At 51.8% G+C, this 259,710-nt stretch overlaps 14 protein-coding genes across 30 annotated transcripts; 3 read left to right on the forward strand and 11 right to left on the reverse strand.

The window, feature by feature from the left end:
• The first annotated feature begins 22,165 nt into the window (after window positions 1–22,165).
• Window positions 22,166–31,275, forward strand: CACNB3 (calcium voltage-gated channel auxiliary subunit beta 3). The gene is made up of 13 exons (XM_028125720.2): window positions 22,166–22,395; window positions 26,094–26,216; window positions 26,433–26,555; window positions 27,003–27,118; window positions 27,309–27,373; window positions 27,590–27,609; window positions 27,808–27,888; window positions 28,089–28,147; window positions 28,318–28,427; window positions 28,744–28,895; window positions 29,076–29,171; window positions 29,308–29,457; window positions 29,907–31,275. The coding sequence occupies exons 1-13, from the start codon at window positions 22,351–22,353 to the stop codon at window positions 30,219–30,221; spliced, it is 1,455 nt and encodes a 484-aa protein (XP_027981521.1). The 5' UTR covers window positions 22,166–22,350; the 3' UTR covers window positions 30,222–31,275.
• Window positions 31,276–32,080: 805 nt separating this feature from the next.
• On the reverse strand, window positions 32,081–45,674 carry DDX23 (DEAD-box helicase 23). Its single transcript, XM_028125548.2, has 17 exons — window positions 45,591–45,674; window positions 41,806–42,014; window positions 41,057–41,167; window positions 40,010–40,103; window positions 39,833–39,898; window positions 39,138–39,276; window positions 38,722–38,855; window positions 38,481–38,593; window positions 38,086–38,229; window positions 37,763–37,988; window positions 37,344–37,489; window positions 36,167–36,344; window positions 35,206–35,448; window positions 34,636–34,787; window positions 34,307–34,415; window positions 33,359–33,533; window positions 32,081–32,978 (listed from the first exon to the last, which is right to left on the reverse strand). Exons 2-17 carry the CDS (start codon window positions 42,012–42,014, stop codon window positions 32,755–32,757), a joined length of 2,463 nt encoding a protein of 820 aa, XP_027981349.1. The 5' UTR covers window positions 45,591–45,674; the 3' UTR covers window positions 32,081–32,754.
• A 3,417-nt stretch (window positions 45,675–49,091) lies between these two features.
• Window positions 49,092–56,153, reverse strand: RND1 (Rho family GTPase 1). Its single transcript, XM_028125649.2, has 5 exons — window positions 55,943–56,153; window positions 55,079–55,166; window positions 52,126–52,235; window positions 51,121–51,255; window positions 49,092–49,983 (listed from the first exon to the last, which is right to left on the reverse strand). Exons 1-5 carry the CDS (start codon window positions 56,060–56,062, stop codon window positions 49,738–49,740), a joined length of 699 nt encoding a protein of 232 aa, XP_027981450.1. The 5' UTR covers window positions 56,063–56,153; the 3' UTR covers window positions 49,092–49,737.
• Window positions 56,154–88,771: 32,618 nt separating this feature from the next.
• Window positions 88,772–97,842, forward strand: DRC2 (dynein regulatory complex subunit 2). The gene is made up of 8 exons (XM_028125426.2): window positions 88,772–88,903; window positions 89,464–89,631; window positions 93,276–93,445; window positions 93,981–94,119; window positions 95,848–96,045; window positions 96,246–96,464; window positions 97,259–97,411; window positions 97,525–97,842. Exons 1-8 carry the CDS (start codon window positions 88,772–88,774, stop codon window positions 97,840–97,842), a joined length of 1,497 nt encoding a protein of 498 aa, XP_027981227.1.
• Window positions 97,843–98,308: 466 nt separating this feature from the next.
• Window positions 98,309–102,103, reverse strand: FKBP11 (FKBP prolyl isomerase 11). Its single transcript, XM_028125424.2, has 6 exons — window positions 101,248–102,103; window positions 101,003–101,068; window positions 100,518–100,605; window positions 100,204–100,237; window positions 99,766–99,836; window positions 98,309–98,546 (listed from the first exon to the last, which is right to left on the reverse strand). Exons 1-6 carry the CDS (start codon window positions 101,368–101,370, stop codon window positions 98,329–98,331), a joined length of 600 nt encoding a protein of 199 aa, XP_027981225.1. The 5' UTR covers window positions 101,371–102,103; the 3' UTR covers window positions 98,309–98,328.
• A 6,624-nt stretch (window positions 102,104–108,727) lies between these two features.
• ARF3 (ARF GTPase 3) lies at window positions 108,728–126,604 on the reverse strand. The gene is made up of 5 exons (XM_028125425.2): window positions 126,419–126,604; window positions 113,517–113,757; window positions 112,570–112,680; window positions 112,209–112,333; window positions 108,728–111,675 (listed from the first exon to the last, which is right to left on the reverse strand). The coding sequence occupies exons 2-5, from the start codon at window positions 113,662–113,664 to the stop codon at window positions 111,514–111,516; spliced, it is 546 nt and encodes a 181-aa protein (XP_027981226.1). The 5' UTR covers window positions 113,665–113,757; window positions 126,419–126,604; the 3' UTR covers window positions 108,728–111,513.
• A 4,269-nt stretch (window positions 126,605–130,873) lies between these two features.
• On the reverse strand, window positions 130,874–136,318 carry WNT10B (Wnt family member 10B). The gene is made up of 5 exons (XM_028125672.1): window positions 136,156–136,318; window positions 135,135–135,254; window positions 134,740–135,002; window positions 132,632–133,005; window positions 130,874–131,990 (listed from the first exon to the last, which is right to left on the reverse strand). The coding sequence occupies exons 2-5, from the start codon at window positions 135,206–135,208 to the stop codon at window positions 131,532–131,534; spliced, it is 1,170 nt and encodes a 389-aa protein (XP_027981473.1). The 5' UTR covers window positions 135,209–135,254; window positions 136,156–136,318; the 3' UTR covers window positions 130,874–131,531.
• A 7,760-nt stretch (window positions 136,319–144,078) lies between these two features.
• Window positions 144,079–147,108, forward strand: WNT1 (Wnt family member 1). Its single transcript, XM_028125416.1, has 4 exons — window positions 144,079–144,182; window positions 144,905–145,158; window positions 145,855–146,120; window positions 146,620–147,108. The coding sequence occupies exons 1-4, from the start codon at window positions 144,079–144,081 to the stop codon at window positions 147,106–147,108; spliced, it is 1,113 nt and encodes a 370-aa protein (XP_027981217.1).
• A 12,332-nt stretch (window positions 147,109–159,440) lies between these two features.
• On the reverse strand, window positions 159,441–163,822 carry DDN (dendrin). 2 transcript variants are annotated; one of them, XM_088025586.1, is made up of 3 exons: window positions 163,681–163,822; window positions 161,772–161,863; window positions 159,441–161,352 (listed from the first exon to the last, which is right to left on the reverse strand). In XM_088025586.1, the coding sequence occupies exons 2-3, from the start codon at window positions 161,816–161,818 to the stop codon at window positions 159,441–159,443; spliced, it is 1,959 nt and encodes a 652-aa protein (XP_087881712.1). In that variant the 5' UTR covers window positions 161,819–161,863; window positions 163,681–163,822. The 2 variants fall into 2 exon arrangements, with proteins under 2 accessions (XP_087881712.1, XP_027981395.1); XM_028125594.1 differs by lacking the exon at window positions 163,681–163,822 and having other exon boundaries at window positions 161,772–161,980.
• Window positions 163,823–164,915: 1,093 nt separating this feature from the next.
• PRKAG1 (protein kinase AMP-activated non-catalytic subunit gamma 1) lies at window positions 164,916–178,338 on the reverse strand. Of its 5 annotated transcripts, XM_088026050.1 has the most exons (13): window positions 178,258–178,334; window positions 176,897–177,008; window positions 173,894–173,942; window positions 168,209–168,318; window positions 167,927–168,008; window positions 167,770–167,828; window positions 167,611–167,656; window positions 167,454–167,508; window positions 167,041–167,167; window positions 166,358–166,523; window positions 166,155–166,192; window positions 165,745–165,891; window positions 164,916–165,604 (listed from the first exon to the last, which is right to left on the reverse strand). In XM_088026050.1, exons 4-13 carry the CDS (start codon window positions 168,278–168,280, stop codon window positions 165,500–165,502), a joined length of 897 nt encoding a protein of 298 aa, XP_087882176.1. In that variant the 5' UTR covers window positions 168,281–168,318; window positions 173,894–173,942; window positions 176,897–177,008; window positions 178,258–178,334; the 3' UTR covers window positions 164,916–165,499. The 5 variants fall into 5 exon arrangements, with proteins under 5 accessions (XP_087882176.1, XP_027981396.1, XP_087882178.1 ...); XM_028125595.2 differs by lacking the exon at window positions 176,897–177,008 and having other exon boundaries at window positions 178,258–178,338; XM_088026052.1 differs by lacking the exon at window positions 168,209–168,318.
• Window positions 178,339–178,521: 183 nt separating this feature from the next.
• Window positions 178,522–217,924, reverse strand: KMT2D (lysine methyltransferase 2D). Of its 10 annotated transcripts, none has more exons than XM_088026042.1 (56): window positions 217,274–217,924; window positions 212,933–213,018; window positions 212,547–212,673; window positions 211,919–212,142; window positions 211,685–211,794; window positions 211,353–211,515; window positions 210,869–211,034; window positions 210,649–210,763; window positions 210,351–210,508; window positions 210,000–210,145; window positions 208,362–209,873; window positions 207,160–208,268; window positions 206,558–206,668; window positions 206,093–206,203; window positions 205,372–205,476; window positions 204,180–204,361; window positions 203,835–203,999; window positions 203,633–203,742; window positions 203,496–203,543; window positions 202,628–202,849; window positions 202,246–202,365; window positions 202,044–202,157; window positions 201,705–201,835; window positions 201,475–201,622; window positions 201,213–201,278; window positions 200,924–201,034; window positions 200,584–200,721; window positions 200,395–200,479; window positions 199,961–200,202; window positions 199,787–199,860; window positions 199,527–199,577; window positions 197,591–199,402; window positions 197,302–197,484; window positions 197,079–197,215; window positions 194,985–196,855; window positions 193,487–193,610; window positions 193,249–193,333; window positions 193,077–193,143; window positions 192,731–192,963; window positions 189,821–192,631; window positions 189,544–189,684; window positions 189,253–189,420; window positions 188,937–189,096; window positions 188,218–188,293; window positions 187,830–188,005; window positions 187,603–187,733; window positions 186,833–186,965; window positions 186,627–186,754; window positions 185,339–186,479; window positions 184,335–184,471; window positions 184,109–184,239; window positions 183,598–183,645; window positions 182,152–182,437; window positions 181,831–181,904; window positions 181,596–181,704; window positions 178,522–181,438 (listed from the first exon to the last, which is right to left on the reverse strand). In XM_088026042.1, the coding sequence occupies exons 2-56, from the start codon at window positions 212,979–212,981 to the stop codon at window positions 181,346–181,348; spliced, it is 16,668 nt and encodes a 5,555-aa protein (XP_087882168.1). In that variant the 5' UTR covers window positions 212,982–213,018; window positions 217,274–217,924; the 3' UTR covers window positions 178,522–181,345. The 10 variants fall into 10 exon arrangements, with proteins under 10 accessions (XP_087882168.1, XP_087882169.1, XP_087882170.1 ...); XM_088026043.1 differs by having other exon boundaries at window positions 202,053–202,157; window positions 206,555–206,668; XM_088026044.1 differs by having other exon boundaries at window positions 199,961–200,181; window positions 206,555–206,668.
• A 3,919-nt stretch (window positions 217,925–221,843) lies between these two features.
• On the reverse strand, window positions 221,844–224,805 carry RHEBL1 (RHEB like 1). Its single transcript, XM_028125726.2, has 8 exons — window positions 224,754–224,805; window positions 224,068–224,139; window positions 223,649–223,716; window positions 223,286–223,368; window positions 223,140–223,196; window positions 222,900–222,947; window positions 222,473–222,554; window positions 221,844–222,307 (listed from the first exon to the last, which is right to left on the reverse strand). Exons 1-8 carry the CDS (start codon window positions 224,803–224,805, stop codon window positions 222,218–222,220), a joined length of 552 nt encoding a protein of 183 aa, XP_027981527.1. The 3' UTR covers window positions 221,844–222,217.
• Window positions 224,806–237,575: 12,770 nt separating this feature from the next.
• Window positions 237,576–244,990, reverse strand: DHH (desert hedgehog signaling molecule). Of its 2 annotated transcripts, none has more exons than XM_028125502.2 (3): window positions 244,407–244,990; window positions 241,476–241,737; window positions 237,576–241,196 (listed from the first exon to the last, which is right to left on the reverse strand). In XM_028125502.2, the coding sequence occupies exons 1-3, from the start codon at window positions 244,707–244,709 to the stop codon at window positions 240,571–240,573; spliced, it is 1,191 nt and encodes a 396-aa protein (XP_027981303.1). In that variant the 5' UTR covers window positions 244,710–244,990; the 3' UTR covers window positions 237,576–240,570. The 2 variants fall into 2 exon arrangements, with proteins under 2 accessions (XP_027981303.1, XP_087882180.1); XM_088026054.1 differs by having other exon boundaries at window positions 241,476–241,786; window positions 244,399–244,990.
• Window positions 244,991–246,930: 1,940 nt separating this feature from the next.
• On the reverse strand, window positions 246,931–259,489 carry LMBR1L (limb development membrane protein 1 like). Of its 2 annotated transcripts, XM_028125500.2 has the most exons (17): window positions 259,094–259,489; window positions 255,856–255,940; window positions 254,725–254,758; window positions 253,589–253,728; window positions 253,288–253,391; window positions 252,328–252,451; window positions 251,488–251,556; window positions 251,283–251,347; window positions 250,879–250,951; window positions 250,704–250,787; window positions 250,531–250,607; window positions 249,896–249,973; window positions 249,676–249,749; window positions 249,366–249,456; window positions 249,199–249,265; window positions 247,728–247,889; window positions 246,931–247,525 (listed from the first exon to the last, which is right to left on the reverse strand). In XM_028125500.2, exons 1-17 carry the CDS (start codon window positions 259,163–259,165, stop codon window positions 247,458–247,460), a joined length of 1,467 nt encoding a protein of 488 aa, XP_027981301.1. In that variant the 5' UTR covers window positions 259,166–259,489; the 3' UTR covers window positions 246,931–247,457. The 2 variants fall into 2 exon arrangements, with proteins under 2 accessions (XP_027981301.1, XP_027981302.1); XM_028125501.1 differs by lacking the exons at window positions 253,589–253,728; window positions 259,094–259,489.
• Window positions 259,490–259,710: the final 221 nt, after the last annotated feature.

A 259,710-nucleotide genomic window follows, 5' to 3' on the forward strand; every position in this document is an offset into this window, starting at 1 on the left:
TGGGGGAGCCCGAGCAGCGCCCCTCCCTCCGCGCGCCCCCTCCTCTCTCCCGCCGCTCCCTCCCCCAGTCCTGGGAAAACAAGCGGCTTCTGTTCTGGGATCAAGACCCCGAGGGAGGGGGCCGTCCCGCCCGCTGCCCCTTCCCTCCACCCCCCTGCTGCCTCCTGCGGCGTTCTCCGCCCACCCTCACCCAGGGGTCCCCGGGCGCGCCGGCAAACGCACTCTGTCTCTCGGCGACTAGCCCCTGCCGGGAGCACGGAGGGTCGGCTTCCTTCCGGCCGGGGTCCCCCGGGGCTGAACCGGCGCCCTGCGCCCACTCCTCACTCCTCCACCCTTCCTCCCTCCCCCGGCCCCCACCCTCCATTCCCGCCCAGCCGCCACGGGCTCGCTCCCTCCCGCGGGAACTCAGTTTAATAATTAATTAAGATTTCATTCCACCGGGCGCCAGGTGTGCGCGGCCTGCTTTCCCACACGCCACTTGTTTCCTCCTCCCCCAACCCTCTGGGGCACCTGCCAGTCGCGAACCTGCTGCACCCAGAGCCCAAGAGGGGGACTGAAGGAAGGGGCGCCCCCCGCCCCCGCCCACTGGGTCCTCTCCCTCTCCCTCTCTCTCTCTCTCTCTCTCTCTCTCTCTCTCTCTCTCTCTCTCTCACTGCCCCCTTCCCTCTCTGGGCAGCCCCTCCCCCGCACCTGCCAATGTGCAGAGCCCCTCCCCCGGGCACCTTTTACCCAACGGGTTGTGCTTCCCTGTTGAGGGTGGGGGTGAAGGGGGGGTGCATGGCTAGGTGCACATACTGAAAAATTGTTTGGGACTTCTATTTATTTCCCATGTTTTCTTGCACAAAGCAGCAACCCAAGTTACCTGGGTGATGGGAAAATCACGTGGAAGCCGCTTTAACCCTTAAAGGGTTTGAAACATGGGATAGCCAGAAAGGGGAAGGGAGTTAATTCCCAAAATGTAGGCGAGTCTGACTTTGGAATGAGTGCCATTGCCCCAGAGCTGGGAAGAGGGCAGCCTGCCTGGCTTCCCCTGGAGGCCTGGTCAGAGGTTCCCTCGACCGCACCTGTAGCTCCTTCTTCCTTTGGCAGCCTCTTCCGCACCCTGAGGTCCCACTTCAGCTCACGCCTCAGCGCGCCTGCAACGTTCTAGTCCTTCAAAGCCCAACCCTTGTCCATATCAAATCCCCACTTGGATTCCTAAACCCAGGACAGAGCTTGAGGCAAGGAAGAGAGGGGAGGAATTAGGAAAATTGGTTTCCATCACTTATCAGCCATATATAATTACAAATTATGTACTTTGGTAAATTGTTACTCTCTTGGAGCCTCATCTATAAAATGGGAATTTTATTTTTTTAAGATTTTTTTTTTTTTAAGGGGCACCTGGGCGGCTCAGTCCCTTAACCGTCTGCCTTTGGCTCAGGTCATGATCTTGGAGTCCCTGGATCCAGCCGGCCTCTGCGCCCTGCTCAGCAGGGAATCTGCTTCTCCCTCTCCCTCTGCTCCTCCCCTACTACCCCCACCTCCACCCCCGCTTGTGGGCGCTCTCTCTCACGCTTTCAAATAAATAATTAAAATGTAAAACACAGAAACTTTTGGGGCATCTGGTTGGCTCAGTCGTTGAGTGCTGCCTTTGGCTCAGGTCATGATCCCAGGATCTTGGGAACAAGTCCTGCATCGGGTGCCCTGCTCCGCGGGAAGCCTGCTTCTCCCTCTCCCACTCCCCCTGCTTGTGTTCCCTCTCTCACTGTCTCTCTCAGTCAAATAAATAAATAAAATCTTTAAAAAAAAATAAAAATAAAAAACAAAACCATTTTTTAAAAAGATTTATTTATTTGAGAGAGAGAGATCACGGGCGCATGGGCAGACCAAATAGGGGGGTGCAGAGGGAGAGAGAACCCTCAAGCCAACTCCCCACTGAGTGGGGAGCCCATGCAGGGCTCTATCCCAGGACCCTGAGATCATGACCTGAGCTGAAATCAAGTCAGCAGCTCAACCACTGAGCTACCTAGGTACGCCTTTAAGATTTTATTTTTAAGGGGTGCCTGGGTGGCTCAGTTGTTAAGCGTCTGCCTTCGGCTCAGGTCATGGTCCCAGGGTCCTGGGATGGAGCCCTGCAACAGCCCCTTCCTGTTCGGTGGGAAGCCTGCTTCTCCCTCTCCCACTCCCCCTGCCTGTGTTCCCTCTCTTGCTGTGTCTCTCTCTGTCAACTAAATAAATGAAATCTTAAAAAAAAAAAAAGATTTTATTTTTAAGTAATCTCTGCACCCGGAGTGGGGCTTGAATCCACAACCCTGAAATCAAGAGTGGCACTCCCTACCCACTGAGCCAGCCAGTTGCCCCTAAAATGGTAATTTTAAAATACTCTACTAAAACAAAATTAAAATAAAATATAAAAAATAAAATAGTAATAAAATTATCTGCCTTGTCTTTCTTACAGGATTTTAAGGCTCAGATAGAGCAATGTTCAAAAATGGGAAATGAGAAAGGGACAGATTATTCTGCCAGGTATGATTCTCGGTTATGCCAGCCTGGCCTATTATTTGACCTTTGGGGCCTCTTCACCCGACTTCTCCCTTTAAGTAGCCAATGTTCTCACCACTATCAAAATTTCCTCTCCCGGGGCGCCTGGGTGCCTCAGTCGGTTCACTGGCTGCCTTTGGCTCTGGTCATGATCCCCAGACCCTGGGATCAGGCCGCGTGGGGCTCCCTGCTCTGCGGGGAGCCTGCTTCTTCTCCCCCACTTGTGCTCTCTAGTAAATAAAATGTCTCAAGTAAATAAAATCTTAAAAACAAAAATTTCCTCTCCAACCTGAAGCCAGTATCTGCAGTTTATCCCTTAGAATAGTATGTTCATTGGTCATATAGTGAAAATACAAAAAATAATTAAGAAAAAGAAATTAATGAAATTTTGAAATTTGTATTTAAAAAAGCAGGGCAGGGGGGCACCTGGGTGGCTCAGTCGTTAAGCAAGCATCTGCCTTCCACTCAGGTCATGATCCCAGGGTCCTGGGATCCAGTCCTGCTCCGTGGGGAGTCTGCTTCTCCCTCTGCCCCTCCTCCCACTCATTCTCTCAATCTCTCTCTCTCTCTCAAATAAATAAATAAAGTCTTTTTTAAAAAAATATTTGAAATTTATATGCATCTCTGTGCATTATAAATTTTTATATTTCGGGGGTGCCTGGGTGGCTTAGTTGGTTGGGCGACTGCCTTCAGCTCAGGTCATGATCCTGGAGTCCCGGGATCGAGTCCCACATCGGGCTCCCTGCTCAGCCGGGAGTCTGCTTCTCCCTCTGACCCTCTTCCCTCTCGTGCTCTCTATCTCTCATTCTCTCTCTCCCAAATAAATAAATAAAATCTTAAAAAAAAAATTTTATATTTTGGAATGGAAGGCTTTGTCCCTCGTTTTATTTTGGAACGGAAACAAACTTGGACACCAACCAAGTAAGCTGGAGAAATGTGCTAAGGGTCCATCTCTGGGTACATTCAGTCCCGCAGGCCTCCTCCACCCTTGTGTATGGCTGGTGTGTCACTACTCCAGCCTCCTGAATGCCACTGCCCATTGCCGGAGGGCAGAGGCACCATTAGCCGCGCCCTCTCCCCCCCCCCCCCCCGCAGCATTTTTTTTTTCTGCTCCTCAGCATTAGCACCTTACACATAGGATCTCTTCTAGCTAGGTAGACTGTCTGGTCCTTAAAAATGATTCCAGGCTCTTATTCCATAGGTAGGAAACATGAGCTAGTGCTAGGCACATGGGAAATACTCAATTCTTGAATTTTTAAACTTATAAGACATCAGAGCAGGAAGGGGTCATAAAGGTGATCTAATTCAGCTACTATCCTTTTAGTAATTTTAACAGCAAGCACTTATACAGCATTTACTATGTGCCACGTTTTCTTCAAAGCCCTTACCATAAAATAACTCATCAATCCTCATAAAACTTCTTGATGCTATTATTATCATGCTCACCTCAGACATGGGGAAAATCGAGGCACAGAGAGGTCCAATAATGGAGTCTCTAAGACAGTGGTTCTCAGACTTACTCTCAGCCCCAGGAAGAAATGATACCCTTAGCAGCACATGATAAAATAATAACATATTAAATAAGTACACAGTTTGTGCTCTGCCAGATCTGACAGAGCCTAGAATCACGGGCACCAAAGATTGAGGGGGGAAAATTTTGGAAAAACCTTAAAGGTGAGAAAATGCTACCAATTTTTTTTTTCTTTGAACTAGGACAAGATGGCTATTACTGAATTTTCATGACAGAACACCTTGATCCAACTTGCGGGACACCAGCCCAGCTGAGCCTAGTTTGAGAATGGAGACAGTAAGTAAAATATTCAGAAAGGACCTCCCTGGGATGAGAGGCAGGCAGCAGACATGGACTGTGTCTATTTCTCCAAGTCTAGCTTGGTCTCAGTGACCTTGGTTTTTCTAATACAGACCACAGTCACCGTGATATCGCTGCAACCTCTCATTTTCAGGAAGAAGAAATTCCTGCAAGGAGAGTGTATTACATGTAAATGCAAGTTTCATATAGCCATAAGTGTATCTGGACTACACTTTATAAATACCCCGTGTTGAAAATACCCTGTAACAAAACTAATGGATGGGCTGGAGTCCCCTGAGCCTTCCCCTGGCTATTTGGGAAAGAGCTAAGCGAGCCTCTGCCTACTTCCTTTTACAAAGCATGGATTCCCTTTACAGTGCAAATAACCATTCCCTGACTTCTCCACTTAAAGATCAGATTTCTGCACATTGCATTTTCCAAAAATAAGAAAGATGTGTAAAGAAAACCCACATTCAGGGGCGCCTGGGTGGCTCAGTCATTGGGCGTCTGCCTTCGGCTCAGGTCATGATCCCAGGGTCCTGGGATCGAGCCCCGCGTCGGGCTCCCTGCTCCGCGGGAAGCCTGCTTCTCCCTCTCCCACTCCCCCTGCTTCGGTTCCCTCTCTCGCTGTGTCTCTCTCTGTCAAATAAATAAATAAAATCTTTAAAAAAGAAAAGAAAACCCACATTCATTCAAGTCAGCAAATAGACCCTGCCGGCTTCACCACCCCCTAGCTTGACTGCAACTACCACCAGCACCCCAAAGACTCTGGCTTCCTCTGGGTCTCAGGGTTGGAGGAGGCCTTGGCCACCACCAGTCCCACAGCCACGACCACCCACAGAAACGAAATGATTGCCTGTAGACTCCAAGAGGGATACAGACTTCCCTTGCCCATTCCTTAGCTCCCCCACCGTTCATTCGTTCAGATATTCCTTGCACAAATATTTACTGAGTGCCTACTATGGCCAGGTCCCGTTCTATTAGTAGGCGCTGGGGATACAGGAAGCAGACTGGCTCTCAATCCTCATGGAGTTGCCTTCTAGTGGGAGAAGTCAAGAAACCAAGGGACAGATGAAAAGGTAGTTGACGGTGATCGGTGCCATGATGACAATTAAATGGGGATGGGTAGGAAGTGACCGAAGGGGAAACCTAGGCTGCATGGTCTGTGGCCTCTCTGAGGAAGTGATATTCACCCAGAGACTGGAATGACAAGGAATCAGCCATGCAAAGAATCTGGGTGAAGAGCATTCCAGGCAGCAAAAGTCCTAAGGCAATAGCAAACTCAGTGTGTCCAAGAAATAGAAAATCAGTGAGGCTGAAGGCCAGTGTCCTGGAGGAAGAGAGTGCAAGATGAGGTCAGAGAGGGAGGCATGCCCTAGCTAGTATAGAAGCTCATAGGCCGGGGTAAGGAGTTTAGATTTCATTCAAAGTGTAATGAGAAGCCTTTGGAAGATGTTAAGCTGAGACAGGGCATGATCTGATTTACGGTTTTAAAAGATCATTGGCTGGTGGGTACAGAATAAATCAAGGGATCAAGAGATGCAAGGGAAACCACTTAAGAAGCAATCATAGTGGTACAGGGAGAAAGAGCAGTGGCTTGGACAAGGATGGCAATAGTGGGCTGTTGAGAAGCGAAAGGACTCGGGAAAACTTTCAGAGTTAGAGTACCCTCAGAGCCTGCCTTGGTTCCCTCTGCACGTTTATTCATGCCAAATAATTATCAACAACCAACAAATATTTATTGAGCACCTACTCTATGCCAGGCATGGTGCTAGGAACGGGAAGTCACTGTCCAGAGGAGAAGACAAACTACCTCCTCCGGCCCTATTACCATAGAAAGCTCTAGGCGGAGAAAGTTACTGCCCATCCCAACCCTGCCCCATTTTCAGGGCCAGAGGCACACCTCTCACCCCACCCCTGCACTCTCCTCCAGTGTTGACCTGGGGTTGATGGGGTGCGGGGAGTGTTTACGGTTGGAGAATTGATGCCATAAAAATGGGTCCAAAGTTCTCCCAAGATCTCAGAGCAAAAACCAGGGGAGCCCAAAGCCCCAACAGTAGGGAGAGGGAGCGCAGCCAGGGCCACGAGGGCAAGAGAAACCTGTTGGCACCCACACCACTGCTCCTTCTTCTCTGGGACCCCAGAGCCCAGCCTGCAGAGAGCCCCAGCCAAGGCTCACTTCCTCAGCCTTCTCCACCATTCCGTACAATTCTGGGGCCCCAATAACCTCGTGCTCCCTTAGTAGATTTCTGAGTCTCATGTGCCCTCTGGTGGTAGGTTTCTGACACTGCAACCCATAGTTTTTTTTCACTACTCAAATCTACAGTCTTCTCTGGCTACCTGCTCCCTGGGGGGCAGTATGGGAAATTCAGAAATCCCGGGAGGGGCTGGGAATGTCAGAGCATTAAAGCAAAGGGTCATAGCAGTTTCTGAGAGAAATGTGCTAAGGGTCCATCTCTGGGTACGCTCAGTCCCGCGGGCCTCCTCCACCCTTGTGTATGGCTGGTGTGTTACTCCAGCCTCCTGAATGCCACTGCCCATTGCCGGAGGGCAGAGCCACCATTAGAGGAGAAACCACTTAAGAAGAGGCATGGACCAGTCTTCCACCTAGGGCCAGATTTGTCTTTTGTTTATAAACTGAATGAAGTATTTTTGAGCACTGACTGTGAGCTGATCCCAAGTACTAACATGTACAAAGCTGACCCAAGATCAGGCACTCCCACTAAGGACTTGAGTCTGGAGCTAGTGATGTGAAGAAGCTAGAGCAGTTTAGAATCTATTCTGCTCTCAGCAGCAGTGCATCCAGTGACAGTGGCAGGAGCCTCCAAAACCAGACCCTTCCATGGTTCCTGCTGCCTAATTTCCCTCTGTTCCTGCCTGTTTTTAAAGCCTGGCTAGTACTCTGGCCTTTCCATCAATTCTGTGAGCAAGTTATTCCCTACCCTTCTAATGAATGTCTTTTCTGCTCACATTACTTGGAGTCTGTTTCTGGTTTTGCAACCAAGGAGATGACTGGTACATTGGACAATCCTCTCTGAGCTTTCGTTTCCTCCTCAGTAAAAAAGGATGAGAACAATGACTTCCATATGCAGGGCTGTTTTATTAAATGTGTGTATTAGTTACATATTGCTACATAACAGATTATCACACATTTGGCATCTTAAAACAACACATTTATTATCTCATAGTTTCTGTAGATCAGGACTCGGGACATGTCTTAGCTGTATGCTCTAGACGTCAGGATCTCACAAAGATGCAAAGTGTCAGCTGGGGCCGCAGTCTCATCTGAGGCTCAAATGAGAAAGAATCCAACTCCAGTTCAGGAGGTGGCTGATAGGACTCCGTTCCTTCAGGTTGTTGGATGGGCTGCGTGGGCCACTCCGACATGACAGCTTGCTTCATCAAAGCCAGCAAAGGAAAGAGTCTGCTAGCGAGATGGAAGTCATAATCTCTGATAGCCTAATCACAAAAGTGCCATCCCAGCACTTTTGCTGTGTTCTACAACCTCGGAGCAAATGGCTAGGCCAGCCCATACATAAGAGGGGGGATTACCCAAAGGCATGACTACCAGAATATGGGGATCATGTGGGGGCCATCTTGGAGTTGTCCTGCCACAATGAGGGAGCTGTTCGTCATCCTTCAGGGCCTTGTTCAAAATCCCACTTCCTTCTCGAGGGCTTTTCAAACCCATCAAAAGTTAATTCAAAATTCCCCTCTTCCAAACAGAGAAACTTGAAGATGTTCCAGGTATTTGATGGAATTCTCTTTAATTGTGTTAGGAGGGATAATGTTATTTGGTATTGTAAGAAAATGTTCTTTTTGAGAAAGACTACTGAAGTATTTGGAGATGGAATATCATAATGCCCACACTTTTCCTTAAAAATTTTTAGAGTAGTAAGGAGAGAGTCAGAAGGTCATTCTCCCTCTGTTTCCCAATCTCCCTGACTAAGCAGTTACCATGGAAAAAGTTGCTTTGGCTTGCGCCAGAAATGGTCCAGGAAGCCAGGTTTATATATGTGTGTAAGAGGTGAGAATATATTTAATAATACAGTCTCTTAAAGGAATACTATTTAACAAGTATCAAACTTCCTCATCTCACAAGCCCCAGAGGGCTCCCACGTTAGGGTGCGAACATACACTCACAGCTATATACAGACTCACTAGAATTCTTCCTTTCAATCCTGAACAAAAGAACGTAGAGTGCAGATGGTTGTCACTGATATTGTTAATAGATATTGTCGTCAATAAAAAAGCGGTATTCAGCCTATGGAACGTCCCCTTCTGCATTGCGCCTGATCTTTCAGATCAGGAAGAGAAAGGATACTGGAGAAAACCCAGGGTGGAGAACCAACGTGCAGAAATCAGTTATCACCCTGCTCATTGTCAGTGCCGTCACACAGATGTGGAAGGCAGACCCTCGGGACAAGTATCCTCTTTTGATTTGGTTTTGACCCAGTGGATCTCAGCCCTTAGCTCAGGACATGTCCTCAGGGGAAGAGAAGGGAGGGGAGGAAGATGCTCAGCATGACTCGGGCTGGATCCATGGCTCACAACCTCTGCAGCAAGGGGCAGGAAGCACCCTAGTCACTTCATGTAGCCTCGGCCCTGGGAAAATGATGAACCACCGTGGGGTTTCCCTTTTAGGTCTCTTCTCTGGTCTCCTCTCTTCCTCCTTTCAGTTCCCCTCATTTCTCTCCTCCTCTCTAAGGTGACATCCTCCCTGAATAAGAAAAAAGCCGGGAACATCACTTTAACCAAGTGATCAAATTTAACACTATCAAAATTGGGACAAACTGACATCATATGCCCCCAGTGGGATGCACTGGGAAGGACACAATGTCACCTAATGTAGTATTCTTACCAAAAATGTTTACACTAAATCTGACCACAAGGAAACAAATTGAGGTATATTTCTAAAGCAGTTGGCCTGTTCTATTCAAAAATATCAGTATTATAGAAGAAAAAACCTAGCTGGGAAGCTGTCACAGTTTTAAGGAAACTAGAGAGACATAACTAACCTGGATCCCAGATTTTTTTTTTTTAAGTCATCAGGACGTTGTTGGGACAATTGCGAAAATTTGAAATGGACTATACATTAGATAATATTGTAACAATGTTCAATTTCCTGAGTGTGATAAGATTTTGTGGTTATGTAGAAATGTCTGTTCTTGGTAAGCACATGATGAAGTATTTAGGAATGGAGTTGATGGTTTCTGCAATCAACTCTCAAATGGTTCAGCAAAAACACCTAACAAATATGGGGAATTGTTAACAACTGGTGAATCTAGGTGAAATTGGATTACTCCTGCAACTCTAAACCTACAGAAAGGTTAAAAATTTTTCCAGATAACAATGTGGGGAAGGGCACCTGGCTGGCTCAGTCGGAAGAGCATGCTACTCTTGATCTCGGGGTCATGAGTTTGAGCCCCACATTGGTAAATAAATAAACTTTAAAAAAAAAAAAAGATAAAAATTTGGGGAAATGCCAGTTCAGAGTTTTAATGCCCGCAGGAAAGTACTCCAAATGAGGAAAGTGACACTGTTCCGTGGTTCCTCTAAATTTCATGTTTCCCACAGAGGTGGGGGTAGGGAGTGGGCAACAGTGAATATTTACTCAATAGGCCCATTGAGTGCTAGGTGCCCGCCCAGCAGATGCACTGAAAAATATTTATTTAGAAATAATTTGAGGGGCGCCTGGGTGGCTCAGTTGGTTAAGCCGCCAATTCTTGACTTCAGCTCAGGTCATGATCTCAGGGTCCTGATATGGAGCCCCCATGTCAGGCTCCCCACTCAGCGGAGTCTGCTTGTCCCTCTTCCTCTGCCCCTCCCCCTGCTTGTGCTCTCTCTCCCAAATAAATAAAATCTTAAAAGAAAGAAAGAAAGAAAGAATTTGATATTTGTCCTTTTCCTCTAAACATGAGATTTGTCATGGAAATTTTCAGAATTTTGTTGGACTTAAATTTTTTTACAGTTGAATTGTTTGTTGAATTGTTTTTCACTGCACAAGGATCGTCATAATCTTTTTCCTGCTTAGGGCATCTTAATGTGCCCACACACCCACCAAGGCAAACAGACTGGGAGCTGGGAGGCAGGGAAACCAGGAAGGCAGGCATTCAAGGGGACTGAAAAATTGTAGAAAGCCCTTTGGAATTGGGTAGCAAGATATGCAGAGAGCCCAGGTCTGGGAGTCCAGACATGAAGCTAGCTGCTGTGCAAATGGAAATTTTTCAACTGTTCTACAGTTCAAGTATTGTCATTGTTTATTCTCTTTTTGTTCTTCCTTAATATTGGGTAAAGTTTTCTGTTTGCTTCAGACAAATGTGAGCCTCTCTCAACTATGTTGAGAAGAACCAGGACAAGGGGATTATGCTCCCCCTGGGGAAAAAAAGAGCCTTCCTGAGCTGCCCCCTTGGCCAATGTGTTTTGTCGAAAATTGATCTGCCCCTACCCTCCTTCTGTCTTCCCTTCACTCCTCCTGCCTTTTCCCTTCTCTGCCTCACCCCACCACCACCTTTTTCCTTCCCAGTGTGGTGGAACGAACTCATCAGTTGGGGCTGTGAAGTGAAGGAGACGTGGATTCCAATCAATTAGAATGTGACATGGACCAATCTCAAGACATATTCTTCCTTTCAACAAATATTCGTTAATGCCTACTAGGTAGCAGACACAATTATAGGTGCCGGGGGTACAGTGGTTAAGTCAAGAAGACAGACAAGGTTCCTGCCCTCAAGCCACTTGCCTTCTCCTTCAGGGAAGCAGATAGTAAAACAAGTGAATAAGACAATTATATCATGAAAAGTGTATTGCAGAATCTAGCTATGTATTATATGAATCTAACTATGACATTCTGGAAAAAGTAGAACTCTGGAGACTATAAAACAGCTAGCTCAGTGGTTGCCAAAGGTTGTGGGGAGAGAAGTATGAGTAGGCAGAACACAGAAGAATTATAGGGTAGTGAAACTAGTCTGTATGGTATTATAAGGGTGGATAGATGTGATTACAGATTTGTCAAGACCCATAGAATGTGCAACACCAAGAGTGAACCCTAATGGGGACTGTACAGTTGGGGTGCTAATGATGCATCAAAATCAGACTCCATCAATTTTAATAAATGTACTACTCTGGTGGAGGATTTTTTTTTTTAAGATTTCATTTATCTAAACAGAGCACATGAGTGTGGGAGAGGCAGAGGGCGAGGAAGAAAGAGAATCTCAAGCAGACTGAGTGGTGAGTGAGAAGCCCACCGGGCTCGATTCCACCACCCTGAGATCAAAACCTGAGCCGACATCAAGAGTTGGACGCTCAACTGATTGAGCCACTGGGGCCCCAGAGGATTTTTTTTTCCCCAAGGGGCGCCTGGGTGGCTCAGTTGGTTAAGCATCCAACACTTGGTTTCTGCTCCAGTCATGATCTCGGGGTCCTGAGATTGAGCCCTGCATCTGGCTCCATGCTCAGTGTGGACTCTGCTTGTCCCTCTCCCTCTGCTTCTCCCCTTGCTCTGTCTGTCTGTCTGTCTCTCTCTCTCATAAATAAATAAATAATAAATAAATAACATTTTATTTTCAAGCAACTTCTACACCCAACATGGGGCCTGAACCCACAACCCAGAGAACAAGAGTCACATGCTCCACCGACTGTGTCAGCCAGGCACCTCTGCTGCTGCTGTTGTTGTTGTTGTTGTTTTTAAGTAAGCTCTACGCCCAGTGTGGAGCTTGAAGTCACGACCCCGAGATCAAGAGTCACTTGCAATATGGACTGAGCCAGCCGGGGGCCCCAGGTGGAAGGTAGCAATAGTGGGGGAGGCTATGCATGTGTAGGGACAGGGTATGTGAGAAATCTCTGTAGTGCTCACTTGATTTTGCTTTAAATATATATATACATATATATATATATATATATATATATATATATATATATATGCCAGTGCCTTTTAAATTACTATATATCTTCCCATGTGATAAGGTCTAGAACATCATCTATAATGATAATGTATTGGTAGGCAGCTCTGAAACGGCTCCCAATGATCCCTGCCTTCTGGGATTCAGCTCCCATGTAATCCCCACCCCTAAGTGTGGGCTGGATCTACTGACTTGTTTCTAAGGAATAAAATGCAGCAGGAGTGATGAAAAGTCACTTCCAAAATCAGGTTACAAAAAGACGACGATCTCTCTCGTCAGCAGTAAGCTGCCATGCTGTGTGTCGCCCTGTGGAGAGGTCCACGGGACAAGGAATTGATGTATTCAGCTAACAGCCAGCGAGGACCTAAGGTGAGGTCTTACAGGAGGCCACTAACTAGATACAATGTATGATCCTTGACTGGATACTGACTAGGAAATATCAGCGGCAAAAGACATTTTGGGGGCCAACTGGGGAGATATAAATAGTGACTGGAATTAGATAAAATGAAAATGAATGAAATGGAAAGGTGGAGACTGTTGACTGAAAAAAAACAGGTACAAAATACCATGTTCATTATGATCTCATTTTGCTAAACACACACACACCCCCACACACACTTGTGGGTGTGTGTGTGGGTGTGGGTGTGTGTGTGGTGCATAAAAAAAGATACAGCCTATCCTACAACCCAGCAATTCCATCTCTAGGTATATATGTCCAAAGCAATGAATTCATATATCAACCAGAAGACCCATGTTTAAGAATATCCATAGCCATTTTATTCACTGTAGACAAAATTGGAGTCATCCTAAATGTTCATCAACAGAAGAATGGATAAATAAATAACGATATAACCTAACAATGGAATACTACGCAGCAATAAAAAAGAGCAAACTGCTGATAAATGCAACAATCTCAAGAATATAATGTTGTGGGAAAGAAGCCAGATACAAAAGAGTACACACTGTATGATCCTTTTTATATGGAATTCAAGGACAGGCAAATAGTGATAAGAGACTGAATAGCCATTGCCACTGGAGGCTGATGGGATAACCCCTGGGCTGGGGATAAACCTTCACTTGAATATGGTCACACAGATAGAGATGCATATGCAAAAAAAAAAATAAGTTATACATTTAATACTTGTGCATTTTACACAACTGTTATATGTCAATTTAAAAAAAGAATTTAAGAAAAAAATCCAGAAGGATTACACAAAAAGTATTAATGGTGTTAATTTCTGGGTGGTGGAAATGCTGTTTGGATTTATTTTGTCGTGTTATTTATCTGTATTTTTTATTTTCTATAATACGTAAGTACTCCTTCTGTAATAATAAAAGGCTATTTTTTAAACTGCATTCCAAGTACACGATAATATTATTCACGCTGTCTGGCAGGGCAGAGGGGCGGTGGGGGGTGGCGAGTAAAGAGATGTACGTGCTGCATTATTCCTAAAGGAGAGAGGGGTGTGGCCACACAAATTACAAAGGAATGAAGTACTAATCACTGTGGCATCCGGGTGTGGGGGACTTTTCAGGGGAAGTCTCCAGTGCCGAGCACATGGAAGGTCAGCGTGGAGCTGCGTATCCAGCCCACACAGCGTAATGGAAAGAACCCAGGAGGTAGAATCTGAAAGATCTGGGTCTGAATCTCCATCATCCCTGGACTGATTGTGGCCTTTGGAAAATCACTTGACCTCAGACGTGGAAAGACTAAGAGTTGGTTACAGGGCACGGACTGAAACCCAGGCCACGACTGTGTATGGGTCTGTCCACTGCTTCTGCTTCCCTGCGCATGACAGTCTTACCCAAGAATAACAACTAACATTTACGTAGCAATTTCCATTTTATGAAATACAATTGTCCCTTTGAATTCTCACAGAACCTCTTGCTAAGCAAGCATTGTCCTTTCCCCTTTGTAAAGGTAAAAAAAAAAAAAAATCCAACTCCGTTTCTGAGATAATAAGTGGCTTGCCACACCTAGTAAGTGACAGAATTAGGACGTGCCCTCTGGTTTTCAGACTCCAAACCCTGTGTTCTTTGCCAGCCCACCCAGGACTCCACCTAGCTGCACCCTCCCAGCACTCGGCACATGCTCCCAGCAGCTCTGCACTCTCCATTCTCAGCAGGATGTCATTTCCCAGGGAGGGAAGGAGGGCTCTGCACAGAGCATCCCTGAATGACCTAATACCCTTCCTGGTGCTGACTCCAGGTCAAAGAAGGATCCAGACTCCTTCTGGCTCTGTGTTACCCAGATGCGCATAGGCAGTCACTGGGGTCAACTGCCTTCCAGTCTCACTTCCCAACCTGGCTCCAGGGTGGCTGTCGGCTCCCTCTGCCCTCCTGATTCATGAGGAAGGGACACAACTCTTTGCCAGCCATCTCTCCTCCTCCCCAGGAGGCTTCTCCCCGGGGCCTGAGTCTACACTTCCTCGTCTCTACCCAGTTCCTGCCTTTCCCTCACACCCCCATCCCCATGCCCCTTGGAGCTGGTGAAGGAACAGTGAGAAGCAGAGAGAGGCAATGGTGGGCCCAAGGGGCAGCAGCTGTGAGCAGCTAACATTATGCTCTCTTCAATAATTCATTCCCAGGGAGGCTGCAGGCACCGTGCCCTCATTCTGAGTTGGCGATGGTTGCCACACTCAGATCCGTAAATTGAGAGTGGTGGGAGTCCGGGATGGGGCAGAGCGCTAGTGAGAGTAAAGCAGAAGGGTCCCTCCTGAGCCTTCTCCAGGCCACCTTCAGCCTCTTGTCAGCAGCCCCTCCTCCTAAAGGATGTCCAAGTCCCCTTTTGTCCCAGACTTTTGAAAGCCCTGGGATGTTTCAGCTGCCCCTGCTTGGGGAACTCTCCCCCCAAAGAGCTCTGACCACTTATGCCAGTAATCTGAGTCAAACATCTCAGAATGCCTCCCAGGGATTCCCACCCCCACCCATCTCTTCTCAACCCCAGCTTCCCTGGCTAACCTCTGATGTTTACAAAGCTTGTAAACATGTGGGAGTGAAGGAAGGACTTGAACTGGCCCCTTGGGCAGTGCTGTGATTCACAGTCCGAAAGTATTTAGGGTTTGGCAAGAGAAGGAGAGAAGGCCAGTGAAGTCTACGCCAGCCCCCTTCCCCAGGCTACCCTAGGGATCCTGCTGCTAATGCCCCTCCCTCCACCTGCCACAGCCCTAGAGTTCTGCTCCTGTCCCAGCCTGCTTCCTCACTCCAGCTCATCCTGGGGAACTGGAATCACCAATCACATGCAGTGGATTCAGAGGGGTAACTGAGATTTAAGACTAAAATAAACATGTATCAAGCACCTACTATGTGCCAGGCTGAGCCAGACTCTGGGCAGCAAGAAAATGACAGCCAAGTTTCTCAGCCCTCTCACCTCCCCTCCTTCCCGGGTACCAGCAGGAACCCCCATATCCACAGAGCAGCCACACAGCCTGCACCAGAGCTGGCAAGAGTTGGGTCCTTCAAGCCATAGGTGAGAGCCCCGTCCCTCCAGAGAAGGCCTGGTGTGGCAAGGAAGGTGCACTCTTGCTGGGCACTGTCAGCAAGAAACCTTCAGACATATTTATAGCAAATGCTGCATCAGGGGATGGAGACTAGAAGTGACCAGACGTATCAAGTATCACCATGGGCCTAGAGGTGGAGCCCAGAAAAAGAAGAAAGAGGTTGTAGCAGAAGGGATTGAGGTTGGATGTTGGAGGAACTTCCCCAGAGTAACAGGCAGAATTGGCAAATGGGGATTCCCTGTGGCAGCTACCTCCATAGAGCTTTCTCAGGAGAGTGAGGAGACCCTTTTTGGTCTCAAAAGGATCGATATAAAGGGAGGGACATGGTGATATTTGTTCTCTGTCCCCACGATACACAGATTTTCAAATGCCAGGGCCACCAAGTAGAGTTGTGCAGGTTATGCCTTGCTGGGGAGGCAAGTGGTGGGTGATTGAAATCCAACCCTAGATTAGTAGGGCAGCCCCCTGGCACAGAATCTATCTACACAAAAACTAGCCAAAAGGATTAGCAGAAGCCCGGCCAAATATATTGGGGTCCTAAGGCCCTGGGAGTCTGGGAGGTCACAGAATACGGTGAACTAACCCCAGAGAGAAGGAATAAAGGCTGCGTGTGAAGCCCTGAGGGCCTGTATGTGGGAGCTGAGGACCTGAAGGGCCCAACTAAGTTGGATGCTCCCAGAAGTGCATCCAGTCTAGGGTCCCCCTTTAGCAAGGTGCCAGATACTGCGAGGACAGAGCCAGAGATGGTGGACCCAAGGCAGGCAGAGTGGGGAGCAAGAGGGTCTGCGGCCTGCACAGGGCCCCGAGAGGGATAATCCTGCTAGTCACCTCACACAGAGAGGGTGGGAGAGGACAGTTCTGGGGGGCCTGCAGGCTGGGCTCCCAGCTCTAGTTCTGAGGTTCCTACCTTCTCTCTGTGGCAGAAGGGAGAGAGGGGTGTGGTCCAGCAGCTGGAGTGAAAATAAGAAAAAGTGAAGAGTGCTGGGCTGTCCCAAAGCACCTCAGAGGCCCTCTGATAGGCTCAGAGAGAAGTCATTGATATTTCTATTTTAAAATAAGGGGTGGAGAGAGAGATGGTGTTCTAGGCAATAGGTTCTGGAAGAGTGGAGGGAGGGAGGGGAGGAACGGGGAAGCCAGGGACAATTGCTTGCCTTGGCCAGCACCCCCACCCCCCTTTCCCATATGGAAACTTAAGCTGCCCCAAGGCGCAGAGGAGCCAGTCCATTAGCTGTGGTCAGCAGGGGTGGGGGGGGCTCTCTCTCCCTCCAGGTCTTATTGCCAAACGAAAAGCAAAGCTCTACTCCATCTATTAAAGCCAAAAAACAAAACCTATAAAAAACCTCCATGCACATTTTATTAACACACACACACACACACACACGCACGCACGCACGCACGAAATCTCTTTATCTCCTCTGAATAGTTGAAGCTGAGGAACTTGGGGGTAGGTGGGTAGTAGGAGATCCTCGGACCCACTGGACTAGATCACAGAGGGAGGAGAGGAGGTGCCCTGGCAAAGCACTTTCCAGGTTAAGTCCAGCCTGAGGAGGAGCTAGGGGTGGAGAGAGAAGAACTGCTTCTCCCCAATTTCGCTCCCTCTGGAATGGGGGCAAGTGGAGGGTCAGCTCAACAGAGAGGGGGAGAAGTCTTCCAAGATCCCCAGGGGATGGGAAGATTGGGGGAGGGGTTCCAGGACCCAGCCCCCCGCCAGGGGAAGGGATATAAAAGAAGGGCTAAGGCTGACCGGCGGAGCGCCCTTGATCTTAAGGGGAAGAGTTCTAGGTGGTGTGAGAGGAAGTTAGGGACTCCTGTCACTCAGCAGCAGGGCGTGTCTGTCTCCGCGAGGTGTTCGGCCGCCCCCTCCCCTTTAGTCGCCGTCTTGGGTACACAGAAGAGTCCAGCCTGGGGGTGTTGGAGGTGTGGAAGGACCAATGAGAGGCTGATCCGCTTGGAAGGGTGCAGGGATAGAGCTGAGAGAGCTGGCTGGGGCTACACCCCCGCTCCCCCCCTTCCCCAAGCCAGAACTTGGGCTTGTCCTGTTTGACGTGCCCGCCGAAGGGGGCGGACGGGGTACTGACCGGAGCAGCGGTCCCGCGACTCTGTACTCCCTGCTGCCCAGGCCGGGCCGGGAAGCTGCTGGGCTCAGCGGGGGCGCCCCTGGAGACCAACATGGAGGTAGGAGCTGTCTAAGGCCCCAGAGAAGCCAAGGGTCTCAAAGGAATCCTACAGGAGTGGAGATAGAGTGCAGCCTGGAGTCCCATACGGGAGGTCCGACCAGTGGGACCGCAGTTCTTGGAAAAGAGAAGGAGAGGGGTTCGGCCTTGGCTTCGGTGGGGGTCTGGCTGCGAGCAGCGCCCCCTCCGCTCCGGCCAAGGCAGCGCCTCCTGCTGGCAGGGCTGGCCCCCAGCCGGCCGACACACTGGACCCCCGGGCGGGTGCCGCCACCTGGAGGGCGTGTGCGGCCACCGGGCGAGTGGAGCCTAGGGGGCGCTGCAGCCGGTCGGGGAGGAGCCGCCTCGCCTCGCCTCGCCCCGCGCCTTCGCGGGCTGAGTCCGCGGCGCCGGAACCCGGGAGAGAGGGGAGATGGAGAGACTCCCGGGCGCTCTGCAGACGCAGGGTCTGGGTCGGGAACGGGTGGCCGCACGTGGCTTCCCCCGGACCCCGGAGGGGGCGCCTTGCCGCGGGGGCCAGCGAGCCGCACACGGGCATTCCTCCCTTCGATCCTTTCCCCTGCTGAGGTCGGGGTCGAGCGCGGACGCACGGAGCGGGGGGTCGGGAGGGACCAGAACCTTCCGCCTAGAGCTCCGGGGTCCGGGCAGCCCCGGAGCTACTGCCGCCCTCCTGCCCGCGGCGGTGGGAGCTCCAGAGCCCCTACCTTTTGGGGGGGCCGGCCGGAGGAGGAAGGGGGAGGCGGAGAAGGGAGGCGAGATGTGGGGGTCGAAGGACAGTGGGAGGCTCGCAGATAAACAGAGAGCACGGGCCGTAGAGAGGAGGAAGAAGAGACGGAAATGGAGAGAGCAGGACTGAAAGGTCGGAGAGAGAGAGTGACAGAGGCGGCGAGAAAGGGAGGGAGAGGGAGGGAGAGGGAGGGAAGGAGGAGGAAAGGGGGAGGGAACCCGGAGAGAGGGACGCGAGCCCGCGGCGAGCCGGGCGGGCGTGGGGCGAGGCCAGGCGTGCAGGCGGGAGCCAGTGTGCAGAGCGGCGGCCGGGTCCTGCTCCCGCCTCGGAGCCCCTGGCCCGGGGGAGGGGGAAAGGCCGCTAGCCCGGTCTATGTCTTTTTCTGACTCCAGTGCAACCTTCCTGCTGAATGAGGTAAAGGCGGGGGCCCCCTCCCCAGTGGGTGGGAGGAGACCCCCACTCCAAGCTAGGAAGAGGGCCCGCATTTGGGGGAGACTGCAGGGATGGGGAGGGAGGAAGATCGAGGAGGTGAGGCTAAGGGTGGAAGAGGCGGGCAAGAAAGGAAGGAGCAACCAGAGAGGGGGCAGCTTCTAAGCACTGGGATTGGGACGGGAGGGGAAGACTGCCTGGGGAGCCAGAAAAGGGGCTAGATGAAGGAAGGAGATAAGAGGGATCCACCAAGCTCCCCGGGTGCCCCTCTCCAGGCTCCCTGAGGGCAGCCTAGCAGCTAGAATGCTGGGGGGTTTGGCGTGGTCCAGCTCTTAAAGACTGCTGGGGAGAAAGACTTCCCAGAGGTACTAGCTCAGTTTCCCCACTCAATGCAGAGGGATTAGGATCTGTCCAGCTTCCTGGTGCCCTTACAGGAGAAGCTAGAATGTCTTCTGGAGACTCCCAAGAACTCCAACTCCCAGACCTGGTTGGTTACCCAGGTCCCCCACCCCCACCCCGCCGCCGCCCCTACGTCCTGCGTCTTGGCTACCAGCCAGCTGCCCGTCTAACAGCTCTCTCCTAGAACAAGGAGAGCAGGAATCCTCGAATCCTTTTTGTGCCCTCGCTCTCTCCCCTTATGCTCAGCCACGGAAAAGAAAAGGGGTTAGGGGCCACACGGATACTGATAGGCGCATGTCTTGTTTCAAGACAGGAAGCTGGTATGAGAACTGGAGCAGGCAGGTGTGGGTGAGGTGAGAATTGGAAGGGGGCATTGAGTAGCAACTCAGAGATAAGGGAAGGAGAGCGGCTCTGAAGCTCCTGTGAGACCCAAGGGATGGGCCCAGGTGTGAAAAACTTGAACCCATCTCCCAGGGGTGGTTGGCATGGCACCTCCTGCCTCAGAAGCAGACTTGGACACCACTGTCCCAGATGGGGATGAAGACAACAAGATGTGTGAGGAAGGAGTGAAAGCTGATGACAGATCCGCTGGACCGCAGGACCCCTGGTGGTGGAAAGAGTCCCAAAAGGAGAGACCGGGAGAGTAGATTCAGGGATGGGAAGAGAAGCAGGTGCCTCAGCAGCTGTCTTCATTGGAATCATCTTCCAGGAGAGAGAGCACCTTGAAGGTCCTATTCTTTCACACCTCGTGCCTCCTTTCTGCCCTTCTGGAAAAACAGAAGGAACTGAAGAGGCAGAGAATAAAAGAGGATCCGAGGAATTCTGAGGAACTGGAAGAGGGCACGAAAGTGACAAGAACACTGTCTGGGAACCGGCACTACCAAAGAATCCAATGTATAACCAACCCCCAAATGGTGCTGGACTCAGCAGAGGGAACTGTGAAAGCCGGCTTGTCCCGCCCCCCCCCCCCCCGCAACAGTGCTTGCCAGGCCCTAGGGCTCCAACAAAGTTGTCTGCCAAATCCAGCAGGAGGAAGATGCTAAGCAGAGCTGGGCTGCACCACTCACAGGGGTAGACAGACTAAAGGCAGACTAAAGATAGTCTTCAGATGAGGCCCCCTCTCTCCTTCTTTCTTGGCAATGGAACATGAACAAGGGACATAAACGGGGAAGCCAGTTGGGTTGGGTGGTCTTCTTCTCTCCCCTGCGCAGTGCTTCCCCCCTAGACCTCATCAAACCGTGTCAGTTTCCGTCTTCTGACTCCCCTGTAGCTCAGGAAGATAAAGCGATGAGCAGATTCCTGATTCACCCTCCTGGGTGTGAGAAACTGGGACTGGAGAAGGACTGAGCTCAGAAGGGCTCCAAGTGTAACCCTCTTTATATCTCACATCCCCCGAGTGGTGGGGGAGGGCGGCAGGTAAGTAATCAAAATTCAAAGAAACAGTGTTGCTCAGGAGATGGAAGAAAGGAGGGAGCTCAAATGGGTGGATCTCTGGGGAAGTTTATTCAAAGAGGAGGGCTGCTGCTCGGTCTCTAACCTCACATCTCAGTGCCCCTGGGAAGGAGACTGACTGGTGCAGAGCGGCCCCGTGGCTCCAACCCGGATACCGGCCACCCCACCCCCATCCTTTCTCTAAGGAGGGAATCTGGCCTCACACTAGTGATTCGCTCGTCTTGCCCTCCCCCACCCACCCCGTCCCAACCCCAGGGTGGCCAGGATCCCACCTTCTGTCCCAGCCCCGACGGTCCCCCTACCTCCACCCTCCGGTTTCTTTCCTCCTCCCTTTAGGCTCACCTAAAACAGCCCCTCCCTCCCCCAGTTCCCACGGATGCCTTGGCACTGCCTGGCTCAGTCCTTGGCAAGGAAGTGAGGAAGGGAACCCCCATCCTGGCCAGACTAGGATGGAATCCGCTCGCGCAACAGGTGTGGGGCGGCCGGACCCAAAACATCCCCCTTTGCACGGGTTGGGCGCCAAGGCCCTTTGCTGCAGGGTCCCAGCCCTAAGGGGGCCGAGCACCTGTTGGGGTAGGGGCTACTTTCACGACATTGGCCTGGGGTCGCCAAACCCATTCCCCGCCCCCCATTGCGGGTTTGCTTTCCGAGCCTCTGGGCCGCCAGGGCCCAGACACACCGCCCTCTCACCTGGGGCCCCTCCCCCATCGGCCGCCCGTCCCCCGCCCCGCCTCTCCGAGCTCCCCCAGTCTCCCTAATTTCCTGTCTCCCCCCCTTTCTCCCTCTGCCTCGACCCCTCCTTTCTCTGTCTCCTGCCTCCCCACAACCTGCACCCTCCGCTTTCTCGGCTTGGGTACCATCTCCGCGCCCCCTCCCCTCCCCCGCTCCAGCCCTTTGTTTCCCGGCGGAGTATTTCCTGGGTTGCTGAGCGTCTCTGTCTCCGCATCTCTCCTCGCCCCGCCTCCTCCGAGCCTGGATCCGCCCCGCCCGCAGTCTCTCCTCCCCTTCCTCCCCGCCGCCCCTGTGCCCCATAGGTGCTTGGGGACCCACCTTTCCCCCGGCTGCGGCCGGCCACCCTCTCCCCGGCCGGTCTCGGGCTCTCCGGGTGGCCGGCGCCCCCCGCCGCCGCCCTCGCCTGCTCCCGGGGAGGGGGTCAGGTGGGCGGGCACTATTGTTGTAGGAGCCGGCGCCAGATTCCTCAGCCGCGCTCGGGGTGGGACCGGCAGGGTTTGGGGGGGGTGGGGTGGGGGGAGCGGTGATTTGAGCTCCGAGCAGCTGGTCTTCGCGGCTCGCTCTCTCCTTCGCGCTCCCTCGCTCTCCGCCGCCGCCCGCAGGGCTGCGGGGCTCGGTGGCATCTCTCGGGCGCGGCCCGCTGTCCTCGCCCCTGTCTCCGGGCTGCTCCCGCCCCCGGCGCCGCGCGCTCCCCCCCCACCCGGACTCCCCCATGTATGACGACTCCTACGTGCCCGGGTTTGAGGACTCGGAGGCGGTGAGTGCCCACGGTGAGGGTGGGGGTGGGGAAGTTGGGGTGACTCCTCTTCTCCCTTGGACCCTTCCCCCGTGCAGGACTTTGAAAAACACCTCAGTGGAGCGGCAGGGCGTGCAGGGGGGGGCGCTCCTGGAAAGTGGGGAGATGGATTTTCATGCCCAGGGCTTCCCAGGACCCCAGTCCTAGACCAAGGGGTATAGGGTGTGTGCAAGGCAGGGGGTAGTGTGGGGGAAAGGCTCAAGCAGGTGGCTCCAGAGCCCAGGACTGAAGGACAGAGGGAGGGAGGGCTGGAGGCTGAGGGCACAGAGGCTGTAAAGAGGGCACACGCAGCATCTGGAGTTCCCAAAGGAGGACTGCCGGGGTCTGAACACAGCAGCTACAGGAGAAGCTGGAGCTTTCTGGGAGGAGGAGAATTCAGACCTCCTGTGCTTCAAGTAAAGGACAAATTCAGAGCCTAGGAGAGCATCAGAGAGTCAGGTACCAGCCTCAGAAGGATCATAAACTTGAGGACCTCCATTATTCCCTTCTGCTGCCATCCCTGAGCATTGCCTTGTTTCCTCACCCTGCCTGCTGTAGCCCAGCTTCTCTCCCGGGCTGGAAACTAGGCGCCCAGCACATGGGTGGGCCAGCTGACTGAGCCCCATACGTTCCTTGCCTCCTGCTGAGGCCTCCTCAGAGCAGTGGGCTTCCTGAACTCCTGCTCAGCGTGGAGGGCCTGGAGGTGAGGCCAGAGGAGCTGAGGGCCTGGGGATGGAGAGGAAGCTCTTTGCTCAGAGAACTAGGCAACTGATAAATATTTAATTCTCCTCTTTGCTTTTATCTCCTGACCCACTGAGACAAATCAGCTCATTAGGCAGTGATTCCCGGAGCTCAGGGAGCAGGGAGAGTGCCTGGAAAGATGGGGCAAGGATGGGGAGCAGCTTCTCTGTCCCTTCCCTCAAACCTCCTGCATGAAGGCCTCCTTCGGATAGGACCGCTAGATGGCTCGGGAGGGGTCCCTGATAGGTGTGGAGGGTAGAGCCCTCCAGTCAAAAGGAGAGTATTTGCGTTTTCTTCCATCTCTTGGTGCCAAGCCCAGGATACAGGAGTCCTCGGGTTCAGAGTAGACAGCTATCCGCCCTTTTCTGGGACTGGGCTCCTGCTGGGCCCAATTCCCCATTGGGCCTCTGGGGCTAATTACACTGCAGCTAGAGCAGATGATTTTCAAGGCTCTGGTGGACACCTCTTTCTGACAGTTGAAGGAACAGCTGACATGGCCCAGGGTGCCAAGGTGAGCTTGAGAATGAACCTCCCTGAGGGGCTGGCGGGCCCTAGAAGGTTCTTTCCCAGCCCTGGTGAGACGGCAAGGGCTGTTGCAAGGTAAAGACTGACATGTGGCTGGTGTTGGGGCAGTCTCTTGCCCCCTCGCTGGCTCCGCACCCCTTGTTGGTTCCTAGATCACCCTCCCCCACTTTCCTTTCTCTTGCCTGGCTCCTTGCTCTCCCTGAGGCCCCCTCTGAAGCAGTAGGAGGGAGATCAGGCTCTAAATAAATCCACCGGCTCATCTCCCTCCCCTCCTTCCCCTGTGCCAGGCAAGAGTGGAGCTGCAGCCTGCCCACACACTCACCAGGCAAGGGGGGCACCACCAGGGCACTGTGCCAACTCCTGGCAGCTCCAAAAGCACTGAGCCTCTGGCTGTTTCGGCATAACGGGGGGTGAGGGAGGCAAGAGCCCAGAGCACACTTGGCAGGGTGGCCCCGGCCTCCCAGGTGGTACCCACGCATGAGAGATGGGTGAGCTCCGAGGACTTGGGAATAGTGGAGAGGGGGTTCCATTCTGAGCACAACTCATTAAACATTTAGGGGCAGATCCTGTCATTCGCATCCTGAGGCGAGAGGCCAGGTGACCCAGATGCCCCAGGCAGGGACATTAAGATGACGAAATTAGGCCAAGAGCCTGTGGAGCAGAGGGTGAAGGTCAGATTCCTCTGCCAGCATGGGCCGGGACATCTAGGAGGCATCTGATGTACACTTATCAAAGCGAGCGGTCAGCCCGCCTGTCTCTCGCCTCTCTTCCCACTGGCCCCTGTTCACTTTAGATGGCCGTCTCCTATGTCTAAGACCCCTACAAGGAGGTCCCCCCACTCCACTGACAGTGTGAAGCTTCTTCCCGGGCTCAGCTGCTCTTTATCCCGCTGTCAAGCCAGCCTTATTTTGTTCTCAAGAGAGATGGGGAATAGCAGGCCGACTCTACTCCTCTGTAAAATGAAAGACTTTTTCCCCTTTGTGCTATCTTCATGCCTTCCATCTACCACAGACGTTGTCTTTAGCTGCAGCTCAAGGCCCCGGGCTGATAGCCAGCCGACCAGCCCTCTTGCCGATGGCGGGGCTGGGGCAGAGGGCATGACGATATGTGAGTTTGTCTTCCCCACTGAGAGTCTGGCTTCCGCTGCCTTCTCTAAGTGGGCATGCACGGTGAGCTTGAAGGAGTGTTCCTCGGTCTGAGTACATTCTAAAAACCCCTTCCCTACACACACACACACACACACACACACACACACACACACACATTCCCACATGGACCCCTTACGGAGGCCCCTATCTTATCTCTGCCACCTGCACCTCAGAACTGATGGAAGTAGCACGTCAGGCTTCTGATCATAAAGAGGGGAAACTGAGGCAGAAAACAAAGGATTCCCTTTCCCCTAGACTGAGGGGGAATCCCAGACATCCTGACTTCTCCTGTCCTGAGGTCCAGCTTCCCTTGCTCATTTGTGCATCTCCCTCAGCGCCTCCCTCAGGGTGAGCTCTGCAACCCTCCAAATGTACCCCCTGCCCAAAGACCCTTCCTATGGGCAGGACTCGGAGACTCTCCTGGCTCAGGTTACCAAAGACCCTGTCCCTACCACCCCAGGGTCCTCGGCTGGGTTGCCTGGCGCTGACAGGTCCTTCCTCTAGGGCTGATATCCCCTTGGGGAAGGGCTGGGGAGATGTAGGCCAGATGGTAGGCGTGGCCGAGCCTCACTGGGGCCCAGGGAGACAGCTTTGTGTTGCCTTCTCAGTCGGTGTCTTGTTTGCTGCCCACACCTGGCCAGTTGCCCCAGCAGGTGTGAGAGGAAAGAAAGTGGGGGCGGGGAGGTGCAGAGGAAGTGACTTCCAGGAGTTGGCAGCTCTGTGTCCTCCTCTTCACCCTGGAAGGGTAGGCACTGGGGGAGATGAGATCTAAGGGGGTGGATGGCTCTATCCTGACACTCAGGACCAGTGCCATGCCAACCAGAGTCTCTTGACTGTTCCCGGCTGACTGTACTCCTGCCACGCATTTTAAAGGGATAAGGTCCAGGCTGCTTTGCAGGCTGATGTGAGCAAGAGGGCTGGGTCTTTTAGATTCCGAATCATCTCCAGTATATCATCTTCAGCACATCTCCCTTCACTCTGCCCCAGAGGCCAGGGTAGAGGGGAGGAAAGGGAGGAAGGAGGAAAGGGAAAGCTCTATTCAAGGCTGCAGTATTCATAGGCTTGGGGGGAGGGGCCCAGATCTTAGCACATATGGAATTGGGCTGGCTTTCCTGCAGCCCCGGAGGCACTGGGCCCTTCTCAGGGAGACGGAAGGGACCGCTAGGGCCCAGCTGCCCATGTGGACGCACTGCTGTAGGGCTTAGAGGGTGCCTATAGTGCCCTTCACGCCTGAGCCCAGGGGTCACAGCCTCTCCCCCATGCCAGGGTTCAGCCGACTCCTATACCAGCCGCCCATCTCTGGACTCGGACGTGTCCCTGGAGGAGGACCGGGAGAGTGCCCGGCGGGAAGTGGAGAGCCAGGCTCAGCAGCAGCTTGAAAGGGCCAAGGTATCAACTTGGGTGGGCAGGCCAGGCCAGGCTGTGTGGAAACTTGTGCTCAGTCCTAAGTCCCCAGGGCTCAGTGGGCAGGATGCTCATGAGTGTGAGTGTATGTGTGTGTCATGGGCGTTCTGTTGGGGTCTCTGCCCGCTACTGATGGGGCACTGAAGTTAGAAGGGGTGCTGCGAAGCTCCCCTCACTCGCACTGATGGCCAAATTCCCTAGCACAAACCTGTGGCATTTGCTGTGAGGACCAATGTCAGCTACTGTGGCGTACTGGACGAGGAGTGCCCAGTCCAGGGCTCTGGAGTCAACTTTGAGGCCAAAGATTTTCTGCACATTAAAGAGGTGACCAACCCCAACCCCAAAGAGAAGCCACCTAATTCCCCTGCTCTTGCCCTGGCTCCCATGCCTCTTACTTCAGTCTTAGTCTATAAACAAGTCCCCAGACTCCTCAGCTCTTACCCAGAACACACACCTGTATGCCCCTCGTATCTAAACCCCAATCCCCAGGGCCTCCATCCTTCTGAGACCTGGCTTGGGCCTCAGCCTCCATATGTGTAAAGCGAGCAGTTGGATGAGTTGCCTTTTAGGTCCCCTGTGACATCAGTGATGCCACACACTGAAATCTTGGGTGGCTCAAACCTGGTTGCCCTTGCCTCTGGCACCTTCTCCTGCCCCCCTCCTTTCGTGCTGCCTTCCTCAGGCCAACTCTCTGAATGCCTCCCTGGCTCCTTCACATTGAAGAGCCAGGACTGAGGCCTGGGTGCCTCCTCTCACCGCCCCTTCCCCCAGAAGTACAGCAATGACTGGTGGATCGGGAGGCTAGTGAAAGAGGGTGGGGACATCGCCTTCATCCCCAGCCCCCAGCGCCTGGAAAGCATCCGGCTCAAGCAGGAGCAGAAGGCCAGGTGAGAGCAGGGTTTGTGACTCCATAAACATACCCCCCTCGTACCCCGAAGCTGACACACGTGCAGATACACAGATGTTACACACACCCCTCCCTCACTAGCTAAGATGTAAGACATGTATGCAACTGGTAAATAACGTGTCGAACCTGCATGCACACGGAAGCTTACTGACCTCCCTTTCTGCTCTCAGGAGATCTGGGAACCCCTCCAGCCTGAGTGACATTGGCAACCGACGCTCCCCTCCTCCATCTCTAGGTAGCCTCCCCCCAACCTGCCCGTCTTGGGTAGGTGGGTGACTAAGACACAGGGGGAAAAGGGAGCTGGTTCCCAGGTGAGCCATGTGGGAAGGGGTTGGTGGAGAGGCCAAAGAGCTCAGAGGAACCCAGTGTCTCCCCTGGGGAAGGGAATACCATGCCCCCGGGGCCTTTCCCCCTTCACCAACTTTAATCTTTTATTTCCTTTTCCAAAAAGCCAAGCAGAAGCAAAAGCAGGTGAGTCAAGAAAGGGATCTGGGCTGGGGGGGCTCATGGCTTATGGCTGTGGGGACAGCTTTCTGGGCAGTCGTTGTTGGAAGGGCAGGAGAACAGAGAAGGGAGGGAGCCCAGAACTTCTGAATCTGCCCCGCAGCAGTCAGGCATAGGACAGGCGACAGGGCCACGGCCCTGCTTGACCTCAGGTCAATCCCGCAGGCAGAACACGTTCCCCCGTACGATGTGGTGCCCTCCATGCGGCCTGTGGTGTTGGTGGGACCCTCTCTGAAAGGTTATGAGGTGAGAGAAGGTCCCTGACCCCAAAGAGTTGCCCCTGCCCAGCCTGCCATGGGAAGGCCGCAGGGATGGTGGGAGGGGGTGTTCTCCCCTCATCAGCTCTGTGGAGGGGGCGGGCTCCAGGGCCAGGCCTAGGGATGCTGCCTCTCCCCAAGAGGCCCCCCAGTCAGTCGCATGCCTCTCCCCTCACCCCTCCCACCCAGGTCACCGACATGATGCAGAAGGCTCTCTTCGACTTCCTCAAACATAGGTTTGATGGCAGGTAAGCTGCTCTGGCCTCAGGTGGCATGAGAACCCGGGAGAAGATTATTATCTCCTTCCAGGTGCCTGTAGCCAGGTCTTCTCTAAAGAGACAGTTAGCGGGACCTGGGTAAGGAGAGGCCTAAGGCTTGAAATTTAGAGCTGGGCTGTGATTCTCCACCCCCACCCCAGGATCTCCATCACCCGAGTCACAGCGGACCTCTCGCTGGCAAAGCGATCTGTGCTCAACAACCCTGGCAAGAGGACCATCATTGAGCGCTCCTCCGCCCGCTCCAGCATTGGTGAGAAGCCCCGGTCTCCTGCTTCTCGGCCTGCTCGAGCGTTAGTGAGACCCTTCCTCCTACCTTCCTCTTCCCTGGCACCTTGCAGTCCTGCCCAGCTCCTCTACCTGCCCCAGGACTGGTGAGAACCATCCCAGTCCGTCCCCCACCCCCCACCCCCGCTCCCTGTTTCTCTGCTTGCCCCGGGGGCCTCGATGAGTACCCTCCCCCTCCGATTCCTTCCCATCTACCATCCGGGAGTGCCTGCAGCCCCGCTGGAGGAAGAAGCAGGTGGAGCCCCACGGTGAGCATCACGGCTCGCTTGCCCCCTCCACAGCGGAAGTACAGAGTGAGATCGAGCGCATATTCGAGCTGGCCAAATCCCTGCAGCTGGTAGTGCTAGATGCTGACACCATCAACCACCCGGCACAGCTGGCCAAGACCTCACTGGCGCCCATCATCGTCTTTGTCAAAGTATCCTCACCAAAGGTACATCAACAGTGGCGATGGAGGAGGTCCATGGGGCTGCCCTCCCACCATGCGGTACAACTCCTGAGTTCCCTTTCCCCGCTGCCCCCTCCTGATCGTCCACACCTGCTACTGATGCTGTATCACAAGTGGGGGACAGGCCCAGTTCTTTCTAGGCCCAGCCCTGCCCTTCCCCCTCAGGTCCTCCAGCGCCTCATCCGCTCCCGGGGGAAGTCACAGATGAAGCACCTGACGGTACAGATGATGGCTTATGATAAGCTGGTTCAGTGCCCACCGGTGAGTGCCTGGGTCAGCGACACAGGTAGACTGCTGTGCCCACTCTTGCTTTTCCAGGGCTGGGGGAGTGTTGGAGATGGGTGGGGGGCCGCTACTGAGAGGAAGCCCATCTCCCTGCTTTCCCCCTCCCCACCAGGAGTCATTTGATGTGATTCTGGATGAGAACCAGCTGGAGGATGCCTGTGAGCACCTGGCTGAGTACCTAGAGGTTTACTGGAGGGCCACCCACCACCCAGCCCCTGGCCCTGGACTTCTGGGCCCTCCCAGTGCCATCCCCGGACTTCAGGTACCCATTTCCAATGGGCACAGATGCTCAGGCTAAGCCAGCCAAAGCACTGCCCCCTCCTGGCCCAGAGGATTGTCCTTGGCCTCCAGCTCGAAGGCCAAAGGATTGGAGAACTCAGCTCTGCTGTACAGAGCTAGGGCAGATGGGCAGAGGAACTCCCTGATGAGAGAGGGAAGAAATCAATGAGGTGGGTAATCTGAGGTTACTTTTCTGAGCTCAGAAGAAACACGCTCTTTCACGTAGTCTGTCTTGAAGGCAGAGCCTGAATTCTGCGAGTCCAAAGCTCCGGTTTTCCATGTCTCAAGTGGAAGATGCTTCTCCCTCCTTGCACCATTTCCTGTATCCAGGAACTGAGAGCTGAGGGGGAAGAATCCCCCACCCGACTAGAGGTGGGAGGGAGGCCCTGCGAGGTCTGCCCCACCTACTTAGAGCTGTTGTGTTGCCCCCAGAACCAGCAGCTGCTGGGGGAGCGCGGCGAGGAGCACTCGCCCCTGGAGCGGGACAGCTTGATGCCCTCAGACGAGGCCAGCGAGAGCTCCCGCCAAGCCTGGACAGGGTCTTCGCAGCGTAGCTCCCGCCACCTGGAGGAGGACTATGCAGACGCCTACCAGGACCTGTACCAGCCTCACCGCCAGCACACCTCGGGGCTACCTAGTGCTAATGGGCATGACCCCCAAGACCGGCTCCTAGCCCAGGACTCGGAGCACAACCACAATGACCGGAACTGGCAGCGCAACCGGCCCTGGCCCAAGGATAGCTACTGACCGCCTCCTGCTGCCCTCCCCTGGCAGGCGCAGGCACAGCCGGCTAGGGAGCCCACTCCAGGCAGGATGGAGGTAGACTGGCATTAGGCTGGCACTAGGCTCAGCCCCCACAACCCCCTGCCCAGCCCCAGCTCCAGGGCTGCCTGTGGTCCCAAGGTTCTGGAGAAAGGGAGCCCCCTTACCTCCTGGGCACAGTGACCCCCCTAGGCTCCCATTCCAGGTACTAGCTGTGTGTGCTGCACCCCTGGCACCTTCCTCTCCTGCACAAGAAGCTGCCACGCCCCCCCCCGGGCAGTGCCCTCAGGCCAGGATCCCCTTTGCCAGGGCCTTCCCACCAGACTCAGGGAAGGGATGCCCCCTCCAAGTGACGAGGGTGGGGGTGTGTGGACAGCATGGCATGAGGAAGAAACAAGGTCCCTGAACAGGCACGAGTCCTAACAGTCAAGGGACTCAGGGGTTGTGCTTTGGGGTTCGAGGCCCTCCACTCGCCTCACTGCCACACATTAGAAATGAGACAATCAGAGCCCAACAGGGTGACACTCCCGTCCATCAGCTGGGGTGAGGCATCCACACACAAGGCTGGAGCAGTCGGCCGGCGAGGCTGGGGCCAGAGGCTCCCCAGCGGCTCTCTTCCCCTGCTGGGAAAGCTAACACCTGACAGCAGCAGAGACCGGAGCATGGTCAAGCCAGACGGGTGGCAGACAGGAGCCGACCTGGATTGGGGGTTTGGGAAGGGAGGGCGTGTACTGCGGAGACTGTACGGAACAGCTTCAGGGGCCTCCTTGCCTCCCTCATTCTTTTGCTCTTGCATCCTGTCATTTCTGTTCTTGGCCCTCACGCCTCCTGGGGAATATGGGCCCAACTTTGTTTGCTGATTCATAGCTGCTGCTTGTTAAGTTAGGGTTAGATGGGGAGAGAGAGGACACAGTGGACAGCCCCCAGACGCCCTGTCTACCCGACTACCCTTGCCTTATGGCTCTAGTGTGTGACCTACAGAGCATGTTCCACAAGACCCCCACCTCACAGTCATCACTAATAAACACCATGCACAGTCTTGCGGGCTCCTGTTCTGTGTCTGCCGACTCAGGTGGCCAAGCTCGTCACTGCGCAGTCCGAGTCCGGAGAGAGTGGCTCTCACAAAGGAGCCACTGAGTGGGAAGGGAACAAGGACAGAGCTGGAGGAGGCACGATGCTCCCAGGCCCCCCCCCCCCACACCGCGGGGCCGGGAGGAGGAAAACATTCGGCAGCACAGAAGGGACGAGGGACCTGTTCTGGGAGGTGGGGAAGAGGAGGCTTGGTCACAGCCTTATGCTGTCCCTACCTCAGGCCCAAAAGGCCCAAGAATCGTTGTAACTTGAACTCCATGTACTTGCCCAGCTCTGTAGCCCTCTCCCCACCACCAGCTCAGCGGGCCCCAGCTCCGGCCCCTGGTCCCCATCGCCACACCTCCTGTGAGCAGTGGACTCGGCCACGAGGGAGCCACAAGCAGAGGCACTGAAGACTGGGTGTCAGAGGCGCTACGACAGGCCACAACCGTGCCTCACGTGCCAGTTTCACGGCTGCTCTCCGTTCCCACCCTTGTGCCAAGCTCCCCAGAGGGTGCCCAGGCAGGCCAAGCTACAAGTCAGTGAGGCCAGAGCCGGCGGGGTAGATGCCTTCTGACCCTGCCACCCATGGCTTTTCCATCTCCCCTCGAGTGGCCTCCCGTCGATTCAGACTATGAGCTGAGGCCCCAGGCTCTTCTCTGGATGTAATTTTCTTTCATCTCCCAAGTCAACCCACCCAGGGCTGTCCGCCTATCTTCTGTGGCAGCAGGGAGAACCCAGGAGACAGAGTGTAGCGAGAATATGACACAGCCTTCATCCTCATGTATTTATTCTCAGAACATACAAACTCATCTTCTCAGAGAATAAAAAAACAGAAATTTCACTCAGTGACTTCAAGATGGGCACAGCCAGCTCACCCTGTCCCCACATCTACTAAAAAAATTCCCTGGGTGAGGGATGCCTAGAGTGCACAGCACCCCTTGGCACAGGGGCCGTGCACAGCTCTAAACCAGGCTCGCAACTTGTTTTATAATCCAAAAGGGCAAATGGCTGTCAAAATGACAGAGTCCAAGGTCCCTAACCCTCACCGTGCCAGACCCCCCGGGGTCACCTCGGGTGGCGACCCAGCTGCCGCTTCCGCGGCCAAGTCCGTGCCAAAGAGGCCAGGCAGCCAGGTTTTCGTTCAGTGCGTTGAGGCAATGCCAACCGGCCGCCCCCACGACTGGCAAGAGCTGGTGGCCCAGTGCAATCCCGGAGCCCTCCGGAGGGGCAGGGCTGAGCCAGAATCCGGGGTACTTTGTTCTCCCTGCTGCCTACAGCAGTGTCCTCTCCCTCTGCAGCCCCACACTCAGGCCTGCAGACCTGAGGGAGGGGCCAAGGAGTCTGTTTCCTAAGGCCCCGTTAAGAGTGAGGACCTGGAGAGATGTGAGGGTCCTGAAGAACGGGCTTCAGAACATGCCCTTAAACTGACGGGAAGTGTGCTGTGTCAGGCAAAAATAGTCTCTTCCCGGCGCTTCTTGGTGAGGATGGTGCCCGGCTTGTGCTGGGCATCTGGGTGGTTGGCTAGCTCCGGGGGGCAGGACGACACCGGGCTCTCCAGAATGGCTTGCTTCAACTCATAGAACACAGCGGAGTCCTCTTTGGTGAGGAAGGTGATGGCCACACCACTCTTGCCAGCTCGTCCCGTGCGGCCAATGCGGTGGATGTAATCTGGGGAGGGGGAGGAAACGCCACTGAAGATACCAGGCCTCACCCACCCCACCCCACCCCACCCCACCTCCCGAGGGCAGTCGATACCGCTCGTGCCGCCTGACCCGGCAGCACCCACAGTGCTCTCCCCCCCACTACTAACGGTGGTCATCCTACCACACCCAGACTGAGAGCAGCCCAGCGCCATTCTTCCCCACAGCCCGAGACAGCTGTCGCACATACGGGAATGACTAACCCATGGGAGATGAAGAGCAGAGCTCGTCTCAGGACAAGCAATCCCAAGCAATCCCAAGCAATCTCACAGTCGGAGCTGTGCGGAGTGAGTACCCGACAAGTAGCCTCCCTTTGCCTGGATGGAAGCTGCTTTCCCCTGCACGTACCTTCAATGTTTTTGGCCATATCATAGTTGACAACCATAGACACATCTTGGATGTCGATACCACGACCCGCCACATCTGTAGCCACCAAAATGTCCTTGGCCCCAGCCTTGAGGTTGGACAGGGCAAACTCTCGCTGCTCCTGGCCTTTCCCACCATGCAGTGTGCAAGCATTGTACTGTTGGAAGAACGGTGAGGTGAAGGAAGAGCAGCGGGGTCACGGAAAGACGCAGAAATTAAGGGGGTGAGGACACCGAGGGCGGACTGCAGAGCAGAAGGGCAGAAGGCGAAGGAAGGAGGAGAGAGGATGAGTGAGACTGAAAGCAAGAGGACAAGCAAGCTGGAGAAAGGGAAGGGAGAGAACAGGGTGTGGGGTGGCAGGGGCAGACAGTCAGGTCAAAGGTAAGGCAGCTGGGGGCAGGGGATGTGGAGCCAGAGAGATGGGAAGTCATCAAAGAGAGAATGAGGCTGAGATGAGGGTGGCAAGCAGGGACCAAGACACTTAGGAAGTTCACGGGCTGAGTGGAGAGGACACACCCTTCCCTTCGAACACCAGCAGCAGGACTAAAGGACACCGATCACCCCCAACTCCCTCCTGACCACACCACTCCCTTTCCCAAACATGTATTAACACCAAGAACTCTGATCCACTCTTCCACAGTCTCAGATCTGGCCAGGATGTGTGTCTCAGGACTTGTCCCTGGCTCAGCCCCCCTGGAGGAAGACCCAAGGCATCTCTGGCTGACACTGATGGTCTGTCTGGACAGGGAATCACAGCAACAGACCCGTCCCTTATCCCCATCAAGCCGCCCTCTTCCCCCTGGCCCTGACGTGACAGTTAAAGAGTTGAAAGAACAGGAGAGCACTGAAGGGAGGAGCCTTAGAGGGGCCCTCTATTTTGAGAAAGCCCCACCAGAGAGAGCAGACTTGGTTTGCCCCAGCCAGACACACCCCCATCTTCTCCAGGGATTTCGCCAAAACATCACAGCCCTTCTTCTGGTTGACAAAAATGATAATGGGTGGATCAAAGCCTTGTTCCAAGATTGCCAGCAGCTTTTTCCTGGGGAGAGGAGGAAGAGGAGAAAAACGAGAGGCATAGCTCCATGTGAGAGGCTCACCCCGATCTACCAACACCAATTCCACGACCTCCAAGCCCACGGCATCCCGAACAAGAAAAGAGCAGCTCTTTAACGCAGCAGAACATTTACCCTCCAACCCTCATACTGAAAAAAGGCCCCTTCTTCTCCATCATGTTCTTCCTGATTCAGCTGCCCCCGTACCTCTTTTCTGACTCTGACATGAGGAAGACCTTCTGTTCCACACGTTCGTGGGGCTTGCCCGCAGAGCCAATGTACACCACAGCTGGTCGCCGAAGATAGCTCCGGGCCAGACGCTCCACCGCCGGGGGCATGGTGGCCGTGAACATGACTGTCTACGGAAACAGGAAGCTCAGCCCTGGGCCCAGGCAGGCACCACCATGTAACCCCCGTCACCACAGGCAGCGGGGCCTGGGCTGAAGAACCTACAGTGAGCCACAGAGTAAGCTCTGACAACCGCCACCATAGGAAATCGTGCCCTTTGCCTTCCCCCTCCTTTCCTCAGTACCCGTTCACCAAGCCTTTACATCCTACGATGACAGGAAGGGCTGAGACCATTTGCCGGCACCCAGGGCAGGCAGCAGCATGAGGCCTTGGAATCGTTTTCTAGGGCACGGCCAATGGCTGCACTGCGAGGACTTTCAGAGGACTGACGTGCTGGTCCATGTACTCCAGGCCCACCCAGGGCAAGAAGGGCCTCAGAGCAGGTTTGGCAACTTGCCCCCATTTCCCAGCCTAGGGAAGCAGCCTTACTTGGCGGTACTTATGTTTTCCTGACTCGAAGTTGGCCAACATCTTCTCAGGGTCCTCAGCCTCATCTGTGTCCGGCTTCTGGTTGCTGACAGGCATGTGCTCCAGGATCTTCTGGACATCTGGCTCAAAGCCCATGTCAATCATCCGATCTGCCTCATCCAGAACCACATAGGTACAGCGGCTCAGCACAAGGTAACGGTTCTCCAACACATCAATCAGACGTCCTGGGGTAGCGATCACAATCTGGAGGGCACAGCGGAAACATATGCAGCCCCAGCATGTACCCCCTTCTTCTCCCTCCTGTGAACTATCCACCCGCTTGGGAAACAATGCTAAGGAACTCGGACCCCGACCTCCAGTTAGGATTGGCAGCAAAGGTTCCTAAGAACTTGTTGCCACCTTGGATTTTTTTTTTTTTTTTTTTTTAGGAATGGATAGGGTCTCTGAATAAGGTCCAGTAGTTAAGACAGAAGAGGCAAAATCGGAAGGAACTTTCTCAGACAGAAGAGGGACTAAGGGCAACTATGGAGAGGGTTACATAAAAGAATTATGGCAAGAAGTCTGCAAAAGACTCAACTCCTGGATCAGAATTCTTCTAAAAAGCTCTCTTCCCCCACCCTGAGAAGACACGGTCTATGACAGAGTAATTAAGAGCACAGGGTTTGGACATGAACCTCAGCTCTGCTTACCGCCAGCTGTGACTCTGGGCAAGTTCCTGACCTGAGCCCCAGCCTCACCTGTACAGTGGAGGTACTCTACCTATTCTCGCACGGTTGTCGGTAGGATTAAGGATGTGCCCAGTACAATACCTGGTGCAAAAGTTCTCAGTTAAGTCATAGCACATACATACAAGCCAGAACTTCTCTTCAGCTTACTGTACATCCATGGCAGAAACTAGAAACACAGCCCCCAAACGGAGAGCCCTCCTACAGCGGGCTGGCTGCCAGCTAGGCGAACGAACCTCACAGCCCATGCGCAGCCTGAAGCCCTGGTCTTCTCTGGAGATGCCGCCAATGACGGCCACAGTGCGGATGCCCAGTGGCTTCCCAAACTTGATGGTCTCTTCCTCAATCTGCTGAGCCAACTCACGAGTGGGGGCCAGAATGATGGCGTAAGGGCCCTGGTCTGACTCTTCGATCCTGTGGTAAATGGGGCATCCCACAGTTCCATGAGCTTTGGTTCTCTCAGCCAACCACAAACAGGAGCAAGACAAAGTCACTCTTAAGGGTAGCTATGGAGATGGGGAGGGTGGTGGGAAAAGGGTGCAAAGATCTCACTTAAAAATCAAGAGACTCCAGGGCAACCCTCTCGGGTGCCCTCCCTCTTTGGGAGCTTTGAACTATCACTTTACTATCGCTCAATAAACTTCGCTTTGCTGCCCACCAAAAAAAAAAAAAAAAAAAAAAAATCGGAGTCTCCTGGACAGCGAAGTTCTTCAGGGAGTGGTCTTGGCCATCCAAATCATCTCTTTCTCTGATACTGTGATCCAAGTATTCCCTAATATCTGACCCAGACTAAAGAAGGGGGCTTCTGATTACAGACTTAAAAAGAAAACCAAACAGGGCACCAGGCTGGCTCAGTTCAAAGAGCATGCAACTCTTGACCACGGGGTCCGGAGTTTGAGCCCCACAATGGGTGCAGAGATTACTTAAAAATAGGGGCGCCTGGGTGGCTCGGTCGGTTAGGCATGTGACTCTTGATCTCAGCTCAAGTCTTGATCTCAGGGTTGTGAGTTCAAGCCCCATGTTGGTCTCCACGCCAGGCATGGAGCCTACTTAAAATAAATAAACATTGTTTAAAAAATAAGTAAATACAGGGACACCCGGGTGCCTCTGTTGGTTAAGCGTCTAGCCTTCGGCTCCAGTCATGATCCCAGGGTCCTGGGATCGAGCCCCACATCGGGGTCTTTTCTTAGCGGGGAGACTGCTTCTCCCTCGGTCCGCTGCTCCCCCTGCTTGTGCACACACGCGCGTGCGCTCTCTCTCTCACAAATAAATAACATCTTCAAAGAAATACATACACAGACTTATGTAAAACTCATTTAAAAAAAGAAAGAGAAAACCGAATGTTCGTTTGCCACTGGGACCTTTCCCACTCAGCCAAACCCGCCCACCGCAACGGGTGCCAGCGGACCCCACCTGTCAATCTTGGGGAGAGTGGTGATCCAGACCAGCAGCGGGATGAGGAAGGCTGCCGTCTTGCCGCTGCCGGTCTCGGCTACACCAATGATGTCACGGTTCTGCAGCCCAATGGGGATTGCCTGACGCTGGATAGGCGTCGGTTCCTGTAGAGGCCCAGAGAGGGGAGTGGATACAGATGGAGTCCTGCTCCCCGGGCTACTGCTGACCGAGCGGGACACCAGTACAGAGTGAGGAGACACGGTCAGCAAAGGCCAATACTTCCACCGGAAAGGGCCAGACAGGGTCACCTGAGTGCTCCGTGGGAGAGGAGGCACCAGAGGAGCAAAGGAACAAAGCTCTCTGTTCCCAAGTTAAGCGTGCTTCCCCTGGAGTGTGGGAACGTGTCAGGTCTTCTGGGCCAACCTGCCCCTCCTTACCTTGTAGCCACACTTATCGATGACCTCCAAGATGTGTGGGGGCAGGGAGGAGTCCTTCCAGGACCGGATGGGATTGGGGATCTTGCCACCTTTGGTGGTGATACTGTAGTCCTCTCTGAAGATCCGCCAGTCCCTGTCCGTCATCTCGTCTAACTTCTTCTGGGACCAGTGCCGGTCGTCCCAGCGCTGCTTGGCTTCCTTCTTTCGGAGCTTGCGGAGTCTGGCCCTGGAGCAGGGCGTGGGGAGCGAGTGGGGTCAGCGCCCCGCGGCTCCTTTGTGCAGGCGCCGGGCCCCCGCCCACCGCCCCCAGCCCTGCCACTCACTCCTCCTGTTCCTTTTCTTCCAGGGTCCGCCTCTTCTCCATTAGGTCTCCATAGAAACGCGACTGCTCCCGCTTCTGCTGCTTCAGGTCAATGCCTGCAATGAAGCCCCGCCCCAACAGCTGCACCTGGTGTCGCTCCTTGTACCTGAGACGGCGACGGAGGAGGGGAAACAGAAGCTGTGACAGCGGCAGGGGGGAGGGGTGCACCACCCCAATGTCCCGACCCGTCTACCTGCCCGGCCAGGGTCTGTCCTCGCCCGAGGAGCTAGCTGATCCGCGCCGGCCAACTGCCCCGGCCCAGAACCTTACTTCTCTTTCCACGGTCGCCAGTTCTCCCCAGGGACGGCTGAAGAGCCCAGTTTAAAGGACTTAGCGCCTGGGCCCGGAGCCACTCACAGGGGGTTGTAGTCGATGGATGTGTCCTCGGAGGCATCCCACTCAAAGACAAACTTGCGGTCGTTAAGATGCCTCGTTCGGCGGCGCTTCTTGATGCCACCCAGATACCGCTCCTGCCCAGGGACGGAACGCACAGCTCAAGGCCCGGCCAGGTGTCACACGCAGAGCTCGGGATGGCCAAAGCGCCAAACCACGCTGCTGCGTGTGCGGCGGGGGGCGAACACGGGACCGAGGCCGGCACCTTGATGGCATGCAGCTCCTTGCTCTTATCCTTCTCCTCCCGGATCTTCTGCCGCCCTTCCTCATCCTCGTTTCCGTTGGTCTCCCGCTCCATCCTCTCCCTGCGCTCCCGACGCTCCCGCTCCTGAGGGTCTTCTGCAGACCGAGGAGAGCAAAGCTGCAGAAGAACTCAGTGCAGGGAAAAGAGAGCGTGCGGACAGGGCCCACACGACGGACACCAAATGAGAAGGGGCAGCTCTACGACACAAGGGAAATGGAGACCTAACACAAAGACAGCTCCCTCATCAACTCGCCCATCGCTCCCTCTTCCGAGCTCCGGAGCAAACCGGCTTTCTGGCCCTCGTGGGTGACGCGACAACCCCGGCCCACCCTCTCCTACCTCTCGTTCTAGGGGCTACCCCGGGGACAGAAACGAACCCAACATTTTCCTGCCCAAGTCCTGGAACTGCTTCCTCTTCTTCCGCTCCTCTTCCAGCATCCTCTGTCGCTCCTCCACCTCCTGCTGCCGCCGCTTCAGGGCCTCGGCCTCTCGTTCTGCTTTGGAGAGGAACTTGGGCTACAAAATAGATTGGAACTGTAAACAAAGGCCACAGGAGCAGGGTATAATCGCACCACTGACGAGAACGGCAGGGAGGCCGACAGTATTGGCCCAGGCATGACACCTGTTGAGGAAAAGGCCGACAGGTCCAGGACCCCGCTAGGGCCTCAAACTATGTCCCCCTCAAAATGTGTACGTCAAAGCCCTAACCCCCAGGACCTCCGAATATGACTGTCTTTGGAGACAGAACCTTCAGAGACATGTTCAAGGCAAAATGAGGCTCTTCGGGTGGACCCTAAACCAATCTGACGGGTGCCCTTACAAGAGAAAATCTGGACACACAGAGACACTGGGAGCACGCCCACACAGAGGGAAGACCACGTGAGGACAGAGAAGACATCCACCTACAGGCCAAGGAGAGAGGCCTCAGAAGAAACAACCCTGTGGATGCCTCAATCTCAGCTTCTAGCCTCTGGAACTGTGAGAAGATTGATTTTCTGTCGTTTCTGTCCCTCGGCCTGCAGTGTTCTGTTAGAGCAGCCCTGCCAACTAACAGAGATCCCCATGTTCTCACCTTCGCCTCGGCTTCCTCCTCAGCCTTTTTCTTGGCCAGAAGTTCCTCCAGGGATAATGGCTGTGCCTGAAGATAAAACACAGGACTTCAGGCAATAAAGGCTCTCTCCCTTTGAAGATCAGTAACAGAGAACTTGAACTGAAGAGGAAGATGAGAGAAATCTTGCCTCTCCTTTACCTTAGGCTTCTTATCACCGTGTTCATCCTCTTCATCCTTCTTAGAGTCTCTGTCTTTCCGAGATTTAAAATCTTTTCCTCGGCCAGGAGACAAGCTTTAAGGAAAAGGAACAAGAGAGGTCCTTATCGCTGTCTTACCCCGACCCCTGGAGGAGGGTCAGGCTGAGCCCCGGAGAGGATGGAAGTTTTTCCACGACTCCACAAGACTGGCCCATAGCCATCCAGCATAGCCTGGAGCTCCCTCTGCAGGTGTGGCCACTGTCTGCTCTCAAACCTAATGATGGCCCTGTCTTGGCCCCACTCTACCTGAATCTCCTTTTCCAAGACTAATCAATCTCTTCTCACCAGTGGGTCTTCAGTACCAAGGGCAAAAATCTCTCTTCCAAATAGCAGGTGCACATTGAAGATAAAACACAAAAAAACAAAAAGCAAAAAAACCAACCCTGCTTAACTTTATAATACACAGTGAATTTAGTCTCCAGAGTCCCTCCCCATCCACCCCTCCCAGACACCGCTCTGTATCTGCTCTCTACCCCCATGCTCCCTTCCTAGCAGTCCCAGTGACCCCCCCCCCCGCAACTGCTACAAGCCCAGTCCACAAGAGATCTTAAACAACCCCCTGTATTTGTCGTGGAATTATGCCCTTTGCCCCGAATTCTCATCTACACACTCAGAGCCTAATAAAAACTTTGCATACAAAGCTTCCAGGGGAAAGAGATCAAGATACTGGGGCATTAAGCTATCCCAACAAATGCATGTTGTCTATCTTGGGTAGAAACCTGAATGGTCCAATGGAGCTAAGGGAATGTTTTACCGGCTGGTAACCCTCTCAAACGAATTTCTAACCTTTAAGAACAAGTTAAGAACAAGCCCTAAATGGTTGTGACCTCAGTAACTGGTTACAGCATCTAAGGATACCTGCTCTGCAATCACGACCAGTAGGAGCCACTAAGGACAATTTACTTTCCTATGAGGCCAAGCCAGCTTAGAGGCAGAGAGGAAGAGATGGGAGCATTCTCCTAAAGCCCACGTCCGTTCTCTCAGGTACCTGGATCGCTTACGGTCCTTGTCCCGTCTGTGCCCGTCCTTGTCCCGGTCTCGGTCCTTCTTATTCCGATCACGCTCCTTATCCCGTTCTCGTTCCTTATGCCTTCGCTCTCTAAAGACAGCAAACGTAAGAAATCATGTAGTAGCCGGAGTATGTGGCTTCGCTGCAGCCCTACAGAGGTTCTCAGGCTCTTTTCTCCACAAAGTAATATTTTACAAATCGGGGATTATGTGTCCAGGGAATGCTAAGAGGGAATTCTAAGAAAGTCTTCTAGGGGCGCCTGGGTGGTTCAGTCATTAGGCATCTTGCCTTCGGCTCGGGTTATGAACCCAGAGTCCTGGGGTCAAACCCCGCCTCGGGCTCCCTGCTCGGCGGGAAGCCTGCTTCTCCCTCTCCCACTCCCCACCCCCCCGGCTCGTGTTCCCTCTCTCGCTGTCTCTCTCTGCCAAGTAAGTAAATAAAATCTTAAAAAAGAAGAAGAAGAAAGTCTTCTAGATCAGAGTTGTACTACTAAGCATTAATGGCGACGATGGGCCATGGCCTATGTGAAGAGAGGAACTACCCTCCTCGACCATCTGGACCTTCATCTTACAAGTTCCCTCTCGCCTTTTAAGAGCTACTGGGTTACTAGGTGTGGAGAAATATATGAAAGACTAATATCCAAATACTGGAGGCACCAGAGGAACCGAGAATGAAGCAGTTTGAAATGTACTCTCCCTTCCCATATGAGACATACAAAGTTACTTTACCTTTCTGTAGACTTGGAACGGGAACGAGAGCGAGAACGGCTGCCTCCCCGACGCCTGTCCCTTGAACGATGCCGCTTCCTGTCTTTAGATGGGGAAGACTTCCGGTCCCGGTCTCTATCTCGCTCTCTGTCGGGAGTCCGAGATCTCTTCCTTTCCTCCTTGGAAGGTGATGCATCCCGGTCCTTTTTGTCAGCTAGCTCCCCTGCCATCTGTCATGGATAAGAGGAATACTTATCATGTCCTAGGTACTGCTCTCAACTGTTTATATATAATCTACTTAATCTCAAAACAACCCTATGGGGTAGATATACTGGAATGCCTACTTCATAGATGAGGAAATGGAAGCTCAGGCAGGTAAGTTCTCTTGAGCTCATAAAGAAAAGTTCAAATGAGGAAAAAAAGAGTTTAACTTTGAGATCTGGGATTATAATCAGCACCTCAAGAAAACCGACATTTAATTTTTTTTTTAAAGATTTCATTTATTTCTTTATTTGAGAGAGAAATCATAAGCGGTGAGGAGGGGCTGAGGGAGAGGGAGAAGCAGGCTCCCCACTGAGCAGGGAGCCCAACGTGGGACTCAATCCCAGGACCCTGGGATCATGACCTGAGCTGAAGGCAGATGCCTAACTGCCTGAGCCACCCAGGTGCCCAGAAAACCTAAACATAAATGGAGAAACAAACTCACTTTCACCCAGATCAAAAGAAATGTACTTTTCATTACGTAATGGGAAAAACTTCATGGAGGGTACACAGAACCTCTATGCATTTTTTTTTCCAACTTACTGTGAATCTATAATTATTTCAGAATAGAAAGAAAAAAAAGAAAGGTACCAAAAACTACAGGTTCACAGGCATTCTGACCTACACTCCCTACTCGGATTCAGATTCTCACAGCCTTGACCACTACCCCATCCCATGAAAGGTTTGAGCAGGAATTTGTTCTGTGCCGGGCGCCTGGGTGGCTCAGTTGGTTGGGCGACTGCCTTCGGCTCAGGTCATGATCCTGGAGTGCCAGGATCGAGTCCCGGGTCGGGCTCCCTGCTCGGCGGGGAGCCTGCTTCTCCCTCTGACCCTCCCCCTCTCATGCTCTATCTCATTCTCTCTCTCAAATAAATAAATAAAATCTTTAAAAAAAAAAAAAAAGAAGGAATATGTTCTGTGCCCCTCCATGTTGCCCTGTCAACTGTCCTTCAGACTACAAAATCTGTTTCAGCCAGGAGCTAAAAGGACACTAAGTCTGAATCTACTTCTACCCCATCACCATCATCCCTAAGACTCAGAATACATTTCTCAGAACTTATTTTATCCCCAAATTGTTCGGTTGGAATATCAGCTCCCTAGGCTTTTGCTTACAATCTCTTTCCTCATGTAATTTCCTGCCATATATCTTTAAGAAAGGGTAATGTGTAAAGAAAAGAAAAATGAACATGCGGCACTTTCAAAAGGTGAAGACAACCCGTCTTGTCTCACAACTGTCTGAGAAATGCCTGAATGTTCTATATTAGTACATCATGCAAGTATACTTATATTTCTTCTACTTAGATCCCTAAGAAAACAATCCAGAAGAAAGGTATCTTCTCTATAAAACATCCACAACATCACTCACTCTTTCAACAAATATTCACTGAGCACCTGGTAGGTTCCAGAAACTGTTGTACCTACTGGAGATATGGCAGTAAACAAAGTCTCTGATCTCATAATGCTTAAATTCCAATGAAGCAGATAACAAGGAGAATAAGAGAATTTCAAATAGTAATGAGAACTAATAAACAAAATAAAATAGGGTGGGTATGACGGGGAGGGGTAGGAATGAGAGATGGCTCAGGAAATTATTTTTTAGATGACATGTAAACTGAGACTTGAACGATGGGAAAGAGAGACTGCAAAGATCAGGGGAAAGATCTTGTTGGGTAGAAGGGACAGCAAGTACTAAGGCACTAGGACAAAAGCTAGCCCAGCATGCTTGCCAATTAAAAACAGACTTGTGTGGCTGAGTGACAGTGACCCAGGGCAAAGACCAATTCAAAATGAGTTCAGGGAGATAGTCAATTGTGTTTTAGGCCAGGGGAAAAGAACGTGGATTTCAACCTAACAGCAACAGGAACCTTAAAGAGTGTTAAACAGGAAGTGGTGTGATCTCATTTTACACTTTTAAAGAATTTGGTGACTTGCGAGAAAATACAGAATAACGGAGGCAAGAGTAGAAACAGAACCACTGAGAATGCCATTTAGTAGTCTAGGCAAGAGATGACAGTAGCTTGTTCTGGAGAAGTGGCAATGGAGATGGAAAAAAGTAGAGAGCTTCAGAACATACTTGGAGGCAGAGCTGACTGGACTTAACGGATGAAGGGAGAAAGGGAAAGAGGAGACACAAAGATAGCTCCAAACATAGGGTTTGACCAAACTAATGGCTCGTGGTGCCATTAGTGACCAGAAATGACTGGGGAAGGAACAGATTTAGGAGGAAATCACAAGTTTCATTTAGAAAATGCAATTCTAGAACTCAGGAGAACCTGGAGACAAAAATTTGAGTCATCAATATAGAGATAGCTTTTAAAGCCATGGGACACTAAATAATTTTACCTAAGTAGGCAGTATAGTTAAAGAAGGAAATAGAAGAGAACCAGGCAGGATTAAGCTCTGGAACATTATAACATTTAGAGGGCAGGCAAAGGAGGAGCAAGAGAAAAAGACTGGAAAAGAAGCAACAGCCATTAAGAAAGGGCGGGCGGAGTAAGTATGACCTCACAGAAGCCAAAAGAGTGTTTCAAGGAGGGAGTGGTCAACTTTTCCAAGTGGAAAAAGACTAGGCGATAGAGGGGCAACCCCTGCATTTGGAAAAACGGAGATGGTTGGTGACCTTGACAAGAGCTGTTTTGATGGCCTGGAGAAAGCAGAAAACTGAGTGGAGTGGGTTTAGAAGAGAATGAGAAGTCAGAATAAGGAAACAGTAAATATGGGCAACTTTTATTATCAATTATACTTATCACATGGGCCTGATAACCAGGCCTACCCTGGTCTTCGCTTCCCAGCAGCCTTCCTTGCAAACCTCCAAGTCTTTTGAGTTCCTCAGTTCTTGTAGGGTAGTAGCAGATTCTTTTTCTCAACCAATTAAGTATTTATCAAGCATCTACTATATGCAAGGCAGCATGCTAGATGTTGTGTTGAGTTACAAAAGGAAATCAGGAAGATCCTGTCCAAAGGAAGGTTACAGAACAATAGAGGGTATGAGGCACTTACCAAGATGAAGACTCAGATGAAGTACTATAGGAATTCAAAGAAGTTTCCTTTCATTTGCAAAAGGGGATTTGGAAAGATCTGTGGAGGAAGTGGCTCTTGAGCATTTAAGTATAGGTAGAATTTGAAGATGTGTAATTGAGGGTGCGAAAAAGTCATTCCCAGCAAAAGAATAATACAGGAAGCACAGAGGCGGGAAAGCATGACTGATTCTGGGAGAAAAGCCAAAGTTCCAGTTTGGCTGGAGCAAGAGCTACTCGAAACATGAAGGAATAAGCTCGCATGGAGGTTATCACAGGTGCTGTGTGCTCATGGGCAAAGGTCTGGCCCGTAACATCGTCCAGGGACCTGGCCTGTGTCCCCAGGAGCCAACACTCCGCGCTGGGGCCCGCGCCCCTTCGCTCCAGCCCGCCAGAGCTCTCCGGGCTCGTGCCTCTACCCTGAAGCGTTCTTCCCCGCCTTGTCCCGGAGGCAGGGGCCACCGCCGTGCCCCAACTCTCGCCCTCTCTGCAAGCTCGTGAGGACAGCCTCCATCGCTCGGGACTCACCACTCTGAGTCTGAACCGCCCAACGCGGCCTCAACGTCGCCGAGCAGTCGCCATCTTTCCCGTTTCCTGGTCGCCGAAATGCATCCCCGGCCGCGCGGCAAGCTGGGAAGTCGAGTTCCTGGTGCAGGGCGGCGCGGGCTGACATAGGGGACCTGAGAACTACTAATACCATAATGCACCGCGCGAGCGCCGGCCCCGGGCTGAGGGGTCTGCTGGGCAATGTGGTTCTCCAAACATCTGAGTCTGCGGGAGTTACGAGTTACCCATGGGTTTGCATCCAGCCTCAGGTTCTCTCCCTGGGCAGTCTTCCTCGGAATACGCTCGTCTTCCCAGACTATCATGGCTTGTGGCTTACTACGAAGGAATTTAAGGGCTTCCTTGGCTATCAATAGCGCTTAATTGTCACTAACAACTAGAGTAACAACAAATACTGTACCGTTTGTTGGAAAAGCGTTTTTAGGGGCGCCTGGGTGGCTCAGTCGTTAAGCGTCTGCCTTCGGCTCAGTTCCTGGGATCGAGCCCCACATCGGGCTCCCTGCTCGGTGGGAAGGCTGCTTCTCCCTCTCCCACTCCCCCTGCTTGTGTTCCCTCCCTCGCTGTGTCTCTCTCTGTCAAATAAATAAATAAAATCTTTAAAAAAAAAAAAAAAAGGAAAAGCGTTTTTACCAAAAAAAAAAAATCTGTGAGGTAGATTAGCCCCATTTTACAGGTAGACAAACTAAAGGTTAGTTTACAGGGGTAGCCTAGTGTTTCACAATGAGGGTGGGACAATTCATTGTGTGGGGCTATCCTAGTTTTAGGAGGACGTTTTAGCAACGCTGGCAAGGCAGGAACAACCCGCTATTGTGTCAACTCCAGATGAACCCATAAGTGGATTATAGAGTCCTGGAAGGATGGTATCACCTGGGCTGTGACACCTGTTTTCTCGACATTCCAAATAGGATCCTGTCTTCCTCATTTTCTTGCCCTTTGGAACCTGGCCAGTTGTTGGGCGACCTTCCTAGTTTTGCTTCTTTCTTCCCCCTAGTCCCCCTTCTTCAATCATCCACTGAGCTTTCTTTACCCCAAAGTGTATGTTTACTTTGGCTCTCTTTGGTCTTATGGTTCATAATTCACCACTCCACCCCCACCCCACCCTACCCCCCAAAAAAGCCAAACCTTGAAACTTCTGGGATAGCTTAGATAGATACCAGGAGGTGTCTAATGCCCTCTCCCTTCCCATTTTCCCATCAGCAGCTTTTTGGTTTCAATACCATGGGGCTGTAGGCTGAATGTATGTTCAGTTCTCTTCAAACAGAGCCTCAGGATAGACCCAAATAATCCTAAAACCCTGAACACCACACACAATGGCCCAAAGTAACCCTGGGAGAGATAGGCTTCTGCTCTTAGAATAGAAGCCTTCGACTCGCCCGCTTTTACCCTAGAGAAAGATCAGAAGGGAAAGGATGTCTGAGATCTACTAGATGTAACTCATGCAGTGAACACTGGAGGGCTCTTCACTCACAGAATGGAACTTTAAACAATCAGACCCAAGGTGTAGACCTTAAGCGGCAGCTATAGTATTTACTGAGAATCTTCAAAGTGCCCAACTCTGTGCTGGACACTTAAGTTACTTATTTTACTTATTTCTGATAACAGTATGATGCGGGTATTATCATCATTTTACTGTTTAATTATGCCTTCAACGGCAACATAGTTAAAAGAATGAAGCCAGGATTCAACTCCAGGTTCATTTAACTTCAGAATCCATGCTCTTCCCCTATTTCCAGGCTACTACTCTTCTTTGCGGATAAGTAAACTGAGAAACCAGAAAGGTGGTGAAGCTTGTTCAAGTTTATAGTGGCAGAGTTCCCTAGTGTTTGTGCACAGCTTTCTCATGACACATGTAAGACATTGTGCTTAAAGGGTTCTCATATGCTTTGTCCTACCCTGCTGGTTCTCTCGCAAAGACGTGTCCTTGGAGATGGAGACAGAGGAGCTACGTTCTAGTTAGGCCCATAGGTAGAGTCTCCTATTTAGGTACAACACGGCTAACAATAAGGAGCCCATGGGAGTATAGTTAACACTGAGACCGGTTGGAATCCTGACTCCATTACTTACTAGCAGTATGATCTTGTGCAAGTTATATAGTATCTCTGACTTTTCTATTTCCTCATTTATAAAATAGGAATATTTCTTGCCTTACAGAATAGGATAGCAGTAATAAAAAAAAAAAAAAAAAAGGAAAGTGAGTATTCTGGAGCCCAGCTGCCAAATTTGTATTCAGGTTCTATCACTTTCTAACTATGTGTGACCTTGGGCACATTAACTAACTTCTCTGAATCTCAGTTTCCTTGTCTGTAAAAGGAGGTAGATAGTACCCCATAGGATTATCACAGGAATAAGTAACATAGAAAGAATTCGTAAGTGCCCCTGACGCATAGTAAACATTTAACAAATGTTGACTATTGTCACTTATAAGGTTAAATGTGATAATGTGGGTTAAGCTCTCAGCACAGTGCTGAGCACATAGTAAGTGCTCAATACACGGTAACTTTCTATTTCCAGCACACTGTGAAACTTGGAAAAAAGACCAGTAAGTGACTAAAAGGAAGGGATGTTAAGGCCCCTGAGCTGCCATCAACAGGCAATGGAACCGGGAGGTCAAGAAGGCAGAAGATATCACCTCTCCTTGAACTCGGAGGAAACCAGAACCCCAGGAACCTCCCCCCAACCATGGCTTCAGTCTGTCCCACGTTCCGCAGGGGTTGGAATCTCAGTGGCTTGCGTCCTCTACCAATAATTTCACCAAACCTTGTCTCTCTCCTCTAGAGTCTCTAGGGCAGTGGTTCTCAACCAGGAGTGATTTTGCCCCAGAGGACATTCAGCAGTATCTGGAGACATTTTGATTGTGAGAACTTGGGGGGCGGTGCTGTGGTGGGAAGGCGGGGTGCTGACATCTAGCAGGTGGAGGGAGGCCAGGGATGTTGCTAAACATCCTCCAATGCACAAGACAGGCCCCAGCATCTAAGCATTACCTAGTCTAAAATGTCATTAGTTCCATGGTTGAGAAACCCTGGCCTGGGGCTAAGGGGCTCTTCACCGCCTTATTGGACTTGGGTAGGGTTTGGGTGAGGTAGCAGGGAGGGGGAAAGGGAGACCCTTGCCGGAGATGCCAGGGAACAGTGGAGGCAGCCACTCCGCAACCCATAGTAAGGGCCCTGGAGTAGCTTCTTTCTCATTAGCAAAGACCAAACCGGGAGAATGGAGAAAGAAACGAAGAAAGCGGAGCCAACTTCTTTGTATGTGTTGTATTTTTCATTAATAAATAGGTTTTTCTTCTTTAAACACAGAACGTAGAACAGATTGAAACACTCCCCCCTCCCCCTGGTTCCAAAGACAAGAGTCTATAAAACAAATGCCAGCTGTCGTGCCCTGAGGGCAGAAAAAGTCTGGTGACCCCCCCCCCACCCAGCCCTGCCCCCGGCAGCACCACCACCCCCACACTGCGAGAGAAGGGGGTCTGGGGCTTCTCCCTTGGACCCTGGGGACTTAGGTGAGAAGCATATGAATGTATGATGTCAGCTCTCCATGAGGCATGGGCTATGCAAAGATGAGGTTTCCTTCTCATTGGCTCTGACCAGCTCCTGGCCTTCTGACTCCCGTCATGAAGCACCTGGGCTCGGCTCCCAAGGGAGCCGCCTCTTGGCTTCCCCACTCCACTCCTGCGCGGCTTCCTCAGAGGGGACGGGAAGGGCTCGCGGACCCCGCCCGACCCCTGGCCCACATGGAAGCGCTGTGTGGAAGAGGCATGATGCTGAAGGTGAGGCTCCTGGAGGCCCCCAAGCTCATGAGGCCAGCATGCCCCCGCACCCCCACACCTTTCCTTCCTCTGGAGTGGGGGCGGGGGCGTGGGGGTGACACTGGGGCAGCCGCCCCCACCACAACCGAGTGCCTGGCTTGGGGTGTGATGGTTCTTTCTCAGTGTCAGGTCCTCAAGCCGGGCCTGGCTCTTTCCTCGTCCCATTCCTGTCTCCTTTCAAGGCCTCCCCGTGGCCGTCTGAAAAACGCACGTCCAGTGTCCTCAACTGTCCCATCCTCCCTCTCCCTGTGCCTCTGCCACCCAAGGGAGGAAGTGGGAGGTTGCCTCCCTTCTCCAACCCCCACTTCACATAATGGAACAGCTTTTGGCCTTTTCCTTCTTGAAGGTAGAAGAGATGAGTTCGGAACGACTGGGGAGGTGAAGCAGTCGCTTGGAGAGGCTGCGGACAGGGCTCTTTGGGGGCACCGGGCTGGGCTTGTTCAGACACACCATGGACGCCGTCCGGAAGATGCTGTGGATACTCTTTTCTGAGGTGAAAGCCGAGCCTTCCAGGTAGATTTCCGCACCCAGCTGCTTGGCTATCGCACAGCCCTGTGGAAGGGGTGAGGTGGTCAAGGCAGTTGTCCCACGTGGGACCCTGCCTTCTATGCTTAGTCGTACTCCCCGGGACTCCTCCCGATGGGACCCAAGTGCCAGTCTCCCACCACCACCCTCCGCTAACGATTTTCTGAAGGGGAAGCCTAAGTGCACCTTACGATCACCTGTAACACTTTTAAAACAATGCTAGTGCCAGACCGAGTAAGTCAGAATTTCTGTGGGTAGCGCCTAGGCATTAATATTCTTAAGGGCTCTCCAGATGATTCTAATGTGAACCACTGGTTTAAAAGAAGTGATCCTGGGGCGCCTGGGTGGCTCAGTTGGTTAAGCGACTGCCTTCGGCTCAGGTCATGATCCTGGAGTCCCCGGATCGAGTCCCGCATCGGGCTCCCTGCTCGGCGGGGAGTCTGCCTCTCCCTCTGACCCTCTTCCCTCTCGTACTATCTCTCATTCGCTCTCTCTCTCAAATAAATAAATAACATCTTTAAAAATAAATAAAAATAAAAGAAGTGATCCTGGGCGCCTGGGTGGCTCAGTTGGTTAAGCGACTGCCTTCGGCTCAGGTCATGATCCTGGAGTCCCAGGATCGAGTCCCGCATCGAGCTCCCTGCTCAGCAGGGAGTCTGCTTCTCCCTCTGACCCTCCCCGCTCTCATGTGCTCTCTCTCTCTCTCTCTCAAATAAATAAATAAAATCTTTAAAAAAAAATAAAAGAATCCTTACACTCCCACGTGTGAAAGAAATTACCCAGGAATTTCATGAGAAATGCAATTTCTGTATCTTTCTCCCAGCGTGACTCGATAGGTATGGAGTCAGGAATTCTAACAAGCACCTCTAGTGATTCTAATGCAGGTGGGCAACAAAAAGCAATCTCAGAAATACTGGCGTGCACCTGCCAGCCTACAGCATAAATCGGGGTAAACAGTTGCCTACCGCCTCTAACAAGATGACTGGTTTGCTGATTAGAGATGGCCCCCCAGAACACCAATTATCCCTTGCCAAAGTCAGAGTTTGAGCAAGGGCCACATTTCAAGTCCTTTGCCCGTAGCCTTCCCCACCCCACCCTCAACACGTGTGTGTACACACACACACACACACACACACACACACACACACACACACACACACACACCTGCTCATAGGAGATAGGTGCCTGTTTCTGGTGGGACAGCTCCATCAGTGTGCTCAGGTCTGTTCGCAGGTCTGTCTTACAGCCAATAAGCAAAACACGGGTGCTAGGACAATAATCTAGGATTTCCGTCCTCCACTGAAGAGCCATGTAAAAGGGGAGGGGGGAGGAAGAAGAGTCAGTGGCTGACGGATACCTGGAGAAGCCCAGCGGCACGCCATCCAGCTTATCACCAGCCCAGCCCTCCCTGAGTCACCAATGCACTAATTACATCATCTTCCCGCCAGGGAGGACTTTGGGGAGGATTTTGGGGCCACAGGAGTGCTAACCCGAGAGCCTGTCCCCTCACTCATCAGCCCATTTCACCAAAGGAAGCACAGGGGGAAAATCTCCCCCCACTCTCTGCCAAGCATGTGGGGTGTGGATCTGCCCCCCCAACTAAGTGAAAGGGCTTCACGGATTCAGAAAGCCAGGAGGAATAGGGAGGAAGCCAACCAGTCTCTTTCCAAGAAAACGAGATAATCCCAAAGTCTTCTGGGAAACTACTTCCACAAGGTATCCTGAGACTCTTCGGGATAGGCAGACTTTGCCCCCCAGACCAGGGGTTTCCTGCCAGTGTTCCACTCTGGCCTGTCTGGCTTGCCCAGTCCTGGTGACCTGGGATCAAGGGCTACAGGAGCTGTCTCCAAAAGACCCCATCTCCAACCCTCAAACTCCATCACCGAAAGGTTCTGACTCTCGATCCTTCACGTCCTGCGTCTTCAATACCACCCTCCCTTGCTGGGCCTCTGGCAGAGCAGTATAGGATATGGCAAGGGCAGGAGGCAGAGGGGGAGGGAATCTGGGTTCTAATCCCAGAGCTGTAGCTAATGGTACGGTCTCAGGCAAATCTCTTCCTTCCCTGGCCTCAGTTTCTTCCTGCTACAGAAGAGGGGACTGGACAACAAGGTCCCCAAGATTCCTTTTTGTTCTCCAGCTAAGCTAGGGGTTGCAGTTATCCAGACTCACCTTCTTAAGTGCACTATCCACTGTCTCCGGTCGGCTGATATCAAAGCATAGTAATACTGCATCCGAATCACTGTAGCAGAGTGGACGGACATTGTCATAGTAGGGAGATCCTGGTATGTGGGAGAAAGAGCTGATGGTGAACTGTGGCATTTGCCCTTCCCAACGGGCCTAAGCCCAATGAGCCCGGGCCCTGGGAATACTGTTCTCAGCCCTTAGATTAGTTGGCCCCACCCACCTCCCAGGGGAACATGCTGCAGCCTAGAAGCTTGGGACCTGACCACCTGCCAGAAAGCAGTACAAAAATATCATCTTCCTGAGTCCTGGGTGCCTGGGTGGCTCAGTTGGTTAAGCGACTGCCTTCGGCTCAGGTCATGATCCTGGAGTCCCGGGATCGAGTCCCACATCGGGCTCCCTGCTCAGCGGGGAGTCTGCTTCTCCCTCTGAGCCTCCCCCCCTCATGCTCTCTCTCTCTCTCTCATTCTCTCTCTCAAATAAATAAATAAATAAAATCTTTCATCTTCCTGAGTCCTGGAAAAGGGGAAATAAAAGGGGGGTAGACTATAATTTGGTCCTGTCTAGGTCTCCTACAGTGCCCTTAATTTCAGGTCTGCCAGTTTTCTGAGTCCCAGAAGAGGACGCCCCCACCCCTGCAGAGAGACCAGGGCTTGTGTCAGGTGTCTTTCCTAGAGTCGGCCTGCTGCCCAACCTCTGCTCCATGCTTCTGCTCCAGGGTCTCTCCAACGAAGAAACAAACCTGCCTGTTACATAACTAGCCGCCCTGCTTCTTTGCCATGGGGTCAGAGCTCTAGAAGGCTGGTAGGGGAGGAGGAACCTCATGGATTCAGTGCCTTACTCCTTCTGCCTGCAAAAAGCTGCAGCCCCTGTCCCCCAAGATCTCAGGGAGGCAGTTTCAGAGAGAGCAGCACCCATAGCTAGGGATTTGGAGGCTCGAGTAAGGGTCCTTCACCGGGAGGGCAGCAGGCGATGCTGACCCAGGTGGTCCAGTATAGGAGAATGCTAGGGGCTCAGCCTGCCCCCCCCCCACCCTGAGGAAGGAACAGTAGCAGATTTGGAACCCAGACAATCCGTGCTCAGAATAGCAAGCAGCCCCTCTCCCTACACCGCAATCGCCATGGAAACTGGGGGGAATCCAAGCTGCGGTGGGGGGTTGGTTGTAAAAAAAAAAAAAGAGAGAGAGAGAGAGCGCGTATAGAGTTGTTGCAGTAACTGTCTGCCCCTTCAGCAACCCGCCCCCACCCCCTGTCTGAGGTGGGGTCTCAGCTCCGCAGCACTGAGCAGAGGGCAGAGCTCTGCCGCACTGGGGAAGGGGGAGGGGAGGGGAGGGGAGGAGGCCTCCATTCTGGCTCCAGGCGATCCCCCTCCCCTCAGACCAGTAAGTGAATAATAGGATCAGGTTCGACCCTGGCCTGACCCTGGCCCAACCCTGGCCCGACCCTGGCCCCGATGTTGGGAAGCCGCAGCCCGCGCGCTCTCCCACTTCTTCCTTCCTTGTGGGCACCTCATTTGCCAGAAGGAGTTGGAGGAGGGCTGATAGCCTGCATCCTTTCCAAAATTGGGCGGTGGGGATGCGACACAGGGAAGAGACAACACTTTGCTGACTTTCCATTATCTGGACTGGGATTCAAGGGCTGCAAACTGACATGGGGGCAGGGCGGGGGCACTTTGGGGCGGTGGTAGTAAAAAGAGATGAGCTGCAGTAAGATTCTGGGAAGACAGAGGTGGGCAGGGTAGGGCGGCCCAAATCCCATACATCATGCAGCCAAGCTGCATTCCAGTCGGATCCAGCCAGCATAGCACGGTCCAGGATAACCAGAACCCTGCCTCCCAACCCCTGGAACTGCAACGGAGGAAGGCAAACCAGGTGGAAGAATTTTTGTTTTGCTTTGTTTGGGGGAGGGGGGAAACAAGGGGGGAGTCTCATTTTCTGTTTATCCATCCCCTACCCCCAATCTTTTCAGACCTTAAAAATTAGATCATGGGAACAACAGCTCTTTGAGGAGTAGAATGGCATATTTATTATAGGTAACAGGAAACCCCTAGTGATTTACACAGTTCAGCCTGAATGTGCATTTTTGGAGGGAGGATTTTATTTTCTTTCTGTTATTCCTGGCTTTTAGTCCTTAATTATGACTCTGAGCCCAGTCTATTAAAAAAGAACTGGGGCAAAAGAGATAACGGTAAGGGATGAGAACCAAAGCAAAGGACAGCCTAGCACTGAGGGTTTAGGGTTGAGAGGAAAAATATTGCTTTCTACATTCCAGAAAGACTGGGCATCTTCTACCTCAGCCCAGTACGGTGGGGGTGGGGTGACTGTCACAGCCACCCCCCTCCCTGCCACCATCTACAACGAGACTGTGCCCCACATTAAAGCCATCTCCCCCACCCTCCAAAACATCGATGATGCATCGCTTCATCCCTGAGCCGCAGCGGTATGACAAGTGGAACCGAGCTGCGGCAGGCGGGCAGCAGTGGCCCAGGATGGAATGCAGGAGAGAAAACTGAGTCAGGAGCAGTATTTCCCCAAAGCAGGCTTGTCTCCGGCCTCAACCACCACTGCCTCCACTGCCTCCAGCAGCACGGACTCCTGCCTCTTATTTGGCTTGACTCTGGGGCAGTAAAGGTGGGGGCAGGGAGTGGAAATGGAGAAGCCCTGCCTGACTGCCCCCCCCAGGTGTATTCATGGGTCCGTTCACTTCACCATCCCAGCCCTCTGAAAGAAGGGGCTAGACCCAGGGAAGTGGCTTCTGGGGCTCATCCGCTCTGCACCCCTGGACCCGCCAACCAAGGGAATCTTCAGGTCCCCTTCTGTCAGTTTCCTGGCCAGCATCATACACACTCCTCCCCGTCAAAGAGGGAAACAATTTCTTCAACACAGCAGCTGTTAGCAGACCAGTGGCAGTGCGAAGGGGGCATCTGGGGCCAGCAGTCTTACCTGAGGTGTCCCAGAGACTGAGCTCCACCCTTTGTTCCTCGGTCTCCAAGCAGGCCGTGTAATTTTCAAACACGGTGGGCACATACGTCTGTGGAAAGACAGGAAGGAGCTCGTCACACCCTGGGCGCCCCTACTCTCATAACCCTCTGGCGACACAAGAAGCCACGCACCCTAGTGAGACACTAACGTGGCAGGGGAGGGGAAGGGAGGGGGATACGTGGGGCAGGAGGGACCACATGGGACAGGAAGGAGGGGAGTGTAGAGGCACAGGCACTTTGCTCCAGGAAAAAAGAAATCTGAATGACTTCCAGCCAGGGACAAGCCCCCTCCCCTCCGGCCCCCCGCCCCCCAATCCTAGATGGTCAGGGAGGCAAACACACAGACTTCTCTCATCTCCAGACTTGTATGTCTCCCAATTTTAGAGCCACAAGCAAATGCTTAGCTCTTCATCTTCTCCCACAAGCCCCTCGGACCAGCAGGGTAGCAGAAGCCCGCCTGGAGACGTGCTCAAGAACCTCTGAGGAGGGATGAGAAGACGGGCAGGTATTACGTCAAGAAGAAACCCCAGACTCTCAAATGCCTCCAGTTCCCTCTCCCGAGAGCAAACCCCGGGATAAAGGGAGGTAGGAGGGCACTGGATCGGGGCCTGTGGGTGAAGAGGTGAGGAGGAGCCGGCGGGGCGGCAGAAGTGGAACAGGTCTCAGGGGAAGCTAAGGCAGGGCGGTCCTCCAGCCGGGCGGCTGAGATCGGGCAGGGTGGCGTGCGGTGAGCTGGGGGAGATAGCTCCCCCGGGCAGGTGGGAATCTAGCCCCGGGGAAGGCGGGCAGGCAAGGAGAAAAGCTGGCCAGCGGGCGGGCCGCTCACCTCGGGATAGCAGTCCTTCGCTAACACCTGTAACATCGCCGTCTTCCCGCACTGCACATCCCCGACCAGAACGAGCTTACATCTGGCCACGACTGGCTGCGGGGCGCGTCTCTCCTTCATGGCTGTAGCCTCCGCGGGACTTGGACTCAGATTATTCAGAGAGGAGAGGGTTGCGCCAGGTGCGTCGCTGCACAAAAAGTCCGTCGGATTCCTCGCCTCTCCCCAAATGAAAAGGAGGCCGGCACGGCCACCTTATATCTCCCCGGCCGAGCCAATCACAAGAGGAGGCGGACTCTGTCGAGGCCAATCCCGGAGGTGGGATCCCCTCCGGCAGCCAATGGTAGGAGAATCTGAGTCAGTGCCCTCTTCCTCCCTTCCCTTTCTCTTAAAGCTGCATCTTTGCTTCCTCTGCAAGGGGATTCCCACGCTGTTTGCATTTGTATTAGGAAGGGGGGAGGGGACGTGAAGCAAAATTAATGGTCTTGCGTGTCCATCAATTAGTGTCAAAAGCAAACTGGCCATGAAGGCAGAAAATGAGGTCAAGCTGGCGTTGTCCCAAGAGAAAAGCAGGATCTGCCTCAACTATAGACAGGTGGCAGCCGGGCTGGGGGGTGGGAGGGTGGCCCCACAGATCTCTGACCTCTTTGTTCCATCTAATCCCCATCCAAACCACTTCTGGCTTCCTCTCCCAGAGACTCCTGCTGTACCCCTTTATCAGCTCCTGCTGTACCCCTTTCAATGTCCAAGGCTGGAATCGCCTTCACCTAAGTAGACAGACAGATGATAGATAGATAAGTCTTCTTGCATCATCTGGAAAAAACCCACATAATTCCTGACCCAGAGATGGGCAGAGAGAAAGGAATGAGGGTGTCTGGCAACTGGGGATGAGAGAGAAGAGGAGAACAAAGCAAACAAAGTGCCTGTTGGGTCAGATCTCTTCTCACCCCATGCCTGGCAGGAGCTGCGTAAGAGTGTTTGTTCTGCCGCCTGGGGTCAGTTTCCTGGATGAATCGGGCACAGGTCCAGTTCCAGGTTGATACCTACTAATGCCGACACACTCTGTGTGTCATCTGGTTAAAGTCCAGAGTGGAAGACTGGGCCTGGGACTCTGGGGTTAGCAGGCTGGAGGGCAACCCAAGGTTGAGAGGAGCTACGTAACTGCCTACCAGCCCTGCCCCTCAGACCATGTTGAGGAGCCTCTCCACTAGGCAGAACCATGGGATATATGCAGCTTGAATAGTCCACTGATTATTCAGGAACCAAGACAGTCTAAATAAGGCCTCCTGGGGATCAGGGATTGGAGTAAAACTGATCCTGGGCATAAATGAGAGCACCCCAGGGCGCCTGGGTGGCTCAGTGGGTTAAGCGACTGCCTTCGGCTCAGGTCATGATCCTGGAGTCCCTGGATCGAGTCCCGCATCGGGGTCCCTGCTCGCAGGGAGTCTGCTTCTCCCTCTGACCCTCTTCACTCTTGTGCTCTCTATCTCTCATTCTCTCTCTCTCAAATAAATAAATAAAATCTAAAAAAAAAAATGAGAGCACCCCAGAGTTTATCTTTAGGTCTCTTCTCCTTGTCAAGCTCAGCGCCTCTGGAGCATGCCCTGGGTCTTGTTCTCTCTGAGCTTTACCTTCATTGCATTCCCACCCAGGGATATTTCCCCTGATATAAAGGATGTTTGGGGCGCCTGGGTGGCTCAGATGGTTAAGCATCTGCCTTCGGCTTAAGTCATGATCTCCAGGTCCTGGGATCGAGCCCCACATCAGACTCCCAGCTCAGTGGGGAGTCAGCTTCTCCCTCTCCCTCTGCCTCTCCCCCCTGCTCATGCTCTCTCTCTCTCTCTCTCTCTGTCTGTCTCAAATGTATAAATAAAATCTTTAAGAATAAATAAATAAATAAATAAATAAATAAATGAATAAATAAAGGATGTTTAAAAACCTTTCCCGGAGGGTGCCTGCGTGGCTCAGTTGGTTGAGCTCAGGTCATGATCCTGGAGTCCCGGGATCGAGTCCCGCATCAGGAGCCTGCTTCTTCCTCTGACCCTCCTACCTCTCATGCTCTCTGTCTCTCATTCTTTCTCTCTCAAATAAATAAATAAAATCTTTAAAAAAAAACCTTTCCCAGACCCAAAGGCTCTAAGAGTGAGCTTTCCAATGCTCACTATAGACAGGAGAATGGAGGATATTTTGAGAATATAGCCTAGCCTGTGTGCCTCTCGTCAAGTCCTGTGGCATCCAGTCCAAATTACTTGGCTGAGGGCTCTGGGACTAAGTGTTGCATGGTCCTCTACCCATCTCCTGAGGCGCCCCTTCCTAAGGGAACCTCCAGAGTAGTAAGAGTTATCCAGGCGCTACCATAGCCTCCACTCCCAGGCTCTCTGGAAGCTTTTCCCCACTTCATCCCGGAGGCGTCATTCTCAGCCCTCGGCCGATACTCATCTGTAGAGCTTGTCCTCTTGTTGCCCTTTTTCAGCAGGCTGACAGCTCGTCTGAACTGCCTGTAAGTGAGGTTTGAGAGAGCTCTGGGAACAGCGGTAAGACCACAGACTGCTTCAACCTGCAGTCCTTTCCCTCAGCCTGACCTTTTCCTCCTCTTCCTCACCCTCAGTCTCATCTGGACTCAGTTCTGGAGGCCTCTGTGATGTTCCCATACATCCTCTAACCCTAACTTGGTTCCCTCCAACGGTAGCCCCCATTGGACTCCAAACCCCAAAGGCTTCTGCCCTCTCTCTCCCCCATCTTCTCTACCAGCCTCCCCCCCATACACCCTCTCTACTAGCCACTCCAAAGAAACATTCAATGTAAGTGAAAACTGTTCCTGCCACGCAAACGGCTTCCTCTGACTTCTAACAAGATTGCTATTCCTGAGCTCCTCTGAGATAGACATTCTGGGAGCTGGTGCTAACACCGATTCTTCCCTGGGTGGCTGTGTCTCGGGGCAGGACAGCAGAAAGCCTGAGCTGTGAGACAAAGCAGCCCCCATTATGGTTGATTCTCAAGATGTGTCTGAAGATATTTTGTGGGTCACATGGTTATGAGTTGTGGTGGGAAAAGTGACGTGTGTGAGTGTGTGTGTGTGTGAGAGAGAGGTCAGAAGGCAGCGTGGCAACCTGAAGAGAGAACAGAGCCAAAGTTCAGCAGGTGGGGATTTTGGACCCTGCTCTGCCCTTAACAAGCTGTTAGGACTTTTGTGTAAGTCACTTCCCTCTCTGGGTCCATTCCTTACATGTAATGTGAGAGGTTTGGACTGGAGAATGGGGTTCTTAGCCTTTCTTTCTTTCTTTCTTTCCTTCTTTCTTTCTTTCTTTCTTTCTTTCTTTCTTTCTTTCTTTCTTTCTTTCTTTCTTTCTTTCTTCTTTCTTTTCTTTCTTTTTCTTTTCTTTCTTTTTTTTTGTTAGACTCCCGCCCCTAAGTTTGTTTAAACCTTTTCCAAGTGTCTTTATTTAAAAAATCCATAGCCAGAGTAATAAACTTACAAGGTGGCTCTCTCCTATCAAGAAAGAGGTTATACTTGAAACAAGGTTATATTTGAAAACCTTATCCTAAGGTGGAAGAAACGGGCACAGAAGACCGCATATTGTCTGATTCCATTTGTGTGAAATGTTCAGAGTAGACGGACTGAAGAAACAGCAGATAGGTGAGTGGCTGCCTGGGGCCATCAGGATCAGGGGAATGGGGAGTGACTGCTAATGGATTTGAGGTGTCTTCGGGGGGGTGATGAAAATCTTCTAAATTTGATTGGGTGATGGTTGCACAATTCTGTGAATATACTAAAAACCACTGACTTGTACAGTTTAAATTGGTGAATTATATGGTATCTGAATCATATCTTGATAAATCTGTTACTTTAAAAAATAAGGTTAGGGCGCCTGGGTGGCTCAGTTGGTTAAGTGACTGCTTTCAGCTCAGGTCATGATCCTGGAGTCCCGGGATCGAGTCCTGCATCGGGCTCCCTGCTCGGTGGGAAAACTGCTTCTCCCTCTGACCCTCCTCCCTCTCATGTGCTCTGTCTCTCCTTCTCTCTCTCTCAAATAAATAAATAAAATCTTAAAAAAATAAGAAATAAAATAAAAAATAAGGTTATAATTCCAAATCTTATTCATATAGCTTTAACCTTTAGCTTTATTTTTTTCTGAAAGCTTTTGTGTGTGGGGGGGGATGTTCAAACATTTAAAAACAGAGAAAGAATAATACGATGACCCCCTGTCACCCAGCTTCAATAATTATCAACATAATCTTGCTCCATCTACTCCCCCACCCACTTCTCCCCATTACACCTCCTGTACTGGATGATTTCCAAGCACATGTTAGGCATCATATTGTTTAATCCATAGATATTCCAGTACTCATCTCTAATGAGTGTGTTAGCATAACCATAATACCATGTTCACAACTAAAAATAAATAACTCACTCCTTAGCATCATCCAATATCCAGTCAGTGTTAATATTTTCCCAACTGTGTCATACATTGATTTAATCTAAAACAAGGCGCACATACTGAATTTGGTTCATATGGCTCTTAAATGTCTTTTATTTCATAGGTTCTATCGCCCCTTTTTTTCCTTGTGATTCATTTATTGAAGAAAGCAAGTTGTTTATTTTACAGTGTCTTCCAGATTTGGGATTTTGCTGATTATATCTTAATGGTGTTGTTTACACGTAGTAAAGCTCTTTTACACATTAAATCTTATACAGCATCCCAAAACACAAAAGAAGATGAAAAACCAAACCACCCTGGTTGAATCAGAATGAGGGACTTGGAGTGGGGATCTGTCAGCCTCCCCTCCCCTCTGCTCTTGGGGTGCTTCCAAGAAACAAACTACAGGGGACACAGTTTAAAAACCACTAGCCAGGGCGCCTGGGTGGCTCAGATGGTTAAGCGTCTGCCTTCGGCTCAGGTCATGATCCCAGGGTCCTGGGATCGAGTCCCGCATCGGGCTCCCTGCTCCTTGGGAACCTGCTTCTCCCTCTGCTTCTCTCTCTCTCCCTCTGTCTCTCATGAATAAATAAATAAAAATCTTAAAAAAAATAACAATGTTTATTAAAAAAATAAATAAATAAAATAAAATAAATTAAAAAAAAATAAAAAACACTAGCCAGGGGCGCCTGGGTGGCTCAGTCGTTAAGCGTCTGCCTTCAGCTCAGGTCATAATCCCAGGGTCCTGGGATCGAGTCCCGCATTGGGCTCCCTGCTCGGTGGGAAGCCTGCTTCTCCCTCTCCCACTCCCCCGGCTTGTGTTCCCTCTCTCGCTGTGTTTCTCTCTGTCAAATAAATAAATAAAATCTTAAAAAAAAAAAAACCCACTAGCCAGGATAGTTTGTGTGTGTGTGTGTGTGTGTGTGTGTGTGTGTGTGTGTGTGTGTACCACATGTTCAAAGCTCAGGGCTGCCCTATCTTTTTTTGGCTCTGATTACTCTGATAAATGCCTTATCTGGGACAGTGACATAATACACAAAGGTGTTCAGGGTGATGGCAAATTCAAATTCACTAAGACTCTTACTAGAGGGTACACAAGCCCAGTCTTTCTCTGCCCTAGGGATTCTTACAAAGTGCTCCGAGGCAACATGCCACCTACATCCCCTATGCGTGTGGTGGGACGAGGCCCTTTCTCCCCTCCCCTTAATAGGACTCAGGTGCCCTCTTCCTTTAGCCTAAAGCCACAACTTCTCATGATCTCAAGGATCTCCGAGCACTGGGGAGCCCCTGGCCTTTGGGCATTTTAGCTGGAGCAGCCCCTGGAGTGCCAACCAAGTTTTAAAGACTCAGTGCTTGCCTTCAGAGAGTTTACAGCTATGTGGCGAAATAAAGCAAGAGCCCTTTGGGTAATTAACACCAAGTGCAGTAAGAGTGATGAGGAGGGAGGGTTCAGATCTCATTACACGATCTGGAAGGCGATGGAAGAGGGTCTCAATTCTCTTTTAAAATATTTTATTTATTTATTTATTTATTTATTTGGGGGGGGAGCAGAGGGAGAGGGAACAAGCAGACTCCGAACTGAGCGCAGATCCTGATGCGAAGATCCATCCCATGACCCCCGAGATTATAACCTGAGCCAAAATCAAGAGTCTTAACTGAGTCAGATGTTTGACTGAGCCACCTGGGTGCCCCCAGGGTCTCAATTCTGATATAAGACTGGGGAGGGGAGGGGTGCCTGGGTGGCTCGGTCGTTAGGCATCTGCCTTCGGCTCAGGTCATGATCCCAGGGTCCTGGGATCGAGCCCCGCATCGGGCTCCCTGCTCAGCAGGAAGCCTGCTTCTCCCTCTCCCACTCCCCCTGCTTGTGTTCCCTCTCTCGCTGTGTCTCTCTCTGTCAAATAAATAAATAAGATCTTTAAAAAAAAAAAGTTGTCTTAAAAAAAAAAAAAAAGACTGGTGAGGGGAGATACTGATGCAGGAAAATGCTAAGCTGCTAAGCATGCCCAAGGACTAAAGAATCAATCTGATCGACTGGAAGGATGATTCAAAGTAGGGGGTGGGACATTTTGCCTGAGAACATGATTAGGAAAGGAAATGTGATGCTAAAATATCATAAAATGGGGGCTGGCTCAGTCAGAAGAGAGTGTGATTCTTGATCTCAAGGTCATGAGTTCGAGCCCCACGTTGGGTGTAGAGATTACTTAAATAAAATTTTAAAAGCTAACTAAATAAATAAATAGAATACCATAGAATGCACTTAAAACCAAAATATAGGAGTCTGTAGTTTAAAAAATTACATAAAGTGTGTACCTATATGTTGTTCCTGATTGTCAATGCCCTCCAGCCAAAGACCAGCAATAAAACTGTGGAACAAAATTGGGCGTAAGGATTCATTCCAACAAGGAGACCACACACCGTGATGGAGCTGTGGGCATCCAGGAAAAGGGCGATAGAAAGGACCTGGGATTTTTATTTTTATTTTTTTAAAGATTTTATTTATTTATTTGAGAGAGAGAGAATGAGAGATAGAGAGCACGAGAGGGAAGAGGGTCAGAGGGAGAAGCAGACTCCCCGCCGAGCAGGGAGCCCGATGTGGGACTCGATCCGGGGACTCCAGGATCATGACCTGAGCCGAAGGCAGTCGCTCAACCAACTGAGCCCCCCAGGCGCCCAGGACCTGGGATTTGGACTTAACATTTGTTGATTTAGGGAGAGGTCGAGGAAGCGAGGGATTGCTTTGTTATCAGAAAGCTGGGGAATTCTGTGATTGGGAAACTTAATGCATCTTATGAGGAGGCAGGAGTACAACTGCGCCCAAAGTAGGAGGGGTCGAAGAAAGAGCAACACGGCCGCGGGCGAGGAGCGGGGGCTTGGTCATATTTGTGGCTTGGACAACGTTCTTGTTTCTGTCTGAGTTTGGGTGTGACTACAGGGAAGTCTTGTTCTTGACCTAGCATGGTCAGAGAGTGGCCTGGCTTGATGGTGGCACTCTGTGACACTGTGTATGTTCCCTGGAAGAAAACCAAAGCCAAGCTCTGAGTGCCAGGCCCATTCCTGGGGCTTTTCCCCTTCTCGTGCTCTTTCTGGGAGCTGGGTGTTGTTACAGGAGTCTGGTGAGAGACTAGAAGGAGAAACAAAAGGAAAGAGGAGAATTTCCCAAGAAAATTTTCTGGAGGAAATAGCAGGGAGCTATGAGGTAACACAAGAACAAGATGCTAGGGGGGAGGGGACACCTGGTGGCTCAGTCGGTTACGCGTCTGCCTTTGGCTCAGGTCATGATCCTGGAGTCCTGGGACCCCGCGTCGGGGGTCCCTGCTCAGCGGGCAGCCTGCATCTCCCTCTCCCTCTGCCGCTCTCTCTCTCTCTCTAATAAATAAATAAAACTTAATTAATTAATTAATTAATTTATTTATTTATTCATTATCTTTAAAAGAAAAGGTGCTGAGAGGGGGCCAGGGTATACGGAATGTTCTAGGGAATGGGGTGGCTTGGAAGCAAGAGATGGAGGTCTGGAAAGAGGACCTGGGAACACACGTGTACGTCTGTGTGAGTAAAGATGTACACAGGTGGAGAAAAGTCACACGCACAAAGCTCCACGAGCTGGACCGAGATTTAGGAGTAAAGTATGGGAATGGCAGAGGGTGATAGAGGAAGCCGTCTGGCTTCTGTCTGGTTTCAGACTTGGCTGGAGGAACAGAAGAGCGGAAGGTAGCCAGAGGAAGCACAGGGCAGCCGTACGCAGAGCAGGCGTTAGGAGCAGGAGACTGGTGAGACCACAGCTGCAGGCCTGCCTGCCTGCCTTCTCTCTCCATCACCAGGGCTCAGGCAGGACCGAGGTGGCCACTGGCTCGCTGGGTGAGCAGGAGGGAGGCCTCGTGCTGGGGGGTGCAGAATCCTAAGGGAGGAAAACACCTCAGACACGTGGGAGGGAGCTGGACAAGGGTGTGGACCCTAAGCCAGACCTACCCCCACGTGCATCTTCCCACGGAGCAATTCCCTCGTCATCCTCTGTTCTCCCACCGTCCTTCTTACCGCCTCCCTGGGGAGTCTCTCCTGGGTTCCTTGATCTGGTCCTTCTTGATCAGGCAAAGAGGGGTACAAGTATAACCCCCCCACCTCTCCCCACATATCTGGCCTGCAAACATGAGGCAAATGTGTTTTGGCAGGAGAATGACTGCAAGGAGATGCAGTTTCTCTATCTCTAAATGGCTAGATTCAAAACAAGACCAAGAAACTACGGAGATCACGGCCATCCTCGGCTTAAGCCTTCCTCTGGGGTCAGGTCCACTTTGAATAAAATCCAAGTTCTTGTCCTGGCTTCTAGAGCCAAACAGGACCTGCCCTTGCCCCCAGCTGGCCTCCTCCCCCGCAGGCTTCCTCTCTCCCACTATGTCCAGCCATACTGACCTTGGTTTGATTCCTCTGATGATGGCTTTCCAACTTTCTGTTGACAAGTCACAGTCAGAAATAACATGTTAATCACAACCCAAAACATATACACACTCATGCTTATGTACATACCCACTTACGTATATATACATATAGATAGCACACAGACACACATACACGTGTACATTTATATTGAAACTAAAAGTTTCCCAAAATATTTACTTTGGGAATTAAGTTCAGGCCTTTTACTGCTCTCCCTGAGCCTGGAATGTCCTTCTTCTTTTCTTCTTGAGTATCTCCGCGGGTACCTTTTCATCCCCTAGATCTCAGATTTAGTGTCACCTACCCAGAGAGGTCACTTAGGCTAAAGTAGCCACCTGATCATTCTCTTTCATGTTCTCTGGCATTTGTCACTATGATATTTTCTGGTTTATGTTGTCTGTTGACCGATTTTTTTATTTTTTATTTTTGTCTTTCTCCTCCACTCTGATAAAGTGGGCCCTGTAGGGGCAGGGCCTTTTCCTTTGTGGTTCCCAGCTGTTCCCCTGGGGCCTAGAACAGTGCCTGGAGCACAGCCGGTGCTCAGTAACTATTTGTCGACCTGAAGGAATGACTACAAACAAGGCTCTTTCTCCCTTTGGGTGATTGTCATCTACAGAATTTGAACTTGGACTTGCTCTCTGAGAGCCCTTCTGGTTGTACCTACAGTCAGTCTTCAAGGACACACCAGAGAATGCCCTCCAGACAGCCAGAGTCCAGCAGCAGGCCAGACAGAGATGGTCAAGCAGTCCCCCGTTTCCCCGCAATCCGGTGTCCCGCTGAGGACAGGGCCTTACTTCCAAGCTGGCAAAAGCCAAGGGTGTAAGCCCAGGCCCTGAGCGAATGACAGAAAAGGCGGAACTGGAGGCAGCCAGACATAATGAAACCAGCCCTGCTGGCTACTTTCTGTGTCCTGTGTTCCACCTGCATCGTCTCGCTCAGTCCTCGGTCCTCTGAGGGTAGAAGAGGACCGTTAGCAATCTGGCTCAGGAGTCAGCCAGGCCACCTTCACACCCTGACTTGCACGCATACTCGCAGAGGCAGCCCCGGTGGAGAGTGCGAGCTCAAGCCACATGGCCCACCTGGATCTGAGTCCTGACGCTCCGAGTCAAGGTCCTGCGACCTCCGATAGGTTACTGGACCTCTCTCCCTGAGCTTTCTTTAATATGGCAAGGCCTCACTGGCCTTACCTAGCGTTCTTTCTGGCCCTTCCTACGGGGTGCAAGTCTTAAGCAAACTGGGAGTCTCCACTCGGCCCGCCATCCACCTGCCCTCGGGGCGCCGCTAGCCTCCAGGGCTCCGGGGCCCTCAGCGGGTGGAGGTCCCGAGTCAAGGACCCAGCGCGGGCTAACTCGTGACCTTCGACAAGCCTCGACCTCTTGGAGCCTCGGCTTCCTCAGCAAGGACTTTGGATTTCCTGAGCCGGAGGTTTCATCCACAGCTAGGACGTTTTGCTGGCCAGCCTCAGTCATTCCAACCCTTCCACTTCCTCTTCCCCGAGGGAGAGTCAAGAGAGTGGCCAGACAGCCCCCACGGCTGTGCTTAGGAAGCCTGTCCTTCCCTCTTCCGGTTTTGTGCAGACTGAGTCCCTTTCCCTGCCTCCCCAGGCTAGTTCTCAGCCCTTCCCACATCTCTTCCTTCGCGTCCCCCGGTGTCACCCGCGTCTTCTGACTCCGCCGGAGCCGAGTCCAGCTCCGCGACTCTGGCTGCCGTGTGAACCGAATTGAGGGATATAGGGCTGCGAAATGGCCCTGCGTCCCGGGGGGACCCTCAGGTCGGGGTGTAACAGCTCCAACACTGAGGCCTTTGCCGGAGCAGGCCACTGCGCTCAGGGCTCTCTCGCACTGTTGCGCCGAAATCTCTCCACAGCTGTCCTAGGTAAACCCCGTTTTTGTCCTGACGAAGCCTCAACATAATGGGAGGGCTGTCCCGGTCCCCGGCTCCTCTGACTCCGCAGCTCCTCCTTTGAATCAGTGGGACTAGCTAAGAGCTGCCTGGCTAGAGGTGCCTCTTCCGAAGGAAGAAAAAAATGCGACAGTGGGGGAAGTTTCCAGGAAGGAAACAAGATAAAAACATAAAAAGGATAAAAGACCCAGAGGCACGTACGGTTCAGCCATGTGTTACAATCTGCATTGATCGGTGCTGAAGGGGTGGGAGAGGCAGAGTGATGAAAGATGGGTGGGGTAAGTCTGGGAATTTTCAACAGAAGGTAAGGATGTAGCAGCGGGAGGGCAGAGTTGGAGACACACACCCCCCGCCCCCCCCCTCCGCCGCCCCGTCAGGGGAAACAAGGGCCCCCACCCTCATGCCTGCGAGGAACCGAACCATCAGGAAGGTGCTAGTGTGTGAACTGTGTTTATTTTTTCCTAAGTCTAAAAATACAGTGAAAAGGAAACACACACAAACTAAATTAACCAGAAATGGGGAAAAGTGGTCACAGCCACAGTTGAGAAACCAGAGGCAGGAATTTCAGGAACTGGGATCTCAGTGACCAGGGCATGGAAATTCCACCCCATGACGAGGTTCTTGAAAGCTGCCAGCTTCCGATCAGAGTTCCGAGAGCACTTTCCAGCAGCCTGGGGTGGGGCAGAGAGAGAACGACCGGGCCGGGGGGGGGGGGGGGCGGGGGGGTGTTAATTCATCCCAGGTGAAAGACCTGCCACCTTGAGGGGTGTAAGTGTGGAGTGCATAAGCTGTGGGGTCTTCGTTTCACCCTCTCTCCTAGTAACAAAAACTCTTAACAACAACCCCTTACTAAGCACTCAGCTGATACCAACAGTCTTGTGAAGTATCACCATCCCCCTTCACAGATGAGGACTGGGAGGCACAGAGAGGTTAAGTAATTTGCCTAAGGTCTCACAAGCCGGCAAATGGCAGAGTTTGGGACCATTGTGAGCTCACAGACCCCTTTTGTGGATCTGATGAAAGCTGTGTACCCAGGACCCAAGAAAGAGCTTGTAATGAACTTACGTACAACATTTTACATTCAATTCCAGGGAGTTCAAAGAGCCCCTGAACCTATTCAACAGTAAAGCAACTGGAGAGTAGGGCCAATGTTGAAGTATCAGCCACCCCATCCCCAAACAGTAAACAAAGCAACGGTGTACATGGGGGAAGGTGCCTGCCATCCCCTCAAAACCCCTGCTATCCTGGGAGCTGGGGTTCGCCCTCGCCGGTTCACGAGGTCTCCCCCAGCCTGCTCTGGTGTGGGGTGGGGACAGGGGTGGCAGGTGGGAGGGGGCGGGCTGGGAAAGCTATAATGGGCTCTGCAGAGAAGCCAGAATTGTGCTGTACTGGAGGACAACGCTTCTCCTCACCCCCTCAGGGTATCCTTTTCGGGTAGAGATTTGGAACTGCCTGGACGAGAAGAGATGAAGGCCTCCTCCCTTAATTAAATGCCCAGAGGTTGCTATGGAAACCAGAGCTTCCAAATCCTGGCCAGACAATGGGGAGAGGAGCTGCCTCCAGCCCAGACGAGTGAAGCTTTAGGGGCCTGGCTGGGGACAAGAAAGGGGGCCAGAGGGTGAGAAAAAGGGGGTGCCAGCCAGGAGCTCAGTTTCTCCTCTCCTGGGAACTGTGGGAAGGGGCCTCTCAGAAGCCAGGGGTCTGCCTGAGACAGGGAGGGGCAATGCTCCTGGAAAGGGAAGGGAGTGGGGGTGGGGTAGCAGGAGCCAGGCACTGCCCAGAACTGAACACCTCCTTTGTTCCCAGAGGGGAAAGCCAGCCAAGTTGGTAAACAAAGGGAAGAGGCCAGAGGGCAGACAGCTAAGTGATAAGGCCTGGAACTACAAAAAGCTGAGTAATGGAGCCTGACAGAGGGAGGGGAATCTTGAGTCCCACTGAGACTGGTAGAAGATTCTCGCAAGGTGTCATACTGACACACCCAGTCCCAGAGCCACGCGGGGCCCACAAAGACACACACGCTACAGAAGCAGTGTGTGCCGAAGCATGGGGCTTGGGTAACACTCAGACCCCCTATGTGCTTGTCCCCCTGGCTCCCCTCTGGAGCCCCCTTTTCGAAGCCATCCTTTGGAAGGTCTCTTTAGGACAGCAGAGGATAGTCTTCACTGTAATCAGCTTGGACTCCCTCCCGCATATGGGAAAGGGGCAGGTTAGCTTCAGGGACCTTACTTAGCCTGTCACCTCAGTGGAGGGGGAAGACCCCCATGTTGAAAACATGACAATACCTACCCCTCATCAGCATTCCTGTGCCAGGCACTGTGCTGAAGGCAGTAAACAATCTCTCTTTTATGCCCCCTCCAACTCTGTCAGGTAAAAACTATTGTCTTCCTTAGAGAGAGCAACCTGAGGGGAAGTTAGATAAAGCCAGCAGGTTTTAAGTGCAGAGCTGAGGTTTAAACCCAGGTTTGTGTGACTAAAGCCTGTGTGCCTTACCACGTTCACCATCTTTGCTCCAAAAACCTCTTGGAAACTTCTCTGAGCAAGCCCACTCTGTTCTCATCCCTTCACTCTCCCACTCGGTGTTACCTAAATACTTCTATAGAAGCAGTTCCCAATCCGTAAGCTGGTTATCTAAAGGGTTTATATATAACTTGGCTGTTTGGAACCCAAACACATTTTCCCCAGAGGAAAAGTATTAAATGGGTCCAGAAAGACCGTTTGACCCAGAACGGAGCTGACAATGGTACATCTAATTCAGGACTAGCCCGGGGCCCCAACCATCCCTAATAACATTGTTTCCTGGAGGAATACATCCGCAGTTACATTGGTGAGAAAGAAACAGCTCACTTTTCTCACTTTCTCCTCCCTGTTCTCCCTTATCCTGCTGGACTTGTATTCCAGGTGGGGGTGGCTGCGGAGGATGATAATAATTCATAAACCAGGCTGTTACATTCTGTGTGCTGACCAAAGGGGGTGCTTCTTGAGAAAGCGGAACAGGGTAGAGAAGGGCTAAGAAACCAAGCCTACCAAAACCGAAAGACCTATTTAGGCGACACAGAGAAGGATTGAGGGCGGAAGGGGTGAGCATGATGGCTCTCTGCAACTCTGTGAAGGACTATCTTAATTGCACATAGCTCCAAAGGGCCAAACTAGGACCAAGAAGTAAGAGGGAGTCCAATTTTTCTTTGATAAGGACGACTGTCTAACTATTAAATCTCTTCAAACGTAGAATGGGCCTCTTGGTGAAATAGTGAATTCTCTGTCACTGGGAGTATTCAAGGAGAAGGTAGAAGGATCGGACATGTAGACCTCTGAGATCCCTCTAAATTCATGAACTCATTAAGCAAAATGTTATGGAGCATCTCTATGTGCCCAGTGCTATGCCAGGAGCAAGGTTTCCAGTGGAGAATAAGATGGGGTCCTTGCCCTCAACGAGCTTAGAGTCTAACGGGAGAGACAGGCATTAAACAAATAAACAATTGGATCTATAATTTCAAATGATGACATAGGTGATGAAGGAAAATAATCGGATACTATTATGAGCGAGTAACAGAAGAAATCTAATTCAGAGATTGACTCCCAGAGGGCCTCTCTGAGATCTGAAGGATGAGTGGGGGTCAGCTTGGGAAAAGGGTGGTGGCGGCGGTGTTTGTGTGTGCTTGTCGGGGAAGTGTTCCGGGCAGAGACAACAGCAAGTAAGAAGGCCCTGGGGCAGGAAAGAACAGTGTGACAAGAAAAGTGTGAGTGAGGGGAGACCGGAAGAGATGAGGTTGACAAGAGAGAAAGGGTCTAGACCTCTTAGGCCACAGTGGGAGTTTCCATTTTGCTCAGCCCCTTGGCCTTATCTCTTAACTAGTTGCCCCTCCCCGTCCAGTCCTGGATCCCTAGGCCTTGGTCTCCAGCAGCTCTCCCCAGTTGCCAGGCCTCACCATTCCCCATAAAGCCTACACTGCCCAGGGCACTCCCACAGAGCGGGTGCTCCTGGTACTTTCTCGGTGCCCTAGGAGCTGCAATAGTGGGCTTCTCATCTGTCTTATATGGGAGGCCCAGGTTCAATTCTTTTTTTTTTTTAAGATTTTATTTATTTATTTGAGAAAGAATGAGAAATAGAGAGCACGAGAGGGAGGAGGGTCAGAGGGAGAAGCAGACTCCCTGCTGAGCAGGGAGCCCGATGTGGGACTCGATCCCGGGACTCCAGGATCATGACCTGAGCCAAGGCAGTCACTTAACCAACTGAGCCACCCAGGCAACCCCCCCCCCCCCCCCCGCCCAGTTCAATTCTTAACCCTTGCCTTTCCTCTCAAGAAGTAGCCTAGTTTAGTGGTGAAGAGCACAGACTCTGGAGCCAGCCTGGCTGGGTTCAGACGGTGGCTGTCACTTATTTGATCTTGCCAAGTTACTTAACTGTGCCTCAGTTTCTCCATGTGTGAAATTAGGATGATGATCATGCCTATCTCCTAGGAATGTTATGAGTTAATATTTATTAAGTGTTTAGGACAGTGCCTGGCATGTAGTAAGCACAATATGAGTGTTTGTTAAATGAAATAAATCACTGGCAATAAATCATAGCAACATCTGCTTCTCTGTCTCATCCATGCTCTCCCAGACCTCCAACCAGGGGCCAAGCCTGCTGCTCTCTCTCTTCCTCTGCTTTTCTAGCCGTGGCTCCCTCTGGCCACAAGTCCAGTTCTAAAAAGTAGACAGAACTGAGTTCACTCCAGCCCAGCCCTGGTCACCCGAAGAAGAAAATGTGTTGGTAATAGTAGGCTGCGGTCGAATCAAGGTGCCCTTGGGGCTCCTCCCTGCCTTTTCCCCATTCAGCTGTTTTCAGAAGCTGAGGGTGTTCTGGGTACACTGAGTATATCATTGAAGCCCATTTCCTGGGCCCTGGGTCTGATCCCCAAGACTGAACGTGAAGCTACTCCCGCCTGCTCCCCTATCACCCTGTGTTCATTCATACTCCCACATTGTCACTGCCAGCTTTCTTATGTGTGTCCTTGAGGGCAGCAACTGTCCCCTGTTCTCTGCTGTACCCCTAAACTGGCGCTTATCCCTCAGCCTCATTTCTTTTTCTTTCTTTCTTTCTTTCTTTCTTTCTTTCTTTTTTTTTAAGATTTTATGTCTTTATTTGACAGAGAGAGAGAGAGCACAAGCAGGGGGAGCGGCAGGCAGAGGGAGAAGCAGGCTCCCCATTGAGCAGGAAGCCCAATGTGGAGCTCGATCCCAGGACCCTGAGATCATGACCTGAGCCGAAGGCTGATGCTTAACCCACTGAGCCACCCAAGTGCCCCCTCCAGCCTCATTTCTCTCCGGTCCCCGTTCTGGCATCTCTGGGCCAGCCACACAGGCCGGCTGTCAGGGTCTCAGGACTGCTGTTCTCCCTCCTCGGGGCCTTTCCATGTGCTCTTTTCCCTGCCCGAAGTCTTCTTCCCCAGGTCTTTGCCTGGCCAGCTCCTACTCCTTCTTCAGGTCTCAGCTCACCCGACGCTTCCTCCAGGAAGGCCCGTGGTCTAGGCCAATGGGTCTCCCAGCACCTCGATCTCCCTGCTTATCTCTTTACTTATCTATGTCTCCCACTAGCCTGCCAAACTCAGGCAGGGCAAAGATCATATTTATCTGATTTGCTCCTGGATCCTCAGTGCCCAGCACACGGCCCGTACGGGAGTTAACGCCCTGGAGCCCATGGATGAGCTTCCAGGGGTTCACAAGTCTCCCCAAACCATATGAAAATGTTTATAGATTTGTAGTGCATTCTTCCTGGGAGAGAGTCTGTATTTTTTATCATAATCTCAAAGGACATGTAACACCCATCCCTCCTCCCCACCCCCGCCTCAAAAAGGTTAAGAACCACATTGTAGGTACCGGTAAACACTTGTTTTTGATTGGTTTTATCCATCGATGCTCAATGAACAGTTACTGGATGGATGACTATGCCTCCACCTCAGGGTTAGGGTGTTTTTAATATTTTCAACGGATGGAGTACAACGCCAGAAGAAACCTTTGCCAGTTTAGCCCCTAACTCTGTGGGCTCAAATATCCCTGCCCCAGTGGGGCCCACGGCTTAAGGCCAAAGCTCCAGCGGCTCCAAGCTCCTGCGGGAACCCGTCTCCAGTCCCCGAAATCCACCTGCTGCGCCTTTGCAGCCCGTCGGCTGAAAATCATCCTGGTGAGCACAGTGGTGGCGGAGCCGAGGAAGGAGTCCTGCAGGAGCTCTGAACGAGGGAGACTCTGCCCCCTGCCGGCTGCCCTTCTTCCCTCAGCGCGGGCTCGAAGAATGAGGTCAGAGCAGGAAAGCGGAGAGCCGGGCAAGGGACGGGGGGCGGGGCAGGGGGCGGCCCCCCCCCACCGGGCAGTCTTTCCCGCCAGGAGGAGGCTTTATTTTCAATCGAGTCAGGGGCAGGGTCCTATCTCCTCCCAAATTAGGAGTTTAGGCAGGGCCCGGGGCGTCGTGCGGGAGGAGGTTCTTCTAGAACTCAAGGGAGGTCCAGTCACTCCAGTCACTTGGCTTTCTGCTGGATCCATCTCTTTTCCTAGAGCCTGGCTACTGCCGACACCTTTGGATCCTGAGCCAATTCTCTGCATCGCCTGCCTACACTTGGCGTGTGGTGTACCAGCCTCCCCACATCACCATGGAAACAGGAGGCTCTGCGTCCATCCCAGAGCTGATTTGTGAAGCTATGAGAAGAATCTGGATTGGGGTGCGGGGCGGGGTGCGGGTGCATAGGAAGGCCAAAGAGATAACGTTCACAGAAATTGTGGAGACAAGGAGAGACATGGGGTGGGGGAGGGGGTTATTAGAATAACTTGTACCCTGTGAAAGAGAGGCAGCTTCCTCGACAGGCCATAAATGCAGTCCCCTCCTGGGCCACTGGTCAGTCCAAACTGACCAACCCCTCCCCACCCCACGGTCCTTTGTAGAGTGGTGAACTTGAGTGACCTCCTTAACCCCCTAAGCATCACATTTCTCATCTGTAAATGTAAAATAAAAAAAAATAGCAGCACTTCCTTCACCAGGTTATTGCAAGAATCCAATGAGGTGATGCATATACAACACCGCAGTTATTAGCACGTAGTGAGTGCTCAGAAACATGGTTATTGTTGTCCGTGTCTCTCTATCATTTGTGTCCCTCTAGCTCAACTGGCAGCCCTTCAGTAATATAATAGCTTACACTTCACAATCTTCAGTGTTTTTGCACACATTCTCTCATGTGTCCCACCTCAATCCTGAAAAAGGGAGATTATTCTCCCCACTTGGCAGACAAAGATGCAGATTCAGAGTTTAAGCTTGTCTAAAGGCTCAGCTCTAACCTAGGGCTATAACTCAGGGTTCTCGAAAGCCTGAGTTCATTGCCCTGTGCGCTAATCTTCTGTCTGTCTCTGTGCCCAGCACGGTGCCACTCACAGTATCTCATTGTTGTCCTTGCTGACACTGAGCCTGGGGCAGGAGTCTCAGGGAAGAGCTAATCCTGAAATGTGGGCATTGGGTTTGACCCTGAAGGAAGCAGAAAACTCTTAATTGAATCCATAATTTAAAACAGTCCCACAAAAAGGGAGTGGCTGCTGAGGGTTTGGGGTTCTTTTGAGGGTGGTGAAAATGTTCCAAAATTGATTGTGGTGATGACTGCCCAACTCGGTACTAAAAACCACTGAATCGCAGGTGCCTGGGTGGCTCAGTCGGTTACGCGTCTGCTTTCAGCTCAGGTCATGATCCCAGGGTTTGGGATCGATGGGCTCGAGCCCCGCATCAAGCCCCGCATTGGGCTCCCTGCTCCGCGGGAAGCCTGTTTCTCCCTCTCCCACTCCCTCTGCTTGTGTTCCCTTTCTCGCTGTGTCTCTCTCTGTCAAATAAATAAATAAAATCTTTAAAAAAAACATTGAACTGCACATTTTAAGTGGGTGAATTGTATGGTATGTGACTTACATCTCAATAAAGCTCTTATTTTAAAAATTCCCACAAATCAAATACCAGGCCCCGAAGTGGCACCCATGATATCCACCAAATATTTAAGGAGAAAATACCAATTGAACACAAATTCTTCCAAATAATAGAAAGGCTACTCTCTCCAACTCATTTTATAAGGCAAGTATGACCTTGATACCAAAACTGACAAAGACTTTATGAGAAAAGGGAAATTAGACTCATGATTACAGACGCAAAGTCCTATAAGCAAAGTCTTAGATTTGTTTATAGTATAAACACTTATACTAGCCATTTATTTTTCTTATTTTTTTTAAAGATTTTACTTATTTATTTGTCAGAGAGAGAGAGAGCACAAGCAGGGGGGCGGCAGGCAGAGGGCAAAGCAGCCTCCCCGCTGAGCAGGGAGCCTGATGCGGGGCTCGATCCCAGGGATCATGACCTGAGCTGAAGACAGATGCCTAACTGACTGAGCCAACAGGTATCCTTATGCTAGCCTTCTATAAAAAGAATAATACATCATGATTATGTTCACCTCCATCAAAAGATGAAGTTATTTTAACATTTGAAAATCAGTGTAATTCACTGTATGAACCAAACATTAAGAAAAATGAAATAATTGTGTCCACATATATAGACACTTGATTTATGACAAAGGACACAGCATAGAGCAATAGATGCAGAAAAGTGGTAAAATTCAACATCCGTTCATGATTTAAAATGGTCAAATCTAGTAAAGTAAGGAATAAATGAAAAGTTTCTTCATTTTTTTAAAGATTTTATTTATTTATTTGAGAGAGAGAATGAAATAGAGAGAGAGAGCATGAGAGGGCGGAGGGTCCGAGGGAGAAGCAGACTCACCGCTGAGCAGGGAGCCCGATGCGGGACTCGATCCCGGGACTCCAGGATCATGACCTGAGCCGAAGGCAGTCGCTTAACCAACTGAGCCACCCAGGCGCCCCAAGTTTCTTCATTTGATACAGAATAATTTCAAAATCCTCATGAACAAACATCACACACTTCACAGTGAAATGTTGAAAGTTTTCCTTTGGAGATCGATCAACAACAAAATGCCCCATATCATTTTTTTATTCAATTTTGTTTGACATTGTCCTGGAGGTCTTAACCAATGCAGGAAGGCAAGAAAGGGGAATAAAAGACTTAAGGAAAAGAAGAAATAAACTTGTCATTATTCACAGATGATATAATTGTGATATAAAAAATCTAGAGAAACCTACAAATAAATTATAAGAATTAAGAGGGTAAGTTTAGCAATATTGCTGAATACAAGATCAGTTTCCAAAAATCAATGTTTCATATCAATCAATATGTCAGCAACAAACAGAAAAAGTAAGTTATAAAAGATACCATTTACATTTGAATTAGAAATGTCAAATATCTAAGAATAATTCTAACAAAATATGTTCAAGACCTCTAATAGGAAACCTACAGAATAATATTAAGAGAATTTAAGGAAGACCTAAAGAAATAGAGGGATATATCATGTCCATGAACTGGAAGACTCAATATTATAAAGACGGCAATTCTCCCCCAACTTATCTACAAATTCACTGCAATCCCCCATAAAATCCCAACAGGGTTTTTTAATGGAAACTGACAAGCTGATTTATAATTTTATATAGAGACCCAAAAGGCCAAGAATAACCAAGACACTCTTCAAGAAGATGTGAGTTCTTGGTGTAGCATATATAAAGACTTATAAGGATTAAGACAATGTGGTATTGGTACAGGAATAAAGAAACGGGCCAACAAAATAGAACAAATAACTGAAACACAAACCCACATGTATATGGACATTTGGTTTATGACAAAGGGAACAGTGCAGAGTAGTGAGGAAATATCCCCAAGGCATATAGAAAATTACAATATACAAAAAGCAACTTCAGGTGAATTATAGACATAAATGTAAAAGGCAGAACAATAAAGGCTCTGGAAAATAAGGCAGGAAACTATCTTGACAACCTTAGGATAAGGAAAGACATCTTTTTATTTTTTTCTTTAAATTTTTTATTGTTATGTTAATCACCATACATTACATCATTAGTTTTTGATGTAGTGTTCCCTGATTCATTGTTTGTGCATAACACCCAGTGCTCCATGCAGTACATGCCCTCTTTAATACCCATCACCAGGCTAACCCATCCCCCAACCCCCCTCCCCTCTAGAACCCTCAGTTTGTTTTTCAGAGTCCATCATCTCTCATGGTTCGTCTCCCCCTCCGATTTCCCCCCTTCATTCTTCCCCTCCTGCTATTTTCTTCTTCTTTTTTTTTTAAACATATATTGCATTATTTGTTTCAGAGGTACAGATATGTGATTCAACAGTCTTGCACAATTCACAGCGCTCACCATAGCACATACCCTCCCCAATGTCTGTCACCCAGCCACCCCATCCCTCCCACCCCACCCCCACTCCAGCAACCCTCAGTTTGTTTCCTGAGACTAAGAATTCCTCATATCAGTGAGGTCATATGATACATGTCTTTCTCTGATTGACTTATTTCACTCAGCATAACACCTTCCAGTTCCATCCACGTCGTTGCAAATGGCAAGATCTCATTCCTTTTGATGGCTGCATAATATTCCATTGTGTATATATACCACCTCTTCTTTATCCATTCATCTGTCGATGGACATCTTGGCTCTTTCCACGGTTTGGCTATTGTGGGCATTGCTGCTATAAACATTGGGGTGCACGTACCCCTTCGGATCCCTACATTTGTATCTTTGGGGTAAATACCCAGTAGTGCAATTGCTGGATCATATGGTAGCTCTATTTTCAACTGTTTGAGGAACCTCCATACTGTATTCCAGAGGGGTTGCACCAGCTTGCATTCCCACCAACAGTGTAGGAGGGTTCCCCTTTCTCCGCATCCCCGCCAACATCTGTTGTTTCCTGACTTGTTAATTTTAGCCATTCTGACTGGTGTGAGGTGGTGACATCTTTTTTATTTTAAGATTTTATTTACTTGTTTTTTTTTAAAGATTTTATTTATTTGAGAGAGAGAGAGAATGAGAGATAGAAACCACGAGAGGGAAGAGGGTCAGAGGGAGAAGCAGACTCCCTGCTGAGCAGGAAGTCCGATGTGGGACTTGATCCCAGGACTCCAGGATCATGACCTGAGCCGAAGGCAGTCGCTTAACCAACTGAGCCACCCAGGCGCCCCAAGATTTTATTTACTTGTTTGAGAGAAAGAGTGAGAGAGTGCAAGAGCACAAATGGGGGGAGGGGCAGAGGGAGAGTGAGAAGCTGACTCCCTGCTGAGCAGGGAGCCTGACAACAATGATGCAGGGCTTGATCCCAGGACCCTGGGATCATGACCCAAGCAGAAGGCAGATGCTTAACTGACTGAGCCACCCAAGCACCCAGGAAAGACATCTAAACAGTATACAAAAGGAAATGATAAGCCTATAGAAAAAAACTAATACATTTGCTCACATTAAATTTTTAAAATATTCTGTTGGCCAAAAACAAGCAAAACATAAATTAAAATGTGAAAAGGAAAAGGGTTAATAATATGGTATGTGAATTAAGTTTTGTAAAAATGAAAAGAAAGTGCACGGAGAAATGTATAGAATTGTTGAGTTGCTATATTAGACACCTGAGCCTAATATAACACTGTACATTAACTATATTTGAACTAAAAAGGAAAAGAAAGTAAAAGTTAAGCCACAAAGTAGAACAAATTTGGAACACATATACTGATAAAGGACCTACCTCCAGCATATCAAATGAAGTATTACAAATCAATAAGACAAAGACATAAAACCTACTATAAAAATGAGCAAGAAATTTGAATGAGGGGCGCCTGGGTGGCTCAGTCGCTAAGCGTCTGCCTTTGGCTCAGGTCATGATCCCAGGGTCCTGGGATCGAGCCCTGCATCAAGGCTCCCTGCTCAGTGGAGAGTCTGCTTCTCCCTCTCCCACTCCCGCTGCTTGTGTTCCTGCTCTCACTACCTCTCTCTCTGTCAAATAAATAAATAAAATCTTAAAAAAAAATTTGAATGAATGCACTGCCAAATAGGATGCCCAAATGGCGATAAACATTGGAAAGGGTGTTTGACTTCATTAATCATTAAGAAAATACACACCCACCAGAAACACTCAAATTAAAAAGACTGAAAACAACAAGTGTGGGGAGGATGTGAAGCAACAAGAACTCTAATACACGGCTGGTGGGTGTAGAAACTGACACAATCTCTTTGGAAAATAGCCCAGTCTATGGGGCACCTGGGTGGCTCAGTTGGTTAAGTGACTGCCTTCGGCTCAGGTCATGATCCTGGAGTCCCGGGATCGAGTCCTGCATCGGGCTCCCTGCTCAGCGGGGAGTCTGCTTCTCCCTCTGACCCTCTTCCCTCTCGTGCTGTCTCTCATTCTCTCTCTCTCAAATAAATAAATAAAATCTTTAAAAAAAAAAAAAAAGAAAATAGCCCAGTCTATTCTGATAAAGTTTCATATGTGCATAGTTTGTGAACCAGTACTTGTACACACCCTTAGAAATACATGCACAAGTGCCCCCAAGGAACATGTACAAGAATATTCACTGCCCCATTATTCATGATCACTCTAAACGGGAAACGAACCATATGTGCACTGATAGTAGAATAGAAGTAATATACAAGTAATACAAGCTTATTGATTTTATTTATATACACTTCAACAAAAGGCAATACCAACCTACAGTTTGTTGACTACTGATCTTGGGACTTCTCAGCCCCCATAAACACATGAGTCAATTTCCTATAATAAATCTATCATCTATCTATTTATCTGTCTGTCTATCTATTATCTATCTATCTATCTATCTATCTATCTATCTATCTATCTATCATCTATCTATTTGTCTCTTACTGGTTCTGTTTCCCTGGAGAACTCTGACTACTACAGACTTTGGCTGGTACTGGGAGTGGTTCTAGATAAACAGAGCTTTAAAGATGAGTTTTCTGAATTGGTTCCGGGGTTTCTGGAATTGACTCTCTAATCTGATTAGATATAAAGACACTCATGATTCTATTTCCAGTGATAAAGAGAGCACTGATTGTCCATGGCATGATCTGGCAAGAGAGGTGTGCAAAATATGACTATTGGATGTTCTTAATCAACCCCTTATAAGAAGCAAGGACCTGGGTGACTGTGTATATGATACTCTAATGTTTTTGGCAAACTAACAAAAATAATGAGATTAGCTGCTTGTTCCGACTGTTACTGGACAAACAAGGAAAGAAAAGGAAGAGGTTAGAGATTCAAATTCTGAACTCAAGTGCCACAGAAATGACCTCAAATTTACTATGTGTGTCCTCAACGATGGACCGTCTCCTATGGTGGCAGGGTGGACACTGCTGAAAATCAAACACAGAATCTCATCCAAATTACAACACAACTTGAACTCCCAGGCTCTCAGGGTGTCTACTGTTAAAGCAAGGGCAGTGGTTGGCAAGGAATGGGATCTTGAAAGCTGGAATGGGGATGGTGGGAAGACCCTGATGAAGATGTGGACACTGAGCCCCTAAATTCTAACAAATCTTCTTTACCATCAGAAAAGGCCTCTCTACCCTCTGTGGTATTGGCCTCCCTACCCCCCATCTGAGGGAATTGACCTTGCGCTGCCTGAGGAAACAGTATCTGCCTCCCCTGAGGCAGTTGCCATGAAAGACAAGGCCTATATTTTTTTTTAAGATTTTATTTATTTATGCATGACAGAGAGAGAGAGAGAGAGAGAGAGAGAGAGGCAGAGGCAGAGGGAGAAGCAGGCTCCCCAAGGAGCAGGGAGCCCGATGTGGGACTCAATCCCAGGACCCCAGGATCATGACCTGAGCTGAAGGCAGACATTTAACCATCTGAGCCACCCAGGCGCCCAAAGACAAAGCCTATTCTCAGGACCCACAGCCACTACCCCTCTTTGCTTTAGACTTATAACTAGACTCAAGTTCCCAGCAGGCCCCTAAAGGTGAGGTGCAAAGTATGACCTATGAGGAGGTGTACTACACTCCAAAAGAACTACTTGAGTATTCCAATTTATACTGACAGATTTAGAGAACATGTGTGAAAATGGATATTAAGGGTGTGGGGTAATGATGGAAGAAACATAAAGTTGGATCTGGCTCAATTTATTGACATGAGCTCATTAAGCACAGATTCTGCAATTAATATTGCGTCCTGGGGGATTAGAAAGGATTTTAACAATTTGATTAGTTGGCTGAAACAGGGACCAAAAGATGACCCCCATCGAGCAAGCTGGAAATGCCAGCCCTGACTTGGTTGAACGTAGAGAAAGGGATTCAACGGGTTAGGGGCACTGGAATGTTAAAGTGGAGTTGTCATTTAAGATCTACTCACATACGTTGGGAGGGTTCAGATGACATACCTTTCACCATGACTGCAGAAAAAAAAGCTGTGAGGGGAGCTTCAGCATCCTTATAGAGCTTTGTGATTGCTCTGCTCTATAGGCCAGATCTTACGGTGGGAACTGTAGTCACCAAATTGGTAAAATGAAATGCAATGGGAGTAATTAGATCCCAAGGTGGCAGACGCCAAGTGGTTGTCCTCGACCACCAAAGGCAACGTGGGAGTAGTTTCCATAGTGGACAGCAGAGTCAAAGCAGAAATTAGAACAGTCTGACTTGGGGGCCCTGGCTCGCTCAGTCAGAGGAGCAGGCGACTCTTGATCTCAGGTTCGTGAGTTCGAGTCCTGTGTTGGGTGTAGAGATTACCCCCCCCAAAAATCAATAAACTTAAAAAAGAAAAAACACGACAGTGTGACTTACAAAGACTTATGCCATTGGCTAGTTGATCATGGTGAGATAGAAGTGAGATAGATAAGAAGCCTACTAAATTCTCACTTGATCTATACAAACAGAAAAGTTCTAGGTCACGTGAACAAAATTCTAACCTGAATCATAAAAACAGTTTCCAGACTTGAGCCAGTTGATACAGCAGTACCCCTTGAATGAAGGGGAGGTTGGGTCCTCTTAAGGAGGGGCCCCAGGACACTGCCAAAGATTTATACTGTTAATCTTTCTTCTAGCCTTCCCCCCACCCAAACCAATGGCCCTTTATCAGGGTAACTGTGCACTGTGGGAAAGGAAATCATCAGACTTTGGGGGGACTACTGGACACTGGCTATGAACAGACACAAATTCCAGGAGATCCAAAATGTCACTATGGCCCACCAGTGAGAGTAGGGGCTTATGGAGGTCAGGTGATCATGGAGTTTCAGCTCGAGGCCATCTTACAGTGGGACAATGGGTCCTTGAACCCATCTTATGGTTAATTTCCCAGCTCTGGATACAGAACTGGCATAGATGCACTCAGCAGTTGCCAGAATCCCCACATTGGTTCCCTGACCAATGGAGCGTAGGGAAAGACCAAGTGGAATTGACTAGAACTGCCTTTTCCTAGGAAAATAGTAAACCAAAAGCAATACCACACTCCTGGAGGGATTGCAGAAATTAGTGCCATCAAGGATTTGAAAGATGCAGGGGTGGTGATTCCTACCGCATTCCTATGCAACTCATCTATTTGGTCTGTGCAGAAGACAGATGGATCTTGGAGAACGACAGTGGATAATCCTAAGCTTTACCAGGTGGTGACTCTGATTGCAGCTGTTGTGCCAGATGTGGTTTCAGAGCTTGACCAAATTACCATGTTCTCTTGTACCTGACGTGCAGCTGTTGATCTGGCAAATGCGTTTTTCTCCATCCCTGTCAGTGTGGACCACCAGGAGTAGTTTACTTTCAGCTGGCAAAGCCAGCAATACACTTTCACTCTCTTACCTCCCGGGTATATCAACTCTCCAGCCCTATATCATCATCTAGTTCACAAGACTCTCGATCACCTTTTGTTGGAAAAGACAATCTCATGCCTGAAGTCTTTCCACCCCTGCTCAGCCACGTAAGAATGGACCTTGGGCCTGGAACACTTTCTTACCAAGAGATAAAGAGCCCACACAGCCTGTGCTGGACTTATCACCTTATGTGGGAATATTTTTGCTTGTTTCATGCTCTATGTGTACTCCTTTGTTCTGCTTAAGTGTGAGCATCAGTAGCCCTCCGGCATGCCCCCAGCTATGTGAGACTCCATGGGTGAGGGAGAGAGATCCTCCTACTGTGGCTCCAGAGGGGGGAAGGCTAGTCAACTGCCCTGCATTGGCTTCCAGGAGGCACCCGCTGGCCATGGGGGACCAGTGCCCATGACTGAAGCGGATCTTGTTCTATCTCTTCTCTGTGCAGAAAAAGCATTGTTTCATCTAGTGCTTCACTGCACTGCATTTTCCTTGGTGACTCTGACACCCAGAGACAGCAAGCAGAAGTGTTTGGATTTCTGTTTCGGGTGACTAGCACTGTAATGCTCTTTGCTATCCTCCATGTAGTTGGAGCCTTCTCCTGACACTAGTTACAAGTGCATAAGTTCTGCGTAACACCTTTCCCTTCTGCAAGATATCACACTTGTCCATTACATTGAGGACATCGTACTGACTGGATCTAGTGAGCAAGAAGTAGCAACTACTCTAGCCTTATTGGTAAGACATTTGTATGTCAGGGATGTCTGGGTGGCTCAGTCAGTTAAGCATCTGCCTTCAGCTCAGGTCATGATCCCAGCGTCCTGGGATCAAGTCCCACATCGGGCTACTTGCTCAGTGGGGAGCCTGCTTCTCCCTCTGCCTGTTGCTTCCCCTGCTCTACTATCTCTCTCTTTCTCTCTGACAAATAAATAAATAAAATCTTAAAGTAAAAAAAAAAAAAAAGACATTTGTATGTCTGAGGGTGGTAAATAAATCTGACCAAAGTTTAGAGGCCTTCTAGCTCAGTGAAACTTCTAGGGGTCTAGTGGTGTGGGGCATGTTGAGATATCCCTACAGAGGTGAAGGATAACTTGTTGCACCTGACCCCCTTTATAACCAAAAAGAGGCACAACACCTTACTGGGCCTCTTTGGATTTTGGAGACAACACATTCCTCCTTCGGTTGTGTTATTCTGGCCCATTTACCGAGTGACCCGCCAAGCTGCTAGATTTGAATGGGACCCCAAACAGGAGAAGGCTCTGGGGCATGTCAGGCTGCTGTGCAAGCTGCTCTGTCACTTGTACCACTTGATCTAGATTTTGTGGTGCTTGGAGCAGCAGGTCAGGCAGGGATGCTGTCTGAAGACTTCATCAGCCCCCTCTAGGTGAACTGCAGCACAGGCCCTTAGGATTTTGAGCAAAGCCTTGCCATCCTCCGCTGATAACGACTCTTCTGTTTCCAAACAGCTCTTAGCTTGCTTACTGGGCCTTAGTAGAGACTGAGTCCTTAACAGCGGACCACCAAGTTACTTTGTGACCTGAGCTGTCCATCGTGAACTGGGTGTTATCTGGCCCACCATGCCGTGTAAGCTGGGCATGCAAAACAGCATTCTATCAGCAAATGAAACTGGAGTATATGAGACTGGGTCCATATAGGCCCTGATGGCATAAGCGATTTATGTGGATATACGGCCCAAATGCCGTGGTTACCCCCAGCCTGCACCTACAGCCTCTGGGGCACTTCCCTATGATCATTTCACAGAGGAAGAAAACACTCAGGCCTGGTTTACGGATTATTCTGCACAATACACAGGCACCACCCAAAAGTGAACAGCTGCAATACTACAGCCCCTTTTAGGGACATCCCTGAAGGACAGGGGTGAAGGGAAATCCTCCCAGTGGGCAGAACTGTGAGCAGTGCACCTGGTTGTTCACTTTGCTTGGAAGGAGAAGCGGCCAGATGTGCAATTATATACTGACTGATGGGCTGTGGCCAAGGTTTAGCTGGATGGTCAGGGACTTGGAAGAAACATGACTGGAAAATTGTTGACAAGGAAATGTGAGAAGGTATATAGATAGGTCTCTCTGGATGAGAAAACACACACACACACACACACACACACACACACACACAAAATAAAAAAGCAAACCCATGAAGATATTGGGTCTCACGTGAATGCTTACAAAGGGCAACCTCAGCAGAAGATTTTAATAATCAAGTGGATAGGATGATCCATGCAGTGGATACCAGTAAGCCTTTTCCCCCAGCCACTCCTGTCATCACCCAATGGGCTCATGAACAAAGTGGACATGGTGGCAAGGATGGAGCTCATGCATCAGCTCAGCAACATGGACTTTCACTCACCAAGGCTGACCTGGCTATGGCTGTCACTGAGGACTCAGTCAGCCAGCAGCAGAGACCAACACTGGGCCTCTGACATCATACCATTCCCTTGGCTGAACAGGTTGATTACACTGGACCACTTCCATTGTGGAGGGGCAGTGTTTTGTTCTTACCGGAATATTTACTCTGGATACAGATTGCCTTCTCTGCCTCTAATGCTTCTTACCCAAACTATCATTCACAGACTTCCAGAATGCTTTATCCACTGTCATGGTATTCCACACAGCATTGCTTCTGATCAAGGAAGTCACTTCCTAGCAAATGAAGCATGGCAATGGGCCCATGCTCATGGAATTCACTGGCCTATGTTCCCTAACATCCAGAAGCAGCTGCTTTGAGAGAACAGTGGACTGGCCTTTTGAAGTCTCAGTTACAGTACCCACTAGGTGGCAATACCTTGCAGAGCTGAGGCAAGGTTCTCCAGAAGGCTGTAAGTGCTCCAAATCAGCGTCCAGTGTATGGTGCTATTCTTCTGATAGCCAGTATTCACAGGTCTAGGAATCAAGGCGGGGACGGTGGGGGGGGGAATGGGAGTGGCACCCAACACTATGATCCCTAGTGATCCACTACCACAGTTTTTTTTGCCTCTGTCCTGTAACCCTATGCTCTGCCTCCCTAGAGGTCTTAGCTGCAAGGAGGGATACATCCACCAGGTGACACAATGATTCCATTGAACTGGAAGTTAAGACTGTCACCCAGCCACTTAGGCCTCCTCATGCGTCTGAGTCAACAAGCAAAGAAGGGAGTCACTGTGCTGGCTGGGATGGGTCCTGACTACCAGGGGGAAATTGGACGACTGCTCCACAATGGAGGTAAAGGAAAAAAATGTCTGGGATACAGGAGATCCCTCAGGGTGTCTCTTAGTATTCCTATGCCCCATGTTTGGGTCATGGGCAGGACTACTAATGGCCCAGATCCTTTAGGAATGAGTTTGGCCAGCGGAGGTGCTTGTTGAAGACAAAGAGAATACAGAATGGATAGTGGAAGAAGGTAGTTATAAATTGTCAGCTACAACCACATGACCAGTTATAGAAATGTAATCTCCGTAATTACAGAACTATAATTGTCCTAACAGTTCCTTCTTGTTTTGCTATGAATATGTGTATGTGTGTGTATAAAAATAAAATATCTTTGTTTTCTTTCCTCTCTTATTTCCTTATCATCATCATTAGTATCCTATGACTCTATATCATAGTATTTAAATACTATATTTTGTTATTGTCTTTATTTGGAGATTAAATATGGTTTTTTTTAAAGATTTTATTTATTTATTTGAGACAGAGAGAATGAGAGAGAGAGAGAGAGAGAGAGAGAGAGAGCACATGAGAGGGGGGAGGGTCAGAGGGAGAAGCAGACTCCCTGCTGAGCAGGGAGCCCGATGCGGGACTCGATCCCAGGACTCCAGGATCATGACTTGAGCCGAAGGCAGTCGCTTAACCAACTGAGCCACCCAGGCACCCCATGGAGATTAAATATGGTTTTAAAAAGATGTGAATTGAGAAGAGGTAGACCTGTGATGGTTAATTTTATGTGCTAACTTGACTGAGCCACAAGGTGTCCAGACATCTGGTCAAACATTATTCTGGGTGTGTCTGTGAAGGTATTTCTGAATGAGATTAACATCTGAATCAGTAAACTGAGTAAAGATTGCCCTCTGTACTGTGGGTGGGCCTCAACCAATTAACTGAAGGCCTGAATAAAAAAAAAAACAAAAAAACGGCTGAGCAAGAAGGAATTCTTCCTGCTTGACTGTTGAGCTAGAACACTGGTCTTTTCCGGCCTTTGGACTCAGACTGAAACATCACATGTGTATGTACACACACACACACACACACACACACACACAAACACACACACACATCCTACAGCTTCTGTTTCTCTGGAGAACCCTAATACAAGCATTATATCTTACATTTAAAACAACTTTATTGGGGGTGCAGGGATGGGGTAACTGGAGGCTGGACATTAAGGAGGGCACATGATGTAATGAGCACTGGGTATTATATAAGATTGCACTGACCTCGACCTCTGAAACCAATAATATGTTATATGTTAATTAATTGAATTTAAATTAAAAAAATAAATAAAATGTTGATGTTTTGTTCATCAAGGATTTTTTTTTAAAGATTTTATTTATTTATTTGACAGAGAGAGACACAGTGAGAGAGGGAACACAAGCAGGGGGAGTGGGAGAGGGAGAAGCAGGCTTCCCACCAGGAAGGGAGCCTAATGCAGGGCTCGATCCCAGGACCCTGAGATCATGACCTGGGCCGAAGGCAGATGCCCAAAGACTGAGCCACCCGGGCGCCCCTTATTTATTTATTTTTTAGAGAGAGTGTGTGTGTCTGGGAGGGGGGCAGGGCAGAGGGAGAGGGAGAGAGAGAATCTTTTTTTTTTTAAAGATTTATTTATTTGAAAGAGAGAATGAGAGAGAGAGCACATGAGAGGGGGGAGGGTCAGAGGGAGAAGAAGACTCCCTGCCGAGCAGGGAGCCAGATACGGGACTCGATCCAGGAACTTCAGGATCCTGACCTGAGCCAAAGGCAGTCGCTTAACCAACTAAGCCACCCAGGTGCCTGGGAGAGAAAGAATCTTAAGCAGACTCCATACCTAGCGTGGAGTCTGACAAAGGGCTCAATCTCATGACCCTGAGACCATGACCTGAGCTGAAATCAAGAGTTCAACACCTGGGGCACCTGGGTGGTTCGGTTGGTTAAGCAGCTGCCTTCAGCTCAGGTCATGATCCCAGGGTCTTGGGATCGAGCCCCGCATCGGGCTCCCTGCTTGGCGGGAAGCCTGTTTCTCCTTCTCCCACTCCTCCTGCTTGTGTTCTTTGTCTAGCTGTCTCTCTCTCTCTCTGTGTGTCAGTTAAATAAATAAATAAAATTTTTATTAAAAAAAAAAAGTTTGACACTTAACCAACTGAGCTACCCAGACACCCCCATAATCCAATTTTAGGACACTTTCATCAACCCAATATGATCTTTCATGCACATTTAACCTTAATCTCCCCTCTCCCTCCTCCAAGCAATCAGTAGTCTACTTTCTGACTTTATAGCTTTGCCTTTTCTGAATATTTCATATAAATGGAAACTTACAATATGTGGTCTCTTCTGTCTGGCTCCTACAGAAACAAATTGAGCATGTTTCTGTAGTTCATCCACGTGGTAGTATGCATACGTAATTTGTTCCTTTTTTATTGTTGAATAGTATTCCATTGTATGAAAAGAGCATATTTTGTCTACCCATTCACGTGTTGGCGGACATTTGGGTTGTTTCTAATTGGGCTATTATGAGTAATGCTGCTAAGAACATTCCTAAGCAAGTCTTTGTGTGGATACGTTTCCACTTCTCTTAGATTGATATGTAATGGTGAAACTGCTGGATCACACAGTAAATTTATGTTCAACATTTTAAGAAACTGCCAAATTGTTCTCCAAAGTGGCTACACCATTTTACATTCCCACCAGCAAAGCGTGAAGGTTCTCACTTCTCCACATTTCCCTCCAAACTTTGTTATTACCTGCATGCTAAAATATGGACATGCTATGAAAAACAACCCCCCCCAACACACACACACAATAAAAAGTTTTAAGATGTTCAGGGAGGAGGCTAAGCCTTTTGAGAGGTAAAACGGTCTCTCTTAAAAAAAAAAAACTGACTGCAGTCCTCCAGCCAGCAGAGGGCGCTCCAAGCCAGAGTCTCTCCTCCTAGCCTTTCACAGCGCCATCTTAGCGAGATCCCCGTTGCTAGGAGACGGAGATGCGTTTGGCTCCAGACCTCAGCCTCGCTGCTATCCCAGGCGCTCTCTCTTGTGGAAGGGCTAAGATCTAAGGTCGCGCTACCATCCAGGGGCAGTTCCGTAAGGCCCTTTTCTGGGGCGTTTTCCTCCTATTTCTTCTAAAGCTGAACAAAGCAGACTGAGGATCCTTGCCTAGATCCACGCTCCCCCGCCCCCAGCTATGCCTAAGAAAGGGAAAAAGGCCAAGTTGCCCCTGTCCGATGAGGAGCAGCTGCTTCTGTTTCAGCAGAAGTTGCTGGCAGAGGAGGAGATGGCCAAGAAGAAAGAGAGGCTCCTGAGCCAGTTCTTGAAGGTGATGGCTTTCTGCATTACTCTGCCCAACCCCACCCACTCCCTGCACTGGCCCTGCGCCTTGACCCTCTCATTGTGGCAGCCTGTTTTCATGCTGGCCTCCCCTCCTCCGGAAATCTTGAAACCCAAATATACTTTGGTTTCTGGCAACATTGTTTGGGGAGGAGGCAGTTCTTTGTGAAGCACAGAGGGGGGCAAGTGGTATAGAGGTTGACGGTCACAACTGAGCCCCAGACTGGGACAGTAGGTGTTATCAGCTGTCTGAGCGGTCTGAAATTCTGATATACTCCCTGGAGATTATAAACAACATCCTGCTCTGATGTCTTCACCTGAAGGAAATTCACCCTTGCCCTCCCCAAAGTGCCATCAGGCTGTTTCTGTCTTACTTCAGACCCTCCCAAAAACAAGAACAGGAACTCCCTGAGTGTTAGTCATCAGGAACTCTGGTCTCTCAGAAAAGACAAAGGGTAAGGTGTCAGTGACAACCTGTGATCTTGTTTGTTTTACCATAACAGGGCTTTAGGCCCTGCCCTCCTGGGGTGTATTTATTCCTTCATACAGGACAAGCTGGCCAAGGAGGAGCACAATAGTGCTCTGAACCTTAACAAGATTAACACACAGTGGAGAACCGTCCTTAGGGAGGTCAAGACCAGAGAGCTTCATAAGGACATTGAGATCCTCAGCCAAACATTTGAACGAGTGGTGGACTGCAAGGACAGTGTCATCAAGGTAGGCGCTCCTCCCAGTGAAACACTTGAACCTGGCTGCCTTGATCTTTTCAATAGAATGGGCCTACTGAATTAATTTATGAATCATTTTTTGGGGGGAGAAAGAGAGAGGGATAGGGAGGGGCACAGGGACAGGGAGAGAGAGAATCTCAAGCAGCCTCCATGCCCAGAGTGGAGCCTGACGTGGGGCTCCATCTCACAACCTTGAGATCATGACCTGAGCTGAAATCAAGAGTCGGACGCTTAACCGACTGAGCCACCCAGGCGCCCCTCATTTTTTTTTAAAGATTTTATTTATTTATTTGAGAGAGAGAGAATGAGAGATAGAGAGCACGAGAGGGAAGAGGGTCAGAGGGAGAAGCAGACTCCCTGCTGAGCTGGGAGCCCGATGCGGGACTCGATCCCAGGACTCCAGGATCATGACCTGAGCCGAAGGCAGTCGCTTAACCAACTGAGCCACCCAGGCGCCCCGCCCCTAATTTTCTAATCAACCTAAAGCCCTCACAAGATGCAGGCCGTGAGGAAGCGGGCATTAGTAATACCAGTTTTCACTGAAATGACAAGTGGACTACTGGGCTGTCCTCCCTCTCCCCTGCTTCAGCGTACCCATCTTCCTTGGTCATCTACTGCCTAAAACCAGCACTGTACAATGTTAGAGTTGTAAGGCACAGCAGACATCACCCAATGACTTGAACTTAGTCTCGCATCTTCACTTCACTGTGAGAAGACTCCGTTCCAGAGAGGGGAACTGGCTTGCCCAGTGTCACACAGCCAGTCAGCAAGAAAGCTGGAACCAGAGCATGAGTTTCTGGATTCCTACTCCAGTGCTTTATTTAACCAAATTATTTGGTCTCTTTGATTCAAAGTTCAGTGGCCCTGGATGAATCTGAGATCTCCACGGGTAAGAGCAGTTATGGATCTCTAAGCAACTCAATCAGCCATATGCTCTTGGGAGACTGTGTTGAATCCACACCATCTTCTTTTCTAAGGGATTTTGCTATATCCCTTCTTTTATCCCATTTTTAACCTCTGTTTACTGACTCCTCAGTCTTTTCTATCTTAAAACAACAACAACAGAAATCCCACAGTAACAGCAAAATATACATTGTCAGCGTGGCATGCCCCCTCTTGAAAAGACGCATCTCTCCTTCACAGCCTAACTCCTGAGGGAAAAAAATTTCAGTAGACCTGGGCAAGCTTCAAATGATACATATTAAGAGTCCCCAGATTTGCAAAAACCATTATACATTAGAATTCTTTACCCCACCAGTTATACCTTATGGCTTTTCAAGTGACTTCTTTAGACCCTTATTGAGAGTTATCAAATACTTGCTAAGAAGAGAACGAGCAGTGTTCATTTAGGGATGCTGAGCAGTGGTCAGGCTCACCCTTAAGCCAGCTAGCTTCCAGCTATGTAGCTAATGCTTACAAGTCCCCACCTTAGGTAAATCACACACTGCTAATTAAGCACCTTCAGGGTCATTCCTGAATAACCGAACCTACATGTGTTAAATGTGCAAATGTCACTCACCTGCTATCTCCACTTCTTCACTTCCTGTTTATCCTGCATCCCACATCTGACTTCCACTCTTCCCTAGGAGGTTGCTCTGGTAAAGACTACCAGACTCGAATCACGGATACTTTTCATCATTTAGTCTTCATCTAATCCGACTCCTCTGTGGCACGGACTTTTTAAAAAAGATTTTATTTATTTGAGAGAGAGAGAGAGAGGACCCGAGCAGAAGGGAGGGGCAGAGGGAGAGGGCCAAGCCAACTCCCCACTGAGCAAGGAGCCCTACGTGGGACTTGATCCCAGGACCCCAAGATCACCACCCAAGCCGAAGTCAGATGCTCAACCAAGCCACCCAGGTGCCCCTGTGGCACTGACATTCTTGGTCACAGCACCCTCCTTGAAACTCCCCTTTGGTTTCCATGACACCATTCTTTCCTGGCTTTTCTCCTGCCTCTGGGATATATAGCGAATCCTCTTTGTGAGTTTATCTTCCTCTCTCCAATGCCTGAACTTTAACATTTCCCACGTTTCTGAGTCTGGCCATCTCACCCTTTAACCAGGTGTCTAGGGCCTAGACAGTTGTGCTCATTACCCTGACTTAATTTTTTTAGATTTTATTCATTTATTTATTTAGAGCAAACACGAGTGGGAGGAGGGCGAGAGGGAGAGAATCTCAAGCAGACTCCTCACCAAGCGAAGAGCCTGATGCAGGGCTCGATCTCACAACCCCAGCTGAAACCAAGAGTCAGCTACTCAACCGACTGAGCCACCCAGGTGCCCCTCATTACCCTGACTTTATTTTTTTAATTTTTAAAAAATTATTTATTTGAGAGAGAGAGAGAGAGCATGAGAGGGGGGAGGTCAGAGGGAGAAGCAGACTCCCTGCTGAGCAGAGAGCCCAATGCAGGATTCGATCCCGGGACTCCAGGACCATGACCTGAGCCGAAGGCAGTCGCTTAACCAACTGAGCCACCCAGGTACCCCTGCCCTGACTTTATTTATTTTTTTTTAAAGATTTTATTTATTTATTTCAGAGAGAGAGAGAATGAGAGACAGAAAGCACGAGGGGGAAGGGGGTCAGAGGGAGAAGCAGACTCCCCGCCGAGCAGGGAGCCCCATGCGGGACTCGATCCTGGGACTCCAGGATCATGACCTGAGCTGAAGACAGTCGCTTAACCAACTGAGCCACCCAGGTGCCCCCCTACCCTGACTTTAAATATCACTTTTATATTAATGACTTCCAGGTTCTGTAAAACCAGCCATTTTGAATAATGTGAGTCTATTACCTATTCAAAAAAGTAAAACAAATTAAAATTAAAATGAATGAAATGGGTGCCTGGCTGGTTTGGTCAGTGGAGCGTGCGACTCTTGATTTCAGGCTTGTGAGTTCGAGCCCCACATTGGGTGTATAGATAACTTAAACATAAAATTAAAAAAAAAATGAATGAAACAACAACAAAACGAGGATTTAGTGAATGCCTACATGATCAGGCACTTTGAGTCACTCACTATAAACTATCACAACCTCTATGCAGGGCTATTTTCACCTAAATGTATGGTATGAAACAGGATCTTTTTTTTTTTTTTAAAGATTTTATTTATTTATTCATGAGAGACAGAGAGAGAGAGAGGCAGAGGGAGAAGCAGGCTCCCAAGGAGCAGGGAGCCCAATGCGGGACTCGATCCCAGTACCCTGGGATCATGACCTGAGCCGAAGGCAGACGCTTAACCATCTGAGCCACCCAGGCGCCCTGAAACAGGATCTTTTGAAATAGGTGCTGATAGTGGAAGCCTCTTCATTCACTCAGCCAGTGTTTACTAAACCTGTCATGACCAGCACTGTGCTGGATGCCAAAGATTCGGGGATGAAAAGACAAAAATCCTCAATTCCTTTTAGGGGTAACCTCATCATTATAAACGTCTGTTGTGCCTAGGACCCCGCCTGGCTACCTGGGATTCCCTAATGTCACTCTCACTTTCCAATCATGAGTCAGAGAACCAGCTCTCCTAGAGCCAGAGAGCCGGCATCAGGAACTAGGGGAAAATGCCATTCATGCCATCCAGCTGAAGACATTTTTATTTTCTTGCACTGATGCCATTCAGCCAAAATGGTAATTCTGTTTCCTACCCAGTCTTTAGCCAAGGACCTGTCAGAAGCAGAGGAGCAGTACGCCCACGCCCTGCGCGGCCACCTGCACAGCATTGACCAGCTCTTAGCCCTGCAGAGACGCCGGCTCAACCTCCTAGAGGAGAGTTACAACACAGAGCTGGAGGCCCTAACCAAAGAGTTTGAGACAGAAAGGTATGGGGACCTAAGAGGAAACCGGGGATGGAGTCCAGGAGAGTATCCAGAGCCTGTGTCAAGGAGCTACCTCTAAGCAGGCGGCTAGCAACCTGGAGCATCCCATCTTGCTTAGGACATGACCCCCACCAGAGAACATCCAGAGTTCCTTCTAAACTAATGTGGGTTTAAGCTTGTGGCTTTAGCCTCCCTATGCCCATGCCAGGTCTCTATCTGTAACACCCTCACCACCTACTTTCAGCTATCAAAATCCAACCTATCTGGCAGGGGACAGGGAGGGGAGGGAGACTTCTCACTGAAACATTTTGTACTTTATTGCTTTGTGTATCATATGAATGTACTGCCTATTCAAAAATCAAAATAATCTTATTCACTCTTTCTGACCCTAAAATGAAGAGAGCCTACCCTCCCTCTCTGACCCTTCAGTACCTAGGAGTTTGAACCACTCATATAGTTTTACTACATACTGCTTTGAGTCCTTTTTGGTCCATATGCTTTATCCTTCAGAGCAGGGACAGTGTCTTATATCCCACAGGAAGACAATTATTGACCAGCATGAAAAAGAGATTCACTACCTACAAGATGTCTTCATGGCCATGGAGCAGAACTATATAGATGCTGAGTATGAAAGTAAGCTGGAGTTCCAGAGCTTGTGGGATGATCTCAAAAACAAGGTATGGAAGGAGAGTAGCTGGGCAAGAGCTGGGAGAGAAGGGAGAGAAAAATGCTCTAGGCCACTGGAGGTCCTGGAGACACCTAACCAACACAATCAAGAAAATGCCTGTACCCCTACTGCATTTTGTAATTTTGTAGAAATTGGTTGGGAAGAACCATTCTGAAATGTCAAGGAAATGCATTTTAAAGCTAAAAGGCACCAAGGAGATCATTTGGCTTCACCCTGGTGATTTGTAGATGAAGAAACTAAGGCCCAAAGAAATAAAATGATCTGCCAAAGTCATGCTGCTGTTTTGTGATAGAACCAGGAGAATCCAGGTCTGCCCTTGGCCCAAAGTGCTATCCACCATCCTATTTTTTTTTTTTTAAGATTTTATTTTTTATTTATTTGACAGAGAGAGACACAGCAAGAGAGGGAACACAAGTAGGGGGGAGTGAGAGAGGGAGAAGCAGGCTTCCCGCAGAGCAGGAAACCCGACGTGGGGCTCGATCCCAGGACCCTGGGATCATGACCTGAGCTGAAGGCAGATGCTTAACCGGCTGAGCCACCCGGGCGCCCCATGTTTTATAAATTTTTATTTTTTTATTTTTATTTTCTTTTTTAAAAGATTTTATTTATTTATTTATTTCACAGAGAGAGACAGCAAGAGAGGGAACACAAGCAGGGGGAGTGGGAGAGGGAGAAGCAGGCTTCCTGCTGAGCAGGGAGCCGGACGTGGGGCTCGATCCCAGGACGCTGGGATCATGACCTGAGCTGAAGGCAGACGCTTAACGACTGAGCCACCCAGGCGCCCCTGTTTTGTAAATTTTTTAAAATAAGCTTCCTACATTTAAAAACTGGGAGATTTGGGGCGCCTGGGTGGCTCAGTCGGTTAAGCGGCTGCCTTCGGCTCAGGTCATGATCCCAGGGTCCTGGGATGGAGCCCTGCGTTGGGCTCCCTGCTCAGAGGAAAGCCTGCTTCTCCCTCTCCCTCTGTCTGCCTCTCTGCCTACTCTCTTTTTTTAAGATTTTATTTATTATTTATTTGACAGAGAGAGAGAGACAGCGAGAGAGGGAACACAAGCAGGGGGGATGGGAGAGGGAGAAGCAGGCTTCCTGCTGAGCAGGGAGCCTGATGCAGGACTCGATCCCAGGACCCCAGGATCATGACCTGAGCCAAAGGCAGACGCTTAACGACTGAGCCACCCAGGCACCCCAATAAATAAAATCTTAAAAAATAATAATAAATAATAAAAATTGGGAGATTTCAGTGTGGGGCCTGGCTGGCTCAGTCCATAGAGTCCTCACTCTTGATCTCAGGGTCATGAGTTCAAGCCCCATGTTGGGCATGGAGGCTACTTAATTAAAAAAAAAAAAAAATTTTTTTTAATATAAGAAAAATGGGGGAGATTTCACATAAAAACCCAAAATTTTAGCTTCTCTTGAAAAAAGATCTGGTAACACTGGGTCACATTTCCAAATGGGAATACATTCGTGTGGAGCTGAACAGATCTGCTACCCCCCTCCCCCAATGTCCATGGAGCATTTCTTCTCTGGTTCACCACAGGCCCCCTCTAGTTTACAGCACTTATTTACATCATCTGCCTGGTCTTTGTAGGCATTTTCATTGGCGACCTCTGCACTGTACTGGGTTATAAGCAGTTCAAGAGGATGAGGGTGCTGGAGGCAGTAAAAGGGCACTGATAGAGTAATTCCAAGCACTGGCTATTTTGGTGCCACTTCCTAGAATTTAGAAGAGAAGCATTTTCTAAGACTGCAACTGGAGAACATAGTAGAAGATCTGTGGAGAAGGTTCCAGGATGCACTCAAGAATTACACTGATGCCACAGAGGACCAAAAGATTGCCTTTGAGACTCTGCAGGTGAAAGATGAGAAGAGCTCCAAAGAGATTGAAGCACAGATGAAAAAAATACAGAGACTACAGGTGAGTGCAGCCAACTGGAAATACTCACTGCTTTAACTGCTCCAGTATCCCCTGGTCATCTTCTCCCAGCTTCCACTGGACCCTGTCACCGGTTGGGGAAAGACGAGATCCTTGGATTTCAGTCCCCAGATTGTCCTTTTACCTGTCTCATTGAAGACCTTTTGCTTGTCAAGGGTTTCCTCTAAACTCTGTTCCTCCAGGACTCCATAATGACTTTAAAAAGCAAGATCATGGTGCACAGCCGTGAGAGTGAAGACCAGAACCAGTACATTCGTAAGGACAAGGAGCTGGTCCTTGCCCAACTGCAAAAACTTAAGGCCCAAAGGACTCAGGCCCGGGAACTATCCCAGGAAAACTTAGTCAAACTCACCATGGAAAGTAATGCCACCCTCAAGGCCCTGAGAAGGATCGTTGATAAGGTAACAGGAGAGAGGGCAGTCAAACAAAACCAAGGAACTTGGCTCCCTGCAAAGTGAAAGGGGTCTGAGAGAGGTAGAGAGCTTTCTCCTGCTTCCTGCCTGAGTGGACATCTGGAGTACCTTTTTTATCCCATGTTCTCTCCCCTCTCACATTTTATTTTTTATTTCTTTTATTATTTTTTAAAGATTTTATTTTATTTGAGAGAGAGAATGAGAGAGCGAGAGAGCACATGAGGCGGGGGGGGGGGGGAGTCAGAGAGAGAAGCAGGCTCCCCACTGAGCAGGGAGCCTGATGCGGGACTCGATCCCGGGACTCCAGAATCATGACCTGAGCCAACTGAGCCACCCAGGTGCCCCTCACATTTTATTTTTATTTTTTTTTAAGATTTTATTTATTTGAGAGAGCGAGAATGAGAGAGAGAGAGAGAGCACATGAGGGGGGGAGGGTCAGAGGGAGAAGCAGACTCCCTGCTGAGCAGGGAGCCCGATGCGGGACTCGATCCCGGGACTCCAGGATCATGACCTGAGCCGAAGGCAGTCGCTTAACCAACTGAGCCACCCAGGCGCCCGCCCCTCACATTTTAAATTAAATGAATTAATAATGAATTTGCTAAGACTGTAAAACACTTGGAATAGTGTTTGGCACCTAGTAAGCACTCTGTGTTAGATGTATTCATTATTCTTGTCTCACATTTGGATGAATTGCTTCCCTGGGTTTAAGCAGGGGAACCAGCTCCACTATTTCTCCTCCCCACCCCCTTTCCTAATAAAAGGTCTCTTCCTGCTTCTGATAGGGTGAAAAGATACTGAAACTTGCTGAAATATGTAGGAAGTTTGAAACAGAGGAAGAAAAAGTGCTGCCTTTCTATTCATCAGTCTTGACTCCCAAGGAGCAGGAGGAGATAGAAGAAATTTACCCAGAGGAGCTTACTGAACAGCTTGCAAAGGTAAAAGTTCCTAGGGTCCAGAGGCCATCCCCCAAGGTTGGGGATCATGGGGTACTGGGCTGCATTTGCTAATGGGCCTCAACACGCACCTTCTCCCTTTAACCAACTCCCAGGTGATAGTAAACTACACAGGGATGGAGAATTTCTGGAAAAGGTACAACAAAGTGAAACTGGAGCAACTGAGCCTCCAACACAGACATGTCCAGTTGTTAGAAATCAATGGGAAGTTGCGGGAGATGCTGAAGCAGTACTTGGATGGCATCTCAGTGAGTGACGAAGTGATGAGCCAGCTCAACCCACTCTTTATCGTCAACCATCGAAGTAACTTAACCCAGCCTTTGTCCACACCTACCACCCAGCCAGGTGACAAACCACCTCCAACTACTTACAACATCACTGAAGCAGCCCATGTGATCTCCCACATCCTGTGATAGAAGGAGAAAATCGCTTTTCAAACCCCAAACGATTTTTTGAGAGACTGGAGGACTTTGCTATTAAAAATTTCCATGAGGTTTATGAGCTCCTTCTATGTTTGCCATATTGGACAGAGCAGTCTACTTGGAAGATACTAGGAATACGGTGGCCCCAGAGTGGAGATAATAGCTAGGCAATTATCAGGAGGCTCATTGTTCAATGAAGCACTGCTTCTTCGAGTCTGGGCACTAGGAGGGCCAGAACCCATACCTTTGGGATGTAGAGATCCTATGGGAACATTCAAGAGCAGGTCCTTGGTGGTAAGTTAGGACAAGAAGAAGAGGCAGGGGAAGAGGTGATCCAAAGCCTCCAACCACCCCAATGTCAAGCAAGATCCAACTCAGAATGGCTTTTTCCCCAGCCCTTTTCCTCATTCCCACTTACAGCAGTAGCCTCAGAAAGTATCAGGTGAAGAATCCAGAGAAATTTTTAAAAATTATTTATTATTTCTTTTTGCTCTTGTTTCGTTTCTCTTCCTTGAGCTTCTTTCTGGAGACTTTAGGTCTGTTGGCCTTTTTGTATAGGTGATACCCAATGAGGCCCAGGAGGGCTGGCACCATGGCCATGCCTATCAGAGGCAAAATGCCCTTCACCAGCTTTTGCCAGTAGTTGGCTCGGATCAGTGCAATCAGCTCCACATCAAACTGCAGCACTGCATCCGCTGAAGGCAGAGAGGGGGTGAGGGTTAGAATCTCTGCATTTGATCCAGGGCTCAGAATCTAAATGAAAACAGGGAGGGCAGGCCACACCAGAGCAACAACTATGAAGCTGGCAAGATTTAAACATGTTGAGTTCCTTTAGACAAAAGTACGGAAGGGTTATGAGCAGACTACTGATAGTTATGTTTACCCCAAATCTACAAGTGTGGCTTGTGTTCAGTGACAAGTCTATGACAGGACAGGGGAACCTCCTGTGGATCTAAGGCATACAGGCTGTTCGCCACTGATAAGTGAGAGAACCTCTATCCTAACTGTGCTCCCATTTCCAAATAGCCACATCGACAGAATCTTTGCAGGGCTGAAATTAACTGGATTTAACCTAGACATTTTAAAATGTCAGCAACCAATGAGCACATGAAATGTGACTGTTAGAAAACATAGATGTTTCAACATAGACGAAGGAGGTGGCTTAAGAAGTAAGGAGCAGGTGAATGAAGAGGAGTGAGTCAGGGAGAAATGCAAACACTGGAAATGGGGAGATCATAGAGCTCTGGGTAAAAGAGTTTTTCTTTAGTCCCATGACCCTCTTTGCGGTTCTTCCTCTAAGTTGGAGCTAGGATAAGAAATTTTATCCTAATAATCTGAAGTACAAAACATTTTAGCTAATAGAACATTGTTATAACCCAAAGCAAGAGATCTGCATCTTAGGAAATCTGTCCAGTGACTTGTCGATAGCTTTTAAAGTTATAGGGTGGGCTTGGCTTCCAAAAGTTGTTTTTTGTTTTGCTTTGTTTTGATTTACTTGACTGTGAATATTTGTACTGCCTCTTTCCTGGTGGAGGCTGAAAGGAGGGGTGGAGATGCGGTGAGAAAGCCATGCCAACTGCACAGATGACACAGGTTGGAGTTGTGGAGAAAAGGCAGGAAAAAGTCTAGAGTTCTGAGAGGGGGTAGCAGAGGCAACAGACCCAAGTGGCTCAAGTAGGTATCTCCTCCCTAAAAAGTTGCTTTCTGCTAGAGGGAAGCCAGATAGCCTTAACAGATTCTAGGTCTCTAGTCCCGGTTGGTGATCTGAAGAGGAAAAAAGCAGCCCTGCAGAAGGAGTCCCAGCCACCCTGGCCTTTTCAGCAAACTGGATTTAGACTTTTTCAAGCTCCAGACAGAGCTCTGAGGGTCTGGGTATTTTGACTGCCTTGAGAGAGAAAGACCTCGTCAGATTACCTGGGATAGACGGTGGAAATCCCCGTTTTCCATAGGCCAAGTGAGAAGGAATGATTGCCCTTCGCTTCTCTCTGAGGGAAGGAATGTGAATCACAGCTAGAGGTGGGACCAGGTGGACCAGCAGCCTCAGTCCATCTGCAGCCCCACCAGCAAAACTCTCTGGATATTCACCCAAATGATGAACTTCCCCACTTAAGCACCAAGCAGGTTGACCAGGAAAGGCCTCTGTCCCCCCACATGCCTCAACTCCTCCAACAAAACCCACAGACAGATCAGCACAGTGGCTTTGGATGCCCTTAGGGGTCCCAGTGACCTGGACCTGCCCAGTGCAAAGCCCTTATCACACATTCTTCTGCCTCCTCTAGGAGCAAGGATAGCAAAGTAAGCCTCCCCCCATGCAAAGGGGGTACCGAAGCCCACCCCTGCCCAGATACTCACCCCACACACATGTCTAGAAGGCTCTGCTCCAGACCTTGAGGAAGAAGACACAACTGAACAGGAAGCTACCTACATTCCCCAAATCCCAGGAGAGGAGGATCAAAGGCTCCCTATGACCCTCAACTAAGCTCCCCACTTCTCAAATCCCTGGTTGCCAGTGGGGCATGGGGCAAAAGGAGTGTTAGAAGCCGTATTTGAACCTCGGGAGGTGACCGGTAGAGTCCTGGGGGCATTTCCAATGTATTTCAGGGCTTGAGGAGGCGAAGAAGGGCTTAGGTTGGGAAGAAATAGAATGGGAGGCAAAGGTCACATACCTGGGATCACCTGCTTTTGGCCAAGTTCTATAACCAGAGGGTCTCTGGTCAGGGAAGTGTCAATAATGCGTCCATCTAGCAGGCTGCCCTGTGGGGAGAGGGCAGCAGGAGCGCACACCTAGTAGCTCCCTCTCAGCAGGCGCGCCCCACACTCACCTGGGCCCTTGGGCGGCGGCGGCAACCCCCTCGCAGCTGCAGCCCAGCATTCCCCTCTGGGCAGAAAGCAACAGGAAGCCCCAAAGGGCTGGCACTTCTCGGAGCTCTCCCCACCCTCCGCTTCTCTGAGCCGGGGCGGAACTAGCGGAAAAGCGGGGAAGGGAAATGGGCAGGCAAGAGGAGCGCCCCTCCCCCCGCCACGTGCTCGACGACCCCAGAGCTCCAACTTCACTCCCGCACCGCTTGCCACGTGTCGCAGCCAACGCTGACGTGTTCCAGCAGGGCGCCGCCCCCTCCCAGGCCCCGCCCCGGCCCCCCAGATCCCTCACCGTGTAGTGTATGTGCAGCGTGTCTCCAAAGGCAGCGGGCTCCGCACACGGCTCGGGGGGCTCCACCTATGATCGGACTAAGGGAGTCACGCAGGCTCCTCCAGAGATCCCGTTTCTGCCCCTGCACCCAGCACTCCCCTGCCCAGTTCCCGCACTCGCTCTCCTCCCCGCTCCCAGGTTCGTTCAGACCCCCTCATTCCCTCCCAAGCCCCAGCCGCCGCAGCCCCGGGACACCCTGTCCTCACCAGGGTCTCCACTTGGAGGGTCCGGACGGGACTTTCGGTTTCAAACCCAGCCTCAGCCCGGCACACCGCCCCACTGAGCAGCAGCAGCAGACGGAGTGGGAGTAGTGAGGGGCGCAGGGTCATGACTGGATGCGGGCCAAGGCACGGGGCACCAGGACAGCCTGCTCGGGGGGCGACGGCTTAGGACAGCGGTTCCCTCGGCGCCCAGGCCGGACTGGACGGGACGGGGCGGGTCGCGACGCGCCAGCTCCTCCTCCAGCAGCCCTTCCTCCACCTTGTCCCCACCTCCAGGAGGGAGGAGGCCGCCGAGAGCCCTCCCTACCCTCTAAAATCGAAGGTCCCGTTTTATGACCCATACGTTAGCCGTTCTGTCCCATAGCGAGGGGCTGGATCACTTAATAGCACCCACTTACGATGACCTACTGTGTGCCAGTCACTTTTCTGTAATCCTCAAAACCACCCTGAAAGGTAGGCATAATTGTTTCCATTTTACAGATGCGGAGCTGGGTGTTCAGGTTAAGTAACTTGCCCAAGGTCTTCTAGCTAGATGGCGACAGAGACAAGATTCAAACCCAGGATTGCCTGAGTCCAGTGTGTTTGCTTGCTTTCCTCTGAAGATACTTGTCTCTTCACACCCGTCCTGGCAGTGTCTGGTTGGCCCACCCCACCCAGCAGTTGTTAAAGAGGGCATCCCTCGGGCGCCTGGGGGGCTCAGTTGGTTAAGCGACTGCCTTGGGCTCAGGTCATGATCCTGGAGTCCCGGGATCGAGTCCCACATGGGGCTCCCTGCTCAGCAGGAGTCTGCTTCTCCCTCTGACCCTCTTCCCTCTCGTGCTCTGTATGTCTCATTCTCTCGCTCTCAAATAAATAAAATCTTAAAAAAAAAAAAAAAAAGAGGGCATCCTTCTCCCACCTCCAGCCCTTCAGCTTGAATTCTGGAGGTCATAGGAGGCAGGGAGCTGTCTCATCTCCCTGTTCTTTGGAAAGCTAATTTCAAAGAGCCAGGAGCTATTTTCCTGTAAGGATGGGGTGAATGCCTTATCTTTTCCTGACACCAACGTATCCCTCCTCCTTTATCAGCAAGCTTGTAAAAAGGGCAACTACCTATAACCCATTTGTTTGTGCAAGGACCTCGGTTTTTATTTTTATTTTGCCCAATGTGGGGCTTGAACTTACACCAAGATGGGTGTACATGCTCTACAGACTGAGCCAGCCAGGTACCCCCAAGGATTTCAGTTTCTTAAAGGGGTTTTAAATTATTTCAGACATATACATCATAAATTTTAAATTATTTCAGACAATGCAACCAGTCCCCTTTTGTACGATTTAAGCCCTCAATGCCCACTCAGGCCATGGCATCTGAATTCTGCTCCCTCAAAAAGTCATCAGTGAGCTCAGTCACCAAATTCTTGGGTCATTTCTCGGTCCCTTGGCCTCTTTAGCATCTCTCTCGTACTTGATGCCATTGAGCTCTGAATGCCCTCCCAAGCTCTAGATACAACTGCCTACTGGGTGTCTCCACCTGGATGTTTGACCAGCACATCAAATCAACACACCCAATACTGTACTCATTCCTTTTTCTCCATCCATCCCGTCTGTAACAATCTAGAATTCCTTATTTTGTTTTCTGTTAGTTTCTGTTAGTGGCTCTGCTGTTAGCGTTCTCCTAGATTCTCCTCTCATCTCTCACATCAACCAGTCTCCTTTGGATTCTCCTTCCACCACCTCTCCAAGGGCTACTACCCTAATTAAGCCCTCATTACCTCTCTCTTTGGAGTTGTTGAAAAAGTCTCCTCAGCAGGATGGCAAGGGAATTTCTAGGGATGATGGAATGTTCTATATCTTGATAGGGAGGTGGCTTACATGGGTGTATGCATTTGTCAGAACTTATCAAACTATATGAGATCTGTGCATTGCACTGCATGCAAATTATACATCTAATTATACCTCAAATTAAGAAATAATAAACACAGAACTACATTTCCAAGTCTTCCTTAAAGCTGGATAAGGCCACGGGACTAAGTTCTGGCCAGTAAGACATAAACAGAAGTGTTGGAAATACTGTCCTGGACTTCCAGCAAGGCTCCTTAAAGGGAATTAATTCAGCTAAGAAGTGTGTCATTGTGTGCTCCTCCTCCTCTCCCCAAGCTCCTTCCCTTCCTTTGTTCTGCGGCCTGGAATGTAGAGGAGATGAATTACACTCTAGCAGTCACATCAGACCATGAGGTGACCATGAGGATGAAGCTATGTGTGAGGATGGTGAAGCAAAAAGAAGCCTAAGCCCTGGGCGCCTGGGTGGCTCAGTGGATTAAGCGTCTGCCTTTGGCTCAGGTCATGATCCTGGAGTCCTGGGATTGAGTCCTGCATGGGGCTCTCTGTTTGGCAGGAAGCCTGCTTCCCCATTCTCCCTTTCTCAAATAAATAAATAAAATTTAGAAGATTTTATTTATTTGTCAGAGAGAGAGAGAGCACAAGCAGGGGGAGCGGCAGGCAGAGGGAGAAGCAGGCTTCCCACTAAGCAGGGAGACTGAAGCAGGACTTGATCCCAGACACCTGGGATCATGACCCGAGCTAAAGGCAGACGCTTAACCGACTGCACCACCCAGGCGTCCCTAAATAAATAAAATCTTTAAAAAGAAAAAAGAAGTCGTCTAGATAACGGTAGAGCCACCATTCCAGCCCTGGACTCCCTATCACCACTTTTTAACTGAGGTAGAAATGAATTTCTATCTGGTTTAAAAAGAGAGAGAGAGAGCACTCTACGTCCCTCATCCCCAGCCTCTTCCTAGTTTCGCCCATTCTGTACACTGCTGCTATCTGCTCAGCTCCAGTCATGGAGCCTACGGCCCCACACTGCCCAGTGAATAAAATTCAGACTCCATGACGTGCCAGTTGAAAGCTTTTACCATCCGGTCCTAGTCTGCCTTTCCAAACTTGGCTTTTATTCCATTAAATTGAAGGTCTTTTAATGATACCAACCTCATCTTTCTCATTTCTATACTCTCATTGCCTAGTATGGTGTTTGATATATAGATGGGTCAATAAACATTTATGAATAGAACCAAATCCTCTTCCTGCTCATGGACTGTGGTCTGGCATCAGATGAACCTGCGTCATGCGTTTCCATCTCTGTGCCCTGGCTCATGCTCTTCCTTCACCTGTCAAGCTGCCTCCAAACCAAGCTCAAGTATTACTTCCTCTGTAAAGTCCTGATTCCCTTATTTAGAAGTCACTTCTCTTATTTCTGAACTTCCAGCATACACTGGGGGACATTATTATATTTTCCCTTGTGTTGCAGTTGTGTATGCCCCACTTCTCCCTCTCTCTAAAGAGCCAGCTCACTGATGCCAAGGACAAGGTTATAATCACGCCTGGGGTCCCCTAGGTACTAGCTACACAATACCCCCCGTATAACAGATTCTAGACAGATGTGTTTTATATTGAATATTATGCTATATAATATTTTCTTTTTGCTATGCGATACTTTTAATAGAATTAAAAATATCTAACTATACTGGGGTGCCTGGGTGGCACAGTTGCTTAAGCATCCAACTCTTGGTTTCAGCTCAGGTCGTGTTGTGAGATCAAGCCCTGAGTCAGGCTCCGCGCTCATCGTGGAGTCTGCTTGAGATTCTCTCTCTCTGCCCCTCCTGCTCATGCTCTCCCTAAAATAAAAATAAATTTGTAAAAATAAATATATATAATTATACTAACTTGGAAAACCTCCAAGACAAATATATACCCTTATGTTAAAAAAAAAAAAAAAAGGCAAGGAGGACAAGAACAGAGCCTGGGTGGCGCAGTCGGTTAAGTGTCTGCCTTCGGCTCAGGTCATGGTCCCAGGGTCCTGGGATCAAGTCCCACATCGGGCTCCCTGTTCAGCGGGGAGTCTGCTTCTCCCTCTGCCTGCCGCTCCCCCTGCTTGTGCTCTCTGACAAATATTTTTAAAAATAAATAAAAAACAATAATAATAGATATGAAAAGAGTCCACTTATATCTTAACCCCTCCCCAAATGTGTGGAGGTATAGCTCTTTAAAAAAGAAACTACCAGAAGGAGGCACACTAAATAACCACAGGTGGTTACCTTGGGTATGGGAGTGAGAAAAGTAGAGGGGAACAGGTTCCACATGTCGCTCTGTATATTTATGTTTTGTTTGGATGTTCTGCAATGAAAATTACTTTGGTTACAAAAATAAGCTTTAAAATTAAATATTAAATGAATGACCACAATATATAAGAATACAAGGGAATGTGTGGGAGATGTTGAATGAGTTGAGCTAATGAAACTAAAGAGGGAGGGAGGAGTCCTTGTGATTAGAGAGGTCATGGGCAGCTTTGTAGATCTTAAAGAAAAGTGGTATTTTTTAAAAAGTGAGAAAGGGGATAAAGGCAGCAGGTCCGATGTCAGCTATCTGGGGAAAATGAGTGGCCCAGTTTGGCTAAAGTAATGGATTCCGGCAGAGGAGTAGGAAGAAGGAGTTAGAGAGGGAAGCAAGAACTGGTTGTGGAGAGCCTGAATGTCAGACAAAGGCATGGGAAGCCACTGAAGGTTTCTGAGCAAAGCTGTGACTGTGCACACCGCTCTGATGCGCAGGCTGACTGCAACAGTGTCATGAAGCTGGAAGGCTCCTGCCCAGTCCAGGTCTGAGGCTTTGTCCAGGATGGGAAGGGGAAGTGGGGGTGGAGGGGGGTGGTCATGGGAATCGAGCAAAACTAAGACAACAGTATCACCACAGAGGGCAGCATAAGCCCACCTGAGCCCAGAAGGGAACGGGGAGGAAGGCGCTTTCTCCTCGGATCAAGTTAAGAGGAACCTAAAGGACAGAGGAAGGTGAGATGGTTGTGGGAAAGGTAGGGAAGCTGGCACAACCCTGACTGGAGGCACAAGTTTGAAATCAGAGGGCCACTCCTAGAAAAGCCTCCACCTTCAAAGGTGTCTCTGTCAGCGAGTAGAAGAAACTCTACCACAGCCCCCTGGACTCACAGGGTACTCACCAGGTCCAGTTTGGTTAAAGACAATGATGTTTATTCATTCATCAAGGCTGAATGCCTATTACGTGCCAGACAGTAAGCAGGGCACTGCTTTTTAAATATTTTTAATATGTTTATTTTTAACAGACTGTTAATAAACAAAAAGCCTGTGAGTCAGCATATGTAAATCTGGATTCAAAATCTAATGCCATATTTTCAAGGGCATGTATACCTTGGATGACAAAATGTTTTCTTTTCAGGTATGGTTATTCTCTTGTTCAGCCCACTCTCTTCTGCAGCTCAGGGCCAAAGTGACACACACAAGCAGACACTCACCTTCAAGCCGTTGATGGTGTACAGTCCTGACCCAAGTTCCTCACTTCCAGACCTCCAGCCACTGCACTGCTCCCTTTCCTAAGGTTTGGATTTCCTCAGACTTAACCTCTTCCCTTTGCTCAGGAACTTGGGGTCATTCTTACCCAATCCCAGCAACCAGGGCCAGGAAACCCAATTAGACTGAAAAGCCTACAGAGGAAGAAGGCCTCCGGGTCCCATCGCTTCCCAGCGACAAGCAGGATACTTACTCTATCCCTCCAGTTACCAGGTTAGAAAGTAGAGAGCTAGACTTTGGCCCTCCTATCTCCACACCCTTCAGAACTGGAAAAGAAGTGTTCTTAGTACTATGACTGCCTGCCCAAAGACACCACTCTGTGTACAAAGCAGCAGCAAAGGGGTATCCCCCACACAGTTGTTCCCCAACTCTCACTACCCCACGTGCTGCACTATGGATATCCCAAAGGATTTCAGAGCATCCCAGAGATGGATTCCCAGGTCTCTCCATCAGAAGAGTGGTTTGACTTCCTTCTTAGCACAGGTCTGGAACCCTAAAAGGTACTAAGTAAATACCTGTCAATTTTCTGCTCTGACCCATCTAGGCACTTGAACTAGAAGTGAGGCAGTGAACCCCCAGAGCCTTCAGATCTTACACCTCAAGTCTGAGAAACTCCTACATACCACACTCACTTTCCCTGTCACTGTCCCCAAACTCTGAAATGAAGGGGACAGTTCTGTCCTCCATCCCACCCAGACCAATCCAAGGCCTTCCACTGGCTCTCTCCTGGCTCATGTTGGAAACTCCCTTGCCCAAATTATTCTGAAGTAGACCCTGGGCCCAAGTCTTCTGTCAAGCCATAACCGAAGAGCTATTCAAGTTCTGGGCAGATATGGTTGCTATTTGTCCTAAGAGCTAGATGCTGAACATTTATCTTCCAGGTTAAGTCTCTCCCTCATCCCACCATGTGCCCTCAAAAGAAGCTGGAAAGTTTAAGTGAACTGCCACAAGAGGGCTCCCCCCACCTCCTTCCTGGCACCTTAAATGGGAGTACTGAGAGACAAAAGGGACTAGGGCATCATCTTCAGGGGTCAAAAGACACCCACTGACCTGCTATCCAGCTAAAGTCCTCTCCATTACCATTATCTTATGAGGGGCTATAGTACTAGAAGGAATATGCTTACTAATGTATAAATAAAGCACTTGAGAAAGGTGCTCTTACCAGTAACCTTGGTCACCAAGCAGGACTTTTGAGGAGCACAGAGGTAACTGAACACAAATGATTTCTTTCACACTGGTACTTGGGGCTCTCCAACTTACTGTATGCCTAAATCCTGTCCCTTCCCACAACATCAAGATGGGAAGGTCTCTGTCCCCAAAGCTTAAGAAAGTGGTGAGAGTGGGGAAGGCCTCCCTAGCTCACCAAGACCTCACCCACTAAAGGAAGGGGAGCACCATCTTTTTCTTTTCCTGGGGCCAGACAGTAGTAGCAGGAGAGGAAGAACGTAGGGGCAGGAGCAGGCTGGGAGGGCGAAGGCTTGTCCTTTCCCTCAGGACACTGTGGAATCTCTGGATGAGGCTTGGCATCCTGACAATGGGGAACCGCATGCCTGAAGCAGAGGTGATACATGGCCATAGCTGTAAGGAGGATCAAGTTCATTACACCATCCAGACCTTTACCCTTCGTGTTTTACCACTGCCAAAGTCCAGAACTAGATGGGTGAGGGGACTCCAACCTATGGATGAGGGGACGCTGTTCCAACCGGAAGCACCTGATTACACAGGGCTGGGGAGATCTGAGAGTGGAGGCAGGGTGGGCCACTCCAAGTTCAGGACCCTCTAGCCAATGAAGTCCCTAATGTCTACCAACAGGTGATAAACAAGGCTAAGAACAGGATGAAATCCTTTACAACTAAAAGAGCAAAGTCACGAAGCCCTCGCATTCTGGTGCCCAATTCATTTAGGCTCCCCTCCAGAGTATGATGGAAAGTAGTAAGCAGTGTAGAAATAAGCCTAAGTTCCTCCATAACCTCACTCTCCCCCTGTCAAGTGTACCCTTTACCCCTCTGCTGAGAGAAGGAGCAGTCTAGAGAGAGGGACCAGAGACAGAAGTACCCTCACCATTTAAATACTGTCCCATGCTGCTGCACATCAAGGATGAAGGTCTGCTCCAAAGCTGCATAAAACAAGTTTAATTTCCAACCAGGGTCACAGTCATCGCGTATCCCACATTTTGGGCAAGGAGAGAGAAGGTGAGTTATTAAACATATACAGTCTACATTCCAGAGGAGAAAAAAAGAAGAGAAAAACCAGAACTGCAGTTACTACCGTAACACCACAAAACAAACTTTGGGGGGGGAGGGGGGCGCAGAGGGGAATCTCTAGGGGAAAAAAAGGCTGTAACAAAGGAAAGCATAAAATTAAATCTACCAGAGGAGAGTGTGGGAGGGAACAGGCAAAAATGGAATGAGAAACCCAATCCAGAAAGAGCTTTTAGGAGAATGGGAATGTAGAAAGGACCACCCACCCCTGCCAAGGGCCTAGCAACCAGGGATACTACCAAGATTACTTACTGCCCCCTGCTGGATGGATCCTTGAGCAGCACCAAGGCAACCTCCAAGGCTGCTTCCTAACACCCTCAGGCCCACTGGTCTCTGGAGCCCCCCAAAAACAAGGTAGGGGTGGGCCTTAAATAAGAAAAACCTAATTGGGACTGCCATCTAACTAGGGAGGGTCAGACTGGGAGGCAGAAGAAGAGGTAAAATCCTCAGCTACTGCAAAGACCAAGAGTGGGGAATCCTAAATAGGAACGAAACAAGGAAAGGGGAGACAGGCAACAGCAGTGAATGAGTTGAGAAGGCAAAGGCAACAGTTCAGGAGGGGAGAGGCAACAGGGGCAGGAGCAAAAAAATGAGGAAACAGAGGCAGAGGCAAAGGAAAGGGGTGGAGGGAAGCATCCGTGCGGTCAGGGGAGTGAATACATGTTAAAATGAACTAGAAGCTCCAGCATACCTCTCCCCTCAACCCTGCCACCAAATACACACACACACACACACACACACACACACACAGGCCTAGAGATCAGGAGACCTGCACACTCCCACTGCATCTTGGGTAAATAGTACATCACTAAGGAACTGGCACTGAGGGAGACACCCCTGGAACCTCTTTCACAGTTCAACCTGGGGTAGGGTGGGGCTACTGATCTGCCTGTTGTAGACAAAGGTGGCAGGAAGCCTGGCCTCAGGGGTGTAGCTTGGGACAGTCCTTCTGGGAAGGGGTCCCTCAGCCATGCTGGGGGGGGGTGGGGGGAGGGCAGGGTGCCGGGGCCCTGACCATAGCAGAAAGGTTATGGGCGGCCGTTTTGGAGCTCAGGGCGCAGCCAGCACACACAGGAGCCCACAGAAAAGCCACGGCTTCACAGAAACCGCAAAGTCAGGACCTGGGCCAGGACCTCAGGGACAAGCGCCCCCTGTAAACAGAGAGACGCAGTAGCAGCAGCTTCTGAACAACTACATAGTAATGGGGGGAGGACCCTGAAGACCACTGCATCCCACCAGCACCAACAACTACTTCAGAGTTCGAATTTCCTCCACTCCAACCTCAAATGGATTCATGGGAAGTGGCTGAAACGGGCAGGAGAAAACTGTTGGGGTGGAGTGAGGAGGGACGGCAGGATAGTCTGAGGATCTAGAAACAGAAAAGAAAATTTTAAGCCTTCAGCACATCCTAGACTAGAAAAAGAGAGAAGTAGAGAATAGGGGAATTGAAACTGAGGTCTGCTATGTCACCCCCACTCCCCTGCTCCCCATTAACCACCCAGCCAGCCCCGGTCAGGTCAGCAGGACTACTAGGGTGAGGAAACTTCTGACAAAGGACAGACGAACCACCCAGTCTCCAAGAGCAGATGGGGCGGGGATGGGAAGGCAGGAATAGACTGATCCATGCCTCACCTTCTCCTAACAACACAAGAGGATGAAGATGGGAAACCTGAGGCCCACCCCCCAGTGCCCTGGATCCCAAACACGCCCCATGGTCTTGCTCTCCCCATCTTCCTCACAAGCTCCTGAGGAACAGATCTAAGGATGAGGAGGATCAGCTGAACACTGGGCTGATAAGAGTGAATGGGCTGTTCTCTCCTTCCCAGTAACAAGGCAGGGCAGAATGGCATCTCCTTGGGAACAGTCATCTAGAGATAAAGACCATCCCCCTGCCCTGAACAGGATGGAGAGAGGGGTACAAGGAAGATGGCTGTGGAAAAATCCATCATCTGTCCTATCATCCAGAAAAACCCACCTGCAGAGAGGAGAGGAACCAGCTCAAGACTGGGGCAGCCTTCCCTCTACCTTCTTCCCTTTATCTCACCGACATGGGAGGGACAGATGACAGGCTGGAGTGGGCAGTGACCTGGCTCCCAGCACCGAGCTGCACTCCACACCTCCACCCTGGCCCCCGCATATATATCTCTCTATACATGTATATACACGCGCACACATGCACGCACACACAGAGAGGCCCGTGCAATATCCATGTAGAACAGGGAGAGAGTGGCAAAGGAGAGGAAGACGGGGAGTAGGAGGAACCTGTGGGGAGAGGGAAGGGACTGAGATGCCAAGAGCACAGCAATCAGAGCCAAACGAAGCGAACGGAGAGAATACCCCACCCCCTACCTCCCAAACCCCAGAGGATGAGGGGGGGCCACCCATGAAACCATAACAACCTTGTTTTTGTTTTAAATCCGATAAATTGGAATGATTCATCATCAGGACAGCAACTGGGGACTGGTCATGGACAGGGGATGGGGCGGGGGGAGGCAGGGGAGGCAAGGCTCTTGTTGGGCATGCGGACATGATACCCAGGGCCCTGGCCACACTGGCAACGGGAAGGAAGGGGCAGGGCTGGGGCAGGGAGACAGTAGGTGTGTCAGGGATAGGCGGGGTGGTCGGATAGGGCTGCCTGGCTCTCACTTCTTGTTTTTGAGCTGATTGGCCAGCCAGTCCAGGCCTTCGTACAGCCCGTCCCCGCTGGTGGCACAGGTGGCCTGAATGTACCAGTTGCGGTGACGCAGAGAATGCAGGCCCAACTTGTCTGTGATCTCAGCAGCGTTCATAGCATTAGGCAAATCCTGGAGCACAAGGGAGACACACAAAAAGGAGGCTCAGGATCTTTCAAAGGCTTCGAGAACACCCATCTACCAAAGAGATGTGTACCAGCACCCTCTCCTCCTCCACCGTAGGAACCAGAACAAGGTCCTAAAGAGCTGCTTTGGATTTATTCATCCCAGAACCATAGATCCAAGGCGCTAAAGGTCACTCCATTGGGGAGCTGCAAACCAAATATGGGGTTGTAGGGAAGTGAAGAGGTGATTCAGGTCTGTCTGACTACAGAAGTGAGGGCAGTTCCACTGAGGTAGACAACAGGGAAGATGAAGGAGGAATCTGAGGTATCTACCACAACAATCCCTGAGGAGAGAAGTGTTGCTAATTAAAGCTGGGTAGGGGACAAGAAGAGGAACATAAAGAAGCCAGCTAATCATATTCCCCCCACTTCCAAAATTGAGAACACAGTCCCAGGGCTTCCCCTACAATGAGCCCCAACGCCCAGGATTTCCACAGCCAGGTTGACCTCTCTCAAATCCAGGGTGGGGAGAAGTCTCACCTGTTTGTTTGCAAAGACAAGGAGCACTGCATCCCGGAGCTCATCCTCTGCCAGCATCCTCATCAGCTCCTCTCGGGCCTCATTTACTCGCTCCCGATCATTGCTATCAACCACAAATATCAACCCTAGGGAGGCAGAGCATGTGCTGCGTAAGATAGCAGATGAACTCCCCTCATCCCTACCACCAAAAGACAACACCCTCCATACACCCTCCAAGTATTTGCCCCCTTTCCTCCCGTTCTCCCACCCCTAAGGAGCTGCGGCAGGGCAAGGATTGGCTGCCCATAACCAAGAATGACAGCCACACCTTCTGCTCACACCCAACCAACCCGTGCCAAGCTGGGCGACTCATACGCCATACCCTGGGTGTTTTGGAAGTAGTGTCTCCAGAGAGGTCGAATCTTGTCCTGGCCACCCACGTCCCAGACTGTGAAGCTGATATTCTTGTACTCCACTGTCTCCACGTTGAACCCTTTGGAAAAAACAGACAATGGCCACTTGGCCTCCAACACCAGGCCTGCAAACAATACCCCGGTGGTTTGTTTCTGTTTCCCCCAGCCTGGTTCTGATCCTAGCAAAGGAAAGAAAGCTGAGGCTTCCTCAGGCCTAGTATTCCCTGACCTAGTAGCCTAAAGGCCAAAAAAAAACAACAACAACCCTTAGAGAAAAGGTAGAAGAGGATGAGGAGGGCCAGTCAGGAGGTTCACAATCCCCTTGGTCACATGAGCTACCCTTCTCTGCTCATTCTCTGTCTTTGCCTCTCTCTCCTGCAAAGAAATGACTCAGCCCCACTCCTGTACCTCAGCCATCACGAGTCTGCCACAGCTAAAATGCAGGGCCTGGGAAACACAGTGAAGAAAAAGTGAGCTCTAGTCCTGGAGCCCCAGATGCAGAACCAGTGGACAACGATGATCTGGAGCCCCATCTATAAGGCAAACGTTCTCCCTCCCACAGGCAGGTCTTCACCAGGATCAGGTCCACTGAGGATCTAAACTGAAACAACTCCTGGCCTCTGGCAGGAACATCAAAGCCTTTCACCTGCTTTCCAAACAACACAGAGAACAAACCAGCTCAGTGCCTGAGGGCAACTGTTCAGTGCCAGGCTGCGGAAGTTCCCGCATCAGAGAGGGCCCGGGTAGGTGGGCAAACGGCAGCCCCAGCACCTGCTAGTAAGCTAAATAACCATCCTTCCTTGAATCCCCCCAAGTTGCATAGACTTGCCTGGTGGCCAGGTGGGGGATCTAGGAATAGGCCCCTTGCCTGGCCCAGCTGTTGGCATGAAAGCTTACATCTAAGCTGTGCCCTTACCAATGGTGGGGATGGTGGTGACGATCTCCCCCAGTTTCAGCTTATACAGGATGGTGGTCTTTCCTGCAGCATCCAGGCCCACCATCAGGATGCGCATCTCCTTCTTCCCAATCAGGCTCTTCAGAAGGTTTCCAAAGATATTACCCATGATCACAGCAACCACTTTCTGAGGACAGGAGGGCTCAAGTGGGGGCAGTGGCAGTCTGGTTTTGGCCTGGGCCCTGGTATGGAGAACTCGATCCTAAGGCAAAGAAACATAAACTCATTACCACATCTGCTAGTCAGGATTCCATGTAAATGGGATTTGCCAAAGTCATGGCTGGAATTTATAACAAGCTATGAAGATCCAGTCCCACTCAGACACATCCTGAGTCTTTGGGAGCGGAGACAAAGCCTTGAACACTCAGGACCCCTGCTCTGCCATAATGTACCGGTGTGACTTTGGATGAGTTATTCCCCCCATCCACATCTGTCCCTATAAATGGAGGGGACTGAACTAGATGACTTCTGAAGTCCCTTCAGTTCTGACACTCTATACCATACAAGGCCTTGCAAGACCATGAATGCCCCTCCCTCCCGCAACCTTCCCCTGAGACTCCTGGAAAGGCTGGGAGAGGAGGGAGCGGAATGAGGAGTGGCTCTTTGTGACTCCTGACAAGGTTCGGGCTTGCCAGGTTCCCAAGGTCCATACTCAAATCAAGAGACTTCACTTCTTCCCTTTCCGTATGTCTGCGATTCCACCTTCTTTCCACACACCAAAATTAATCAGGAAGAAATAAGGTGAAAGTTGTGCCCTGTTCATACAACGGTGTGCCTAGGCTACCCCTCATTCCTAGGCTCATCGTGGCCCATCCAAGGACAGCTTCTCCACTTTCTCACCTGCAATGAGGCAGTCACCTCATTCCCTGCCTCCTCCCTAACCCCCTTCGGTCTGTTCTCCACATAGCAGTCAGACTACTTTTAAAACCAAAATCAGGTCATGCTGCTTCTCTGTTCAAAACCCTCTCTTGGCTTCCTGTCTCCCTTTCAGTAAAATCCAAAACCATACCGTGGCTTGCAAGGTCCTGCACGATCTGCATTCCCCTGCTTCTCGTTAGATCTTCTACTACTCTTCTCTTGGCTTACTCCACTTCAATTCCCTGACACTCTCCTGCCTTAAAGCTTTTGTACTTGCTATTCGCTCTGCCCTGAACGCTCCTCTCCCAGATAACCTTCATGGAGCATGCCCTCACTTCCTTCAGGTATCCATTTGAATATCACCTTATCAAAGAGGCCTTCCACAACCACCTCTAAAACACGCACATCACCCTCTACCCCATTTATCCCACTTCATTTTTCTTCATAGCATTTATCATCATCAGACACATCACACATTTGTTTCTTGCTGTACTGTTTTTCCCCTACTACGATGTCAGCTCCTCATCTGTTTTTGTTCACTGCTGTGTTCCTGGTACCTTGACATAGCAGCTGAACAAATGAACTAGAACTCCCAGGGTCTAATACTGACCTTACTAAGCAGCTCACTAAGACTGATTGGAAGCTTATGCCTGGTGCATACTAGGATCTTAACAAATTATCTGCTGAGAAAATGAAGATGGCAGTAAGAAGGACTATGAAGGCACAAACTGCCTATCTTCCCACCCCACCCATTGCCCCCAAAAGACAGAATCCTAGAGTCAACCATTCCCTCTCCTCTTCCCTCCCTTCTCTATGGCACAGGATGGCCACAGAACTGCATCTCTGAGCCAATGAAACAGGGTTCAGGATCGCCCATGGCAGCCAGTTCTCTGTGCCTGCAGGAGACAGGCGTCAGCGGGCAGCTTATTCAGCAATCACCATATGCCAGCTGCTGGCATTCTCTATAGAGTCTGGGAACCAGAGGCACACACACCCCAAACCCAGCAGGCGAAGGAACAGGTCAAGACAGAGTGCACCCAAACCCAAGAATGTGAAAGGTGGATGGGGAGGAATCTGATTTATAAGCTAAAGCATGGGGGTTTAGTGGGAGTTGAGCTGTTTTCTCAAAAACTATTTCAGTTTTGTTTGTTTCCTACTCTCCTCAGTTTGCAGCAAATTCCAGACTAGTACAAAGGAGCCAGATCGACAGCCCCTGGAGACCAAAGTACTAGTTTGTCCAAAAAACAGAAACAATGAGTGCTTATGGAGTGTTTCATCTTCAAAGGCCTTCCCAGACATCCACTAATGAGCCAGGCGTGGTGCTCCTGGTAGGTTCCTCAGAGGAGCCCTGCCCCTGACCCAGAGGACTCACACCCCAGGGAGAGGACCTGGCTCAACCTTAGGGCTCAACTTCAGCCAAGTCGCCCACTAGCCATCCTCCCTGCCCATCCTGCCTAAACCCACCCAGGCAGACAGATCCTAGAGGATCTGTAGGCAGGAAGGGACATCTGCCCAGCCAATAAGATCAGATTCCATCAACCCTGGCAATCTGTAGTAGTCAGACTTCTGGTTCTGCCACCCTCATCTCTGGAAATTAAAACGTCCCCAAGTCTTCCTAGTCTTGATCTTATTTCCTACTCGGCCTCCTCTTCTCCAGTTCCAGACGATACTTTGCTTTAAGGCTTTGGTAGTAGGCTCTGGAGAGGCTGGAGGCTCCAGGTTCTGAATTGGAATTTATACCAGGCATTTATCTTGCTGTCCTTCATGAATGAAACGATTGCTGATTAAAGGATTACCAACCGTTGAGTGGCTGAAAAATACCCCTGGCCCCAAAACATGCACACACTGGCCTTTGGTTTGCTTCTTTGCTAAGCTAGCATGTTAACGTCTTGGTTCAAAAGCTGATCCCAGTGTTACACTTACTTCTCTTTCCTGGCATGTCCCTGAATTATCTGAGCCACTCACGTGGCACTTACTACCTCATGGAGCTTTTTCTTTCTTAGAAGTCTGTACATTTACCGTCTCTACAGTTTAACTGTATTCTCCATGGGCAAGGACAATGCCTTTTATTTTGGATCTGTCCCCACTCCCAGTGCCAAGCCCACTATAGGAGTTCAACCAAGCACAGGAGCTGATTTAAGCCTCCTCTGAGGATGTCCTTATATCATTTCTTCTGCCCTAGCAGTACTTGGTATCTCTGTGTGAAGCACAGATGGTTTCTTAGATACCCTGTCAATTCTTGGCCATTTTCCACACCATATTTGACCCCAAGACTGGTTTGGAAACACCACAAAAGGACTAGAAGACTAAAATCGATGGAATTTTCTCTTGCCATTTAATACTCAATGGGCCTGATGGATAACTGATGAAATGCCCACGTAGTCACTGTGTGTCCTCTGGGGGCAGCGCCACACCTTGAAATTAGTGGACATTATGACTCCTCTTTAATACAATCAGGAGCCGGACTCAGATGAGCATTCCAAAGCGGGTGTTGGTTTTCTTGTCCTGGCTTTCTCTGTCCCTATCACCAAATAGCATGCTGCCTCTACCACGAGGATGGTGGCAACTTTCAGCTTTGTGTCATGAACACAAATCCTGGGTTATATAGCCGATTTTTACTTTCACCCATAATGCATTCCTAAAAAAAGCTCTGGGAAGCAGAATGAAAAAAAAATACATAAACCCTGGATTGCTTCCCTACGTACTGTACAGCCTATAGTTACTCTCTTTTACCACAGATGGCACTCCTGTGTTGAAAGGGCAAAATGCCAGGGCTCCACAGGCTGTGAGAAACCAGGAATCAGCAGTTAAAACTGAAGATGAGTGGCTTAGGATGCAAAATGGACTACAGCAATATCCCTATTATTAAAAAAGTATATCTCAACATTCTATTTTACAGCCACAAGCTTTGTTATCAGTGGTACAAATAACAAGAGCTCTTAAGATGTGTTCCAGTACAATCCGTGTGGACCACTGCAGGAGTTCAATCAAACACATTGCCTGATTTAAGCTTCATCTGAGGATGTCCTCACTGGCGACTACTTACTGCCCCCTAGTCCATCCTCACCCCCCGCCCCCACCAGGAGAGGCAGGCTGTTGCCATGACTGCTCAGCCATCCTGGCTTGTGTGTGTTGCAGGAACATGCCTGCCTCACTCTCCAAGTGATTCTGAGAGTCACACTCAGTCTACCACACACAACTCCCCCGACCTGACTCTGGTGGCTGACTCAGGCTTGCGTCCTATGACACCTACCTCTGAGGGGACTTCTGATCTGATACCACCTCCTCCTCTTCAGGCTGCATGGGTCCAGGGAAAGGAAGACCAAGGTCTCCCAAACCCTCTACTGCCAGGTAGGTGCACTAAAAGCAGCTTTGTTCCCAGACAATTTTCACCTTGAGATATCACTAATAGATATGCTATTTTTAGTACAGCCAATGGAGCAGACCAATAAAATGTAAGGAAACAAAAGCAGGGTCTGCCTGTACTTGGTTTCCTTAGCACAGCTGGCTTGTGACCTCTATAAACTTTCCAAGTTTTTGTCTCAAGAGCACTGTAATCACAAGCACACAAGAACTCCTAGATTAATATCTCAATGACTTCTACTGGACTCAGAGATTTCCCAAAGCCAAGAAACAGCTTCTGATGTCAGCTTCCATCCATTCACTAAGCACTTATTGGGTATACGGAACTAGGGATACAGAGAGGAAGACAACTTCTGCCTTCATGAAACTCAGTCAGTGGGAGAGAAAGACAAGCAAACAGAGAATTACAAAACAGCACGAGAGTAAGAGTGGAACAAGCACACAGTATTATGGGGACAGCAAGCTGGAGCAGTTAACCAAGACTAAGGAGTAAAGGGCAATTCCCAGACATGATTCTCAGGTCAGCGCCCCCCCCCCCCCCACAAGCTGACTCTGACAGAATAGGAAGTAATCAAACAATAAAGAAGAGGGAGTGGGGGAGAGGGAACATGTGTCAAAGGCATAAAGACCTGAGTTAGAGACAGCATTTTTTACTAGCCAAAGCCAGGCACAGTTGGGAGTCAGTTTATTTGGATGCCGCATGGTGAGTAAAAGGAAGTGACGACACTGGAGAGATAAGAAGGGGCTAGATCATGAAGGGCCTTAAAGGCCATACTTAGTAACACGATCTAGTATGTGCTTTAGAAAGACCATTCTCTCTGAGCACCTGGCTGACTCAGTCAGTAGAGGATGCAACTCTTGATCTCAGAGTTGTGCGTTCAAGCCCCATGTTGGGTGTAAAGCTTGCTTTAAAAAAAAAAAAAAAAAAAAAAGGCCATTCTGGCAGTCATTTAGGTTGTAAATTAAAAGGGGAAAAAGACTTGAGGCAGAGAGACCATGTGGGAGGTACAGTAATACAGCCGAGAAATCAAAAGTTCTTAACCACAGGAGGCAATAAAAACGAAAAGACAGATTTGAAACATCAAAACAGGGCGCTGAGGTGGCTCAGTCAGTTAAGGCTCTGCCTTAGGCTCAGGTCATGATCCCGGAGTCCTGGGATTGAGCCCCGCGTGGTCGGGCTCCCTGCTCAGCAGGGAGTCTGCTTCTCCCTCTCCCCCACACCTTGTGCTCTCTCTCTCTCAAGTAAAAATCTTAAAAAAAAAAAAGAATCAAAAAAATAAATTAAAAAAATTTTTTTAAAAAGAAAGCATAGTGTTCTGAATATTCAAGGCTCTAGCTGTAGGCATTGGAGCAGCTATGGAATATCAGGAGATGAAATGGTTGTAAGCTGGTCAGTTTCTAAGAATAGGGCGAGCTGAAAGCTTTGTTAGAGGGCAGTGCCACGGAACGTTCCAAAGAAACAAATGAGTCTAGTTTTTATCTGGTCACTTTTTTATCTGGCCATATATTCTGAAACAGCCCCAATTCTCTGTTGATTCTCTTGCTCGTTGTCCATGGGAAAAGGGCTGTCCATGGGGCCACAGTGGAGCTCAGTCTCAAACTTGAGATCATGACCTGAGCCAAAACCAAGAGTCAGACTTAACTGACTGAGCCACTTAGGCGCCCCTTTCAGGCCTTATTTTAATTTGCCTTTTCTACAACCTTTGATCCTCCTGCCCTTTTTTTTTTAATGTTTTTTCCTCACTGGTGTCTATGATGTCTTACTGTCTTGATGTCCTTTTGGCCCCTCTGGTTGCTTCTTACTCTTTCCTGGCCTCTGTTTTGCCTACTGATTTAAATGTTGATGTGCCCCAAGTTTCTGCCTTTGGCCTTTTCTCTTGTCCCACTGTACACACTCTCCCTAGATCTATCAGTTAGAGTAGCATCAGTTGCAAAAGACAGAAGACACACCTGTGGCTTCAATGACAAGTAGATTTATTAAAGCATATAGCTTGAAGTCTAGGTAAAAAAAGCCAGACACAAAAGGAGAAAATTGTATTATTCCATTTATATGAAGCACCTAGTCAAATTCATACAGACAGAAGTAGAATGGTGGTTGCCAGGGGATGGAGGTAGGGGAAATGCAGGTTATTGTTTAACAATTACAGAGTTTCAGTTTGGGAAGATGAAAAAGTTCTGGAGATGGATGGTGGTGATGGTTGCACAACAGTGTGAATGTACTTAATGCCACTGAACTGTGCACTTAAAAATAGTCAAAACGGTAAATTGTGTTATGTATATTCCCCTACACACACACACACACACACACAGAGAGAGAGAGAGAAATCTAGAGCTAGAGTGCTTGTTTTAATCCACCAGCTCTACAGTGTTATTAAGGACCCAAATTTTCTCCATTTTTCTGCTCTGACATCCTAGAGTTCTTATGTCTGTCTCTTCACGCTCTCAGAATGACTCCAGCATCTCATTCTTCTACATCAACATCTAAAGGCTGGACAAGAGAATGTTGCCGTATGTCTTTTTTTTTAAGATTGAGGAAAACTTTCCCAGATGCTCCCAGGAGACATTCCCTATATTTTATTGGCTAGAATTAGTACATGACCATTTGCGACTCAGTCATTGGCAAGGGAAATGGAATGCCCACATCCCTTAGGCTGATCAGTTTTCATACCGTAGGGTTGGGGAAGGGTATCCTTATACCCCCACCCCAACATCTTAACACATTAGGGGTTGTGTTAGAAGCAAGAAGGGGAAGAATTGCTCTTTGGGTAGCCAGTAACTGCTGTCATCCTGGATCTTGGTTTCTCTTATGGCTTCAGTTACCATCTGTGCAGATGATTCCCAAATACCCAGCTCAGCCTTTCTCCTGAACTTCTATCTTAGCACCTCAAAATCGAAGTTTAATCTAAAAATAAGTATCTTCAGCGCACCTGAGTGGCTCAGTCGGTTAAGCGTCTGCCTTCGGCTCAGGTCATGATCTCAGGGTCCTGGGATAGAGCCCCGCGGTGGGCTCCCTGCTCAGCAGGCAGTCGGCTTCTCCCTCTCCCTCTGCCTCCTCCCCCTGCTCATGCTCTGTCTCTCTCTCAAATAAATAAAATCTTTAAAAAAAATAAAAAATAAAAAATAAAAACAAATATCTTCAATCTCAGATTTGTTCCTCTTGTATTTCTTGGCTAACGAAGTGCCACCAGATCACCCAGGCCAGAAACCTGGGAATCATTTTTGACTCTTCTACTCTTCCTTCCTAAATTAAATCCTGTGGATTCTACTATTCTGGTGTTTCACTATGCTTTCTCAATTACAAAAGCACTGAAATTCCATAAGCAGTCAGCCTAAAGCCCTAATAAACCTTTGCTCCAATCTGGTTCCCACTTCACAGGTCAAAATCGAGCTGCTGGTAAACAGACGACACAGGAAGCTATGGTTTAGACAAGGCCCACCATTACAGAGCAGTCTGAGGATTCAGAAAACAGGGAACTGGGGCACCTTGGTGGCTCAGTCGGTTGGGTGTCTGCCTTCGGCTCAGGTCATGATCCCAGGGTCCTGGGATCGAGCCCCACATCGGGCTCCCTGTTCCTCGGGAGGCCTGCTTCTCCCTCTCCCACTCCCCCTGCTTGTGCTCCTTCTCTCGCTGTGTCTCTGTCAAATAAATAAATAAAATCTTAAAAAAAAAAGAAAAGAAATAAAAAAGAAAACAGAGCACTCCTTGCTTGGGGAATAAGAGTTATGTGTGATCCCTTAGCACCTCAAACACACTCCTACTCTTAGGACTCACCATAGATGTTTTATTCACATTTATCTGTTTTGCTTTCCAGAGCTGGAACTTCCCAAATAATGTGAATTTAGGGGCGCCTGGGTGGCTCAGTTGTTAAGCGTCTGCCTTCGGCTCAGGTCATGATCCCAGGGTCCTGGGCTCGAGCCCCCCATCAGGCTCCCTGCTCCGCGGGAAGCCCGCTTCTCCCTCTCCCACTCCCCCTGCTTGTGTTCCCTCTCGCTGTGTTTCTCTCTGTCAAATAAATAAATAAAATCTTTAAATAAATAAATAAATAAAATCTTAAAAAAAAATTATGTGCCTTTAACGCATTACAGGTCTGCCATACATCCCATCAGTACTGGATGGCTAGGCAGGGCTTAAGGTGGCTAGAGCCCAAGGGCCAGTCATCTCAGCTTGCAAGCACTATGTCTTTCTATTACCATTCTCTGTGTATGCCATGATGACAAAAGGTTGGGGAAGTACTTCACTAAATTATGAGTCCCTTGTCAGCAGGGACCATGACTTATTCATGTTTCATGTCTCCAGCACCATGACTAGTCTGTAGCTAGTGACTAACATGCTTGCTTTTGAGGAGTATGGTTCTACTGATGGTGATAAAACATTTCTGAGGTTGAGGAAGACAGTATTCTAGAGGTGATCCCTGATCCTTTTCCTGTATCTGACAAACTCGAGAAATGGTTGCTATGTTCTCAGAGCCCTAGCCCTAGGGTTCCCTGGATGGGCTTCACAGGCTTGGGGGTGTGGGGAGAACTATATGAGAGGCTCTAATTATGCTCCTCCCCTCTACCCCACCAGTAGAGCAGCTCCATTTTTATCCATGTAATGTATTAGACTTCAAATAAGATTTTATAGAAGGTAACGTTTAATTCCTTTTAACAGAAGAGGAAGAGGGGGTCAAAAACCACTGCAACAGAGAGCAAATGTTCTCCTGCATCCTAAATCATGCTGAAGTTTAAACATCCATGCCTGGGGCGCCTGGGTGGCTCAGTCTTCGGCTCAGGTCATGTTCCCAGGGTCCTGGGATCGAGCCCCGCATGGGGCTCCCTGCTCCACAGGAAGCCTGCTTCTCCCTCTCCCACTGCCCCCCTTGCGTTCCCGCTCTCGCTGTGTCTCTGTCAAATAAATAAATGAAATCTTAATAAAATAAAATAAAGAACATCCATGCCTGATGCTCTAGTGTAAAAGCTCATAAAGGAAGGGTTACACCAGGCTCTCCTCAGTAATGGAAGAGCTAACGGGTACAATGAGATCTGCTCCACCCAGTCATCTCGCCTTTCTTCAGGAATATGGTGATAATGGTGGATCCATGAATGCCCAAGCCATGTCCCTTCGGGTCCATACGGCACAGCAGATCCTTTGTAGAAGTCCAATACAAAGCTCTAAAACGTTCATGGAATCCCTACCTCAGTCAGTTCTTTCCCAGACTATAATGCAAGCCTTCAGACATTTGTGGAACTTCCAAATGCTCCCCATGTTTCTTCATTATCAAAAAGCTTTACTAGCATTCTTCCTATATTTGCAACAGATGTTGAAAAGGTATAGCAGGTAGAATTATATATACTGATATTACAACTCTGGACCTTAATACAGTACATTCTGAAACATACTCAGAGGGAGACATTTAAAGGAGATATGACTAAATGAAGAGTGGCCCAGGAAATGGAGGATGCTGAAATACTAATTGAGACCTAAAATAAAGGGGCCCAGGAATCTAAATCCCTGACCTAGGTCATTTAGAGTGCTCTTGTATGAAAGAGTCAACCATTGCTTCAATCATGCTGACTCTTCTAACATGAACACTATTCTTGAGCCCCCACATCCTCACCGTGCATCCAAGTTGATGGTTCAGGGCCCCTGCCTTGCTCCAGCTTCACCTCCCACTCAGGCAGCAGGAGCCGCCTCTGTGAGGCTGATGCTGAAAAAAGATTTCATTGCTCATAAGCCTACGACCAGCAAAGAAAGTCATGGTAACAATCATCCCTCTACACAGGCGGCAAGTTATTCTTTTGTCAACCTCCTGTCCTTTAAGGGAGCCCTAAGTGCTCATATTACCATTGCTATTATGACGATGATTATTAATAGCAACTAACATTTATTTGGGGCTTACTATGTGCTTTGTAAGGTACTAAGTATTTTACATATATTATCTCATTTAATTCTCATGCCAATAATATGAAGTAGGTACTATCATTATCATGTTCTTTACTGATGAGGAAAATGAAGCCAAAGGAGGACAAGTTTTTCACCAAAATCATAAAACTAGTAATTAGCAGAGGCAGGATTTGAACCCAATTTTGTCTGATTCCAAGGTCCACACTCTAAATAACCATACCATATTGCCTCTAAACTGACCCACAACAAAAATGAAGAGAGCCAAAAACGGTGATATGCTTTGAGTCTCGGGCCGCTTGGCATGCATTTCTCAAGGTGTATGGGGAAGCAGATTCCACAATTTCCCTGTTATTTACTCAGCTTTAACAAACCTGGTTTTAAAGAAGTTCCTCCTTCAAAGCAACAAATCCCACCCACTATCCTCTAAGTCCATTTCCTCTTATTATGACTCCAGTGGAAAGAGAGTAGCAGAAATGAACACACACAATATGATCCTCTGTGCATTTGAGACTTCACTTCCACTCTTTCCAGCCCGCTGTCACCCCTCCTTTATACTTGCATTCAGTTTAATAATAGCAGCTACCATTCACTGGCACCAATGCTGTGCCAGGCACCACATACATACATTGGCTCTCTCCTCTGTAATCTCCAGAATTCCAATTTTGACAATACTCTGAAGGACTTGACATCTTTGCCCACAATGGGGAAGCAGGAGATCTGGGCTTTCGGATAAATAATGACTTTGTGTTCTAGTAATATTTTTCTTTTTTGGGTCTTAGTTTCCATTATCCATGCCTGTTTTGTGCCTCTTAGGAAGGTGGAGAGGCCAAGACTTCGTAATTACAATGCCCAAGGGCCTTTGTACCCTCATTCAGCTATCTCCAGGCACTCTCTCTGACAGTCAAGCCATCTCCTTCTCTTTCCTTAAACTGTAGTCAGAAAGCTTGTTGAGTTCTACCCATTAACATCCTGTATTCATCCCAAGAGCCTACTGTTTGCATTAGGCACTGTGGGAGACACAACATGAGATCCAATCCCTGCAATCAAAATGTTTCATCTCTTTGGAAAAACAAGACTTACACATAAAATTTTTGATGATGCAAGGTAATAATTCTATGCTGGGGGCGCCTGGGTGGCTCAATTGGTTAAGCGGCTGCCTTGGGCTCAGGTCATGATCCTAATTGAGCCCAGCATCAGACTCCCTGCTCAGCGGGGAACCTGCTTCTCCCTTTGCTTCTCCCCCGTTCATGCTTTCTCTCTCTCTCTCTCTCAAAAAAAAAAATCTTTGAAATAATAGTAATAATAATAATTTCTATGCTGGGAGGCGGGAAGCATATAAATATGTGATACACAGGGGGCCCTTCCCACCTAAATCCAAGGTCAATGATTCTGTGAACAGGTGACCTCTGTGGATCAGCTTCTTTCTTAAAATGAGCTTTTAGAGATGTGTTATTCAAACTCAGGTCTAATGTGCAATAACTAATTCACTGCTCCACTCCAGTCATATCAAGTGGAGACACTTACCCAAGAAGCTCAAGACAAAATGGCAGCAAAGATGGTCACTACCTGATTAAGGCCAGGGGAGAAAAGTATGCAGAGACTAGATTCTGTCCTGTTGCACTGACCCAAGCAATCAGACTCCTGCAGCATTCTTCTACCCATAAAACTTTCATGCCATAGACCAGGGGTGACCCAATCCAACAGCAGCGGAGGCAGGTTTTGAGTTACGCTTCTCCCTCAACCAGATGACCTCACTATTTCTTCTCACTCCTGACCACATACCACACTCCTCCTGGCCTGGCCAGAGGGAGACCGGCAGTAATACAACCCAGAAAAAAGGGAACTCCCCCAAAAGAGGAGCTACCACTTTGCTGTGCAAGTGGCCGGGGTTAAATGGGAACTCCACCTCCCCCTCCTTCCCTCAAACATTGGTGTAAGCAATGGCTCCATTTTCTGTTCCGGGAATCCTGGTACTTCCTAAAGAAAGAAAGCGGATTGGAAGACACAAACTCAGAGCCAGCGACAAGCTGCTCCCTCCTCCTGTGAGACCGCCCCCGCTCTGCCTGGGGGAGGAAGGCACCACCTCTCCTCTCCAAGCAAGATCTGATCCCCCCCACCCTCTTCTGCCTCTTCTCCTCCCGCTCCCCACCTGCTGCCCTCGTCCCAACGTGTGGTTCCCAAGACCCAAAGCGCAACCTCTACCGGAATAGTGCCCCTGGGGGTGCCTCACTAGCTTGCCTGGCGGTCTGATCCCTAAACCCCCTACGAACCCCTGCCCCATGAAGGGAGTACAGGGTGTCACCTCTACAAGGCTCTGGTCTCCTAGTACTAAGGTGGAGCAGGAGAGAGGGTAGGAAAAAGCGGCATTCCCTAGCCCTTTAACAGGAAAAGGATACAAAACAGTCATCACCGCCCCCGCATCACCTCTCTCTGGACTGTTTCCCTCCACCTCAACCCCGACCCCTCGTAAGCCCACCTCCTGCAGGCGAGGGGAACCCAACTGCAGCCCGGGTCGCCCCCGCGTGCGAGGCAGAGCACAAATTCGTGAGCGCCCCCCACCCCCACCCCAGCTCCGCGTCCTTCAAACGTGGGGGAAGGCGAGAGACTGGCCCGGCGCCCCCTCCCCGAGCTCTCGGGTGGGAAGGACCACACCGCTCCAAGCCCGGCAGTGCCGCGGGGGGCGGGGGGGTCTATCTCCTCATCCCCCACCCCAAGCCTCTCCTCTACCGGGACCCGCCTTCCTTCCCCAGCCCCTCACCTGTTCCTGCTCCCAGCTCCTCCGCCGCCGCAGCAGCCGCCGCCGCCGCCCCCACAGGTTCCGCTCGGCACTGGTTCCGCTCCCTCCGACTCCCCCAAGCCGATTTCGACAAGACTGCTCCCCTGGCCCCGCTCCCCAGCTCCCTCCTTCCTCTCCTCCACCTAGCACCGGAAGCCGCGACGGCGACAGGAGCTGTGCGGCGCACCCCCACCCCCAGACCGGGATACGTCCCACCTCCCCGATCGCGCGAGAACTGCGCGGTAGCGAGCGGCAGTTCTCGCGAGATCTATCACCATGGCAGCGGCTGCAGCAGAGGCAGCCGGGTGCTGGAGCTGAAGCCTGGGCGGGGGCCGATGTGGGGGCTGCAGGCTGCGGGCGGCGGAGGCGGGAGCCGGGAGCCGGGAAGTGGGGATGAGGCAGTGGGCACTGAGGTGAGAATTCCAAGCTCCAGGGCCATGCCTGAAATTTAAGGACTGGAACTGCATGCTGGCCACGCTGGAAGGGGCTGGGCGGAGACGCAAAGCCAGGAGCAGGGTACGAGTGAAGAGCCCTTGCTGTGACCCACCCTATTCTTCCAGACCATACCTTTATTTCTTAACCACGGCTAGCTGCATCTCCCTGAGAGCCCTTGCTGCATCACTGTTGCTACTCACCCCTCCCAAGCTAAGACTAGGTTACTCAGGGGTCTGAATCAGGAGATCCTTTCCCATGGGGAAGAGGAGAGAGAGGTGATGAATTTAAGAGACTGAAGGAAAGAACTGGACTCTGGTACAGTTAGGAAGTTGGAAAGTGAAAGACAACCGTGGAAGCCTAATATTTAGAGGTGTGGTTTGAGGAAGTGTACCTAGATGACTATGAATTTTAGTATCCCAAGGAAAATGAGACTTTACACCCATGTTTCTCCTCCCCTGCCCACTCCCACCTCCCTTACACTCATTTCTTCATCTGATCTAGACATGCAGAGATGCCTTGGAACAGTCTCTGCTGTGATAAAAGGTCACTAGTAATACTAAGAACAGAAGGTTCTTAAAGTGGCCTCTCTCCTCAGTATAAGGGAACACATAGCTCTTCCCTAAGGCTTGAGCCAAAATTGGTGCTTTTCTGGATTTTTTTTTTTTTTGGCCTTATTTCTTGTCTCTTTCAAGAGGAACCAGGTTGGTAGATAGCCATACTGTGTCTATCCCTTGTCCTCATCAATCCCTGATGTATATATTCACCACTCTCTTCCTCTTATCCCAGTCTGTTTTCTCTCTTATTCTAATGTGGAAAATAATATGACCCTAGAATGTGAAGCCGAGAAGACCCTAATTTAACATAGTGAGGGATGATCTGGATAACAAGGAGCATGTTTATAACAGAGTTGTATATGTCCTGAGCTGTTTCTCTTAAGGGCCTTTGCCCTGCTAAGCTCTGTGTTGTAAATGGCAGAAGACTTCTTCAGTTTTATTGCAGACTCTTGGATCAGGCCCTGTGATAGTTCCACATGACTACTCTTTCCATTTCTTTTCCTAAAATTTTCACCCCACCAAGTTATGCCCCCACACCAACCACCAAAATTATGCTTTGCACCTCCGCCCTTCACTAGTGCCCCAACCACACCAACATGCCTTTTGAGATTCTGACAGGAGATAGAAATTCAGTGTTCCTGCCAGAGACTTCACATACTCTCAAGGATGGGTCCCGGGTGTTAGGAAGGATGGAAATGGTGACAGCCTAATATGGTTAGCAGCAAGTACCATGACATTTGAGTCAGAACTGATGGATGCGGGGCTCAGTGGGTTAAGTGTCTGCCTTCGGCTCTAGACTCTCATGATCCTGGGGTCCTGGGATGGAGCCCCACATCTGTCAGGCTCCCTGCTCAGCGGAGAGTCTGCTTCTCCCTCTCCTCTGCCCCATCGCTGCCCCCACCCATGCTCACTCTCTCTCTCAAATAATTAAAATAAAATAACTGATGAATGGGACTGGAGAATCTCCCAGGCTTTCTGTCCTTCCCTGTCTGGAGTCTGGAGCCTGCTGCAGCATCAGTGGGCGCTTCCCATGGACCAAACAGGAGCAGAGATAGGAGGGGGTGCTGCCTAGCTGGCAATCAGCCAGCCACTGCCACTCCCCAGCTTCCCAACCACTTGAAAGGCTAAGGGAAAAGAGCTCATCCAGAGCTGAAGGAGGCCTAGAGGCCTGACTTAGAGTTCATCAGTCTTTCTCCCTCCCTCTGACAGCCAGTGGAGCTAAGTGAAAGCTGAAATTGTAGCCACCCGCTCTGTGGGTTGCACACTCCCACTCTCAGTCACTGACCCCAGGCCTGGGTCTGAGCCCAGTGCGTGTGCCGGGAGCAGGGGTGGGGGGGTGTTGGCCATGCTGACAAAATCCATTTGGAATTTCTCAAGGTTGTGGTTTGGGGCTTAAGTTTGCCACAGAGTGTGCCTGACGAAAGAGAAAGAAAGAGAGGGAGCCAAAGAGAATACAGAGGAAGGAAACAGGAAAAAGCCGAAATATTCTTGCTGTAATACCATTGGAGATTCTCCTCCCTCTTTCTAAGTGTGAGAAATTCCCATTCTGGTTGTTCCTTATCATTATTTTCTCTCCTATGCCCATTCTACCTGCATCCCCTCTCTGCCCGACACCCCCATACACACCAGGTTCAGTCAGTGACTAAGGTAAGGATGAGATGTCTTCCTGCTTCCATCAAGTTTCCAAGCCCAGGATTCTCAGGTGGAAATTCAGGACATAAAATTTTGTCATAAAGTACTAGCCTAACCCAACATTCCTCAAAATGCCCTTGCTACCTGAGTAGCAAGATCACCTAAATTTGAGGGTAATTTGGGTAGCAGACATATCTATTGCCTAGAGAAATAGAGAAAACCATTTCTACATTCCCCAGCCAAAGAGATGATCTGTTAGAGGCAGCATCTTGCAACCCCACAAACATTTAGTCACTTGTAAAGTTCTGAATGTGTGATGCCTATCCCTTTTCTGAATTGAATGATAATGGTTTGTTTTCAAAGATACTGAGTTAGGAATGGACAGATTGTAACTGTAAAAAATCTGTTTTCTCTAGTTTTGGTTATGTCCTGAAAGAGAAAGGAATTATTTTATTAAGATTAAATGCAGAAGAGCTCTGAATAAGGAAGAACACAATACACATGCAAATAATTCAATAGGAAAGCATGCTGGTTTTGCTGGTTTCCAGAGCAAAACACTCCCTTTTCAAGCACTGGAATCTCTTTTATATGTTTCCCATTAGTCTTATATCTACCTCCCAAGTTCTCTGACTTGGAGCCATAAAGAAAAGCACCTGCACTTTTGGGTCCAGGCTTAATGTTGAGATGCGTTCAGGACATGAAATCTCCGGAACAGAGGTAACCATGGTGTAGGGCAAGGGTTAACCAAGTACAGCCAGAGAGCCTAATCTCATCTGCAGTCCCATTTTTGTGAATTAAGCCTTATTGGACACAGCCACACCCATTTGTTTATGTGTGGTCTGTGGCTACTTTTTGATTCACAACAACAGACTTGAGTAATTATAGCAGAGTTGAGTAGTTGCGACAAATCCCACAAGCCTAATACAGCTGACCCTTGAATGACATAGGTTTGAACTGTGTAGGTTCACTTAATACACAGATTTTTTTTTTTTAGTAAATACCTAATGTAAATGTATTTTATCTTCCTTATGATTTTCTTAATAACATTTTCTTTTCTCTATTTTATTGCAAGAACACAGTATATAAAACACGTAGCATACAAAGTATGTGTTAATCTGTTAATCGACTGTTTCTATTATTGGTAAGGCTTCCAGTCAACGGTAGGCTATAAGTAATTAAGTTTTGGGGGAATCAAAAGTTATGCACAGATGTTTGATATACTTGCTATCAAGCCCTCTGCAGGAAAAAAAAAATGCCAACCCCTGTTCTAGGACAAGGGTCAAGGTGAAGTCTGGAGTTGAAGCACATAAAAAGTAAATTGGGTAGGGGCGCCTGGGTGGCTCAGTCATTAAGTGTCTGCCTTCAGCTCAGGTAATGATCCCAGGGTCCTGGGATCGAGCCCCACATCAGGCTCTGCTCCGCGGGAAGCCTGCTTCTCCCTCTCCCACTCCCCCTGCTTGTGTTCCCTCTCTCGCTGTGTCTCTGTCAAATAAATAAAATCTTAAAAAAAAAAAAGGTAAATTGGGCCTATGTTTGGATATCTAGCCCCCCTCTACCTAGAAGTACCCCCTGGTTTTTCACACTGAAAGTTGCCAACTAAATCAGTGAGGACCATTTCAAATCCTTTGTGGAACCCAGGCAGGATACACATACTCATTGGGTGTATGAGGGTAGAATTCACCTGGAAAAGAAGCGATGGACTGGGATCCCAAGTGTGGGCAGAAATATAACCACCTGCATCCACTGGTCCAGTAGTTTAATTTATTTTAGTTACAAACGGAAACCAAGAACAAGTCTCAGTACAATAAATTATTCATTCCCATCCCTCCTGCTAACAACAAATAAGAGGCTCAGAGAGTTTTAGATAAAACTCTTCCTTTGGAGGGTTCCCTTTAACATCTGAATTGGGGGGGGACTTAGTTTCCCTAAGGGCCTAGACAAACAACTCTCTGAAGACTCTAGGGAGAGCCCCCTTCCCTTCCCCAGGAAAAACCTCTCTACCACTGTCTCCTATTCCCCCACAAGAAGGGGCCCAGGCTGCTGTAGAGGAGTTAGGGAACAGCAGATAGGAACGAGCGGTCTCCCTGGATACAGGTCTTATGGCTCCACACAAGGCCTGGGGCTATCCCTCAAAGGAGAGGCGTGGTCAAACTACAGGGACACCCCAGCCAGAAGGTGTATGAACCAGAGCTAAAGGGACCCCAGGGCTGGGGACAGGGAGGCAATACAGTGCATGTCAACTTAGTTCATTTCAGGTGTTTCTGGAGCAGAAGAGGGGGTGACAGCTTTCCCTCCCAGGCCCCCCTATGGTGGGGGAGAAGGCTGCACATCGCGGACTCGGCCTGACCCCCCCACGCCCCCAAAGCTGCTGCCAGGAGCCAAGATTGCCCCTGGACAGAAATGAGAGCAAAGGGCCGAGGAGGCGCGCCCACTCCCCACCGGCCCCGGCCCCGCGGGCCAGGTGAAGCCGCCCCTCACTTACACACGTTGACCCACTCGGTGACCTTACACTCGTCACACAGCACATAGCAGCACCAGTGGAAGCGGCAGTGACAGCGCTCCACTCGCGTCTGCCGGAGCACGTTGTGCCCACGGCCGCAGCACAGGCTGCTGCAGCCGTCCAGCAGACGGCTGGTCTTGTTGCAGGCCCGGCCCCGAGTGCCAGGGGAGCCCACCGCAGGGTCTCGCTCACAGAAGTCGGGGGACTTCTCAAAGTAAACCAGCTCTCCCGAGAGGCGACGGGGACGCAGGCGGGGTTGGAAGGCTCCGGAGTTGCGGTTGTGGGTGTCGATGAAGATGGCCCGGCCCAGCCGCTCCCTCAACGCTGCCCCCACTGCCCGGAAGTCTGGGGTCGCCCTCCAGCACGTCTTGAACTGACAGCTACCCGATGTGCCGTGGCACTTGCATTTCCGCTTCAGGTTTTCATTTACCACCTAGAGCATTGGGTGGGGGGGGGGCAGAGGTGAAGGGGGGCAGCACAGGGGCAGAGCACAGGGTCGCAGCAGAGGGGAGGGAACAGAGAGCACAGGGAGGGAGACATAGAGGCAAGAATGACCATGGAATATCAGAAGAGAAAGGGCACTGCAGGGCTGGCTAAGAGCTCAATTCCCTCATCTTCTGGTTTGAGGACTGAGGCCAGAGCAGAGTGATCCGCCCATCTTTAATCACTAGCCGGTAAGAGAGACTCAGCTTCGATAACTAGCTGCTAACAGAACTAAACTCCAGTTGTCCTGACTCGCAGTCCAGTGCTCTTTGCAGAGTGAGCACTAAAATGAGCCCCGCTTCTGTAGGAAGGCAGCTGTGATACTAGCTACCATGTAATGAGCACCTGCCAAGGACTAGGCGCTCTGCCCAGTGCCCTATTTAATAGCTCACTCTTAATGACATCTTAAGGTAGGTATCGTTAGACTCTTTTTACAGATGCAGAACGGAGGGTAAGTGACTTGCTTGAGGTCATCCAGATGGTGAGCGGCCATCCCCCACCACATCGCATCCTCTTTACTCTGCTCGGCCTCTCCAACTCCAGCCAGGCCTCAAAAGCTAAGGAGACCCAGGACAAGTCGGACACACATACCTGTCGCCCCACCCTGTTGTTGTGGATTCGCATTCTTGCCTGGATGTCCCGGGGAGCTTCCCTGGAATCCAAGAAATCCCGAGAGAACTTCTCTCCAAAGTCCATGTCATGGTTACAGCCACCCCATTCCCATGTGTCCTGGGGGCCAGGGCTGGGGCCTGAGCCGGGGCCAGGGCTGGGCAGGGAGTGGGGGAAACTCTTGCCCCGGGACAGAGCCTGCAGCTGCAGCAGCTTGGCCCTCAGCCGGTCCTGCTCACCACTGCCCTTCCAGCCGCAGCTGCAGCTCACTAGCCTGCCCAGGCTGCAGGCCGTGGCGACCGCGTGCATGACCCCTGCTGCCAGCATGGAGAAGGAAAAAGCACTCTCACGGAAACCTGGGGATAAAAAGGGTGTGATGGGGGATAAGGTTGACAGGCAGCTGGAGTAGGGAAGTGGGAGGAAATAAGCAGCCACCCTTCAATTCCAGGAATTCCTAGCTGAATCCTGACCCTGTCATTTACCAGCTGCGTAATTTGGGAGAAAGTCACGGAGAAGGAAGGGAACGGAAGCACGAAGCCTCAGTTTCCTCATTTATTAAGGGAGGAGCTGGACTGAGATGATCTCTGAGGCCCATCCTCGTTCTGTAAGTCTGGGATTTGTGGGTGCAGATGAAAGAGCTAGCTGGAGGGCAAGACCCTTGAGGTTGGCAGGTGACTGAGAGGGAGTCCCCGAGGTCTTTGAAGAAGTGATCACTGAGTTCTACATCTGAAAGCTTTAAAATTCCCCAGCCCAGCAGGGAGCTTGGGTGGTGGGGTGGAAGCTGAGACTTTCGTGTTCTTTTTTTTTCTTTTTTCTTTTTTCTTTAGGGCCCTTTAACCAAACTTCCTCCACCACCCCAACACCCGCAAAGCACTGGAGCTGTGGAGCTATCCTTCCCCTTTCCACTTTCTAGTTTTATATTTGCCCTTTAAGACTGCCCTTTATGTTTATCCTAACCTGCTATTACTCTATAAAATGCTGGGAGGGGGAAAGGGGTGGGGGGTGATTTTCCCTGAGGCCCTCTTAAAATGTTGGCTTCTTTGTTATGTTTTGGGGGTCACAGAGGCTCAAGATGACAAGCCTTTCCCATGCTTCTCATTTGGGTATTAACGCCTTTCCCTACACCCGGCCCTCTAGAGAAGGAGGGGGTCCCTCACTTCCTTTTAGGTAGGGGCTCTCTTGAGCCCTGAGAGGATGAGAGACAGCTCCTCTTTAGGGGCCAAGCCTCTCCCACCCCAGGATGCAGGGCTTCTGGCCCAGCCTCCCAATCCCCCCCAACCTCAGCCCTCCGGGGTGAAGCTGTTTGCACACGTCTTGGGAATTCCCCCGCAGATGGCAGCTGCCTATTAACCCCGTAGTCCCTGAAGTACTGCCCCCACCCTCGAGCTGAGCCCAGAATGGATCTTTACTCCTCCAGGGAGGAAACACGGGCATGGCCTGGCAAGAGGCAACGATGCCTTCCAGACCATACCTCCCAGACCAGACCAGCAGTGACCTGTTCTTCGCCCCTCCAGCCGTTCCTCACCTGCTCAGGTGAGAGCCACCTGGGGCCCCCACAGCACAGAGGAGGGGGCTGCTCCCCAGCTTCAAAGCCATCAGGGTCTTTGTTCCCAGCCTCTGCTCCTGGGAACCCCAGCAATTAGGGGAGTAGGTTTAACCCTTAAACGGTTGGGGGCGTCACCCCACCCCCGCTGAGGCTCTGGGGACACCAGCCTGGGCTTGTCTGGGGAGAGGGAGGGGGGAGGATATTGGGGGAGGGAATGGGGGGGCGTTTGAAGCTTCCAGGGCTGGGGGCATCTCTTGCTCACAGGTGCAACCCAGATCGAGCCTGGTGGAGGCAGGCAAGGGGGGCCCTAGGGTAGGATAGCAAGACTCAGCTGCTTTGCCGGCAGCACGCAGGTGGAAGTGAGGCGCAGGGGCCCAGACGGGTGGCCAGGCGCAGCTCTGTGGCTCCCGGGGGTGGGGTGGGGGGGAATTCCCGGAGAGAGGCCCCTCCCGGAGTCGCGAACCGGTCCCTTCCCGCCTCCGCTCGCCTCGGCCTGCCCCCCCAGCCCCAGCCCCCCGGTGCAGACCCGCCTGGCCCGGCTCACCGCGCTTGAGGATGGCGCTGTGGTGCGGCAGGCGGCCGCCGCCCTCGAGCGCCGAGCAGTTCCAGCGCTGGTCGCGCAGCTGGTGCTGACACTCGTGGACCGCGATGTGCAGGCCCTGAAGCGCGGATGCCGTCACGTCGGGGCTACGCAGGCAGAGGCCCAGCTGCCGCTTGCTCAGGCCCGACAGCGTCAAGCATACAGTGTTGGCGGTCAGCGGCGGCTCGCCGGGCAGCTTCAGGCCCAGAATCTCATTGCTGAGGGCCCTGGGAACGCAGAAGGCTTTGCGGGGTCTGTGGTCCAGGCCTCGCGCCCCCTCCGACTCCTCCCGTCCTGGGTCGGTGCTTTCAGCCTAGGGCTTTCTCTCGTGGGCTGGGTGACAGGGGGGAGCTGCTCACCGACTGCACAACGCCAGGAACAGGAGACCCGTGAAGCCCGAGGGCGGAGGCCGCGGCCGGGGCTCCTCCCGCATGTCGAAGCCCGGGCCCTAAGGCCCCGGTGGGCAGATCGATCAGGGCCTGCGGGACAGGGAGACTTGGGGGCTTTGGAATAGGGTGGGCTGCCCCCCGCCCGCAACCAAGGATTCCTAACTCACCAGTGCCACCCCAGTGACCCTTCTCATCCCTCCCCAAGCAAAACAGTAAGAATCACCCCTGTCCCTGGACCCTGGAGGAAGGGTCTGGGCACCGCAGCAGGGACTTATGCAAGAGCCCCTGGAGCTGGACCCAGACAGACACAGTGCCTGGCACACAGACACACTCACGTGCAAACGCAGACGTACTGACTCACAAACACCACTCCACCATCTTGCCCCCCCCCGCTCCCTCTTTGAGGACCCCACAACTGGCTTCCCTCGCCCACCAGAGCCTGGCTCTCAGGGCTAGGGGGCGGTTTCGGAAGAGGGTTCTGCACCCCCTACAGACGGCGGGGTGTGGGGGAGGGTCACCTTCAGGTGCCGTCAAGGGCAGGCAGCCTCCGTGAGAGACCTGGAGGAATGGGCCCCCAACCCTGCTCTACCCACTTTTTCCACAGTTGGGAGAGAGGGGAGGCTCCAGGTGCACCAGACAGGGAGGGGACCTGGTTCCCGCCTGAAGAGGACGGCGGCGCAGGCTGAGTTCTCTTCCTCCTCTGCCACTTTTCCTAACTTCAGTGTCCCCCTCATCTGCGATGCCCGTGTGGTCCCCTTGGGTCCCAGGCTCATTCCCCACCCCTTTGCTCTCGCGTTCATTGCCCTTCTGATCTGGGGATATTCTTTTATTTGCTGTCTTTATCTCTGCCAATATCCCTGGCTCTCTCTCTCTGTCTCCGTGCCCCAGTGGGCGGATGCGTGTCTGTCTGTCTGTCTGTCTGACTACCCGTGTGCCTGTCTTGGCCCCATGTGCGCATCCCTGCTCTCCCTGCTTTCCCGGCTCCGATTACCTCCAGCTGCTCTGGTGCGGGGTCGCCACCGGCACGATTGGGTCGCCTGGGCTCGGGCTTCTCAAACCGTGCGGAGACTGCGCCGGGTTCTGCCCCCTCGGCAGAGCCGCATTCTTCCAGGGCAGGGCCACTCCTCTTCGCTGCTTCCCCAGCGCCGCCGCAGCCGCCGGGAGGAAGGGAGGGAGGAAGGGAGGGAGCGATCGAGAAAGCTAGCGAGTGGTCTAGCAAAGAACTGGGGGCTCCGGCTCTACTCTACTCACGCCGAGCTCACAAGCGGCTCTGCTGCGGCTGACAGAGCTGCGGCCCCTCCCCGAGCCCCGGGCATCCCCACCCCACTCCTCGCACCCCCCGCCTTGACCCGGGGAGCGCAGGCGCTCCCCCTCCTCCCAGCCTACACACACACCCTCTCCCCCGACGCCTGGGTTCACGCTTGGCCCCACTGAAGGGGGTGGTGACCAGAGTGCCCCTCACCTGCTCTGGGTAGCCAAGTCTGCAAGGAGGGTGACGTGACCCAGACTAGGGAGACAGGACCCTGGTCCCACGTGGTCATTGCTCTTTGCCTCAGTTTCCCCACTGAGAGCTGGATGGCTGGAGAGTGCCTTTGACAAGATGAACACGGAGCTGAGATTCAACTTCCCTCCCTGGACAATGTTGTGTAGAGCCCTCAGCGAGAGTGCGCCGCAGGGCACTCAGAGCCAGCAGGAAAAGCTCCCTTCTGGGTGGCTTGGCTTCCACCCACCTCTGAGCTCTGCGCCTGCCCCTTGGGAGGGGTCAGACTTGGCCTCAGAGTTTGGTCCTAGCAGAGACTCGGGTAGCCCCAAAGATCTCCAGCCTTCTCCTATGCTTCCCTTGGCTTATAGGCATCCTTGCCCGCAGAGTTCTCCTGCCCATCCCGGGATCCCGGGTCTGCACTTCGAGTGGCCCATATTCTTGCTCCAGGCTTTCAGACCTGGATAGCCAGGGAAAGAGCCTGCATCTTGGGGTGCACAGACCAGAGCAAACCACCTTACGGAGCTCCAGTGGCAGTGAAGGGGTTAGGCGCCACTGCGCTCCTGCCTGACTCACCCTCCCAGCTCTAACCACTGCGGGCTATTTTTGCCAGAGAGGGGCCCCAGGCTTCCCAGCCGCCCCCCCCCCGCCCCTGCCAGACCGCAGCCCAAGGCACGACTGGCCCCGCGCGCCCGAGGCTGGCACGTTGACTCAGAGACAGGCCCCCTGGGGAAGGAGAGCCACGGGGCCCGAAACCCACAGCCACAGTCATCTCTTCCTTGGTGGTGGCCCTGCAGCTCTTCTGGGCAGTCAGCCTCCAGCCTGTCCTGCTGCAGGGCCTGCCCTATGCTGCAGGGGGCGCTGCTGTCTGGGGGGCAGAGCAATCTGAGAGAGATCAGTGACTTTTCATCGGCTGGCATATTACTTACTAACCACCTTTATGTGCCGGGTCTGGAGCAGGCCTGAGGAGGTAAAAGTGCCATGGTTCCTGACACTGGACAGCTCTGACCAGAGAGGGTTGCTTTGCTTTGCTTTCTCACCTCTGGGGTCAGGGGAGGAAGAGAAATAGCCCTAGAACTCCTGCCTCTCCTCCCTGTTTAGACACCAAGACCCAAAACATGTGTGGCTTTTGAGGCCACTGGAATCTGTAAGCCGGATCTCAGTACCTTTCATCCTTACACCTGGATGCAGTGACCCTGGCCAGCGTCTTTGTCCTTCTTCCTGCATGTCAGCTGGGGACTCCACCCAGGTCCCTGGAGGAAGGGGATGAGGTTTCCTATGCCCCTCTTCTCCCATGGGCATTTGTATTTCTCCATGGGTCTCTGGACCTCCCTCGGGTTTCCGACTGTTACTTCTGATTCTACCGTTGTCAGGCTATAGAACAGTCAGGTGCCAAGGAAGGGCCAAGGTCAGATCTATTACCATAGACTCCAACTTCTCAGTGACTCCAGGGCTCCCCACGCTGGTCTGTCCCAAATCCAAGGACCCACACTCCTGTTCCCTCTCCACGCAGAAGCCCAGCTCTGGGACAGGAGGCCACAGGCAGGCAGACTGGGTGGCCTGAGCTGGCCCCCAGTGCCCTTGGCCCGACCGGCTGGCCTGAGCGCTGACCCGCAGGCGGCTGAAGGGTGGTGGAGCAGGCGGGGTCTGGAGAGGGCTGTGGGTACACACCCATTGCCTAATACCCCAAGCACGCGGCCAGCTCCAGGAAAGGGGAGGGGCGGGAACCAGAGAGACCTTGACAGGGGTTGGGGCCACGACAGGAGGGGGAAAGTGAGGGGCTGTCATTACTTTGGGGAGAGAGTGGGAGCAAGCTGGTCCCCCTTCCGCTCGATGAGAAGACTGGAGGGCTGCCTTCCCATCATGGGGATGGAGGGTGTAGCAAGAACAATCTGGGAAGATCACTGGGGCCCTGGAGGGCGGGGGTCAAAGAAAAGAGTGGGGCCCCCCCCGGGAGATTGGGGGATCGAGCAATTGAGGCGGTGGCTAAAGCAGAGCAAAGCCTTGGGAACCTTCTCCTCCCCCTCCCCTCATGTTTGCCTTGGCCCGGGGTCCCGGGTGACTCATCTATTGCTGAGCCGCTGATAGGGGCGGCCAAGCTCGGGGAACCCAAATTATAGGCCCAGGAGGGATGGATGCGCCCTCAGCGGTGAGCTCAGCTGCGCTGCCCACCCTCCGCCTCTCACGCCTTCTGCTGCAGCACCGTAGGCCACCACCCGGAGGCACCAAAGGGTCTGCAGCCAGGCCGCACTGGACTCCCGGGGAAACCCCCAACACTTGAGCAGTTAGCCCCAACAAATCTGTGGGATTACCGTAGACAATTTTGCCCCCTTCTCTACCAGAGGCTGATGCCTTCCCAGCACGAGGAGGCAGTGCCGCCTGCTGGTGCTTCAAAGGAAGGTAGGCTCCTCTGCCCACAAACTCTCAGCCCTGGTCTCCTGCCTCCTCCCCACATCCCAACAACAAGGTAAGGCCCCCTTTCCCCTCCGCCATCTCTCTCCTGTTCCTATTCCAGAGAGGTGGTTTGCTACTGATTTTCTACTTCGAGCCTTTAAAGTTATCCGTGGTCAAAAGTGATAGAAAAAGGGCGCCTGGGTGGCTCAGATGGTTAAGCGTCTGCCTTCGGCTCAGGTCATGATCCCAGGGTCCTTGGATCGAGTCCCGCATCAGGCTCCCTGCTCCTTGGGAGCCTGCTTCTCCCTCTGCTTCTCTCTCTCTCTCTCTCTCCTTCTCTCTCTCCGTCTCTCATGAATAAATAAATAAAATATTAAAAAAAGAACTGTTTTTAAAAAAGTGATAGAAAAATACAGGAAGGTAAAGGAGCTAGGTAGCAGAATTCCATCTTATATAGGGGGATGAAAAAGAAAGTGAGGGAACAAGCCCATGGAGATATCTGAGGAAGGACATTCCAGAACACAGAAAAGCAGGTGCAAGGATCCCGAGACAGGAACTTGCTTGGTATGTTCAGGGAATCAGCAAGTCGGCCAGTGTGACCAAAGGGAGGAACCCACAGGGGAGAGAGTGGTAGACAGTGAAGTTGGGGGACGGGGACGAGGAAGGAGCAGGGTCAGATCATATAGGGTCATGTAGGCCACTGTAAAGATTTCGCCTTTTTCCTTGAGTGAGATGGGGAATCCTTGGAAAATTCTGAGCAGAGGAATGAAATGATCTGCCTTCGGTTTTAGAAAGCATGGCTCTGGCTGCTGGGTAGAGAAGAGACTGTGGGGGGCAAAGGTAGGAGCGGGGAGAGCTACCAGGAGGCTAGTGCAGTAATCCAAGAGAGAGGGGGTGGTGGCTCTGACCAATGATGTAGCAGCGGCGGGGTGAGCATGGGTCCGAGTCTGCATATATTTTAAAGACAGAAGGACAGGATTTGTTGACGGACTCGACACGGAGTACAAGAGAACAGATGGATCAAGGATGACCCTAAGACTCTTGTCCTGAGCAACTGAAAGGATGGAGGTGCCACTTCCCGAGATGGGGTGACCAAAGAAAGAGCAGGTTAGGAGGGGGAAGAATCATGTGTTCGAGTTTTGAACAGGTACATTTTTAGCTTATTCAAGTGTTAGATGTGCAAGTGCAGAGTTCAGGGCCAGAGGTATAAATTAGGGAGCATGAGACTGGATAGTTCACCAAGAGAGTGAGTGTAGACTGAGAAGAAAGTCCAGCTTGAATCGGGGTACACTCTGAAGCTTAGAAATTGGTACACAGGGTGGAACCAGATAAGAAGCCTGAGAAGGTGAGCAGCTAGTGAGGTAGGAATGGTGTTCTAGAACCCAAGTGAGGAAGTATTTCAAGAAGGAGAAAGCGTTCAATTCTGGCTGCTGTTCCTTGGAGGTTGATTAGGATGAGAACCAAGCACTGACCATAGAGCAACCAAGAGGTCATGGATGATTTTGATAAGGAGGTATAGCAGGTTCAAAGATGTGATCAGGATGGAAAGAGAGAATAAAGAAAAGAAATTGGTGCTAGTGATTAAAGCAATCCTCTTGAGCTTTGCTGTAAAAGAGAGCAGAGAAACGGGACAATCTTGGGAGGTAATGTGGAGTCAAATGACGCTTTGGCGGTTTTAGATGGGAAATATTACAGCATTTTGCATGTGGATGGGTATGATCTGGTACAGAGGTAAACTGAAGATGCAGGAAAGAAACAGAGGACAACAGACAGAGTGATGATTTTTTTTTAAAGATTTTATTTATTTGTTTGACGGGGAGAGAGAGAGAGAGAGAGAACAAGTTGGGGGAGGAGCAGAGCCACAAGCAGACTCCCTGCTGACCAGGGAGCCCAACCCGGGACTCCATCCCAGGACCCTGAGACCATGAACCAAGCCAAAGGCAGACGCCTAACCGACTGAGCCACCCAGGCGCCCCCAGAGTGATGATTTGATCTAAATAGAAATTTCGGCCAGAGCACGCACCGTGTGACCCAGAATTAGAGACCTCCCCTCCCGCTCTTCCCCACTACTCCTGGTGGGTGGAATGGTGGAATAAAGGATACTCGCTCCTTCTTTTCTTTCTTTCCACCTCTGCTTGTCACCACTGGCCACAGACAGGGCTTCCTGTCTTCCAGTGCATCTCCAGCCTCCATGGAGTTTTATCAATCCATAGGCCAAAAGACATGACCCAGACAAGCTGCCCATCACTGTCTATTTACTTGAGCCATCCCTACTGGGTGCCCTCTGGAGAGGTTACTGGCTTTTGGACCTGGGGAGGGTGCTGGGCCAGTACACTTTTTCCCTCAGGGTCAAAGCCTTGGAGGGACCAGGTAGAGTGGATGGGGCAATAGGCCTGGGAAGGATGTTGCCCTCAAAAATAACCTCCCTCAGGCTTCATTTGGGTTAATCAACATCTCACTTAAAAGGGAAGTGCTCCAGGAAGATTATTTAAACTCATCAGACATGTACTCCTTAGAGTGATTTCCCTGCCTTGAAGGGGATACCTGGTTATTTCCGAGGCTTGGAACTCTTCAAGATCAGACCTGGGTACATACTCAGTTAGAAAGTACCCTGAAGGAGGGGGAGATGAAAAAGAGAAGATCCAAAAGGGAGACAGAAAGATCCTAAAGATCATTTTTATTTATCTGTCAATTTTGAGACGGGCCCAAAGCTTGCTATTGCTGCACACTCAGAAACAGCTCGTAAGGTGGAAAGAACATGGGCTTTGAGACAAAACGATCTGAGTTTTAATCTGGCTCTACCATTTATTCATTTAAAAAAAAGATTATTTATTTACTTATTTATTTTAGAGAGAGAGCATGCACTCAGGGAGAGAGGCAGAGGGAGAGGGAAGAGAGGAGGAGAAGCAGACTCCCCACTGCACATGGAGCCGACACAGGGCACGATCTCAGGACCCTGAGATCATGACCTGAGCCGAAACCAAAAGTCCGATGCTTAACCGACTGAGCCACCCAAGCGCCCCCCCATTTATTCATTTTCTATGTCTACACCCAACGTCGGGCTCTGACTTACAATCCCAAAATCAAGAGTCACATGCTCTACTGGTTGAGCCAGCCAAGTGCCCCCATTTATTAGCTGTGTGGACCTTGGACAACTTCTTTATCTACCTTTTCCTCTGTGAAGTGAGAGAGAGGAGAGACATGAAGGAGGAGATCTTCCCTCCTTCCAGGGGCCATCTGTGTGGGCTGGGAGGGCATGATAAGCAGGCTGGCAGTGCTCCCTATGCCCCACAGAGGGAACAGCAGCTACATCCTCAATAGGAGGCCAAGGGTAGCCTTGAAGCTGAGTTGGAGTCCCTGGGAGAAAACAGAAAAGTGTACAATGGAGGAGATGCTTGCAAGCATTTGGGTATCTCAATGTGTAAGAGTAGAAAGAGCCAGAGTTTGGGAGGAAGACAGAAACTCAACAGAAAAATCCAAAAAGAAACAGACGCGTGGAGGCACAAGTTCTCTATTCTGGGTTCAGTTCAGCAAGCAGCTCTTCTCTTCCCAGCCCTCCCTCCTGCACACGGACACACACCTGTCATCTACTCCACTGCCCTTCCTGAGCCTAATCCGCAGAGACTCAGCCATTCCAGGCCTTGTCCATCTTGATGCTGCCTAGGTTGCCGGCTCAGGCCCCTCCCCTAGTGACGCGCACGGGTTGACACATGCCACGGGGTGACGCACCATAGGATGACACAAGGTATACACGGCGAGTGTGACACATATATGCATATTTAATCTCCCCACGCACACATACTCATCCACCCATCCACCCATCTCCACACACAGTTCCAGACACTCTATCCCTCAGTCAATCATCTGGGTCTTTCCTGACGGTAGCTACCACCTCCTTCCCCACACATCGATGATGCACTGTTCCAGGTGGTGGCTGTGACAAGATGACTCGATTGATCCCTTCTGACCTGAGCTAAATTCCAAGATTCTTTGGAAACGTTCCTAACATCCCTCCTCCAAACACGGAGTTTCCCTACATGAGGACGCACATGGGTGTACACCCTCTCGACACACTCACACATTCGCATATGCATTCGCATTTGCATTGTCCCACTTACACACACACACACACACACACACACACACACACACACACACACAGTCACTTGTGCATGCCTTCCAGCCCACAGACTGCTGCTGTCCCTGGTTGGTTTCTCTCCACGGCAGGCTCTGTTTGGTGAACTCACCCCCAACCCCTCCCACCCCCGGGATTTCACGACCCCACCCGCACCCTCAGACTCCCGCTTATCCCTCCCTGTCCAGCCGTCGGGGGGGGGGGGGTTTCCTGGGAAGGAGGAGTCTCCCCGGAGTCGCCGCCCAGAACGACAGCTTTCCTTGCCTTCCTCTACTCAGGAGTGGGGAGAGAGGGGACGCCAGCGGAGGCCCGGGCTGACGTCGAGGGGACAGCCCCACGGCCGGTGGTGGCGAGGCGGCCGGGCTCCTGGCCGACTCTCCACGTAGCACACTATCGCCGCGCCCCCTGGCGGACGCTGGTCCGCGACGGGCTCCGGACGCGAGGAGGAGTGAGGCGGGCGCGCGTGGGAGGGCGTCCCAAGGGGAGGGGTCGGCGGCCAGTGCAGGCCCGGAGGCGGGAGCCACCGGGCAGGGGGCGGGGGTGAGCCCCGACGGCCAGCCCGTCAGCTCTCGCCTCAGACGGGCGGGAGCCACGGCCCCGCTCGCTGCCCATTGTCTGCGCCCCTGACCGGTGCGCCCTGGTGCCACAGTGCGGCCCGGCGGGGCAGCCTCCTATCGTCACTTCAGCCAGCGCCGCAACTATAAGAGGCGGTGCCGCCCGCCGTGGCTGCCTCAGCCCACCAGCTGGGACCGCGAGCCATGCTGCCCGCCGCCCGCCCCCAGGGCTGTTAGAGCCAGACTGCGAACTCTCGCCACTGCCTCCACCGCCGCATCCCGTCCCACCGTCGCGGGCAGCAGCCAAAGCCGCCCCAACTTCAGCACAGAGCAGGCGAGGCCGGGCAGGCCATGGGGCACTGGGCGCTGCTGCCCGGCTGGGTTTCTGCTACGCTGTTGCTGGCGCTGGCCGCCCTGCCCGCAGCCCTGGCCGCCAACAGCAGTGGCCGATGGTGGTAAGTGAGCTGGTGCGGGGTCGCCACTGGTGCCGGGGCACAGAGCCAGGGGCCAGCCCCAGCCAGCTCCCACGCTCTGGGATCCGTGCGCAGACAGGCTCCCTCCACCGCACTGACTTGCTGCGAGACACCGAGGGGCGCTCTGGAGCGGAGGTGCTCCAGAGAATCTAGTTCTGATGAGGTGGGGTGAATGGTCCGCCTGCGGCGGCCCACGATACTCCAGGCAGGGAGCCCACTCCCATCTAGCACCGCCCTTCGTCCGTGAGTCCCAAACGCAGACTCACGGTGGTAGCCACACCACAGGTTTCCCTGCCTCCGCAAGCGAAGGGCCAGGCCAGCGCTCAGAAAGGAGGCAAGAAGAGGGTGGGACTCCTATGCATTTCACGCCTTGGGTGGGCATGGACTCCAGGCCAGGATTTCCTCGCCTAGGCTGCCCGGAAGCAGTCTCTCAGAGCCAAGGTGGACATCTGGCCTTCAGGTTTCCCATGCCTCCCCTGTCCAGTCCCCAGACCCAGGGCCCCGAGTGGCCCTGCACAAAACTCTGGGCGCCCGTTCCTTTCAAACTACTGAGCCAGGGAGCGCCGAGTCTTTACCTCATTTCTGATCTCCTGCGGCTCTCTCAGGCAAATAGCCCCAGGAAGAGGGCGGGGTAGACACGACCTTTTTGATAAGGGTGCAGGTCCCCATTCCAGAGCTTGATCTCCTATCATGCATCTCACCAGGGGCATCGTGAACGTAGCCTCCTCCACGAACCTGCTGACCGACTCCAAGAGTCTACAACTGGTGCTCGAGCCCAGTCTTCAGCTGCTGAGCCGCAAACAGCGGAGGCTGATCCGCCAGAACCCGGGGATCCTGCACAGCGTGAGCGGGGGGCTGCAGAGCGCGGTGCGAGAGTGCAAGTGGCAGTTCCGCAACCGCCGCTGGAACTGTCCCACGGCTTCGGGGCCCCACCTCTTCGGCAAGATCGTCAACCGAGGTGGGTACCCAGGAAAGCGACGTTTCCAGGACCAGGGCAACGCAGGGTCACCCGCAGGGCAGGGGCGGGCGAGCGCAGGGAAGATGTCCCCGGCGCCCGCAGGGTTACATGATCAACCCGCCAAGAGCTTCACGCCCAGCGCCAGCTCTGGGCCAGACTCGTTCTACCAAGCGTTTTCAAGCCGTGCACCTTGGGCGCGGAGCTTAGCTTTTCTGCGCCACTGCCTGAGCAAAAGCGAGTCCTAGGTCGTGGACGCTGGCTGGCCACCGCTTTCCCGGCCCCTCTCAAAGGCGCCCGGGAAGCGGATCTCTGCGAGAGTGTCTCGCCTCCAAGCCCAGCAAGGCTCCCATCGCCGACACGGGCCGAAAGTTTGGGCTGCGGAGAGATTTTGACAGTGTAGAGTTCTTCCGCTCCCCTCTTTTCGGTTTCTCTCTCTGGAGCTTGCCCCACTTCCACTGAGGAGCCAAGTGCGCTCTGAGTCTCGGGAGCGCGTGATGACAAGCGTGGACAGGGTTGCGTGCCCACACACGTGCTTTCTCTAGGAGACCAGCTTCCCAGCACAGCCGGCCGCCTGGCTCCCAGGACTCCAAGGGCGGAGTCGGGGCACCGGACTCAAGGGTCCCGAACCCTCCACAGAGGAGGCTGGCCGCACCCCCGCGTTACCTCCTCGCTCATCCCCGCTCCCTTCCCTCACAGGCTGTCGAGAAACTGCATTTATCTTCGCCATCACCTCCGCCGGGGTTACGCATTCAGTGGCACGCTCCTGCTCAGAGGGCTCCATCGAGTCCTGCACGTGCGACTACAGGCGGCGAGGTCCTGGGGGCCCCGATTGGCACTGGGGGGGCTGCAGCGACAACATCGACTTCGGCCGCCTCTTCGGCAGGGAGTTTGTGGACTCCGGGGAGAAGGGGCGGGACCTGCGCTTCCTCATGAACCTCCACAACAACGAGGCGGGCCGCACGGTGAGCGCGCTTCGGGGGCTCTGCCTGGAAGCGGAGTGGCAGGGATCTCCGAGGCCCCGAGCAGGGGCTGACCTCGAATCTGGGCAGTAACGGACGGTGATGAGGCCAGGCGTCGGGGCAGGGAACCAGGAGAGGACGTCCAGAGGGTGGTGGAGGTTTGGAAGGGAAGGCAGAGAATGGAAGAGAGTGGCGGAGGGCGGGGAGAACTGGAGAGGTTAGGAGTCATGCAACCCGTGGAATGTATTGCCTACAGCCCCTCCGTTGTAATCACTGAAAAAAAAAAATGAGGCTTGGAGGCCGGGGCCACTGTCCGGCGTGGAGCAGAGTTGTGCCTGGTGTCCAAATCTCTGCGCGACATTTCGCGCCTCCCTTCCCCTTCTTCCCTTCCGCCTTTGCGGAGGTCCTGGCAGGGTCCGGGAGGGGGCGGTATCTGGGATGGTGGCTCTGGCTGTGACCACCCTGGGACACCCTTCCTTCCCTCCCCCCGCCTTCCTCCCAGACCGTGTTCTCCGAGATGCGCCAGGAGTGCAAGTGCCACGGGATGTCGGGCTCGTGCACGGTGCGCACGTGCTGGATGCGGCTGCCCACGCTGCGCGCCGTGGGCGACGTGCTGCGCGACCGATTCGACGGCGCCTCGCGCGTCCTCTACGGCAACCGCGGCAGCAACCGCGCCTCGCGGGCAGAACTGCTGCGCCTGGAGCCCGAAGACCCCGCGCACAAGCCGCCCTCCCCCCACGACCTCGTCTACTTTGAGAAATCGCCCAATTTCTGCACGTACAGCGGACGCCTGGGGACAGCCGGCACGGCGGGGCGCGCCTGCAACAGCTCGTCGCCCGCGCTGGACGGCTGCGAGCTGCTCTGCTGTGGCCGCGGCCACCGCACGCGCACACAGCGCGTCACCGAGCGCTGCAACTGCACCTTCCACTGGTGCTGCCATGTCAGCTGCCGCAACTGCACGCACACGCGCGTACTGCACGAGTGTCTGTGAAAGCCCGCGCGGACTCGCGCCGGGGAGCGCTCTCCTCTCGCGCACCTCCAAACAGTCCCGCACACGCCCCCACCCGGCCCCTCCAGCCACACTCCCCGGGATTCCTGCGTACGCCATCATTTCTCCCACCTCCTCCTGCCTGGGGACTCCTGACACCACTTGCCTGGGCCGGCACAAACCCTCTTGCCATCCTGACGGACCTGCCCCGGACCTACCTCCCTCCCTGTCCCGGGAGACCCCTTGTTGCACTGCCCCCTGCTTGGCCCCGAGGTGAGAGAAGGATTCATTCCCTCCCCCGTGGGGGTCAGCGGCTGACCGTGTGGCTCGGCCTCCTCCACCGCGCCGGTGACCTCCTTGCCTCTCTCCCTCTCCTTTATCCTCAGTCTTTCTCCAGGTCCGCTCGTGCCCTTCCCATTCTCCTGCCAAGGGCGCAGACCCTGAACACACACCTGGGCATCGGGGCCTTTCTCCTCCCCACCTACAGCCGAACCAGGAGGTGCCAGGGTGAAAGGGCAGCTGTGGTGATGTGGAAAATGAGGTTGGGGGACCCAGCCGAAATACCCCCATTCTCCCAGCCTCTGTCATGGAGCCACTGAACAGCTGTGAGCCATGCCTCCCTCGGGCACCTCCTACCCCTTCCTGTCCTGCCTCCTCATCAGTGTGTAAATAATTTGCACTGAATCGTGGATACAAAGCCACGAGTTTGGTTGTTGTAAATAAAACTATTTATTGTGCTGGGTTCCAGCCTGGCTTGCAGAGACCACTTCTACCCCATCCCACTCACCCCAACCCCTCTCCCTTCTCTCCTTTTGCTCTCCAGCCTTTTTTGATCCCTCTTCTCCTCTCTCCAATTTCTCAAAGATGCTCTTGCCTACCGGAATCAGTATTTCCTTCCATTGTGGCTATTAGTGGCTCCTCGCCCCCACCAACGTAGTATCTTCCTCTGCAGAATAAAATCTCTATTTTTATCAATGACTTGGTGGCTTTTCCTTGAATCCAGAACACACCATTGCTTACTGCTCTTAAACAAATAGGATATGTTGTTGGGGGACTGGTGTCCTGGCCCTGCAGGAGGACCCTGAGATTCTGACCCTTGGATGACCTTAATGAGGCTACTGGGGATCCAGGTCTCCAAAAGAACCTAGTCAGGAGCCAAGAGACCCTGCAGGATTCTTCTTCCTATTCGAACACCAACTGGCCGTGTGATATCGGGCAAGTCCAAACTGCCTCAGTTTCTTCCCTTGCTAAATGGGTATTAAACAAACAGACAAACAAGCTCTGAGCCTGCCTTTCCCATCTGGAGTTGTGAAAATAGCCACAACTGAGTGATAGCCATGACGGTGTTGTGAGAAGAAACCAAAGAAGAAAGAGAAATCCAAGCAGAAAAGGTGATGCTGTAGAGCATGGGGCAGTGGGGAAGGCACTTCCCTCCCCAAGAGAAGGAAACACCTTATTAGGACCCCCGCTCCCAAACTTGGGCTCAGGAGGATCCAGGTAACATGATGGGCTCTAGTCCTGGACCCAAAATCTCAGGGATGATGGTTGGGGAGCAGAAGGGAGCTGGAGGGCCAGAATCCAAACAGAGGCTAGGGCTTAAACTGATGTAACCAAAAGGAAACCCAAGTGTGGTCCATAACTCAACCATTAAGTTAGCCATTCCCGTAAAGAGCCTGAAAGAGGACTGTTACTAATAACACAGATACCTCCGTGCGCACACTCACCGGAGTGGGCAGGACTACTAATCCTGCCCACACCCTAAACCTATGGATATCTAACCCTAATCCTCTCCCCTTCCCTAGGTCTAGGTCTAACCTTAGCCTTAACCCTAACTTCAGACAAACACTAACCCCTTCCTAAGCTCTAATGCCTATCCCTAATCCTAACACTTTCCCCCAGGCGAGGACCTAAAGGGCAGGGGGAGCTATGAAGCACCCCACCCCCCAAGGGCAACAACTGATCCCAGACGACTGGAGAATTTCCCACTCTCCCCAGGACTCTTTTACTGTTGTTGCTGCCTCCCACCTCTCCCTGGATATGTGAACTCTGACCCCTGTTGGCCTTTGGGGTATGTGTGGGGGTAGGGGAGTGGAGCCAGGAGCTGCTCAACCCTGCAACAGACATCCCTTTCCCTTTTTCTCCATCTGCCAAGCCAGCACCAGCTCAGCTCTGATGGGCAGTGGAGGGGGAGGAATAGAAAACTTATTGATCCAGAGTAGAAGACACCTCATAAGCCTTGGGTTTCCAGTAAAGAACCCCCTGCAGAGAATATCCAGTCTATAATCCAATGAATTATTAGATCCCCAGCTACGAAAGCAAGAAGTTAATGGGCTGCCAGAGACAGGAGAGGAGCCTCGGGCCCTGCTGGACAATGCCCAGGGTTGGGGAGAAGCAGCGGTTGGGGAGCTGAGGGGTTGGCCATTGTCCCCAGTCACTCTCACCTAACTCCTAATCCCAAGAGCTGGAACTGGTATCAGTTTTCAGGCCCAGAAGCTAGGGCCTCTGAGTCGAACTGACACATAGGAGCTGGAGGAAGGGTAAAGGGGAGCAATGAATCCTGTTCTGGCCCTAGTTAGACTTCTACCAAATCTGTTGTTTTCTCAACCTCAGTTACCTTGTCTATTAAACAGGGATGGTTGTCAGTACTGAATCTTCTCCTTCCGGAAAGTGAGGAGGTTCAGATGAGATCACATATATGAAAACGCGGGTCATTTGAACATTTGCAGACACCTCTTCTGCACCAGGCATATGCCAAACGCTGGGGGTACAGGGCTGTATGAGCCAGTGCCCACTTGGAGGAGTTTACGGTGTGGCCAGGGAATCAAGCACATCAAAACATATTGTCAGAGTAATAGCGGAGCGAAGTGAAGGCTCAGTGAAGTGTAAAGCCGTCGGCACACCCATGAGGTTTAAGGACAGACTCCCATGCTCAAGCCCGCTGCATGGAGGCCCTTCAGTTCCAGGGGCTGGGACTTCACAGTGGGTAGGGAAGTGCAGAATAAGGCTGGGCCCTTGAGGGGCCATGCACTAAGATAAAAGGGGGGTGGGACAAGCAAACGGGGATAGGATCTACAAGCATTACATAGAAGCTAATTTTTTTAAAAGTTTATTTATTTATTTATTTGAGAGAGAGAGAGAGAGAGAGAAAGAGAGCCTGAGCAGGGAGGAGGAGTAAAGGGAGAGAGAGAGAGAGGCAGGCTTCCTCCTGAGCAGGGAGCCCAACACCAGCTCCATCCCAGGACCCTGGGATCACGACCTGAGCCAAAGGCAGGGGCTTAACTGACTGAGCCACCCGGGCGCCCCAAGCTAATTCTTTTGATGTTCTGATCACCTGGGCCATCGTCACGGAGGGCTGTGCCTAGAGAGGTCGCCATAGGATAGTGCTGGCAGGAATGGACCTGATGCCCCAGCTCTGCCCCATCTGCCCAGGTTATCCTTCTGCCCACCTCTGAGCTTCAGGTGCCAGGTGCCACACAGCCAGGGGGACCTGAGGCTGTCAGGGACCCCGGACATACAGGTGGCCTCAGCGAGTGAGGGAGGCACTAGTCCTGAAATATCCTGGGGGGAGCGGAAAAGCTGAGAGGACCGAGATGGCAGACCTGCACAGTCCCCAGGGGGTCAGCGAGCCGGCACCACACACACCCTGCCACACGCACCCTGGAAAAACCCTGTCAGTGGGGCTGCAAATACCCCAGGGTCTAGGCACCCCCCCCCCACCTCAGGCTGGCTCAGTCCTCCTCTCCAGGCCAGAGGGAGAAAAATAACAAAATGAGGAGAAAATAAGCTGTTTGGCTGTGGTGTGAGCAGGAATATCCATACAGAGCTGCCCACCACTCACCCTTACTCACTCTTTCCACACCCAGCCGGGGCGCCCAGCATGAGACAGACCACCCCCCTGCCCCCTCCCCCGTCTGGGCTAAAAGCAGACGCTGGTGAGCGAGCAGCAGGTTATAAATATGCCCGGGGAACTGCCGCCAACTCGCTCCCTTGTCATTCCCCGGGAGGGGATAGGGTGGGGTGGCTCCTAGGGAGGGGCCAGGGCTGCCCTGCTCCTGGGGCCCAGGAGGAAGTGGGGCTTCCAAGAGGCTACTGCACTTTTTTTTTTTTTTTTTTTGCCCTTTTCAAAGGGAAGGAACCACCACCACTTCGTTTCTCCTGGACATTGGCTCATCTGCCCAGAGGTGGGGTTCCATCCCTCCCCGGCCAGCCTCGGCAGGGACCTCAGAAGGAGAGGGCCCAACGCCACCCTGGCTCACAGCGCAGCTCAGCACCACTTCTCTTTCTCACACTCGCTTAGTCTCAGCAAAGCCATTCAACAGGCATTTGCTGGGGGCCTGCTGAGCCCCAGGCCGTGTGCCTAAGCACACCTGCACACACAAGTGTCCGCACGCATACGTGTGTGCACACACGGTGGCCCTGACTCCCTCCCATGGGTTCACATCAGCGCCGGCCTTCCCTATGGACTTCGGGGCTTGAACCTGGCAGGCTCACCAGGAAGGGGAAAGCTCCAGGCTCCTGGTTCTGCCTCAGGGCGGGTTGGCGGAGGTGGGGGATGTTGAGAACCAGGGCCCTCAAACATTCCTGCTCCCACTAGTGCCCCGGTAAATGACGGTCCTTTTTCTCCTCCCTGCCCAGCCATCTCCCAATGCGGGCACCATGCCAGGAAGAAAGAGCCACTCTGTGGGATCCTGGGGGCACCTGCCCAGGCTGCCAGAGCCTCCTGCTTCCCAGCCACTTGCCAAGTAGGTGCCAAGCTGGGCAAAAGGGGGCAGTGCCACCCTGGGAAGCTTTCAGCTCTCCTCCCCCAAGGCTGACCCCCTCCCCGCTCCCTCCTCCCTATTAATCCTCGGAAGTGAAGGGGCCGTCCCTGGCGGCCCCTCGGCCCTATTGTGGCCCCTCGCCCTCCTCGGCTGGCGTCTAATTAACTCCTCCTGCCCCCGGTTTTGTGTGCCCCCCTTACCCCACCTTGTCGGCCCCGCCCCTCCGCTCGGCCTGCTCCCCCCCACGGACATTCCAGCCCGGCCGGGCTGGTGTGCCAGGGCAACCAGGGCCGGACCGAGGCCTAATCCTCCCGCCGCCTGGCCGGGCTGGGGGAGCCCCACTCACCTCCCCGCTCTCTGGGGGCTGCCCGGCTCGGCTGCGGCGGAGACACACAATCAGGACAAAGGCGCAGCCCCCAGGGGGCTAACTCAGCCTTCACGCCCAGGTTGTGCGGCATTTGGGGAGTTTAATGAATTGTCCATCACGCCTTTCAGGGCCCGCCCGTCAGCCTGGATTAATCTTCGGAGCCCTGGTGGGGTAGGAGACACTAAGCCTGTATTTATTACTCTCCCATTGTCACTAATTGAGGTAATTATCTGTGACTCTGGCCTGGCCAACAATGCCGCATTCACTCCCGGGACCTCGATGGGCCTGGCTCCCACTCTCAGCACCAACCCTCCCTCCTCTCTTCTCCCAAACCCGCCAAGGGCTGAGTTGGGCCCTAGAGCATGTTGGGAAAGTGGACAATGTCCCACAATGCTTCACCTCCCAACCAGTGTCTCCCACAGCCACCACTATGGAATTGGAGCTAGGGAGAAGCCTGGTCACCCCAAAGTAGATGAGAAAAGGAAGGCAGTCTGTCTGGAGACAGGTTTGTCTGGCAGAGCCCCCAGGCCATACAGGGGCATGTTTCTGAGATTTTGGTTTTCTGGACTCTCCAACTCCTCATCTCTGGGCTGGTGACACTAGGGTCTCATAGGGCCTTTCTGTGGATCCACCTTCATGTTCCTGTAGCCTCCAGAGTTGTAGAATATTGGGAGGCCCTAATCCATACCAGGCATATTCTCAGGAGGTCCCTAGCCTCCAGAGCTGGTGCCATGGCTGTGGGTATGATGGGAGAGGTTGGGAGAGAGACTAGGAAAGGGCTGGTCAGGGAGCTTGAATAAGGCAAGAGGAGTCATCCCAGGAAGGAACATCTAAGGAACATCTATGTGGCCATGCAGCAACCTTAGGGAGAAACGTAGATTTGGAGGGGGTGGGCAGTGCCAAAGTGTAGATTTCACATGGAGATGGCTTCCCAGGTCAAGGGGATTGGCCTTGGGAACAGGTATGTGTGTGTGTGTGCATCTGTGTGTGTATGTGTGTGTAAAAGAGAGAGAAAGCTAGCAAAAGAAGATTTGGTTTTTGATTAGGACTTTAACTGAGCTCTTTGAGGACAGGGACTATGTCTTGGTCACTGTTGTTTTTCCAAGAGCCTAACACTGTACCTGACACATAGTAGGTACTGTCCGGCGAATGGATGGATAGATGAGGCCAGTTCTTACATTGGAGTTGGGGGGCTCTTGGCTCTTCTTTTCCATAGCTGCACTTAGCCTTTTTATTCTGTCTCAGCACTTGCTGGAAGGAAGTGTCTAGACCATCCGGGGACAGTTCTTGGATGGGCACTCCTCCAACTGCAAACATTTTAAGGACCTTGGCAGGATGAGGAGCTACTGTTGGAACAGCGCCACCTTGTGGTGCCTCTTGGAAGAGCTCCTGGAGAGACTGGCAAAGAAAGCAGGGTTCTTCCCTATGCTGGGGGGTGGGAACACCAGGCTGCAGCCCCCTCTCCTCCTGTATATCTGAGGCTGAGTTCCTGTGCCAGTGTTCCTGTTACACAGTTTTACCACTTGTTCCTACCTTCTGCTAGCATTTGCTGAGAGCCTGCTCCAGGCTGAGCTTGTAGGGGATACAGAGCTAAACCAAAGGCACTACCCTTGAGTAGCTCATGGTCCAGCAGGGGATTCCACAGCCTAACAAGACCAACAAAGGTCATAATCAGGCAGTAGAGAAAACAATGATATAGGTGTTGAGGAGGGAACGGGGACATTAGGAGCTCAAAAACTTTCTGCCCCTCCCCTCTTCCTCAATTCCTTTCACTAAAGCTCAAACTTTTATCCTTGCTTTTCAGAGACGCTTCATGATTTGGCTCACACACATCATTCCAGGATCCCGCACCTCTGCATTTCCCAGGGCCTCTGTTCCCTGTGAAGGCTTTGTGCTTTCCCACCTCTCTACCTTTGCCCACACCCTGGAATGCTCCTCTTCCCCATCTCCCCCTACTGAAACCCATCTGGAATGTCCCTCCCTCCATTAAGCTCTTCTAATTTCCCTTGGTGAAGTGGCCTTGCCTCCTGAAGCAGCTTCTTGGCAGGGCTTTGGTTAACAGCCCATACTGGCTGTCCCGTGGAAGGTTATCTGCATAAGTTACTTATCCTCTTACTAGGCTTCTACCTTCCTGAGGACATGGGCTCCGTGTTTTGTTCATCTTGGCATTCCTTGTGGCACTGAGCTAGGCACATCATATGTCATCATTAAGAGAAGAAAGAGATGGATGGATGGATGGTTGGATGGATGGATGAATAAGTGGATGAACAAATGGATGGATAAATGGATGGATGGATGGATGGATGGATGGATGGATGGATGGATGGATGACAGAGGGGTTGGTAGATGGATGGATAAAGGGATGGGTGGGATATATAGATGGGTGGATGCATGCATGGATGAACAAAAGGATGGAGGCATGAATGGATGGATGGACGGGTGGATGAAGCAATTCTTCTTTAAAAGGACTCATCAAAAGCTATGTAGTGTCAGGGGCTTCAAGGGAGGAAGCCCACTCCATGCCAAGCAAGGCATGCAGGCAAGGGGACAATATCCAGACTGAGCCTTTCTTCACGACGAATGCACCCTCAGTGACTCATCTCCTACTCCCCAGAAGTAACTCACAGTTGGGGAACTGCTCCTTCTTACATGCTTGCCTAGATCCTCAGGAATGCCTTCATTAACATATATTATGTTGTACAGCCTGCACTGTAATGATTTTGTGGGTTTCCTCTCCCATATCCCTTCCCCTGTCTCACACACACCCTGGATTGGAAGCTCCCTGAAAATAGGAGCCCTGTCTGAGTCTCTTGTGTGTCCCTGGGGCCTGGCATACAAGTTTAATGAAGGAGTGACCGGATGAGTAACTGAGGGAATGCTCACCCTTCTCTACAGACACACTTTGCCCCCTCCCTGCGTATTCATGTCTAGCCATCTCTCCTGGTTCTCTCCTCCTCACACCCCATATACACACTCCTCACCCCGAATCCCCTGAAGTCCCAGAATTATGGCCTTGTTCTCTGTTGGCCATTTGTGGCTGATCTAGGGAAGTCCCAGGGCTCTCATGAGAGTCCAAAAGGAGAGGGGGCCCTTAGGCCCTCTGAAGCCATATTAACCCGGCCCCATTTGGGGGCAGGGTCCATTTGGGACAGAGAAGGGTTTCACTGGGAAGAACCTGGCTGTTGGGAGGGTAGCGGCCTGTGCTAACCTGAGAGATGCTGCCCCATCCTGACCACGCCCTACTGCGTCTGGTCTCCCTACACCTGACCTGGGAGGCTGTCCCTGGGTTGGGGGTGGTTGTGGCCTCCGTCTTGAGGCTGGCCGGCTGGCAGACACAGCCAGATTTAGAAGTCATTTTCACAGCAGGGAGCCACCAGCCTCCCACCCACAGTGCTATGCAGGGCCAGTCTGAGATATGGCTCACCAAGGGCTTGCCCCAGACCTGCAGTCACCCCTCCCCTCTCTCTGTCCCTTTCTCCCCAGATCTTTAGCAGCCACTGCTGCCTCCACCCTTAGGCAAAGATGAAGGAAGTCCTGGAGAAGCAGGGTGTGTTGCCTGGCACCCTAACTGCCCAAATCCTCCCTGTACACCCTCCACCCATTCAAGGGACTGTGTCTCCACCCCAGGGCTCCCTTCTCCTCTTGACCTGGCCTCAGCTGCCTGTTGTTCTTCTTCCCCAATCTCTACTTCTTTCCTCCGCCTCCTGTTTTCATGCTCCCAATACTAATGAAATAGCTCTAGAGAGAAATAATAATCAGAGCTTAACACTTGTATATCCCTTATTATGTACCAGATATTGTTCTAAGTGCTTTTCATATTGAATCATTTAATCCTCCCAACAAGCCTATGAAAAAAGCACTATTCATAACCCCATCTTATAACTAAGGACACTAAGACACAGAGAGATTGAGTAATTTGCCCAAGGTCACACAGCTAGTGTGAGGTAGAGGCAAGATCTAAACCCATGCTGTCAGGCCCCAGAGTCCATGCTCTAAACACAATGCTACCCTATTTTTCCGGTAATGATAGTAGTGTGGGTGAACTCTTAGAAACTCAGCTCCTGAGTGTTCCACTTCACAGAGTCTTTAGCTGTGTGGTGGGGTCTCCCTCCACAGGGCCGGCCCCTCCACTACCCATATAGCTCACCTCTTCTCCCAACCTGAGAGCCTGGAGCCCCTGGGCTATAGCAAAATCCAGGCAGTTGTTCTCACCACTGCTCTCGCCTTCCTCTGTCTTCCTCCTGTCCTCAAGTCTGTTCTCTTCTCAAGCCCAGAGGTCCAAGGCACACACTCCCGAGGGGGCCAGGCTCGCCCCAGCCTGTCCTCAGTTTTCACTCCTGAGAATGTACCCTCAACTCCAGTCTAACCAGACCGTTTGATAATTTCCAACACATACTCGGCTTCCCTCAATCCATACGACTATTTTTGCTCTTTCCTCTACTTGGAGCTCCTTTACCCAAATTCTATCTCAGATGCCACCTCCTTCAGGGAGCCTTTCCTGATCTCACAAAATCCATACAATCTCCCTGTTTGACTCCTTATAATACCACTCACTGCTTACTACTATCATTATTGGTGCGTGTTCGTCTTCATCCCATTGCAGGCAGGCCTTACTCATGTCTTTCCTGGAGCCCAGCTCAGGCCTGCTTCCTCTCAGGTGCTCAGTAAATGCTCAGTAGTTAGAATCAGCAGTAGTTAGACTTGCAGGTGGAAGGTAGGCAGACCTCAGGAAACTTTGATCTCTGCCTAAGGTGAACCTCAATTCCTTTACTTCCTCCAGCAAGAGCTAACTTGAAACCTGACATTGTGGGTCCCAGGCAGGTTCTGGGTTGGACTCTCCAGTGTAATTTTGATCAATGCTCTCCCCTCAGGTTCAGAAGCCCAAAGAGACACCCCCCCACACACACACACACTGAACCAAGGTCAGCCTGCCCCAGTGCAAGGTCCAGCCCATCGACCTCCCAAACTGTCCGGCTCTCTCCTACCCGTCCTGACTTGTCTGATCTCTCCGGATGAGGGTAGGGAGTGACATCAAGATAACTGAAGACCAAAATCATAAGTGGCTTGAGAACGGGGCTGGGGCTCTGAATGCTGAGCGGGAGTTGGAGTGACTCGGTAGGGATGGGGGCAGAGGCGGGCCGCCCAGGACTTTGGGCCACCCAGGACTTTGCGACTGAGTCTGGGCGAAGCCCCCGCGCCCGCCGTGTCGGCGGCTAAATTTACCCAGGCTGACTCAGCCCTTGCCCGGAATGGGGGGTGGGGGGAGTGCGCCGGGGCAGTGGGAAGAGTCAGCGGGGGTGGGGTGGGGGGCAAGGAAGGAAGAGTCCGACTGGGGGTGACAGGGGTGAGTCGGGAGTTTCCATCAAAGAAAGGAGTCCCCCCAGCCCCCCACCGAGCGGGAAGAAACAGTGGAGCCCTAGGGGGAGGGACACGGGAGGGACTGGGCCGGTGAAAGGAAAAAGATGCCAAGATTGGACAAAGGGAAGCTTAGATTTATTGAGCGCCTACTGTGTGCCAGGCACTGTGCAAGGCGCTTTACATACATTATCGCATAAAATCCTCACAACAACCCTGCGAGGTAGGTGTTTATAAACCCCCATTTGACAGATGAGGAAACTGAGGCTCAGGGAGGTGAAGTGATTTGGCCAGATTCACATGGCTAGTAAGTAGAGACAGAACTGTCCAAGATCAGAGAGAAAAAAGACTTCAGTGTCTGGGTCCCAAGCCGGTTGGCGTGGGTGAGTAACAAAGAGGGGCTCCGCGCGCTTCCAGAGGTCTAGAAGGCCAGAGGCCTGTCCCCGACCTCGCACGGCTGGAGGTGGCAAGACGGGGGACCCGCGCGCAGTATCTGGGTATCAACTGGTTAACTAGTTGTGCCCGGGTAGGGGGGACTCGGGAATTAGCTACCGGGGAAAATCGCGACCTGCGCGCGCCCCGTAGTGGCTACAGCGAGTATCACACCCCACGCTTAACAGGCTTTTTGGGACCAACCTCCCTCTTCCTTCCCTGGCCAAGGTTTCTGGAAGAGGCAGAGATGCAAGAAATGTTCAGGGTTCTTTCAGATGAGTGATACCACCGGGGTGGGAAATCGTGGTAACGATTCAGAGCATCACTAAGGAACACTGGGGAGGAAGAGAAGGGGGGAGGCCTAAGGAGGTCCCAAGCTGATTCACTGGCTGCCTTCCCTCCCCAGCTCGGACCACCACAGGCCAGGGACAGTGACAAGGCCACCATCCTCCTCTGCCTTGAGGAGCCCTCACCCAAACCTAAGAGACTGGGATAGAAGCCTGTACCCATTTGCTCAGATCTTCTGCAAACCCTGGACAGTCTCTTGAATATTGAGAATGAGTGCAGGTGACAATGAAGCCATCTGAGGGACCCTCAGACTCTGTTCATTTATTCCCAATTCTCTTTCTTGGCCTGTGGAAGAGAGGGTGAGATAAAAGCTGCCCCCAAGGATCCAAAGCATCAGGGATGAACTTATCCCAAGGCATGTGACACCAAAGTGAGCCCTCTTCCTGTTTTGCTGGTTGTATCTGGATCCCTTCCTCTTCTGCCAAGGGCCTCTACGTCATCTGGTCACCTCAGTCAGAAGACTCTCCATCACTTTCTCCCTCCAAGCCCCAAGATCCTGCCCTAAAGTTGCCCTATGACTATAACATCCCTGCCTTCCTGCCTGATCCTGGCTAGGCCATCTGCTCTGCTCCACACCTAGTGCATCTGCCCCCGCTGAAGACCTTACCCCAGTGCCCTGAATGGAGCAGGCATTAAAGTCTACTGCTTATCCTCACCTGTCATGAGAAAAGAAAGAAAGAAAGAAAGAAAGAAAGAAAGAAAGAAAGAAAGAAAGAAAGAAAGAAAGAAAGAAAGAAAAGAAAGAAAAGAAAGAAAGAAAGAAAGAAAGAAAGAAAAGAAAGAAAGAAAGAAAGAAAGAAAGAAAGAAAGAAAGAAAGAAAGAAAGAAAGAAAGAAAGAAAGAAAGAAAGAAAGAATGAAAGAAAGGAGGGAGGGAGGGAGGGAGGAAGAAAGAAAGAAAAAGAAAGAAATCACGAATTGGCATATGTTCCCTTTCCTTTCATTTGGATGGCTTCTATTTCAAGTATGGGAACGACTCTGGGTAAGGGGGTACAAGGAAGTCTGTGAGGAAGAAAGAGGACCAGTGGGCCCAAGGATGGAAAAGTGGGGAACACAAATACAAGAAAGGGCCTGTCACTGCCGCTCCCTATTTCCCTGTGGGATCCCCTTAGTGTCCCTCGTCCGGAAGAGGGCCTCCTCCGTTCGGCTGATGACATCTAGAATCTCTCGGATACTGTCGCTCAGCTCGGCTGTCTTCCCGCCTTCCCCGGGCCGGGGCGGCTCATTTCGCCAGGAGGCGCCCGAGGCTTCTGTGTCGCTTCCATCAGAAGAGCCGCTATGGACGCTGAGCTCCGCAGCTTCGTCCGAGTCCGAGTCTGGGGCGGTGTGACGGCGGATGCGGGATACGGCTTCCCGCAGGGCCCCGGCGTAGGGCCCTGGGGTCCGCGCCCAGCCCCTGGCCGCGCGCCGTGGGACCGCCGCCACTTGCTGCGAGCCCTCGGCACTGACCGTGCCTCCTGAAGCCGCTGGGCCTGAGGCTGAGCGCTCTGGGCTACCTGGCTGCGTGGGGGCGTCCTGAAGGTTTACTTCGCCAACCGGGAGCCCCAGGATGCGGGAGGCGCGCTCCTCCAAGGAGGAGTCCGCTGGCTTCCCGCCCTCAGCTTCGAACCCGCGCCCCCCAACGAACTGGTGTGAAAGGCGACTGCTCAAGAGCAGTTTTTGCCAAGGAGGGGGAAAGGCCGCGGCTCCCTCGCCCTCCTCCTTGTCTGGCTTCGGTTGATTAGGGGCATCCCCCACGACGCGCGGCACCCCATCGGGCAAAAGCTGTACATGCTGGGTTCGAGGGGTTGGAACATACTGTGACCGTATCACCACGCACGTGGCGTCAATGACAAAGACGCCTTCTCCCCGAGCACGGCCGCGGGAACTGCGGGGCAGGGTGTGGGCGCGGCGGGTCCCCTTCCAACCCTCCGAGGTCTCAGGTCCGGCCCCCTCTCTATGACCTAGGGACTCTCTCCATCCCGTGCCTCCTGGAGCCCAGGGTCTGGGGAGGGTCTGGCTATGTCGGGGCGGCTGCTTTTTAAGGGAGGGAATCCAGCATTTGGGGAGCCAGCCCTGTTCCCTATTTTCTTTCCCTTCCCCGGAGCCCTTGAGATGGGGCCTGGACCTGGGAGCGGGACGCGGGGGGCTGGGAGTCGCTGTGGCCAACCCCGCAGGAGCTGTCTCCGTGCCTGGGCTCCCAGCAGCTTTGGCTTGGGGATGGCCGTCGCTTCCACTATTCAGGCCAGCAGTGGCCAGCCCCAGGCTTTTCTCCGCGGCCCCCTTGCGGGACTCCAGCCTCGGCCCGGCTGTTCCACAGCCTGGGGATCCCCCCAAGAGACCCCGCCCCTGTCGGAGACCCCAAGCCCCGAGGACGTCCCGGTAGATCCGAGGATCCAGCCTCTTCTTTGTGCACCCTCCCTCTGTCCTGGCCGGAGTCGGAGCAGAGGCTGCTGAGGCTGGCGCCTGGGAGGGCTCGCGGCCTCGCTTAGACCCCAAGGTCCTGTGGGGGCCTTCGTAAGAAGGTGGAGCCACGTAGGGTGGCGGGCGGTCCCAGCGTCGTCGCAGGGCTGTCCCGGCTGCGCCTCTCAGCAGCAGGTGAGCCTCGTAGCTGGGGGGCCCTGGCCGCCTACCTCCCCAGGGCCCCGCCCACGCGGCCCCTGGGTCGCTCTGCGGCTGCGCGGATGGACGGGGCGGTCGCCCCGCCGGCCCCAGGCGCTCGGGTCGTGAGGGAGCTGGGGGCCCTACAGGCTGGGCCACCCGAGGGGCGTTCCGAGGTTCCGGGCGGGGCCGACCGGGGGGGCTCCTTCGGGCCCCACCAGCCTTGCGCCTTTTTCGCTCGGTCTCCTTGGCCTCCCGCTCCTGCGATGCCGCTTTCCTTTTCTCTTGCTCCCGGGCTCGGGCCTCGGCCGGGGGCCCCGCCCGCCAGTTGGTCGCCTCCTGCAGCACCCTGGAGGCCCAGGGACGGCGGGGCGGCGGCTCAGGGGATCCCGGGCGCGGCCCACACCTGGGACAATGAGCAGGAACCCAGGTGAGCAGTTTGTGGGGGAAGGGAGCCGAGGTCCGGGGAGCTGGGAGCACTGGAGTCCATTTGGGGCAGCCGTGTGGAGGGGTGTGTGTGAGTGTGTGCCCGTGTGCACGTGCGTATATGTTAGGGCCGAAGTCGAAGCCGGACTCCTCACCATCTCTCCATGCACACTTTAACAGCGTCTGCCCCATCTCACCTCCTGCCCTTTCTCACACCCACTCCTGCCCCCCAAAACAATGCGGGAAGAGTCAGGCCCCCAGCCCTCGGGATGGGGTAGGGGGAGGCGTGGGGAAGAGAAAGGGGGCCAGCAGCACTGGCTGGTGCCTGCAGGGAGGTCCGGACCCCACTCCCCGCCCCACCGCTCTCTTCCCGTCACCCGTCACCCCTCCTTCACTCACGTGCGGCTCTGGGGCCCTCGGGCCCAGTGGCTGGCTTGGAAGTCCATGGGCTGTCGAGGAGGGGCGCGGCGACTATAATGACAGGAAATAGTCTTCACTTCGATCACCAGCAGCTTGGATTTCTGCACCCAGAGGCAGCTGCCAGACTCCTCATCCTGGGGCTCCCGGGGGCTGTCGGGCCCCTCGGAGAACAGCTGGCCATCCAGCATCCTGCCCCACCCCACCCCGGCCCCCCACCCTCCCACCCGCCCCGAGAGCCCCCTCCCAGCCCGAGGAGCCGGCGCCCACTGCAGAGCGACGGGCCCAGAGACTGGGGACTATATATACCCGGGCACACGTGTGTGCCTGTGTGTGTGTGTGTGTGTGTGTGTGTGTGTGCGCGCGCGCGCATGTGACACGGTGCGGCGCGGACGGCACCGCGCTGCTACCTCCCCCATGTGCACGGCCGCCCCCTGGGGCCCGGGTTTGGGCGCCCCTTCCCACTGCTCATGTCCCCCAAGCCTGATGGGACCTGCGCGAGTGGGCAGGGGACTTATTTTTGCCAAGCTGACGGTGCCCTTCCCCCACCCCCATTTCTTCAACCTTCCCGTCGTTTTAACCCTTCACTCTTCTGCTTGTCGGGGTGCCCCATCACCAGGGTTCTGCCACTGACTTCCTGCCTCGGACTTCAGGAGGTGATGGGAATGGAACTCAAGGTCTCTGCCTGCCACTCTCTGCTGGTTTCCATGGGGTTGGGGTGCAGGGGGTCTATTTTTAGCGGCAGTGGCTGTTCGGGTGCAGGGATGAGTAACCAGCTTCCATGCAGTGGAGGGAGGAGGCGGTGGCTTTCTCGCAGCTTTTATGTGACTCTGGGGGAGAGCTGCCTCCCCCAAGCTCAGAAAGGGTGACCCCCACACCTTTAACTCCTTACCCTCTCAGTGTTGCAGCCCAGGGCTGCCGGTAGGACACAGGAGTCTGTCTTGGCTATCTGAACTGTCCCACGCTCCCATTCTAGATGTTTGTCCTTGGGCACCTATGGAGCCTTCTCCCCGCAGCAGGCTCTCTCCCCCAATCCAGAAGCCAGGATTTGGGGGTCATACTGTTCTGTGCCCACACAGCTCTGCTCAGCCTTATGGAGGACAGACTAAGGTGCTTATGCATTTGCACCCTTTCAGAACGGATGGAGGAGGAATGGTGTGCTCCCTTGGAAAACCATCCCCTACCAAATGAAATGATAAAAGTGGCCCCCATTTCCTAGCGTAGAGCTCCCCATCATCACCGCTATCACAATGCCTAGCTCACTTAGCCCGTGGTGCTCAAGATGCTCACCTTTTCCGCTCATTCTGTCCCAGGGGCAGGGGGTGTTGCTTACATCCACATGATCCCTCCCCCCAAGCCTATACCAGGTGTCCCCTGATTCACCATGGTAATGTTAGTGGCAGCACAGCCCACGCCAACCCTTCCATGCAGAGACTTAGCAACCATGCCTGGCAACCATGGCAGCAGCTCCAGTGGAGGGGAGGGGTGCAGGGAGGTGGGAGAAGAGTGTGTATGGCAATGGTTCCTAAGGAAGAAGGGATAATTTGCCTCTTTTGAGAGGAATAGGTAAGAATAGGCTATGAGGCTCTTTAATTTTGTCCCTTGTCTTTCCCTCTGCTCCATTCTCAGATTTTGAGACTGATTGGTTGGGTTTTAGGGGAGAATGGGAGAGGCAGAAGATCATGCAGCCCTTTGGGTACAGACCCTTCCTTTTAAGAGGATGGGGCCAGGAGGGTTATTGTGGGGGCAGAGACTGACTTTATGAGAACCAAAGCAACCAAACCCAGGCCCCCTGCTCCATAATATGAACCTTTAGAGAAACCCAAACAGCCCCTATTCCCACCATTTGACAACACTCCCCTCCCCCACTTTACACACCTACCAGCTGCACTCTTGTGGCTCTTTGCTTGAAGGTGCTTCCTTCTACCCAGGGCCCCCCAGAGTCCTAGGGCTTTTTAAAGCCCTTGCCTCCTCCCTAGACAAACCCTCCGTGATGGAATGTGACATAAGAAGACATCTGTCCTTTCCACCATGCACTCACCCCCACACACATAAACATACCCTAATTTAATAACTTGGAAGTCTCCCTCCCCCAAGTCTGGGAATGTGCTGTGCGCTGTGAAGAAGTGAATGCAGAAGCAGGGGCTTTCTCCAAAGCCAGGAGGGCAGCCCTGGCAGCTGCCTTGACACTTTTCCCCATGAGCCATGAGGAAGCCTACTTTGGAGGAACCAGTATGGTATGGCAGGGTTCCTCAGAGTTCTTAGGTAGGGAGAGGTTAGGTAGGGGCTAGGAGGTACTCTGAGATTGCTTCTGGTGTTGGATAGGAAATGGTATCAAACCTGCAAGTCAGTGGTGAGATGGTACCCAAAATTTGGCTCAGGCCCAATAGTCTAGCAGTCCTTATGGTATTTGGTGCTGACTGTTTGGCTCACATGGTTTCAGCACAGGTAGAGTCTGCTCCCCGACCCCCCAGCTCATTCTCACCTTGGAAGAATGGCAAGGCATTTTGTAGGTTCAAAGATAGTGCCAGCTCAGCAAAATTCAAACACAGAGTCCAACCTTCCCTGACTAAGAAAAGTTGATGACGGTGGCATGTCTCTCTGCCTAAAGGAGACCCTCAGTCTCTCTATTCTCTGGAAACCTAACGCTGTTAGGAGATTTTCCTGGGGCCCAGCTATGATTCAGGCAGAGGAGAAAGCGAGGTAATAAGGAGAGCTGCTGGGAATAGGGTGGGAAACAGTTATGAATGGAGAGTTGGAAAGCCAGTAAGTCTAGTGTAGTGGTAAAGAGCAGGAGCTCTGGGGCCAAACTGTTTGGGTACAAATCCTAGCTCTACATTTTACCAGCTGTGTGGCGTTGGGCTGGTTACTTAGCCTCTGCCTCAGCTTTTGTTTTTGTTTTTTTAATCTGTAAAACTGGAATCCTATCTACTATTGTTCTGAGGCTTAAATGAATTAATAGACGTAAAGCACCGAGCATGGTGCGTGACACAGTTTTACATATATTGTGTGTATGTGCCATTATTCCTGTTGTTGTTAGTAATAAGTTGAAGAAGCCATATGAAGTAGGTTGGTTGGAGCAGTAGTATCTACCAATTACAAGAATCAAACAATCAAGCAATACCATGAAGAGGTTCCTGTCATTTTAATTAGGTTTGCTATGAAAAGCAATAACCTCAGCTAATCACTCTGCCCTCCTCCACCTAACCCCCATCTCCCTTCATATGCACTTAGCACAAGAACCCAAAGGCCCTCCTCCCCACAATCCTCCCCACTCCCATTATGGGAAGAAAAGTCACTAAATGGACTCAGCCTCCTCCGTATAGCATGAAACAGGATGAATAAAAATATCTTTAGGAAGAGTTTTGTTGTGCTATTATCTTAGGGTGGAGTCAGGGGCAGAGAGAGAGGCAAAGGCTGGGTGAGGTCTGGGGATCTCTCAGAGATCAGAATTGGCCTGAGGGGCACACAGCCCATCATTCACCCAGAAAGGGGGCTACATCTAAGAGGGCTGGGGCTAAGATGGGCTAGGCTGTATGCATGAGGATAAGGACAGCTAAAAATCCATTCTTCCTCCCCCCGCACCCTCCCTGGCTCCTGAGCAGGGAACAGAGTCACAATTCTCTCAAGGTTTCACCTGTGGTTCCTAGAACTTTGGGCAGGCAGTAAGTGGGGTATATCCCCTGGTGCTGCTTGACCCCTTCCCCAGCTCAGGGCTTCTCTCCTCCTGTGAGCACCAGGGCCTGCAGGATGTCAGACAGTGATACAATCCCCTTGACCACGTCATTCTCATCCACCACGACAAGTCGGTGAACCTGCACGGAGCAACAAGGGAGAAAAGGGATGTTTAGTGATGTCCTCAGTTAGGATGAGCCCTTCAACCCCTACCCACCTTGCCAAACCCCACACTCAAAGCTGCTCCCCTCAGCTCCTTCTGAGTCACTGGCCTCCCTACCTCTGCTTCCACCAGCCTGTTGATGATGGTCTCCAGAGTCTCGTGCAGGTAGCACTTGAGGACACCCTCAAAGTAATGGGATCGATGTTGCAGGGCTTTGGTCACAGACACGTCTAGGTTGTTGTAGGTCTTTTCTGCTGCCAGATTCTGGGGAGAGAGAGGAAGGTGCTTGCAGGGAAGCAAGGAAGCCAGCCCCCAAACCCTAAGTCCACCCAACCGCACAAGGGGGATTCAGGGCAGTTGTTAGCCATGCCCACAAGCCACACCCAACTCATTCCTTTTCAAATTGGATTTGAAAGCTTAGAAGCTTCTAAAACCCTTAGGTCCCAGAAGAGACTCTCTTCTTCTCCCTCTCCATATTCAACACCCCGCTCCTTTCCCTACCTCCCAGCCCCTCCGCAATCACTCACGATAACATCAAACTTGGAGTAGATGTCCACCACACGCCCTAGGGGGACAGAGGCAGATCAGCAAGGAGGATCTGGCATCCAAGCATCCAAGGCCCCCCTGCCTATAGCATCACCCTCCAGGCTGACCTGAGGAACAGCAGATTTTTCCCAGAACCACCCTGGCTTCCCTGGAGCCTCCCCTCTTGTTCTGCGCACTCTCTCACCTTTTTCATCTACTACTGGCAGTGCTGAGACTCGGTGTTGAACAAAGATGCCCAGAGCCACATAGACAGGGGTGGTGGTGCGGACCATAGCAATGTTGGCATAGGTGCCAATCTGTAGCTCTTCCAGAGACTTAGACATGAACTCTGGCTTGGGGAACTCAGTGATCTGAGGAGAGAACCATCAGCTTCATCTTCAAGAACCCCCACACCAGCCTTGGATAACCCTCCAACCCAGTATATAAGAAGTAAAAACCAGGGGCACCCAGTGGCTCAGTCAGTTAAGTGTCTGACTCTTGATTTCAGCTCAGGTCATGGTCTCAGGGCCATGAGATCGAGCCCCATGTCAGGCTCCGTGCTGGCTGTGGAGCCTGCTTAAGATTCTCTTTCTCCCTCTTCATCCGTCCCTACACCTCCCCTGCTCTCTGTCTCTCTTAAAAAAAAAAAAAAAAAAAAAGGGGCGCCTGGGTGGCTCAGTCGTTAAGCGTCTGCCTCCAGCTCAGGTCCTGATCTCAGGGTCCTGGGATCGAGCCCCGCATCAGGCTCCCTGCTCGGTGGAGAGCCTGCTTCTCCCTCTCCCTCTGTCTGCCGCTCTGCCTGCTTACGCTCTCTCTCTCTGTTAAATAAATAAATTTAAAAAATCTTAAAAAAAAAAAAAAAGTAAAAACCAGGCTGAGGACACTTACAAACAATTTGAGGAACTTGAGGATGCGCTTGTGGGTGAGGATGTACAAAGTGTTGCCTGATTCCGGGTCAATAACTGGCAGTCTGTGGATCTTGTTTCGAATTAATGAAGAGACAGCATCGAACAAGCTGTGGGAAGGTGGGGGATAATGATGTCCCACAGTGCTGAGCTTGAGATGAATAAATAGCTTCTAAGAGTGTGTTTATAAACAGGGAAAACTAATGATTGGGAGAGGGGAGCAGTGTTCAAACCAGACCTATAGAGTGTGTGAATGTGTGTGTGTGTGTGTGTGTGTGTGTGTTTGCAGAAGAGTATTGTTTCTCTTCTGCCCCTGGATCTTTGGGTACCTAGGGCTTTAGTTACCCTGGTGGCAAGGCTCTTCCCCTTCTGGACAAATGGGTAGCTGGAACGCACCTGGCATTAGGAGAGATGCAGACGAGTGGTTTGAAGGAATCCTGTAGGTACACCTCTGAAGGGAAAAGGGAGGTTCACAAAATACCGGTATGGAAAACCATTTCCCAGGAAACTCTCCATCCCTTTTTCCTTTTACAACCCCCAGTTCTCTACATACCTCTCCAAGTTTCTATCTTGTGTTCTTCCAGCTCATAGATCTGTACCTGGAAAGAGAAGCACAGGACTTGAGACTTGCGCTTCATTAACCCCTCGTAGTTTGCTTGGAAGAAAGGAACTAGGAATGAGGGACTTGGGTCATTGGGCTTTGGCGTCTTACCAAGGCTGATTTATAGTAGCGATGCAGGATATTGATGAAATCGGTGATGGTCAGCATGCCTAGAAGCCAAGACAAGATCCCTCAGCACTGCCCAAAGTTTCTCTCCCTGCCCAGCACAAGATGCCAATAATACTGTGTACCAGAAACTTTTGCCTACCTACAAAACTTTGCTTCTTACTATCCCACAAAGGGGCAGCTCGTACACCATTAGTCACCAAAGCAAAGAAAGCTTTCTTCACCTGTAGCCAAAAGAGAACTCATCACAAAGGAAAATTCACAGGGTGCAAGACTTTAAAAGAACAGGGGTTGGGTATGTTAGGGAAAACATGAGACTAAACCCATATAAGGACAAGGATATTACCCTTGGGATGAGATAGGATGAGAGTTTTTGAACCAGAGGCTCCTAGGAAGGGGGATGGGAGAAGAGGATTTCACCCACCTGCAGGGAAGTATCAAATACAACCAATTTGGAGCTTGTGGGAATCAGGTCATAGCAGCGATGAGACTTCATGAAGGAAGTATACACACTATTGTTGGATTCTGGGGTCTCTGCATAGGGTGGGATAGTTAGAAGCTTCCTTCCATGCAACGACTCACAATCAAAAGAGGCAGAAATTAAAAGTGTAGTTGTTCCAATATTTAGAGCCTGCTTTTTTACAAGGCCCCTTTTCTGTTTTGTTCCTATTGTTCCCAGAAAAACTAGATAAACCCCTTAGAAACTATTTCATACAACCCCCATCTCCAGGTAGGACTCTACTGGCTCCTCAGGCAAAAGATGGCTACTGAAACAGAAAATCTATTAATATCTTTCATTAACCTCTTCTAGTCTCAAAGTTTTTTCTCATCTTTAACTTAAATTTCCCCTTTCATATATTTAAGCACATTTTCACTTGTTCTCTTTTCTCAAAGACGTAATTAGGCTTCTTAAAATTCAAGTAAGCTTCTTAAAATTCTTCTAAGATCTGCAGATGAGAAAGTCATGGTCCAAGTTGGGCCATTTCAGATCAAGACTCAGTTGGAGCCCAGTGCTTAATGAACCTGGCCCCAAACGTCCTGAGAGTCCATCCTGGGATGACCCCGTGAATCAGACATCACCCCACCTACTCTAGACAAATGGGAGATCCTGGCTGTGTTTACCTGTCCATTCCTCTGACTTCAATTGCTTCCTCTAAACTGGAGAAGCAACCCAGAAAATAATCACCTGGATGTGCTATGTACTACGCTATGTGTACTTTAAAAATATCACATCATTTAATCCTTACAACAAATCTGTAAAGCAAATACTGTCCTCATTTTTCAGATGAGAAAAACAGGTGGGAAGCAGATAAATAAACTGCTCAAGGTCACACCATTAGTAAGTGGCAAGAAAGACTTAAACACAGACCTGAGTCCAAAGTTCATGATCTTAAAATCCTATGCCAGTTGTTTTTAGTGTTTAATTTCTTACCCGTTATAAAGGTACACTGTTTAAGAAGCCAAACAGTTCAAGAGATTTTGTTAAGAAAAACTGCCGTCCCTGGCACCTACTGCCCTGTCCTACCCCTCCTCAGAGATGAGACCTCTTTTAGCTGATTACTTTGGCACTTATTACTAGGGCTGTAAATAACAACCTTATATTGCTGGCTTTATTTTTCCATTTTGGGGCATTATCTATGATCATCCAAGGAATATGAGAATTTTTAGTTCTCCCTCCTACCAGGACCCCAACACAAACAAGCACTTCCCATCTCCCCATTCTTCCAGAAGTTAACCTATAATGTTGGTTACATTAGTATTTAAATAATTTTGACTGAATATTCCTTCTTCGGAGCTAAGCCCAGTGGTAAACTCCTGACTTCTTTTTTTTCTTTCTTTCACAACTTTGTTTTCCCTGGAGTTAGTAACTGTCTTGTCTTTTTGTTTTTTATAACTAATTCAAGTATTCATAACTAATTCAACCCCAAACTCTACCAGTTGTTTAGATCTCCTTTCAAGAAATTCAGAAGCACTAGACAGTCTATCAATGTAAACCACCCAGAGAAGTCTCTCAGGAGTCTTCTGACCTGCTCAAATCCGTGCTGGTTTGCTGGTGTGCACAGCTGTCCTCCGGAGATCTTCCTTCATCACCATCCAGGGGCCCCCTTTCATGTCTCTCCTGTATTGGCACTTCTGTGTCCTGTACTCTATGTTTTCATCTTTTTTTTTTTCTTCCTTGTTTTGGTGCTATACATCTTCCTGTAGCTTCCTGAGTAAGGGTGCATGGGAGGTAAATTTTTTGAGACCTTGCAGCCTGCAGGATATCTTTATTTTACCCTCATCTTTGATGTATAATTAGGCTGGATATAGAATTCTAGGTTTGGATTTATTTTCCTGAAGAATGTTGAAGGCACTGCCCCACTGCCTTCTAGTTTCTGGTGTGTTGAGAGTCCAAGGCAATTCTGATTCCTTTTATGTAACTTGTTTTTGTTTGTTTGTTTGTCTTCTTCTCTGGAAACTCAGGATCTTCTCTTTGTTTCCAGTGTTTTGAAATCTCATGATGATTGTGCTTTGGGTGGGTCAGTTTCATCCACTGTGCTGAATACTCAGTGAGTCTTTTCAATATGAAAACTAATGTCCTTCAGTTCCAGGAAATGTTCTTGAATTATTTCCTTGACTACTTCCTTCCCTCTGTGTTGTCCTTTTTCTCTTTCTGTAATTCCTATTATTTAGATATCAGACTTCCTAGACTGACCCTTTAAGGTTGTTCTTGTTTTATTTGGTGAGTTGTTTTTGTTGTTACTGTTGTTAAATAAAATACCTTATCTCTCCTAGTTTACGCTTCTTTTTCTTTTTTTCACTTCTTTGATTTTTGGGGCTTTTAAAAAAAGATTTTATTTTTTAGTAATCTCTACCCAACATGGGGCTTGAAATCACAGCCCCTAAGATCAAGAGCCACACACTCCACCAACTGAGTCAATCAGGCACCCCACTTTTTTTTTGAGGGGGCAGGAGGGGCATAGGGAGAGGGAGAGGGAGAGAGAGAATCTTAAGCAGGCTCCACGCCCAGCACAGAGCCCAGTGTGGGGCTCGATCTCACAACCCTGAGCTCATGACCTGAGCTGAAATCAAGAGTCAGAGCTTAACCAACTGAGCCATTCAGGCACCACACTTCTTTGATTTTTAATTCTACTTTTTTGGAGTCTTCCCCAACTTAATTTTCCAAACCTCCTACTTAGTTTAAAATTTTTGCTATTAGGGCGCCTGGGTGGCTCAGTTGGTTAAGCGACTGCTCCAGCTCAGGTCATGATCCCAGAGTCGTGGGATCGAGCCCCGCATCGGGCTCCCTGCTCAGCGGGAAGCCTGCTTCTCCCTCTCCCACTCCCCCTGCTTGTGTTCCCTCTCTCACTGTCTCTGTCAATTAAATAAATAAAATCTTCTAAAAAGTTTGTTTTGCTATTATATTTTTAATGTCCAAGAGCTCCTCTTTCTTTTCTGAAAATTCCTTTTTAAAAAAAATGACATCCTCTATTTGTTGCATGGTGGAAATAGGTTCTTTATCTGAGTTATATTAATGTTAATTTTTAAAAGTTTTCTTCTCTATGCATTGACTTCTTCTTTCCGTTGCTTCCTTCCCCTGCTTGTTTCTTCGGTTGGGGGGAGCAGTTTGGATCACTTTTCTTTTTATTTTAGAGGCTTTCTTTTTTTTTTTTTAAACATTTAAAAAAAATTTTTTTTAAGATTTTATTTATTCATTCGAGACACAGAGATACAGAGAGAGAGAGCATGAGCAGGGGGAGAGGCAGAGGGAGAAGCAGGCTCCCCGCTGAGCCAGAAGCCAGATGTGGGGCTCAATCCCAGGACCCTGGGATCATGACCCGAGCCGAAGGCAGATGCTTAACCATCTGAGCCACCTAGGCGCCCCTATTTTAGACGCTTTCTTTAGATGTCTGGTTATCCTTGGTTTAAAGGAGCATTCAAACCATATTCTAAGAGTGCAGTCTTTTTTTTTTTTTAAGGTTTTATTTATTTATTTGAGAGACAGAGCACAAGAGAAAGCAGAGAGCACAAGCAGGGAGGGGGAGAGGAGAGGGTCAGAGGGAGAGGGAGAAGCAGGCTTCCTGCTGAGCAGGGAGTCCAATGGCTGGATCCCAGGACCCTGAGATCATGACCTGAGCTGGAGGCAGATGCTTAACCGACTGAGCCACCCAGGTGCCCCAGAGTGCAGTCTTTAAAGCTGATTGGCAGCTCAAGTGTACACGTTAAGTCTTGTTGACTGTGAGCCGTTTAGATGGGGAGCATTCAATACTTGTATTTTTAGGGCTTTCCCTTCAAGGGGATTCTGGAGAAGATTATTTATTCAATCTTGTGCTTGGAGGGTGAAGTCTTTTCTGTAAGCATTCTGGAAATTAGATTAGGGAAAGGACTGGGATCTTGGCATCCAGTGCAGTTCGCTTTATGCTCCCGTGTTTAGTATAGTACTTCAGCCCTCAACTGGGCCTGAACCCCTCTCCAGACCTCCAGTCTTTGCCAGAGTTGGGAGGAGGAGTTTCCTAGCTGCACTCAGTGGAGCAGGGAGTCTCTGAATCTAACTGCTTCTTAGATCTCCAATGCTTCTCTTGGCTTTCCCTGCTGCTAGTCTGTAATTCAGTTTTCTCAGGTCTGCTAAATGATTTACCACTCTTGCATCTGTTTTCCAGCTTCCAATTACTATTGTCTCCTCTCTTATTCTCCCTATTCTGGTGGGTTTGTACCTTTTGAAAAAAAATCTTTTATGGTGGCTTTAGGAGGTTTTTGTGAAAGAACAAAAGTAGATGCATGTACTCCATCCACCATCTTTAACTGAAGCCCACTACTGTTTTTCAAAGGAAACCTCTTGTGGCCCCATGCTGCTGGCCTCTGTGGGACTCCAGTGTCCCAAGTGTCCCCCACCTGGGAACTCCCCTGCCTTGCCCGAGGTGGCTGGGCTAAGGAGTTCCCAAGAACATGCCTTTTGATGCTAGTTTAAGACATGTTCCACTGATAGTTAAATACCATCATTTTAGGCCACAGATTTATAAACATATTTGATTTGGCTTTCTCGGTATTTTAAAAATAATTTAAATCAGTTCCCCAATTGTAAAAATGTGGAGATTAACATAAAAACCCAAATTCTCAATTTTTTTCAAAATCAGATCTGACCACACTAGGCTTGAATTTCTGAACAGTGACAATTGACAAGACCTGGATAGTTGCTGCCTCCTTTTAGATACGAAGAGATCTATATAGGCTGTCATAGTCATCTGCAGCCTACAGCACTGCTTGGTTCACAATTTGAGTTTTTGACCCTTGCCTTGGTGCTACTGCAAATGTACTAATATAAAATAGGCACTGATATCATGTGGTAGTACTCAATTATGAAGATATCACCCAGATAATTCAAATATGACTACATTAACTTTTTAGGATACCAACAAAATGAAAACAGAACATTTAAAAATTCTTGTGGAGAACTCACAGACCCTTAATAATACGTCCTAAGATCTCAGCCCATATTTCAATTCTCTAAGAAAGCATGTACTCCTAATGCCATAAACATGTCCTGGGAAGACCTAGGAGTGTTCCTGGATAAAATCCTTTAGGGGAGGTGCCTGTAAGTTCTGCTTCTTTCTAGATAGTCTAGGGTTGGACCATTCCATTCTAACCAGTTATTTGGGCAGGTGCTAGAATGCCTTCTCCTCTGCCCTGGATTTTAGGGTTTAGTGCCTCTATTTCTAGACTAGTTTTAAGGGCTTTCAAGGCCTTTCTATAATTTCTTGTGTACACTCAGTGGCTTTAGGGAGCTCACTGGATGATAAAATCCTAGTGGCATTGTTTCTGGGCTAATCAGAAAATAACAGGCACCACTGATACATGGTTAGCCAGCCCAGAGTTGCCTATGGAAGTTTTCCCTCAAAAATTTCAGTGGTTTGATAACTGAAAATATTAGTCATTCCCACCCTGCCCAAGATTTATTCCTGGGTGATCCTGCCAAATTACTAATCCTGATTTGTTATGGTTTGGCACATTATCTGGCCCAGTTTTGATTTTTCCCAGGGGGCATCCTGAGAGAGATTCAAAAGCACCGCTGAGGACAAGTTAGGATTGGGCTATTGCTTTCGTAGCGGTTTCCTTTCTTCAGTAGACTTACCTTGAGGATGCTCATTTTCCAGAGCTGGGGAGCTATCTGAAGAAGTGACCTGGAGAGAAAAGAGGAACAAAGATTCAGACTATGCTAGGCTCCATCCATTCTGGCCAAGCATGATGAGAAAGGCTGGTGAACTAATGATGTCATTTAAAGCACCATAAGGCCCTCTTAAAATATTATCTCATTTAATCATAACAACCCTGAGGTAAATACTATTATTAGCCTCATTTTCACAGATTAGAAAACTGAGGCTCAGGAAATATTAAACAGCCTGCCCAAGGTCACATGGCTGAGGTAGAACAGGAGCTTGAACACATATCTGTATGGTTCCAAAGCCTATGCCCTTATATACCACAATGCCTAATGAAACATTAGACTTAAAAGCTGAGACTAGAAAATCTAAGAATCCACAAGGTTCTCACAGATCTACTTTATAAAAACAAGGAAGCCAGAGAGACAGTACTGCTTCCCCCCAAATACTAAGCCTAGCTGTAGACACCAGAATCATAGACATGCCCCTTTACCATTAAGAGAGGACCACATCAGGGGTGCCTGGTGGCTCAGTGGGTTAACCGTCCAACTCTTGATTTCAGCTCAGGTCATAATCTCAGGGTCATGAAATCAAGCCCCACATCGGGCTCTAAGCTGGGCATAGAACCTGCTTAAGATTCTCTCTCTCTCTCACCCCTCACCCTTCCTGCGCGGGTGCTAAAAAAAAAGAGAGAGAGAGAAAGAGAGACAGGACCACATCTAGGGAGGATCCCGGCAGCTGACTGTCACAGAGAGCTAAAGCTTGAATGACTGAGGGGTGGATGAGGACAAGTGTTTTGAAACTGGGGACCTGACTCCTCTTAGCACCTTGTGAGTCAAAGGCTCCTACAGCCTAGAGGATGCTGGTTTTCCAAGCTTCTTTGACCATGACAGTCTGACATTAGAGTGCTTTGAATATAGAGAAACCTTCAGAACCATCTCTGGGCTCCCTCAAGTGGGAACATTTGGAAATTTCCTTGTTATCTAGGAACCCAGGAGGGGTCATGCTAATTTTAATCCACTGGAATCAACAGATTTGGCTCCATTTATTCTGGGTAACATACCAAAACTAACTTAAAGGCATACTTCACCTACATAGCTACTGTAGTAACACGAAATTAAAGGCCTTGGCTTGAACCTGGAAGGTTGGTGGTAAACAGGGTCAAGTTGGCAGGACAGCTCTAAATTTCCCTCCCCTAATGGCCCAGGGTGGGGGCAGGAGGGAAGGGGAATAATCACCCTCTCTTCTCTCTGGGCTGCATTAGACTATCAGCTTGGCCTGGCATTTTGGCAAGGCTATCGGAACAACAGCCTCATCACTTATAAGTGGGAGAGAGGGCTGTTCAGTGGTAAAGATACACACATGATAATATAGTCTCACAAAGATCTATACAAAGACACAGAAACGGCTACTTGTGTAGCTGTTTATTATACCCATCACATAATACTTACATCCTGCACTGTGCTACAGTTTTTTAGTTTATTATCCATCCAAACAGGTTTTAAATTCCTGGAAGCCTAGAACTATTTTATATTTCTTTGTATCTAGCATGGGGTTCTACACATAAATCTCAATTGTTTTGTTTTTTAACTCTCAATTGATAATGACAGTGATGCACACTCCCGTGAACAGAGAGACCTAAGATTAAGTTACAGGGAGAAAGTGATGTACAGGTAGAGATACAGAAACCTACACAACAGAGTCAGGCATTACTGAATATGACTTTATCTCTCTGCCTGTTTCTCCACACAGGAGGATAATTCTGTCCACTTCTCTCTGCTTTTAATAACATAGGAAACCTGAGAAAGTACCACTGTAATACATGAGTACAAAGTATTATTATAGAGACACAGGCTAGATCTGACACATGGACTCACAGTTTCTTCTGACTCCTGATCCACATTTTTCTCAAAGATTTATTTATTTATTTTAGAGAGAGAACACGCACACGCTGGGGGGAGGGGCAGAGGGAGAGGGAGAGAAAAATTCAAGCAGACTTGGCACTGAGTGCAGAGCCTGACATGGGGCTTGATCTTATGACCCTGAGATCATGATCTGAGTTGAAATCAAGAGTCAGATGCTTAACCGACTGTGCCACCCAGGTGTCCCCCCCCCACCCCTCCGATCCACATTTCTAATTGTTTGCTGGATAACCACAGATGTCACAAAGACTCCTCAAACGCTTCAGTACAAAACAGCATCTGTCCTTTCATCCTATTATTCTTACTGGGGCTCCCATCTCTGTTTTTTTGCATTGCTCTCCTATAGGTGCCTAGGACTGTAGTATTGATTCCTCCAAGAATGAGCTATGCCAATATGTCTGCTTGGAATCGCAGGGCAGGGCATGACCTAAACTTGTCCTTAACATCCATCAACTAAGCTGGTATGTTAGAAATGTCTCAAATCCATTTCTCTCCTTTCCACTTTCACAGTTTTAACTTAGGCTTTTACCTCTCACTTCTGCAATGTTCTCTAAATTGGTCTCCCTGTCCTAAATCTATCTCCTTTTCATCTTTCATGCTGTCTCCAAGTTCTCTTACTAAGCATCTCAGGTCTGTAAGGGACTTTTATCTCCAGCAACTAGCAGTTCACTACTTTCTGAAGTGGCTCCATCCATTTGCAGAAGCTGTTAAGAACATTCCTAAAGCACACTCGCTGCCTTGCTCACAGAGCGTCCATGGCTCCCCTTATTACAAAACAAAGTTCAAACTTAGCGTGGTACGCAATACCTTCAACCTGACCTCAGCCTACTTTTCCAATCTTTTCTCCCACTGCAAGCAAAATCTAAAGCTCCAGCAACATCACGCCACTGGCTCACCCTCAATTAATCTCTACATACCCCGATTTCTATGCCTGTGCTCACACTGTTCTCTCAACCTGCAATGCCCTCTCCTAGGTTCATAGTAATTTCTCCCTCCTCTATGCTTCCACAGTCCTTTGTTTGCGTCTTGATGATAGCATTTATTACAGTCTACCTTCGATAACAGCTGTCACTGGTTTGCCCTCACCCCCACTCCAGGCAGGCTGAGCATTTTCAAAGCAAGGGTTTTCTTTTCTTCTTTTTAAAACAATTTCTATTCCAAGAACCTAATCAATACAAAAAGTGTGAGGACTAAATTAGAAGAGCTATATAAAAATGTTTTGTAAACCATAATACATTTGTGAGTAAAATAAAAATTGATAACGTTATTTTGCCATTAGTGGAACCAGACCTTTTATTCTTTATTTATTATTATTATTTTTATGTAAACTCTATGCCCAACATGGAGCTAGAACTCACGACCCTGAGATCAAGAGTCACATGCTCTCCTGACTGAGCCAGCCAGGCGCCCCAGACCTTTTATTTTTGTTCAAAATTCTCTTAATCTGTAAGAGCTGATTCCCTTGCCCGGGTGCCCAACTGCAAATCACTTTACCACTTCAGTCTGTTTTCTCCTTTAGAACTTGAGGAACAGGACCTCTCTGCAGGCAGAGAAAGGGTGTGGTAAAGGAATTACTATGGGCATGGGACTGACCCAAAGAAAGATGAACCTGCCAGTAATAGATGATAAAAATCAAGACACGGAAGAATTACTCTGGCCGACAGAGGATATTTGGTTCCAGAGTGCTAGAAAAAGGCTCCTGAGAGTGACGGTGGATCCAAACATGTAGCAGGCTACCTGCAACATCTCTGGGAGGATGACAGGGACCTGCCACAATTGTTCAGTGCCTGCTAGCCAAGAATGATCTATGCCAACACGCCTGCTTAGAATCGTAGAGCAGGGCATAACCTAAACTTGTCCAGGGACACAGTGGCCTCTAACACTGAAAGAGTCCCTCCTTCAGGGAGAGCCCACTTTCCAGTCTTATTAAGGCAATGTGACTTCGCTAGACATCTCGAAGCAGCATAAAAGTCTTTCTGATCTCCCTCCTGCCAGCGCTTGCAGGGCTCACACTCAGACAACCGGGGGCCAGGTGCTACCCGCAAGCGGGAGTCCCTCGGAAGCCCCTTGCCTTACCCAGGAAAGCCGAATCAACAACCCTGCTCTCTCTGGCAAACCTCTAAAGGTTTGAGGTGCTCAGAGGAAAGGAGGCCCGAGATCGCCGAGGTGTGCTCGGGTTCCTAACGGAGAGCAGAGTCACTGCCAGCTCGGGCTGAGAGTACCACGGACGTAAGGTAGGCACCGCGCGGCCCAGTCCTAGGAGATGCGCCCAGCGAAGGAGCGGAGGGGCAGGGTCACGGGATAGGACAGACACCGGCTTCTCGTGCATCGCCGGTCCCTGCCCAGGCCTCCCCGTCCCCTAACGAGGGTCTTGGGCTCCACAGCGCCCCCCGCCGCCCTCCCGTGCTCCTCACCGTCTCCATTTCAAGGGGCGCGGACTGGGTTCGCTCGCTTTGGGAAGCTCTCTGGGAGCCGGTCGGGAGGGGCGGAGGGGGCTCAGGCCCCGCCCCACGTCCGGTACCGCGACACCACTTCCGCCTACGTCAGACACACGCAAGCCAAGGGCGGAAGGCGGGGAGTTCACTCTTCCGGCGCGGCCTGGCCTCAGTAACCGCCCTTCCCTGGGTCCTCTCGGACCTTCCGGATCCGCCGACGGCGAGGTGACTGGACGGAGCCGCTTGTATTTAAAATGTTCTTTTTTATTTGTCGTTTAAAAACAAACTTGGAAGAAGCAAAATCCAAAACTTGCCCTTTGCCTCTTGCAACATAAATTATGTACAGTTCAGAATGATCGCTGATACAAAACATGCCAAGGACAGGGCGCTGGGGGTGGAGGGAGAGAGGGCGCTTTAAAAAAGGGAATCATTTCATCCGTTGTTACGAAGGACCAACCTTGCTGTACAGGATACACACAACACAAAATAAAGTCTTCACGGGATTCACACTTGTCAGCGATTTATTTTTTAAAAAGGGGGAGGGTCCTGGAGGTGAGGGGAGAAGACTGTAAAAGGGAAAAACTGAAAATTGAATATGTGCAAGTGTAAACCAACCCAAAATACAAACACGGGGGGGGGGGCGGGGGAGGGAGAGGAGGGAATTCAGATGCAATTATACAGGCGGGGTACTTAAAAACAAAACAAAACAAAACAAAAAAACCAACAACCAAAATTCCAACCTTGTAGCCTGGGTCTGAGTTAGTTTATATAAAAATTAAAAACTGTATAGGTTTCTTCACTAAATTCTACAGGACTATCGGATACCTAGCATATGCTTACAAAGTCTGCCCCATCCCCTTTTCCCAATCCCAGGGCCCAAGCCCCAACCAGAGCCTGACTCACAGGAGCCAATCTTCCCCCTCTATGTAGCCTAGACCTTTTGCTCTTGGAAAAGGAATATCCAATGGCTTTGGGGGCAGCAGCCCAGTCTCCCCGCTGTCTGATTTAATGACAGTGGTTTCTGTGGGGGTGGGGGGATGTTATTCTCTTAAACATTTGCAGCTTGAAACAGTTGAGGAAGCAGCTTTAAAAAAAAAAAAATCTCCCTACCCCCATCAATCCGCAACCCCCCAAATTCAAAAACAAAACAAAACAAAACCTAAAATCACAACAGCGACCTTGCTCCCCCTCCAGCAGGCCCGCCCATCCACCGCCACCAAGCCCACCCCTACACTCCAGACATTTGATTCTTGAAAATATTAATTACAAAATGCCCTTTGCCCACAGCCCCTAGGAGAGAACTGCATATAAGCTTCATCTTCATCCCCACGCTCCCTACTTGAGGGGGTCTGGGGCCTCACCCACCCCCAACCTACCCCTACCCCCCAGGAAGAGGTTCAACTGCAGCACAAGCTTGGGCAGAAAGGGGGAAGGAAAGGGAGGCAGGGAACCCATCACCCTCTGGCTCCCCCTGGGGCCAGCTCACTTTTGTGCGTTATAACATAGTCCAACTATACAACGGGGGTGAGAATTGCCCAGCCTCTATACCCCCACCTTACAGCAGTCACAGCCAGGGGGTGGGGAGGAGGGGGTGAGGAAAAGGGCGGTAGGTTGGGTAATGGAGGGGGCCCCCCCACAAGGGGAGCTCCATGTGTCCGCCCCACGCCCCCCTACCATTTATAAACTGGTTTTGTAAAAAGAAAATAGATATATTTATATAGAATATATAAAGCACAAAAATTAGTAGTTTTACATTTGCTCTCCCCGGGGGTGGGGGGAGAGGGGAGGGTTCTCACCTCCAGCCGGCTCCCCCATTCCCCACAAGACTATGTACAATCCCATGTATAAATAGATAAATACCCCCCACCCTCCCCGCGCTGACACTAAGCTCCCCACCCCCACATCACCACCCCTTCCCACCAGACCAGCAGCAGTTTGGTGACTGAGGGAAAGTGGGAGCTCCGGGCCACACCCTGCCTCACTGGGTATGGGCATGCCACTCAGGGATAGCCCTCACCCTACCACCCATCCACCCCATCCAGGGGCTGGAGGGCAAATGGGCTCATGATGGGGTTGGGAAAACAGGAGGGAGATATCCTGGTCCTAGGTTTAGCACACCCCTCCTGCCCCCATGTCCAGATGGAGAAGGAAGTCCTAGAGCAACTAGGGGCCAGTTATCCCCAATCTTCATCATCATTAGCCTCAACCACCATCCCATGCCCATAATTAAAAACAAAGATGGATTTTTTGTTGTTGTTTTTCTTCCTCTTCCTACCCCCCTTCCACCCACTCAGAAGAGGGCAGTGAGGCGGAAGAGAGGGTCGGGGCAGTAGGGGGCTTGGAGAGGGTCTCACATTTCAAAACAGCAAAAAATCCAACACTTAAATGAGGTAGGTGTGGGTGCGGGGTCTCCTTGCCCGGCTTGCCTGGCTTGCCCTCCTGGGCAGCTGGGCGCCTCTTTCCCGTTCATGTTGCATTTGTCAGAGTGGAAAACAAGGAAACACAACCCATAGAGAGACAGAAACACAGAGGAGAAGAGGGAGACAGAGACAGATTGAGAGGGAAGGGGATGGGAGTGAGGGTGGGGGCAGGACCCGGCAGGCAGGGCCAGGTGTGGGACCCGGCCTTTGGGATTGTCAAGCTTAGTCAAGTCTCTTTGCAGCCTCGAGTCGGGCCGGAGAGGTCGGTGGGGGCAGCAGGGCTGTGAGGCCCGGCCACACATCCTCTTCCCCCCTCCCTGCTGCCTCCCAGTTGCTTCTGGGTAGTTCCCGGCCCATATCCCCCTCAAACCTGAGATGCCCAATGGCTGCTTCTGTCTGGCCCCTCCTGGAGCTGGGGGCAGAGATGCCAGCCTGGGGGCCGGTGGCGGGGAAGAGGGTTGTCCCTGGTGCCCAGGGTGGGCTTGGCCTAGGGCCCTCTGCCCCAGCCTCCTGCTCCAGGGGCTCCGGTCAGCCGGCAGCCCCAGCCCTGGGTCCTGGCTCTGGCTGCTACCTCTCTTCCCCCTCATCCCTTTCAGGGAAGAGGTTGGGGGTGGGGGGACTCCCCTGCCTGGTAGCCTCTAAGCTTCTTAGTTCATCCATTTTCGACAATTCCAGGCTCCACAGTGGCAGGGGATCTTGTGCTGATCGTCCTCAAAGTCAAACTGATAGTCATAGGTCAGCTGGAAAGAGAAGAGGGTAGAATCGATGGCAGCCCCCCAGAGGGAGTGGGGGGCAGGCAGAGATCAGGTCTGACGGCAGTGGCCTTGGAACTTGGTTCTGGGGAAGTGAAGAGAAGCGGGAGCCGCTTTGTCACTCACACAGAACACTTCCTCTCACCTCCTCTCCTTTGGGGATTCGCCGGCTGGAGATGATGATGATTTTATCCTCCTTGTCAAACGTCACAACTTCCGCCACACAGTTAGGGGCACAGGAATGGTTAATGTACCTAAGCAGTGGGCCAGAGTCGGGGATGCCAGGCAACTGAGTCGGGAGGGTTTTGGTTCCTTCTTGGCCCACCCTGAGTGTCACCCCCAGGGACCCCTAAATTCCTCCTTCCTCTTTCCTCTCTCACCTGGCAGGGCCTCCGGTCAACGTAGCATCAATCACATGTTCGTTGTTTATTCGGAACATGTAGATGCCTCGATTCTAGAAGGGAAGAAGTTGCAGAAGTGGGAAGAGTATCAGGGAATGGCAGCAGCGCTGGCGGTGGGATCAGGTAGCAGACTTGGGCAGCGGGCTTATCTTCATTTCCTGTTCTGCCTTTCTCTTGTGTCTTACCTCCTCCTCCTGCCACAGCTTTCCACCTGCTCCCCTGACCCCAATTCAGCCCCTTGCTCCGCCGTGGAGAGGGCGGCCATAAACCAAGACAGACAGCCCCCCTGCCAGCCCATACCTGCTCCTCATAGATTTTCTCCCGCCGGTTGGCCACCTCATTGCGAATGATGGTGCCAATATATTCGATGACCATTGTGTGCTTTTCTAGGTCCTTGGCAGCGTAGAGCCCCAGGCCCTGGATACGGGAGCGAGCCAGGTACACGTTGTTCTTCCACTCAGTGCGTAGGCGCCGGTACTGTGATGACTTGGAGTGCACAAACTGCTTGCTGTATGGGGTGTTGGTCTCGCCTGTGAAGGTGCTCTGATATGCCTTGGACATGCTGGTGCTGTTCAGGGTGTGAGGCCTGGGAGGTGACACAGGCCATGACAAGACAGCTCTCCCCCAGACCAAGCACACCCCACCCACCTCCTCCCTGGGATGTGCAACATGCCAGTTAGGGGCATGTGCTGTCTTGGAAATGGAGTGGAGGCGTGTGGGTCTTGGCTTTGGTGAGACAGCCACTAGTTTTGGGGACCCGTGCGACACCCTGAGTGGCACAGAGAGCCCAGGATGGGGGATGGGGGATGGAGGGGTGGGGGGGCACCAATTCCCCTACACTGAGCCCGCTCTCCCATCTCCCTGCCTTATTCCACCCTCCTGCCAAACATTACACAAGGCCATGCTCCTCTGGGAGGTCTTCCCCAAGCAGCCCAGGCCTGGCATTTAAGCTCATGATTTGCTCAAACATCTGAGTTCTACCTCCTGCACATACTAGAAGCCCTGAAATTGGGGGCCGTGTCTACCACACTGGGCTGGATCTGAATTAAAAGTGGCTCTGAATTCACAGCCAAGAGGTGGTACCCTTTCCTTTCTTCAGACTGTCCCCTTCTCTGACATAATGTTGGGCTCTGTGCAGATGGCTCAGTGCAGGGGAATGACTGCTGCCTGGCAGGATGCCTCTTCACCACCCTAGGGCACCAGCCAAAACCTTGCCCATCCCAGAGCAGTGGTTTTCAAACGTTTTTGATTCTTTTTGATCTAGTAGAGATTTATTTTTTTCCTTTTTTCTTTAACAAAATGTTATTGGAATTCCAATACATAAACTAGATGAAAAGGAATGCTTCCGGTTGAATCCAATTTGGGGAAGGGGGAGTTATGCACGGGGAGGGCCAAGTTCTGCTCACTCGGTTTATGTGTTCCAGGACTTTCTGAAACACACACAGTTTGAAAACCACTGTTGTAGAGTATCAAGGACTAGGGATGACTGGGGTAGTAGAGCCTGACGCTCTAGGCTAGCCCAAGGAGCAACAGAAGGCCTTTGAGAAAACCCTGCTACAAGGATTCTGCCTCCCTCTACCCAGGGACCAAAGTCAGGCTACTGTGGTACACAGAAAAAGCAGTGAACCACAAGTCGAGAGGTAAGGTTCTGGTCCCAGCTGTGTGACCTTTGTCTAGTCACTTAACCTTTCTGGGTCTCAGTTTTCTCAGCTGTAAAATGGGGGTCATACCACCTGCCCTACCTACCTCATAAGGTTGTTGTGAGGATCAAATGAGATAATGGATGTGAAAACGCTTTGAAAAAAAAAGTATAAAGTGCTATACAAATGTAAGGTTTTATTATTTTTCTATTATATTTCTAATTATTTTTGACACCAACTCAGCCTGGGGAAGGGAAGGTGACCCTAGCCTTTATGGGGTGTCTCAGGTTTGGGAGAAATCACAGGCCCCCTGGAAGCAAAATAAGAGAGGAAGGAGGTGACTGGCTCCCTTATCTACTGCATAAAATTTCACCACTGTCTACCCAGAACCTCCCCAACAGCCATTCCCAGGGTGCCCAAGATAAGTCTGTCCCAGACCCCAGGTCAACCCAGGACACCTGAGCGGCATGGAGGAGGAGGAAAGGGATGACCTAAGTGATACCTGCATACCCTCTAATCAGGAAGCCTAGAGTGAATCCCCAAACCTTCATAATTGGCCAGAGGGCCCCTACCAACCCCCACTCCCACATCCCATGGCCCCCACCCCACAAGCTCACCGTTTGTAGTGTGTGAGGATTTTAGGCTCCGATCGGGCACAACCAGTGGGATTGATCATGAGTGGCAGCTCCATCAGGGGGTGGCGTCCATAGCGGAATAAATAGTTTTGACAGCTCTCCACTCCAGGCAGCTGTGGACACAGGTCGTGTGCTTCCCTTAGCCTGAGTGTTTCGGGGGCAGGACCAGAGTCCCCAGTGCCCACGTGGCTCCCGGCCCCCTCCTTACTGATTCAGCTATGCGCAGCACGGCGTGCACCGTAAGCCCAAAGAGCTCCTCGCCTTTCAGGTACTCGGGGAAGAGCCGCAGCATGTCAGCCTCTTTTCTCATGGCAGCCACAGGCTCAATGATGCGATTCCACACCGCTAAGAGGCAAGGAAAGAGAGCAGCCCTCAGAAGCAACTTCTGCTGACGGACCTCAGCCTAACCTCGATCGGGAGCGACGGTCCTTTTCTGTAGCCTGCACACCTCCCTGCCACGAGACTGTGTGGTTCTTCAGGACCCCCCGCTGGCCTCCCAGTCCCACTCTCCCTCAGCAAGCCAGTAGGCTTCCTACCCTGGAGGGGCACCAGAGAGCCCTAGGACACAGAGCCATGACCCCAGGGCCCAGGAGACCCAGCACAGGCCACAGTGCCTACCCGAGAGCCAGAACAATAGGCCTGCTTTGGAGTGGGGAAGACTTTTGAGTTCAGGTTCTAATACTGGCTATGGGCCCTTACACCAAATACTTAAATCTCTCTAAAGCTCTGTTTCTTTATGTATACACTGGGCAAAATGAAAGTACTTACCTCATAGGGTGGCCATGAACAAAACAGCCTACGTCACTTACTTTAGTTCGTGGCACACGGAACTTGCTCACTTATTTCTATCGTTAATGCTAAAGCTCAGAGCAAAAGAGTTCTGACCAGGGAAAAGCAATCGTAAGGAACTCATGGTTAGGAACAGGGTGAGCCAGGCCAGACGATGCGGTCTCAGAACCGTATTCTTTAGTCTGGCTGAGGATAGGAAAAGGAGCCAGCACACGTGAAGGAGACAAGGAGAAGGTCTTCAGCCACGGGGGGGGGGGGGGGGGGGGGGGGGGGTGCGAGGTGGCTGAGAGAGGCTAAAGCACTGCCTCAGGGGATCTCTAAAAGACTTCCACTGGCCCGAAGCCAGGGCAGGGAGGATCCCGCACGAAGACGCTGCAGATCCCTTCCACTTCCACACGAGCGTTTCGAGGGCCCCGTGCTCACCCTGGGGGGAGGCATCGGCGAAGACCAGGTCCTCCAGGCCCTGCTCCATGACTTTGATGATGAACTCGGGCCTCCCATTGTTCTCGCCGATGGAGCAGCGGTAGCAGCAGCGGCGGTTGTTGGTGCGGAGGCTCCAGTAGATGCGTGTGGCCTCGTAGCCCACAGGATAGAGGGCAGTGGCGCTGTGGAAGTCAGCCATCTGATGAGGCAGCAGCTGTCCGATGGCGTGGAACACAAGGCCCCCCACGCGGAACATGTGCAGCCGCTCTCCCCGCTGGATGATGCTGGCGATTTGCTTCACCTCATCCCGCTCGATGTAGACCCGCCGGAAGACAGCAAAAGAGCTCAGCTCCTGCTCACAGGGCCCCTTGATCTTATGCATTGGACACAGCATGGTCTTGTCCTTGAAGAACATGCACTTGGCGCGGATGGCGCAGGCAAAATGGTAGACGCTGGGGCACCGCATTCGATTGCAGCTGCTGGTGGCACCGGTGCGCTGGCACAGGGAGCACTTGGTTAGCAGTCCTCGGTGCAGGGCCACCTCCACGTTCATCAGCGCCCCGCCCTGAGTCTCGTAGACCTCCGTGGACCACAGGGCACAGTTGAGGTGCACCCACAGGTCCAGGTCCAGGTTCAGCAGGCGGGCAGGCCCATCAGTGGCCCCATCACCCTCCTCGTGACAGAAGCAGCAGCGCCGCATGTCACGAGGCACCTTGTCAGGTCGCAGGGCCGTGCCAAGCTGTTCCATAAACTCCGCCACTTCCCGCTCATCCTCCTGCCGCCCGCTGCCCTTCTGGATGGTCAGCAGCAGCCGCAGCCGCTTCCAGCGCACCCCCTTCCACTTCTTGAGGCGAGGGGGCCGGGAATCTTCACCTTCTTCAGGGGGCCGGGCTCGGGGCTTGGGTCGGGCCGATTCGGGGGATGAGGCCAGTGGCAGGGGCGATGGGACCGGTGGCTCAGCTGAGGGTTCAGCCGGGAGTTCAACCAGGGGTTCGGCAGGGGGGCTGGCAGGAGAGGGTGCCAAGGGGGATGGGGGCGGGGAGGGCTCTTCAGGAGGCGGGGCGGAGAGCTGTCGCACATCCAGATTGGAGACGTTGTAGGTGTAGCTGTGCTGGGTGGGTGGCTCTGGGGCGGGGCTCTCCTAGGGGAGGGCACAGCCCGGTATCATCGCCAGTTCCGCACTTAATGAGCCCCCCTCCCTCCTCTCACCCAGATTCCACTCTCCCAAAAGCCCTCTGCCTTCTTTACCCTAGTCAGACACCCACCGTCTTTTCTCCCCCAGACCTACCTGTTTCAGGAGGCTCAAGATGTCTAGCTGGCTCTTGAGGGTATAGCCGGGCAACACTGCGTCAAACTGCTTCAGCCAATCAGGGCCAGCTTCTGGGCTCTTGCCTCCCAGACCCTTTTCTTTCCCTCCTGCAAGAAGGAAGGGGTCAGAACCTCCCACCAGAATCCCTCCCTGCAGGTCCCGAGGAGATTTCCCGCCACACTCACCAGGGCCCTCAGCTTCCCCCTTCTTAGGTTCAATGCCCGCCCGGGCAGGGCTCTCTGGGAACAGCACCTCATAGGAGTTGGGGATCTTCATGCTTAGCAGCTCTGCCACTGCCACCATCACACCATTCAGGTTCTGCCAGGGCAGGGAAGGGGATGGGAGGACCGTGTCGGCAGTGTGGAGTAGGTACCGCCACCAGCTTGGTGGGGACAGAACACCGGGAACCCCACTCCCCAAGCGGCTGGTCAGTCCTGCCCCTCTCACACGCTTCCTTCACAGCACCTCTCCCAGAATGCTGCGGTTGTTAATGGGCGCTCCACAAAGAGGGACCTGTGCCCACCAAGTTTAGGAATGACACACGCTATATGCACCACTTGGAGACTCACGATATACATTAGCAAATTAAAGAATCTGAGGAGTCCTGTAGTAAAGAAACTTGTTTTGTGGTTTCAACCGGGATTTCCAATTTTCTTTGACCACAAAACCCTGTCAACATTAAAAAATAAGAGTTCCACCAAACGTGACTGGGGCCATGCTGTCTTGCAGCATTCGTCGCATTATGTGTGCTCTCCTAATTTGCTGACTTGCGTCTCTCACTGGACTGTGAGCCCCTCGTGCTTTATTTACCCTGATCTTGCAGCCTTCAGCCCAGGCAGTCACACACAGTAGGTCCTCGTACATAGTTCTGAGTGGTTGAATTCATCCACACAAGCTCCAGGGACTGCCTTCTGACCAGGATCCCTCTGGCCTCCAAGGAACCCCCAGGACATACCTTGGCTGCAGCGGCAGAGACTGTCAGCATGACTGACACCTCACTTCCTTTGCCCTTTTCCCAAGCTGTGGCAGGCAGCTTTCCAGGGGCCTCCAGGTCCAGGGCCCCATAAGGTTTGGTATCTGGGAAGACTGAATGAGAGAGGGACCTGTGTAAGCTCCAGCTGCCCTCTCCCCCCGCCTCGGACAAGCCAGCCCTGCCTGGCCCATGCCCAGAGCAGCCTCTACCTGGGATACTGGCCCGAGGAATGATGGGGATGACAGGGGAGAGAGCCCGGTCTTCCTGCTCCCACCGGCCTGAGCCCAGCTGAGGGAAACGAGGGGCCTCCTCCCCCAGGATGCTTTCGGGGGACGAAGCTGGCACAATGCTATCAGGAGAATCGCTGTCCTCATCGCTTTCCATCCTACGGGCCAAAAGTAGACATTTGTTGGTACAGCCCTGCAGACTCCCCCAAGTAGACATTTGTTGGTACAGCGCTGCAGACTCCCCCTCCCAAATCTAGACATTAATAGATGTCATAGCCTTACGTGGCACCTGCCATTGGCCAAAGGGAAAAATGAGGCAACCTGCCCCCCACCCCATTCCTTAGCCCATTTCCAGCCCCGCCCCCCCCACCTGACATCCTCAGTCTGATTGTGAGGGGGTGTAGGCAAGGCAGCCAGCAGGTCTAGACTCTTCACCTCTGAAGCATCTGAAGGGTAGGAAGGGAGAAAAAAAGTCAGGCTGGTGGCCAGAGCTCACAGGGCTGTCTCCCCCAAATTTCAGGCCTAACTAGTACAAGACCTAGCTTAGCTCTCATGACCGCTGTTGTCTACCCACCCACCTACCTATAAGTCTGGGGCAGATGAGCTGCGTCTGTCGAGCCTTTCCTATGCGCCAGGCACCGGGCTCTGTTTATCAAGTTTTAACAACTCCAGCAGAGGAATATTCTAACATCTATTTTCAGTGAGGAAACTGGGGCCCACCCAAGTCAATCATGTTACTTAGCTGTGATAACACAGCTAAATGCATACAGGAACCAGAGAGTTCAAATCCAGATTTGACTGGAGTTCTATACCCACTAAAGCACTGTAGGCTGTGCCTCATAAACAAAAGCCTCATCAACACTCTTTCCTACCACCACCTCCTCTGTCGCCTATGCTCTGGACTCCTTGCTTCCAACAAATCAGCCCTAAAGAGGCCCTTCCCTAGCTCAGCTACCCTGTTCACGTGTGCACACGGGACCACAAGCGATCACACTGTCTCAAACCGTATGAGAGGGCACACTGACCGACCTGGACCCCAGCCACCAAATCCTACCAGAGAACGAGAGGCCCACGCTGCTCCTGCCTTACCCCTCAGCGTCCCTTCAGTATCCCGGGCAGAGGCAGCATCCTTGGGGTGTTCCCCCAGCTCTTCAGATGGAGTGACACCATTCACCATCTTCTGCTGCACCGATGGGGGTGGGGTGGGGGGCAGCGACGAGGGTGGTGTCGGCGGGTTACTCAGGTTATTCTGGGGGTGGGGTGGGGTGTTGTGTGCAAGATGGCAGAGGGAGAATGACGTAATCTCCTGGCCCCACACGACATCAGCAATCTCCTCAGCTTCCACTCCCACCTCCACCTCCCCAAGAACCTCGTCATCCCCAAAAGGTATTGCCGTTTTTCTGACCTTGGTAAGCAGCTGGGAATAGTAGTCAGGGCCAGTGGGCAGTGCCCCACTTCCAAAGGCCCCCCTCAGCTGGCACTGCCCATTGACCGGGCAGCCACTGCCGAAGGGAGCAAAGAGGCTAAAATTGGCGGTGATGGTAGGCTCCGTTAGGGGCAGCAGGGACAGCTCCTAGGAGGGGCAAAATGACAAGGTTGGAAACCTATAGCGTGAACATCTCTGCCACTGCACAGCTGGGGGCCAGCGTGCCCCCTATCCTGGGATGGGACCAGGGGGCTGGCTCCTGGGGGTCACCTGTTTCAGCTGTTTCAGCAAGGCCTCGCTGGCCCTGACCCCGTCCTCCTTCCGCAGCTTCTTTCGGGAGCTCACCAACCTGTCGCTTGCCTTCTGCACCCGCTTGGGCTTCGGTGTCACAGGCTTCCTTGCTGCTGTATCCTAAGCCGGATAAACCCACAGTGAAGGCTGCGGTCTTCCTCAGAGCCCTCACCTCTTCTGTGTGAACCAGACCTGCTCACGTTGCCCCGGGTTGCAATCCCCACTCTATCTGCTCCAATCTATCTAGAGCACTCACCTCCTTGTTGCTGGGGGTACCCTGTAGTTTCTGCTCCAGCCCAGCCAGCTTGCTGTCAATGTGCCCGTTGATCTCAGCTCGCAGCCCCTCGGGCCCCCGCCCAGTGCTGAGTTGCACATTCTTTGCCCGTAGAAGCTTCTGCAAGAGCAGATGCCCGGCCTCTGAGCGGGGGCTTGCCAGCAGGAGGTGGTTGCTGGTACCTGGTGCCCCTATTGGCTCCCCGTTGGCCTCCCTCTTCACTGCCTGGGCTCCCAGGGCACATGGCTCCTCCCGAGGCTCCTGCTTGATGCTGAGATGGGGTGGCTCAGGCACTGCCTGCCCGTTCACCTGCTCCAGATGTCCAGGTACCAGGCTGCTCTGCTCTGGCTTCTGGGCTTCTACTAGGTTGTCTGGGGGGTCCCAAGGTCCCAGCCCCTTGCCAAAGAAGGTATCCGCAAGCTGGGCAGCAGCAGGTGAGACCCTCCCAGGAGGCAGCTCCAAGGATGGCCCCTGGGGTTTTGGGGTCCCTGGCTGGGTAGGGGGGAGCTGGGCCTCAGAGGGGAGCTGGGATGGGACGAGGGGGCTGGCTCCGGGGGGCTGTGAGGAAGGTCTCTTTGGCTCTTGGGGGCTGGATGGTGGAGGTGTGGGATGGACAGGGCCGAGGACCGGTCCTGCGGCTAAGGCTCCTTGTGGGGCGGGGAGCCGGGGTGGGCCCTGAGGTCGAAGCCCCGCCCCTAGCTCTTGGAGGGGGCCAGTCTGGGATCCAGGGAAGCCCCCAAGCTGGGGCTGGCGGCCCAGGAGGCCCTGGAGAGGAGAGGGCTGGGCCCCGGGCTCCTGGTAGGGGGGTGCCTGGCGCACTGCCGGACTCTGCTGCAGCTGCCGTTGCATGAGGAGCGCCTGTAGCTGCTGCTGCTGCTGCGGGCTCAAGTGCCGCAGCTGGGGGTTTTTGGCTAGGACTCCTTGGAGCTGCGCTCGAAGTTGACCCACCGTTGGCATGACTCCAGGCCCGGGCAGGCCCGGACCAGACTGGGGGACAGATCCTGCTTTGGCAGGCTGTGGCCCTGCGTTATTTTGCACCGGCCGCTCTAGTCCGAGGGGCTGTTGGGAGCCCAGAAGGTTCTGGGTCATGGTCCCAGGCTGCTCCCCTAAAGGAACAGAGGACTGGGCCAGCAGGTGGGGCATGGCTGAGGCCTCTGAGGATGAGCCGCTGCCCGCCTGCCCATGGCTTCCCACACCTGCCGTGTGGAGCAAGTTAGCTTGCTGCTGCTGGGGCCCTGGGAGCCTCAGAGACGGCTGTAGCTGCGCAGGGCTGGGCTGCGGCTGGGCCTGCGGCTGGACAAGCAGGAGCTGTGAGTCCCCAGAGAGCGAGGGCTTCACCTCCCCAGGTTCGGTGGCCGCCGACTCGGGAACAGCCCCTAGGGCTAGCGGCGCCCCCTGATGTGTGGATGGCCCCTCTGTGGCCTCTGGAGGAACAGCTGTCTCTACCATGCTCTGCTCCTTGCCCGTCAGGACGGCGGCACCCAGGGCTCCGGGGCTAGAAAAGTGTTGCGCAGCCTTGGCCGGCATGCCCGGGCCGAGGGGCCCCTGCGGCTGCGGCTGTGGCTGCGGCTGCGGCTGCGGCTGTGGCTGCGGCTGCGGCTGCTGAGGCGGAGACAGTAAAGTTCGACTCTGGTTCAAGAGGCCCATCTGCTGCTGCGATTGCGGCTGCGGCTGCTGCTGAAATTGCTGCTGCTGCTGCTGCTGTTGCAGCTGCTGCTGAAATTGCTGCTGCTGCTGCTGCTGCTGCTGCTGGAGCTGCTGCTGCTGCTGTTGGAGCTGCTGCTGCTGCTGAAATTGTTGCTGCTGCTGCTGCTGCTGCTGCTGCTGCTGCTGTTGGAGCTGCTGCTGCTGCTGCTGCTGCTGTAAGGCGGCCATGGGCTGAGCGCCGAGTTTGGGCTGCCCAGCATGCGGCATCAGGCCCTGCTGCAGATGGGAAAGGCCTGCCATGGATCCCTGCTGTTGGTGTTGGTGCTGTTGCTGCTGCTGGGCCGTGACCAGCCGGTGTCCCATAAGGCCCTGAGCCTGCTGCGCCAGCTGGGGGGAACTCAGCACCCGGGACTGGGTCAGAAGCACCTGTCTGTGAGGACCCTGGGGGCCCAAAGCTCCAGGGTGCTGCTGCTGCTGCTGCAACACTGCCACCTGGGCAGGGCCCAGCATGCCCTGGGGCCCCTGGGGTGGTTGCGGGGACAGCTGCTGGACCAAGAGGCCCGGATGGCTGCTGGGAGGCAGAAGCCCCTGGGGCTTGGGACCCAGAGCCTGGTTTGCCTGTACGCCCAGGCTCTGCTGCTGTTGCTGTTGGACTGCCACCTGTCCCAGGAGGTGCTGCTGCTGCTGCTGCTGCTGCAGTTTCTGGGCTAGCTGCATGCGCTGCTGCTGGAGCTGCAGCTGCCTTTCCTGTAGAAGTCTCGAATCGGGTCCTAGGCCTCGAAGAGCAAGGTTGCCGGGGAAAAAGCCCCCTGAGGGGCCAGCCAAGGCCCCAGCCCCACCAGAATGTTGCTGTTGCTGCTGCTGGGCCAGGGAGGTGTTGAGGAAAGGGCCACCAGGCTGTCCAGGGAGTGTCATGCCCCCTGGGGGCAGGCGAAGACCTGCAGCTTGCCCACCCGGAGGCCCCTGCGGTGGCTGCAGCCCATGGCCCGGGAGCAGCTGACCAGGGAGCTTGGTGAGGAGCCGGGGACTCTGGGATGGGCTAAGGGCCAACACGGCCGAGTGCTGCTGCTGCTGCTGCTGCTGCTGCTGCTGCTTATTCCGATACTCTGCCATGAGGTTGGTGTGCTCCTTCTGCTGCTTCCGGACCTAACACAGGAGAGTCGGGACGTCAGCCTGGAGCCTGCCCACCCATGCTCTCCCTCTTCTCGGGCTCCTGCTTGCCAGTCTGAAGTCTGCTTTCCCTACCTGATCCAGTTGTTTCTGGATCTTGCTCTGCTGCTCTGTAACCAGCTTGAGCTTCTCAGCATCAGCCTCCGGGAACTCACGGCCAGCCTTTTTGGCAGTGCGCTGCTTGGCACACAGAGCCTTCCGGGACTTGCGGTGCACACCAATCTGCTCCTCTAGCACCTTCAGCTGCATCTGTAGGAGCTGCTGGGTATGAAACAGCCACTCTTCATACTGCCGCTGGTCAGCCTCATCTGAGAAAGGAAACAGGGTGTCAGGACCCGCAAAAGGGAGATCGGAATCCCTCTTCCTCCACCATCTGCCCCAAGCCACTCCCTTGCACACTCTTCCCCAGCCCCATACTCACTGATCACTCCCTGGGCAAAGGTGGGTGGATTGGGACGAGGCTGGGAGGGGTCACCAGCACTCCGTTCCTGTGGTGAGAGAGACCGCTAAAGGGTCATTGTTGCAAATCAGGCCCTAAGAAGAGCAGCCCGACTGTAGAGAACACAAGTTCCTACTCCCACCTGACCACTTACCTGGCCACTCCCAGCTGCCACGTGGTTCTGCAGATCACTGCCAGGCCCCCCCGAGAGTCTCTGGGCTAGCAGGGACACTTGCTGCCTGGAGTCCGCCAAAACAAAGGGAATGTGTAGGTCATGGGGAAAGGTGAAAGACAAAGAGGTGGGACAAGTAGGGATGGGGAGGCAGGAAGGAGAGGGGAAGGACTGGGAGAGGAAAAGAGCCAACCACCCCCTCCCACCCCCCAAGTCTTACCTGTTCATACCAGGTGCCACTCCAATGCTGCCCTGAGCCATCACCTTCTTGATGCCTTTCAAAGCCACCATCTTGGCCTTCGCAATGGGATCGATGATATCTTCTGCCGCAAATTTGTCCAGATCTGGAGAGAGGAGAGCCGAATAAGCTGGACATTGGATTCGATACTCCGTGCTATGTCTGCTGTGCCTTCCAACACCTTGACCTCCACCGAACCAAGCAGAACAACAGAATGGCAAAAAAATGATGGAAAGACCACTAACTAGGAGCCAGGCAGCACGGGTGACTCAGCTTTACTATTCACAAGACATGTGGCCCTGTTTTCACCTGCAAGGTGCTAAGAAGAGCCACTTCGTAGATATCTGTGGGGCCAACATATCAATGTCATTTGACTTCTCTGAGCCTGTTTCCTCCTCTGACAGAGCTCATGATTCCCTACCCCACCTATCTCATGGAACTACTGAATCAAATGTGACAAAGACTGTGAATGCACTCTATGAACCTAGAAAACATTCTTCAAAGAAAGTATTCTTTAGGGCAACTAGTGCAGCCCAAGAACCCAAGATATGGGCACTGTGCCAAAGTCCTAGATGCCAGAGCTGTTTTGGGCACGAGATGCATCACCTACAGCCTACTTTCTTGCCTGTTTAGGATGCCGGGTAAAAAAGGAGAAATAAGCAACCCCCCAAAACTTCAAATCTTCCTGCCCACTGTGTATTTCTCCACTGCTCCCAAAACTAACTAAAGGCCTAACCAAACTCCCTCTCCTCGTATTTTGAGGCAATAAGAAACAGGTAACAGGGTCAGAGGACCAGGACTTAAAACTCTAGCTCTGTCAGTTGTATGATCTGGATCTGGAGAAGATACTTAACCTCCACACCTGCTTCCCTTTCTATAACTGAAGACAATGGCAGTACCTATTTAACGAGTTTGTTGTGATTCAATCAGACGACCAGCGTAAAGTGCTTGACACAGTGCTTACTTAGCAAACAGTAATTCAATAAAAGCTGGTGTAATCTGAGATCTTCCTCAATCTGGCCCCCCTTTTTACGTCTCCAAAATTAGCATAGTGCCCACCCACCTCCCTCCACACAGAGTCCACTGTGGCCTAACCACTCCACTGCCATCTCCAAACGTACCCGCCGGCTCCCCAGGCTCCCCACCAGCAGTCTCGCTCAAGTGCTCACACCTACCCGGACTGCTTTGTCCTGCACCACTTCTCTCCAGCTCCTCACCTTCCGGTCTCACCAGGGCTACAAAGCCTTTGCTAATCAGGCTTCGTGCATTCATTCCATTCATTCCAACATCTGAATGCCTGCTATAGGCCAGGCGCTGTTCCTCCCTCTGCAAAAGCTACACCACCTCTGCCTGCCCCGCTCCTGCGGCATTTCACCCATGCTCTGTGTGCCCCACTTCCCTTGGCGGAGGATTAGCTTCGGTCTCTAGCTCCAGTGTCCAACTGGAGGTAGCAGTGATCACCCCTGAGTAACGAAGTTACCTGTGTCCGGGAAGAAGCTGTTAGCCAGCTGCTGCTGCATGGCCAGCTGCTGAGGTTTCATGCACATGGAAGGGGGCATGGTACCCATGGGCTTCTGTGCCAGCGCCGGCTGTGAGCTCTGCTGGGGCCCCAAGCCTGCCTGCCCCCCATGCTGCCCACTTAGCATATGCCCCTGATTGGACACCATGGCCATGGATGGGGCCAGGCGCTGCGGCAGGGCATGTGCTGGTGGCTGGGTGGGCATCAGGGGCTGGGCCAAGCCTGGCTGCCGGGTACCTCCAAGTCCTAGGGCAAGCTGCTGTTGGGGCCCAGCCAAACTGGGAGAAGAGCCCTCGTGCGGCAAAGACATGGTCTGGGCAGGGCCTGGTGTGGACAGCAAGGAATGCTGCTGCTGTTGCTGCTGAGCAGGCTGCAGCTGTGCCGAAAGCTGCTGCTTCTTCTGCAGCTCCTTCTTCTCATGCTCCAGCAGGTCCTCGATGAGCAAGGGTAACTCACTGGCTACCAGCGAGCTCTCCATCTTGTCCAGCTCATCCCCGGATGCTGCATGGCCACCGGGCAAGGTCAAGGCCTCACTCTCTAGCTCAAACTTTTCCAGCAGGGAGGACCCTCCTGGGCCACTCAGCGGGCTGGGGGTCAGGAGGTGAGCTGGTGGGCCTCCCGTGGCCCCAAAGGGGCCCTTCTCAGTTGTGTGCCCACTGCTGGAAAAGGGTCCCGTGCCCATCCGGGTGTCCCGGCTGCCCATCACGCTCTGTCCTGGCTTCAGCCCCAGGCCTAAGGAAGTGGTGGCAGGTGCTGGTTCTACTTTGGGGGTGGTAATGGCGAACTGGCAAGGGGAAGGGTGGCGCCCACCTTCCTCCACCTTGGGCTTCACCTCAGGAAGCACCGATGCCAGACGGGGCTCAGACGCATCAGCAGCAGGGGGAGGGCGTTCCTCAGGGCCCAAGGGTACTGGCTCCACCCCCCGCAGCAGGGCCTCCCGCTCAGCCTTCTCATTGGCCGACTCCACCAGCCTTAGGTGCTCATTGAAGATGTCCTTCTTGTCCCCAGTGTCCAGCTCAGGATCAGTATAGGCCAGCAGGTCAAACTCATCCCCGTTGAGCAGGTCATCCAGGTGGGGGTCATTGGTCTCCAGGTTTTCCAAGGTGCCCAGCTCATCATCTCCCTTGGCCACATCCACACCCAGACCCAGGTGAGCAAGCTCCTCATCATCCTCTAGGGCCTTGTGGGCATCAAAGTCATCGTCCAGCTCGGGATCCTCGCAGGGTAACTTCCCAGCTTCCAGGGCCAGAGGAGGAGGGCGGCCAAGCTCAGTGCCTGAGGGGGGCCGGCTAACCAGCTCCAAGCCAGTGGGCAGGGAGGGACCTTTGGTGTGGGGCATTGGATGGAGACTGTTGTTCAGTTCAGGGGCCGGGGGCGCTGACGGTTTCTGTGGGGGGAGGCCAGATACCGCTAGGCCTCGAAGCCCTTCAGGAGCCATTCGGTGGGAGTCCTCACTTACTGGGTAAAAACGGGGCCTCTGAGGGGGGCCCTGACCAGGAAACGGAGCCCCCCCAGGTCCTAGTCCTTTCTGTACATTGTGCCGCAACTCAATGAATTGGGCAGGACCAGATGGACCAGGCACTGGCTCCCCAGGGCCAGGCAGGCGGGTGGGAATTCCCGCCAAGGGGGAACCTAGGGCTTGGCGGCCAAGTTCGGGCCCGGGAGTTGATGGGAAGCGGGTAGACATGGCAAGTCGCACGGAGGTCGCTGCCGTGGCTGCTGCCTGCTGCTGCTGCTGCCACAGCTGCTGCTGCTGCTGCTGCTGCTGTAAGGGCAGGGAGCCGGGGTAGGGCGCCCGCTGATAGAAGGCTTGGGAGCCTCCCACCAGTTGCCTGCAAGAACACGCAGTAGTCACTATGACGAAACCAGGGCCAAGAGCTAGAACACGGGCTTAGGGCGGCGGGGAAGGATGGAGGTGCCGCAGTCGGAGGGAACGGGGAGAAAGAGTAAGTGGACACCGGACAAGGGTCAGCCACGGGAACACCAGGGGCAGCACACAGCGGTGGTGAAGTCTGTTCCCTCGCTTTACCCCGAGGGAACCCCTGGGAGCCTCACCGGTTGTTCACATCCATAGAAGAAGGGGTGGCTGGTGGAGGTGGCCGGGAGAGTCGGTCGTCGCCGGGGAAAGCCCCCGGCCCCACAATGGGGCCACCCAACTTGCTTGGGGGCAGCCCCACAAGGTTACTCTTATCCTAGGAGAGACAGAGGGAGATGAGGGCGGGCCACCGTCAGTACCTTGGACCCCCCCCCCCCCCCGGCTCCTTGCCACTCTACCTACCTGGGTCCCGGCAAAGGGGGCCTGGCCTCGACTCAGCTGCTCAAAGGCAGGGCTGCTGGGCTCAGCACCCCAGCTGCCCGCGGGCCCCACTGCTCCTGCAGCTGCCGCAGCTGTCTCCTTCTCCTGCCGCAGGGTGTTGCGCTGGATTTGCTGCCGAATCAGCAGCTCCCGGAGTCGCTGGCGCTGCGCAGAGAACAGACAAGTGGGCTAAGTCCATTCTCCTCCAAGCACAGGGCTGGCACAGGGACAGCAGAGGTATGCGGGGGTTTGCTCCAGGATGTCCACCCACCTGCCGCTGCTTCTCCAGTTCTGTTTGGCTGAGGCTGGACATGCCTGGGTCCTGGGTACCTGGAAGTTCGGGTGCCGCCAAAGAGCCGCCCATTCCAGCCCCTGGGTCTTCTCGCTTATCAACTGGAGAGGTGATGCCTGCCCTCTGTGAGGCTCCATGGGACAGGTAGGGGAGGGATCCATCGGGTGCAGGTGGTGGTAGGACTGATGGGGGACGTAGCGGGGACAGCCCAAAGCCCTCTCCTGTGGACCCACTGCTGGATCCCAGGGGGCTGCCCGATGGGTGGAAGTTCCCTGTGGCTACTGCGTAGTTTGTGCTTTGAGGCTTGCCCAAGGTAGGGCCGGGCCCAAAATGGCTGTTGATCCCATGGGGTGGAGGGAGACCAGGCTGAGGGACGGGGGGCTTTAGGGAAGGCTCCCCTACCGCCTGAGGGAAAGTGAAACGCATGGGAGCGGGGGTGCCCACAAAAGCACCCGTCCCAGGGGACCGGGCGAAATTGGGCGGCTGCCCACTTGGGACCTTAGCATGGAGCTCACCTGCCGGCCCTGAGGGCAGGGCTGCTGGGAAGCCCCCAGCCCCCAGAGGAGTGTGGGCTAGAGGCCCAGCCTTGAAGGCAACTTCAGGGGGCTGGGGTCGGGGTGGCTTATGCAAGGGGGCAAATGGGTCACGGGACTGAGGGCGTGAGGGTGGACGGGAATAGGGATCAGGGGACTGGAAGCGAGGGGTAACAGGAGATGGGCAAAAAGCCTCGGCAGACAAAGGACGGGGGGTTAATGGGGACTGGGAGCTGGACTGGGACTGGGGACTGGCGGGCACTCGGGAGAAAGGGTCTGAGGGCAGTGAGCGAGGGGGCAGGGCACAGCAGCTCTCAGGGGGTGGGGGCTGGGGCCGAGGGGTCAATGGGGGCTGGGCATAGGGGTCAGGGTAGGGGCCAGGGCGAAAGATGTCCGAGTGGCCGGGGGAAGAAGGGGCCAAAGCCTGGGCAGGGGGTGGCTCCTGGGGCCTTAGGCCCAAGCCCGGGCTCTGGGGCTCTACCTGAGATGCCCGAGGGGTCAGAGGGGCTTTGAAGACATCAGGTGCCTTTAACTCCAGGCTGCCCAGGTGAGGGCCTGAGGAAGGTGAGTCAACAAAGCCTAGGTTTGGGGGCCCATAGCTAGGAGAGGATGCCCCGAGCTCTTCCTTCTTCACCTCTAGGGCCTTCCGAGACTCCCCAAAAGGCGGGGGCGACAGCAGGGGCTCGGCAGCCTTGCCTCCCCCTATCCCTGGGCTCTCAGGCACAGCCAGGTTGTCCAGTGAGGGGCAGCGAGGTTTGAGAAAGGGGTCAGGTGTGGAGGGCTGGTGCCGGGGGGTGCCAGGTGGGGTAGTGTGGAATTCCCCTGGCTGGCCAGTCCCAGGACGAGACGAGGCGCCCAGCGTCAGGGGCTGCGTGGGGGCCCCAGCCGGACTAGGATAGGGAGGATAGGTGGGTGGTGCCGTGGGGAAGCGGGGCTCCAGAGCGTAGGCGGGGGCCAGTCCAAAGGGGTCCTGCGAAGGCACTTGGGCGGGCACCTGGGGTGGGAGCTTGAGGAAGAGCTCACCGGGCGAGTCGGGGCCGGGCACTGTGCCCGCCGGCGGCTTCAGGAACCCATCCGCAGAGGTAGACAAGCCGGCGGGGGTTGTGGGGCTGCCAATGAAAATGGTGGGGGCAGCAGCAGGAGGCGGACTGCCCAGTGCCCCTGGCTGGGGGGGAATGCGGAGATGTAGGGCCGGTCGGTCAGTCTTACGGGCCATGTCGCCCACCTTGGTCTGCTTGTTGATCTGGCTCTCAGCCTGCTACAGAGGGAGACCAGGCACAGAGCAGTCAGGCTGCTGTGGCAGGCCCTATGTCCCCCACACTCTCCGAGAGGCCCCCAGCTATAGGACTTGGAGGGCACGGCCCAGCCTGGCCCCGACTCACCTTTTGCACCTTGTTGATGCGGTGAGCTGCGCGGTTATCTTTGGCCTTTTGCTGAGGGATACAGGACACAGCCTTAGGCCTACTACGGCTCAGTTTCATGCCCAGCCCCCATCCCTCACATCACTCACTCCCTACCCAGAAGCGGATCCCTTCTGGCCCAGTCGCTTTGGGAGTGGGGAATGGAAAGAATTGAGGTGAATTTCCCAAAGACACCCCCGAGCGCCAGTTCCCACCCTGACCCAGGCTCCCTTCTGTCTCACCAGGTAGGGGGCTTTGTCAGCAGCTGGAACTTTTCTCCAGAGCTTCATGATTTGTTTGCAACGGCTAGACCAGTCTGGAGGCAGAAGAGGTATTTCGTTAGAGGAGACTTGGAAGGTGACCCTTGTGCCCACCACATCACCAGGTTGTTTCCCTTGCCCCCATCCCATGGGTACCTGGGTAATCCTGCTTGAGATTAGGAAAGTTAATGTTGGCATAGAGCACAGGCGAGATGGTGGAGAGCTGGCCCAACTCCTCATCCTTCTCCCAGCGCTGAAGGCTCCGCTGGTTATAGGAGAGCCCGTCGCCCTCACCCTCCGTGGTGGGGGTGGTGGGGGTGGAGGGCGTGGTGCCCCCTGAGCCTGTCCAGGGGCTGTCTGGCTCACCGGGTTCCGGGCTAAAGAAGCCCCCGCGCTCCCTGGGGCGCAGGGGCAGAGAGTCACAGAGGGCAGGGATGCCAAGCCCCACCCCCAGACAAACTGCCTAGAGCCCCCAGGCCACTGCCCTGCCCCCTCAAGGAGGGTCACTAACTAAGGAGCAGAGTAAAGTGTTGCCACAGCAGCACCCAGGAGTCAGGGACTGCCCACAGGGGTTAAGCACAGATACCAACCTAGAATCCAGGAACGGGGACTGGCAGAGGCCCGGGTAGGAGTCCATTGGGCTGCTGGAGGGGAGATTGCCCAAAGGGAGTCCACCTACAAGAGGCACAGGATCAGAGAAAGGGAGCAAGAGGCCCGTCCTGGGGCCAGCTTAGCCAAACCTGGCCACCCAGTCTTCACGCCACTCCCATCCACATCACCTTGAAGAAAGGGCCTCTGCAGCGGTGTCCGGCTGCCGTCTGGGCCAGGGGTCCCACAACCCAGGTGCTGCTCTCGTTCAGAACCCAGAACATCCTTGAAGAGCTGCTGTAGGTCCTTGGATTCCATCTTGGGCAGTTCTGTGGGGGGATTGATGAAGGATGCCGCTGAGGAAGACTGGGAATTTGAGGGGACACCACAGGGCTACAAATGGCCACGGTCAGGGAAGGTGGCCAGCACTCCCCAGCAAAGAAGTTGTGCAGATGGCAGTCCCACGGGTAGGACCTTGTCCTTCTCCCACAGAGGACCCCCACACACTAAGAGTGTGAGCCACAGCCTCACCTTCGGTGGGAATCCTATCTAAGTCAGAGCTAAGCATCCCTTCACCCGGAGTGCCTGGCTTCTCGGGGTCACTGGGCACTGGGGACGCCTTGACGCCACCATCTTCAGGCCCTGCAATTGCCAGAAGAAACCCATCAGCCAAGGACAGTGTAGAGGCACCAGCCTGGCCACCCTGAACCACAGGGGGCATGACACAGTCTCCAGCCTCCAGCCCAGATGGTGCTCAGGGGTAAAACATGTTGACAGCGGCCAATCCAAGACAGGACACAGTCCTCCCAGCAGCTCTTACCTGGTGTATCAGCCTTGCCCTCGGGGCCACGGGATTCTTCATCTGCAACATCTGGACAATCATCTCCTGTGAGCAATAGTCCCCGCTCCAGTCAGAGATGCCTGGCACTTGATGCCCAGAATGGGTCCCCAGCTCCCCAGGCTGGGGCCGTACCCACCCCCAATTCCAGGAGACAAGCCCATTCCCTACTATATTCCCTCACCAGCTCCTAACCACAGGGAAGTTGGATCCCTTCAGACCACCTCACCCCGAAATGACTGACCTTTCTGTGAGGTGGGGAGCTCCTTCCTATCTGAGCCTCCATCCCCCTTGGCTTTGGGGGTTCCTAGTCCAAAACTTGGCCGGCCCACCCCAACTGCAAAAAGGGCCTTCCGGCTCAGGTCCAGCAGCTCCTTCCCAAAGAAGGCTTCCTGCAGGAGAAATAAGAGAAACAAGCTTCTTCATGGTCTGCAGGGCAGGCGCTCCCCTCACCCCACAGAGCCTAAGACCCACCTGCAGATAAGCAGGGAACATGTCTTCCAGTTTGCTCTTCTTGCGCCCTCGCCGCTGCTGCTTCTTCTTCTCATCCCCATCAGCTAAGCTCTGGTCTACAGGGCCCTCAACAGGCAGGTCCACAGGCATCACTGGGAACCGAAGGGGAGGTGTCAGCCCCTCCCAGGCATGCTGCTCCTAACTCGGCTGAAAGATGCTTTCTGCCTACTCTCCCCAACGCCAGTTGGGCCCACCACCCTCTCGGCCCTAGGCGTGAGCCCTCACCTCCCGGGCCTCCCTGGCAGTGCCCCAGAGTTCCTGTGATCCCCACCTTCTCCCAGGCCCCACTGGAGCCCTCACCCGTCTCACCCTCGTCGGGCTGCCCATCCCCACTCAACACCTCCGTCTGTGCAGCAGGCCCTTTTTTCACACGTGTGTGGGATTTCCGCTGTCGCACCATGAAACCACCGATGCCTAGGAGGAGGCACGGCGGAGACTGAGAAGCTGCTGGGGACCTAGTGAGCTATCTCTCACCACGCACCTCCCCATCCCAGGGCCTCACCAGGCCGATAGGGTTTGCGTTTGCGTTTCTTGCTTTCCTCGGTCTCCTCTCTGCCAGGCTCCACATCAGGGCTGACAGGGCCCTCCAGTTTCATTTCGCATTCCATGTGCTCCACCCCACCTGTGGATGGGGACGAGAGAGAGAGAGAGAGAGAGAGAGAAAGAGAGAGAGAGAGAGAGAGGAAGATCAGAGGCATGGACCCTTTTAACCTTGTCATCCTGCCATCCAAGAACAGAGAGCCCGGTGCCTTGCCACAGAGGCATCTGGCAAGACCAACGGTGGCTTGAGGGGGACCGGGAGTGGCAATGCTGCCCCCCCAACACCCCACTCTCACAGGTGCCTTCCCGTTCCTTGGGCACTCCCTGAGATTCCCCAGCCTGACCTTCACCCTTGAGCAGCTCATCAGCGTCCAGGTCCCCATCCTTCTTGTCATCAGGGCCAAGGGCATCTGAGGGCTCAGAACCCTCTAGCCCTGCCTCGCCCGGGAGGCCGAGCCGTGCCCGCCGCTGGCGCCGCTTGTGCAGGGGTGACATGGTCAGGTTACGCAGCACGGCCATGCCCGTTTCGGTCAGCCACACGCCCTCGAAGCGGAAGTACTGAGGCTCTGCACAAAGGGGAAGAATGTGTAACCCCTGGATGGAGGCCCCAGAGAAATGAGAACTCCAAGTTCCAGCCTAAGTCCCCAGCTGGGACAACAGCAGCAAAAGACAGACCAAAGCGAATGCTGGGGTGTGAGGGCTGGAGAGGACAGGCCACCGACGGGTGCTGAGGCCTGAGATCTCCATCAGCGACCCAGAGGGGTTCACAGAGACGGCTACTACAGAAGCCTGACTTTGCTCATGACTAACACTAGTTCACCAAATACTTTCTCTAACTGCCTGGGCCTGCCCAAGGCCAGCATATGGTGCCCCAGACGCCAGAAGCAGTGCCCACATCATGCTGGAGGAGGAGGTGGCCCCAGCCTCCTTCACTGAGGAGAAAAAGTTGTGTTCTGTGCTCTCTGGAGATGAGATTCTGGCAGTGCGAAGGCCATGTTGCCTAGTGGAATGAACTCTGCCTGGGAAAATGGAGGCCTTGGTTCTCATCCCAAGTTTACCACTAATCTACTGGGATCACCTTGGGCAGGCCACTCAACCTCCGAGGATCTTAGTTTCCTCCTCTGAAAATGAGATGAAGTTGGGGGGCTGGAGCTGGACTAGACGGTGTCTAAGTCTCCTCTGGCCTTGGCATTTCGGATTTCTGTGACTCACCTGGCTCTTTCACTTTCATAGGCACCAACTCTGGAGGGGCCACAGGCGCTATGGAAGAGACAAGCAAGCCAAGGCCACTTGAGGCCCTGACCCAAAGCAAGGCACCCCTGCCCCTCTCCCCAGCACCTGGGACTCACCAGCAGGCTTTACCACGTAGGGCTGGCAGGAGACACAGTCAAAGCCCTCGTCAGCCGCCTGTTCCACATCATCCTCCGTGAAGAGGCTCTCGCAGCCAGCATGCATCCACCTGGAAGAAGGGAGGCAGGAAGAGATAAATCCAGACAGTGCAAGGATGAGAACAAGGAAAAGGCCTACATAAGGAGGGAGGGGCGCCCTCACCGTTCACAGTGGCGGCACTGGATTAGTAGGTCTTCTTCCACGTACGGGGCGTGACAGATAGGGCAGGTCACCAGGCTGGCACAGGGCCCGCAGTGTGTGTAACTATTTTGCCATTCACAGTGGAAGCCAGGGGAGGCGGCCCCACACTGCATACAAGACACACACCTGGTGGGAGCAGAAAAACAGACCTTCAGCACCTAAACCTACCCAAGGCAACAGAGACACCTTCACACTGAGAAGCAAGCAACCAGCCCGGCCTTCTAAACCCAGCCTCTGTCATGTTAGCAACATCGCACCCCTCCAACATCTCTGGCCCAGGCCCCTCAAGAGCCCGGGTCTCCTTACCACTTGCACTTCCAGCCACCCTTGGGCACAGTGAGCAGTGGCGGGTCCAGGCAGTACGTGTGGTAGCTAATGTCACAGTCATCACACAGCAGCAGGCGCGAGGGGTCCGAGGCTTGGCCACACACCTCACACACAATGCACTCCACGCAACGCCAGCCCTTTAGTAGCATCACCTTGGTGATCTGGTGTAGAAGATGGCAATGCCTCAGGGTATGACGTACAGGAGAGGGAAGATCTCTTAGGGGAGGCTGGGACTTACCATGGGTAGGGCTGGAGGACCTCGGTGCCCATCCGAGCACAGGAAGGCCGCGCAGAGCACCCTCATCCCCAAAAGCAGTGGTTCTAAACTTAGGCTCCCGGGGATCCCCACCGACCAGAGAACAACCTCACCCAGCCACTGCTTCATTACAATCTTTCACTAGCCAAGTCCCCAGAAAGACTGGGGGTAGAATTAGGTTGTATTTCCCCCAATTTTTCTTGAACATTTAGAACCCGCTACTGTTAAGAATTAATGAACATTAGCAGTCAACAAGTTCTAAATCGACATTAACGAAAACCCCAAAACAAGTGATCACGCTTGGGTCAAAAACAGTGCTTTCACCTTGTAAACGTGTGCTTATAATTTTGATTTTATACTTTATCTCCAGGCCATATCATGTTTTCTATTAGTAAAGCTCTCACAGCTTATACAACAGATTCAATTATACCCCTAAATCATGGTCTACCACCAAGAAACGTAATAAAGACCACCACGATTTCCAGAGTACTTTGCCCCAAGATGAGTTGGATAACCACTAGTGGCTGATAAATAACTTCCAGGACCAACAGCCACTTTAAGTAGTGTGACCAGTCGTCAACTATACTCGAATTTTAAAATTAAAACAAACATGGGACGCCTGGGTGGCTGAGTCAGTTAAGCATCTGCCTTCAGCTTGGTTCATGATCCCAGGGTCCTGGGATCGAGTCCCGCATCAGGCTCCTTGCTCGGCGGGGAACCCGCTTCTCCCTCTGCCTGCGGCTTCCCCTGCTTGTGCTTCCTCTCTCTCTCTAGTAAATAAATAAATAAAATCTTAAAAAAAAAAAAAGTAAAACAAACAAACAAAAAAAAACGTAGTGTGACCAGAACTGGGGCCTAAGATAAGAAATAACTGATCCCATTCCCTGGCCCAGGACTCTTGGGCCTTGAACTCACCTTGCTGTTGACACAGTAAGGGTGATAGCACTGAGAACACTGGGAACAGGCAAGGAGGTGGCCCTCTGCCCCCCGGCCAAAGCTGCCACATACCACACACATGTCCTAAAGAAACACACAGAAACCCAAATGTCCAAACTGGTCTCCTCATCTCACTCAGTCCCAGTGAGCAACTACAACACTAATCTGAAAGGAGGGAATCAGGGAACCAAAAACCCACCCCCCGTCACTAGGACACTTAGCCATCATGGGCCTGTTCCTTCCTAGCATGCCTAATCTGAATTGGTACATCCTGACATGGGTAAAAGGAAGGAGAAGTAAAAGGAAGGTAAGAAAAATAAAGACTGGTCAGGATGAGAGAGTAGCTTGTCTGACAAAAGTCTATCAGCTTCGAGGTTATTCAGGTGAGGACGTACATTAACTTCCCTAGGCCATAACCTCCGATAGGGCAGAGACCATGTCTTGCCTTTTTCACTGCTATACCCCTTGCTCCTAGCTCAGTGCCAAACTCAGAGGAGACGCTAAAGAGAAATTTGATGGACGGATAAACAAATGAGCAACATGATGCCGAGTCACTGTTTTCTCATTAGCTGGATATCCCCAGAAGTCAGTCCTTGGTTTGGTTTTCCTCATTTACCCTCCCACCAAAATACGCACACCCAGTGTCGGGTCTGCTGGGTCTCGGTGCTGAGGACGGGACTGCCCCGGTCAAGCATGGTACCTGCATGAGGACAAACTTGTCTGTGTTGGAGAAGAGAACCACAGTATTTTGCATGGTGTCGTCATCGTCGTCTTCTTCCTCCTTGCTGGGAGAGCTATCGATATCAGCAACCTTACAGGCAGAGAGTTGTGGCGAGTGAGGCAGCTACACCTGCCCCCACTAAGCTGCTTTCCTCTTTGGTGTTGGGGGAAGGAGGCGTGAACCCCTGGCTAGGATGAAGGCCAGGAGCCAGCACTAAGAAGCAGAAGAACACCCCAGCTCCCAAACTGGGGCTCAGCCCGACAGCAGAGATTTCAGAGGAGCCCGGGGGCCAGGTGGACAAAGGAGCGCAGACAGAGCTGGAAGGGCCCTAGGCTAGCGGGCAGGTAGGTGAGCGTGCAGGGGACTGGCAGCGTTTAAAGGGTGCTTAATCTTGAAGGGGCCAGCTGAAGCATGTTTGGGAAATGGGAAGCCTCTCCTTACTACCAGAGTCTCAATGGAAGAAGTAGTTGATTTTAGCCGGGCCCGTCCTCTCCCACGTCCTCCATGAGCTCCTCCACGCGGCCGGCGTCTTCCTGGGAAACTACTACTGCGACCCTGAGTGAGGGAAGAGGGTGGTTACAGTGGCAAGTCGGGAGCTCGTGATCCTGCAGCGTGCCGGGGCCGCGCGCTTGGGGGTGGGGAGAGAAGAAACGAATGGACAGAGCATGAGAGTTATTGACAAGGCCCAGGAGTCCCAGTCAGGGCAGGGCAAGAGCCAAGCTCTGAGAGAGCAACAGGTAGGTAGCTCCGGCTCAAACCATGCCCCTGTCCCAAGGAGAAAGAGGGGCCAACATGGCACGAGGAGAAACACGCTGGCTAGAGAGACCTGAACTTCTAGTCCTCGCTCTCCTACCGAGTGACCACGAACCCGGGCAATTCACTTCCCCCTCTATGTATCAGTGTTCCCCTTACAGAAGAGGACGCACCAAAGGATCTCTGAGAGGCTAGGACTCAATAAGCCAGGCGGGAAACTATCAGGAACACAGGGCTACACCCCTGACACTGGCATCACGTTGACCACCACCAGTGGCCGGATAGCCTCTCACCTGTTTGATGCGGGAACGAGCTGGGGAGCTGCGCCGCCTCCCCTTGTCCCCCTCGGCTTTGCCTCCGCCAATAGCTGTCCCAGCATCACACAGCAGCGAGTCATCAGTCTCTGGCAGCGAGTCAGTACAGAGCCGCAGGGAGCCCTCATCTCGGGCTGGACTAACGTCTGTAGATACCCCCAGCTCCATGGACAAGGAGCCGCCCCCCTCGGGGTCGGGAGAGCCTAGCAGGGGCTCTGAGCCAGGAAAACTGGCACTGGCATCGCCCTGGCTCAGATTAGAGATCTCATTAACGATGTCGGATTTGATGAGAGCGGGTGGGGTAGGGGCCACTGGTACACGTAGCCCCTCTTGCTCTTCACAGGGTGAACCCTGCCCTGCCTGCTTGCCTTCTGGGCCATAGACCTCCATAGGGGTCACAGGGGCCAGCTCCTCGGGGTCCAGGAGCACAGGGGAACCCTTAAGTTCACCAGCCAAACTGCCAGGGGTCTGTCCAGCCTCTGCCTGTGAACCAGGAGTGTCAGTCCCATCCAGAGGGGCTGTGTCTTCCCCCAGACCAGAGAAGTCATCCAGAGCTGGGGCAGGGCTGGGTGCAGGGCAGGAAAGGTTCCCCATGGGGGAGGGGACAGGACTAGTAGGGCTGGGTTCCAAGGCTGGACACTCAGGTTCTGGGACTTTCTCAGTCTCCATCTCATGCGGCTCAGCCTCATCTGAGACCTCCACTGCCTTCTCCATGGGACTCAGCGGGGAGGGAATGGACAGTGCCAGAGCAGGAAGAGAGCCCTGGGAAGGAGGGGAGTTTTGGGGAGGCAGGGAATGCTGGCGGAGTGGAGAACACCGAGAGGGAAGGGGCTCCATCAGGATGGGAGAGGCTGGTCCCATTGGGGAGCCTGGAGACGGGGGGAGGATCATAGGGGGTACAGGCTCAGGGTCAGTGCAGTTAGCTTCTGGTGGTGGGCTGATGGGCGTCTCAAGGATGGGGGCAGCCAACGGCGACTCAGGGTCACTGTCCCCTTTGGCACCAAAGGGGTACTCTAACTCCCCCAAAGGAGACAAAGCCGGCGGGGCCACAGCCGTGATAATGGGCGAGAGCGGAGGAGGAAGAGGATCTGGAGAGAGAGAGAAAAAGGGAGGCTTTTAGATTAGATGTGCCATAAAGGATTAAGACTGTCCCAGATAAGAAGGTATTAACATCCCTTTACCTGGTGGCATCAGCTGAGGTGACAAGGATGGCTCCCCGGATGGGGACAACGGCAACTCCTCAGGTAGAGGGGACAGAGGTGGTTCCCCAGGCTCAGACAGGGCCGGCTCTCCAAGCAAGGGGGAGAGAGGTGGCTCCCCAGGTGGGAGGAACAAGGGCAATTCCTCAGGTGCAGGGCATAGGCCTGGCTCCTCAGGGGGCTCTTCAGGTCGAGGGGACAGGTGCGGTTCCTCAGATCGAGGGGACAGGCGCGGCTCCTCAGGCCGGGGGGACAGGCGCGGCTCCTCAGGCACGGGGGACAGCTGCGGCTCCTCAGGCACAGGGGACAGGCGTGGCTCCTCAGGCCGGGGGGACAGGCGTGGCTCCTCAGGCCGGGGGGACAGACAGGGCTCCTCAGGTCCAGGGGACAGGTGCAGCTCCTCAGGGGCAGGGGACAGGCATGGCTTCTCAGGCCGGGGGGACAGACGCGGCTCCTCAAGCCAAGGGGATAGACGCAGCTCCTCAGGCGCGGGAGACAGGCATGGTTCCTCAAGTGCAGGGGACAGGCGCGGCTCCTCCGGCCGAGGGGACAGGCGCGGCTCCTCCGGCCGAGGGGACAGGCACAGCTCCTCAGGCGGGGGGCTGAGTCGTGGCTCCTCAGGCAGTGGCAACAGGGATGACTCCTCTAGCGGCAGGGTCACGAGTAAGTCCTCCGGTGGTGGAGAAGCAGGTGAGTCTTCAGGTGGCGGGGAAGTGGGTGAGTCCTCAGGTGGTGGGAATAGGCGTGAAGCCTCCGGTGGTGGGGACGTGGGAGATTCCTCGGGTGGTGGGGACAGGGGAGATTCCTCAGGCGGTGGGGACAGGCGTGACACCTCAGGCAGGGGGGACAGGCATGATACCTCAGGCGGGGGGGACATAGGTGAGTCTTCAGGTGGTGGGGACATGGGCGAGTCCTCAGGTGGTGGGGACAGACGTGATGCCTCAGGTGGTGGGGAGAGGGGAGACTCCTCTGGTGGAGGGGACAGCGGCGATTCTTCAAATGGTGGGAACGGACGGGATGCCTCAGGTGGTGGAGACATAGGAGACTCTTCGGGTGGAGGAGACATGGGTGACTCCTCAGGTGGTGGAGACAGGCGAGATGCTTCAGGTGGTGGGGAAGTGGGCAACTCCTCAGGTGGGGGGGATAGGGGAGACTCTTCAAACGGTGGGGATAGGGGTGACGCTTCAGGTGGTGGAGAGAGGGGTGTCTCAAGTGGGGGAGATGGGGGTGACTCCTCTGGTGGAGAGAATGGTGACTCCTCCAGTGGAGAAAAAGGTGATGATTCAGGTGGAGGAGACAGAGGAGACTCCTCAGGCGGTGGAGAGAGGGGTGATTCCTCCGGTGGCGGGGACAGGCGCGATGCCTCCGGTGGTGGGGACGTGGGCGATTCCTCAGGTGGTGGGGACAGGGGCGACTCCTCAGGTGGGGGCAGCAGTGGCATCTCCTCATTTAGGGGGACCTCCAACCGGGGCTCAAGTTGGGCCCCTGCTCTCCCTGCAGACATAAAACACTATGCTCCCACCTAGCCCAGCTCTACTTCATAGAGTAGGCGAAGCAGACACTGTCCCTTGCCACAGAACAGACAGGAATTATTTTCAGGGACCCTCAAACCCCACTCACCTAGTGGTTTGGCTTCACATTGCAGGGGCCCCGGTTCCTTGGGTTGCATAGAGGTCATGTGCCCACCCTTTGGCTGCCCTTGGCATGCACCGTACAGAGCTTCGGGCTCATCAGTGGGGGTATCGCCAGGCTCTGGGGGTGAGAACCTGTAGAGGGTACAGGGGAGCAGGCACCGTGGCTCTCGTCAACTATCAACTCCTAGAGAGCACACCAGGGCAGGGCGGGAATACTACAGATCATACTGCCCACCTTGGGGCTCTCCTCTCAAAGTCAACTTGCTTTCACATGTCCCCTGCGGGTCTCAGTACTTCCAAACACCCCTCCCTATCTCTTCCAGTCCACACTACTTACCTGCTACAGACAGGGGGATGCTGCTCAGCAACAGAACTGACGAGCTGTCCTCCCTGGGCTTTGTGACAACGGTGACAGAGTGAGTAGTTTTCATACCACTCAGAGTTGGGATTCAGCTCTGCTGAGCCTGCCCCACAGGCCCGGCATACCCGGCATGCCTAGGGGAAGGAAGCGGGCAAAAAGAGGCACTGGTCAGAGAGCAGCCTGGAGGAGAGCGCAGGACTCTGCACCACAGAGAAACAAGAGGCTGTAGGTGGGCAGAATTAGGGAGAGGAAGGCTGAATCGGGGGATCTTCACCTTGCACTTCCAAGAGTGAGCAGGCAGTTCCTCCATTGGTGGTTTTAGGCAGAAGGTATGGTATCCTTTGTCACACGTCTCACAGACCAACATCTTAGAGTCATTCCCAGGTTTCCTGCAGGGACATGGGGAACATAACAGGGTCCTTCCTCCCCTCATTTTCAACCCTAAGCCCTGCTTCGCTTCACCTAAGGCTTCTCTCCTGCCCCCCACTTCTTACCTGCAGGCTTGGCACACTTTGCATTCCGGGCACTGCCAGCCAGCACGCTTGCGGGCGGTAAGAGCAGTGTCCAGGCAGGCCCCGTGATAGTGATGCCCGCAACTGGTACAGAAGAACAGGTCACACAATTCCCCTGGCCCCTCACATACCGCACAACGAGCCTCCTCTACAGTGGGAAGAGACAGAGGACGCGGGTCAGCTACGGATTCCCTGCAGGACTCAGCACAGCGCTCTCCACATAACAGACATTCCAGAGGACACAGAATGAACAAGCAACAAAGAGTTGAGTATCTGCCTAACACATGCCAGGCACTCTTCTAGGCACTGCGGACGCCACAGTAAGCACGACAGGCAAGAAGTCCCTGCGCTCCCAGGTTCGCCCCTATTTCCGTGGGGCACACAGATGGCGCTGTGCAGAGCACCCAGCCCCCGGGGCACACCTGGCCCCTCATCTGCCCTAGGGCCAGAGGGCAGGGCTTCTTACCCAGATGTGCAGCCCCCTCACTGTGCTCCGGGCATAGCAGCTGCAGTGTTTTCATGGATAGGAAGGAACCGCTGGCAGTCGCGCAGGGGAAGTGGTAAAGCCGCGCACATCCGGGGGAGCGGCAAGGGATGGAGGCACCGAGCCGGGTGCAGTGGGAGCAGCGCTGCCGGGGTGCAGACAGAGTGTCAATGCCCGCCACTCTCTCCCGAGCAACGGGTCGGCCACCAGCCCCGCCTGTCTCCCCACTGCCCTGCTCAGCCTAGGCTCTCAGAAGCCCGCCAGCCCGGCCGGCTCTGCCCTCTGCCTGGGCAGCCCCTCAGCTCCAGCCACACCTGTGAGATTCCTGAGAAGATGGCCTTGTCCACACCACATAGCTCTGGGCCCTCCTGCCCCCACACGCCCGCCGACCACGCAGCACACCAGTGGTGAGCCCAGCAGGACCCTTCACGATGGAGAGGGGTAAACAGAAAGGACAGAGTTAGCAAACGAGTAACCACTGGCTCAGGACTGCTCAGCCCATGCCCCCCTTCCTGCCCAAGTCGGCCACCCCACCTCCCCTCACTTACCTCCAGGTTCTCCTAGGTGGGCAGGTGTCAGGCCCTCCGGGAAGCCAATCTGTGACAGGTCCTCACTGGGCAGCGCTGCCTCGTTGGGCCCTGGGCTCCCCCCAGGGGACACCACTGGACACTGGGGCCAGTCAAATGGCAACTCAAAGCGCCGTAGTTCCCGCTGCCCATGTAGACTGGGCTCCCCGCAGTTACAGAGAGCACAACGCCGCACTGGACCCCCACTGTGGACATACAAGCATCAGCACCATGCCGGGCCCCGGCCCAAAGGCAACCCTAACATCCCCGTGATTTGGCATGCCTATGACTCCCAAACACTCAGCTTCCTAAATCTTCCTCCCTGAAAGCTGAGCTTCTCGGGCGCCTGGGTGGCTCAGTTGGTTAAGCAACTGCCTTCGGCTCAGGTCATGATCCTGGAGTCCCTGGATCGAGTCCCACATCGGGCTCCCTGCTCGGCAGGGAGTCTGCTTCTCGCTCTGACCCTAACCCCTCTCATGTGCTCTCTCTCATTCTCTCTCTCTCTCTCAAATAAATAAATGAAATCTTTAAAAGAAAAAAAAAAAGAAAGCTGAGATTCTCAAATCAAATCTCTGTATGCCTTTATATCCTCATTTCCCAAACAAGTTACCTGCAGTCCTGGGGAGGCTCCTGAAGCCTAGGACCTCCAGAACTGGGCACAGAGACCTCCCCCACATGTGGGTTGGGAAGGTCTGGCTCAGTGGTGCCTGACTCCTCAGAGGCTGCAGGTCCATCAGCTGAATGAACAGAGAGAGAAGCATACATCAGCCATCATCCTCTATATGATACTAGTCCACTCATCAGACCCTGGAGATTAACCAAAACCCTTGGTAGATCACATTGATGGCAATTTGCCTTTTGTTCCAAAGAACAAAGTCCTTCAATTACCTGTTTATTAGGCAGACTTAGCTTCTGTCCTTGTGTCAGGGCCCGAAACCTAAGGTTGCCTGGGAAGGGCAGAAGGCTGCCAGCAAACCCAGAATTTGCCCTACTCACCTGCCGGTTCTGAATCTTTATCCTCACCAGGCGGCTTCTGGCTGTCCATCCCTCTCTCCGACTGGGCAGGGCCCTCTCGGGGAGACCTGTCGGGAGCCAAAAAGAAAGATCTATATGTCTAGTAAGTCTCCCCAACTAAACACTTTTCCCAGAATCCTAGAAGGAAAACAGCTATACCTAACTAGACTTTACAGAAAATCGAGAAAAGCCACACCTACAAACTCCTGTTCTAGTAACCAGGAAAGTCTTTCTCCTTAACCCTTATCCCACTGCCTACTTCTTCCCCAGATAAACACCTACCATATTCTCCCACTCTGGATTCTCAGGGGATCCACTCCCCTTTCCCCCTTCCTACCTCCTGCATGAGAGTTCCCAGGGCAATAGCACCCAACTAGAAGCATATCCAATCTATATCTAGTACCACCCGTTGCCTCAGGTCTGAGCTCTTGGCTCCTGGTGAGCCCTATTCCCTGGCTTTTTTCTTCGGATCTCAAGTCAGCTACCATCCTAGACGTATGTCAGTGCCAACCCAAGGGTAGCCATAACCCAAGAAGTCTGAGTCCAGTCAAAATCCCTCTCCCAGAGACAGAGCCTGAGGTCTTGCAGGATGGAGAATACATCACTGAAACTAAAGCCCAGCTATGGATGGATCTCTCCCACTTCCACGGGTTTCAACGACGAGATTCCAATCACAACAGAAGAAACTCCCCAATTCCCCCCCACTGCCCATCCAAATCCAGCTCAGACCCCTGCTGTGACTGAGCTCAGGATCTCACCCAGCCTGAAGGCCTCAGGTCGTTGCCCTTAGCAACGCCAACTGCCCTTCCTCCTCAGATGTCCCTAGTAGTTAACAGAAGTGGGCCTTAAGAGTTACTGAGCATGTGTAGCCAGGCTTGAGGCTAGGCATGCTGGGAGTTGTAGTCTCAGGAAACACACTGCCACTTGGAGGAGTTCTAAACCGGGGAGGACACAGCAGAGCAGAGTAGCTTCCTTCCTCTTCCGTCAAGCAGGGTTTCCACACACACTATGGGGGCGGGGGGTAACGGTCCCCTTTTCTACAGTATGCCTGCCTATACCAGAGCCAAATGAAACACACTGAAGTTATACCTAAGAAGGTATGCCCACCCTTTAGGCATATTTTCTTAAACCCCAGAGGGAACTAATAAGCACAGTACAAAAAAAGAGAGAAGTGAAGAGTTACAGAGGTGAGGAAGAAGAAAGACATCTTTTAGAAGAAGGGAATAAAGGGATAGGTGCGAGCAGCTCTTAACGGGAAGGGTAGGGGCGTAAGCAGAGAAAAGAGTGCAGAGTGTTCCTAAGGATTGGGGGTGGGGGCATGGGAAAGGGGAAACCCCTAAAACGACTCTAAATAAAATTTGAGAAATTTCTCTCTCCCACCTTTTCCACTCCTCTTTTTTAACCAGAGGGTCCACACCAACCTTAGTAAGGACAAGCGTCTCTTCCCAAACCAAATACCCCAGTGGTCGACCACGGGGGCTGAGTGACTGGGGCAGATGAGATGGGGGAACCCTCAAAGGGGCCCAGGATGGGTAAATCAATTACCTAAGAACCACAATTATCACTCCTCTTTCCCTGAGCGTACACTCCATTTCCAGAGACTGGCAACACACCTTCTGTGACTTATCACAGGAAAAGAAGTTTTGTTTTACTTTTTTTCCCCGTCACACTATCAGAATCTACTAGATTGGGAAAGATACAATGTTACCTCCATTCCCAGGTCATCTCTTTCCCAAACCTGTCACACAACCACACCTGAAAGGAAAGTAGGAAGGTCATCTGGCCAGCTCACAGAAAAGTAGCTCTGGGACTTCAAGGGGCCCTTAGAAGCCACTGTTGGGAAGCAGGGGTTCGAAGTCAGGGCCCCAGCCAGGTCCCTTTTCCTATTCAGTCATTCAAGGCCTGACCACACCCAGAGACTTCAAAGTTGCCTAAATGTGTGCACCTTACTGTACCTTACCACTACATGACCCCAAAGATCCTCCACCAGCTCTGCTCTCACAGTTAAGGCCAAAGGAGTCACAAACAGTAAGAAATAAAAAGCAACAGTGATAATACAGGAGGTGGGAGGAGGACTGCCTCACACAAGGCCAGAGGGACAAATTCCTCTGCCCTCCCCCGAACGCAGCCCTCTCAAGCTGGTGAGGCTGGCACTGCTCGGGGAGGTACAGAAACCACCTTTGTCCAGCCTTGGAAGACAGAGTACCAACATCCTCCAAAGCCAGAGCCTCACTCATGGGGCCATGGAAGATAGATCAAGCAGCAAAGAGTAGAGTATCCTCCAGGCTGTACCAAAAAGAATCTAGGGGTACCTCCAAGAAGCCTGGACTCCATTTCTCTACCCTGCAGTCTAGCACCTGCACCCCAATGCTGAGTCCCAGTTGCCAGGCCCCTGAACGGATCAAACAAATGAAGACCACAGGTTCCCCTGTCCCATCTTTCACAGCCAGAAATCACACACACACACCCAAGGGTTTTTTTCCCCTGGATCTAAATTGGGTTAATACCTAGCTAGGCTTCCTCTGGGAAACTAGAGATCCCAGAGAAGTACAGATCTAGGGAGTAAAACAGTGCTGGCTTCCCTTAGTCCTGGGCCTAAGAGGCCCAAAACAGCAAGGAAGAAGACATGGATTCATCTCAACCCACTCTCCCCCACTGCTTCCATCCCAGATCAATAGCTTTAACTCCATTTTCCCAGCCAAAGGGGAAATGGAGGCTTGGGGAGGTGAAAGGCTGAAATAGGCCCTTGAGTGAACAGCTCTTCTGTAGGACTCAGGACTTCCTGGTTCCCAGCCTGAGAATCAAACCACACCTCTCCCCACCCCCATTTTAGGCCAGCCCTCCAGGAAAAATCCAAATGGCAATACTGGCCCTGTCGACCCTCCAGACTGTCTCTGGGTCATCCTGGGGTTAGCCACAGCTTACAAGGAGAGGTCCCTCCCAAGGAAGTTCTTTGGGGCCAGACAACAGGAGGGACGCTCCTGAGGAGGCAAAGGCAGAGAGATGGGTGACAGCTAGCCTCACTCCACCACCCCTATAGCACCTCTCAGCTCAGGGTTACCACCCAGAAGTCTTTCAAGAGCAAAATCCCTATTTTCTCCTTTCCAAGACCAGGCCCAAAGGGAGCTAGCCTATGTATGTTGGAGGGGGTGGAGTGAGGGAGCAAAACACACCAGCCAAATCCCTGCTGGGCAGCATGACAGCTGTGAGAGGGGCTGTCCCAGCCCAGGGCCCAGAGGCATGAGGCTCATGCTGCACCCTTCGTACACTCACATACACACCCCTTCTTCCCCCAACACCTCCTGCCAGGGTTGGAAACACAGGCTTCAGCAGAAACAGCTCTGAGCAGGTCATTTCTCCTCCAAAGAGGGACAGGCCACCCTATTCTGCAGGCTTGGGACAAGATCAGAGGACCAGTTAACATTCCCTGATTGAAAAGGGTTGGAGAGGTCTGGGAGGGGCCTGTGGGATTGGCCAGGGACTTATGGGCAACCAGCTCTCCGCACCAGGCCCAGAGAAAGCGGGAGACAAAAGCCATTTTTTTGCAGCCCACATTCGCAGGGAGCAAATCTCAACAGCCTCCTCTATAATCCCCTAGAGATTATGTCCATCCCCAGAGGAGGAGAGGCAAAGCAGGCTAAGACAGCACTAGGCCTCGCTGGGGTCACTTTGCCAGGCAGGGGCAGTTTAAAGTTGAACAGCAAGGCCAGAGCTGCCCCCAGCCCCGCCTCCTTCTCGCCCTAGCCACCCCCTTCATCACACTAGTCAATTTCCACACACTCTCCCCTTTGCACAGTGAAATAAGGCCTGGTGAAAGACCTAGGGTTCCTGGAGTCTCCCAGAGACTGCTTCTGGGTGCCCGGATGGGCAAGAACAACCTTAAAGTCCAACCTGGCATTAAGTCTGACCTGGCAGGGGCACTCTATCCTCCCTCCCAAAGTTGTTCTGTTCCCAAGGCCCACAAGGAACCCTGAGGGAGAAGCAGCCAACTGGGATTGGTGCTGGCATCAGGGCCTGGGTCCTAGTTTAGCAGAGCTTCCCCCCAACACAAAAATAAACAGGCAGAAAGGCGATCTGGCCAGGTTCCCAAACTCCCGTGGTTCCCTGAACCCCCAGTCTTTAAAGAGGCACAGCCCAGACACCAGGCCTCAGTTCTGCCCCGGCGACTGGCTCAGGTTCCCTTGACAGACCCTGCCAAAGGAACCCTCCTCAGCTCTGGCACCCCTTTCTCCAACCTAAAGGCCAGCTCCGGCCAAGATAGTCCATCTGGCTATGCCCCCAGTCCAACCCTTTCTGGGCCCTGGCCGGGCAGACTTCACTCACCTCTTCACAGGGCGATCCAGAAATCCTCATCCGAGAACATGGCCAGAGCCCGGGCCGCTCCCCGACCTCCAACCGCCAGAGCGATCACAGCCGCCCCCCGCACGGGGGGGCTTACGGGGGCCAAGAACGGTAAATCCAGGTCGGAGTGGCCACCCTCCTCCCCCCCCAAAAAAAGCAAGAAGCCAAAGAAAGGTTCTCTGCCTCGGGTTCCAGCAGTTTAGGTTTCCATGGACAGCCCCAGGGCGGCGAATCCCGAGCGGACACAAAGAGAGCACCGGTGGCTTTGATCTTGGGCGAGCAGGCTCCGCATCCGCGTCGCCGGGCGGCCTCTCAGTCCTAGGGCCGGGCCAGCGCCCCGGCCGCCCGCGCCGGGCTCGGGCGGAACGTCGAGGCTCTCCAGATGGAACGTCGAGGCGCCTCCCCAGCAGCCCGGAAGGAATGCCGCGCCGCCCCGCGCCGGGCCCGGATGGAACGTGAGACCCTCGCTGGAGCGCCGAGCCCCTCTCCCCGCCCGGGCCGGCGCCCCGGGGCCGCGCGAGCTACGGCGACGCGGAGCCGGCGGGGCCGCGGGGCTGAACCTGACACACACCCAACGCCGGGCTCCTCGACCCCGAGCGCTCGCCCTCTGAGGCTTCGAGCCCCCCACCTTCTGCTCCCCCCCCCCCCGGGGAAGGGAGGAAGGTAGGTGGGCGAGGAAGAGGAAGGGGCGGGCGGTGCGAGCCCTCTGCCCGCTCCCCTCCGGCCGCTCCAGGCCCGGCGCTCGCCTCCCTTCCCCTCTGGCCTCGGGAGCTGCCCCGCCCCCGGCCTGGCCGGCTCTGATCGGCGGCACCCCTTCGACCCCCGGCTGGCTGTGATCGCGGGGGGCCTAGAGGTGCATGGCCCAACCCCGGCTCCCGGCACCGGGGGGTCAGGAAACTGAGCGGAAAGTGGGGAACGAGGCAGCCATTTGCAACCGGAGAGGAAAGTAGTGCAGCGCGGCGCCGCTCCGCCTCCCCCCCTCCGCCTCCTGTTCGGCCGGTAGGGTGGTTCCTGCGAAGGGGCTATTTCCTGGCCCAAGATCTCGGCAGCGGTCGTGGAGATTCGGGAAGCCTCCGGCGCGAGATCCGGGGGGGCCTTTTGCCTGGGGAACCCCACTCTAGAAGCGGAGAAAGGAGAAGACGCGGCCCTATTTTGTGTTGGAGCGGAGCGGCGGAGGGATACGGCCCTCTCGGAGGAAAGGTTGTGACTCTGCAGTTCTACGCACACGCTGCGGGATCCCTCCGCTTCGGGTTAACCCCGACTGCGCCGGGCCGGCCACTGTGCAGACACGTGGGAATGAAGCCCCCCTCCTCTGCGCCCCGGCCCTGGACCTGCCTCCTTCACCGCCCGGCTGGTGAAACTAGGACTCCGGCCACTTTCTAGTTCCGTTCCCTTGCAGTTCTCGGCCCCTGAAACCACCTGCCCCCTTGCCTTGGCCAGGGGCAGTCTTTCGCGGGAGGGGGATGAAAGAAGAGCCAGGAGATTGGCCGCTGCTCTGCATCCTGGGAACTGGAGTCCGCAAATGGAGAAAGTGAGGCACGGCGCCTGGCGCTGCAATGGGTGGGTTCTTGCCACGTTCGGGGGCCCGAAGGAAAGCGGGACGAGTACCTAGTCGTTCCTTCTGGCTCTCAAACCCCCTCCTGAGGAAAGAAGAGTCAGTGCCCACACAATCACCACACACACACCTCCCCCATCAAAACATAAATGTGGAATTTCCTTCCTTTCCCGGGTGCTCCCACTCCGACCCCCAGTCTTTCTCTCGGGACCTTCAGGCCCTGTATCCCCTTTTCTAGTAAACAGAAGGGATGGACCTTGGAGCCTTGTTGCTACCTGGCCGGAGTGCTGTTACTCTAGACAAGATCCCAAAACACTACTTGCAGGCATTCCCCCACACACCCCAATAAGTCTGGGCAAGAAGGGATTGGAATGCCTTTTCTGCATTAGCTGTAACCACGGCTGAACAGAACGAGACAAATTAACTATGTGCTAGATACTTAATATATTCTTAGTTATTTCTCACCCTCGTTATGAACTAAGTGGAATTAAGACTATGATGATGAGATTGAGGCTAAATAAAATAGGCAAAATTTCCCAACGGACCACATCAAGTGACATCCATGAGTCAAACCAATGGCCATGTTTTTCCTAGGATTATATATATTTATATAATAAAAAAATTTTTTTTAAGGAGGATGTGGAGAAAGAGGCAAATCAGGTACAGGGCTGGTTTTGTGGGAAAGGGTTTACAGTGTTGTCCTATAGAATTTTCGGCAATGATGGAAATGGCACTAGAGCTACACTAATTTGGCTTAGCCACATGTAGCTATTGAGCACTTTGAAATGTAGGTGGTGCAACTGAGGACCTTTTTGTTTAATTTTAATACTAAATTAAAACTATGTGAAGTGTGGCTTCCATATTGGACAGTGCAGAAAACCTAAATCCCTACCAACCAGTCAGGTTCATAGGAGGGATCAGAACTAGGCATATCCTGTGCTAGCCACACAGTGGCATCATATACCCTGCACTGACCATGCAGTTCTAGTTCAGCAAAAAAAGTCCAGGGGCGACCCACACCTGTCCCAGCTATAATGAATAAATTAACTGAGACAGGTTGGAAAATGGGGGTGCGTGCCTGGCTCAGTCAGTACAGCACACTCTCTTTATCTTGGGGTTGCAAGTTCGAGTCCTACATTGGGTGTAGAGATTACTTAAAATCTTTAAAAATAAATAAACACTTTTTAATTTTAAAAAAGTTGGAAAATGGAAGGTCCCTCTCTACTCTATACCCAGAGGCTGGGAGGCTGACCTTCACCAAAAAGACCTCCCATAACACTATAGCCACTGTTTCTTAAGGGTTTATTATGTATGAGAGACTATGCTAAGCATTTCATATATCACCCCAATTTAATTCTCAACCTTATGAAGGTTTAACTGCACTTCATAAATGAGAAACTGAGGCTCAGCCAGGTTAAGTGACTACACAAGGTCACACAGCTAAGTGGAAAAGTATTCCAACCTAGCCACTAACTACTATTCGTGACTTTTATCAGGACTTTGAGATTGCTTGATACACTTTTAGAAAACTTCAAACATTTGTAAGTCTATCCCAGACCTCATGGAAAGGGCAGCAGGGCAATAGACAACCTATAGTGAGTATTCCAGGTCAGATGTGCAAAAGGACCTCATTTTAATGTAAGGAAAGAGTGTGGTGACAACCCTAAAAAGAATCCTAAACCACTGAGATTGCTCTTTGGAGAATGCTTCTTCCAGCAGCCCTTATTTTTTAGATTCTAGATTAGAGATGCAAAAGCAGCCGGCAAAACTTTCGAAAACTAGCATGACACACAATCGCCCCAACTGTAAGCCCAGCTAGCCAAGAGTCGGGCTCCAGCAAGATCACGGCTAAGATTTTGCCCATCCTCCCCAACTAAGTGCATGGACAGGGTACCTCAGACTCCCTCACGTGGCAAGAGAAGTCTGTGTTCTCCCTGTGAGGGATACTATTCCAGTAACACTCATAAGTCCTTGGAGGAGGTATTAGGCCAGTTAGGACCTAGGTCTGATGGGGGTGGTGGATGAGCAGAAAAAGTAGAGGCAGCTAGGACCAATTCTTCCTAGCTGAAATGTCCATCCTCTTACTGAGATGGCAGGTTAAGAAGAAAGAGTAGAAGTAGGGGCGCCTGGCTGGCTCAGTCCGTTGAGCAGTCAGCTCTTAATTTTGGCTCAGGTCATGATCTCAGGGTCATGAGATCGAGCCCCCAGAATCTCGAGAGTATCTCTCTCCCTCTCCCTCTGCCCCTCCCCCTCCCCAGGCTCAGGCACATGCTCCCGCATGCTCTCTCTCTCAATAAATAACCTTAAAAAAAAACAAAAACGGAAGCAATACCCTTTCACACCTAAAAAAGTGGCACAATTCCAAAAGTGTGAAGGGTGTGAAAAGGTCACCCAAGGTATGAAAAGACCAAAGAACATCGACTTAATGAAAGGCTCTGGGGACATGGGAGTGGAAGGATGGATACACAGCATTATTTCTTACTTTACTCAACTCTCTTAGAAAGCCAAAATCTTCACCAACGCTTCAGTCCCTGCCTCTACACTCCTTCTCAATTATTACATCACTAGGATGAGGGGCTTCCTTCCTCCCCAAACCTTAGCCTCTGAGTGCCAGCGAATGCCAAGGCCCCAGGAGGGAAGGTAGGTCAGCATGCGGCAGCTGGCCACTAGAGGGCGGTATTTCTGTAGTTAAGGGGACCTTGAGCGTCTATAATCCTGGATGGAGTGGCAGCCAACTGGTACCGGCATAGGAGAACCTAGCAGAAAAGAAAGGTGAGAAAAACTAAGCAGTAAGTCTTAGGCTAACGGTCCTCCTGAATGAGTGAGGCACGAGGAATAGGAATGAAGTAGGAGGAAAGAGTTAGCCCTGATTCCCCACCAAAAGTCACAGTCACCACTCCTTGGAAAAGGAGATATCGGCCCTGAGCTCTCCCCACATACAGAGAAGCCAGCGACAAAAAGATTTCTCAGTTTATTTGCATATATACATTGTCACCCTAGGGAGCCAGCTCCACTTCAGGAATCCCCAGCTCCCCTCACCCAGCCAACGCCCAAAACCTGCACAGAAGACAGGGTCCTAAATAAACAATGCTTAGGACTCGTATCCCAACCCTGCAGGTTATAACAATTCATTTAGCAAAAACAGAGGACTAGAGGCCAGTCCCATGAGACATCCTTGCCCCATTGTAAACATTGACAACCAGGCCATTAGAGCCTGGAAAAGTGTGCAAACATGAGGGTACCACACTGTGTGACCAGAGGACCGGGGACACAGCTGGCAACCATACCCGTGAAGTCCTAAGGGCCTATACCCGCTGGAGCCTGGCAAGTGCCAGGGGCAGAATCAAGGCAGCTACCCAATGCCTGAGGGCTCACATGAGCCGGCAGCGGCGCTCTTGCCCATAGGAATTCTCTACCCGGGCAATCTCCTGGATGACTTTGGTGAAGATGCCTCGAGTCAGCTGCAAGGGACAGAGATTCGGGGTGGGGGGGGGAAAGTCAGTTCATTGCCAATACAACCCAGCTCTGAGGTGTATACCCCACTCCCCGACCATCCTCACCACCAAGCAGTGCCATAAGAAAAACACTGCTACCCTGATTGTGCCCCTAAGCTTCAGGCCAAGCACCTGGTTCTCTCGAGCAGATGACTCCATAAATGTCGCACCCCAGGACTCTGCCAGCTTCTTCCCTTCAACTGCCTGGACCTCCCTAGAAGCAAATTTGGAACATAAAGATGGAAGATAGCAATGTCCCCATGTTCTCTGCAAAATCATTATAGAATCTAGACTTCCTCTGACCCATCCTGTTTCTAAGGTTTGGGAGGTGGGTTGGGGAAGGAGAAAAATAAAGGAGAACTCAGAAGCCTAGGACTGAGGCTTGAAATATGAAATTATAGCTTTTGCGATAGAAGGGTTATCTTGCCTTAACCTTCAAGTTAGAAACAAAAAGAGGTGAAATGATTCATTCAAGTCAGTGGCAGAGCCAGGACTAGAGCCTGACTGACTGCTAGTCCATCTCACTTTCCTTTGCCTTGAGCTATAGAGATCTCCGTACCTGTCTGGAGAGAGATCTGCTTTGTTTCCCACTAGCACCACCGGCAGCCTGTGAAGAAATAACAGTTACTACAGGATCCCCTCCCAGTCTGCCTGGAACCCAACTCCCTTCACATCGGGGCTGGACAACTCCCCAGCAGATCAGACAGGATTTGTCCTGGCCTCCTCCCTCACTTGGACCCTCCACTCTCTTCCATCTCCTCATGTCCATACTCTGTCTCTATCTCCCAGGGCCACTTACCGAGTTTTCCCGTGGCCTTCATGTAGCTTTTGGTACAGACTCTCAATGACTTGGAAGCTTTAAACACAAGAAATGGAGCTTTAAACTTATTCTGGGACAGCCCTCAGATGCTCCCAAGTCCCCCACTCATAACCTTGGTCACTTACCTATGCAGAGAGGTGACAGAATACACAAGCACATAACCATGGACCCCAATGATGAATGAATAGGGCAGAATGCTGTACTCATCCTGACAAAAAACAGAAACATCAACACCTAGATACACAACACTCAGATGGCAAAGGTTGGTGGGTTGCATCCTGGGGACCCTCCCTGGGGCACTCCCTACTCCAGTCATTTCTATTAGACAAGTATTTACAGAGTAGCTCCAATGTGCACTGCACACTACCGGCTGCTAAAATGCTTTTCTTTTAAAACTACTTCACAGATAGATGAGCCATGGAGGCAACCAGACTTCATCTCCCATTACTGAACTGCCACATTTAGATTACCCTACCCCAAACTGGTACCTGCCCTGCTGTGTCCACCAGGTGTAGGTGAAACTCATCTTTGCCAAGAGTCACTATCTTGCTGTAAGCTGAAAAGAAAAGAAAACTTGACTGTGAGGTGCCTTGTAGGGCTAGCAATGTGTGCCCCGATGCGTTCTTAACTCTAGGGGTGATATATAGATGGGCTAGGACCAGGGAGCACTCCAGGCAGCTGGAGAGACAATGTCAAGGTTCTTATTGTCTAATCTACACCATCCTGGATGCAGTATCCTGCAAAATCCACACTCCAGCTCAACTAATAGAACAAGATTGCTAGAGAAGAGATTATATTTAATGGATAATTAAATCGGCCCCTTGGCACCAGGAAAACCCCAGATTACAGAATTAGGTGGGGCAACAAAGACCTCCCTGCTCCATCCCTAGGGGAGAAATCTACTCACTGTTCTCCACTGTAGGATCATAGCCTTCCAGGAACTCGCCCTCCACAAACTGATGTGCCAAAGATGTCTTCCCTGTGGGAAGCAGTGGTAGTTGTATCCAAATCATCCATCCACATTTACATCCTCTGTCCTTTCGGACTGTGGCCCAGGACTAAAGAGGACCCCAAATTAGCACCCTAGCCTGTGGGTGCCATGCAATGTTTTTCCTTAGCCTACCCTCACCCTCTTTTCGCCTTGGGTCTCTGCACCCTGGCCACCGGATGCATTCAGTAGCGCCGCAGGAAGCCTTTCCTGCCGCCTTTCCGCACCCCACCCCCGGGAAGAGCCGGGATTCCCCTAGGATCAGGTCTGCCCCGCACCCGGACACCTGAGACTTGCCACCCACACAGACCGCGCCCCCGTCATCAAAGCCTGACCCCATCCCTACCCCTCCCAGGTTAACACAGGGGACCACTCTGGTGTTCCTGCAACCAAGCCCACATTAACCCTTACATGCTCCTACTTCCTGCAGCCCTCCACACACTACCACCACCCCAGCCTTTCCTCCTCCATCCTTTCAATCCTCGTCCTACAACCCCGTTCTAGCGATGCCACCATTCCTCTCTGGGTCGCGTTCCCGCGACAGCGCGCCTCCTCTGGCCACAAAGCCGCGGTGCGTCCGTGCTCTCCCCAAGGCTGAGACTCACCTACAGAGCGGTACCCGAGGATGACCACCTTCCTGTAGCGAACTAGCGGCATGGCAGTAGCCGGCCCCGAGGGGCTTGCCGAACTGCGGGCTGAAAGAGCCCTAAGCAGAGGAGATCAGAGTGTAAGGCAGGCGCAGCAACCGGCACAGCAAAGTCGCTCACCCCGAAGCTGCCAGGGACAAGCTAGAGGGAAACCAAAACAAGCGCCGCGCCCGGAGCTGGCCACGTGATCACAACACAGCAAGACTAACGCGAGGGAGCCGGGCGCCGGGGGATCTACAGTGCCGCGCCGCTCCGGGCTCCGCCCCCCAGGCCGCTCGCCATTGGTTCATTAGAAAGAATAAGGGCGGGGCCGCCAGCGGGAGGGAAGGGTGGGCCTCACGTGGAGCAGGAGAACCTGGAGCTGCGCCTGCGCAGACTAGAGCCGGTTCATTCATAAAGAAACAGAAAGGAGCCCGGGGTCCTAGAGGTGTTTGCGCATTTTCAACCTAGCAGAAGCGGCTGCGAAGAATCGTGGATGGAAAAATATTCGTTGTGGCTGGGCTGGAATTTCTTCTCAGAAGATTCTAGGCTTCCCTTCTGCGAGGTCTCTGAGATCCTTGGAATGGGGGGGAAGGCCCAAATTCCAAAATATTACCTCTGTTTCCCCCAGACTTTGGCCCCAGATCTTTTATTGTCGATTTCCCCAGTCTACCAGGATCTTCGGAAATGCGATTCTTATTCTTGAGAAAGTCGTTAGAATTTGTGGCCAGGTCGTCTGAAATTTTGTTGTCATCATCATAATCAAATGCATTAATTTATTCAACAAATATTTATTATGCATATGCTATGTGTTTCAGGCATTGTTCTAGCTTTGGGGATAGAGTGAAGAACGTGACAGACGTCTCTGTGCTCACAAAGCTTAAAACCTAGTTGGAAGGGACAAACATATAAACAAGGAAATATTAGATGGTATTAAGTGATATAAAAGGTGGTATAATAAGAAATGGCCACATTAGATTAGTAATACTTCCTCTCAAAGGAATCCCTATTTAAATTGAGGTCTAGGGGCGCCTGGCTGCCTCAGTCGTCAAGCGTCTGCCTTCAGCTCAGGTCATGGTCCCAGGGTCCTGGGATGGAGCCCCGCGCCGCCCGCCGGGCTCCCTGCTCAGCGGGAGGCCTGCTTCTCCCTCTTCCACTCCCCCTGTTTGTGTTCTCTCTCTCACTGTGTCTCTCTCTGTCAAATAAATAAAAATAAAATCTTTAAAAATAAATAAATAAATAAATTGAGGTCTGAAAGACAATAAGGAGCCAGTTAGCGTGAAGTTCTGACAGAAGAATCCATCAGTGCTATGGGTGCCACGATGAAAATAAATTTGTTAAATTTCAGGAGAAAGGGAGGGAGAGAGAGTGTGTGTGGACCTAAAGCAGATGAAATCTAAGAGGATGGCAGGGGCCAGGCCATGTAAAGAAGTTTGGGTACCCAGAAAGCAGTTGATGATCTGAATATCTGAACTGTATTTCTAAAAGTTTTCCCTGGTTAAAAATAAATAAATAAATTTCTCTCATTGTGAAGAATGAGGGGGACAAGAGCAAGAGGGGAAGAAGGCAGATCAGCTAGGAGACTTACTTGTAGTCCAGGTGAGAGGTGAAGGGGGCTTGACTAGAGTGGCAGAGATGAATGAAGTAGAGAATTTTGGATACATTTTGAGGCTGAGGTCAATCTGATTTGCTAAAGGATTGGATATAGCAGGTCAGGGAGGGAAAAAGAAGAAAGAAAACAGGTTTATGGAGTTCTACTTTGTGCCAGGTGCATTTCATTGTTATCTCATTTAATATTCACAACAGCCCTAAAGTTGGTAATTGGTATTTTTTATCCATTCATCTACAAATATTTATCAAACAACCATCATACCCCATGCACCCTTCTAGATGCTGGGAATAGAGCAGCAAACAACACAGACAAGGTCTTTGCTCACAAGGAGCAAGTATTCTTTTGGGAGAAGACCAAAAATCTACAAATGAACAATAAATAAACTACAATAAAAAAGTAATAACTGCAGTGGGAGGAAAAACAAGGTATTAATGGGCTAGAGAGTAATGGGGTGCGGTATGCCCCTTCTTTTATATGGTATCCTAGAAAGCCTGAGGAGGTGACATTTGTACCTGAGGCTTGAATGATGGGTAGTTATTATCACCCTTATCTTACAGATGTGGAAACTGAGACTTAGCCATATAGATAGCACACAGAAGGTAGTTCTTCTGGAAGGGCTTCATGAAGTAGGTATGTAGCAGTTAGACTGTACCGGAAGACAGGCTTTGTATAACTGTGGAACTATCTAATGCTTTAGAAAGTCCAAATATACAAAAGTTGTTTCAAAGAGCCACTTACTCTGGCCTCAGAAAGGGACCCAAAAAGCTTTTCAACTGGCTAAATGAAGTTCCTTGCAGACCAGCAATTTTATGTTGAATTATTTGGCCTGAGTGAGGTTGGTGGAGATTCCAGATTGGGTCTTAAGCACTGCAGGGTAGAACAAAGAACTATATTCAGTGAAATTCAATAAAAATCTATTCATCTCCTACTTTGTACCAGATACTCACACTTGCACCACCTGTTGCACAATATGGATGTAAAGATAAATGAGATGCCTTTTGTGCTGTTTTTCTTTCCGGATTAACTCTCTATTCTTTTCCACCCAGATTTGTTTCCAGGAGGCAGACCTTGCCCCCTGGATCCCAGCAGAGTTCAGCCTAAGTGAAGCCCTCACAGAAGGTCAGATGGAGTGGGGAGAGTATCTGTGACCCCCACTGAAGGTCCTAGCACCCCTCAAGTCACTCCTCCAATACCCCCCACACACACACACACACATCTCTTGTTTTGTTTCTAGTTGCTTCCGGCCTTTATTGGTGACAGCTTCTCTGATACTCACCTTAGGGTACTGCTGTACCCCTGTAGTTTCCCTATACCTTTGTAAATAGGTTCTTTATTAAATCATTCTCAAATTCTCTTGTTTTCAATCAGGAGGAAAGCAAAAGGGCTAAGACAAAGGGCTTCTTCCTCTTGTGGCTTTTTCTTTTTATACAGGGAAAGAAGATCTCACAGCAGATTTTCACCTACATCTCCTCAAACCGAACTATTATACGGCCATCTCTAGATGCAAGGGAGCCCGGAAATTTTAGCATTTTCTTTTCTACCCTCAATAATAAAGGAAGGCAAAAGAGAAGGTGATTCAGGGGCGCCTGGGTGGCTCAGACGGTTAAGTGCCTGCCTTCAGCTCAGGTCATGGTCCCAGGGTCCTGGGATTGAGCCCCGCATTGGGCTCCCTGCTTGGTGGGAAGCCTGCTTCTCCCTCTCCCTCTCCCTGCTGCTCCCCCTGCTTGTGCTCTCTTACTCTATCTCTCTCTCCCTGTTAAATAAATAAATAGATAAACTGCTAAAAACAAAAGACAAACAGTGTTAAAAAAAAAAAGGAATAAATGTTCAGTGAGCCAATCCACAAGACCTGCACACCTCAGGACCAAGATATTAGTTTATTAAATATTAATCACCTTAGAGAGTAATGCATAAATGGTTACTTTGTAAAGATCACAGATATACAAATATAGGATCAACTAAAGAAAGTAAACTATTCTAATGGCAGGTAAATGGGCTTGGAATAAAATTTCTAGAGACAGCATCATATATTTTGCTATGTCTCAAACAACTGAGATAAAATAAAGATTAAATGCTCTCAGGAAACTGTTTTAAGTATCTCTATGAAAAGTGAAAACATTTTTACTATGTTTGTATCAAAAGTATGGGTTCCGGGGCACCTGAGTGGCTCAGTCGGTTAAGTGACCAACTCTTGGTTTCACCTCAGGTGGTGATCTTGGGGTCCTGGGATTGAGCCCTGTGTCAGGCTCTGCGCTCAGTGGGGAGTGTGCTGGAGATTCTCTCTCCCTTTCTGTCTCCCTCTACCCCTCCCCCTTCTCATGCTCTCGTTCTCTAAAATAAATACATAAATTATTTTTTAAAAAGTATCGGTTCCAGGGACACCTGGCTGGCTCAGTCTGTAGAGCATGCAACTTTGGGTCTCAGGATCACGAGTTTGAGCCTACGTTGGGCATAGAGATTACTTAAAAACAGCAACAATGATGACAAAAACTTGGTAGTTTAAAAAAAACAATGTATTCTTTCTCCTGGTTCTGTGGGTTGAACTGGCAACTCTTCTGTTGTGTCTCTTGGACACACTCCTGTGGTTACCAGAGGCCACAGACCCTGTTGGGTGGCCCTTTCCTCCAACTACAGCTCGTTACAGATCTTTCTGGGTTCTTGTAACCCTTCCTTCCCTGGCCCCTTCAGGCCTAGGGGTTCCTTCTAGTGTTCCTCACTGATGCCAGACTCAATGTTTCACCACTCTGGTAGATATTCTTTAACCCTACCCACAACTTTATGAACATATGAACAGCTCTCTTGTTATATTTTCCTCAGTTCCCCCATTTGAGTGTGCAATCTGTTTTCCCCAAGGACTCTGAATGATATACCTCTGAATGTTAATGTTATAGAGGGAAAATTATCAAGTAAAAGATTAGAGGCAAAATTATATTAAGCCTTACATCACCGTATGAGTAGCTAGAAGCATAGAGGAAGAAACCATTCTCAAGAAAAAAAAAGAAAGAAAATAAGGAAGAGAAGAAGGGAGGAAAGGAAGGAAGGAAGAAAAGGAAGGAGGGAAGGAAGGAAGGACAGAAGGAAGGGGGCTTGTTTCTGTCTGGAAAGATCTGAGATTTCACATGGTACTTGATAATTGAGCCGGGCCTTAAAGCTTGAGAAAGCCCTAGGGAAAAAAGCAAAAAGTTAAGGGAAGACTGTGCGTCCGGAAATACAGAGTGGACCCTGCAGCACTCTGTGTATATGGGCTGTCTGGAAATTAAACCTGGATATTAGACTGGGATCAAATCAGGGAGGTCTTTGAATGCCAGCTTTAAGAATCTGATTTGTGGGGCGCCTGGGTGGCTCAGTTGGTTAAGCATCTGACTCTTGATTTCAGCTCAGGTCATGATCTCAGAGTCGTGAGATCAAGCTCCACATGGGGCTCCGTGCTGGACCTGGAGTCTGCTTAAGATTCTCTCTCTCCCTCTCCCTCTGCTCCTCCTTCACCCCCATGCACGTGCTCTCTCTCTCTCTCTCTCTCTCAAAAAAAAAAAAAGGAATTTGATTTGGGGTGCCTGCCTGTCTCAGTTGGTAGAGCATGCAACTCTTGATCTCGGGGTCATGAGCTCAAGCCCCACATTGTGGGTAGAGTTTACTAAAAGAATTTGACCTTTATTCAGTATCCAGGGTTCTCAAAATACACCACTAGTGGTGGTATGTGAGATGATTCAGGTAACACACACACTTTAAAATTTTGTTTTCTTACGTAATTTTTAATGTGTGGTGGGAAAAACAATATAATGCCAAAACTATGACTTCACAAATACTCTTGCACAGAAGCTAAACCTGGTAGTAAGAAAAGCCAATAGAATTCGAGAAGAGGGGCGCCTGGGTGGCTCAGCTGGTTAAGTGACTGCCTTCGGCTCAGGTCATGATCCCGGGGTCCTGGGATCGAGCCCCGCATCGGGCTCCCTGCTTGGTGGGAAGCCTGCTTCTCCCTTTCCCTCTACCCCTGCTTGTGTTCCCTCTCTCACTGTGTCTCTCTCTGTCAAATAAATAAATAAAATCTTTTTAAAAAAAGAATTTGAGAAGAATATTAAACATTTATATGGGTGGAAAGACACTATGGACATTGTCATGAAAACAGTACAAGGTTTTGGTAGCACTGCAGTGAGCAATGGGATCTTTGCCATTAACTTGGTGGGGAGATGGGGAGAGTCAGTACCTCAAGGAGAGCTGTGCTTTATGAGGTCACACCGGTGGCCCTATAGAGGACGTAGGACCAAGAGAGGTTGGGGCTGGCGGTGGAGGGTCTATTAGGAGAAAAAATACCCAGAAAGGAGATGAGGGCCTGGACCAGGTAACAACAGAAAGGGTAGTGAAGACTCATAGAGAAGGTGTTCTAGATCGAAGTTGTGAAGTTGATGACCTGATTAAAGGAGACAAAGGGAAGGGCGATGGCAATTCTGTGAGTAGGATTAGAAGACATGGGGGGAAGAACAGGAATTTTTTAGTGGGGGTAAGAGGAGAGAATACTGAGTTAATGTATTTATTTTTGACATGTGGATTTTGGGGCACCTCCCAGATATTCACATGTTGATGAGCCATTGAAGGATATGTGTCTCTAGGCACTCCACAGAAAAATAACCAGGATACACATGCAGGTGTCTTCCTCGCGTGTTCCCTATGTCTGGTTCTCCCCTCACTCCTACACCTACTCTTGGCTTCTGCTAGTATGGAGATGATAAATACCAGTCCATTTCAGGAAAATGGGAAGTACTTATCTCCCCTCAGGGGAACTTGCTCAATCCAGGGACCATAACCAGCAGTATGCAAAATAAGTGAATTATAACCTACTGGAGCCAGAGGACCTTGGTGATCAGCTGATATCACAATTTTCTCCAGACTACAGGCTGAGAAGCAGCAGCCTGGAGAAGTAAATAGTGGTTCACGGCAGCAAAACACAGTGGAAAGAACATGGACTTTGCAGTCAAGCAGACCTGGTGTCAAAGAGGTTGTGTGATCTTATGTGATCTTTTTTTTTTTAAGATTTTATTTATTTGAGAGAGAGAGAATGAGAGATAGAAGGCATGAGAGGAAAGAGGGTCAGAGGGAGAAGCAGACTCCCCTCTGAGCAGGGAGCCCGATGCGGGACTCAATCCCGGGACTCCAGGATCATGACCTGAGCCGAAGGCAGTCGCTTAACCAACTGAGCCACCCAGGCGCCCGATCTTATGTGATCTTAAGTGGTTTAATTCACTACTCTGAGCCTCGGTTTCTCTTCTATGAAATGGCTGGAACAACATGGTGGCAGATGTCTGCCATTCTTTGTGGCTGCTGGCAGGAAGATTGAGGTCCAGGACAGCCCATGGCAGTGGTGCCAGGAGGGCCTTCCAGCACCTGTGTCGGTGTCAGCATTGGGCTGCAAATTGCAGGGTCTAGTGTTCAGTGGCAGTTGCCACAGTGTCCCCACTAGCTTGCTTCTGTGATTTGAGGCATTGTTTCTGGCTGCATAGCCTCACAACCCAGGCCTCCAGTGGTCCCTGTGACCTGCTTAAATCCTTCTGGAATCAAATACTTATTTTTGCACAACTGTTGTGAGAAGTGAATACAATAATGTATGTAAGCTGTTACTCACCGAATTAATGCCATCATAATAACTATCATTATGAGTTTGAAAGTGAATTCACAGTTTGGCTAGAGAGGTATGCCCACAGGAAGGCAGATGATCTGGCTCCCTCCCCAAACACCACTGAGAAAGATGATCCTGGGAAGAACACTCAGTCTAGTCAATTTGGGGACTGGACTTGCTCGGGGCACCTCCAAATATTCACATGCTAGGGAAGCCTTGCAATAATTCCTGAGTGTCTGATCTGGGTCCTACCATGCCAATGTATCCATCGCATTCCCTTTCTACTGCCCAGAATGCCTGTGTCCTCTTATCTAGGGCACTCCCTTTTTTTCTAGTGAGGTACCAGATTGCTGCCTGTTGAGTAGAAAATTAGGACTCTCTCAAAGGGGTATTTCGGACAGTCATCTGGAGGCCTGAAGAACCATTCCTGCCCCACCAATGACCACATTGGGCACCTCTCTGACCAAGATCATTCTGGGCACATAGTAACAATTCTTATTGACTGAGTTGCTCATGTTACCACATTCAATTTTGGCTTAATAGACTGATATTGGCTGATCAATTATTCTTTCTCTTTCATTTCGTTTTATATTTTTATTTATTTTATTTTATTTTATTTTTTAAAAAATATTTTATTTATTTATTTGACAGAGAGAGACAGTGAGAGAGGGAACAGAAGCAGGGGGAGCTGCGGGCAGAGGGAGAAGCAGGCTTCCCATGGAGCAGGGAGCCTGATGTGGGGCTTGATCCCAGGACCCTGAGATCATGACCTGAGTCTAAGGCAGACGCTTAACCGACTAAGCCACCCAGGCACCCCTCGTTTTATATTTTTAAAGATTTATTTACTGGGGCAACTGGGTGGCTCGGTTGTTAAGCGTCTGCCTTCGGCTCAGGTCATGATCCCAGAGTCCTGGGATCGAGTCCCACATCGGGGTCCCTACTCCACGGGAAGCCTTCTCCCTCTCCCACTCCCCCTGCTTGTGTTCCCTCTCTGGTTGTGTCTCTCTGTCAAATAAATAAATAAAATATTAAAAAATAATAATAAAATCCTTTAGGGTGCCTGGGTGGCTCAGATGGTTAAAGCGTCTGCCTTCGGCTCAGGTCATGATCCCGGAGTCCTGGGATCGAGTCCCGCATCGGGCTCCCGGCTCCTTGGGAGTCTGCTTCTCCCTCTGCCTCTCTCTCTCTCTCTCTCTCTCCCTCTTCTCTGTCTCTCATGAATAAATAAATAAAATCTTTTTTAAAAAATAAAATCCTTTACAAAAATAAATATTTATTTATTTTGAGAGAGAATGAGAGAGAGAGAGAGAGTGGGGGAGGGGAGGGGCAGAGGGGGAGAATCTCAAGCCGACTCCATGCTGAGCGTAGATCCAGACTAGGGGCTTCATCTCACGACTCTGAGATCATGACCTGAGCCGAAATCAAGAGTCAGATGCTCAACCAACTGAGCCACCCAGGCACCCTTTCATTCTAGATACATTAATATCACGCAGCTAAAATTGAAAGAAATCTTTTTCTCCCCCTCCTTCCCTACTTCATCCTACCAACCACTAGGTCCTATCCATCCCACAAATTTAAATATTGCCTGCAACTGTCCTTTCTCTCCATCTCCATTGCCACCTCTCTATCTCACCAGCATCACCTCTCATCTGCACCACTGCACTTGCCTTTTTGCTTTTGCCCTCCTCCCTGGACTCACTAACTCCCTTCTAGTCCATTCTCCACTCAGCAACTACAGTGATCTTTTTAAAATCCAAATTTGAGGGGCGCCTGGGTGGCTCAGTTGTTAAGCGTCTGCCTTCAGCTCAGGTCATGATCCCGGGGTCCCGGGATGGAGCCCCGCATCAGGCTCCCTGCTCTGCAGGAAGCCTGCTTCTCCCTCTCCCACTCCCCCTGCTGTGTGTTCCCTCTCTCGCTGTGTCTCTCTGTCAAATAAATAAATAAAATAAAATCCAAATTTGATCAGGCCATTCCACAAAGCTAAAACCTAATTAAATTAATTCAATCTATTCAAATGACTGCCTGTTTCTCTAGAAAAACATTAAAAATCCTTAGCATAGTAAAATGCCTATTAGTACTTGCAGGGGCCTAATAAATATTTGTTGAAGGGAGGGAGTCAAATCTCTGAGGCTGGGAGGAAATGCCTTGTTCTTTTGTGTGTTAATTTGCCTTGTTCAAATCTCAGGGCACCTCCTTCTCTCCAGCTTCTTGGAAGTACCTCATTGTGGCCTCTGGCATCTCTTACAAAGTGATTTCCTCAAGGTCACACAGCTGGTGCAAAAGCACCAAATAGAATATACAGCCCTATTGTTCGCAAGTGTAGAATCACAGTTAAGTGAGAAGCAATCATGGTTGAAAAGTGACAACCACCCATATGATTCTTGATCCTCCTATAACACTCCCACCAAGTTTCTAGGTCTTGGTATAGAGCTTTTCCAAGATAAAGGAAATCTACCTCCTCACCCTGCCAAAGAAACCCCTTCTTCTTTAGACAATTCTAATGGTTATTGAAAACTGGACAATTTAGGGGTGCCTGGGTGGCTCAGTTGGTTAAGCGACTGCCTTCGGCTCAGGTCATGATCCCAGAGTCCCGGGATCGAGTCCCACATTGGGCTCCCTGCTCAGTGGGGAGTCTGCTTCTCCCTCTGACCCTTTCCCCTCTCATGCTCTCTCTCTCTATCTCATTCTCTCTCTCAAATAAATAAAATCTTAAAAAAAAAAAGAAAACTGGACAATTTAAAGAATAATCCATCCTGGCCAGTTTATCAAAGGATAGAGAGAATGAGAGAAAGGAGGTTGGGTATGAGAGAGACCCACACCCTCCTTCCTGTGATGGTCCTAAGGTGCTTTGGGTCAGCTGCCTCCAAGAAGAAGGTGGATGATTTTGGCTTCAGCTTAGTTCACAGAGAGACTTGTGATATTTAGTCTCAAAACTTCTAGGAGATATTATAGACTAGCCAAGGGCTAGAACAGGGAAGGGATGTGTGTGGAGGAAATGGGTTTAATCCCAGCTCAAATTTTGGGTGGAATCCCAGCTGCTGCAGCTGCTAAGGGCTTAACCAGCTGTTTCCTGGGCAGCTGCAGCGTTCAGCCCAGACCCGGCTCTCGGGGTGGCAGCTCTGTCTCAGCTTAGGGCCATCAGCTCCAAACTAAGCCAAACTCTGTGGGAAGAATGGCTGGAGAGCAAAAGAGAATAGCAAAAAAGGAGTTCCCAGTACCAGGGACTTCTGTTTGGACACCATGTGGTTTGGAGTCAAATAACTATGGTCTTAGGTTATGTGGTCCCAAGGAGAGAAGTTGAGAGACAGCTTGGGTTTGGGTTTTAGGGAGAAGCAAAGCCAGGGCTGGAGGCATCACCTTCAAATCTGTCCCTATCCTATCATGCGCTGCTCCAGTACCCCCACACTGTCCCCCACCATCTGCTCCCGTAACACACAGTGTGGGAATGGGGCATTTGCTACTTGCAATCAGAACTAGCAACACTCGGGGGCGCCTGGGTGGCTCAGCCGTTAAGCGTCTGCCTTCGGCTCAGGTCATGATCCCGGGGTCCTGGGATCGAGCCCCACTGTGGGCTCCCTGCTCAGCGGGGAGCCTGCTTCTCCCTCTGCCTCTCCCCCTGCTTGTGTTCCCGCTCTCACTGTCTCTCTCTGTCAGATACATAAATAAAATCTTAAAAAAAAACAAACTAGCAACACTCACATGCACAGAGGAGGACCAACCTACTTAGGGACTAAAGATGACCCAAAAAGCCCATCTAAGTGCCAATTTCTTTTTTAAAATGCAAGTTTGATTCCCCCACCCCCACCCCCGCCAACTGCTTCAAATCCTACTATTGCTTTTCATCTTCAGGACAAAATTGAAAATCTTTAAAGTATATCACACCTTCTTTTCACTAAACTGAACTTACTGATGCGCCTTTACTCTTGAATTGATGTTCAACTTACCCTTGCTCCCCAACTCCAGGCCTTTGTTTATGTTGTTACCTCTGCTCGAACAACTCTTACGCATCTTTCAGGTCTCAGCTTCAGTATCACTCCTCATCTCCTTCACCGTCCTCAACAACCTTCTGACCACTGCGTCTTGCCGGGTGAGCTGTGAGAGCCATGCCTGACTTACTGTCCTCTCCCCACGGCACATCAACAGTATTTGGCACAAGATAGGCACTCAGTAAGATCTGACTGAAAATATCCCCCCATCTAATGGGAGATGTTCATGTGTATACATCAACCAATTCACATATAGACAGTAACAGGGAGAGGAGAGTCTGAATGTGCTAACTGGCCACACAGTCCCCACAAGGAAATACCCTGACCAGCCATAGCCTTTTTCCCATACACAGCTGCTTCAGTCTTCCAGCCAGAGAAGAAAGCTTCCTCCAATATAGTAGTGACCACACAGGTACAGTCAGAGATAAACATGTCAAGGCTCTAGGTCAGAAATGCTCACTTTTCAAAGTTCATTATTTTCACTAAATAAAGACTCCATCTTAGCACTGGCTTCTTCTTACTTCACACATTTCTGGAAGACTGTATTAGTCTGCTAGAGCTGTCATAACAAAATACCATCAACTGGGTGGCTTAGACATCAAACATTTATCTTCTCACTGTTTTGGAGGCTGGGAAAGTCCAGGATCAAAGTTCTGGCCAATTTGGTTTCTGGTGAGAACTCTCTTCCTGGCCTGCAGAGGGCTGCCTTCTCAAGATGTCTTTACATCCCTTTCTTTGATTCATGCAAAGAGACAGAAAGCAACTTTCTGGTGTCTCTTCTTCTTCTTCTTCTTTTTAAACATTTTATTTATTTATTTATTTGGCACAGAGAAAGAGATCACAAGCAGGGGGAGCGGCAGAGGGAGAGGGAGAAGCAGGCTTCCCGCCAAGCAGGGAGCCGGATGCGGGGCTCGATCCCAGGACCCTGGGATCATGACCTGAGCTGAAGGCAGACACTTAACGACTGAGCCACCCAGGCGCCCCTGGTGTCTCTTCTTATAAAGCCACCAATCCTATCATATCAGGGCCCCACTCTTATGACTTCATTTGACCTTAATTACTTCCTTAGAAGTCCCATCTCCAAACACAGCCACACAGGGGTTAGGGTTTGTGTGAATGAATTTGGAGGGGGCACATATATTCAATCCATAACGAAGCTCAGTCTCCCCTCTCCTCTAATCTGGAGGATTTCCTTTACTGGCTAGGTAACTTTAGTTAAGGAAGCCAGCGATCAAGGCAGGAGAAAGAAGAGCCAGTGAAAATGAGAGAGAAATAACTGTCAAAAAGCTAAGATTTACTAGTGACTCCCTGAAGGGAATGAGAGTCCAAAACTTTTTATTGACTTATTTGAGAGAGAGCGAGAGGCAGAGGGCGAGGGAGAGAGAATCTCCATCAGACTCCCTGCTGAGCTCGGAGCTTGACACAGGGCCCAATCCCACAACCTTGAGATCATGACCTGAGCCCCAAAACCAAGAGTCGGAAGCTTAACCGACAAAGCCACCCAGGTGCACCGAGTCAGAAACTACTTAAGGCCCTCTAGGATGTGGCCCTGTCCATCAAAGCAGTTTTATTTCTTATTATTCCTGCTCCAGGTCTACCACTTACTAGCTGTAATAACTTGAGCCACAGACTTAAACCTGTCTTTGCCTCGGTGTCCTCATCTGTAATAGAATCCCACAGGGTTATGTAAGGAAGAAAGGTGAGAATGCATGTAAAGAGCTAGCACAGGGCCTGACATGTAGTCAGTTCTCAAGAAACAATAGCTACATACAGTTACACTCCCTGATCTCCCATTCTAGCCAGGCTGCACATCTTCATTCCAGAATCCAAGTGCCTGCTCATGTTGTTACTTCTGCTTGGAATGCCCTCTCTGGTCTCCTCCACCTACATGCTTCAACATTCTAGCCAGGCCCTACTTTCTCCACAGGCTTTCTCTGTACTGATGTGGCATTTTCCACCCATTCAACTCATCCTGATTAGGTAACAACATTGCTTTGGTAGTTACCCATCTTATACCTTTAAGCCTACTCCTCCATGGAGAAAGCAGTTTCTTAATATTTTGAGTTTTCATGCCTAATGCAGTGCTACACTCTAGATGTTCAGTAAATTCGGCTTGAAGAGAGGAAGGGGGGAAAAAGTCTGGATTCGGGGGGTTAAAAAGGTCAACTGAACCTTGAAGCAGTGGTTCTCAACTCTGGTTTCCCAGTATGCAGAGAGGTCTTGCCAAGATTATCACAAAATACTCTGTAAATTCTCAAAACAAGATCACTTTTAATTAGACTTTAGTTCTAAAGCAAGCCCAACTCTTTCACACAGCACCTTCTGAAGGAGTGTTATGAAATCAAACAAGTATAGGGGCAACACAACCCCCAAAATATTTGGGAACCATGGATAAATCTTGCTTCTAGCAGAGCGGTGAGGAGAGAAGCAGACAAAGAGCAGAAATCCGCAAAGGCAGTGAGAAATGGGAGCAGAGCGTAGACAACGTTTGACCGAGTGCCTATCCCACATTGGGCACAGACAGACACTGATCTCGTCAACAATCCTCTTGGGGTGGCATCAGTATCTGCAGGTCTGCCTGACTTCCAGGCCATGCTCTGGGAAAGATCCACAGCTTGGATTATGAGATCAGGAAAGGGGGAGGGAGGTGGCAACAGGTACCTGGTACGGATTGAAGGAGATGGTGGGTGGAAGGACCCTAAAGATAAACTTATTCCGCTTCCAATCTTCGCCTTTATTAAGCACTTCCTGGAACCCTAAGTATGCGTTCATCTCCAGACATTGAACTCAAGTGTCACAAGGTGCAACTTGGAGGTGCACAGAATCTGGCTACGACTATACCTCCAGCTTCTGGGAGCCACAAAGCTAAACCAGGCACAAAGGATGCAAAAATGCCAGGCTTGGACGAGTTTTCACAAGGAGAGGCGTGTGGGCTCCTCACCAGACCTTGACACCTGTGGCTCAGCCCTGGCAGCTTACCAAGCCCCACCCACCATCTCTCACCTCCTGAGATAAGGCTCCTCTGCGCAGGTCCAGTCCACCCATCCCTGCAGTATATAGTTCTCTTTCCTTTGGTCTGGAAGAGAACTGATCCTGAAGGCCACCAGAGGGCGGTGTATAGCAGGGACCCTGTGGACTGAAGCTGCACAGCTGCTACAGGCAAGGGCTGGCTCCTTGGTGGTACCACCAAACCCCTCCATCTCCCCCTGAGCCCAGGCATTCCCCTTCCACTGAAGTTCAACTTCCTCTGAGCTTCCATTCTAACTCAGGGGCACCTGACTGTCTGAGTTCCTGCCTGTCTGCTGCATTGGAACCCGAAGGTTCCAGGAACACCCAGGCCAGGGAAGCAGAGCCAGGAGAATGGGAGAGGCAAGAGGGGGGTGGGGGGTGGGGGTGGAGGAAGCCAGGAGAAACAACAACTAGGACAGGCGGTCAAGAAGAGGACTCCAGCTGTAATGCCTATATGCCTATATGCCCTTGCTTGGAGAGCCTACCCATCTCCCCCTAAACACACACACCAGGGCTTGAAGCTGTTCTCTGCCCACAGCCCTTCAGGAGAGATAGGTTCCAGCCCTCTGTTCCCGTTCTTTCTCTTGACCAAGAGTGTGTGGGTACTATCAGTTATAAATTAGCTAGGGATTCCCAAGGGTCATCAGTTAGTCCAGTGACATCCCAGAATAAAACATCACCCCCATTCAGATCCTGACACCAGGGTAGGATGGGAACTAGGCGGATTCATGGCCTTCATGGAGGGCCCAGGATGGCAGGCTAACAATCAGGGAGCAGAATTCTCCGACTATCAGTAATGCAATGGCCTGAGACCTCGCTGAAGCCTCTATAAACGAGAAAGGACACACAAGGACCCTCTTGCTCCTTCAACAACCCTGGCCCCTCCAACATTCTGCATACAACCATGCAGGCAGAATGCTGGTCCTCTTTGGGTGGGAGAAGGGACCAGCAGCCTAGAAAAGGGCACGACTCTTCTGGTCTCCGTTGCTGATCAATTGGGATGCCCCCCCTGAGGGGAGGAAGCAGGCAGGAAGACCTGCTGGGCAAGCAGGGAGGAGTCGGAAGTAAAGTATTGACTCAGAGTTGGTCCCCTTCTCCCCTCCTCTGGAGGTGAATCACCCTCAGAATAGAGACATTTTCCAATAAGCTCCTGCAAGCCTTCCCTTTATTAGCCCGCCTGTAGGAAAATGTCAGACGTCAGATTGGCTGGCTGTGTCAAACAGTGTTAACGCCATGCCCTGTCCCCTCGCCTTGCCAGGCGGGGCAAGCAGATCATTATATTACAATTCATAAATAGAAAATAAAATAAAATAACCGGGTGGGGCTGAGGTACTCGGGAAGAAGAGGCCAAATAGTTCTCGTCAAAGAGTATCCACCGTCAACTCCATCTACCTAGGACCAGGGATCTCCTCTCAGGTGGAGGTTGCCCCTAAACCAAGCAGTCCAGTCTCGCCTCCATTTTTCTCCCTATCCCCTCCCTCCACCTCGAGTCAGCATCCTCTGCTGCCCACATCCCCAGATCTCAGCCCGCACGCCCGGGTTTCAGCAGGCGCCTCGAGGTTTCTATGTGCGACGCACTCAGCCCAGGAGCTCCTCCGCCAAGCGATAGAGGAACCGAGAGTACCAGTGCATGCCGGTCGGCTGGACCGCCCCGCCCGGAAGCAGCGCCCCCAGCGCGTGTAGCAGGCGCAAAGGAGCGAAGGCGCGGTGCGCCCACTGGTGACTCTCCAGAACCGCGTAGCACGAGGCCAGGACGTCGTTGACCAGTAGCGTCCCGTGTGCTGTGAGCGGCGCGAACACGCCCACGGCTTCCTCCCGCGCCACGCGGGCCACGCGCGCCGGCCGAAGCGCGTCCCCGCCGGGCGCCAGCACCGAGTCCCCCGCGCGCAGCCGGCGCGCGAACACCGGTGCAAAGTCGCCTGGTGCGGGCGCTGGCCCTCGAGCAGCGAACACCAGGTGCCAGGGCGTGAGCAACAGCTTGCGCGGGGGCCGCTCGGTCTCCACAGCCACGAAAGAGGCCCGACGCTGCAAGTCCCGGTCCAGGAAGAGCAGAACGGGCGTGGGCACCACCCGGCCTGCCGCGTCTGCCGCCAACACCCAGTCTCCGCGGTGCAGTTCCCGAAGCCCCTTCCGCTCGCCGCTCCGCAGGCGCACGGTGGCATTTCCCGGAAAGCAGCCGCCTGCCCTGACAGCCAGTGAGTTATCTGCAGGGCACAAGCACAGCGATGATTGAATCAAGACCAGCGGTTCCAGGATGTTGGTACAGATTCTCAAAGATGTGGGTCAAGCCCAGAGCAGACCTCGCCAGTCCTGGGACATGTAATTTCCCACGGATCTGGCCCCAACCTGGGCAGAAATGGAAGGATGGTTTACAACACTAACGCCCACTTGGTTTCCCCTAGGGTCGCACCAGAGCTGTGCAGCCTCAGTTTCCCGGAAGGAGCCCCCTTTGGGCGGACCTCACCACCCATCCCCTACTGTACCGGCTTTGACCGACACGTGGACGTGGTTGCGGGACTCGTAGTAGACCCAGTCGAAGCCGGCTTCCACTGCCAGGCGCGCCAGCAACCCATACTTATTGCGGTCGCGGTCGGACGTGGTGATGTCCAAAGCACGACCTTCGTAGTGGAGTGAGTCCTGAGCATGGTGGCCGTCCTCGTCCCAGCCCTCGGTCACCCGCAGGCGCACTCCGGGCCACATGTTCATCACGGCAATGGCCAAAGCGTTCACCCGCTCCTTACAGCGCTGGCGGGGAATAAAGGAGTCAGTCTCCTCACTACCACTCCCACCGCAGGGGCGAAAGGGACCTGGAAGGGAGGGCCGATTCTTCTTTGTTTTCCTGGCCCCACACCACTCCCTCCCAGCTTTTGAAATGTCCTGGGGAAGTGAGAATCCGAAGAGGTGTAGTCGCCAATATGCACTCCCTTTCCAGAGCGTTGTGGGAGAACTGTGGGGTCACCTCAGAGATTAAGAGGGTGTGCCCATACCTAACTCTTTCCCCTCTTTCGACGCCCGCCCCTCACTCGTTTTGGGACCTCGGCTCAATCTGGAAGAGGGCAAGAGTTGAGAGGGTGGGTGGAAGCTCTGTCAGGGAGGGGTTGAGCAGCCTGGCTCCCCGAGAGGAGCCCCTGTTTGAGCCTGGCCCCCGCCCCAAGCCCGGGCTGCCCTCCCTCCGCCTGATTCATCTTTTGTTTCGTTGCCTTCCCTGGCACCGGGCATCGCTTCCTTCCTTCCTTCCTCCTCCTCCTCCTTTTGGCCCCTAGCATTAACCCCTTCGTGGTGCGAGTGCCCCCCACAGAGGTGCCCAAGCGGAGCGGTGCGGGATCGAGGCTGCTGGAAAAAGGGTTTGGGTGGCGGGGGCTGCGCGAAGTACAATGGCCATTCTCCGGGATGACTTAACCGAGCGAGAATCCCGGGCCGAGGCCGGGGACTCGCCGGGAGAAGCGGACTCAGCAGCTCCATCCACAAAGGCGCTTTTCAGCCGCCCCGGCTCGGGGAGAGGAAAGGGCAGAAAGCCGCGCCCCCCCATCCCTGCTCCTGCCCGCCGGGCCCCTCCCCCAGCGCGACCAGCCCTCCCAATTCGATCTCAGGCTCTGCCAGCCCTGAGCCCCGGTCTCTCCATCTCTGTTCCAGATGCAGCCCAGAAAGGCGTGGGAGTAGCACCTGAGATTAACGGGAGCTGCCCTTGCGCGGAACTGGGGGGCCCCCTGCAGGGTGGGAGTGGAGAGGAGGAAAAGCAGCGGTGGCTGGAAGCCTGCACCCGGGGGAGTGAGACCACGGTTATCTGGGCGGCTCTAGTCTGGGAGCCGGAGACCTTGGCGCGCACCATAGCACGGACGCGGCGGGAGGAGGCGCAGGGAGGACAGTTTCCTTTTCTTCTCCCCGCTCCGACCTCTCACCTCAGGCTTGGTTTTCTCCTAAGTGCCAGAGGGGCACTTTCCTCCTTCCCTTCTTCCCGAGTTTTCTACACCTCCGCAGGGTTGGAGAGGAGGGGAGGGGAAGACAGGAAAAGTGGTAACTCCTTCCAACTTTTTGTCGTTTTGTCCCCTAAGGAGGCCCTGAGGCCTTGACCTGCGGGGGCAGCAGCCCAGTGCAGAGCCAACTCAATGGAGGCCTTTTGCAGCCAGGGTGTGGGAGATAAGCAGGACCGAGGGGTTCCCAGGCCTTGTCAGAGCCCCTCCTGGGCCTGTCCCTTGTTCTGGCCCCTCTGCTGCAGGTGCCAGACAGGGGAAAGGGCCACAATATTCCATGACCAAGGAGTGTCTCCGTCCCAATCTCTGAGTAGTAGTAGAAGGAATTCTTTCTCCCCTGGACAGGTTTTCCTAACAAAGTAACCTGGAAAACTATGGCAATTAATCGGAGGAAATCCGTACCCCTCCCTCTCCCCCCACCTCCCCACTCCATACACAATTAGGTGGTGTAATGGAAAGTGTATAGACTTAGAGTCAGGAGTCCTGAATTCTAGTCCCAGCCATGCCACTAATTAGTTTTAAGACTTTGATTAAATCACTTTTCCTCTTGGGGCCCAGCTCTCAGCTGCAAAATTGAAGCGAGGAGGTGAAAGAATGTGATTTCCAAGTTTCCTTCCAGGTCTGACATTTGAGGTCATTGGCCAGAGGTGGTCCTTCACTCCCAAGGCATTGCTCACCTTATCCTAGGTCAATTAGGTTCCAGTCTGCAGCAGATGCTTGATACATGCTAGTTGAATTTAATTCTTTAATTCCAAGGAAAACTCCTGAGCTAAGCTGAGCTTGAAGGATGCAGGAACACTTTGATTCTCAGGTGGGCCCATCTGTTCTTCCCACTGAGAACTACTTTTCACCCAAAACAGTCGTTTAGACTCTAGAATAGTTTTGCCTTGGTTCTAGGATGCCTCCCCCATGCTGAAGACAATTCCTGCCCAGCCCCTTCTCAGGTACATGGCCTGGTGACCTAACCCTTGGCCACCCCTTTCCCAGCCTCCTTCAATCTCTTTAGCCCGCAGATCTTTTCCACAATCAGGTCAGGAGCCAGGCTAAGGGCAGAGCTTTCTGTCTGCTGCCTAGCCAGCTCCTGGCCCCCAGCTCACCCCAGCCCTTCCTGCCTGGCTCGGTAGCTGACCCCCCGGTCCACGCCTCAGCCATTTCCCGTCTCGCCTGCCGCCATCCTCTTTTCCCCGCCCTCACTGTCTCTCCCAGCTTCACTCTCACTAGTCCCTCCTCCCTTCCCCATTCCAGCTTCTCCCTGTTGGGATCCCTCCTGATCACTTAGCCCAGTGAGCACAGGTTTGGGTTGTTTTGGGGGGGGGGCGGTGGAAGGGTAGGGAGAGGAGATCTTTGAGATTAAGGTCTCTATGGATGAAGCCCAGCTTACCCTCCCAGGCTGCCACAGGAGTTGGCAATGCCCTGGCACAGGTGGGGAGAGGTCCTCCTTACCTCGGTCATCAGGCGGTCTGCACCACTGTTCTCCTCATCCTTGAAGATGATGTCCGGGTTGTAGTTGGGCACCAGGTCCCGGAAGCGCTCCGAGCCCCTTGCCACTCTCCCCTCGGCAGGCCCACTGGCGCCCAGGGTCCGCTCGGGCACGCTGGGCACAAATTGCTTGTACAGCAGGGGCACGAGCTGCTTGCGCACGTAGCGGCGCCGGCCAACCGGCCCCCGGCCCGGCCCGCAACTCTGGGCGGGCAGCGCCAGAAGTGCCAAGCAGCACAGGGGCATCAGCCTGGCCGGCAGCGCCATGGATGCAGAGGGCTCGGACCAAAGGGTACGTTCTTGTCCTCACCAGCTCGCCCGTCAGTTGGGCATTTCCCCAGGCACCACAGAGCGCAGCAGGCAGAGCTGCCCCCAGAGTGCCCTAGAGCTCTGGTGGCTCTGCGCACCTGGCTGCCGCTAGCTCTGCCTACATGCTCCCGGGGGGTCTGGAACCTGCTACTGACGGGCCATCATAGCAGGGAAGGGGGGTCGTGGGTGAGAGCCAGCCCAGCCTGGCTCTGCTGCCCGGCTCCGGCGCTGCCAGAACACCCCAGCTCCGCCTTAAGTGGCCCCTGGCCCCGCCCCCCGCCCTTCTCCCAGGACCGTCCCGCCCCCTCCCACCGGGGCGGGGGCTCTAGCCGGTCACCGCTGGTCCATTTCGCGACTGAAGCGTGTCCCATCCTGGAAACCAGGCAGGCACCTGTCTAAGAAATCCTAGGAGCTTTTCAGTCTTAAGCTGCCTGGATAAGCATCCTTCTACTTCCAAGCCTAAGCCTGGCACCAAACCACCCTCCTCTGATACTTGAATTGGATCTTTACTCTCCCAAAGCCTATCCTGGCAGGCCATTGTCCTCTGCTATCATCCAGGAAGTATGGGTTCCAGTTTCTACCCAAGGCCAACCAAGCCCTTTGGGCATACAACCAGAGACTTTCTTCTCGTGGTCCTCCCCAAACTTCCCCCACTTTCATCTCTCCTCCTTGGCAGTAGTAGCCTGGACTGGAAGGGGTGGGTACCAGGGGACCATTTTCTTTGGTAACTTTGCAGCCTTCTGCTGAGAGCTTTCCCCAGAATCAGGGATAGATCTCTGTAGTTATAATTTGGTTCTGGACTTCAAACTTCTGCCTCCTGTCTCTTCCTCGCCAGACACCCACCCAATGGCTGCTTCTTTTCAAATGCATAACTTGTCAGTTGGAAGCTGCTGGAGGGCAGAGGGTACTTAAAGTCATAGTCTTTAATAGGCTAATGGTCGCTTCCCTTTACCTTCCATCTAGGCACCTCTCTAGCTTTCTCCCTCTCTGAACCCCCTGGGGCTCTGCTTCCCACCACTCAGGTCTCATCTCAGAGGCTTTGGGCCTGCAACACTTCACCCACCAATCTATTATTGTTTAGAAATCACTTTCTTGGGGCACCTGGGTGGCTCAGTCGGTTAAGCATCTGCCTTTGGCTCAGGTCATAATCCCAGGGTCCTGGGATCGAGCTGTACATTGGGCTCCCTGCTCCAAGTGGGGCTGCTTCTCCCTCTCCCTTTGCCTGCCACTCCCTCTGTTTGTGCTGTCAAATAAAATCTTAAAAAAAAAAAAAATCACTTTCTCTAAGAAGGCTTCCCTGATGTCCTGACACTGCCCACCTGTTTCCCTGAGAACCAGTAATTAACTGACAACCATTGTGGTATTAGAATTATGTCACCCTTACGAGACAAAGCAATTCTTAAATACAAAAACTGTTTACCATGAATCCCCATGGCTAAGTACCTGACCTATAGTAGGGTGCTCAGCAAAGTATTTGTGGCATCCACACTTTTTTTGGTGTTCAATAATCCCCCCTCCCTCAGCTCCATGGCTAGCACTTGTAGCAACTTTGTGTACATTAGAAAAAAGTGTTCCTTCCTCCAGACACCTAACTGCCATTTGCAAGAAAACAGTCGTAGTAACTATATATAAGCCTACAAGGTGATTGGTGCTCCCTAGAAGTTGCACAATGCACAATCTGTGTCACCTTGAGCAGAAACTTTGTCCCTACCCCCAACACAGCAGGGATGCTTGCACAGTGTTCTAGGCACTGATAGCTTCCGGAAAGATGGAGTTATGTTCTTTTCTGAGAATCACAAACCCGTGTCAGTCAGCCTTCCTTCACTTTAGGTCAAACCCAAGTTAGGGAGGACAGGGCTGAGGATGTTGTGTGCATATAGGGGAAGTTATCCTATTCCTACACCCATGCCCACCTAACCCCAATAACCAAGGCACAGAAATAAGGCATGAGTATAAGGAAGAGTCAGGGGACCAGCCAGCTTTAAGCAAGGCTAAAGGAGGAGGAGTCTCCCACTGCCTAATTGTATGACCTAACACTAGACCCAAGTCTCTAAAAGATACTAAGAATGCAGATGGAGGAGAAGAGAAAGGATGGGAGGCAGGATCCCTCTGTTTTTCTCAGTTGGTAGACTCAGAATTGGTGGGAATAAGGCTGTTCAACAGACACAAAGACAGGCCCTTTAAAAAACCAAAGCAAACCCTGGGATCAACTTTATTGCTGATGGTTGTGGTCTCTTCTTCCCTACGCCCTTGTCTCTCTGATGGTCCAAAGCCCCTCCAGGATAGTACAGTGTTTAGGCTCTGCTGGGCCAGAGGCAAGGGAGACAATCTGCCTCCCAAGTCTACCTCCAGCTCAGTTTCTCCCGTCCCCACCCCACCCTATTGCACATCAAATCATGTAAACATGGCTACGGGCATGGCCCTGAACAGCAGTGAGGCAGATTGATGTGTAAACAGATTTGGGACCAGGAACCAGACCCAGTCACCAGCCCCACCCCATGCTGAGGCCCACAGTTAAATTTGGAAAAGCAGGGGGGCTTGGTCCCAAACTCTGGCTCAGATTATGCAACAGTGCAGACAGCTCAGCTCCCCTCTACCACCCTCTCAGATTCCAGGTCCTAAGGTCCACCCACCCCTGGGCGCCCCTCCAGGCCTGGGCAGCAGATGGCAGTATCCAGTTTTCTCCCTCCCACCCCCAGCTGGAAGTCATTGGTGCTGGGTCTTCCGAGATGCCCGGGGAAAACCGGAGACAGGCAATGGCAATCTGTCCAGCCCTGGAGAAGAGGGAGGGTGGGCAGTCAAAAGCAGGGCATAGGTCCAGTCTCAGGGATAAGACAACCAAGCCACAGAATGGGTATATGAGGAACATTACAAACAAAGCAGAGAGCATGCCATCTCTCCTGCTTGGATGACCATGGTTCCAGAGGGCCCCACCTCACAACCACCCCATTAGCCTGCACCCCCATTCCCTCTCACCAAAGGCCCGGATCAGCTCTGCCCGCACAGCCGCGGTAAAGGTCTTCACCAGACAGAGAGTGGTGAGGCCCGCGAAGGCTGCGTTGTATAGGAACACGATGTAGAAATTGCCCAGCCAGTTGAAGCGTCCAAAGTCACCCAGCAGGTCAAAGCGAGTGAGCCCTGAAGTACAAAGGCCAGCATGGGAGTGGGCTCCCCAGCTCCTCCCTGGCTCAGACCCCAGTTTTCTGCTGCCTCCTAGTGGCCACATCTCAACAGTGCAATTGATAGGTTGGCCTTTCCAATGTATTAGTTATTCCTACTTCCCAGCTTGTCTCAGAGGGAGTTATGGCTGTTGAAGAGAGTGTCAGCAGCTAGGCTTGCTCCAACTTCCCTTCCAGAGTTCAGCATCTTCTCCTCCAGTGGGGCACCCCTTCTGGCTCCATGTGTCCCGAGGAGCTCCCTGGGCCTGCTACTTGTTCCTGGGCCAGGAACCTAAAAGCTGGTCACCCAGTGTGGAGGCTAAGAGCTCCGACTCTGATCAGGCTGCTTTGGTTCAGATCCAAACTCCACCCCTAACTAATTGTGTGATCTGCAGCAGCTTCCATAAATTTTTGTGCCTAGGTTTCCTTAACTATAGAGAAAATAATGGGACTGTGAGAATGAAATGAAACAACACATATAAAGCACTATATGTGCCAGGCACTATTTTGACACTTGACTCCTTAATCATCATAATAATGTCATCACAAGTCCAAATTTTGGGGCCATCCCCCACTTCAAAAATATTCTTACCTGCATCCGACCTAAAGGAATGAACTAGCGGACCCACAAGCCTAGTTTCCTACTGAATCCCCAGGGCATAAGGACAATGGCACAGTGGAGACAGTATGACTGAAGAACCAAACAGAGCTGATGGTTCATGATGTGGTGAAGGGGGAGCTCCCATACTACCCTGGGGAGAACTATTACACTTTTGAACATTTTTACCAGGCAACTCTAGATGATAGCTCTAAAGATGGGAGAAGGACTGAGTGTATTATCTGATGTCCCAGTGTGCGGAAAAAGCACTGGACTCGTGTTTAAGAGACAAGGGTTCTAGTCTGACTTGGCCTTGCTTCAAGTGAGCTATATAACTAGGTAAATTGATTAGCTTCTCCGTTTCTTGTCTTTATAAAATGAGAATGTTTATTAGAGGATCCAGCTCAGACGAAGATTTGGGGGAAAGTGGTGCTTCTCCACCAAAAAAATGAAAGTAAATAGGGGAGGGTGTGGGATACACCTAATGGAAAAGTATGAGCTTTGAAGCAACACTATTCTGAAGCTCAACACAGGCATTTTACAGAGCCTCAATTTCTCCATCTGTATAATGGGGGTAATACCTCCACATAGGTTTGTTGTGGGGATTAAAGAGAGCATGTATATAAAATGTATGCTTAGCACCAGTAGGTACTCAGAAAAGCCAATTCCCTTACCTCCTTTTGCTACTTACCCAGGGTTCGAGAAAAGACAGGAAGTGCTGAGCTTAGGACCAGGAGACAAACACAGTTCCCAATTATCTAGGTGGGAGTAAGGAAAGGGGAGGTGAGGGTAGCAGAGCTGCCAGCACCTAGCATCCATGCTGCCCCCAGGAGGCTTCCTTTATTCCCGCACAGCTACCTGCGTCATGGCTGTGTCGTGCCACCTGGGCCGCAGGCTCCGGAAGAATGGAGAGCTGTAGAATCCCACAACTGAGGATACCATCAGGTAACTGCCACTAGGTTAAGGAAGAACTGGCCAGCCCCCAAGGATTAATGCCTCATCTCAAAGAGAATGGACCTCTCCCCTAAACCTCCTTTCAAATGAAGTCTTTTCCTTCTTCCTGAACCCCAGGGTGGGTGAAGACTTGCCCCCTTCCCCATCATTCCCACCACAGTCCCAGGAGACAGGTTCAGTGAACAGAGGCAATAGTGGATTTCCAGAAGGATACAAGATGAGTACAACCTGAATGACGGCACCAAAAGAGCCCAGCTTGGAGAAGGAGACCTGGCCCAGGGAGGCATCCTGAGAGATGGAGTGGTGTCACTATGGAATACTCCCAACCAGGAGCACCACCCAACACCCAGCACCCAGCCTTCCCTCTGGCCTCAGTTTCGGTCTCTCACCCCAGCCTTTCTTAAGCCCTCCCCAAAAGATATGCAGCCCAGTACCTGCATGCCCCGGGGCATGGCAGCCTCATCGATGAGCAGCTCCAGGATGTGGATGGCCACAATGAGTACAGAGAGGCCCTATGGGAAGCAAGGTCACGGACTCCCATTCCTGCCCCAGCCCACAGCTGTATTCAGAGTTGAATGTTAAGAGCAGACACTCTGGTCCAACATTTTGTTTCCCATTAGCTCTGTGGGACCTCTTCAAGGTTATTGCTAGCAACAGAGCACCTTTGAGGCTATTGTAAGATACCCTTTCGGGGTGGAAGGATTGCAAAAAGTTTGAATAGAAAAATGTACCTCCTCCCCCAGATCGATAAGAGTTATTTCCAAGTCCAGAACATGGCAAGTGGAGGGATGGACTGATTTCCACCCTTATATTCACCCCAGAGAAAACCTGTGTAACTACTCAGTGGCCATGTATGACCTTAGGCAAACTCCTTCACTCCTGTTTCTTCACCTACAAAATGGGATCAATGTGCTCAGTACAGGGCAGGACCCAAAGTAGGCAATCAGTGAGAGGCAACTACTATTATCACTGATAACCGGGTCCCTGCATCTCCTCCCTCTTCCCTAAGAGGACCTAAAGTAGTCAAGAGCCTACTATTCCTCGCCTCCACCAGGAATGGGACACCTACCGTCAGCACCAGCAAGCACAGCATAGCCAGGGGGTAGCCCAGGTTCCGCTGCCAGGCTGAGGCCTTCTGCCGCTTCTCTGTACAGGGATGGGAAGCTGTTAGCAAGGGCCAGGAATGACAGGCTACCCTCCTTGGGGAAACGCAGGTATCCCAATCCCTCCCCACCTACATACCCAGCAGGACCCTCTGTGTCTGCAGAGCTAGGACCTGTCTGTGCAGCAGCTCCATATCCAAATGCAGCCAGCAGGAGGTAGGATCTGAGGGCAGAGAAGATGGGGCTGCCCTCCGGTCCTGCAGCCCCCACCCAAGCCATGGCCCTCAACCCAGCTGGCGAGAACCACGACTTACTACAAATCCTGCGGGTTAAAGCTGCCTCCTCAAAGGCTGAGCAGTGCAGCTGCTCCTCCAGGTCTTCTAGCAGCTGGGGACAGGGGAAAGAGAGGGACTACCTGTCAGAGGCTCCCTGATCCCAGGGGCCCCAGGAGACCCCTGCTCATCCTAGGCTCCACAGTCTCATTCCTTCCCCTAACCCTCATTCACCACCCTGTGGCCAGAAGCTTTATCCAGTCCCTCCCAACTGCCATTTGCTCTGCCTTGCATGTCCGGTGACCAGCCCCAGATGATGGGGGTGAAGGATACGGGAGGCAGCAAAGGCTGTGGCCTTCCGCAAGGTGTGTACTACACAACTGTAGGGTAGCTTCACTGTTTGGCTCCAGCTTTGCAGGAGTCGAAGGGCAAAGAGCACTACATACCCGAGGCTTGACCAGTAGCTTCCCAGTGACTGAGAACATGCGGGCGAGACCTAGTGGAGTACACACTGTGGGGACAGGAGCCGGTTACCTGCCAGACCCTTCTCTCCACCACTTCCCCTACCCACCCTTCCATTCCCTCTCCTTCCACCCTGGTTACTTTGATCCACGGACCTTACCCATTCCCTCCAAGGCCCTGAACACTCACCCAGGAGCAGCAGGACCCCAAGAAATGAAATACAGGAGTAGAGGTAGGGGAGGTAGTACTCCCAGAAGTCTAAGGGTAAAAAAGAAGTATGTCAGCTGGTCTCTCTTCCAGCTTCCTGGAGGCTGATGGGCCTCAGACACTAGGAAGGACACCACACATAAGCCCACAGGGGTTAGGCAAGTAATGTGAATGAGGAAAGCCGGGCCAGTGTCAGCAGAAGAGGGAGCAGTGGGGCTACAGCAAACTGGAGGCCCACTAAGCCATACATAAAGAACAGGAGCACCCGGGTGGCTTGGTCAGTTAAGCATCTGCCTTCAGTTCAGGTCATGTCCTGGGATCAAAGACTGCATCGGACTCCCTGCTCAGTGGGAAAGCTGCTTCTCCCTCTCCCTCGCCCCTCCCACCCCCCATTCATGCTCTCTCACCCTCTCTCTCTCTCTCTCAAATAAATAAATAAATAAATAAATAAAATCTTTTAAAAATAAGATTAAAAAAAAAAGGAACACAACTGCTATTAGGCCCAATCTCCTAGGGGTCTAGTGTGGCCAGATCCTCAACTTTGTCAGGTAAAGCCACAAATCTGGATATTAATGTGAAATCTCCCAAGTTTTGCATGTCAGCAACAGACTCATTTATATTTTTAATCATTGCATGGGCTCAATGGATCATTTCTGCAGGTTGGACTTGGCCTGACATCCATCAGTTTGAAACTTCTGTCTAAGAAACACAGTCCCAACCTTCTCCACTTTAGAGGGATACAGTTGTTCCAGGCAGGGAAACCCATCAACGAACTGCAGAGCCACTCAGCCTGGAGGGTGGGGAGGAAGCCGGCCCTCTCACCATAGAGTGACTCCCTGCTGGCCTTGTTGTCCACAATGGCTGATGCCACCCATACCATGCCCAGCACCAGTAGGGTGAGAAGTATCAACATCACCACCGTCTCGTAGACCCGGCCCAGGACACCCTATAGGAGGAGGCAACAGGTAAGGGGCAGGATCAACATCAGGGGAAGGAAGGAGACACGGGATGGCAGCCTGGCTGGGGAAACCAGAGAGGACTAGATTCAGGAGACAGGGAAGGGCGTCTCCCTCTCACTCTGCCAAATCACTCTGTCTTCCTACCCTACATCTAGGGCCATTCCTTATACAGTATAGTCTTCATGTGCAACCCCCCCTCCCCAAATTTCTTCCCTATCCTGCCTTGCTGTGGGAGGCTGACCCCTGAGGGCTGCATCACACAAGCTCTTTGCCCTCTGGTTCCGCTTGCCCAGTGAGGACAGGCAGGAGAGTGGAAAGTAGGAAGAGAGAGGGATCAGGGTATTTCTTCAGTTTCCTTCAACCTTTGTCACTATGGTTTGGGCAGTAGCTGTGAAGCACCTCCCAGCTTCAACTATCAATGGGTTCCAGAAACTATTTCTTCCTTTTGCTCCCACAGGCCCAAGGGTGGTAATGACTTCCTGCTGACAGTAGCACCTCAAATTCCTTGTTGATCCCCTTAACTCTGACTAAACCTCTGCAAATAGTCTTTGTTAAAATCTCTTCAGTGGGGCGCCTGGGTGGCTCAGTCAGTTAAGCGGTGGACTCTTCCTTTCAGCTCAGGTCATGATCTTAGGGTTGTGAGATGGAGCCCCGCGTCAGGCTCTGCACTGGGAGTGGAGCCTGCTTAAGACTATCGCCTTCCCTCTGCCCCTCCCCCTCCCCCAAAAATTAAAAATTAAAAAAAAAAATAAATCTCTTCAGTTGAACCATCTGAGTGGACTTCTGTTTCCTGCCTAGATTGACTGATATATCCCCCACTCACCTTTCTGGAGCCAGTGAAGCCCTCAGACTCAGTGAAGAAGTATGCAAAGGGCATGAGGAAGATGAGGGACAGGTTGGAGAAGAGAAAAACGAAGTTCCAGAGGCCTAGGGCAAAAAAGGGAAAGCAGGGGTGGTCAGTGGCAGGGATGGAGTAGGGGGAGGGTAGACACCTACTGGGGACCGACCATGTGGTGGAGGAGGGGGCAAGGTGATATACGACTAATTAGCCGAGGCTGCCTGTGTCTGCATGAACCTAGTCTGTTCCCTATCACCACCCCAAGTTGCAGCCAGGAGCCACGTACCATGGATGAGGGAGCCGTTGAGCCACTGGATATAGTAGTTCCGAGGCAGTGAGAGGAGCACCTCATTGCTGATAATGGAGAAGGGCAGAAGCAGGACAGCACCCAGGGCGACCGCCAGGGTAAAGGTGCAGAGCTCGAGCCTGGGCGGAGAATGGTCGTGCCCTTGCTTAGCTCAGACACTCGCTTCCCTGGGCCCAAGAAGCCCTGCTCATCCCCCCTCGTCCTGGACCTACCTGTAGCAGTGACAGACCGAGGGAAGGAGCCATCCAGCTAAGGATCTCCCGACTGTCCCTTAAACCTCCCCTCCAGGGAAGCCTTGGCACCAGGGATGGGCACACCTTAGGCATTCATGCCATGGGTCATGACACTTGCCCAGAACTATCCCCTGGAATATGGTCCTCTTACACATGTCTGCCAGGTGCACAGGCATGCCAAGCTAAGGGGTTTCTCTTCTCTGCTCAGAGATATGGATTTCTGAGCTTGCCTTCTCTAGCCCAAATAAGAGCAGGGTCACCCCATATGGCCAGGCCCTGCATGAAGGCACTAGGCAAAGGGGGAAAGGAAGGACCTGAAACCCAGCTTCAGAGCCAAGGCCTGTGTCCAGGACTGCCTCAGGTGAAAAGAAGAGACATTTTTACTTAGTTGGTCCACCAAGGGGGGAAGGTTGCCTTCTTTTAATCTGTTGACCGGAGGGGTCATCTCTATATTTTCCTTATATGTGCTAATGAATAATAACAGCCTGGAGCAAGGGCCATCCTGTCAGAACCAAGCCCACCCTGCCCTTGAGGGTCCCACCTTCCACATCGCTGCTCTAGTCCATTGGTCTACATCCCTGACCCACTCCTTCCCTGATGACCACTGGGAGGTGAAGCCAAGCTGGAACCATTTCCGGTGACTCAGGCCCTAGCTCACAGTTCCTGGCCAAGAGGCTCCCAGAAACTCCTGGCCTAACCAGGGAGACAGGAACAACAACTTTTTCAAGCGTCCCCAGGGTGAGATAAAGCCGGAAGAAGCCAGAAATGCAGGAACACTCTCTTCACTGTATGACACCCCACTCTCCCCCCAGCTCCAGGAGTCTCACTAGATCCCAGCTTCCAAAGGCTCCTAGTGCCAGGAGCTGGGTCAGCAACACTTACGCAATCTTGTTGACTGTGGCATCTTCATCGTCCACTACGAGAGAGAGAGAGAGAGAGAGAGAGAGGGAGAGGCATGGGGAAGAGGCAAGACATCAGTGGGCAGCTCTGGGATCATCTGTCCTGCAGTGTTCCCTCCTGCCCCCCTCCCTGCCCCCTGAAGAAGGGCCTGGGCCACAGAGGCAGAGCTGGACTTAGGCTCCGGGAGAGTTCACACTATGAACCCCACAACCTATTCTCTGCCTAAGGTGGCAGCTTCAAGATCTGTGGTCCCAGGTAGAAAGAGTAGAGGTCAGAAATTCTCTCACTTCCCTCTCTCCCCATGATCTCTCTCAGTGTAGGTTTCTCTTTGTCAGCTGAAAATATCAGGAACAACTGGTCTAGGAGGCTGATTACATTGGTGACTGGGGGCAGCAAAGGGAAATGAGACGGGGGACGGGGGGAGATACACAGAGAAAGTCCTTGGGAGAATTATACTGAGGAGTAGCTGCCTTCTTGGGTGGGGGTTCATGAAGTCTTCTGGAGGGGAGGAAAGACTAGGGCCAGAACAGGATGATCTGGACAGGCTGGGCTAGGAATGGGGGCAAATGTGTCCCCCCAAATCGCACAATGCCTACAGGAAGGAAAGCTCCAATCTGAGCACACTTACGCTCTCTATAAAGAGAAAGGCTACCATCACCATGTCCTGGGAGGCCCCAGTGGTCAGATAGGTCTCTGTTCCTGGGTGTGAGTGCACTAGTAGAGGAGAGGACAGAGCTTGTGCCCATGATTACGTTCACCCTGTAGCTGATCATTTTAGGTTCACAGAGGGCTTTCATGTTAACCATCTCATTTGGTCCACACAAGGTCAATGAACTGGTTAGAGACAATTAGGCCCATTTTGTAGAGGATGGAACTGAGGGAAGTTACATGACTTGCCCAGGGGCTTTATTAGTTGCAGATCCTTCTGTCTAGACTTTCCACTCTACCACCTCGCCCCAGCCTGTGGAAGAAGCGAAGCAGAAGAGGCAAAGGCTCCAGAACAGCCACCTTTCCTTTCCCAGCAAGCACCATGGGCCCACTCCCCTGAGGTTGGTCGCATGGCAACAGGAACACTGGCAGAGAGCAGGGAAAAGGGAGGGCAGTCACAGGTACCTGTGGTGAACTCAGCAGGCTTCTTGAAGTGGGTCAGAGCGATGTGGCAGAGGATGTAGAGTGTCGCAAACAGAAGTGTTGAGATCTGTGGCAGAGTGTGAGCTGGAATGAGAAGCTCTGTCCCCAGCACATTCCTGAGCCCCAGTGGCCTCTCTGGTAATTCTATGGGGTCACTTTCCCAAAACAAGACTCCATACTTCTAGGAGTTCAATCTTTCTCCCCAGCATTTCCTTCTAGTCAGGGCCCTCAGGGGCCTCTAAGAAGCATCAGACAGAGGATGGGGAAACAGCACTATGTCCAGCCCTATGAAGTTTTTTTCCGGGAGAAAACAGCTTCAGCTGAACCCTGGTTGGTAAATAGGCAGAGAAAACTCCTAGACACACACATACACACGTACCAACATAATGATTTGATATTCGTATATATTGCAGAGAGATCACCACAATAAATCTAGTTAATATCTGTCACCATATACACTTAAAAATTTTTTTCTGATAATGAGAACTTCAAACTACTATCGTGGTTTGCTGAAAGTTTTTTTTTTTTTAATTAATGGATGTTGGATTTTGTCAAATTCTTTTTCTGCATGCATCTATTGAGATGATCGTATGGGCGGTTTTTAATTCTATTAATATGGTGAATTAGATTCATTGCCCTTTGAATATGAAACCAAAGACAATCTACCATGAGCATTTTCAAATTTCTAACCATTTCTCTCATTCCTATAGGTACATGGTATTTCTCCTATCAAGAAATAGTCTTGGGGCACCTGGGTGGCTCAGTCGTTAAGCGTCTGCCTTCGGCTCAGGTCATGTTCCCAGGGTCCTGGGATCGAGGCCTGCATTGGGCTCCCTGCTCCTCGGTGAGCCTGCTTCTCCCTCTCCCACTCCCCCTGCTGTGTTCCCTCTCTCGCTGTGTCTCTCTCTGTCAAATAAATAAATAAAATCTTAAAAAAATAAAATAAAAAAAATAAAGACGGTCGATTCCTGGTCCCTATTCAGGTGACTTCCAACTCCAGAGCCAGGCTGTCCCATACCCCTGGGCAACTGGCCCTCCAATCCGTAGTCATGGCAGGACTTGGCCAGGTTAGTCTGCACATGCATGTATCCCTACCCTGCCCCAAGTAAGCTGCTGTTGCCTAAGGGAGGAGCCGCTGGTCAGCCTGGCTCTACAATCAGCACCAGAGAGTCTTGAGACGTTATTGCATTTATCTTTATTTTTTTAAATTAATTTATTTAAGTAATCTCTACACCCAACATGAGCCTCAAACTCACAATTCCGAGATAAAGAGCTGCAGAGCCAGCCAGGCACCCCGCCATGTTATTGCTTTTAAAGTAAGCCAAGAGGGGCACCTGGGTGGCTCAGTTGGTTAAGTAATTCCTTTGGCTCAGGTCATGATCCCAGCGTCCTGGGATCAAGCCCCCACAGCCAGCTCCTTGCTCAGCAGGGAGTATGCTTCTCCCTCTCCTCTGCCCCTCCCCACCCCCACTCCTGCTTTCTGTCTTGCTCTCTCTCATTCAAATAAATAAAGGAAATCTTTTAAAAAAAACAATAAATAAAGTAAGCTAAGAAAGCAGGATCAGTCTCCTGGGTCCTCCAGTCTCCAAGAGGAGCTCACCCCACAGGGAATCTACACATGTTATCTATATCTATACATGGAAGGAAGATGTCAAAGAAACCCAAGGAGAGTGATGAGTCTAGAAAATTTTAGCTTTTAACATTAGGGAAGTGGAGTAGAATGAGTTACCCCTGTACTGAAGATTTCTACTGCCTGACACTCCCTCTGCCCTTGGGCTTGCGTAATAGCCAGGAAGGTGGGAGGGCTCAAAAGGTCAGGCTGGAGCTCCACGCAGTTCCAGCAGAGGCTAGGTCATTCTCTAGCGCAGGGGATGGGAGCCAGGTGGGGGAGGCACCAGAAGCCTTCAGGCTGCCCTTGGCCAGCACTGATGTCCTCAGCTAATAGGACTAAAGGATGGGGGAGACATCAAGGAGGCTGCTTCTCTGTCCAAGGTCTCATTCCTCCCTGTTCTCTAGGAACGTGGGCCTCTGTCCCTACAATGTTTCAAGGCCTGGTCCTGTCTCCACAACATACCCAACCTCACCATGTGGGACTATCCACTAAGGATCACACAAGGAAAGTTAATCTGGAGTTCCACACATGGACTGGTACATTCCCTACTTTTCAGTCCTCGCAGATAAGAGCAGACCTAGTTATGTGGTGGTTCACTTTACCCCTCCTCCAGTCTGAGGCTGCAGACTGAGAAAAATAAAGATGACCCCATCAGTGGGTCCCCCTATTCATTAACACTTCTATTCTTCCAAACATTTCCTTTTTGCCTTCCATTTAGTGTTTGGGGGTGAGGGCTACTCTGGGGAACTCTGATGAAAGAGGGGAGAGATGAGAATTGAAAGCAGGCCTGAGGAAGATGCAGCTCCCTAAGTTCCCCCGGGGTTTCCCTGGGGCCCAGAAGTGAGGAGTCCATCGCTGTGTGGCAGGTTCAGGGGCTGCTCAAGGTGGTAGTGGGGGAGTAGGGAACGCAGCCTGCTGCCCTCTGGAGCACTGGGGAGGAAGGACCACTCACAGGGGAAATCCCTGAATGGCTGGGGAGCTATGAACCTCGTTGCGGGGGGGCGAGGCGGGGGGGGGGGGTTCCAACAAGCACCAATGCGGGGGTAAGGGGATAACTTAGTTGTTCTCCATCTCTACACAGTAGAATCCATCCCACAAGAGTCCTTTCTTCCAAACTGGAAGACCCACCAAAGTGCCCCGTTCCTCTGGCATGCCACCCCTACACCTACCAAGTCTTTTTTGGAACCTAGTTCAGTGTTTGGACTTCTCCCTTTCGTCAAACATCAGCGGAGTTTGTGGGGTCTCCCCCAATTAAACCCATCCCTCTCAGACTATCCGATTGCGATCAAAATCACTAGACTCGCAGACCCACGCCCTGAAGCCCCGCAGGGGTGGGGGACTGGAGGTCGGGCGCGGGGAGGGGCGTGTAGAAGGGAGGAAAGGAAACCGACCCGCGGCTTTGTTTATCGCGCAACTACCCAACTGATCCGATCTAGAGGTTCACCAGGCCGGGACCATTCGTCGCTCGCCCCTGGGCCACGCAGGCCCTGACGGCGCTCTGAGCCCGGGTGGTAGCACTCCAACCCGAACTTCTCCCTCTCCCGCGACACCGGTGCTTCTCTCCCGCTTGGTCCTATTTACCCTTCCCTGCCCGGGTCCCGTACTCACAATGCACTCGCGAACCCTCTCATGGAAGAGCTGCTCTCGCACGGATAGCACTTCGTAGTCAGCTGCTTCCATACTCTGCTCAGCATGACTGGGGCGGGGGTGTCTCCGGGCCCGGGGAGGACGAGCGGGGATAAAGCCGCCGCCGCCAAGCACCCGGACCCAACCAAGGAGCCTCTCCTCGCAGCCTGCGACGGAAACTCGGGGTAATCTGGAGCTCAGATTCAGTCGTCCGGACGCCTTAAAGGGGCAGGCACCACACGCCTCGTTTTAAAGGGCCCCGGCCCCCTCTGCTCCCTCCCCTTTAAGGTCCGGACTCAAGTCAACTTTAACGCAAACACCTTCCAACAAGCTTGCAACGAGGAAGCACAGGTGCTGGTTCTATCTACCCGAGACCAACTGACGACACAAGGGATGGGCGGGTTTCTTCCAGCGAGCGGAGTTCATTGGCTCCTAGGGAGCTGCCGCTCATCGCTAGAGGAACGTTGATAGGCTCACCCCGTGGAAGGAGGCGGGATCTTTGGGGCCTCAGAGTGCTTGCTCTAAAACTAAACAGCCGTCTCCTTTCAGCTCCGTGGTTGAGAGGACAGTTCCTGCATTTCCGAGCAACCAAGATTTTA

The sequence above is a fragment of the Eumetopias jubatus genome, unplaced genomic scaffold (genome assembly GCF_037043125.1).
Source record: "Eumetopias jubatus isolate StellerSeaLion01/CBP00866 unplaced genomic scaffold, mEumJub1_p1.0 scaffold_8, whole genome shotgun sequence".
NCBI lineage: Eukaryota > Metazoa > Chordata > Mammalia > Carnivora > Otariidae > Eumetopias > Eumetopias jubatus.

Coding starts and splice junctions, on each gene's coding strand:
- DDN (XM_028125594.1), bottom strand. CDS start 161,980: ATGCTGGATGGCCAGCTGTTCTCCGAGGGGCCCGACAGCCCCCGGGAG. Junction 161,353..161,771: donor CGAGGGCCCCAGAGCCGCAC/GTGAGTGAAGGA, acceptor TCATTGTCCCAG/GTGTGGGCCGCGCCCGGGAT.
- DDX23 (XM_028125548.2), bottom strand. CDS start 42,014: ATGGCAGGGGAGCTAGCTGACAAAAAGGACCGGGATGCATCACCTTCC. Junction 39,277..39,832: donor AGGAGGAAGCCGAGGCGAAG/GTGAGAACATGG, acceptor TCTATTTTGTAG/CCCAAGTTCCTCTCCAAAGC. Junction 35,449..36,166: donor GGCTGCGCATGGGCTGTGAG/GTTCGTTCGCCT, acceptor TGTGCCCTCCAG/ATTGTGATCGCTACCCCAGG.
- CACNB3 (XM_028125720.2), top strand. CDS start 22,351: ATGTATGACGACTCCTACGTGCCCGGGTTTGAGGACTCGGAGGCG. Junction 26,556..27,002: donor ATTTTCTGCACATTAAAGAG/GTGACCAACCCC, acceptor CCCTTCCCCCAG/AAGTACAGCAATGACTGGTG. Junction 28,896..29,075: donor TCAAAGTATCCTCACCAAAG/GTACATCAACAG, acceptor CTTCCCCCTCAG/GTCCTCCAGCGCCTCATCCG.
- WNT10B (XM_028125672.1), bottom strand. CDS start 135,208: ATGCGGGAGGAGCCCCGGCCGCGGCCTCCGCCCTCGGGCTTCACGGGT. Junction 135,003..135,134: donor TTCCTGGCGTTGTGCAGTCG/GTGAGCAGCTCC, acceptor CTGCGTTCCCAG/GGCCCTCAGCAATGAGATTC. Junction 133,006..134,739: donor CAGCGCCATCCTCAAGCGCG/GTGAGCCGGGCC, acceptor TTTTATCCCCAG/GTTTCCGTGAGAGTGCTTTT.
- RHEBL1 (XM_028125726.2), bottom strand. CDS start 224,805: ATGCCGCTAGTTCGCTACAGGAAGGTGGTCATCCTCGGGTACCGCTCT. Junction 223,717..224,067: donor TGATCCTACAGTGGAGAACA/GTGAGTAGATTT, acceptor TTTTCTTTTCAG/CTTACAGCAAGATAGTGACT. Junction 223,369..223,648: donor TGGTGGACACAGCAGGGCAG/GTACCAGTTTGG, acceptor GTTTTTTGTCAG/GATGAGTACAGCATTCTGCC.
- PRKAG1 (XM_028125595.2), bottom strand. Junction 168,319..173,893: donor GGAAAATGAGCATCCTCAAG/GTAAGTCTACTG, acceptor CACCCTATGCAG/AGACCCCAGAATCCAACAAT. Junction 167,829..167,926: donor TAAGAAGCAAAGTTTTGTAG/GTAGGCAAAAGT, acceptor CTTGGCTTCTAG/GCATGCTGACCATCACCGAT.
- FKBP11 (XM_028125424.2), bottom strand. CDS start 101,370: ATGACCCTGCGCCCCTCACTACTCCCACTCCGTCTGCTGCTGCTGCTC. Junction 101,069..101,247: donor CCCTCCAAGTGGAGACCCTG/GTGAGGACAGGG, acceptor GTCCGATCATAG/GTGGAGCCCCCCGAGCCGTG. Junction 100,238..100,517: donor CCAAAAGCAGGTGATCCCAG/GTATGTGACCTT, acceptor TTCTTCCTCAAG/GTCTGGAGCAGAGCCTTCTA.
- WNT1 (XM_028125416.1), top strand. CDS start 144,079: ATGGGGCACTGGGCGCTGCTGCCCGGCTGGGTTTCTGCTACGCTGTTG. Junction 145,159..145,854: donor CGGCAAGATCGTCAACCGAG/GTGGGTACCCAG, acceptor CTTCCCTCACAG/GCTGTCGAGAAACTGCATTT. Junction 146,121..146,619: donor ACAACGAGGCGGGCCGCACG/GTGAGCGCGCTT, acceptor CCTTCCTCCCAG/ACCGTGTTCTCCGAGATGCG.
- ARF3 (XM_028125425.2), bottom strand. CDS start 113,664: ATGGGTAATATCTTTGGAAACCTTCTGAAGAGCCTGATTGGGAAGAAG. Junction 112,681..113,516: donor CACCACCATCCCCACCATTG/GTAAGGGCACAG, acceptor TTTTTTCCAAAG/GGTTCAACGTGGAGACAGTG. Junction 112,334..112,569: donor CTACTTCCAAAACACCCAGG/GTATGGCGTATG, acceptor CTGCCTCCCTAG/GGTTGATATTTGTGGTTGAT.
- KMT2D (XM_088026041.1), bottom strand. CDS start 212,981: ATGGACAGCCAGAAGCCGCCTGGTGAGGATAAAGATTCAGAACCGGCA. Junction 201,035..201,212: donor GGGCAAGGCTGATACACCAG/GTAAGAGCTGCT, acceptor TGGCAATTGCAG/GGCCTGAAGATGGTGGCGTC. Junction 192,964..193,076: donor CTTTGCCCAGGGAGTGATCA/GTGAGTATGGGG, acceptor TTCCTTTCTCAG/ATGAGGCTGACCAGCGGCAG.
- RND1 (XM_028125649.2), bottom strand. CDS start 56,062: ATGAAGGAGAGACGCGCCCCGCAGCCAGTCGTGGCCAGATGTAAGCTC. Junction 55,167..55,942: donor CGAAGGACTGCTATCCCGAG/GTGAGCGGCCCG, acceptor GTCTTTCCACAG/ACGTATGTGCCCACCGTGTT. Junction 52,236..55,078: donor CAGTCTCTGGGACACCTCAG/GTAAGACTGCTG, acceptor CCCACATACCAG/GATCTCCCTACTATGACAAT.
- DRC2 (XM_028125426.2), top strand. CDS start 88,772: ATGCCTAAGAAAGGGAAAAAGGCCAAGTTGCCCCTGTCCGATGAGGAG. Junction 93,446..93,980: donor AAAGAGTTTGAGACAGAAAG/GTATGGGGACCT, acceptor TATATCCCACAG/GAAGACAATTATTGACCAGC. Junction 96,046..96,245: donor AAAAAATACAGAGACTACAG/GTGAGTGCAGCC, acceptor CTGTTCCTCCAG/GACTCCATAATGACTTTAAA.
- DHH (XM_088026054.1), bottom strand. CDS start 244,709: ATGGCGCTGCCGGCCAGGCTGATGCCCCTGTGCTGCTTGGCACTTCTG. Junction 241,787..244,398: donor CTGATGACCGAGGTAAGGAG/GACCTCTCCCCA, acceptor TCCCTTTCGCCC/CTGCGGTGGGAGTGGTAGTG. Junction 241,197..241,475: donor CCACGTGTCGGTCAAAGCCG/GTACAGTAGGGG, acceptor TGTGCCCTGCAG/ATAACTCACTGGCTGTCAGG.
- LMBR1L (XM_028125500.2), bottom strand. CDS start 259,165: ATGGAAGCAGCTGACTACGAAGTGCTATCCGTGCGAGAGCAGCTCTTC. Junction 252,452..253,287: donor GCTTCACTGGCTCCAGAAAG/GTGAGTGGGGGA, acceptor CTCCTCCTATAG/GGTGTCCTGGGCCGGGTCTA. Junction 250,788..250,878: donor TTTAACCCGCAGGATTTGTA/GTAAGTCGTGGT, acceptor CTCTGCCCTCAG/ATCCTACCTCCTGCTGGCTG.